At 37.2% G+C, this 261,393-nt stretch overlaps 5 protein-coding genes across 19 annotated transcripts; 3 read left to right on the forward strand and 2 right to left on the reverse strand.

Moving 5' to 3' along the window:
- Positions 1–13,593: 13,593 nt before the first annotated feature.
- On the reverse strand, positions 13,594–35,663 carry ICA1L (islet cell autoantigen 1 like). Of its 2 annotated transcripts, none has more exons than XM_084893261.1 (12): positions 35,578–35,663; positions 29,151–29,333; positions 28,591–28,663; positions 27,458–27,581; positions 25,759–25,957; positions 24,537–24,662; positions 23,079–23,177; positions 22,241–22,323; positions 21,697–21,740; positions 19,859–20,101; positions 18,412–18,498; positions 13,594–16,916 (listed from the first exon to the last, which is right to left on the reverse strand). In XM_084893261.1, the coding sequence occupies exons 2-12, from the start codon at positions 29,310–29,312 to the stop codon at positions 16,801–16,803; spliced, it is 1,356 nt and encodes a 451-aa protein (XP_084749387.1). In that variant the 5' UTR covers positions 29,313–29,333; positions 35,578–35,663; the 3' UTR covers positions 13,594–16,800. The 2 variants fall into 2 exon arrangements, with proteins under 2 accessions (XP_084749387.1, XP_084749386.1); XM_084893260.1 differs by having other exon boundaries at positions 22,241–22,326.
- Positions 35,664–39,640: 3,977 nt separating this feature from the next.
- WDR12 (WD repeat domain 12) lies at positions 39,641–52,509 on the reverse strand. Its single transcript, XM_084892539.1, has 13 exons — positions 52,086–52,509; positions 51,176–51,270; positions 50,207–50,301; positions 48,733–48,839; positions 47,750–47,865; positions 46,531–46,685; positions 46,317–46,362; positions 44,873–44,958; positions 43,535–43,675; positions 43,311–43,416; positions 43,021–43,153; positions 40,993–41,065; positions 39,641–39,982 (listed from the first exon to the last, which is right to left on the reverse strand). The coding sequence occupies exons 1-13, from the start codon at positions 52,124–52,126 to the stop codon at positions 39,905–39,907; spliced, it is 1,272 nt and encodes a 423-aa protein (XP_084748665.1). The 5' UTR covers positions 52,127–52,509; the 3' UTR covers positions 39,641–39,904.
- A 453-nt stretch (positions 52,510–52,962) lies between these two features.
- Positions 52,963–88,565, forward strand: CARF (calcium responsive transcription factor). 9 transcript variants are annotated; one of them, XR_014795817.1, is made up of 19 exons: positions 52,963–53,020; positions 57,511–57,676; positions 57,911–58,022; positions 58,426–58,653; positions 59,674–59,794; positions 60,846–60,975; positions 62,599–62,683; positions 64,561–64,750; positions 66,356–66,476; positions 68,220–68,363; positions 69,808–70,041; positions 71,756–71,918; positions 72,844–72,907; positions 78,250–78,383; positions 78,775–79,141; positions 80,639–80,817; positions 83,245–83,368; positions 85,938–86,091; positions 87,522–88,565. XR_014795817.1 is itself a non-coding variant. In XM_084893188.1 (16 exons), the coding sequence occupies exons 3-16, from the start codon at positions 57,954–57,956 to the stop codon at positions 80,755–80,757; spliced, it is 2,169 nt and encodes a 722-aa protein (XP_084749314.1). In that variant the 5' UTR covers positions 52,963–53,020; positions 57,511–57,676; positions 57,911–57,953; the 3' UTR covers positions 80,758–84,203. The 9 variants fall into 9 exon arrangements, 4 of the variants coding, with proteins under 4 accessions (XP_084749314.1, XP_084749315.1, XP_084749316.1 ...); XR_014795818.1 differs by lacking the exon at positions 87,522–88,565 and adding an exon at positions 86,595–86,752 and having other exon boundaries at positions 85,938–86,385; XR_014795819.1 differs by lacking the exons at positions 85,938–86,091; positions 87,522–88,565 and having other exon boundaries at positions 83,245–84,203.
- Positions 88,566–95,358: 6,793 nt separating this feature from the next.
- On the forward strand, positions 95,359–210,097 carry NBEAL1 (neurobeachin like 1). Of its 6 annotated transcripts, none has more exons than XM_084893156.1 (56): positions 95,359–95,488; positions 96,568–96,856; positions 112,724–112,815; positions 117,581–117,742; positions 118,893–118,974; positions 119,516–119,643; positions 121,618–121,700; positions 122,046–122,131; positions 122,902–123,208; positions 123,372–123,478; positions 124,665–124,751; positions 126,778–126,861; positions 129,794–129,892; positions 129,981–130,561; positions 131,448–131,580; positions 132,761–132,880; positions 133,818–134,121; positions 136,181–136,266; positions 137,504–137,593; positions 139,143–139,311; positions 139,752–139,885; positions 140,308–140,467; positions 140,575–140,677; positions 141,488–141,641; positions 143,360–143,518; positions 145,621–145,780; positions 148,704–148,792; positions 151,002–151,577; positions 152,756–152,931; positions 156,866–157,019; positions 157,324–157,452; positions 159,432–159,737; positions 159,824–159,973; positions 162,305–162,462; positions 163,291–163,415; positions 164,336–164,462; positions 166,396–166,544; positions 167,100–167,233; positions 168,179–168,280; positions 169,985–170,080; positions 170,476–170,600; positions 173,235–173,375; positions 177,028–177,158; positions 180,383–180,492; positions 184,061–184,178; positions 185,436–185,533; positions 189,653–189,769; positions 190,667–190,756; positions 191,904–192,013; positions 195,429–195,601; positions 196,526–196,620; positions 198,292–198,408; positions 199,091–199,252; positions 200,152–200,300; positions 201,631–201,766; positions 202,291–210,097. In XM_084893156.1, exons 2-56 carry the CDS (start codon positions 96,806–96,808, stop codon positions 202,390–202,392), a joined length of 8,166 nt encoding a protein of 2,721 aa, XP_084749282.1. In that variant the 5' UTR covers positions 95,359–95,488; positions 96,568–96,805; the 3' UTR covers positions 202,393–210,097. The 6 variants fall into 6 exon arrangements, with proteins under 6 accessions (XP_084749282.1, XP_084749281.1, XP_084749280.1 ...); XM_084893155.1 differs by having other exon boundaries at positions 122,905–123,208; positions 141,485–141,641; XM_084893154.1 differs by having other exon boundaries at positions 95,360–95,840; positions 141,485–141,641.
- Positions 210,098–216,712: 6,615 nt separating this feature from the next.
- On the forward strand, positions 216,713–253,137 carry CYP20A1 (cytochrome P450 family 20 subfamily A member 1). The gene is made up of 13 exons (XM_084893259.1): positions 216,713–216,879; positions 218,512–218,561; positions 219,393–219,559; positions 223,151–223,293; positions 226,569–226,736; positions 229,839–229,917; positions 233,426–233,541; positions 234,620–234,674; positions 245,206–245,326; positions 248,846–248,957; positions 250,534–250,598; positions 252,655–252,744; positions 252,831–253,137. The coding sequence occupies exons 1-13, from the start codon at positions 216,808–216,810 to the stop codon at positions 252,976–252,978; spliced, it is 1,386 nt and encodes a 461-aa protein (XP_084749385.1). The 5' UTR covers positions 216,713–216,807; the 3' UTR covers positions 252,979–253,137.
- The last annotated feature ends 8,256 nt before the right edge of the window (positions 253,138–261,393 follow it).

Below are 261,393 nucleotides of genomic sequence, written 5' to 3' on the forward strand. Positions count from 1 at the left end.
CTTAACTGACGTTGCCCACTCAGGATCTTGGCTCCAGTGATTCGCTCAGGGCGCCGGTCTGTATACCTCTGCTGCGCTGGGTCCCCATCTCGAGTGGAATGCCTCCTAGCAAGGTGCTCAATGAGTGAGTTTGAATAATTGAATAGTTGGGTTCAGGCATCCAATTATTTTTTCATTACACAGATTTTAAAAAATATATATTTTATTGATTTTTTTAGAGAGGAAGGGAGAGGGATAGAGAGCTAGAAACATCGATGAGAGAGAAACATCAACCACTGCCTCCTGCACACCCCCTACTGGAGATGTGCCCGCAACCAATGTACATGCCCTTGACCGGAATCGAACCTGGGACCTTTCAGTCTGCAGACCAACGCTCTATCCATTGAACCAAACCGGTTTCGGCTCATTACACAGATTTTTAACATTCTTGTTTAAGGTATCAGAAATCTTTGCTAGTATTTCTACTTGGTGAAACAAGAATCTTACACAGATTTACTTAGGATTAAAATATATGGTAACGCCGAAGCTGGTCTGGCTCAGTGGTAGAGCGTCGGTCTGCAGACTGAAAAGTCCCAGGTTCGATTCCAGTCAAAGGCATGTACCTTGGTTGCGGGCACATCCCCGGTAGGGGGTGTGCAAGAGGCAGCTGGTCAATGTTTCTCTCTCATCGACGTTTCTAGCTCTCTCTCTCTCTCCCTTTCTCTCTGTTAAAAATCAATAAAATATATTTAAAAAAATATATATTTAAAATATATGCTAACAAGCCTGAAGTTTACACAGAGGGTTATGCTGTAAATCTCCTATTATAAGTTTTATTTTATTTTATTTTTTTTAAATAAATTTTTATTGTTCATATTATTACAAGTGTTCCTTTCCCCCCCTTCCCACCCCACCCTCTGCCCTTTCCCCACTCACCATTGTCCTCATCCATAGGTGCACAGTTTATGTTCAGTCTCTTCCCACATTCCCCTCTCCCCTTTTCCCCAAGAATCATTAGTTCACTCCCCTTCCATACCTCTGATTCTATTATATTCAACAGTTAATATTGTTCATCAGATTTTTTTTTTAATTTCCTTGGTTTTTAGATTCACTTGTTGATAGTTACGTATTTGTTGTTCATAATTTTTATCTTTATTTACTTTCTCTTCTGAAAGAACCCCCTTCAGCAATTCATATAATTCTGGTTTGGTGTTGATGAACTCCTTTAGCTTTTTTTTATTAGTGAAGCTCTTTATCTGACCTTCGATTCTGAGTGATAGCTTTGCTGGGTAGAGTATTTTTGGCTGTAGGTTCTTGCTATTCATCACCTTGAATATTTCTTGCCATTCCCATCTGGCATGCATGGTTTCTGTTGAGAAATCAGCTGACAATCGTATAGGTGCTCCTTTATAGGTAACCACCTGCTTAGCTCTTGCTGCTTTTAATATTCTCTCTTTGTCCTTTGCTCTTGGAATCTTAATTATGATTTGTCTTGGTGTGGTCCTCTTTGGATTCCTCTTATTTGGAGTTCTGTGTGCTTCCTGGACTTGTAAGTCCAATTCTTTCCCCAGGTGGGGGAAGTTTTCTGTCCCTATTTCTTTCAGTATGTTTTCGATATCTTGCTCTCTCTCATCTTCTAGGACCCCCATGATTCTGATGTTGGATCGTTTAAAGTTGTCCCAGAGGTTTCTTACATTATCTTCAATTTTCTGGATTCTCTTGCCTTCTAGCTTCTGCAGAGGAGTGTCTTCTGGCTCTTTATGTTCCAAATCTTTGACTTGATTCTTGCGATCTTCTATTCTGTTTTTAGGACTCTGTATAATATTTTTTATTTCAGACAATGTATTCTTTATTTCTTGTTGATCCCTTTTCATATCCTCATAGGTCTCATTTATTTTATCGGCCTTTTCTAGGAAACTCTTGAAAAACCTTATAAGTGTGGTTTTGAACTCTATATCCAGTCACTTTTTGTCCGCCATTTCTTTCGTTTGTGATCTATTTGGTTTAGGCATTTTCACAGGCAGCTTTTCTGATGGGGCGGGGTTTCTGGGTGGAGCCTACAGCCTTGGCTTCCATCAGCCCCGCCCTATGCGACTCCTGAGACTCAGGGTCCTTCAGTACTTGTTGCAAGCACCTCTGAGAGAAAGGTGCCCTCGATTTTCGCCTGCTACCAAACAGAGTAGGCTCTCCTGCAATGGGCCCGAAACTGGGGTTCAGTTCAGTTGGAAGTGGAGTTGGAGGTGGCGTTCACAGCAGTCTGGAGCCCCAGTCTCCTTCCCGCCAGGGCAATCCCGCGGCACAGCCGGCCGTCCCTTCTCTGCGCGCTGTGTGCGCACCTCTGGGACCTCCTTTCGCCGCTTCCCCGGGTTCCGACTTACAGCCCAGCTCCCTCTGGCTGAGCCTGGGTCCCTGGGGTCTGGCCTAGAACGGGGGTTCAGAGCAGTTGGGGGCCCAGCACAGTCGGAGTGTTTATTTCCTTCCCGCTAGGGAACGCCCGCCAGGCACTCGGCCTCCCTCCTCCCCGGCTTCGTCCTCTCCGAGCACCGCGTCTCCGTACCTTGGGCTTTTACAGCTCCTCCGCGCCTCCTTCTGGTTTTCTCCTTGCTTCTCGTTGTAGAATTTCCAGTCAGTCGACTTTCCTGTAGTTCTGGGCAATGTCCGTTTTATATTTTAGTTGTATTTTATTGAAATTGTTGCGTGCGGCTGCGGCTAGGTGCCTACCCGAGCAGCCATCTTGGATTCTCCTCCTCCTATTATAAGTTTTAAAAAACAGTGATAATTTCTGGGAAATTAAATTAATAGAATATTCTAGAGTTCTTTATCCAAGTTTTCCTTCTTATTGGCCCTGCTTGGATCTTCAGCTTGTTTTATCATACACTGGTCTTTGCTGGCCATGCTGACCCTGCTCTTTCATTCTTGTCATGTTTAAAAGGCTCTTAAGCTGAAACCGGTTTGGCTCAATGGATAGAGCGTCGGCTTGGGGACTGAAAGGTCCCGGGTTCGATTCCGGTCAAGGCATGTATCTTGGTTGCGGGCATATCCCCAGTAGTGGGTATGCAAGAGGCAGCTGATCGATGACTCTCTCTCATCGATGTTTCTAACTCTCTATCTCTCTCCCTTCCTCTCTGTACAAAATCAATAAAATATATTAAAACAAAAGTAAACAAAACAAAACATTTAAAAGGCTCTTAAAATGTTTTCCTTCATAACTTTTAAATAAATGTGCTCTGGCTATTTGTTATACAAGTAAACAAATTACCTAAGGCTAATTCTTAAAATATTTTGGAAAAAAGTTAAGATTACCTTAACCTAAAATTAAAAAGCCAAAAAATCGGGCGATAAGGGTTTATTTTTATCGCAATTTGGGAAGCACAGATTCAAGCAGAAACCACATAGTGTTTTGATTACAGGGTGAGAGGAAGGGGATTTTAGGAGAAAAGAATGCAATAATTGCATGAATACACACACACACACACACACAAAAAAAAAAAAAAAAAAAAAAAAAAAACAACACAACTTCTGTTGGTGCTCACAGCTGATAAGTAAATTCCTCCATAGCTATTGTAGGGGTTCAGAACTGGCCTCTCCAGGATGTGTCACCCTGGCATTTGTCTTATTTTGAGCCTTAGCGTTTGAATTATATTGACCCAAAGACAATTAAGACTCCGCAGGCTCATGAGAAACTTTTACTTCCTCCTTGAAGAATTTAAATGAGGGGACTTGTCCATATTAAGCTTTCAGCAGAAACATTTTTAAAAAATCTATTTATTGAATTTTTAAAGAGAGGAAAAGAGAGGGGTAGAGAGCTAGAAATATTGATGAGAGAGAAACATCAATCAGCTGCCTCTTGCACACCCCCCACCGGGGATATGCCCGGTGTGTCTGCCTTAAGCGAGCTCTGTCCATTGTTCCTGTGCATCTGGGTTAACACACATTTGACGTGTCCCAAGTGCTCTTTTCCAGACCCCTCTCAGGTGTGACTGCCTCACGGAGCACATCATCCTGTTACCTGTCCTGCCCCCCTTTTGGTGCTGGGACTGCACTCCATGAGCTGAGCCACACTGGCCAGACAGGATGCCCATGTCCCCCTGAGCCTTCACACCTCCCTGAGATCCCTCCTCTTGATCCACTGGTGCTGAGGTACAGGCATGCTCATGTTCCTACAGCTGTTACCTGGTGCTTCCTCAGACACCACCACAGCTCTGGAATTTCTCTGTCCTCTAAGCTCCCCTCAGAGCCCAAACCAGAGCTCCCCTCCCACTCCCCATCAGCAGTAATCTCAATTTCCCTTACAGGCCTGTGCCTTTACTCAGCTTCTCCTTTTCCCTCCTACTTGGCTTCAAGCTTCTCTATCCTCTTTCTACCCTCTAGCCTCTCTGTGTATCTGATGTGAGTGCTTCTTGCCTTTCACAGCAAATCTCTTGCCATAAAAGGATCTTAGGACTGAGAGTCAAGATACATTCCTGGATGAGACACCTGCCGGATGCAGTGAATTGGAGAAAACGCAGCAGCAGAAATTCTGGCCTCAGTTTTCTTATCTGTAAAATACCTGGTTCAAAGAAGTAACTGTTGTCTAATCTTGTCAGTTTTCCCTCTAGCATTCTCTGCGTCCTACTGGGCTCCCTTTTCTAACCATTCATGTGCTCCTTCTCCCCATTTTGATTTTCCTTCATTTTTAAAAATATATATATTTTATTAATTTTTTACAGAGAGGAAGGGAGAGAGATAGAGAGCCAGAAACATCGACGAGATAGAGAGTAACATCGACCAGCTGCCTCCTGCACACCCCCCACCGGGGATGCGCCCGCAACCAAGACACATGCCCTTGACCAGAATCGAACCCGGGACCCCCCAATCCGCAGACCGATGCTCTACCACTGAGCCAAACCGGCTTCGGCTGATTTTCCTTCATTTTTTAAGACTTTACTTTTCAATTAGTTTATGTTAAATATTATTCGGTATTAGTTTTAGGTGTATAACATAGTGGTAAGACAGTCGTATTCTTATAAGGTGTTTCAGTTTAGTAGTATTAGTTTCGGGTGTACAGCACAGTGATGAGACAATTGTGTCCTCACAAAGTGTCCCCTCCTTATTTTCAGTGTCCACCTGGCACCTTATATAGTTACTACAGTATTACTAACTCTATTCCCTGTGTTGTACTTTACATCCCTGTGACTATTTTGTAATTGTCAGTTTTACTTCTTTTTTAAAAAAATATATTTATTGATTTCAGTGAGGTAGGGAGATTGAGAAAGAGAGATAGAACATCAATGATGAGAGAGAATCATTGATCGGCTGCCTCCTCCATGCCCCACAACCTGGTCATGTGCCCTAACCGTAATCGAACCATAAACTCCTGGTTCATAGGTCGTTGCTCAATCATTGAGTCTTGCCAGCCTGGATCAATTTTACTTCTTAATCTCTTCACTTTTTTCACTCATTCCTTCAATCTCCTCCCCTCTGGCAACTGTCAATCTGACCCCTGTATCTATGAGTTTGTTTCAATTTTGTTCTTTAGATTCATGTATAAGTGAAGTCACGTGGCATTTATTTTTTTCTGACTGACTCTTTTCAGTTAGAATAATACCTTCTAGCCGCAATCGAACTGAAAGGTCCCAGGTTCGATTCCGGTCAGGGGCATGTACATTGATTGTGGGCACATCCCCGGTGCAAGAGGCAGCTGGTCGATGATTCTCACTGACGTTTCTAGCTCTCTATCTCTCTCCCTTCCTCTCTGTAAAAAATCAATATATATATATATATATATATATATATATATATATATATATATATATATATATATATATATTTAGAATAATACCTTCTAGATCCACCTATGCAGTCACAAACGGTACTTTCATTCTTTTCATGGCTGAGTAATATTCCACTGTGTATCTGTACTACCACTTTCTTATCCCCTCCTCTATTGATGGACATTGGACTTGTCTCCATATCCTGGTTCTTCTTTGTTTCTCACTTCTGCATGTCTTAGTAGTCATTCTCCATTTACCTCCCAGCACAGTCCCAGGCTCCTCTCCATTTCCTCATAGTCCCTGTCCATTCAATATCATCTCTATCATCTCAGTCTTTCCTTTCTCACTCACTTTCAACACTAAATCATTGTTTAATTGCGTGACCCTTAAATTCCTGTGTGTATTATGTAAATCACAGTTATGGATTTTTTCCCTGAAATTATGGCACAAAATATTACTTGGGAAGACTGCGATAGTTCTCATGTGAGGGAAAGTACAGGGATGGAATGAGTCTCAAATGTTTTCTCTTTCCAGCCAGTGTGGCTTAGTGATTGAGCACTGACCCAGGTTCAATTCCTGGTCAGGGCACATGCCCAGGTTGCAGCCTCAGTCCCCATTCGGAGGACTGCAAGAGGCTGTTGATCGAAGTATCTCTCATTGATGTTTCTATCTTGCTCTCCTTCTCCCTTCCTCTCTCTCTAAAAGGAAAAATCAGTGAAAACATATTTTTAAAAAATCTGTTTTATCTTCTATACCCTGAATGGCCAGGTTATTATTGTGTGTTCAGAGATCATTTGAGAGGATCCCTGATTAAGATCTGAAATATTTGATGCACTGTTGCCCTTCTGTTGTCTTGTACCAGTCTTGACACTCTCTCTTCTGCCCTAACATTGACTAGTTGCTGTTGGCCTCAATTTGCACGTATAGACCCAGATTTTCGGCTGACAGTCCAGTTTTTAAACACTTCAACAACAGCTGCTCTTGAACATTTAACACATTCAGCTGTTTTGCTGACATTCGCTCCATGGCTCAGAGCACCAACAATCATCCCACTTTAAAGGCTGTTAAATCGCTTTGTTTACCCATATCTTCACGGAAAAAAAAAAAAAAATCCCTTCTACTGTCGTGGTAAACAATCTGCTTCCCCATTTATAATGGTCTGGCCCTCATGCAAATTCAGCATGAAATTATAGCAAATTTGTCCAAGTGTCAGGTGGTCATAATTATCTGGCCACTCAGTGTATATTTGCACTACTTATGTGGCTTTGCTCAATCTGAGCACCAGAATATTGGCTGCAATGATTACATCAGACCTGAGCAGTGAGTCCTGTATATCCATGAAAATATTTCAACTTGTTTTTAATTTATAAAGTTCCCTAAAGTCTTAGAACTAAACCTATACAACAAGCAACAATACACCTGTGTGTTAGATATAACCTGACTCCTCAATTAAAAACTGATGAGAATTCTTGGTCCATGAACATTTGTTGGTTATACTGCTAATAGTGCTCCCCTGTTCTAGCAATCACTGGAGAGGGATAAAATTCACATACCTGCCAGGTGCCCCTTTTGGTAGATTGCATTTAATGTTTTGTTTGTTTTTCAAATTTATTTTTTCAAGGCTCTTATTGTCAGATAGAAAATAGGTAAAGGAACTTTGTTATATATTTTTAAGAAGATTTTGATATTTCCCTAATATGTTCTGAAAATGCCGCCTAAATATTTAGTTATTACCCTGCAATGCCTGTTAGACACTTGTTCCTCTTTTGCTAATGACTAATCATCTAGAAGAAATCTAGGGTTGCCATGGCTACTCACAGACTGAGTGACTCAAACACCAAAAATGTATTTCTTAGAATTTGAGAGGACAGAGTTTGAGATCAAGGTGTCAGCAGGTGTTTCTCCTGAGGCCTCTCTCTGGCTTTTGGACGGGCCATCTCCTTGCTGTGTGCTCACATCACCGTCCCGCTGTACACACCCATCCCTGGTCCTGGTGTCTGAGTGCCCAGTTTTTTCTTAGGAGGATAGCATTCAGAATGGATTAGGGCTCATCATAAAGGTCTGGTGTTAACTGAATCTCCATAATGAAAGTGACCGTGTTGTCAAAATACAGTCCCATTCTGAGATACTGGGGGTTAGGACTTCAGCATTAAATTTTAGGAAGGACAAATTCAGCCCATACCCTGGATGTTTTCACTTTTCAAAATCTTTTTTACTTTTCTTCAGTACTTTTCAAATTCCCCTTGACTTGCAAATGTGTGTTTTCTTTTTAACAGAGGTGTCTCATAGATATTTAGACTTCAGAGACAATAAGTAAACCTTAGCTTCCCAAAACCCTGTACTTCTGTATTGTTTTCTTACAATTTCTCCTTTTCTTTACAAGATACACTTGAAGAAAGACAAGAACAGTATAGTAGGAAGAGTAGTGGTTATCCAGATTTATTAAATCTAAAGTAATTAAGATTAATACATTACATTGGCACAAGGATAGACTAACAGAAGAATGGAACAAAATAAGGAGTTCAGCAACAGGTCAGTGTACATATAGGCACTTAAATTACAAATACTTAATTGCCACATATCATTGTTATTAGTCAGTTGACTAACATGGAAGAAATTAACTTTTATCCCCATATCATAGCACACACAAAAATCAAGTCCAGGCTTATTGAATATCTAAATGTAAAAGGCAAGCTTCTAAAAGATAAAGTGGTTTTTCAAAGTGTGATTCTCAGACCATCAGAATCAGCATCATCTGAAAAATGTAAAAAATGCAAGTTCTTAGGCCTCTTTGCTGACCTAAAGAACTAGACATTCTGGAGAATGTATAAAATCATTTCTTTTTAAAGACCTACAAAAAAAAAGAAAAAATAGCTCCATGATGCTGCTGATGCCCACTCATGTTTGAGCACCACAGTCTAAGGAGAGTATCACATGCCCTTGGAGAAGGAGTAAATAATTTCCAGAAATATATAACAATCATCATAAAGAATGATATTAATCATTGTATCCCATTAAAAATTCTTTCCATCACAATACAAGTTTAAGAGCATAAAATGTAAACCAGAAGCTGGTAGAAAATATTCACCATACATATATTCAGCAAAGGACTAGCACACAGACATTACATAGAACTTCAAAAAGAAAAAGACCGATATCCTCCCTCACACACACACCACACACACACACACACACACACACACACACACACACACACGCACGCACTCACGCACTCATGCGCAGGCAAATAGCTAAAAATTCAACTGGTCCTTCACAAAAGAGTGTATCTAAATGGCTAACGGTATACATTAAGTACTATTAGTCAACAAGAAAATACAAACCATACACAACAATTAGATAACCAAAAATACCCACAAATGGCTAAAATTAAAGGGGTTAAGAATCTATAGTAATAAAAGTATAATATGCTAATGGAGCTCCTTCGGGACAAAGCCTAGGCTTCGAGGGAAGCCCGGATTGCGGGTGCCAGAAGGAAGCCTGGGCTGGCAGCCTGGGGAAGGAAGCCTACTCTTACATGAATTTTGTTCATCGGGCCTCTAGTATCAAAGATTGTGGAGAAGATGAAAGGGAGACTGGTAGAAGCACTGTTTCTATTAAATGTAAAAATATGTACCTCCTGTGACCCAGCAATTCCATTTCTGTGTATATTCCTATGGGAAAGGAATGTTTTGTTATCAGTATACACGCACAAACATGTTCAGTGATCCGCACTCCACAAAGTCAAGGACTGTCCCTGAGGTGTAATCCCCACATCTGCGGTTTGAGCACCCAGACCCGGTACTCCCTTCTCACAGGTCCCGACCTCGTCATGGGAAAGCCTCAGGACACAGCGCACAATATGCTAGTGCAGCTCAAGTTCGGGGCTGTTGCCTTGCAGTCCCTGGGGGGGAATGGACTGAGGAATGTGAGGCAGGACAGAAGAGGAGACTGATACAAGAGCTTTTTAAAGTTTACCTTTATTACAAGCAGGGCTTTATTAATAAACATATAAAATATATTATACACACAAAACCTGTTGTTTTTTATAAGAAATTTTCCATAGGCTGGTCTGTTTAGTAACTGTTTTACTCCCAGGTATTCAAATACTAACACCTATTCAGATACAAACATTCACAAGCATCAAATTACAGCTCTTGAATGCTGCTTAAAGAGAAATGCCTGTGAATCTCTATGTTGCTCCCCTTCACTCTGTTTGAAATTAGGACCAGTGCCTGCCCAGCTGGTGTGGCTCAGTGGTTGAGCATCGACCTGTGAACCAGGAGGTCACAGTTTGATTGCAGTCAGGGTTACAGGCCCAGGTTGCAGACTGGATCCCAGTGTAGGGTTTGCAGGAGGCAGCCAATCAATGATTCTCTCTCATCAATGTTTTTCTCTCTCTCTTCCTCTCCCTTCCTCTCTGAAATCAATTAAAATATATTGTAAAATAATACGGCCAGTGAGTTAAACACAGCTCCCTTTGCCTGATGTGCCTCTGTTCACCTGCAGTAACAGCTGTTCATCTGTTGGGACCGTTACCCTAAGCCACCTCTTTGAGAAGATAAGGCACACTCAGTATGGTACCTGGCAAGTAGACTATTGATGTGGGAAGCTAGACTCTGGTGTACTTATCCATGTCTTTTCCCCATAGTTATAGTCTCACATGAAATCTTAATTTCTCCAGTTTTTGTTAGTTACTCTCCTGTAGTCTCCAAATTAAAGTATGTTTAAGAAATTATACCAAGTAAATTCCTGTAACCAATTTAATTTCATTATTCTAAAACCACAATTACATAATTTCTACTGATCCAACTTGCCTTATATTTTATTAAAAATATCTTCAGACAGATCAATTCTTATTCGTATAAAAAAATTGTTCATGGTAAAAACTAATTGGCAAATCAAATCTTGAATTTTACCTGTTAAAGGTTGGCTTTTGGGAGTTATCTTTTGTAGCCATTGTTTCTACAAAAATGCAGTTTCCCCTGAGTGACTTGTATAGATCTAAATAGTACTATATACAGTTGTGGCCACTACGTATTTGACTTTGTTTGGTTTTGCTGCTATTTATATTTATTTTAAGATGTAGATAGAGCAAAAATAGTCCTTTGTTTTGGATTAGTGTATTACACTGCTAATTAGGTTCTCCAACAAACTTTGCAAACTGTGTACTAACTGTGCAGACTCTGACCTGGTGAAAGAGCATATAGAACAGGAGTAAGTGTTCTCTGTTGTATAGACTGTCATGTCCTCTACAAATGAAGATGGTTAAGCTTCTTGGTGTATAATCTTATGGCTTTAATTTCTTATTTTGTTATGTTAATTCTTTTTAAAAAAATACATATTTTATTGATTTTCACAGAGAGGAAGGGAGAAGGATAGAGAGAAACATCGATGAGAGAGAAACATTGATCAGCTGCCTCTTACACACCTTCCACTGGGGATGTGCCCGCAACCAAGGTACATGCCCTTGACCAAAATCGAACCCGGGACCCTTCCGTCTGCAGGCCAGTGCTTTATCCACTGAGCCAAACCTGTTTTGGCTCATATTAATTCTTAATTAATAAGATTGGGACATTCACTACAATGATGAATACAAATGTCCTTAAAAGAGAAGGCAAAAATGTCACCATTTTGTAGGATGTTGGAAGTTTCGCGTTTTTCCCCCCTTTCTGAAATTGAGAAGCTGCCCTTTCATTCCCAGTTTTTGCTGATGATAGTGCTGTCAGTGAAACAGGTAGAGATCATGAAAACAGCTCAACGTACCAAACTGTTAGCAAACACTTCTTTCCATAGTCTATTAGGTATGTTGATTCATTCCTTAGGAAAGCCTAAAGCTTTTGGTCATAGAAAATGGTCCCATAGAATTCATTTTGGCTTGTCACGTATAAGATAGTGAAGGCTGTTGAGCTGAAATAATCATAAAATTAGGTAACGCTTACTGATCATTTAATGAGACCCTTTATATGTTACTGTGTGGTATGACCTTTATAGCAACCCTCTGAAGCCAGGTACTGCTGTTTCATTACCTTATATAATAAAATTGGAATTGTTTAATTCAGTAATATATTCATGCTAATCTGGGAAATGTCAGAGTCGGCCCTTAAACCAAGACTGACTACAGAACGCATCCCTGACCACAGACCCATGCGGTGGCGTTCTCCTGTGACCGTGACATGGCAGGCAGAGGTGTTTCCGTTTCACTGCAGATGATGGCCATTGTACCGCTGCCGAACCTGTTTGTTCTCCTCTGTGGCTCCACCGCTCAGAAGCTGGCAGTGTGGTGCAGAGGGCGAGGGAAAGCCAGCGGGGGAGACGCCAGTTCCTGGGCAAGCAGGTCAGTGGCACGGACCCCAGCTCTCTGGGTTTCAATGTTACTATAGCTGTAAGATTTCACGGGAAACTGTCTCTTTAATGTGTGTGTGTGTGTGTGTGGGGCGGGGGGGGGGGGGTGGTGGTGGTGGTGGTGGTGGTGGTGGTGGTGGTGGTTATCTTTTAGAGAGCCAGAAAGGGACTTCAGTTACATTTTTGATAGTTTTTTGTTTTTTTTTAACCTGACTTTCCCAGGAAAAGCCTTACAAAAGTAATTCCCTCACTCTCAGTAACTTGGTATGCCCATGTGAGATGGAGAAAACAATAAAAAAATGGCCTGGACCACAAGGTAAATCCCATATGAGCTCAAAGGCTGTCCAGAAGGCTGTGCAATGTTAACAGAGGTTACTCCTGGATGATGGGGCTGAGGAGGGCTTCTTCTTCTACGTCTCAGTGTTTTTCAGACTGTGGGGTGTTACTTTGAAATGGGAAAAGGAAAACAACTTCCTTTAATGTAAACACAATGCAGACCTGGATCTACATAGGCCTTTGTTGTTTACACTTTGGGCCCTGGGCAGTTTATTTTTACCACACCGAGAGAAGAGCCACGTCTTCACTTTAAATGCCAAGGACAGTTTTTATTGAGATTGTTAGTCTCCTTTTAAATGGCACATAAGAGATAGAAGAAGGTAGTTTACGTTGGGCTTACGAATAGGACCCATCTGGACCATCAAACACTTTTCTTCCGATACTGTCCCATGGCTTTTCTTTGCTCATTTACACAATGTACACATTGTACTAGAAGCCCGGCACACGGAATTCGTGCGCGGGTACAATCCCTGGGCGTAGCCCGTGATCAGGCCATCTTCCCTGGCTGCTGGCAGCCAGCCTTGCCCCCTGCACCACCACCACCCACCCGGGTGTCCAGTTTGTCATCAGGCAATCCGAGCCTGTGGGCCAGGGGGAAGGACCAAGAAGTTGGCCATTCCCACCCGCTCACCGGCCCCACCCCTGGTGTGGGTTGCCCTCTGTGTGTGGGGCGACCAGTGGGGCAGGGGCCTTGGCCTGGTGCTACCCACATCCCTCGCCACCCACCCTCTGATCCCTGTTCACCATCGGGCGATGGGAGCCTGCCAGCCGGGGAAAGGGCCCAAGAGGTGGTCTGTGCATCACATAGTGGCTGGTCGAGTAGTCGTTCTGGTAGTTCTGCCATTATGGTCGCTGGGCTTTTATTATATAGAATGTTTTAAGCACATGCATGCACTACTTTTTAAAAGAATCTTTATTTTGAAAGTATTACATATGTCTCCTTTTTTTCTTCCCCCATTGACCGCCTCCAACAATGCACTACTTTCAATACTGCGGAGTTAATATTTTAAAGTTTGTATTTCCACCCTAGTTTAATTTCTGTTTATTTTTTGTTGTTTTTTATTTGTTTGTTTGGTGTGGGGGTTTTGTTTGTTTGTTTGTTTTTAGTTTAATTTCTGTATCGGAAGATTTGGGGCTGCTTTACTTCTCAAGGTAAGGAAATGCGGTGCACTGGATCCGTTCCAGCTTCCGGCTTTTTATTCCTGCCTCAGCCAATCAGGTTCAAGGCTATGGCTTAGATTTCATTGGTTATTGCTTCTGAGCCCACATTGTTGATATTGCGTAGTTTGTATTTTATTACTGAGAGTATTTATACAAAGAACACATTCTGTTATTTCCCACACCTTCCAGTGCCCCTTCTGTAAGAAGTAAACGAGGAAGAATCAGCCTCACAAGGGTATTCTTTGCCCTGGTTTTATTTTCATTCTGTGGTAGACACCCCCCCCCACTCCTCCCCAGTTCCAACGGCCTTCTCACCCCTACGGTCCTCAGGTAAGACCCACGTTTTGAAACGGAGAGATAAGGGATGTGCATTGAGTATGTTAGGAAATAAAGTTTCCCTTATGCCATCTCATAATCTTTAGGAAAGAGGCTCAGAAAAACAGAGCACACACTTCATTTGTCCTTATGCTGTGAGACCTCTGTTTCCAGATGTCTGTAAAGATGGTTATGTGAAATAAACACCCATAGTTGAAATACAAACACTATATTGTGCAAATACTGAAACCTGCTTTGCTAAAATACAGGTTGTTTCTAGCCATGTCAGAGCTGTGTTTTACAATTAATGACAAATTCCAAAAAATATAAAGGTTTGCCTTCTGATCTTAATATGCCCTGGTATTCCTATCTTGTGAAGTGGTTGTAGCAAGATTAGACAAAATCTCATCCTGGGGCTTGTCTAGGGTTCAATGCATTCTTATTTGGAATTAAAAGGTATATCTCTCCCCCACCCCCACCTTTAATATAGAAAGCACCCATTTACTTTGAAAGCTGACGCTTGGTTAAAGTTAATTTGCTTCTTATTCCATGGTTGATCTAGATTAAGACAAATAGCAACTGCTCTTGTGTTTGTTCTGTCCTTTCCTTCACTCTCTACTGAACATGTGGCTGGCTTTCTTTATTAGCAATTTAGCTAGGCACAATAACAATCATATTTCTGTTTCTGGCCCCTAAATTAATGAATGAGCTTCAAATAAGTAATCTTGAGAAAATAGGGTTACCTTCGTCTTAATAACAAAGTTTCCAATGAGCTCTTCAAAAACAGAGTTTGCTAAGACCTGATGAAGGTATAACTAGATTCGCTAAAAAAGCAGTTAATACTGCATTTGGGTTAAATGGACAACTACATACCCTACTGTGTTAAAAGTGTTAGAGTCACGAGAACTGAATAAAAATCCCTTGTATTTTTCTTTTCTCGTCTTTCTTGTGGTGGTGGTTTGTTTGTTTGTTTGTTTAAGAACCTGCTCTTGGGAAGCTGAGGGCAGCATCTCCTCACATTCACAGTCTGGTATTCGGGATTCTGGCTTGCGGAGACTAGTGCTTTTCCTCCGTGTTATGGTATCTTTGTTTACACGAGGTAACAGGGTCTGCTTCTTATGCAGGAGGGAGATAGATATATTTGAACTAATGCATTAGTGAAATAAATTAGTAAAGGAAAAATGACACATACTGAAGACACAGAGTCCGCATTTTCTGAAATACCCAAAATTGAGAGCAGAGTCACCAGGGGTATAACATTTAGATTGTGCATCATAATCATAAGCCCTGGTGATTGGATCTTAGCAGAACGGACAGTATTGCATTCTGGGGAGTTTCACTGAATAAAAAATTTAAAAAAAGAAGAGTTTTAAAAAAATACTTCTGAAGGGATAAGCCAATGAAGAAACAGGAAGCAGCACGTGAAAAGATTTCAGGGGAAGACTTCATAGCCTTCCTGGGTCCACGCTTCTGACACTCAGATGAGATCCTTCCCGCCCACCCAGTCCTCGGCCTCAGGAGTGGGGGGGTTTGGGAGCTCCAGGGCAGTTCCATCGGGAGGCAGACCCTCTGGGTGAGCAGGGGCTGCAGGTTACCTACCCTGGTCCACACAGGGACTCCAGCTTGGCAAGCAGTTCCCTTTTAATAGTAAATGAGCCTCTTTAGAACTAAGAGCATACTGAAACGTATGTGAACAACCAAGTTAAATGTTTTCTTATGGAGATGCAACGGTCTGGGTGACAAAAACAACACACTGGGGAACTGGCCCCCAACCAAAGGAAAAAGAGCAGGAACCTGAGTGTCTGAAATGTCTATACAGCGGCTGTGTGTTCATCAGTGAAATGCCCTTCCCTCTAGTACTCAGGTTCAAAGCCCTCTGAGGATAACAGTTTCCCTAGCCATCGGAGAGCCTCAGACCATGCCGCTCACATGGAAAAGCAGAAGGATAAGACATGCTCTCATGGATCAGCTTTCTGTGATTCCGGCAGGAGCTACTCTGTGATAAAAACACGTCAAAAAAATATGTAAGCGTGCAGATAGGCATGAGGACAGGGCGTTTAGGATGTCTCCCTCCTTAGACAGGAGCTCCTGGGTAACTTCAGGACCCCGCTGTGGGCTGCCTGGGGAGCGTCCGCCCTGCTCCTCAGCAGGAATGTGAACTCTGCCCGTTACATGAGCAATGTGTCCGGACACTCTTGTGGTGGATGGCATGGAGAGTGATTTTCCTGATTCTACAGTGGACGGACTTTGCAAATAAGTCATCCTGCTACTCCCCCATGAAAACTCGATAATGGATTGAGGGGTGTCCATGATTTTCTATGAAGGAAGAAGTTTACGTAATATTACATTTTGGTCTCTAGGTGAAGAGAACAAGCGCCAGGTTTCTCTGTGAATCTAAAGCGAGTTGAGTTCTCAAGTCTTGTCCTACCTTTCTAACTAAAGACAAAACTGGCCTGGTGCTAGTGCTGTTTTCCATAGTAGAGAACTCTCCTTGCCACTGTTTTATTTAAAACCCAGCCCTAAACCACAGCCCAGTTTACCTGCTGTCCCTTATCCACATAAAGACTTCTCACAGCCAGCAAAGCAGCTTGAATAAAAGGCTCTTCAGAGAAAGAAGCCCAACCCCTTACGGAAGAATTCTTCCCAGCTGTTCTTTTGAAATAAACTTCTAAATCTATTTCAAACCAAGTAGTTTATAATATTTTCAACTTATTATCAACAGCTGCAAATCCAAGATATTAAAGAGACAAGTGTATTCGAATGTGGCCCTCACCATCTGTCTAAAGCTGGCTGACAAGGGTTAGAGTCACAAGCCATGCTTTTGTGAGTGGATTCAACATGAACTCCTCTTCACAAAGGCAACATGTGGAGAAGCTGATGCCTCAAGGCCTGCGAAGTGGCATTGGAGCTCCCGTCACGCATTTAGAAGTTCATCATCCGAGTGTCCAATGGCGTCTGGGTTTGAAAGCGGATCCATGTCTGCAAACAGGTTGAACCAGGCTGACATCCCTTGGTTTCCATTGTTGGGAGCTGTTAAACACACACACACGTTAGTGAGTCTCAAAATCACGTTATTGTACCACTTTCATTATTTTAAAGTAGATGCTCCTTTTGAATAAAAAAAAATTAAGGCAACTGATAAGACTAATCAATTATACTCCCTGAGGATAATTTTGACAAACTAATGCAGAGAGCTATTCTTTGCGGAGGCTCTGATATCTGAGTGATTGCATGCTGCTCTGAGAAAGCCTGATTAGAACTGCAAAGGCAGCAGTAGTCAAGCCTTCTGTAGTAGGTTTTCACGGTGGCAGATGATTGCTACAATGAGTGGGGTGATCACATTGTAAGGTATAAAAATGTGAAGTCACTTTACTGTATACCTGAAACTAATATTCCCAACTACTCTTAAGTGAAAATTTTTATTGAAAATTTGCACACACAAAAAAGAATGAATACCTGAATTTAATACCTGAATCAAGCCCTCGCAAAAATTAAAATAAGGAGCATTCCAGTAAAAACAAAAAAGAGTAGAACAGAGGGACAACATTCTAGTAAAAAGCCCACATCCAAACATTTTTGAAAAGCTGTGTAACTGTTTCAGATTAAATAGGTTAGAGACAAGTGACGTGCCAAATGAATACAATACATAACCCTGGCCTTGCTCTACCAGAGAGGGAAGTGCTACAAAGGCCATTACTGGGCCAACTCACCAAACTGGAACACAACATGGTAGATTACAGAAAAGTATTATCTTAAATGAAGTCTCCCAAAGTTTATAATCATACATGTTTGTGCAAAACAATATACCTGTTCTTAAGAAACACAAATAGAAGTATCTATGGGTAAATGGTCATGATGTATGTAACTTACCCTCAGTTGGTTCAGAAATAAATAACCCAGAGAGGCCTCCATTAAGCGAATGGGGTAAAGCACTAACAATGGGCGAATCTGAGTAATGGGTATACACGTGTTCTTTGTGGTATTTTCATTTATGCAACATAAATACTATTGAAATTCTCTCCAATTAAAAAAGCTTTAAGAAATCAACATCAGTGACTAAGATTAATATGTATCTAAAATTCTGCAAGACAGAATGTGTCTGTTTTCTATGTATACCCATGTGGTAATTTTAACATAGATAAATTCTGCAGACACCAATATGGAGGTATGCAGTATGTTAGCAATTACTATATACCAGGCCCTCTGCTAGTGAGACCTTATTTGTCAACAGGCATCCTGTAATCAAAGAGCACCTTCGTCCCCAGGGGTATCATCCATTATCTAACAATGAACCTTCACACCAAAAAGAAAAGATTATAGAACTTAGTTTACCATGGCAAGATCACCAATTTCTATTCAGTTATTTCTACGGGAGTGGTATTCAGGTACAGCGTTCATTATAAGTTATAAAGTATTACTTTATTAATTTATATTTATAAAATATTTTTCTGGATACATTTTCTAAATTTATCTGAATTCAACTAAGTGTTAATCTGATAGCAAAGACTATAAGTAAATAACTCACCTTTTGTTGATTTCTTTGGACTCTGTGAAGGCACTGGCTGACTATCAGCGTGTGAGAGAGGTTCGAATCCCCCTCTGGAGGCCCAGGCTGGGGGGAGGGAAGAAAAGAGTTTATCCATTGCTAATCAAATAGGAAGTAGCATCCAAAAAACAAGAAAAGATAAAAATATCTAATAAGTCCTCCGGTCTTCATACCAGGGTAAGATTCTACAAGATAGGAAGCATAAAACACTTAGAATTTATCTGCAATTATGTATTTTATTCAAATAATATGTTTAGTCCCAGCCAGATTTAGATTAGACTTCCTTACATTTTTCAAAGTGCTTTTGAAATAAAATCACGTGCTACATAATGACAATTGGGTCACTGACAGACCCCATGTACCACAGTGGTCCCATCTACACTAATAAAAGAGTAAGATGCAAATTGACGGCACCTTTGTGATGCCCACCAGCCAATAAGGAGTGAATATGCAAATTAATCCAACAAAAAGGTTGCCGGTTAATTTGCATATGCAGGTGTTCCACACTGCCCCAGCCACTCCAGGCCTCTGGGCAGCATGGGAAGGTGAAAAGGTGGCTCCCAGCCAGAGCAAAGGCGGTGCCAGCAGCCAGGGGAAGGAAAGGCCCATTCTTGAACAAGTCTTCATGCATCGGGCCTCTAGTAACATTATAATGGAGCTGAAAGATTCATATTGTCTGCTTCTTGGAGAGAGAACTGGAGGATGCATGGAGGATGGAGGAGGGTTTGGGAGATCTGTGAGGAGGACTGTTAGCAGGATCCCAAGAAGCCAAATGAGCCTCTAAGGGGCGCTGGTAGCGGAGGCAGAGAGGACAGTGGGAAATTTAAGACATGTTTCAGAAAGAGAACAGACAGAACTTAGCAACCAATATGGAAGTGGGGAGCAAAGTGACCCCAAGGACACAAGATGGTGGAACCGCGTGAGTAGACGAGTTCTCAACATATAAACAAGCAGGTGACCCTTTTCTCAGGAAAACCCGCCCCAGCTCTCTGCTGCCATCCCCACGCCACAGGCTTCCCGCAAGGCTGCATGGAGCCAGCCTCCAGAGCTGTGAACCCACAGAAAGCCCGCACACCCAGCTTTGAAGAAGCCACCTGCCTGCCCTTGGCAGGGTGACTTAGCAGGTCAAGACTTTCAGACAAGACCCCGGTTTTCCATGTAGAGAAGACACCTGGGAAAGTCGGTGAAGAAAATGGGGCTTGTGGAGGGGGCAGGAAAGAAAGCAGCCCCTGTTTCACTCTTGTGGACAGACTCCAGTGGTGGCCTATTTGTTACTTTTCCAGCCGGCTGGTGTGACTGCAGATTCGGCCTAGTAGTACTGAAGCTAACTGAAATCAATCTTAGTGACTTTAGCATCCACACGCAGAACCGTTTGTTTCACAAAGATCAAATAAGTCACGGGTGTCCAAATGTCAGAGACACTCACTGTTGGAGGCTCCAGCAGCATGAAGGCCAAGGTCGAAGAGATGGGAGGGAAGGAATCGTTGGGAGTGAGCAAGAGGCTCGGACCCCGCGGACGGCTCCTGGAACATGAGGCTCCCAAAGGCAGGCTGGCTTTCTTGAGTAAATTCACTAGAACTCGAAGAAGCAGGACTTAGGAGGTTGTTCAGAAATGAGAATTCCTTCTCAAAATCATCTTCCAGTGTATCTCCAGGTAAATCTTTTGCAACTATTGAGTGACAATAAAAACAGAATGGCTTTTTTCTTTTTGAAGGAGAGTAGGATGTAGAGAAAGCCAAATTTGTCTCATTGCTCTCATATTTTATTAGCATAATTTTAATAAACTGCTAGGAAGCTTATATAAAAATTATTTCTTATTACATAAAAATGACCACATTTCACAATGCAGATATAACAGTTATGCACATCTACATGTAAAATAATTAACCATCCACCTATGTAAGACAGACTACAGGAGATGCAAGGAGAATACAGATTAATATTAGGAGACTTAAATATATCACTCAGAAAAAAATAGACCAAGAGGAGAAAAGATCTAAACAGCATAATCAATAAAGTTAGTTGTTTTGAATATATATAAACCCTAATAGAAACTATACCTTCTTCTCATGCACACTTTGAAATTCATAAAAATTAATTATACTAAGGTGCAAAAATCAGTGGCTTTCTTAAAGTAGAAATATTACAAACAACATGCTCTGATTATAATGCAATAAAATAAAATCATTTTAAAAATGAAACAAAAAAACTAAAAGGCTCTTCCACCTGTAAATTTTAATACGTTCTATTAACTCTTGGTTCCAAGTGGAATGGAATTTCTGAAAAATAATGATAAAGAGGACATTTTATATGACAGGGAGGGGCAAAAGTAGGTTTACAGTTGTTCATGTGGAAAATAACACAATAATTAATAAATAATGACAAGAATAAAATTTTATTTTACATACAACTGTAAACCTACTTTTGCCATACCCTGTATAATCCATGGGATTCTTAAATAGCAATTAACTGAGGAAAAAATCCTGACCCTAAACACTTCTATTAAATAAAAAAGAAAAAGAGGGTTTTTCCAGCATGATAGTGAGGAGGTCTATAGACCTGCACACCAGTTTTTAAATAACTAGTGGGAATTATTTTTTAAATAACTATTTAAAATTCTCTAGAACTTGTTCCAAAAGCACACATCAAATGAAGAAAAATTTATTCAAAAAAATAAATTAAAATTCAGAACGAGTGAGAGACTGGGCTCATGGGTCCACACTCAATCACCAGGCCACACTGGCTGGGCAGCATATTAACTATTAATTAACAATACTGTATTATTGTTACATGTGGCTACTAAGAGAGTACATCTTAAATGTTCCTACCCCCAAAATAAATATGGTAACTGTGAGAGCTGATAGATGTGTTTACCCAATCTTATGATGATAATATTTTTGCGATATCTATATAATCATTACTGTATACACCTCAAACTTACACAGTATTACAACTCAAAAAGCTAGAAAAAAATAAAGCTAACTCAAAAGTATTTGTACACAAGAGTTAGGGGAGAGGGTCTCACAGACTGGGCGAATAAGGTGAAGGGATGGAGAAGTACAAACCGGTTACAGAACAGGCCCGAGACCTGAAGTCCAGCAGTTGGAGGACAGCCAGTAACACACAGCGCATAATGTCGCGCTGACTACGTATGTGTAGTCGATAACGTTGCGCTTCACTTGTCAGTTTTAAGTAAACCTGTGACAAACTGTCTTGACATTTAAAATGTGATCGTTTCACATTTTAATGAATTTACCATCTTACCTGATTCACTTCTCAAGCTCACTTCCTCATCTGACAAAACTAACCTAAAGTGAAAACCAAAAGATGTAAAGATTTTGGTTAAAATACATTTGGGACTCATATTCCACAGTTTTACATGGTTGTGTGTGTGTGTGTGTGTGTGTGTGTGTGTGTGTGTGTGTGTTTTCAATTTTAAACTGGTTGTCCGGTAGATCTCTTAAAATCAGTCTCAGACAAATCCTGTTTCTCTATATGCACACAGACTGTGAATATAACCTTTCACCCCTCATTCATTCCATAAACATTTACTGAGTATCAACAAAGTGCCAGGTACATGCTCAGCTCTGCAGGCGCCATGCTAGTGCTGTATTAGAGAAAGCATCCGTCACCAAGGCCATTGAGTATAGAGTTTAGCTTTCAAGCACTGAAGGGTTTTGTTCAAATTTTTCATGTTCACTGGAGAAAGGACGTAGAAATGAGTATTTGTAAGCCTGAGAAGGAAAAACTCCCAGCACACCAGGGTGTCCAGGGCTTCCGTGATCGACATGTAACAGTGACTGCTTACCTGCCGAGGGGTTCAGGGAGTGGACTGCTTTCTACCTGTTCTTCTTTGTGGTCTCCCTCAGGCGTGCTCGAAGTGTCTTGGAGCTGCTAAGGATAAGAAACCCCATTTAAGTAGGTGAAGAGAGTCCCAGGAATATACAGTTGCGACATGTGAATCCATCACAGATGCCATGTCTAGCAGCCCTACCAACAACATTTTAGGGCTCCACTGAAAATGAGGCAGGGGGGTGAATTCGAAGGCGCTGAACCCTAGCCTAGCAGGCCGATTACCACGGGGTGGGTAAGCCAGCTGCAAAGAGGGTGGGTATTTATTCTAATCACAGGCTGAGGGTCCCCTTATCTGTAGGGGTCACAGAAAGAGCTGGTCTAATGCAGTGGTCTCCTCAGCCGCCAGCACACATCTATAATAACTGGCATAAATTTTCTATCATGAATCGCATCCAAGATCTGAGTGTGAAAAGAAAGCAAGAGATGTTTTCTTTAACCTATAAAACTGTCAGGTTCTCCGGTCATTTTTTTTGAACCATCTCTTTAGTTTTTACTTTCCATAACCTTTTATCTCTTTTGCGTTTTATTTTTCTTTTCACATCCTACCTCTTTTTATTACCTCCTACTATTATGTTGAGCCAACCAGCAATATTTCCAAGTATTTTTTTTTTTTAATGTTGCTGATACATTTGGAATCAGGGAAGTGCGGGAAAATGACTGGCCGAAGGAGCGTAAAAAATGTTTCCCAGTGTTTTGTAAATTTGAAATTAGGCTTAGCAAAAACTAATTTCCATGTTATCACCCAAGCAAAGTGGAACATACCTAACAAAAGAACCTGGAAAGAAACGTACCTTGAGGGCCACGAAGCCATACGGGTGTGAGCCGGTGCAGGCGCCGTGGATTTGGGACATCACCCGGGCTGTTTTCTCCCAGAATCCCAGCAGCGTTCTCTGCAGAGAGAGAAAAGGCGACGTCGCAGTGCTGCTTCCTCCCGTGACTTGTTTCCTGACTTGTTTCCGTGCCGTTTTTCCTCGCTAGTGCAGGAGACGCACGGTTGCCAGATGACAGGCAGGGACTGAAACCCGTTTCCAGGGTTGGGGAACCGGGAAGCTCAGTGCAGTGATTCTGCGTAAGAATCGGCTCTGTTCCTGCGTGTGTGTGCTAGCTGTGTGCTCGCTGCGTACAGCGCTGGAGTGCACGTGAGAGCCAGCAGAGAGGGAGTGCAGCCAAGAGAATGAAGCCTGAGGGTTGGAACACTTCGGAGGAACCCAAAGGCAATGATAAAAGCACAAAAACAGCGTATTTGTATTAGGGGTAGGGGTAGGTTTTTATGAGACATCTTGGAGAAAGATCATCTGTACCACTAAGTTTGGTCTTGCATTTAATGTGTCCTCAAGGCAACACAAGCAACAGACCAAGTTCCTGGCTGCTTTAAGGTTCCTGTCCAGAGTGTGTGTGTGTGTGTTGGGGGGGAGGGGGAATGGAGAGAATAAAGGAGAACTGGCAGCTACTGTGGTTCAGGCGTTGTGCTACACACTGCCACACACGTTTATCCTCCAGTGCATCCTTTTTTGATTCTTGAATTCCAGGGAGCTGAAGTGAATTAGGCAGAGTCCCTAGAAGCAGCAGGGAATGCCCATTTCCTTCCGTTTGTTATTCTTTTTTATGTAAATGCAGCTGATGCTCTTATTTTGCCACTTACAAGTTCCTGTTACAATCAGTAACTGCTGCTCAGTAATATCTGTCTTACTCATTGCATGCTGTTTATGGGTGATTTGGGCTAGTCATATAAGCACAAGCGAGACTGTTGAGGTTACCGTGATGTGAATGGCAACCCTGGCAGAATAAACAGAACACACCACCTAGAATTAGAGAATGTAGGTTTTTAAGCCCAAATTTTCCATCCCCTTTCATTCTCATAGGTTTCATGTTCCTCATCCATACAATGACAGAACATTTAAAGAATTGGGGGGTGGGGGAGAGAGACCCACAGCATCTTTGCTTCCAATGAAATGATACATACAAGTTCAAAGCGGAGTGAGCAGCTGAAACCCTGCCTCCTCGGCGCGCCCCTCCCCTGCCCGGACCCGCTCTAGGCCTCTCTGTCTCTCCTAGGAGAAGCCGTCCCTAACGAAGGCCCTCTCCAGGCCGGAATCCTATGATTTTCTCACTGCCATAACCTCCATGAGTCAATTTTAGCAAAGGAATCCGGTAATTCTGTATTTCATCACATCCTTTGGAACAACTTTTAGCAAGGACTCGCACCACTCAGCTGTACTGGGAGGGCATGCTGGCCGTGGCGGTGGTACCTGGTAGGTAGTGAGTGAGTGGGAGAGCATATTGCAGCGACTGGCGCCTAGTAGGTCCACTTTCTGACAAACATCCATCTTTAACTTGTCAAAAGAAGCTTTGCTATTTCTCACTTGCTTCTGGACCTGAAACCACAAAAACGTTCATTCTGATGACTGATAATACAGATGATACATATTCCATAAAGTTTCATGATACACATTTTCAGACACATGAAGTCACAATATAGAAAACAAATTCATTTTGCCTATATTATTATTTCACGATGAATGGTCAAGATTTTGGCTATTTTTCGTAGTTATGTGAGATTCTTCCCAGACATCTTTATGCTGAGAAAGTATGCAATGATAGATGGAAAGTATATAGTTAAGACGAAAAAACAAAGATTCTAAATAAAAGGTAACATCTAAAAGTAATGATGGGTAATATTTAGGTAAGAGTAGAAGAATAAATGGAAAGGGGACATCAAGTATTGAGAATCATTAATAATAGTTCTAAGTCATGAAGATATATTTATACATTTAAATACATTCCTATTGTATTTCTATACATGAGTTGAGTAATATGTCACCAGTAGTGTGAATACTCAACTTTTAAATATACTCATTCATTCAACAAATACGTATAAGACAGCTATTATGTGCCATGCCCTGTGCTGGCACTGGGATATTATGGTGAACAAAACAGAGTTCATCCCCACCATCCCTGAGTGGGAAGCACAGGAAAAAAAGAAGTAAATAAATAGTGACAATAATCTCAAACTGTGAAGATAACAGATAAAAGCACAGAAATGGATGACTACTTTTTTTGAAAAAAATTTTTCTCTTTGATTTCAGAGAGGAAGGGGGGAGGAAGAGAGAGAGCGAGAAAGAGAGAGAGAGAGAGAGAGAGAGAGAGAGAGAGAGAGAGATGCACTGATTGGCTGCCTCCCGCACACCCCCACTAGAGATCAAGCCTGCAACCTGGGCATGAACCCTTGACCGGAATCAAGCCTGGGACCCTTCAGTCCGCAGGCCACGCTCTATCCACTGAGCACACCAGCCAGGGCTGGGTGACAACTTTTGATAAGGTAATCCGGAAAGCCCTTGTACTTCAACCAAAGATCTCCAAGCAACCAAGATTTTATAATGTACCATTTTGTCAAAAATAGCCTGATCTTGAGTTGTTCAGCAGAAGTTGAACAGGTCTGTGCACCAGGAAAAGAAGGATGTGCTTTCGTACTTTTCTGAACTTTTCCATTTGCTTTGAGGTGTCGGGGTCCAGCTCCTGGGACACGTCCTTCATCCACAGCAGAGCCCCTCGGTACTCGGTGCGCGCCTGCTCCATGCGGTTAATGGTCGTCAGGGTATCGGATACCGCCCTCTGGCTGAATGTCGCTACTTCTTGCTTAAGACGGGACAGGGGAGTATACAGGGCCAACCTAATGGCAAAGGGGTAGGAATCAGAAGGTTGTGCACTCCATAAGCCAAACAAAGCAAAAACAAAGGTTTATAACAACCATAAAGCGTATTTGCTGTCAAGATGAGTCTTTCCATGGAAAATTATTAAGATGCCCATAGGGCTTTAAGAAGCAAATAAGGATCACATAGCCAATTTGGAATCATAATAAAGATGTATCCATAGCTTTCTCTTTTCTTATTTTAGAAATTATATCATTTTCGCAACATGCTGGGTGTTAATCCACATGGAAATAACCTCAAGTACATTTGCCATTTCTAAAAAAGCTTGTGGGTAAAAGAGATTCTGTATTTATAAAGAATTATCTTATAAACAGAAAACCTTTTAATTGACAAATTTAGGGAACGCCTGGGTGTGGAAAAGCAGGTAAACACTAGACAAACTAGGGAGGATCGGGTTCTTAGCAGCTGAGGATGAGGACAAAGAAACAAGGACTTAAGAAGCACAAGTGCAGCCCAGCTCCTCTGGTCTGCTTTTGACCCGATAAAGTGTCGCACTGTATGGAGTGTCTCTTTGTCACATCCTTGAGGATGAACTTGGGCACTGATGTGGTGTTGCAGAATAAAACCACTTAAATTGCATGTGGTCTTTGCAGGTCTGATAAGGCCTGTTTTTATTTTCTTTGTAAAGTGCAAAGATTTTGTCTGTCTTTAGTAATCGTTAGGGATTCTTTGCAGCATGTATTTTTAAGAAAAAGTTGGAAGATGATAAATGCAAAGTATATAATTAAGAAGAAGAAATTTCCTCTGCTTAAAAAGAAAAGTTTGAATGTATTCATAGATAGTATAGTACTCCAAAAAGTAAAAAAAACAAAAACACATATCTATATCTATTTAAATTTTAGCTATGTGATGCCTCTGTTACATTAAGCCCCTTAAGAAACTTAAATACAGGCCTAAAGTCAATTTCTAGGAATTAAGCAACTGAGAAGGTCAATTCTATATAATAAAAGGCTAATATGCAAATCGACCAAACAGCAGAATGACTGGTCGCTGAGATGTGCACTGACCACCAGGGAGCAGACGCTCACTGCAGGAGCTGGCCCCTGGTGATCAGTGTGCTTCCACAGGCGGAGCGCCTCTCAGCCAGAAGCCAGGCTCACAGCTGGCGAGCGCAGCGGCAGTGGCAGGAGCCCCTCCCGCTCCAGGGCAGCACTAAGGACATCCCCTGAGGGCTCCTTGACTGCGAGAGGGTACAGGTTGGGCTGAGTGACACACACTCCCCCCCCCTCCCCCCCCCCCGCCCAGTGCAGGAGTTTCATGCACCAGGCCTATAGTTTTTAAATAATTATTTAAAATACAAAATAAATAAGAGTTAGGCCTCAAAACAATTACATACTGCAATATTCCCTTTTGAACCCTCAATCGGAACGATCAGTAACCTTTTCAACATGCACACTTAGGCACACACATCAAACTGTCACCGTGACTACAGATTTAAGGATGATGCAAAACCAGGGAACCTTTGCTTGGCTGATGAACAGAGTGCCTTGCCGGTAGCATCCATCAGTTTGCCAGCTCGCGTTGCATCTCGCTCTGCTTTTGACTTCAAAAAGATCCCCAGTTGGTTTTCTTCCTCTGATACAGCTAGGGAAAAAATTACAGTGTAGTTAACTGATTCATTTTTATCATCTGCCTAAAACACACACATCACTAAAATTCTCACAGAACTAATGGTCTATGCATAAGAATTACTTGGGGGAAGAAGAACAAGACATCTTAAAAATGCAATTCCTGGGCTCCATTTCCAGAGATTCGGATTTAGAAGTCTGGGGAATCTGCCTTTTTTTTTTTTAAATGAAGCACTCCAGCTGGTGGTAGTGTGCTTTTTTCCCCAAAATGTTTTTATTGATTTTTAGAAAGAGAGGAAGGGAGAAGAAGGGAGAAGGAGAGAGAAACATTGATAGGCTGCCTCCTGAATGTGCCCTGATTGGGGATCAAACCTGCAACTTGGGTATGAACCCAACCGGGAATCGAACCAGCAACCTTTCGGTGCATGGGACAATGCTCAATCAGCTGAGCCCACCGGCCAGGGCCAGATGGTTTTGATGCAGTGAATCAACGGAACTTGTTTTGGGAAAGATTGGTCTTTAGTAAAACATAAAAATAGAAACAACAAAATAAAACCACAAATGATGCATTACCAAATGTGCAGATATGCATTTTGGGATTTGACCATTTTTTATTATGACAAGAGCAACTTGGTGTAGGGGTGGGGATGTAGACTTAACTGGAGTATCAGAGAAAGTGGAAGGACGGGAATTAAGGCTGTGCATACAGTCAATATGTCCACATTTTCTGTTAAGGAGCAGAGGAATGGGCATGGGCGACTGGTGGGGGGTGTCAAGGGAGAGAGTTTTTAAGTGCTAGAAGCAAATCCACTTAAAACTCTGAGCAGGAAAACCAAGCTCAGCAAAAATGAATCTGTGTCAGAGGACTCTGGGACTTGAAGAACAGGTCCCTATAAATATTTATACGTTGTCGTAAGAAACTATTCCTAAAACAGTTCAAGAAGCTATTTTTACATTAAGCATTTCATTCAAATAAGTATTTCTATCACACTGGGATTACAGGATATCTGTCTATGATTCCATACCATTGAGTCTTAGCTGGTATTTCTCAACTATCTTCATAAGTTCAGTGCATGTGTCTTGAATGCAGTGAAAAACCTTAGAGATATAAATTTTATTAGGACAGGTTAGAGAACCATAAACACAAAATATCTGTCATGAGCACTTCAAAAGCAGAACATTTTCTTATAAGTATTATGTCAATTTTTCTGGACTGGGATGTACTTCAGTTTGGGTTTTGTTTCTCATGTAGAAAGAACATTGAGATTTCCCTCGTGATATTTGGGGAAGAAATGGTGATAAAGAATTGGGAGCTAATAGAAATTTCAAACTGTGGAGTTTGTCCTCCCCTCAGCTCCAAACTAAATAGCAAAACGGCAAATCCAGTGAAAACTGCATCCAGCATTGTCAACCACACGTCAGAAGAGTAGAGATAACCGTAGAAAACGTTAACGCTGGCTTTTTTCCAATTTCGGTCTAAGCAAGAGAGGTCAGTGAATGTACCATCGGTAAGTTATTTCTGTTTAGAATTTTCCACGTCATCCCTTTATTGCTACTGTTGCTAATAGCTAACAGAAAAGCTTACCTCGAGTTTAGCATCCACTTCTGCGTCAGATGCCACCATGTGCTCATCCTCCTTTTTCCCTGTGGCTTTGATGAGGGCCTGCTTAGTCTTCCAGTATTTCTTTTGCATTCTGCTCACTACTGACTGGTTTTCTTCTGCTCTAGGTTGCCCAAAGGAATCCATGGAGTGACTACAAGAAACAAACTAAAAGTAAAGGTATTTAATTTATTTAATTTATCTTTATTGCTAAAAGTATTACAAGTGTCCCTCATTTCCCCCGTAACCCCCTCCACTCCACTTCCTGCCTAAAATTAAAGGTCTTCTAAAAATATTTTCAATAATAAATACTTGTTAGCCAACTGTTAATCTAATTTTAAAAAAACTTTTAAAAAGATGAATAGAATATTAATGTTAACAGCTAAACATGCTAATGTTGGCTTTTTATGAGCTAAATAATTATAACTTGCACAAGAAACAGACAAAAAGATTAATGGTACGTAATTCTAGTTAGGTGAGAAAAGTAATAAAACTGTTACGATTTTGCAGTAATGGCTGGGAATAATTCTATTTTATCTGACCAATTTTCTATTTGTTGACATTTATCACTTTCTAATATTTCCTTTGTAATAATACTGCAAAATGAACTTGTACACACATCTTTGCATATCACTATCATTTCCTTAGGAAAATATCCTATAGTTACAACTATGTCAGAAGAATACACATTTTGTTTAAAAAAAATTTTTTATTGATTTCAGATAGGAAGGGGAAGGGATAGAGAGAGAGAGAAATGTCAATGATGAGAGAGAACCATCTATGGGCTGCCTCCTGCACCCCCCCTTATTGGGGATTGAGCCCTGACTGGGAATTGAACTGTGACCTCCTGCTCCATAGGTAGATGCTCAACCCCTGAGCTACACCAGCTGGGCAGAGAATAGATATTTAATAAATATTCTCAGGTATGCAAAGATTCAAATACATACTCCTCTTTAATAATCACTCAGAGAAATACTTTAGTATCCAAAAATAAAGATCTTAGTACAGGGGACATCTCTTATAAAAAGATAGAGATGGAAATTGTAGCCTGTAAGCTTAAAAATTAATGTTGAAGTGTTTGTTCTGAACATGATTAACATGACTATATAAGAAAAGGCACATGTGAAAAGTGTTCCTTAAGAAGTAAAACAAGAAATAATAAGAGTTTTTATTATTATTCTTTTAAATATATTTTATTGATTTTTTACAGAGGGGAAGAGAGAGGGATAGAGAGTTAGAAACATCGATGAGAATCATCCATCAGCTGCCTCTTGTACACTCCTTAATGGGGATGTGCCCGCAACCAAGGTACATGCCCTTGACCGGAATCGAACCTGGGAACTTTCAGTCCGCAGGCCGACGCTCTATCCACTGAGCCAAACCGGTTTCGGCAAGAAATAATAAGAGTTTTTAAAGCCCAAATTATTCTGATAAATGGTGGGAAGGAGGACAAAGGGAGGTGCTAAAGTATGTGGCTTAGACTCATTCGTCATTTTCAAGGGAATCATGAGTACTGATTAGTTTTTTCCCTTTTCTTCTCTGTGGTTATTCCTCCTTATCTTATGGTTATGGAGTCTTCTCTACTTCATCTCCAGGGGGCTCCACAGAGAATGATACTGATAGGTTAGGGGCCCGGGACAGTGATCCCTGAACCACCGCTTCTCCATCAGCGAGGGAAGGACATTGCCCGGGCAGCATTTCACTCCCACCTGCCTCCGGACTGGACGCCCGGCGCCGGGCCCACTCCTCCGGCTCAGCCCCCCGCTGCAGCTCCCTCACCGCTTGGTCTTTCTGCTTTGTTTCTGGGGCCTGGTTATCTTATCTCGCCTCAGCACATATTTTTGGGTTTGCTTTTTTGAATAACTTTTATAAGTTTGGAGCAAACCTTACAATGTCATCTAAACAGGAATCTTCTTTATTCCTAAAAAGAATATTGTTTGTTTTTTTCACTTGAATGCAGTCATCACATAGAAGACTTTCATTTGTGTCCTTTACAATAGTTAAATTTTTAGCTATCTCCTGGCTTTAAAGTACAAACCTTTTGTTTTGTTTTGTTTTTGTTAATCCTCACCAAGGATATTTTTCCATTGATTTTTAGAGCATGGAAGAGAGAGGGAAAAACAGAGAAACATTGATGTGAAACACATCGATTGGTTGCCTCCTGCATGTGCCGGACCAGGGCCCAGGCCTGGGAGGAGCCTGCAACCAAGCCCTTGATCGGAATCGAACCCGGGACCCATTGATCCTCAGGCCAATGCTCTATCCATTTAGCCAAACCGGCTAGGGCTAGAGTACAGATCTTAAAACAAATCAATACTCACTTTAGCGGCAGTTCCGTACTCACTTTACTTATAATATCCCATTACTGCGACAACACTGAAAAGCAAGCAAACCAGACTGATGGTAACGTGCAAACTGAAGCACCGAAATCCCCTTGAGAAAAATAACGCGAAGACTTTCGACTAAATATAACATTACTGTTTAATGCAATTAGGGAAATACACCAGACAGGTTTGCTGTTTAATATTAATGCAGTATTCCTGATGACTCTGGCTCCTAATTTTCTCATAAACACAATCAGCTTTCCTCAGAATCAGTTTGTTAATGATTCAACTTTAGGGTGGGGTGGAGGGGAATTGTTGTATAACAGTTATAATTGTTAAAAATGTTTACTTGATTGTCAAGACAGTTATATCTTTTTATTTTGTCTTTTAATATTTTATTTATTATTACTATGCAACACTAGCAAGTCTTTATTCAAAGATGAGAGTCATTCATTCATTCATTTGTTAAATATTGGGTCGGCAACTAAGTAATTGCGGATTTTTTAAAGAAAATCAAAGACATTTTTTTCATGGAACTAAATAACTTTATTCTGTAATGTATTGCCCATTTTGATCAATGACCTTTGCCATCTTTCAGGCAGCATCATAATCCCACGTTCAAAAAACTTCTGGTTTTTATTAGCAAAAAACTGAATCAGGTACGATTTGACATCATCATCATTATTGAAATTTTTACCATTCAAGGAGTTTTGTAAAGATCGAAACAAAAAGTAATCAGATGGTGCAAGGTCAGGACTATATAGTGGATGTGGCAAAACATCCCAACCAAGCCCCATTAATTTTTGCCGAGTGACCAAAGATGTGTGTGGCCTTGCATTGTCATGATGGAATACAACACCTTTTCGATTTGTCAATTCGGGCCGCTTTTCTTCAACTGCATTGTTTAATTTCGTTAGTTGTTCAATGTAGACATCAGAATTGATCGTTCGGTTGGGTGGTAAGAGTTCAAAGTAGACAATTCCTTTGTAATCCCACCAAACTGATAACAAAACCTTCTTTTGATGAATATCAGCTTTTGATGTTGTTTGAGTTGGTTCACCTGGCCTGCTCCATGACCTTTTCCGCTTGATATTGTTGTAAACAACCCATTTTTCATCGCCAGTTATCAGTCGTTTTAAAAATGGATCATTTTCATTACGTTTCTTTAGCAAATTGCAGCTGCTAATGCATTGCGTTAAGTGTGATTCTTTCAGTTCGTGAGGAACCCATGTATCGAGTTTTTGAACATAGCCAAGTTGTTTTAAGTGATTTTCAATGCATGTATGTGATACATGGAGCTTCTCTGCAATCTCATGTGTTGTACTGTGACAGTCTGAATTGATTATTGCTTTGATTAGGGCGTCATCAACTTCAACTGGACGACCAGAGCGTTTTTCATCTTTGAGTGAAAAATCACCAGAACGAAATTTGGCAAACCAATTTGACACTGCCGTTCTTTTAAGGCTTCGTCACCATAAACAGCACATAACTTTTTATGAGCTTGCGATGCGTTTTCCCTTTGCGGAAATAAAAAAGCAAAATATGACGAAAATGTTCCTTTTGATTTTCCATTTTTCAACGAACGCCAAACAAAAACTACAAAACAGATCAAAAAACTTTTTTTACTGGTTAACAGCTGAATAGCCAACTATCAAATAACAAAATGTGTTTTACATTTGTACTACGTCTGCAAACCTAAAAATTCAACTGAAGCCATATATGTGTGAAACCCGCAATTACTTAGCTGCCGACCCAATATATATTAAATACTTACACTTTTATGTAGCAAATTTACTTATCTGAAAATTGACTAGAATGATGACTAAGTTCATAAAAAGTCTGAGACATTAAACTAGCTATTACATGGACTATGAATTAAATCACATATATGTTACTTATAAGAAAGCTCCTATTCTCCTCTCCTGCCAACATCACGCCTAATTAATTACAGAAATAGGATTAGAATTCAGGTGTGCTGGCTACCATGTGTGAAATATTGAAGAAAAGCAGAGATTTTAATAACAGGAGGCAAGGAAATGCCATTCCAAATATTGGCTAAAGAAGAGAAAGGTAGATTGATGATAGATTGTAGAGATCTCTAAACTCTAACAGGTAATAAAGCTTTTGGAGCCAATAAAGGTTTTGTTTTGATGGTTTTATATGTTTTTATTTATTTCAAAGAGAAGAAGGGAGAGGGAAAGAGAGAGAGATAGAAACATTGTTGAGAAACATCTATCAGCTGCCCCCGCACACCCCTTAAGGGATCCAGCCCATCACCAGGCATGTGACTGGGAATCCAACCCTTGACCACCTGGTGTTTGACATGACGTTCAACCAACTGATTCGTAGGGGTTGGGCCCAAGGAAGGTTTCTGAGTTGCAGAAAGACTAAACAGAAAGTTCAGAACAATCTTCCCATATTCTAGACATGATCTAGTAAGAGGCTGGACCAAGCCTGGCCCAGGCCCTGGGGTTGGGGCTTGATCCCCAGCAGGAATCATGCAGGAGACAGTCAATCAATAATTCTCTCTCTTCATTGATGTTTCTATCTCTCTCTCTGTCTCCCTTCCTCTCTGAAATCAATAAAAATATATTTTAAAAAAGAAAACAAAATTCTGTCACACCTCATCTGTTGTTAGCAAGTATTATTTTTATTGTTTTATAATAAATATTTGTAATAAAAAGGTGGCTTCTTCCTAGTTTTCCCACCAGGCTGTTTGCAGTTTTTGCACTTTGGACTGGCTGGTCTGTAAGCACTCACCTATCTCTAAAATTATAATGATTTGTCCAACAATTATAATTAGTTGTAATTAAAACAGTCTTCCACATAACAGTTGCAATGGCAAATGTATATCCCATTACTGTGACAACACTGAAAATATTAATTTTGCACTATTAAACAGATACAGACATTTCAAAGAATACTGGGTATGTTAGGCACAGGCAATTATCAAACGATTAAAAATTTGTCACAGCTGTTAACAATACGTACATACCATTAGATGATTATTTTGCCAACAAATGTATCATCAAGCCCTACTAAAGGATGAGGCACCGGTGGCTACCATAAATATTCATGTGAAGACGATTAAAGTAATATCACCTTACAGTACGTTGCCTAAGTCAGAACTAAATAAATCAATACATAAATATTTAGAGAAAACCAAAAGCAGCCACGGGTAAGCGTTATCTTCCCAAGCAGCTATATTTCACAGTGACCTATATAGTTCAGAATAGCTTTTTTTTTTTTTTTCCCTCTGAGTCTCAAGATCTACATGAAAAATAACCCCACCCCCTCTGCTGGCAAGCCCGCGGCACTGGCAGGTCGGTTGCCAGGATGGATTTTCCCCTCTCCATCTTTCTGGGAGCATCAGGTATCTGAGCAATGACATCATTTGGGCACCTGGCCAGAGGATCGGCGAGCCCAGCAGCAGGATCCCTGCGGGTGGCTGGGTCCAGGCCGCGGTGTAAGATTTGTGCGCGCCCCGCCCCCGCCCCCCAGCTCGTGCAGTCCGCTCTCCCCGCAAACCGCCCATCGCTCATGTTTAGTTTGTGCCCAGCGCTCGCCACTTAGTTTCCGAAGAGGCAGGCCCCTGTCCAAGCAATGGCTTGGTGAGCACAGCGGGAGGAGGCAGCCTGAAGCACCTGCGGGCTGTGAGCACTGCCTCTGATGGACGGATCTGGGAGAGAAACCACCCAAACCAGCCTCAGGCCCGCGCGCTCGCGGGGGGACGCGCCGTTGGTCCCGCGGGTCCGCCCGGAGGACACGGCCCCGGAGGGAGGGAGGGCCCGGGGGAGGGAGGGAGGGCCCGGGGGAGGGGGGGAAGGTCCGGGGGAGGGGGGGAAGGTCCGGGGGGGAGGGAGGGAGGACGGGGGGGGGGGGCGGGCAGGGGCCGCGGACCCCGGGGAACCGCCGAGCCCGGCAAGGCCCCGCGAGATCCGTGCGTCCGGGCGGGCGCCTCTCTCGGCGTCTGCACTTTGGGGCGTCGCCATGGAAACAAGGGTTTGGCGCCCGGGCCCGGCGGTGGGCGGAGGGCGGAGGGCGGGCGGTGCCGCGGGGCCCCGGGCCCGGGTGGGGGGCGCACTCACCGCCTCCAGGAGGCTGCTCGGTCCCCACGGCCACGCGGAGGTCCGTCCCGCGGCCGCCGCCCGCGAACCCCGCGCCGCCGCCGCCGCTCACGCTCCCGCAGGCGGCTCACCGCCCCCCCCCCTCCCGGCCCCGCACCTCCTCCTCCTCCCCCCCCCGCCCCCCCTCCCGGCCCCGCACCCCCTCCTCCTCCACCCCCCCCGCCCCCCCCTCCCGGCCCCGCACCCCCTCCTCCTCTCCCCCCCCGCCCCCCCCTCCCGGCCCCGCACCTCCTCCTCCTCCCCTCCCCGCCCCCCCCTCCCGGCCCCGCACCTCCTCCTCCCGCCCCCCCCCCGCCCCCTCCCCGGGCGGAACCGAGTGACCCACAAGGCAGACGCCGGCAGTGTGAGCCCTGCGAGCGGGTAAGTGGACGGAGACCTGGGCTTCCTCCCTGAGCCCGCAGCCCGGGTCCCGCAGCCCCGTCCCCGCCCCTGCCGGACACCCCGCTCCCCTCTTCACCCCCCGCCCCCCTTTTCATCCTCCCTGACCCCTCTACCCCCCGCCCCCCTTTTCATCCTCCCTGACCCCTCTACCCCCCGCCCCCCTTTTCATCCTCCCTGACCCCTCTACCCCCCCCGCCCCCCTTTTCATCCTCCCTGACCCCTCTACCGCCCGCCCCCCTTTTCATCCTCCCTGACTCCTCTTCCCCCCCCCCGCCCCCCTTTTCATCCTCCCTGACTCCTCTACCCCCCCCCCGCCCCCCTTTTCATCCTCCCTGACCCCTCTACCCCCCCCCGCCCCCCTTTTCATCCTCCCTGACCCCTCTACCCCCCGCCCCCCTTTTCATCCTCCCTGACTCCTCTACCCCCCCCCCGCGCTCCCCTCTTCATCCCCCCGCCCCCCTTTTCATCCTCCCTGACCCCTCTACCCCCCCGCCCCCCTTTTCATCCTCCCTGACCCCTCTACCCCCCCCCCGCGCTCCCCTCTTCATCCCCCCGCCCCCCTTTTCATCCTCCCTGACCCCTCTACCCCCCCCCGCCCCCCTTTTCATCCTCCCTGACCCCTCTTCCCTCCCCCGCCCCCCTTTTCATCCTCCCTGACCCCTCTTCCCTCCCCCGCCCCCCTTTTCATCCTCCCTGACCCCTCTTCCCTCCCCCGCCCCCCTTTTCATCCTCCCTGACCCCTCTACCCCCCGCCCCCCTTTTCATCCTCCCTGACCCCTCTTCCCTCCCCCCGCTCCCCTTTTCATCCTCCCTGACCCCTCTTCCCTCCCCCGCCCCCCTTTTCATCCTCCCTGACCCCTCTTCCCTCCCCCCGCTCCCCTTTTCATCCTCCCTGACTCCTCTACCCCCCCCCCCCGCACCTGCCGGACACCCCGCTCCCCTCTTCATCCCCCCGCCCCCCTTTTCATCCTCCCTGACCCCTCTACCCCCCCCCCCCCCGCACCTGCCGGACACCGGCCCCCCACTCCCCGCAGCGAGGCTCTGGCTGAGCCTGGCTCACCCTGAGTCCTGGGGCTTTGAGCACCGGGAAATGTCCCCGTGCTGTATGTGATTCCGAAGACTGAAAGGGGATTCAGTAACAGCTGTTAATAGCTGATCTCGAAGGCACATATTCGTTGTCATAAATGTCTTCAAGAGCAAAAAGTAACATTTGAGCCTAAAAACCTCAAGGAGGAGAATGGAAATAAGGCAAAAGATTTACATTACAGATGGAAAATGAAGTCAAAGTGCTTTTTAAAGTGACTCAAAAACATTAGCAGCTGTTCTAAAACATTACAAAATGTGAATTATTGACAACTATGATGTATAGGCTAGTAAGTGGGAAAAGCTTACGTTTGAAGTGATAATTCAATCTGTACTATCATGGAAGAGGTAAGATGCGGTGATATTGTAGAATGTTATTACAAAGTACTTACCTTAAAAACCTGAAATAAAAGTAGTTTTAGAACAGAAAAAAGCGTAGGATATTTATACTATAGAATTAATTTGGATTGGAAATATTAAGATGTCTTCAGCTTAGGAATTTTTAAAAAAACATTTTTTTTTTTCAGAGAGGGAGACTATCCGATAGAGACATCAATGAGAATCAGATTGGCTGCCTCTTGCACGCCCCCTACTGGGGAAGGAGCCCACAATCCTGGTGTGTGCCCTTGATGGGAATCAAACCCTGAATCCTTCAGTCTGCAGGCTGCTGCTCTACCTAGAGTCCAACCGGTTAGAGCAAAATATATATATATTTTAAATATATTTTATTGATTTTCTTAGAGCAAAGGAGAGATAGAAACATCTATCAGCTACCTCCTGCACACCTCTTATTGGGGATGTACCCAAAACCAAGGTACACAGCCTTGAAGGGAATCGAACCTGGGATCTTTCAGTCCACAGGTCGATGCTCTATCCACTGAACCATACCGGTAAGGGCAGGACAAAATATTTTTAATAACTCTGCCTGAAAGGCTCATTCAGAGACCACCCAGAACAGAAATATAAATTTATACCAGTTCTTTGAAAATTAAAATATTTTCAGAAACTACACATAAAATTTACAGATCTTCACTAAATGAGAAACAGTCTTTGTGTATGAATCTCATAGTCACTAAATGAGAGAGAAAAATGACTAACTGGAGCGCTAGCTCTTGGTCCATATTACAGGGTAGAGGGTGCGTGCCGGGGTCCCTGAGTGTGGAAAACCACTGCCCTAGCCCTGGACAGCTACACACAAGAGAACTTATACCTGGTTTAACATGAAAAGCACCCAGCCTATTTTGTCTTCTGGATGGAAAGTATACCAGTGGCCGGCTAACTCATTAGTCAACAAATATCAACAGTACAACGACTGAAATTTCTTTTGAGAGCCAAATTTTTTAAACTCAAACTTCTTCTAATGCCACTTCTTCAAAATACTCGCCCAGGCCGTGGTGTTTTGTGGAAAAGCCACCCTCAAGGGGCCAAAGAGCCGCATATAGCTCGAGAGCCCGTTTGCCGACCATGGATATAGTCAGTCACCAGTGATTGACTTGGCACATAACTTGTTAATCCACTCACTGTTAATTTGGCTCTCAACTACAGCCAGATGGGTAACTACCGTTTCCCCGAAAAGAAGACAGTGTCTTATATTGTTTTCTCCCAAAGTTGCGCTAGGTCTTATTTTCAGGGGATGTCTTATCTTTCCAAGCGCTAGGTCTTATTTTCGGGGAAACACGGTAGATTTATTGGTGTGATTACTTGGTAAGTTATATCTCTAAATCACAGAATTATACACCTAAAATATATATTGTATGGCAACTCTAATTTAAAATTTAAAACAAGATTTTTTAAAAAAGATATTGTTCCCCGGCTGGTGATAATGCTGAGGTTAGAGCATTATCCTGTGCACTGAAGGGTCGTGGGTCTGATCCCAGGTCAGGGCACATACGGGAGGCATTTGATTGATGTTTCTCTTTCACATTGATGTTTCTGTCGTCCCCCCCGCCCCCTACCTCCCCCCCCGAATCAATGAAAAAACATCTTTGGGTGAGGATTAAAAAAAAACAAAAAAAACACATCTCTTTGGGTGAGGATTTAAATTAGAGTCTAATGATAAGATCAAACTGATTACTCAGAAGTTGAAGTGCTCTGCTTGAGAAATGCCAATCCATTAGAGACGGAAGAGGGCATTTACTTTAAATATTTGGTATATCACATATGAATTTAGACCAGTTCTATAACATTTGTAGAAAGTTTGTATCTAATACTGACTGAAAGGTTTGGTCTATAGAATCTGTTCTTATCTATACACAAGAATAAGTATGGTAGAAGGATTCCTTGTTATCATGAAATCTGTATGCAGTTTCTAAAGGATGGGGACATATCTTTAATATGAAGTACTTCACTTAGAGTATTTCAACAAATTCTTAATAAATTGGTAACATCTACATGTTTTAATGTTCTGAATACCTTCAAAGTCTTATTAGACATGACTTATTTTAACAAAAGCAAATTGCATTTCTACGTTTTTCTGTATTAAATTTTATTTTTTAGATGCTTTTTAAAACAACTTTAAAAAGTTCAGTTTCTCTATCAGAAATTAAAAAACCACCACCACTGGACAAGTACTGTATTTTTAATATATGCTTTTATAGCATTTCAAAAGAAATAATAAACTCAGTTTTATTTCAAGAGTTTACATAAGGTAGAGAATGCAAGCCACATTTTATATTATATAAATGCACACTGTTATGCAATAAATACAAAACAAAGAAAAAGACAGTAATAACTATTATCAAGGGTGATGTGCACTGATGTACATCATGAGGATTCTCTATCAATTACATTTACAGAATCTCTGTAGTCAAGTTTATCACCATTTTCAAGCCCCCACATGGGAACAGGTAGGTGAATATTGGTAGGAATACAGCTTATTGTCTGCTCCTCCACTGAGAAGTAACTGCATAAAAGGAGAGAAAAAAACAGAAGTAAAGACAGTTATTTCACATGATAGTAAACCTAAGTAAATACTGGTGATTCAGATTACAGAGAAATTATGGATGAGCGGTTAACTTACATTGTGAGCTTATACTTAAATAGAGGCCCGACTGCTGGTCAGACATCCCTCTCACAATCCTGGACCACTGGATCCTAATCACTATCCTGCCTGGTCGCACCTAACTGGTCTCCCCTCTAACGCCCTGATCGCCCTCACTGCCCACCCCCCCACTGGCCTGGTCACCCCACGCAGCTTGCTTGTTCAGTCATTTGGTCATCCCTCACAACCCCTCTGCTGGCTTGGTAGTAGGCAGCCATCTTGTGAGGGCTAATTTGCATATTACCTCTTTATTATATAGGATGGACTGGTTACATCAGTTTTCATTATAATACAGTATATTAAAGCTTTAAGAGTGATCATTTGAATTTGGTTAAGGTGTAAATTTCTATGAAGGATTTGCTAAGAAATGTAATAAAAAGTTTGAAGGGTAATATAGTTTTGTCCATTTAAGAAAATTAAGTTTTTAAAGGACAGCACATTAATTGTTTGCCGGTAATAGATATTACAAATTATACAAGTAGACCTAGGACCTGTATTTGAAAAGAATTCTTAGGCAATAGAGCTAATGTATATACATAAAAATAGTTAAGCTATAATTCTTTAAACACATTTTATAATCTAGATTCATTATGTAAGATTTTTCCAAATGGAAAATATTTTGATCCAATTAAAGTAGCAAATTTATGGATTTGAAACGTCATTAAAATACTCATAAAAACAGAACTGCTTCATATATTCTATTCCTAATATTGATGAACAAATCTGTTCCTTCTTTGGAGTCTGAGATTTTATGAATAATATTAATGGAAACTTAGAATAGAGAATTGTAAATATCAGATATATGAAATACAACAAACAGCAAGATTTATGTTAATGATATATTTTCCTCTACCAAATAACGGACATCTTACCCCTATGACTGTCCAGTCCACACTTAGAACTTTGTCCTCATGAGCAGCCAAATCGTAGAGAGGAGCTTTACAACTGAAAGATGAAAATGTTGGCATGTTATGTGCATGTCATGATACTAAAACAATCATATATGATCAGCTAAACTTTCCCGGAAACTTTAACATTGACCATCCTTGCCTCTGGAAACAGAATTAACATTCTGGGTTATTTACTTGACCACCTCTCCCTAATGGGCTAATGATGTTTTCTTACATCATTAGCAAGTGACCGAGATTTACTACAAACAAATATATTCAAGAAGAATGCTATTTACTTATAAAAATTTATAATTAGGCCCATCTTCACACTTCCTTGACTACTTTACTTTTACTCCCGGATCATGGCTTTACATACCGTTGATTTACTCATCTATATGCTGATAACTCCCAAATTTATATTTTAGCCAAATTTCTCCCCCGAGTTTGGTATGTATACCCCCTGGGTGACAGCTGGATGTCTCTGGGCACTACACATTTAAAACAACCAAGAAACTCTTAATTTCCCCCTATAAACTCTTTTTTCTACTCTTTCCCATTGTAGCAAATGGCACCAATAATTACCCAGTGGCTCAGTAGAAAATACAGGCATTATCCTAGACTCCTATTTCTGCTTTCAGTTTCTGGGCCAATCTTGCCAAAGAGCTATCTTGCCCTAGCCAGTATGGCTCAGTGGATAGAGCCTCGGACTATGGACTGAAGGGTCCCAAGTTCGATTCCAGTCAAGGGCACATGCCTGGGTTGCGAGCTCCTTTCTCAGCAGGAAGCAGCTGATCAATGATTTTCTCTCATCATTGATGTTTCTATCTCTCTCTCTCTCCCTTCCTCTCTGAAATAAAAACATATTTTTAAAAACAAACAAAAAATAACCCCAAAGAGCTATCTTCAAAATATACTTAAAATCCAACCACTTTAATACTACCCCCATAGTCCAAATCACTATTCTGACTCTTGAATTATAATATTACCTCTCTGCTTTCATTCTGCTCTCCTGCTCAAAAATTTCCAAAGCCTTCTTCCTCCTCATGCTTAGAATGAAATCTAAATTCCTTTCTGTGGCCCACAAGACACTGCTCAATATCACCACCACCTGCCTCATGTGCAGCCACTCTCTCCTCCTTGCTTACTCCTTTATCATCACTGACTCCCTTGCTATTTTGTCAATATGCAATGACTTTCCCCACCTCATCTGCTTTTTCCTCTGCCATGGTCTGTGCGTGCCTTATACCTTCACATTGTTCAAATCATTATTAAAATAGAATACTACTTTCAAAGAGAGGCCTCCCCCAAAGAAGTGTCCCCTTTACTGTGCTTGATTTTCTTCAGAGCATTTGACTATTAGTATCAGAAACTATTTGGTAACTAGCAGTATCAGAAACTACATAAAGTAGCCAATTAAAATGTATATACCTTCTAGATATTAATAAATCACGTATCATAATGTAGTATAAGGATGTCAGAAAAGCAGATTTAAGGTAAATTAACAAGCATGCATTTTTATTAACACATAGTTTATAACTTGATCATAGTTCTGTTTATCGAGAGACCATTGGCCTCCTTCTTCTATAATGACCAGAGGCCCAGCACGCAAAATCGTGAGACACACAGACCTTGTGTGCTGCGGGACCCAGCGTCAAGTCCCCCCTGGTGACCGATCTCTGGTTGTTATGGCATTATGATCACCGGGTTTTTATTATATAGATAATAAAGTTCAGGATAGTTTTCCTGACCTCTGTCTTTTCTTGTCTTACATACATAACAAGGCCAGAAAGATGGATTTTATAAACTTGTGGAATTTTTTGTCTGAAAACCCCCCACAACTATCACAAATCCTTTCAGATTGCAAAAAAAAAAATGCTAACAAAAGAAAATGCCTTTGATTCTGGTCCTTCTTTTTGATATCAATATTTATCATTTCAGTATCCACTTTGTTTTCTCTGTATACAATAGGCAGTTGATATATTTCTTTTGTGGACCATAAATAGGACTTACCTCCTTATATCCCACAGCTTGACAATGTTATCTAAAGAACCTGAAATCAGCTGATGCTCATAGATAGGAGACCACTTCACTGCCGTGACCCAGCCGGTGTGAGAGGTTAGGGACAGCGACACCAAAGAACCATCTGAACAACGCAAAAAAGTGAACAATGACTGAATAGAAGTAGGCAGAACAAATCTAAAAAGTAGTATGTAGAAAGTTAGCTTTTTATACACATCTCGGAGGGAAAGAGAAGTGGGTGTTGTTTATACATCTTCCCTCCAGAGGTTCCCAGGACTCACCGTTAGCCCGGGGATCCCACAGTCTGACATGCCTATCAGTGCTTCCAGATGCTAAACGTTTACCAAGTGAAGAGTAGGAGATACAGTTAAATACTTTATTTCCTGTCTGGAAAGAAAAAGGGAAGGACATTTAACCAGCTTGGGTTAAAATTAAGCATCTTGAGAAGCTTATCCACTTAAAAGCTCAAAGTTAATTGGAGAACCACTAAAATTGTATATCTTACCAAGGTTGACTTAAGACTGCCAGACTCAACATCCCATATTCTAATTGTGTGGTCCCAGGATGCACTGCAGATTTCTTCAGCATCTGACCACAGAACCGAGGAAATTGCTTCTTTATGACCAGACAGGGTCACGATGGGCGTCTAAAAAATAAAAGACAGATGAAACTAATCTAAGGTGGCATAAGTCACAACAATGATTACCTTTAGGGTAGGGGTGTCGAACTCAATCAGAGAAGGGGCCAAAATCTAAAATCCAGCCTAAATCGCGGGCCGAATGGTTTACTGAACAGTCATAAACTGACAATGTCATAAACTGCCAGCGGAGTGCAGTGATGACAGCGCGGTGCGGGCCACATTGCAAGGCCTGGCGGGCTGGATTTGGCCCGCGGGCCTTGTGTTTGACACATGTGCTTAGGGACTACGTACTTATTTTGAGGGAGGTTAGAGGGAGTCTTCAGGGTATTAGTAAATTCTCAATGTTTTGATTTGGATAAGGATTACTTGGGTATTGTAAAAATTCATTGAGTTATATACTTAACTATATGTATGTGAAACTTCAATTAAAGAAAGATAATTAAGAAAAAAAAAAAAAAAAAAGACCACCTTCACCCTCAGTGGCTAGAGCTAGTGCCTTGGACTGAAGGGTCCCAGGTTCAATTCGGGTCAAGGGCATGTATCTTGGTTGCAGGCTCAATCTTTGGCCCTGGTCGGGCATGTGCAGGAGGCAACCAATCGATCTCTCACATTGATGTTTCTCTCTCCGTCTCTGTCTCTGTCTCTCTCTTTCACGCCCTCTGAAAATCAATGGAAAAACATGCTTGGGTGAGGATTAAAAAACAAACAAAAACCAAAAAACTACCTCTGTGTAAAGGATTTTTATAATTCAACAAATTCTCTTCTCAGACATATTCTTTAGATGTTGCAACATCAAGGAAATGCATCGCTGAAACCGGTTTGGCTCAGTGGATAGAGCGTCGGTCTGCGGACTGAAAGGCCCCAGGTTCGATTCTGGTGAAGGGCATGTACATTGGTTGCGGGCACAACCCTGGTGGGGAGTGTGCAGGAGGCAGCTGGTCGATGTTTCTAGCTCTCTGTCCCTCTTTCTTTCCCTTCCTCTGTGTAAAAAAATCAATAAAATATATATTAAAAAAAAAAAAAAAAGGAAATACATTAATAAATTACATCTGGCACACTATCCAAATTGGCAAGGCATTTACAGTTCTTTATTATTTAAAAAAATATTTTTATTGATTTGAGAGAGGAAGGAAGAGTGAGATAGAAACATCAATTTGTCAATAAAGACCTAAGCCAAGGATAGCAATTCTCACAAATACTTACTCTTGTTAGTCCTAATTGCTCTGTTTTCTGTTTCTTTCTTGGTCGATTTGTGGATTCCTCCATTTCATCTTCTTCATCTGTAGGGACTGTGTCATAGAGAATTAGATTTGATACTTTTAAAATTATGGTAAACATTAATTGCAAACAGTCTCAAAGAATTCTTATATTCTGGGTACATATTTTCTCCACATTATCTCATTTGGCTAGAATAGATATTCCTACTTATTTCTGTTAATAGAAAATTATACATAAAAACAATACCTGGGTTACCTATCTTCCAAACAGAGAAAGTAAAATACATTAAATTCCTAGAAGCTAACCAGTTTGATATCGCACTATGTCTTTAAGATGATTAAGAATATTCATCACTTTACCATATCTAAGAAAAATTGCTTACTGTTAGTTGACCAGACTGCATTTATATCAAGAAGGGAATGCCACAAGATAAACACGTGTTAAAAGGACATACATTCCAGCCATGTTTATTCTTCTTTTACTTTTCTAACAATGAATTTAAGTGTTTCACAGATAGTTATTTTTGTTTGGTAACTATTTTATGGATTTTGAAGTTTTTCCCAAACTCTATAGTAAGTGCCCTAAGGGCAACAACTAATATACATATCTCATTTACCCAGAATTATAAAAAATATATATATTCAAAGGGAAAAATTTCTAAATTACTTCCTGCCTCAATACTGTTTATTTTAAGCAATTTTGGAATATCTACTAAAATAGATTATATATTTCTTGCCATCTTACACATAATTTCTTAAAACTCTTTAAGCTTTATTTCCTGATCCCCCCAACTCTCCCTTGTAAACCGAATTTAGGGTATCATGCTATAAAACAGCAGTTACCTCAGAAGTAACAGGTTATTCTGATCTGTTTACCTGTGCCATAAATAGGTCTAGGCTACTGTTTTAAAAATTTAAGTATTTGTGAGTCTTCTCCCCCGCTTTCTTCTTTCAATGTCTTCTTACTACTGTGAAGGCACAGGCATCTGAGAATCCTCCCTCCTCCTCCTCCTCTAATTGTTCCTTCTAATCTGTTTCCAAAGTAAGAAGTTTGATAAAATTGTATTAAAAATGTCTGCTTTTTAAAATAAACCAGCTTTAAGGAAATTCCTCTAATAGTAAAGTGTATAAAAATTATTCAAAAGATACTTTAGTTTATTTCCAGATTCCTGAATAAGGGACAGTTATGTCCCATTACACCAAACATGCTGATATGTGCAGCAATTCAGTGACATGCAATTAATAAGGGGATTTTGAGGAAGAAAAACATTTTGAAGCACATAGAAATATATGAATTTTTCTCTATTCTCTGATCCTTTGTATCTTACAAAACCCTGGTCTATTTTTATGGTAACACATGGGCTACAAAGAACTTCCACTAAAATTCTTGAAATATTAATAAGTCAATGTAAAATAAACATTTGATTTACCTGTAGACCAGATCTTTAGCATCTTATCCCAGGAGCCACTGCAAAACTAGAAACAAGATATATATGAAAGAAAAATGAGTTTGTTATATAACCCATCATATTATTTTTTTTCTCTGCTCTCGTCACCAATCACAATGAACATACACAGGAGACAATGTTTACGTAAGTTCGGAGTGGAGCTCCACGCAGTCCCGATGACACAGGCGCTGCTTACCTTAGTTCCCGAGCGGTCGACCGCGATGGAGTCCACACTCCCCGCGTGGCCCCTGCAGCAGTGCAGGGCTTTCGCCTTGTTCCTCTCCGCATTCCACTCCCACAGGAGGACAGTCTGGTCCACAGAGGCACTCAGCAGTAGGTAAGACGGGTAGTCTGAAGAAAGGAGAGCACAGGAGTAAGAAACACGTAAGCACAAAAAGGTAAAATGGGTCATACTCTGAAACCAAAGAATTGAATTTGTTGTTGTTGAGGAAAACATAAAAAAAAAAAAAAAAAAAAAAAGGCTTATGTCTAGCTTTGAAAAAGAAGTTAACTTATAGTATAAAGATTCTTCAAAAAGTACATTAAGAGAAATGAGTTTAACACACACAGTCCTAACTTGAAAATATGTATTATCCTGTATAAGAAAAGCCTAATATGCTAAGTGTCTAGTAATCTATTCAATCAATTAAAGTGTAATATGCTAATGATATGCTAAGGCTGCTCAACTGTTCACTATGATGTGCACTGACCAGACACTCAGACTGGTATTGCTTGGGGTCCAGCCAATCAGGACTGAGCAAGTTGGCGTTGGACATGCCCTGGAGCCCTCCGGTGGTCCCTCCCTGCTTGGTCAACTTCCCATGTCTCTGCCTGGCCCCAATTATACACCTGCGGGGTCCCTCAGCTTGGCCTGCACCCTCTCACAATCTGGGACCCCTTGGGGGATGTTGGGAGTGGTTTTGGCCCAATCCCGCTCAATGTAGAAACTGCCCCCTGGTGGTCAGTGCACTCCCTCAGGGGGAGCACCGCTCAGCCCGGCACAGCTGGCAAGCGCAGCAGCAGTGGCAGGAGCCTCTCACGTCTCCACAGCAGCACGAAGGATGTCCGATTGACAGTTTGGGCCTAAGCCATCAGTCAGACATTCCCTGAGGGTTCCTAGGTGAGAGAGGACGCAGGCCTGGCTGAGGGACTCCTATTACTGCCCCTCCCCCACTCGAGTGCACAAATTTCGTGTCGTGGGCCTCTAGTCTGATATAATTTTAGTAAGGGTTCACTTTACTAATGTATGAATTTTTTATATAATCCTTTTCTTCTTGAACACTATGTTTTTTAAAGAAGTGAGAATAATGGAGGCATGAGACATTTCCTAACCTGTGCATTTTCTGCCCAGCACTGAAAATGGCTTATTTTCAATCCCTATCCAGGAGTGCTCTCCGTTTCCGCAGAGTGCTTACCTTTTTTCACCCAGGCCACATCTTTTACGGCCTCTGTATGTCCCACAATCGTCATTACCGACTTTCCTCCCAAGGACCAGATCCGAGACGTCTTATCATAAGAACCAGTCAAGATCCTGTGAGAAAATAGAAAAAGCAGCATTTTTTAGCTCATAAAATCAATTATATTTCTAAGGTAACAACAAAGTTAATTTCGAGGATTATACTTTAAATTATACTTCTTGAATATGAGATTTCAAAACACACTAGAGCAGAACAGGAGATATTACATTTGGCTTTTCCTGACCTGCTAAAAATAAAAATAGAACTCCTGACAAATCCTAGACTTCACTTTTACTGTTGTAAATACTAAAACTATTAGGAAAGCTAAGCAAGTAGCTTGTAAAGCCTAACAGTCCTTGCAAAAAACCATTAAACAGAAAGAAAAAGAAAAAAAAAACAACACAGAAAACCCCTTAAAGTAAAAGCGTAACTTTGTGTAATAACTACAGGGAGAATTCCCTGAACATAAGCTACCTTATACACCACTCTTCAGGGGTTTTCTACAGGGAAGGCCAGCGGGGATCTGCTCTAAGCCAGCCACAACTTCTTGATTCCCGTCTGCCCGTTTTAGCCCCAATATAGCATGATCTGCACCTTCATGACAGCAGGCCAGGAGATATGTAACTTATAAGAGGATTCCACCCCCCAGTCCCCTCTATAAGACAAACAATATCCTTGGTCTTAAAAGCAGCAAATCAAATAAATGCCTTAACACTTGACCTATTCAGAATACAAATATCACCACATCTTAACACAGATAACTTACTGATATCTTTCTTCTTGACTAGAGTGGATGTAAAGATCTTTGCTGTGGTCACCGATACGTGTATCACAAATTATTTTTACAAAGGACAGAGAATCAGAGAATATTCCCATCATGCACTTAAGAAGGCTGATGGTGGCCTAAGAAAAGGGATATAAGAACATTCATCTGGCAATACCATTCCTCTGTCCCTTTGATGGAGCTGATCCAGTCATCATGGAATAAGCATTGCTCTGGCTGAGGGGCAGTGTACTTCTCCACGTATTCCAGTACCACCACCTCTTCCTAGTCACAGAGAGAGCAGACGTCAATCAGGTGGTGCAGTCTTACGAGGATAAAAGACCCCCCAGTTTAAGACATCTCCATGTTTGTCCCCTTCATAATCCAGAAAATCTGGAGCCATATAAAAGATGAACCTTTATTTCACTTAACAGTATGCTATGAGTAACATTAAGAAATAAGGTATGGCTCAGTGGATAGAGTGTCGGTCTGCGGACTGAAGGGTCCCAGGTTCGATTCCGGTCAAGGGCATGTACATTGGTTGCGGGCACATCCTAGGTAGAAGGTGGGCAGGAGGCAGCTGGTTGATATTTCTCTCTCAACGTTTCTAGCTCTCTATCCCTCTCCCTTCCTCTTTGTGGAAAATCAATAAAATATATTAAATAAATTAAAAAAAAAAGAAATATTAATGACCTTGGAAAACTTATGCTAAAAGTGGGGGGGAAAGAATGTAAGAAGTCCGGCCGAGTGGCTCAGTGGTTGAGTGTTGACCTATCAACTAGGAGGGCTCAGTTCAATTCCCAGTCAGGGTACATTCCTGAGTTGTGGGCTCAATCCCCAAAGGGAGGTGAGCAAGAAGCAGCCAATCCATGATTCTCTCTCATCATTGATGTTTCTATCTCTCCTTCTCCATTCCTCTCTCTGAAATCAATAAAAAGATATTTTAAAAAAATATAAGAAACTTAAATTATAAAATCACAAAAGCATATTGTTAAATGGGTACAGAGCTTCTACTTAGAAGGAAGTAAGTAGTCTTGGAAATGAATAGTGGTGATGGTTGCATAATATTGTGAATGTAGTTAATGGCCACTGGATTATAAACAAAAAATGGTTAAAATGATAAATTTTATGAGTATTTTACCACAGTTCTAAAACTTGCCACCCCAAATTATGTTTTAAACGATAAAAGCAATATTAGTAAGTTTGAAAACTACAGGGGAAAAAAATCATTTTAAATCACAATAGCCTTTGGCAGTGTCTGGCAAACTGCGGCTTGCCGCTCTGTTGACTAATGAGTTTGGCGATCATTGGCCTAAGCTTTAAGTTGTTCTAGGTGCACAATCATTTTTTACACCTTTATGAAAACTAAATATATATTTATTGTTGCCTTTTTTGACCATTCTCCCACAGATATGAAGGTATCTTTCCGTATTCATTTATCTGTATTTCTTGCAAAATATACTCTCAGAATAGAGGATTAAAAACTTGAGTATATACAAAACTGAAATTCAAATTTCTAGGAGTTAAAAGTAATCAAAAGGATACTGGTTACTGCAATATTAGATTAGATTAAGCCTGATTCTAAATGGAGTTTGCCTACATTACCTGGCAATAACTTTAGTAAAATAGAGCAAGTAAGCATTTGAACTTACCGATGAGATGTTTTCCAGTTCCATATGTTTGAGCAAGGGCATTCGTAGAAACTGGCCCTTGACAAGGAAATCAAACTCCACATGTTTGTGGAAGTCTAAAGAAAATACATAATAAAATCATCACTCAGAGGACCTGAAGTGGTATTAGCAGAGATGTACATGAGAGACTCCAAAACAAACAGGTACCTATTATCCCAGTGTGGCCTCTGAGTTTTTCCAGAATAAAGTGTTTACATCTTCTATTTCATGTGTGAGATATGATATATTTTTAAAATATATTATATTTAAGATATGAGATATTTTTAAAAATCATATTATAGAAAAATTCATATATGCGAAAATGGAGAATAAATTTTATAATAAATCTTCATGTACCTATCATAAAACTCCAATTATCAATGTATGGCCAATCTTATTTAATCAATATTGTTGCACACATTGTTTATGTTAATTTTATGGGCTAATAACTTATATTCACACAGCATATGTTTAATATTTGTATCTTTATAAATCGTTTGATATTCTGACATGTTTATAAATGTTTTACCCATTCTTGTGAATCTTAGTTTAAAAAAACACACACAACAGTATGAACACTGGCGTTTGTTATTACATTTTGTAGAAGTACAGCAAGTGGGGCCCAAGCTCTCTGCCAACCCAGCTCAGCCCTCTTCAGCACAGTCACAATGTCTTCATTACCTTTACATCACAACTTTTATACTAAAATCTTTATTCCTAAATCTCAACCACCTTCTCTCCTTAGTCCTAAAAATATTTTTTCACTGGAAACTTTTATTTTAAAGCATTTTTTAAAAAGTATTAGCATATATTGTAGTTTATAAATTTTACCATTATAAAATGTATGCAGATTATAAAATAAAACCAAAATAAGGAAATAAAAGTGTGATGGAATTTATTGGAGTTAGTGGTATTGTGCCGTCTCCTAACTTTTCAGAACATACTACCTACCATGTTTAGCTTCCAGCACCTTATTAATGATGTTACTGAGGTCAGCAACTTCAGAAGCCGCAGGGATTGAGAAGGGAACATCGTCTATGGCATAGCTACGAAACAGAAACGAAACATCAAGATTATGTCCACAGATCATTTTAACAAATGTGCATTTATTCGTTCAACAAACATTTTCTGGGTGTCTCCTACATGTCAGGCATTTTGCTGCACGGGATTGACAAAATTAATTACCAGGTCAGCTCCTAACGCTACCATAACACACCGTAAGGCAGGATATAATTAGGTTTCAAATGAATGGTATAGACCCGGGGACTGTTGTTAAAAATGTTTATATATACACGTATGTATATACACATATAAATATATGTATATAAATCCAAAAATCTGTAACTGAATGACTTCACACTCTTATGAAAGAAAGTCTTACCAACCCACTCTTCAGAGCTCTCTTTTCTAGCCTGGTTTTAGGAAAACAGAGTCTACCACCTACTTTAAAAAAAAAAAAATGAAGTTGAGTTTTCAGAAACAAGCGTCGTGAGCAGACAGCCTGCCACGACGCGGTTCCCTGTGCAGCCGCCGGTGTGCCTCCTCCTGAGCCTCCAGTCCCCGTGTGAACGGCGGGGAGGCTGCCACCGGGGCCGGCCCCGAGGAAGGAACCCTCCAGAGGCGCCGCGGAGCCCGGCGAGGAGCCCGGCGAGGAGCCCGGCGAGGAGCCCGGCGAGGAGCCCGGCGAGGAGCCCGGCGAGGAGCCCGGCGAGGAGCCCGGCGAGGAGCCCGGCGGGGGGTGTGAAAGCGAACGCGGCGAAGACGGGGACCCACCGGGTCGCCCCGAAGGAGTCCGGGAAGAGGATCCCTCCCGGAAGAGGATCCCTCTCGCAAGGGGCGAGGCGGGCGGCTTCGTACTTACAGCTGGTTGTCGGTGAAGAAGCGCGCCTGGAGCTGCGCCATTGCGGGGTGCACCCCTCGCTTGCCCACAGGCACGTGCGGGTCACGGCCAGACGAGCCCCTCCGCGGAGCTCTGGTCCCTGAGGGTCACAGGAAGGGGCAGCGCACCCTCAGCCGGCACCGGGGCCGGACCCGCGCCCTCCGCTCCGGCCGCCAGCCAGCCAGCCAGCCAGACCACGCGGTGCCTGCCGGAGCCCAGCCCGCACGCATCGACTGCCTATCCGCAGATCAGGCGTCATCGATCAGGACGGCGGAGCGTCGCTTTAGTCTGTGTGGACGTCTTTTCATGGATTTGGGCCCGTGATCGAGTAGGAAGACACAGAAAGGCCCTCTCTCGCCTTCTCTTTTATTATAAAATTATATAATAGCGTGTCTTTAGATCCGATATTTCAAACGGGTCCTAGATACTACAACTCCCAGAAAGCAGCGCTTCTCACACGCTGTAACCGCTGGGAATTGTAGTTTTCTTTGGGGGGGCCACCTTGCCCTCAGGATATCTTATTTGCATAATGAGATTACTTAAGTATTTTTATTTTTATTTTTGTCTGGAATGCTTTTTCCCTTTTTTCTCATTTTTATTAAACCATCCCGACTCCAACCAGATATTTATTATATTTCCTCTTTATCCCCCCCCTTTAATTTACTAAAGCCGTTCTCCGTTTATTTGATCACGCACACTCACAAGCAGAGCCACTCTGCCGAGATTATTTGTGGGAGCTCGCCTCCAGCTTCACATTTTAAATCCAGATGAGAATAAATAAAAGAACGCAATCAGAGTGGGAACCGACGACGGTGGCCGATAGCAGTCACATCTCCTGCCCGCGCTGCGCGCTCCGGGAGGGGATGCGCCTGCGCACTGTGCCGGTCTCCATGGCGGGGCCTCGGAGCCAAGACGAGGTTGAGTAGACTCGTTTTGAATTTTCTCCCCTCTGCTCCGGCACTCTGTGGACTCCCTCCTCGCCCCGTAGAGCTCCCGGCGGCGGCGGGCCTGGGGGGGTGGAGGTTTGGGGAGCTGTCTGCGCGGACGGACCGGACGCTACTTCCCACCCCCCTTCCTCCCGCCGCCGCCTCCTCCTCCCATCACCTCCCGACCCTCCGGGTCCCTAAGCAGCCGCCGCCCCCGCCCCCGCCCCCGCCCCCGCCCCCGCCGCCGCCGGACCTCGGCGCCTTTCCGGGGCTTTAGACGGCCAGGCCTCCGCCCCCGCCGGGGAGGCTCGCGGTCCGGGGATACCGCTGGGAAGGGTGGTTCGGCGGCCGGAGGGGGTCGCGGAGCCGGGACTGCGGCCGCCGGAGAAGGACCGGCCCCTGGGCGGGAGCGCCCGTGGGTGTGTGCGGTCCTTCCCGCAGCCCCCGCCCCGGTTTTTAGGGTTTGGGGTGTTGTTTCTCCCCCCCCCCCTTTTTGTGAGCCCCTTTATATCTCATATTTAGAAAGGTAAAGGCGTATTCCACACCACCTCCTCCGCTTTTTTTATTTTGGGGTCTAAGTTACCAAAAAGGCTCGTGTCTTATGGTCAGTGACCGGGAACTATTCTAATGCAATGTGGTTGTTTTTGGAGGACGGATGGAGAGATAACCGTACTATTTCAGATTTCGGTCACTTTTTAAGGCGTTTGTCTGGGAAGCTCCCAGCTTCGAGAATCAGGCAGCGCTGCATTGCAAAAACTGGGGGCCCCGCGGTGTGTGCACAGGCGAAGACAACACACGTTCCTTACACCCGATATTTCAGGCACTCACGGGCCATGAGGAATGATTATAAGCGGAAACCAGCCTTTGATTGGGGAGCAGGGACGGCGAAAGCGGACTGTTTTCCGTTTTTAGAACTCGGCCCGGGAACCCGCGCCCGCGTTCTAATGCCGCCCGGGCAGAAGCAGGCTGACAGCTGTGCCATGCCAACACCCTGCATGCCAGTTCCTTACACACAGCTGTCCGCCTCCTGGTGCTCGCCCCTGTGTGCGTTAACCTCGGTGCCACACACTGGGGTCGGCTGCAGGAACTCGATGCGCCCGGTAAACGTGAGCCGTGATCACCGCCATGACCATTTAGATGTCCTTTACGTGGACAAATAAGAACCGCCTCATGGTAGGAGGAATAGAACAAAACCTCTGTGCTGAAGTCCCAGCGAAGGACGGGGCTGGCAAATAAAGCGGTGGCCAGTCACTCATGTGGCTCCCTGTTCTGGTGAGAATGGCATTCATTAAAGGAGTTAGACCACCTGAGGCTTGGAACAGTTGCTTACTTGAGGTCTCCTCCCTGTTTTTAAGTCATTAATTTGGTAGAATTGGGTAGAAATTTGACAGTTTTAAACATCATTCTTCTTTAACCACTAGTGATTTTTTTTTTTTTAGTTACAGCAGTTAAAATTACCTGCATTCAATGTCATTGAACCTCAAATGTTCAAAAAAGTTATTTTTCAGATAATTTTTAAATTATTGATAATATTGCTCAAAATATCTTTACAAATGTGTAGATTAGTACATTCTAAAGTATCATTGATTTGAAATCTATCAAAATAAAAAAAAATACAGTACCTGGTAAGAATCAATATAGGTTGCTCTTAATTCGAATTGAAAAATACCAGTAAGCCCAGATGGCATGGCTTATTGTTCAAAAACTTTTGAACAATTTTTGAGTGTAGACCTATGAACCAGGAGGTCATGGTTTGATTCTGGTCAAGAGCACATGCCCGGGTTGTGGGCTCAATCCCCAGTAGGGGGCGTGAGGGTTCCCTCTCATCATTGATGTTTCTATCTCTCCCTCTCCCTTCCTCTCTGAAATCAATAATAAAAAAAAAATTTTTTTAAGGAAAAATAAGATACAGTAAGATACAAAACCTGAAGGCTTAATGAGATAAAACTTTAATTGTCAATGCAGAAATACAGAATTCACTAAAATACATTTTTCATTTGACAGAACTTTAGTTAAGGAAAAACTTGTTAAGTATTCCAAAATAAGTAAACACCTAGTATGATGGCTTTGGTATGTTTTCAGCAGTGACATGTCTTATATTTGGTGTTGTCTCCATGCGATTCCTAAGGTAGTGTTTTTTCTATGAGTGTTTTCCTTAAGTTTACTTAGAATATTAACTGAAAGTTTTTGGTTCTTAATGATTTCCTACATGATTCATTTACTGAGGTCCTCATGAAGACACATTGTTATTTGGAGAACAACAGCTGGGAATATGTGTGTGTGTGTGTTTTATTATTATAGGGTTGTTGTTTTTTTTAATATATATATGATGATATGATGTGGTATGGCATAAAGACAATTAGGGCAGTGGTCGGCAAACTCATTAGTCAACAGAGCCAAATATCAACAGTACAACGATTGAAATTTCTTTTGAGAACCGAAAACCGACTTCTGTGCATGGACCACGAAGTTTCAATCGCACTGTATGTGCGTGCCCACAAATGATATTTTGTGGAAGAGCCACACTCAAGGGGCCCAAGAGCCGCATGTGGCTCGCGAGCCACAGTTTGCTGACCACTGAATTAGAGCATTGGAGTCCAAATTGGTCTGGGTTTTTATTTTTTTTCTCCTAGTTTTGAATCAACTCTAATGCTCTGTGATCTAAGGAAGTTGCAAGAGGAAAGGTAGAAAGGTGTGTATATACAGGAAATGGATAGAAACCAAGATTACAAGGAAATTTATAGGACAAATCTTAGAGAAAAGAGACACTGAATACTAGCCTTAAATTTGTTTTTTTCACTGAAAAAAGTTAAAGTAGGTTATGGTTTCTATGTAAATTTGCATACACTTAAATTTTGATGTTGATTTAGCATGCTATAACTTTCTCCCACCTTTAAAAAAATTATTCTACAAAATATTTGTGAACTAGTAGTCTTGATTTAATTTTGACACCACAGATTCATATTAATTTTTTATAGATCATAAAAATTATATTATGTCATTTACCTACCCTAAAAGATGAAAGATTTTCTAAAATAATTTTGAGCAATATTTTGAAAATGTAGTTAATAAGATCTGATACTGATATTGAATAGCTTTCAAACGCCTTTAAATCTTGAGACTAATCAAGGTACAGAGATAATAATAAAAAAAAATCTTAAGAGTAAACCTCAAGTGGCTTTATTCCTTATCTGACCTCTTTGGGGATTTATTTCAGATTGTTGGTTTTAATGGATAAATTTACACAAAAGTCTATGGGAGGGAAACTCATAATAATTTGATATAAAGACAGATTTTTAGAAATTGCAGCTGAGAACTGCCACTAAATTTTTGACCAAATAGAAATACAGTTGAGTACAATCAAAACAGCAGAGCCCAAGCATGGCCCACAGAGATATGAGTGACTGCGGCCTGAATAGTCTCTTCCCCTCTGCCATGTATGAAATATGTATAAGCAATAAAAAGCCCCCTTCCCTATAAATTAAAGCAACTAACTTAACACTTTCTTCCCAATCTTTGCTTTTGCAATAAGGTTCAGTACACTTTTTTTTTTTAATATATTTTATTGATTTTTGTACAGAGGAAGAGAGAGGGATAGAGAGTTAGAAACTCAGTGAGAGAGAGTCATCTATCAGCTGCGTCTTGCACACCCCCCACTGGGGATGTGCCGGCAACCAAGGTACATGCCCTTGACCAGAATCGAACCTGGGACCTTTCAGTCCGCAGGCCGACGCTCTATCCATTGAGCCAAACCGGTCCCGGCTCAGTCCACTTTTTTAATGTAATGTGAAACATTCTAGAAAGCAATTTCCCAGCAAAATTTAATGCCTTAGTTTGTGTTCTGAAGTCCAGACATTAACTGTATAGAGTATATATTTAATACTTTCTCCTTTCTGTACTCTTATCCAAGCCCAATACTACTTGATTAAGAAATAAGCTTGTCGCCGAAACCGGTTTGGCTCCCCAGTAGGGGGCTGTGCAGGAGGCAGCTGATCGATGTTTCTCTCTCATGTTTCTAACTCTCTATCCCTCTCCCTTCCTCTCTGTAAAAAATCAATAAAATATATTTAAAAAGAAAAAAAGAAATAAGCTCGTCAAATCAATTTCAGGATATTGGGAGTGGGGGGGGGAGAGCTTTGTTCTGAAGTTTCTATAACTCAAAAGTCGCTGTGCTCTATTAGTAAATGTTTTCATTGTGGACAAAAACGTAATTTGCTGTAGAGGTCTTTGTTTCAGTGGTTCTAGAATGTGGGAGCTGAGACAAAACTTAGTCCAAATGTCTGATTTTATATAAAGAATCAGAAATTAAATCACTTACCACAAGACAAGGGCAGCTCTAGTAAAGTCTTTGGTGAGTCTAACTGATGGTTTCACTATACTAGGCTTGTAATGGCTATTTTATAATAAGCCTGTGTAACAAAATCTAGTATTCTTTTATGTGTAGGAAAATAAAATATACATTGAATATGTTCTCATTACAGAAAACAATGCTGCTATGAAGACATAATTCTATCTCTCTTATAAATGAAGCTACTACTGTCATGATTTTAGTGCCGCAGAAAGGATGACCTTCAGTGGACAAGAGGGCATTTTGGGGGGAGTAGGATGCTGGAGGCCTGCAGTTTAAATTTGAGCTAGCTCCTGAAGGTAATTTTATTTTTAGCTAATTGAAAGCAACAACTGTCATAAAAGTTCACAATTGTCTATTACAAGTTAAGGGAAAAGTCACTTACACTTTCTCTATAGGTACTTTGTTATGTTTATGGTTACTTGTCGGAAAAGAATATTTTATACCTAGCTATTTGATGGGTGATTTGATTTAGACATAAATTATGTAAAAACATTAAGGCTTTAGTTGATCAGATATTTGAACTCTTTCAGCTCTTAAATAATAGAAGAAAATGGAATTGAATATGATGTCAGCATGGAACAGTCTAATGATTCATTAATAGTCAACCATAATGATTCCGAAGATTCAAAAACAGATTCTCAGGTAATTTGAGATAGAGATTCAACTGGGAACTTTTTCCCATTCTAAGGGAAAACAACATGCCATTTAACAACTTTTTATGCTGAAGGAATACTATTAACGTACTCAAGAATTTTAACATTTTATTATCCATAATTCTATCATATTTAGTTTTATATATTCATAAAATTTTATACACAATGTTGAATTATATTTCATTACTTGAGGTTGAATATAATAAAAATCAATTTCATTTAAGAATTGCTTTCTGTCTTATCAGTCTGTGAAGTGACAACTCTTGTAGTGTAAAGTGGATAATTAACTGAAAAAAGTTTTCATTTTTATTATATACATTCTGTTTTCTTTTTAAATTGTTATGTTTTACAAACATCCAAGTGATTATTTATTTTATTATTTTTTTGCAAAGCATTCAACCTGTATCGACTCCAGGGATCCGTCCTTTGAACAGAATAGTTCTGGTAGAGCTTTACCCATCACTCCTCATGAAGCAGATAATTCCCTCACATCACAGACTATCCCAGGGCCCCTGACTCAGGCACAGGCTCTTTCTGCAGAGCAGTTTCACCTCGTGGACCAAAATGGACAACCGATTCCGTATGAACTTCAGTCATCGGGGGATTCTAATGCACAAATGGTGAGTATACTTTATAAAGAACGAGTTTTAGCCCTGGCCAGAGCATCAGCCCAAGCACCAAAGGGTTGCAGGTTCGATTCCTGGTCAAAGACACATACTTGTGGGGTACTGTGGGAGGCAACTAGTTTGTATATCCTCTCCCTTTCTCTCTCTCTCTCTCTCTCTCCCTCCCTCCCTCCCTCCCTTCCTCCCTCTCTTTCTCTTGCCCCTTTTCCCCCTCTTCCCCTTTCCCTCTTTCCCCCACTTCACCCCCCCTCCCTTCCACTCTCTCTAGAGAAAATATTCTCTGGTGAGTATTAATTATATATATTAATTGTGTGTGTGTGTGTGTGTGTGTGTGTGTGTGTATGTACTTGTGTTTGAAGATTTAAAAATATGCATTTCTTATTAAACATTCATGAGTCACATTGACTGGTTGCCTCCCACACATTGACATTCCTCTAAATTTGGGGCAATGGGTTTAGTTATTAACCTGAAAAAAAGTATAATGTATACTTTTCTCTATGTTTTTAGATTTTTTGGAACTTTGTAGTATTCCCTATAGACCAAGACAGGATGTATATAAATGCAGAGATATAAAAACAAATACTGTTTAAATAGACATCTAAAAAGTTACTCTTTTAAACTAACAAAATGACTTAAAATATAGACGATTACCACACAAATAGGCCAAACATGTATGGGCAATACAATAAATATAAAAAAGTTAATACATTTAGTTCATTCAGAACCTTGTCATATTACTATAAGTTATTAGATCTCACCCATGTGTAATGACTAAGATCGTAGGTGGTTAAGATCATAGGACATAGGGTCGAACTGCCTGTTTTGAATTCTAGTTTTAACACTTACCAGTTGTGAGACTTTGGAAAAATTTTTATGTATCTCAATGTTTTCATCTGTAAAATGAGGGAAATAATAGTATCGACCAAAGAGGTAGGTATGTCTTTAATGATTTGAATAATAACTCTTAAATTAGTATAGGCTTATGCATTTGATTTCTTTTTTAATGAATCCAAGATGATTGTTGCCAGCTCATCAGAAAATGGACAGATGCTTCGTGTAATTCCATCTACTCAGACAGGAATGACACAAGTGATTATACCTCCGGGGCAACTTGTGGATATGAATAGTCCTCAGGGTGAGTAATAATGGGAGATGGGATTTTAGAATATTTTAAAGAAAAAAATGTACACTTGGAAAAATCACCTCATGAAAGTCAGTGCTAAAATTGATTTATTTGGGTAAGGTTGTGAACTGAATAATAGAAAAAGTTTCTTAGCCCAAATAAATTTTAAGTTCATTTTCCAACTCCTGTCTAGGTTAGCTGTCTATTTCATTTTGGAATTCTATGAAGCTGGTTGACTCTTGCTTCCTCCCAAATGACCAGTGAGCATAAAATAAATTCTTAATTATGATAACAGTAATAATACCAACAATAATAACAAGAATATAGTGCTAATAGCTACTGGAGAAGATTTTACACATGTATTTTTATCAGTATTGTTACATGTCACTTATTATTTTTCTTCAATGATTCTTTTCATCCTTTTTACTCTTTTTCTTCTTTCTTTGTTCCTTTAGTTTCAGAAAGGAGGCTCATTTTCCAAGTTTCTTTTTATTTTATTTTTTCACCACATATTTAATATATCACTATTCTCTTCCTTTTGCTTCCCTTGCCATTCCATCTATTTGAATCTCTTTACTAACATTACAGTTATACTCTTTTGTCGCTTATTCAAAGTTATGATTTAGGGTAGATATTTTTACCTTAATGTTTATGATTGTTTGTCTTTGTTAACAGTTGTTAAAAAAAAACATACTTTGCAGAAAACATAATAAACATGGTATAGAAACAAAAAAAAGAGTCAGTTTTATATTTTCCTATTATGTATAATAGGAAATTATACAGACTTTAAATATGTATAACAATTATTTCTACCACTGTTTATCCTAGATGTTCAATATAAGTTCCAAAAACTTAATTACAGAATTTTAGTAGTCAGTATTATAATTGGAAAGTAAACAAGTTTATCAGAGAAATTCTCAATAAAGCATTGTAAGTTTTATTATCTTTAGCTTCAGAGCATATATTCCCTTTCCTGTTCCAAATATGAAAGTTCTCATTAGTTACATTCTCATGATCTTATTCAAGATACTGATGATGTTTTGTTCTTGTGATCGTGGTTAAGATGCCTCTGAAGAGAAATCCAGCAACAGAAACTTACCAGCTGCAAGACTGGGTGCTGTAGCAGACCGTAACAGTAGTTATATTCTGCATCCACAAGCATCCCTCCCTTCGCCCCGAAAGACAGTGACCAGGTGAGTCAATGGGACGGGAGCTCATCTTTTGTCATCACCATGAAAAAAAATATTTTTTAATTATTACATCTAAAGCTGACTGACTGTAGAGAACATCAGAAATTCAGGAAATACAATAGACTATCATCAAACATATCTTTATTTTAACGGCTTCTTGGCAGTAAGGAAGCTAGTCTAAAAGAATAAATGTCCAAAGTGCTGCTTTTCCTCAGTGACACTTGCCTGTCATATTTGAAACAACCTGAAAACACCTGACACTAATAGAATTTTTAGAATAAAGACATATTCATTGTAGTTCCTGAAATTTTTAATGGTCTCATCATGTTTTTATGCATTTAATTCCTCTGTGGTAAAATATTTAAAAAGTGTTTTGTTAATATGTATCTCAGCTTTTACTTTTGTCTTAAAATAACACTTTATAATAATTTAGAAAAATATAAACATGGCTTTTAAAAAATATATGTATATATATATATTTATTGATTGATTTTAGAGAGGAAGGGAAAAGGAGAAAGAGATAGAAATATCAATGATGAGAGAGGATCATTGATTGGCTGCCTCTTGCACGTCCCACACTGGGGATTGAGCTTGCAATCTGGACATGTGACCTGACTGGGAATTGAACTGTGACCTCCTGCTTCAAAGGTAGATGCTCAACCATTGAGCCATGCCTACTGGGCTAGACATGGTTTTTGTATTATTAGGATTTTTTAATCTATGAAAATATTTTTAAATTAGTATAATACTTATGACCTTTAGTCTTAGAACTTGGCATAATATCATGCTATTCCTTTTTTAAAAATATATGTTTTTATTTATTTTAAAGAGAGGGGAGGGGAGATTTCGAGAGTTAGAAACATCAATAAGAGAGAAACACCCATTAACTGCCTCCTACACAACCTCTACTGGGGATTGAGCCTGCAGCCTTGACATGTGCTCTGATGGGGAATCGAACCTCTTGGTGCATGGCTGTATACTCAGCCATTGAGCTATACTGGCCAGCTATCATGCTATTCTTAACAAGTCACCTGAAGATGTTATTTTTAAAAAATATATAGCTAATTAAAAAAATATATTATTTTAATTATAATTAGCTAATTTTTAAAATATTTATTTTATTAGCTAATTTTTAAATATATTTTATTGATTTTTTTATAGAGAGGAAGGGAAAGAGAGAGTTAGAAACATCGGGGATGTGCCCGCATCCAAGGTACATGCCCTTGACTGAATCGAACCTGAGATCCTTCAGTCCGCAGGTGGATGCTCTATCCACTGTCAAACCAGTCAGGGCTATTAGCTCATTTTTTAATAAATGAAAATAATTATATAATGAGAAGAATATAAAATACGCTTTTAGAGAGACAAATAAAATACTTGAATTTGGAACTACAGGTACTTGGAAGAGCAAACTTGGGCATTTGTATTAGCAGGTACTGAAATAGTCACGATTAAAGAAAATTATAATTAATTTACCCATCAGATCAATTTGTCATTATTCCAATTTCTTATTGTTGACCTCATATTTTGTCTCTGACACTGCCTAAGAGGATAAAGCGGTTGAATACCATGTATTATATGTGTAACTTGTATCGTATATTTAAATATATTTCTCCCCTGCCTCAGAATGCCTGAAGAACCATTTCTGGCTCCTCTCCAGCCACTTTCTTCTAACACACCTATATGGGCTTGCCGTCTTAGGAGTTGTGAGGTGAGTTAAAACAACCCTTACCTAGATTCACTTAATGAACTACAACTCATCCCAAAATGTCTACCTTTTTTGTTTCTTAATCCTCAATGGATATTTTCCCATTGATTTTTAGAAAAAGTGGAAGGGAGGGAGGGAGGGAGAGAGAGAGGGAGGGAGGGAGGGAGGGAGGGATAAAGGGAAGGAGAGAGAGAGAGAGAGAGGGAGAGAGAGAGAGAGAGAGAGAGAGAGAGAGAGAGAGAGAGAGAGAGAGAGAGAGAGAGAGAGAACACGAACACTGATATGAGAGAGACACATGATTGGTTGCCTCCTGCATGCACCATGATTGGGCCAGGGATTGAGTCTGCAACTGAAGTATATGCTCTTGACTGGAATCTAACCGGTGACATTCAGTCTGTGGACCAATGGTCTATACACTGAGCCAAACCAGCTAGAGCCCAAAATGTCTACATTTGAAAACGACTAGCAGAGGGTGTATCTGTAATATTTTTTCCATGTTTATTCTAAATCTAATCTGATCTATTCTTTTATCCCTTAGAGCTTGTATGATCTATTAAAGTAGATATCATATAAATCTTTTCACTTCATTATTATTTCTTCCCTTGTCTTTCATGAAACTTTGTCATCATTTTTGTCTACTTTTTTTTTTTTTTTAATATATTTTATTGATTTTTGTACAGAGTGGAAGGGAGAGAGATAGAGAGTTCGAAACATCAATGAGAGAGAGTCATTGATCAGCTGCCTCTTGCACACTCCCTACTGGGGATATGCCCCCAACCAAGGTACATGCCCTTGACCGGAATCGAACCCGGGGCCCTTCAGGCCCCAAGCCGACGCTCTATCTATTGAGCCAAACCGGTCCCGGCATTTTTGTCTACTTTTGATCTTTTGACCATTCCTTCTCATTCTTTGCTTGTGCTTATTTATTTTCATCTTCTCAGTGGAAATTCTTCAAAGTTCCCTGCTGAATTTATTTTATTTCTCTACATTTTATCCCTGGTAAAGCTTATCAACTTTGTTGACTTTCAACTATCACTTTTATAAACATCCTCAAATGTGTATCACCAATTTCTTCTTTTTTTATTTCATTTTATTGAATTTATTGAATGACATTGATTAATAAAATTATATAGGTTTTAGGTATACAATTCTACAATACATTATATGTATATTGTATTGAGTTTATATACACAGATATATATATATATTTGTCTATATTCTAAGCATCTACATTCAAAGGGAGAAACCAAGTTAATTAATAAATTCTGTGTCCATTAGATAAAAGTATTTATGCTAATTTCCACAAGCTAAGAAAAGAAAAACCCATTACTTATTTTTCGCACTTAAGGTCAGACAGGATTCCAGAGAAGGATCTTCATGAAAAGAATATTGATAAAATGAACAAATTCTTTGAGATTTTTATATAAGATACATCACAGTTTTCAAACAGATTCATAGCATAATATCAAAATAAATTTCATTAAAGAAGCCCCACAGGGAACCAATGCCTTGTGGCTAGTATTATCCTGATTTGGTTGGATATGGTGGGAGAATTTTAAGTATCTGGAAGAGTGGGTACATGATATATTCTTCAAGCTATTTTCCCTAAAGATTATTTGTCAATAACAAGATTTTGATAAAGCCATTGTGGCAGTGAGTTTGGCATTCTCTAACAGATACCTGGACAGTATCTATTTGATGAAGCTAGTTGAATTCGGACCAGGTCCACTGGTTGTAAAAGACCATTGATCTGAAGGAGAAATGGCATTGTCTTTTGAGAGCTGATGGGTCTTTTATCTTGGACAATCACCTCATTAATATTTTTTGTACAATGAAACGTATTTGCTAATAATTTTGTTTTTTAATTTTACTACATGCAGAGAATTGGAGATTCATACCGGGGCTACTGTGTCAGTGAGACTGAATTAGAAAGTGTTTTAACATTTCACAAGCAGCAAACTCACAGTGTCTGGGGGACTCGCCAATCTCCAAGCCCAGCCAAGCCAGCTACACGTTTGATGTGGAAGTCCCAGTATGTCCCATATGATGGAATTCCATTTGTCAATACAGGTACTTTTTAAAAGACATTTTTAAAAGGTTCAGCAGTAGCCATGATCTATTTTGAAACCGTGGATTTCATTTCGGTAGATGATAACTAAATGTTAATTGATAAAAATGTATATTAAACTAAAAAGAAAACTTAAAATAAATATAATCAACATTTTGTAAAATTGCATTTTAATATATTCAATAAATCATGCTTCCTTTTGATATTATGCTGAAAATAAAAAATAATATTGAAATTCCAGGTACACCTCTTTAATAGAAATTAAACAGTAAGCAATTTCATTATTTTAAATATGTATATCTCTTGTGTTTTATTTTTGTTTTTCCATCCAATCTCCAGATATTCTCTCCTCTTTTGATTTGTCTTGTCAATTTTATGGCCATTTTATATAACTTGTAACTATTGAGTTACTATATAGAATTTTGTATAATCAAGAGTTATATAGAATTTTAATATCAGGGTTCTCAAGCATCAGATGCATTATATACAGTATTCTCAAACACTAGTGTTTACTAGAGTAATAGAGTTTCAGACAGTTCCTAGAGATTTACCATAAGACCAGTCAGACCCCACAGAATCTAAAAATAAGTGATTTATTCCAGAACTATGTGGGTACTGATGCAGCCTCATCCTAGACCTCTAAGGGTAAAAAGAAATACTTAGAGGAAGATAAGATATCTTCCCTGGCTTGTGCCCAGGTTTATCAGTATTCTACAAAAGAAATGCAACATTTTTCGCTGCCCTTTTTAACTCTTCACACGTATCCACTATATGAATTTGGTGTGTATCTTTCAGTTTGTTTTTATATTTTACCACACATATTTGTATTTATTATAATATATTTTATTGTTTGGAATATTTAAAATACATATAAATAGTAAACTGTAGACATTATTATGTACATTTTTTGCTCATCCTTATTTTTGAAATCTATCCATATTGATACTTATAGATCCCAGTTAACTCAATTTAATTATTATAACAGTCTAGCATATGACCAAAACACAATTACTTTTCTATAAATAATCATTCAGGTCTCCAGCTTTTCAATATTACAAATGCTATAGTCAGACCTCCACAATATACATTTTCTGTTGAAAAGATATAATTATGTGCTAAAGTGGAATTACTGAGTTGTGAATTATGCCCATTTCATCTTTACAAGAGTTTCTCAAGTTGTTCACTAAAGTGGTTGTACAAGTTCAAAAATTCCTTCTCTCAATTGTTTTTGGCCACATGTGTTTTAGAAGTTTGAATTTTTGGACTATAATAATGTAATATTAAAAAATACTTCTAGCATGTATCCTATAAATTTCTATTTATAAAATGGTAAATTTTATTATTAAAATCATGTATGTAAATATCAATTGACATTCAGTAAATGTAGTATTTCACATAATGTGGTACCTTTGCTAAATATTACAATCAACTTTTAAATTTACTTGTTTGTACACTTTATTTTAATAAGTCCAATTGCTGTATTCTTTTCTTAAAGTTGTGTAATGAAAATATAGATTTTGATATAGCCACCACCAAGTTATTCTTAATCTAGAATCCAGGATGGAGAGATACCTGATATAATATCAGTAGTTGGTTTGGGCCCACAGGGAGCAGAGCCGTGGTAATGGAGTGCCAGTATGGGCCAAGGAGAAGAGGTTGCCAGTTAAAAAAGATCAGTGAGCAGGAAAGCAGGCCTTGTCACCTCTACAAAGCCACTTGTCCAGCCCGGTAAGCTTTCCTTTTTTAAAATTTCTTTCTTATTAAGTACTTATTTTTGAGTAGCTAATATTCACTTTTTAAAGTTTTAGCAGCCCAAAAAATATACATTGAAATCTGACTTTCTTCTTACCTCTGCTCTCTTGTCCCTTTTTAAAGCAGCAACTCTTACCAGTTTCTTGAATAACCTTCCAAAGTTATTCAGTGTATATGAGTGTATGTGTGTGTGTTGTATTTATATATATTCTCCTTTACTCTCATAAGTGTTAAATATCTCGGTAAGGCTTACTAATATTTTCTTTTTTTAATGTTAGGTAGGAGTATACCTTCTTTCCTTCTATAAATTCACATTGATTTATTTTCATTCTGAATGCCTATTGTGATTGTTCACTGTACAGCTATTATGCTTCAGACTAGTTTGAATGTAATGACATATACTACTTTGCTTTTCTTTATTCCAAATATATCTCAAAGCTGTCATATCTGTATATAAAAGCACTGGTTATTTCTTTAAATTTTTTTTTTAAGTTTACTTTTAAAATTGAGATATAATTTGAGTATATCAATTGATATAAAATTGAGTATCTACTCTGTGCCCAGCAACTACATTTGCTGCCATGGGAAGTAGGGAGTCTAAAACAGGTATAAGATTTTCCTTAACCATGGAGAACTTAAAATGTTGTTGGAGTAGCTCAGCAAACAAAACTTTTAGAGAACACAATAGTATATAATACGGATTAGCTAACTATCTTCAGAGAGAGAGCATAACCATGCAAACACATTAATAGGACAGAAAGTATGGAAAGCCTGGGTGCTGAGGTTTAGATTGAATTTGGATAGGTAGAAAGTTAAAGGAAATAAGTTGTAGGCTAGGAGGACTATATAAATAAAGATAGGGATGATTGTATATTTGGTATTAGAGAAAGAAGGATGATTTCTTCATTTAGATTATATAACCTTCATAGGAAAAGCAATTTTATATTTGAGGTAATTGAAAGTAAGATTAGGTAAAAAGTGCCTTAGCTGGTTTGGCTCACTGGATAGAGTGTCAGCCTGAAGACTGAAGGGTACCTACTGGGTTCAGTTCTGGTCAAGGACACATGCCTGCGTTGTGGGCTTGATCTCCAGTAGGGGTGTGCAGGAGGCAGCTGGTCAATGATTGTCTCTCATCATGAATGTTTCTCTCTCTCTCTCTCTCTCCCTTTCTCCCTCCCTCCCTCTCTTCCTCCCTCCCTCCTTCTCTGTCTTTCTCCCTCCCTCCTTTCCCCTTCCTCTCTGAAATCAATAAAAATATATATATATTAAAAAAAGACTAGGTAAAAAGCTAGAATGCCTTGCATATGGCTAAGAAATTTTACTTCATTAAAGAGCAGATAGATAGTTTAGTAGAGAGATGCAAATGTGAAGAATTATTGTGGCATTGATATATATCAAGTGGATTTAAGTAATGAAAGACTGGATGTCCAGAGGCCAGTAAAGTAACCCTGGTCTGAGGTTTTTATGGCTTCCATGAGAATGGAAAGTGGCAAATCCAGAAAAAAAAAAATTTAGCTATTTTTACTGAAATTATTATTGTTAATTTGCTAAGTATTATGAAGCACTGAGAATATAGCATGTCTTTCACATAATCCTCTGAATGCTTTCTAAAATAATTGAATTTTTTCTAAATTTTAATGCTTCAAATAAATTTCTGGTTGATAAATTAGGTTTTCTTGAGATTTCAATATAATAAATTCTTTTTTTTCTTATAAAAAGAATTTACATTAAAAAGGTACAAAAGTTTCCTGAATATAGAGTTTCTACAGACCCCAAAGTTGATAAGAAAATAATACGAATGGAGCAAGAGAAAGCCTTTAACATGCTAAAGAAGAACTTGGTAGATGCTGGTGGTGTTTTTAGGTATGACATTTATATGATGTTATTTTATAAATTAGCAAGAATTCCTTCTGTAAGAGAAATAATAATTATGGTTTCCAGTTATTTTATTAAGAAATGGTTTTTTGTAAGGCGGATGTCTCACTACTAGTTCCCTAAGTATTAAAATGATTTGCCATTGTATAAGCCAGAGGTAGGGAACCTTTTTTCTGCTAAGGGTCATTTGGATATTTATAATATCATTCTCAGGCCATACAAAATTATCAACTTAAAAACTAGCCTGGTAGGGAATTTATATGCATATATGCATAGCCCATAGTTACAGACAATAGAACGGTGAAGGCTTGGGCCGGGGCAGGGATGGGGTAGAGGGGTCAATGGGGAAGAAATACAAACAAAGGGGACATATGTAATACTTTTTAACAATAAAGATAAATTTAAAAAAATTTATCTATAGGAGCGGTTCTTAACCTGTTGAGAACTGCCAGCAGGGTGGCCTAAAACCATCGGGAAACACAGATATTTGCATTACGATTCATTAACAGTAGCAAAATTACAGTTGTGAAGTAGCAATGAAAATAATTTTATGGCTGGGGGTTACCACAACAAGAGGAGCTGTATTAAAGGGTCATAGCATTAGAAAGGTTGAGAACCACTGGTCTAGAATTTGCAATTGTATAATGGGGTTAAGGGTATGGGTCATAGTTTTTGTATGATTTTTAAAAAAACTTTCAGATATATGAAAAATAAGTAGACTCAGTAATTAGAATCTTCAGTTTGGAGAACATTGCATATAACTTTTAATTAAGTAGGCTCAATTTTATGCAATATCAGTCATTGCAAACATTTTGTACAAATATATAAATTAAAACAGTATCCTACCTGATCGTTTCATTTTCTTAGCATTTGTTTTGTGCACTGCACTATTGTACGAGCAACCTTTTAGTCTTGTTCATTGGGTAACAGGAGCTGGAATGCTGTACAGGCAGTTTGTTGAGTTCCTGTAAGAGACAATTCTCCCACATAGCTCATTCTTGTGTCCACTTTTTGGTTGGAAGGATAATAGGTGTAATGTAGAGGTTATAATCTGAGGACAAAATGGTAGACGAGTGGGAAAGTACACAATTCAAAAGATGATGTTATAAAAAGTCTCATTATTTTGAGGTGAAATTTACTTAATAGGAGATTTTAAAATACTATTTTCATATAAACTTAAATCCTATAACTTCCTTAACTTTAGGGCCATAGTAAAAAGTCTGTTAAGGAAAAAAAGAGTTTTATGTAATTGAGTTTAAAGTCAATCTTAGAAAAGTTAAGCAGAGGGCAATGTAAATTTGTATTTAATATGATATAGTAATATATAATTTTTTCATAAAGGATTATTCCTTCTCTTGATAAGTATTAACAGATGTAATTATGATTCTTGCCTTTGTCTAGTAATATAACTTTAAATATTTTCTCTTGTCAGGTGGTATGTACAGTTACCTACACAGCAAGCTCATCAGTATCACGAATTGGAGACTCCTTCTCACCCTTTGTCACCTCCCCCTTTTCCTGTGTCCTCTCTGGAAGAAGAGGAAACTGCAGTTAGGGATGAGAATTGTACATTACCCTCACGTCTGCATCCTCAAGTAGCACAGAAGATTCAAGAATTAGTATCACAAGGAATAGAACAAGTGTATGCAGTAAGGAAACATCTAAGGTATAGTAGAAACAAATTGCTCTAAGTTTTTCATTTTTGTTTATTGCTGTAAGTAATACACTTCATATTATAGAAATTTTCAGTAGATAAGCCATTAGAGTGCTTTCTACGGTGGCTTCACCAATCTGCATTCCTACCAACAGTGCACAAGGGTTCCCTTTTCTCTAAACAACTTACTAACTTACTTGTTAATTTATTGATATTAACCAACACTTATTATTTGTTAATTTATTGATGTTAGCCATTCTTATAGGTGAAGGTGATATCTTATTGTGGTGTTAATTTGCATTTCTCTGATAATCAATTAGTGATATTGAGCATCTTTTCATTTGTCTATTGGCCATCAGTATGTCTGCTTTGGAGAAGTATCCAGGTCATTTGTCCTCGAGTTCGCCCGTGAGTTTGCCTGCTGCCAGACAGTCCAGTTTCTCCCTGAATGAGTCTGGGTCCCCAGAATCTCACCCAGAACTGGAGTTCAGTGCAGTCAGGAGCTTTTGTCTCCCTCCTGCTTGAGAAAGCCAGCTGCGCACTCAGTCGCCAGTCTTCTCCTCACACACGCACGCACGCGTCTCAGTACCTCTGCCTCCTGTAGTTCCTCTGAGTCTCAGTGTGCTTTCCTCTTTCCTTCTAGTTGTATAATTTCCACTCAGCCAGTCTTAATGTGGTTCTGGGTGATGTCGGTTTTGAAATTGTTGTGCAAGGGAGCAGTTTATGTGTTTACCTATGCCATCATCTTGGTTTTCAATCAACCTACTATTTACTAAACCTGAATTTTAGATCAGAGGTATAATACAGCTCTGTGATATGGTCTGCCAAATATAATGCACAAAATTATTTATATATATTCATTTCTTTTATGTATCTATTTTTATATAATTATATGACAATAGTGCCTTCTATTCCTATCTTCTGTTTTGTCTACTTGTAAAATGCAAGCAGATCATATTTTATATGATTTTAATTGATGCCTTTTAGAAGCAACATAACATGATATTTATGCAAATAATCTGAGTGGGAGCCCTAGCTCTCTTACTTAGTAGGTAATTGTATAATTTGGGGCAGATTACTTAACTTCTGCAGCCTATCAGTTTCCTTATCCATAAAGTAGGAATGCTAATTGTACCTACCTCAAAGGACTGTAATAAGGGTTTGAGGAAATACTTGATGTGAAGTGTTCAGTGCAGTGCCTGACCTAGGAGGCATTAAAAAACATCCTTAATTGAAAATAGTGATTCCTTTAAGTTCATAAAAATATGAAGCTCACTCTAAGATACACAGTTGCTTAACCATTGTAAATGTTACATTTCTTTAATTGCATGAATCCTATGATTTAAGGTAGGGAAATGAAAGTGGAAAAAGTTAAACTATTGCCGAAACCGGTTTGGCTCAGCGGTAGAGCGTCGGTCTGTGGACTGAAAGGTCCTGGGTTCGATTCCGGTTAAGGGCATGTACACTGGTTGCGGGCACATCCCCATTAGGAGGTGTGCAAGAGGCAGCTGGTTGATGTTTCTCTCTCATCGACGTTTCTAGCTCTCTATCTCTCTTCCTTCCTCTCTGTAAAAAATCAATAAAATATGTTTTTTAAAAAAGTTAAACTACTTATAAAGCTATAAACATTGCTTTATACTAGTTTATGCTACAAAGAGAACTTTCATGTGATCTAAAGTAAATCACTAGATTGTTTATGTTTTATTCCATTTTATATTATCTACAGAAAATTTGTGGAAAGAGAACTGTTCAAATCTGATATTGTACCTGAAAGACATAATCTATCCTATTTTCCAACTGTAAATGATATAAGAAACCACATCCATGAAGTACAGAAATCCTTGAGAAATGGAGATAATGTATATAACTCAGAGATTATTCCAGCAACGGTATGATTACAATTGCAATTCCTTGTTTTATTACATAGTCTTTCTCAGCTTCCATTACTATTTGGACTAATAGGGATGATTACAATTAAGCCATGTAAATAACTATGATATAAGAAAAAATAGGGGTATTTTTCTTAAAATGTAAATACTGTGAACTTTTAAATGATGATTTAACTAAATCTGTTTATTACTCTCACATGAAGAAAAACTAGTGAATTTTCAACTCTGACTATAATAATAATAATAGTAATCTTTATTTAAAAATCAACATAGTTTATCTCTATAAAAAGTATACCTTATTCATTTAACAGACATTTATTGATTACATGCTATGTATATTTCCCCCTCTTTAAGTAGATGGGTAAATTTAAATGGAATAGTTCAGATTAGAATAGACAAAGTAATAATGTTAGTTCTATATTCCACTTATGGATTTTAATGTTACTTCATACTGTGATAATTTCCCTCTGAATATTGGTAATTTCTATGAAAATTTTTCCTGCTCTGAAGAGATTAATCTAATTACCTAGAAACTAGTCATTGTAATGCAGATAGTGACTATAGCATTAAAATATCAGCAACAATATCCTTTGTTCTCCACATTTTTACTATTCAAATTTAGTGACTGAACAGATTAATAGATTTAGATTTTTTTTTAAGATAGAGCTACTAGTCTTTGATATTCAAAATTCTTAATTATTCTCTATCCCAAATTCAGGAATGAAAACAGATTTGGTTAGCACTGGTCCTTGCCACCTACACTTGCTAACCAAAGTTTTGCTATCTGAACTTGGGAAGCTAATGCATTTGGTTAGTAAAATATACTTGTGATGAATGATAATTATACTATGACGAAATATGAGAGTTGTATTGCTGTTTTAAAATATTTTTTAATATTCTACTGAAGTGAATGTTTCCTTTTTAGCTTCAGTGGACTACAGACAGTGGAAATATTCTCAGAGAGGCTGTGACAGTTACAGTTGCAGAAGGTAGGTTATCTTAATACCTTTAAAGTATAAGATCAAACAATGTTAAAACTGGAAGACATTTAATTTTTTATTTATTTTTAATTTTATTTATTTATTTTTATAATGTATTTTATTGTTTTTTTACAGAGAGGAAGGGAGAGAGATAGAGAGCTAGAAACGTCTACGAGAGAGAAACATCGACCAGCTGCCTCTTGCACACCCCCTACTGGGGATGTGCCCACAACCCAGGTACATGCCCTTGACCAGAATCGAACCTGGGACCTTTCAGTCCGCAGACCGACGCTCTACTACTGAGCCAAACTGGTTTCAGCTGGAAGATATTTAAGATAGTATCTCATCTAATAATAACATTTAATGGATAAGGAAATCAGAGCCCAAAGAGAAAGGAGTAACTTTAGGACTTATCAAAATAATTCCAGCTATTTAAATTTCCTCTTATAATCAGCTCTTATGCTTCTTTATGATAGAAATTTGAGTATGATTACATCACAGTTTACTGTAAAGTTAGGTTAATTCCAGTATCAATAACCCTAAGATACTCTGATCAGGAAACTATTATCCCTTTTGGTTTTTCTCATATGTTCTAACTCCTATGTTCTCTCAATAGCCCAAACTTATTTTAACCCTTTTGTTCTCTCTTTTGGAAATGTATTTTCTCTTCTGCATGGCAAGCTCCATTCACTACTCAAATAACAATCCCTTTGGCTGTAAGTGCTTTCTTATCTTCACCCCCTGTACAGAGTTAGCTATTTATTCTTTTGTATTTACCTCTTCATTTAATATGGTATCCTTTTGTTTACACATCTGTATCTTTCATTATGATCTGAGCCCATCAGGGATGCAAAGATTGTATTTTATTCAAATTAATATACCTAGTTCATAGCATGATGCCTGCTACAAACTTAACACCTAAAAAATGCTTTAGAATAAATTTATGAATAACGATATACAAACAATTATTTCTTTATTCTTTGGCATATTAACCTTTGAGTCACTGACTACAGATAACTTTCAAATTCTTTAGCATTATTCATTTGTTCTGTGCATATTTCACTCAAGGTGATAAATGGTGGGTCTAATGAAGAAAAAGTTTGTTTCTTAATTTAATTGAAAGTTTAGCAAGAGAAAAAATCACTAAATAAATATCTTCAAATTACTATTTGGGAAAGTGCCATGAGAGAGTTTTGCAAAATTGTGTGGCAATCGTGATAGAGACATATAACAGTCCAGGGAGTAGGGAAGTGACACTTGAGAAAGTGACTTTTAGACTAAGAACTGAAGAACAAATAGGAATTTGCCAATCAAAGGAATAGCGTGTTCAAAGGCTAAGCAAGAAAGAGCTTGTCATATTCAAGGAATTAAGAGAGTTATTGTGGTTTTCAGCATAGACAATGCTTGGAGATAAAACTAGATAAACAAAACAGGTCTAGGAGGCTCTTTGTGCCTTTGAAAGATGACGGTGGTTTACCAATGGTGTCATTTATATTTGAGGTGGATGGATTTAAGAGTTATTTTAAGAGTAGAACTAGAAGAATCCAAGATGGCTGCACAGGTAAACACCTAGCCGCAGCCGCACACAACAATTTCAATAAAATACAACTAAAATATAAAATGGACATTACTCAGAACTACAGGAAAGTCGACTGACTTGAAATTCTACAACGAGAAGCAAGGAGAAAACCAGAAGGAAGCGCGGAGGAGCTGTAAAAGCCTAAGGTACGGAGACACGCGGTGCGCGCGGAGAGAAAGGAAGGGCGGGGTGGCTGAGTGCCTGGCTGGCTTTCCCTAGCAGGAAGGAGATAAAAGCTCCGACTGTGCTGGGCCCCAGTTCCGACTGCCCTGAACCCCAGTTCTAGGCCAGGCCCCGGGGATCCAGGCTCAAACAGAGGGAGCTGGGCTGCAAGGCGGAACCCCGGGGGAGCGGCGAAAGGAGGGCCCAGAGGCACGCACATTGTGCACAGAGAAGGGACTGTTGGCTGTACCGCGGAATTGCCCTGGCGGGAAGGAGACAGGAGCTCCAGACTGCTCTGAACACCACCTCCAACTCCACTTCCAACTGAACTGAACCCCAATACTGTCTAGGCTCATTGGGGGAAAGCCTAGACTGTTTGGTAGCAGGCGAAAATCGAGGGCACCTTTCTCTCAGAGGCGCTTGCAACGAGTACTGAAGGACCCTGAGACTCAGGAGCCGCATAGGGCAGGGCTGATGGAAGCCAAAGCTGTAGGCTCCACCCTGAAACCCCGCCCCATCAGGGAAGCTGCGAAAATGCCGAGACGAAATAGATCACAAACGAAAGAAATGGAGGACAAAAAGCGACTGGATATAGAGTTCAAATCTACGCTTATAAGGTTTTTCAAAAATTTCCTAGAAAAGGTCGATAAGACCTATGAGGATATGAAAAGGGATCAACTAGAATTAATAAGGAATCAACGAGAAATGATAAGGGATGAACAAGAAACAAAGAATACATTGTCTGAAATAAAAAATATTTTACAGAGTCCTAAAAACAGAATGGAAGATCGCAAGAATCAAGTAAAAGATTTGGAACAAAAAGAGCCAGAAGACACTCCTCCGCAGAATCAAGAAGACAAGAGAATCCAGAAAATTGAAGATAATGTAAGAAATCTCTGGGACAACTTCAAGTGAACCAACATCAGAATTATGGGGGTCCCAGAAGATGAGAGAGAGCAAGATATCGAAAACATAGTGAAAGACATAGTGACAGGAAACTTCCCCCATCTGGTGAAAGAATTAGACTTACAAGTCCAGGAAGCGCACAGAACTCCAAACAAAAGGAATCCAAAGAGGGCCACACCAAGACAAATCATAATTAAAATTCCAAGAGCAAAAGACAAAGAGAGAATATTAAAAGCAGCAAGAGCAAAGCAGGTAGTTACCTATCATGGAGCACCTATACGATTGTCAGCTGATTTCTCAACAGAAACCATGCAGGCCAGAAGGGAATGGCAAGAAATATTCAAGGTGATGAATAGTAAGAACCTACAGCCAAAGATAATCTATCCAGCAAAGCTATCACTCAGAATCGAAGGTCAGATAAAGAGCTTCACTAATAAAAAAAAGCTAAAGGAGTTCATCAGCACCAAACCAGAATTATATGAATTGCTGAAGGGGGTTCTTTCAGAAGAGAAAGTAAATAAAGATAAAAATTATGAACAACAAATATGTAACTATCAACAAGTGAATCTAAAAACCAAGGAAATTAAAGAAAAATCTGATGAACAATATTAACTGTTGAGTATAATAGAATTAGTGGTATGGAAGGGGAGTGAATTGACGATTCTTGGGGAAAATGGGGGAGGGAGATGTGGGAAGAGACTGGACATAAACTGTGCACCTATGGATGAGGACAATGGGGGTGGGGAAAGGGCAGAGGGTGGGGTGGGAACCTGGTAGAGGAGAGCAATGGAGGGGGGGGGGGAGGAACATTTGTAATAATATGAACAATAAACATTTATTTAAAAAAATAAATAAAAGTAGAACTAGAGGCCTTGGATATCAACTGAATAGGTGGAGGAGGTAAAAGAGTGGGAATAATTTAGAATGATTCCTGAGTTTCTTCCATGAGCAACTGACTAATAAGTGTCATTTTCTGAGCTCAGTAACAATGGCATAAGAATAGGTATTGGTGGCCACACGAGAGAGTAAAAAAGATCATGAGATCAGGTTTGGAAAGCTTTCATATCTGAGCCCTTTCAGTAGAGTGGATTGAGTGGAAACCAAATGGGGGTGGATAAAGCATAAATGGGAAATGAAGAAATAGAGACAATGTGGACTACTTTTTCAAGAAGTTTGCTATGAAGGGGTTATGGATTGAGGGAAGACCTTCTAAGACAAGAGAGATCTGAAGAAATAGATGAAGCTGAAGGTATTTAATAGCTTTGGTGATGAGTAGGTGAAGAAATTTCTATCTGATAGCTTTTCTTTTCTCTGAAGTAAGAGTGCTAAAAATGACAGAAGATCTCAGGAAGGTTGGCTGAGATTTTAGGAAAATGGAGATTAGGTATCATTCCTAATACAGAGTAAGAGAAACATTGTAAGGTTGCCAAATGTAGGTGACCGTCAGGTTGATGTTGATCATGAATTGGTATTGGTATTGGTAATAGTAGTGAGTTTCTTCTTCAGTGGCATTTGGCTTCAATGTAGAGGCAGTGGAAGCCATTTTCACCCAGAGTTAGGATTTTACTATGCGGGTATGACCCAAGGACTGAGAGGCAAGGGAGTTTAGGGTATTTCCAAGAGTGTGACTAAAATTATAAATCCATCATGCTAAGCTGGATGGGGAGATAATTTTATTAAGGAAGAGGTGGATAGATCTGAAGAAAACTGAGGAATCACTTGACTGGAGGTTCACATGAGGTTGGAGAACAATTTGTAATGGAGCACCTCAGCAAAAATACCTGGGAGGGTAAGAAGTTATGATCAGAGAATGGGATGTTTGAATTCGAGATTCCATGGCATGGCCTTAGTAGTCATAGCAGAATGAAGTAGACGGACAGTTAGAAATGAAGAAGGCAAGAAATGTGAGAGTCCTGTTTAGTCCTCTCAAATAGTCCTTTGAGGAAGATTCTCTTGTTATCCTCATTCTATAGATGAGGAAACTGAAGTTTAGAAACTGGGTTAAATAGCATGTTGAAGGTTACAGAAAAAAAGCCATTCTCGTTTGACACCAATGCCATTTATGAAAGCAATAAATGGTTGTTGGTAATTGTTTTTTGATTGATTTAAAAAGATGGAAATACTTGGGTTAACATAAGAATTACATGAGAAGGAATCAGATTCCCTAAGGACAATTTACTTTACAAATTGAAATATTGAGAAAACATTTGTACTTGTATTTGTTCCTTAATGAATTATTGAAAGAAATTTAATACTGTTATTATTGAGAACCGGCTTTATACCAGGCATTGTCCTAGGGCTATCAAAGATGAATTAAGTTTGGCCCGTGTAATTGAGAGATTCAATGGTTTTCTAAGATTTAGAGAAGTTTAGGTGTGATCCAGAATCATGGCATGGAAAATGGACTTGATTAAAGTTATGGATGTAGAGTCTTTCAAGGGAAAAAAAATAATTTCCTTTTCCATCCTAGATATACTGAATTAAATTTAATAGAGGTTGAACCTAGGAATTTATATATTTTTAAAGTTCCCTTAGTAATTCTGATAATCTACCAAGTTCTGAAAATAGTGGACTATATAACTTCTTAAAGTCCTTTTCAAAACTTTGACCTTATTTTCTGATAGTTAAGGTTGTAATTACGTCTAGTATCCTAGAAGCCATACATTTCTTTTGTTTTAATAATTTATTTTTTTATATAATTTAGGAAATTCACCAGAAGAATCATGTACCACCAAAGTGGGAACAAATCGGACAAGGGGTTCTTTGTCTCCAGAATCAGCCCATTTGCTCTCCTCCCCACTTTCTTCATTTCAGCCGAAAATATTCACACAACTACAGGTAGAAATTCAGTAAAATAGCCAAATTTGAGACCTTTTTCTTCTTTCTTCAACCTCCTCCGCCTCCTCTTTCTCCTCCTTTTTACAGATTTATTATAGAATTATAATCATGATCAAAGATGTTTTCATTGTTAATTTCCTGACTTTTTTGTATCTTGGTTTAAAATTATAATTTAAACAACATGTTTTGAAAAAGTTTGAGTGGACTATGCCTGCATTAAAATTTCATTTTCCTACTTTTCCTTTGGTTCTTATTTCTGTCCTCACTTAATATTTGTTTACAATTGTACTCTTATATTTTATTCCAATTTTGTGTCAGAAGAATAATATAGCCTATGAGAGTTTTTATATGGTAAATTCAAACATTTTGATGTAACTCTTTGATTTAAAAGGGTTTACAGTTGCAACCAAGATTCACTTCTGATGGATCACCAGCTCTGATATCAGTAGATGACCACCTCTCCTCTAGTCCTTCAAGACTTCTGGATTCAATTCCAAGTACCGTAATGAAGAATAATTCTCTACAGCGTGGTCAGAGTCATAGCCTTCAAACAGACACATGCCTTACCCCAAACAATAGTATTGCCTCTACCATGGATAACCTTCCAGGACCAGATCAAAATGTGGCCGCGGCAGATCAGCTGGTGGATGCTGGAGCTGCTGAGGATACAGAGAATCTGGAAGGAAGTGTTCATCAGTTTCTGTTGGGAAATATACAGGCCATTCCAATACAAATTATAGACAGCCACCCACCTCTTTGTAAGTTAAAATCATCTTAAGATTTTTTTAAAAAACACTTTATGAACTATGTTCACTACACTACAGAAAAATAACTATCATTTCTATTTAGTGGGTTTATAATATATAAATAAATCAGCTAAAGCTATGAGAAAAATAAAACATTTTATAAGCCTATGTTTTAATAACACAAATTTTTAATTGTTTTCTCTGCTGTAATTATTAATTACCTATTTTTACATGGAAAATCTGTGATGATGTCAGAGCAGGAAGATCATTTTAGAATTCTTGAAAAAAAATTAAATTTGAAGGGAAAACTATTTAGTGAAAAGGTTATAGGAAAATTAATATGCACATAATGAAAATGGAATGAAGTGGGCAGATAGAAATATTTAAAGGAAAATTTTGAGTTATAGATTTAAATGTTGAGTTCTGTGGAATTTGAAAGGGGATTTGGGTACAATATATGATTTTGTTAACTTTACTTTGTAGTGAGCCCAGTCAACATAGTATAGACTGTTAACTCCTACTTGACCTATGTCACTTCTTTTTCTACTAATTGTTCTGGATTGGGCAGTTTAGTGGGAAAAGATTTGCAGTTTGCTTTGAAGAGCAAAATCTTCATAGCAATTATCCTTAGAACATGTATTTTCTCTACATTTTTAATCATCACCCTTCTGGGTAAGGAAAAGTGTGAAATAGTTCCTTCCAGAAAGTAATTATTGCCTTTTAAATTAATTAGAGATCTTATATTTTTGGGGGGGTTAATCCTCACCTGAGGATATTTTTCCATTGATCTTTTAGAGAGAATGTAAGAGAGAGGGGAAGACTGAGAAAAACATCAATGTGAAAGAAACACATTGATTGGTTGCCTCCTGCACGCACCCCAACCAAGGCCCAGGCCACGGAGGAGCCTGCAAACAAGGTATGTGCCCCTGATGGAATCCACCCTGGGACCCTTTGGTCCGCAGGTCAATGCTCTGTCCACTGAGCCAAACCGACTGGGGCTAAAGTATTGCTTTTAAGAAAATGTATCCAGAGGGCTGTGACAGTTATCACTACCGAGAAACTTTAGTAGAAGAGGGGAAAGGAATATATTTCAATTAATCCTCACAATAACTCCATAGTGGTGTTCCATTCTACAGATGGGGAAACCAAGGCTCAAAGAGGTTAAGTAATTGCCCAAGTTCACATCAACTAAGTGGCAAAGAAGGAATTTAAACTCAGAGCTAATTGTCCCCAAAGCTTTTCCATTCTAACATGCTTCCTCCCTCTGTATTGTGCCAAAATATTTCTGGGATCTCTAATTAAAGGAGACCCCTGTAAGGAATGTAACATGAATGGCTATTAAGATGTCAGAAGCACTAAGTTCTCAAATATACCAACTGCTTTTCTAAGTTACCTATTTTTTCCAAACTATTGTTTTATGCTTGGCTTCTAATTTATATAATTCTAAAGATCCCTGTGTTATAAATGATATTAATCTTTAGGGTTTTTCTTTTATTTTTGGCTTTCAAGTTGAAGAAAACCCAGAAGGTACCATTTCTGTGAACGAAGTTAAACAGGAACCCAAAGAACCAGCATTGTCTATGGAAGTAAAAAAAAATTTGGGCTGCGAGAAATTATCTGCTACATAAATTGTTGAAGCTTTTCAGAACTGTACAACTCTGGTGACTTCTGATGTCATAGAAAAGAAGGTGAATATTGTCAAACCTCAGCAATGTGGACTGAAGACTGGTTTGATGAGCAGCCTTTTATTTAAAACTGATATTTGTTGCCAATTCCATATTTTTACTTTAAGAGATATTTTACACCTCTTATTTTGTATAATTCTTATGTTTTCTGGGTATCTGATAAGGCCAGTATTTCAAAAGGTTATCTGAACTTATCCACGGTAACATAGCCTGAACACGAATAGTTATCTAACTTATTCCCTGGAAATATCTAATTTTGGTTCTTAAAAAATGAAATAGAACAAAAAACTCTGTGTGTGTGTGTGTGTGTGTGTGTGTGTGTGTGTATTCGTGTATGCGTGCACACGCAAGCGCGTGTGATACTTTTAAAAATTTTTTAAAGAATTTATTTTCTCTTTAAAGTTGTGAAAAAATGTTTTAAATTGACAGACAGGTGAGAGAAGATTTGTAGTCTCTCATTTGGAAAAATAAACAATAGATTTTACTTCATAACACAAAGCCCAGCACTCACATGTGTGGAAACTGTATAGTTGCATTTTAGTGTCTTTCATTCTGATTTTTATACTTGTAACTGCAAACCAATAGCACACTAATGGTAATGTAGTAGAAATTTATAGGATCTTGGTAAGTACTTGAGAATTTTAACTTGAATTAATCAGATAAACAACAAATTAATGTATATTACATGGATTTATGCAGTATTGTAATACAACTCTACCTATGGGTAGAAAAATGTAGAAATGGAAAGAATTCTGGAAGAATAATAGAATTCCATGGTATTTACAGGTAATTTGGGGAACTCTTTTATATTGGCAGAGGATTCCTTCCTATTTTATATTGAAGATTCAGCTCTGGTTAGGAAAGAATTTGAGTTGTATTTATTTTTTTATGCCAGAGTTTTGACTGAATTGATGTTATTAGAATTTATAGTACTGAAAGGTAAATATTTATAGTTTAAAATTTAGTTTATATTAAAACTGAAACAACAGATCTGTTATATATTTGCTTGTTGAGTAAATATATTTACTTCAGATATTCAATATAAGCTTCTGTTTTCTGGAAGGTCAATTATAATTATCAAGAAATCAACTTTAAGACATTTTTTTCCTTCAGAGACTATCTGTGGATATATTTAATAAGATTTTCATATGGATTTTAATGTTTAATACTTAAAGCATGTGCAATATAATATGGAATTTAACCATAATACTTTACATGAATATGAGTTTTCTTTCCTTTTCTAAGTCCAATCTCCCATTCTTTTTTTAAAAAACATATTTTATTGATTTTTCACAGAGAGGAAGGGAGCGGAACAGAGAGTTAGAAACATTGATGAGAGAGAAACATTGATCAGCTGCCTCCTACACCCCCCCCAGTGGGGATGTGCCTGCAACCAAGGTACATGCCCTGGACAGGAATTGAAACTGGGATCCTTCATTCCGTAGGGTCTATTTATTGAGCCAAACTAGTTAGGATTCCATCTCTCATTCTTAATTCACTTTAAAAATTTCAGGTTCATAACATGTATAAGTATAAAGCACTGTTATATTAGAAGTGGGTGAAATTTTAAAATTCCTTGCTCTTTAGATTTATATTATATTATATTATTATTTAAACCCTTATTTAATGCAAAATTAATATTCAATTACATATATGGTTTTTAATGTGACTTACTTACCAGTTTCTTAGTAAATGAAAATATTTGATACCAGCATTTATAGAGTTAGGCTGCCAAATCTGTTATGTTAAGTTAAACACAACTGTTAGTTACCTCAAACCCAGATTTCTCTTAGTCTGCATGTACTAAGGGAATAAGTCCAAATTAATTTATAGTTTAGTGTTCATTGTAGGTAATGTTCTTTCCATTTGTTATTTCTACTTTTTATGGAATGCTTTTGCAATATTTTATATAATCTTCACCTTTCATTAATGATAATAATTTATTAAATATTTTACCAATTGAACTATATTTCTTTGGAAACATTCCTTTATTTTTTTATGTTGAGTTGCTAAGGAGAAATGCTTGTTAAGATACAAACTCTAGTCAGTTATGGATGAAGATGAGAGATGTCCAAGGATTCAAACTTACGTAATCAAGAACAAAACATAGTTTAGAGATATTTCTCTCATTTCATTCTTTGTGAATGTCTCTTTAAAAAAAATTTTTTTTTATTGATTTCAGAGAGGAAGGGGGAGGGAGAGAGAGATAGAAACATCAATGATGAGAGAAAATCATTGTTCAGCTTCCTCCTGCATGCCCTCTACTGGGGATCAAGCCTGCAACTCAGGCATGTGCCCTGGAATGGAACTGTAACCTCCTTGTTCATAGGTGGACGCTCAGCCACTGAGCCATGCCAACCGGGCTGAGAATGTCTCTTCTGATACTGTTTTTTTTTCTCTCTCTCTCTCTCTCTTTTATTATGAGGATAGAAAGTTACCATGCATCCTCCCCACAAACAAAAAAACAAAAGAAAAGTGGATGAAGAAAGTTGAAATTCCTAATTGTACACTCTTTTGGTTTTTAGGTAGAAACTGGAACTATCAATATTTTCATGTAAGTATTTCAATAAGTAGCTCTTTAAAAATGGGTTTTAAGTTAGTTTTAAAAAGTTCATTTGTCCTCTAACTGAATATTCAGTCACAATATATCAGTATTGTATTTTAAAGGTGCTTAGTATCACTTTTTTAAAAGTATGTTTACATATTTTAAATATTCAGTTATCTTTTAAACGTGCAGGGTATTGAATACAAGTGCATAAAATTTTCAGCATCTTTATTTGGCACTCTCCTAACAGCTCTACAGCAAAGTTGGACAAATGCTCTTTTGTGTCATGTATCACAAGGTCCAATATCTATAGTAGTAAGTTGGATATTCAGAATAAGTGCTTAGAAATTCATAATTATAGATGAGTTTGTTTCTTCATTGTAGTTTTTATGTTCCAAGTCTCCAAGTGAACTTTATATATATTACAATGAATTATAGATAAACACAGGTATTATGGTGGGCATTTTCCTAAATACTGATTTTCTATGTAAGCAGTTAACATACTTAAAAGAAAAAACGTGTATGCTTATAACAGGTAAATACTTTCTAGAAGTTACAAAAGTGATGGAAATTAGATTTTGGGATATGGTCCTGCATTAAAGTTTCTAGTTTTGAAGTTCATCAGCTTGTATTTCATCTTTATATTCTGTCAAAGTACATACTTAATCATGTGAATATGAGAAAGATGTTATATAATTTGTACCAGGATTTTTTTTAAAAGTTTCAAAAGTGTGTGTATATATATATGTATATAGTAACTTAAAGTATAATGTCCTTGTTATAATGTAATTTTTTCATTAAAATGCTGTGCTTTTTCTTAAACTTGTTAGTTTTCTTTTTATACTTTGGGGATAATGGTGATTTTATTCATTTTGAAGATGCTGAATAAATACTTTAATATCTGAGAATTCTGGTAGTTCAATTTGGAATCTGAAAATTTTTAAGCATAACTACCAGTAATAACTGTTATCATTATATATATATATATATATATATATATATATATATATATTTATTTTAGTATTTTCAGCTCAGCCAACCATCAACATTTTAAAACTGTGCAAAGTAAGGCATTAGTAATTCTTTCCCCCCACATTTTTGTACTGTGAAAATTTTCAAGTATAGTATTATATTTTTTGACAGAGTATGCTATTTAAAAATGAGGCAGCATTAATTTTTCCCTCTTTGTTTTTATCCCCCCATAATTCCACTCTGCCTATTTTTTAGGATGGGGGTGTGGCCAGCCTGCAAATGGCCCTAAGCCCCTTGCCCAGGGCAGCCATGGCCCCCCACAAGGACCCTCATCCTGATGGGGACTTGGCCAGCCTGCAAAACGTGCTCAGCTCCTTGTCCAGTCCCTCCCCCAGGTTGACCAAGCCCCCCACAGGTACTCTCACCCCGATGGGGGTGTGGCCAGCCTGAAAATGGCTCTCAGCCCCTCACCCAGGCCGGCCATACCCCCCAGCAGGGACTGCTAGCCCAGTGGGGGTGTGGCTGACCTGCAAACTGCCCCAGGCCCCTTGCCCAGGCTGGTCCTGCCTCCCAAGGGGACCCCTACGCTGATCCGGGACCCCCTTCAGGGCAGACCAGCCGGCCCCCACCTGTGCACCAGGCCTCTATACTAATAAAAGGGTAATATGCTAACTAGACTGGGGGACCTTCTGCATGTTCTTCCAGACAAAGCCATGGTGGTGGATCTGAGGCAGAGGCGGTTAGGGGTGATCAGTCCAGAAGGGGAGGGCAGTTGGGGGTGATCAGGCTGTCGGGGAGGGTAGTTAGGGGCAAGCAGGCCAGCAGGCAGATGAGCGATTAGGAGCCAGTGGTCCGGGATTGTGAGAGGGATGTCTGACTGTGATTTAGGCCCGATCCAACGGGTTGGGCCTAAACTGGCAGACATCCCCGAGAGGTGCCTGATCGAGAGGCTGTAGGACAGGTTGAGGGACACCCATCCCCCATGTATGAATTTTGTGCACCTGACCACTAGTAATTTTATAAAATGAAATCATATAGTATGCACATTTTTATTTGACTTTTGTCAATCAGCATAATTATTTTAGAATTTATGTCACTGGATAAACAATTTATTCAATTTTACTACTGAGTAGTATCTAATTGTATGAATATACCATAATTTGTTTATTCATTCACCTGTTGATGGACATCTGGGTGTTAGTTTTGTCCCATTGTTAAAGCAAAACCCTTCGGAGTATCCCACACTGTGCTTTTGAGTTAATGTGGTTTTCCAATCGGGCTGTTGGGAATGGGCATCCTTCTGGTCCCTTGTGAGCCTCAAGAGTTGTTTCCTCATGAATAAATTTTGTGCCCTGGCTGGTTTGGCTCAGTGATGGAGCATTGGCCTGTGGACTAAAGGGTCCTAGGCTCGATCATCAGTGTGGGGCGTGCAGGAGGCAGCTGATCAGTGATTCTCTCTCATCATTGATGTTTCTGTCTCTCCCTCTCTCTTCCTCTCTCAAATCAATTTAAAAGATATATAGAATAAATTTTGAAATTAATCCGACTGCACCTACTAGATTCTAAACTGCATGGGGCAGGGACTTTTGTCTTTTTTTATTCATAGATGTATCACAGTGGTAGATGCATGGAAAATATTTTTGAATAAATGACCATCTGCATTTAAGATTTTGGAGCGTCCTTATAGAAAATAACTGGAAAACAACCCGAAGAGAGATGGGAAAGCCTAGGAGCGAGAATTGCTGAAGAAATGTCTTTGGGTAAGAGAATGGGGATGGAATCTAGTACCCAAAGAAAGAGCCTGACTTTAGATAGGAGCATGGATACCTCCTCTATGAATAGGTGACAAGGCAGCCTACATGGGTAAAGGTGCTGGTAGGTGGGAACAAATGAGAGTTTGGGGAAATTACGGTATCTTTTGATTGCGTCAGTTTTCTCAGTGAAATAAGCAAGGTCCTTCGGTAAGTGTGAAGATGGGTGTAGGGGGAGTTGAGAAAAGCTAGTATGAGAGTAATTAGACTAAGGAAGTATAATCAAGGGGTTGGCAAAAGTAGGTTTACCACCAGTGGATAGAGCACATGTGTCAAACACAAGGCCCGCGGGCCAAATCCAGCCCGCCAGGCCTTGCAATGTGGCCCGCACCGCGCTGTCATCATTGCACTCCGCTGTCAGTTTATGACATTGTCAGTTTATGACTGTTCAGTAAACCATTCGGCCCGCGATTTAGGCTGGATTTTAGATTTTGGCCCTTTCTCTGATTGAGTTCGACACCCCTAGGATAGAGCATCAGCCTGCAGACTGAAAGGTCCCAGTTCCAATTCTGGTCAAGGGCATGTACCTTGGTTGCGGGCACATCCCCAGTAGGAGGTGTGCAGGAAGCAGCTGATCGATGATTCTCTCTCATCGATGTTTCTAACTCTCTATCCCTCTCTCTTCCTCTCTGTAAAAAATCAATAAAATATATTTTTTTAAAAAGTAGGTTTACCAATAATGAGTACGAGAAACACATTTTCTTCTTGTATTATTTATTTATTGTTGTATTATTTATTTGTATTATAACCATAAACCTACTTTTGCCCATCCCTGTATTATTAATGGATCTACTTGATTAAGGGCTCATTTGAGATTTATGTTCATAAATTGAAATTCAGCATGTTTGTTTTACTTCAGCTACAGTCAACAGGGACTGAGCATTCATTGAGAACCAGACGCTATTACCTGCTGGCTGTAAGATATATTAACAAAACCTCATCCTAACCCTATGAGGACTCGCAGTGTATTAACATACATATGCATAATTAACCAATTGTGAGATGGTGTGATAAGTACTGTCTGCTCACACAAAGGCAGAGCACTGTATATTACAGAAGTTCCAGGCAGGTGAGCAATGCAGGTTGTGGAGGGCACAGCAGATTACTGTGAGGAGGCAGAAGATTGCACAAGAATCACTTCTAAACTCTTACCTCCCTGTTTCCAGTCAAAAGCTATGTGTAAATACTATTTTATATAAAATGCTATTATGTAAAAACTGTGCCAATCCCAACTAGATCCCCTGAAACTCATCTTAAACTAGATCCCCAAAACTCATAAATATTGTACCTCTGACTTCTCCCATAAGACACTGCAAAGACTATTAAGATAGCCTCCCTTACTGCAGTAAGCAAAAAACTCAGTTCTGCTCTATCAACAGGTTATTTTGGAGGTATTTTAAAGAAGCCAGCATTTGATAATCTTTGGAGTCCTATAGAAATCTGATCAACTTGGAAACAGCATGCTTTCTGAGGCCCTTTGAGCCTCCTGCACAGGGTCTCTCCAATGACGATGGGAAGGTAAGTTCATATTGAGTTTCAGATTTGCTTTCTTATTTTTCCTCAAACACTCCAAATGCTATTTAATTTGTTTAGTTTGAGAGTGATTTCTAGGAATAAGAGGCTCTTTTAAAAATTCAGATTGATCAAGTTTAAAAAACTTATTTTTGGTAGAAATCTGCATTATTGCTGACAATACTTTTGTGTCTGGCCTTGTCATTTCTTCATTGTTCATCTGTAAGAAGTCCAGAGATATCAAGATGGGTGTAAGCTAGTTTGCTCAGAAGACTTCTCTTCAGATTGGCATGATTTGGGGAAAAAAGCCTCAGGTCATTTATGAGAATCTTATCAAATTTTACTCACTGATATGTTATTCATGAAGATATAGTTCTCTTTGTGGGGGGAGATGGGGAGGAGGGACAAGATACAAGGTGCACAAGAGTTGACTGACTGTTGCCAGTCTCTTTAGGTTTATCTTTAGTCTAGTTTTGTACCCATTCTGGGTTGAACTCCTGCATCTTCTATGTATTTATATTAGAATGAAAACAAAGCTTGTTTCTAAATGATATAAGCATTATTTTGGAATTACAGTGGTTACTTTGAGAAACTGTTTATATGAACAAAATCGTTCCTTTGGGAGTCACTTTAAAGCACAAAGGAAGCAGCATCCCAAACATACAATTGTCTACACGTTTTTTAATTTATTGACTTTAGAGCAAGGAGCAAGAGACGGAGAGACAGAGGGAAAAAACACATTAATTTTTTTGTTCATTGGTTGCTTCTTGTATGTGCTCTGACTAGAGACTGAACCCACAACCTTGATATTTGCAGGGGTCCTCAAACTTTTTAAAGTGGGGGCCAGATCACGGTCCCTCAGAGAGCTGGAGGGCCGGACTATATGAACTACTAATTCCTACTGTAACACCTTGGCTGTGCTCACTGCCCAAAAAACCTGGCGGGCAGGATCAGACTCCCCTGGGGGCTGCATGTGGCCCGCGGGCCGTAGTTTGAAGACCCCTGTTTCAGGGCAATGCTCTAACCAATTGAGCTAGGCACATTTTAAAGCAAGAAGAAACTTTCAAAATATATTCAAGGGATATATTTTGAAATTGCCTCCTTAAAAGATTCCTTGGCAAAGGCAAGAGAAAATTGTGAAAATTTAAAAATGAAATATTTTAGATCCCTTAAAATCAACTTTGAATATAAAGTCCTTTATTCTTTTCTATGTTCTCTTATGTTCCTTCATTTTTCTCTTTTCTGTTTATTCTTCTGATCTTCTCTCCTTTCCTCCAAAATACCTCATAAGAAGATGGTCTCATAGGTCTAAAAGAGAAAAATCACAATTTGTTTCATATGAGAAACACCACTTTCCATACTTCAATTTTTATAATTACTGCCTCCTGCACACCCCCTGCTGGGGTTGACAGGGACTTGAACTGACATTTTGGTGCATGGGACAACACTCAACCAACTAAGCTACACCAGCCAGGGCTCTAGTCTAATTTCTTTAAGTAACTGCCTTAAATTATCAATTTTAAGAAATAATTTTATACATTCTTCAAATTTTAATGAACTATTGAACTTTTCACTTTTACCTAAAATATGGTTGATTGGCAATACAAATTCTGGCTTTTAAAAGATGACTAGAGCATCCTTCAAGTTGCTATCCCATTCATGATTCATGAATCACTTAAAGCTAATTAGAAATTCTTTTTCTTTTCTTTTCTTTTTTTTTTTTTAGATCTCGAAATTCTTATGTAAATATACTGTCTTAAGATCTTTTCAAGTTTGATTAACATTTGAAAATATAATGTTCTGATATTGGACTTTTAGCAATAAAAAACATGGGTATTTTTAGACCTTCAAGAAGAATTTAACCAAGGGAAATAGGCAAGAACAAAACAAAAGCATTAGCTTTTAGTAGCTGTAAAACAATGTGTGGCTTTCACAGGGACAGACTTCTTTATCAGCTGCATAATAGTAATTCTTTATTCATGAGGTGCTTATTTCCATGGAAACACTGAGATCATTTTAATTTTTAATTATACCAGAGTTTACAGTTCCATAGATTTTAACTCTAGCAGTAAGCACAGAAGCTAGAGCTTCACCCACTTCCAATTAAAAAATACAAAGGAAGACAAGGTAGTTTAAAATGATCAAGAATTTCATGTAGCTGTAATTGTGTGTTTTTTCTTTTTAATTCTTATAACATTGTATTGCTCTAAGAAAGAAATATTCCTTGTTACATGACACGTAAAGAAATCCAGATATTGATTAACATGAATTTGAATGAGAATAATTGAATTTCAAGAAAACTGCTTTCTGAGAACAAGAAATCTCTCCCACTCTCAAAATTTTCTTTTGTTCACAGGAAATAAGAATTTAAAAAGAGAAAATGCTAATTTTTAAATAAAAAATTTCCTGTAATTTCTTTTTTTCTTCTTGATTAAAGAGTTTTTCTCGACTGTAGATTGTGGAAGTCTTAACTTTTAATTAACTTCCCAGCCATGATAGAAAGTTCATTATACATGAAAGCAAAGTGGTTTTCTTTCATGTTTCAACTGAATTTTAAGCACTACATTTTGTATAGTGAGGGGAGTATATGACTACATGTTGCCTTGGGAAATATAATGTCTAGAACAATAAATATAGTTTTAATATTGTCAAGTCCCTACTTAAAAACTCTAATTTTATACAGAATGAAATCTAAATAATTGAGCCAGCACTCAGGACTACTTGCAACCTGAAATGGGACCAGGCCAGAGTGGGTCTGCCTCGGTCTGGCCTGTAGTGTGTGGGTTCTTGACCTCATGCAGGAAAGATGTCCCAGCATGAGTCCAGGTGGTTTTGAGTATGTTTATTAAAGCTGGGGCAGTGAAACAAGGAATGTCCTAGGATAGAAGAAGCAACAGGAGACAGCCTAGGCGGGGCTGCTTTGGCTCTCTGGAAATCTTAAAGGAAACAAGTGAGCCAAGGTGGGGCCACTGTCAGAAAAGGGGGGGCCTTGGGAACAGGTTCAGGGGGTCAGCATGGGATGAACGGCCGCTGCCCATGGCTTCCCTAGTTGCAAGTATGGTGGGGTCCCTTAGAGCAGCGGTCGCCAACCTGTGGTCCATGGACCATTGGTGGTCCCTGAGGTCCGAAAGGGTGGCGACCCCTGCCTGAGAGCTTAGGAGAGGCACCTATGGGAGAAAGGTGCTGTTGTCCTCTGGGCGGGCCAGAGAGTAGGTGCCGGGTCCTTCATCTTGAGGGTTTTAAAGGTTGGGGATTTAGGGGAGGTCTTAGGGCAGGATCTCAATAGAAAGTCATCAGCTTTTCCAGGGGTAGCCTTTCCAGTCCTGGTCTCCCCTGCCTGGTCAGCATCAGAGGTCATTAGTCTTCACAGCTGGTCCTGGCATTACCTACCTTGTTTTGCTGGTTTGCTGGGCCTGGAGCTGAAATACAACTGAGGCCTAGATGTTATCTCCAGGGAGGAAAGGTGTGTGTGTGGGGGGGAGGGGGTTATCTAAACACATGACCAGTGATATGAAAGGTCACGGGGACCTAAACCACATGGTCAGTGATTTGCCAAGGCAGGGAATGCCAATTTTTCCCATTGCTAGGCACCAGCAGCTTTCTGCACTGGTGACCTTCTCTGTCTGGTGGTAAATTGCTCAGCCAGTTTGTTCAGCTGTTTCCCCATTCCACTTGCCAAGGAATTTTTATAGCTTTTTTACTATCCTGTCTCAGATGGAGCATGCATTTAAGGTTTTTTTTTTTTTTTTTAAAATAAAAGTAAGTTGAAAAAAAAGGTATCAACTGCCAGCTTGGGGAAGATGACAGTCTAAGTGTGCAACAACTGTCCTGCTAGCCAGGAACCTACATGGCCTTCTTTTGACCAAATGTTGAAAATGTTTATTTTTTAAGAAAGATGACAAGCTCTGGCCAGGAGGCTCAGTTGGTTGGAGAGTCGTCCATTTGCAGGTTTGATTCCCGGTCAGACCCAGACCTAGGTTGTAAGTTCCCTTTAGGAATGTTCGGAGTAAAAGCGACTGGAGCTTCACTGGAGAGACACTGATGAGCACTGGGAAAGATAAGGGGATGGCGATTGTCCAGTAGACACTTCTTATTTAAACCTATGCAGTGAAGTACTGCACCTGTTTCTTTTTGGTGTAAGAAAAGAATGAATTAAACAAAGACATAGCTCCTAATCTCCCCGTGACACTATAATCTTTGGGCAACTTGAAACCTTCAGCACAAGAACTGCTTAATCCTTCACTGCAATTCAGATGCTAAATGTGTCTTTCATCTGAGGGAAAATGGAAAGGAGATATTAGAATGGGATAATCCTTGTTCACAAAAGTTTAATGGTCACCTGCCTACCTCAATATTAGAATGATTAGATGGGAAAGATAATCAACTAGCAGATTCCTCAGAGACAATATAGATAAATTCCCTGACTTTCTCCTCTTTAATGCATTGCTAGGGACCTCCTGGGGAACAGAAAGGATGAACCTGCCCCACAGGTTACATGCATTAGTCCTACAGGTTACATGCATTAGTCCTTTGTGAGTTTACTAAGGTAATTCAGAGCCCTGGAGTCTCCTTAGACTGGTGACAAAGCTGAGGCCTGCTCCTGTGATATGAACATTAAAACAAAATATTGCCACCCCTTGTGTCTAAACAGAAACATCCATGTATCAGATGATTTATCTATCTCTTTCTAGATGTAAGCTGAAAGAGGTCAGGGCCTGCTCCTGCATTGAGCCGTCTGCCCCCTGGTAGTCAGTGTATGTCATAGCAACTGGTCGTTCTTCCAGTAGTTCCACCGATTTGCATATTAGGGTTTTATTATATAGGATAGCGAAAGAGATTATTTCTTTCATTATACTGTCTTCAAATACTTATTGTACTATACATAGGACACTACTCAAGGACCTGAAGATATAGTATTGAATAAAGTCCCTGTTTTCATAGTTCTTAACATTTTATTAGGGGGAAACTCAAAATAGGCAAATAAATACATCAGCTGATAAGTGCTATAATGAAAAATAAAGTAAGAGAAAAGGGGATACTATTTTCTAATGAAGGGACTGTTTCATGGATGTGTTAGTCATTTGGGCTGCTGTAAAAAATACCAGACTGGGTCATTTCTAAACAGAAATTAATTTTCATAGTTCTGAAGACTGGAAGTCCAAGGTTAGTGTTGTTGGAAGAATGCCTTCTTTCAACTCCCAGACTTCTACTTACCTACTCACAGGGCAGAGAGGGCTGGGGAGCTCTGTTAGATCTTATAAAAGCACTAATCCCATTCAGGAGGGCACTCTCTCATGACCTACCAGGAAGTAGCTCCCAAAAGCCCCCACCGCCTAATGCCATCACACTGGGGTTTGAATGTCAACATCTGAAGAAGTTTGGCATACACACACACAGCAGGAATGGACAAGGGGACTCTGGAGTGGAGACTTGAAGATTGTGGAAAGAGCATTTCTGGTCCAGTTTATGTAAAATACCTGAGACTGCAGTGTGCTTTGTGAATTTGAGGAACAGCAAGGAAGACTTGTGTCTGGAGTGAAATAAGGGAAGCCCAGGATATTAAAGAAGTTAGAAAGTGTGGGAGGAAAACACAAGTCCTTCCTGGCCATTTAAGGTAGGATGGGAAGCCATTGGAGAGGTTCTAGTAGAGGAGTGGCATCTTATTTCTATGTTAAAAGATCACTTTTGTGCAATGTTGAAAATCATCCATGGGTGGGGAGAGTGCCTAAGTAGAGGCACAGAGAAAAACTGGCTTTGTAATAAACCAGAAAAGATTATTAAAGCTTTTTATTTTTTGCTTTAAAATAATATTTCTATTGATTTCAGAGAGAGGAAGTGAAAGATAGAAACATCAATGGGAGCGATGAACAGTACTTCCTGCACACCCCCTAGTGGGGGGTGGGACCCACAACCCGGGCATGTGCCCTGACTGGGAACCTAACCGGTGACCTCCTGGTGCATGGGCTGACACTCCACCTCGAGCCACGCTGCCAGGCAAACCAGAAAAGACTTAATGGCAACTCACATGAGGGTGGTAGTGGTGGTGGAGTAGATAATGGTTAAAATCTGGATATATGAACCCTCCCCTAACCACAGGACCCAGGGACTTCCTTCACCTCTCCAACCTCTGTCCCCAAACCAGTCCTCTTTCCTCTTTACCCAGGATTGATTTACTCAATAAATACACAAGTTGTGTCAATCGGAAAAAAAAAAATCTGGATATATTTTGAAGATACAGCTGAAAGGGTTAGATTGAATGTGACATATATGTGACATGTGGCAAGGATACCCCCTAGGTCAGCGGTCGACAAACCACGGCTCGGGAGCCACATGCGGCTCTTTGGCCCCTTGAGTGTGGCTCTTCCACAAAACACCACGTGTGGGCGCGCACGAATAGTGCGATTGTAACTTCGCGGCCCATGCACAGAAGTCGGTTTTCGGCTCTCAAAAGAAATTTCAATCGTTGTACTGTTGATATTTGGCTCTGTTGACGAATGAGTTTGCCGACCACAGCCCTAGGTTCTTGGACTGACCGGCTGGAAGAATGGAACTGCTAATTACTATAATAGCAAGAGGAATTCCTCCCCTCCTCCTGAAGTTTTCACATGCTGAGCTGCACATGCCTGTTAGCCAGCCAAGGAGAGATGCTGAAAAGGCATAATTTGCAAGCAACCACGCTAAATGACTCTCAACTCAGCAATCTCGGAGTGAAAGTAGCTGTTAATACAATAGTAAAGAAATGAGCATGGCTGCATCTCAAACAATCTTAACAACACTGAAACCTGAATTTCACCAATTTTTCATGTATCATGAATTATTTTGATTTTTGTTGTCTACAAAACCTAAAATATTCTACTCTCTGGCTTTTACAGTTAGCTGACTGCTAGTATATATGAAACAAGATGGGACATTAGTTGGTAATTTTGAAAGATTGGTAATGGTATGTACATGGGGTTTCATTATATTAGTTTTGTATATGCTTGACATTTTTCATAATAAAACGTTAAAAATGCTTAATGTCTACCAGGGCGATCAATCTTAAGAATTATCCCCTCCCCCTTAAAAAAAAAAACACTCTTTAAAGTTGTATCTCGTAAATGCAGCCGTTTGTATTTTACTTCTTTTCCTAACAAAGCAAAAGCAGTTTTGAAACTTTTATAGTGGTAAAAGGAGGTTTTTAGGACTGGACGCTCGGCGGCGGGGAAAGTACGAGGCATAAAAGCGTAAGGAAACGGATTTTTGTGGCGTGTGGGACAGTTGTCTGTTTTTTTACATTACCATAGACTACAAGGGCTAACCCCCTTCTACAACAAGAAACCCGAACAAAACACACAACAGCTGTCACGGTATACAGCCCACTGCCCTCCGAGGACTCCCGAAAATGACGCCATGAGGCAAACGCTACGTCAGCCGGACCCCGCAGCGCCGGCGCGGACGTCAGCACGTAGACGCCCCCCGTCCAGTCCGGGCCTGCGCGAGGACTGGCTGGCCTGGCGCCCGCCGCCGGCTTTTCGGGAGACGGCGAGATTGCGACTGCGCCGGCATTCCGGGGCGGGGCCTCGCCTCGCCCCGCCCCTTCGCGGCATGAGTGACCAATGAACAGCGACTGCCCTGAGGCCGGGGAAATCTTCACAGGCTGGAATGACTAGCCGAGGGGACGGCCCCGCCCCCGGCCCCCTCCCCGCCCTCGCGCCCCGCCCCGCGCCGCCGCCCCCCGCCTCCCTCCGCCGCCCGCCTCCCGGCTGCGGGGTGACACGGGGCTGCGGGGTGGTTAGGGGGCGAGGCAAAGTTAGACGTGGGCCCGAGGCGGCGGCGCCGTCCCGGCGTGAGCGCGGTGAGGAGGAGGAGGTGGAGCGGGTCTGCGTGGCAGAAACGGGAGGGCCGGGTGCTCGGTGGCTGCGCGCCGCGGTCTGAGGGCGGCTGTGAGGGGGCGAGTGGACCCGGGTGTGTCCCGCGGCGGCCGGCCGGGCGCGGGGAGCGGGGAGCGGGCGGGGGACGCCGGGCTGTCCCGGCCCTGTTTCCACAGCTTTTCTTGGCAGCTGGGCCCACCGAGTTTGCCTTCCTGACGTCTGTGTGCGATGCGAGGAGGAAATGGAAAGGTCTCCGCAAACACTCAGAGGCTTTCCCGGCGGGGAGTGCTCCTGGCCGGTTCTTCCTGGGTGCGGAGCGGCGGGGCAGGTGGGCAGGTAGCTGTTCACGCCCCAGGGATCGTTCGGACCAACAAACAAACCGGGAGTTCCTCCCCTCCGCCCCACGCCCTGCCCTGCAGCCCGGCCGCCAGCACTTCCAAGTTTGAGAAGCAGACTCGGAAATTCTGCGGGGTTCTGTGTGTCAGGAGTAAGGTTGCTTTTTTCTTTTTCTTTTTTTTAATAGAAAATATGAGTGGCGACGTCGTGCAGCTCTGTATTATGACTGGACGCATTTTTTTAAAAAAATATATTTTTTTATTGATTTCTTACGGAGAGGAAGGGAGAAGGATAGAAAGTTAAAAACATCCAGGAGAGCGAAACATGGATCAGCTGCCTCTGGCACACCCCCCACTGGGGATCTGCCCTCAATCAAGGTACATGCCCTTGATCGAAATCGAACCCGGGACCCTTCAGTCCACAGGCCGACGCTCTATCCACTGAGATAAACCGCCTTTGGCTTGAAGCGTTTTTTTGTTCTGGGCACACATCCTCCGGAGAGGCTCCGACCTGATAGCTACGTGAAATGCCATTAGCTGTCACGTTCCCCTGAAACACACATTTCCGGGTAATCTAAGTGTAAATAGGAGCTTAAGCTGTTGTTTAAGGGAATCGAGGTGGATACCTCTCTCTGGTTCTGATAAATCTACAGTTTTTACCAGGACCTCTTTTTTTTTTTTTTTTTTTTTTTTTTAGCAGATAATTTGCATGTTTTTCCCTTTCACAGGTTTATTAAATGACCAGCTACCCCTGATGAAGATAAGTTGGAGTAATTGCTGAAACGGAATTTTAATGACCAGAAGACAGTCCATCGATTGCACTTCTTTTTGTTTTCCCTACTGCTCTGAGCTTTCCTGTAACAGCTGAAAAACTTGGAAAATAAAATGAACATGCTGTGGTCTTGAACATAACATTTTTTTTTTTTTTTGGAGGAAAAATTAAAAGTTGCCAGAGTGAAAGCCAGAATGGCATCCAGAGAGAGGCTCTTTGAACTATGGATGCTTTATTGTACAAAGGTAACTGCTTTCTTTTATATTTCCACGTTTTAAAATACTTGGTTATCAAGTTTTGTGACCGGCCTTATTAGCACTTTATTTAATGGATAATAACCTATTTGTTGATTGCAATCCACTTCTTCAGGGTTGAACACGTGCACGACACTGGCGTACTATTCAAAACTGTGGGGCGTGGCTTTTATTTGATGTTTCTCTTTAATGATCCACAAACTATATAAGTAGAATGATGACCTTCATAGATAAATAAAATATTTTCATTTCTGTTTGTGCTTTCCTCTTTCTCCCACAAGTGGGAGGAGACTTTCTCGAGAAGAGCATTAGACATGTTTCTCATGGTTAACCTTTTGAGTTGTATTAAAAAGGTGACTGGTTACATAAAACGGTTTTTGATCTGAGCTTGCCGTGATGTTCGCGCCTGATGAGCATCGTCTCATCTCTTCCTCACAACAATGCTGGGCGGTGGGTGCTGTCATTATCCCCTCTGACTGATGCTGAAGTTAAGGGTGCTGAGTAGCAGAACTGAGCTTGCAACTCACTGCTGCCTGATTCAAGTCCATGGTCTTAGCCATTGTGAATCCTTGCTATTTTTGGTTTTGTCATTGAAAAATAATTTTCTTTTCTCTCTTTGCCTTTATGGGATTTTTTTTTTTTTTTTTACATGTTAGCTTTGATTTTAGGTTTTTGGAGGAGAAGGGTACTACTTTAAACATCTGTTTCAAGTGAGGAGCTACGTACCACTTTGAAGATACTGGCTAGGGTCAGAGAAACATCTTTAATCTACTTTAGTTACTTTAGGTCTCCGTGGTGAAGTTTTCAAGTCTCAGCTTCTGTTTCTGTTACCCCTTCCGGCTTTTATTTTTATTTTTTTTATACTTTCAGCTCTTTAATAAACAACTTATTCTTTTTTTATTTTTATTTTTAAAATATATTTTATTGACTTTTTACAGAGAGGAAGGGAGAGGGTGAGAGAGTTAGAAACATCGATGAGAGAGAAACATCCATCAATCAGCTGCCTCCTGCACATCCCCCGGTGAGGATGTGCCTAACCAAGGCACATGCCCTTGACCGAAATCAAACCTGGGACCCTTCAGTCCGCAGATCTCAACGCTCTATCCACTGAGCCAAACCGGTTAGGACAACAAGTTATTCTTTAACAAATAATCTCAGTTATCTGTAATATTAAATTTTAGAGGTTACACTGGAATTTTGTTTGACTTTCTGGCTTGGCTTTTGTTTTTTTTAAATATATTTTTATTGATTTCAGAGAGGAAAGGAGAGGGGGAGAGAGATAGAAATATCAACGATTAGAGAGAATCATTGATCGGCTGCCTCCTACATGCCCCACAACCTGGGCATGTGCCCTTGGCCCGAATTGAACCCAGGACCCTTCAGTCCGCCGCAGGCTGACACTGTCCACTGAGCCAAACCGGATAGGACTGGTTTGGCATTTCTTACAATTATAGAAGGACATATACTTTGAAATGTTTAATACGGATTTTTAAAATAGCTTTTAGTCTTGTGTACTTTAATGCCAGAAATGTCTTTTTAAAAATAGACCCCTCTTCCGATAAAAAAAAATCCAAATCACCAGACACTTTTGAAAATAGTCACTAACACGTTAGCCAAAAATTAAAATGCATTTTAATATGAATGCCTAGTAGTTTGAAAATAACTTTATTTAAAAATACCTCAAACTTACTAGGCTTTACTATTTTCTGGATGACAAAAGGTAAATGGGGTTATATTGTCTTATTAATTAGTTACGTTGTTTCTTGGTTGAGTTCATGTTTATGTGACACTGTGCTAATTGAAAAAATAGTATAGTTTGTTGGCATACACAGAATTTTGTTCTTAATGACGTTTAATATAAATACGAATCCTTCTGTTCATTAAAATCTAAGTAAATAGTGAAGGCCTGTCACCGTCAAATTTTGAAGCTATTCTTGGACAGGAAGATAAGTCCCATTTTTCTGTCCCATTTAAATCACTTGTGCACTTAAGATTTAAAATTCCTTTCAACTGTTTTTTAAAAAATTGTTATTTAATACAATGATTTTATGTTTCACTATTCATGAGTAAGCTACTTGTAAGCTAGACAACATTCTTTCCCACAAACACCTTGAATTCAACTAGCTTTCAAATATACATCATAAATTTAGCACTTCCGTAGTGAGGATGATTGCCATATATTCAGTTCTCTATACTTTCTCTCTAGCTTTATTTCTCTCCCTCTAGCATTTAGCCCTTCAAGCCAGCTGACTTTTTTTTCACCTATTTAAGACCTTTTTAAATCTTTGATGAGTTTTCAGACTACTTCAGGACTGCTTGCATCTTTTAACTGAGATTCAACTTGGAGCTCTTTCTGGGCTTGCAAGTATGGAGTCTAGTTTTGGTTCTGCTGGTGTTTTGTGAACTTGAACAAGACTTACCTCTTTGGGTCTCAGTTTTCTCTTTTGTCAAGTAATAATAGTGTGTGTACAAGGAGTATGCTTGTCTAACTCACCGTTAAGATTTTAGTTCATTTGTTTTGACCTTTGAGGGACATGGAGTTCTTTTGTCCTTATTCTATGGATTATCATATAGAACTTTTTAGTTCATCTTTCATTTTTAATCTTTTATTATGGAAAATTTCAGACAGTTACAAGTAGAGAGGATACTGTAGTGATCCCTTTTATATCTGTCACCCTGCTTCAGTAATTATCAATTTACTAGAGGCCTGATGCACGAAATTCATGCAAGGGGCTCAGCCCTCGCAGCCCCAGCTGCCTTGGCTGGCCCTCACAGCCCTGGCTTCGTCCACAAGGTCATCCAGACAGTCGTTCTGCTGTTTGGTCTAATTAGTGTATTAGCTCCTTATTATATAGGATTTTTAATGATGTTTCATCTAAACCTTACACTCACTATACCTTCTCTATCCCTGAATTATTTTGAAGCAAATTTCAGATAACATACGATCTTAGCCATAAAGATTTAAAAAATATATCTATATATATAAAAGGCCAAGCAACTGTCTGACCGTCCGACTGGCCGGTAGGTATGACATGCACTGACCACCATGGGGGCAGATACTCAACAAGGAGCTGCCCAGCTGTGGTGACTTGGCAATGGCTGTTCTCGGGTGACACAGAACAAGAGAGGAGGGAGCCTGATTCCGGGCTGTCACCCGAGGGCTGCTCTTTCCCAATCCAGGACCCCTCGAGGGATGTCAGAGAACCAGTTTCAGCTTAATCCCCGCAGGCCAGGCCAAGGTACCCCACCTGCCAGAGGACCCTGCTCACTCCACAGACACCCTTTGAGCTACGGTGCTAACTTAGGTGTAGCCTGCCTGGGAGGGATGTGGGGGTGAATGGAGGAGGAGGTTGACTCCAGGGTGTGTCCAGCATGTCTTGCCCAATCCCACCTTGCTGGCCATCTTCTAATTAATTTCCTTTAATGTGCACAAATCTGTGCACCCGGGCACTAGTTTATAAAATAAGAACTCTTAAAAACATAATCACAATATGATAATTCTTTAAATCATTAAATATTTGGTCAGTGTTTAACTGTCCTGCTAGTATCATAAATGTTTTTATTTTTTGCTGTTTGACTCAATATTTATACAAAGTAAACACGTACTTTTTTGAAAATCTGTTCAGCTTTTAACCTATACATTGCCCCTAACCCTACTTTATATTTTTATTCCTTCTATATGTTGAAGAAACCAGGTTTTAACATTAGCTCTTTTCTCAGTCTGGGTTTGCTGGCCAAATTCCCTTGATTTAAATTATTGTTCCTCTCTACTGGTGTCTGCAAATTGCAATATATAAAGGCTTGATTGATTCATATTCTATTAGGTGGGGGGAGGCTAGAATAATTTTTGACCATCTTGGTTATCAGTGGGTTTTGCCTTCATACATTAATTATTTTGTTAGGAGTTTGCAAAGCTGAGACATCCAATTCTGTCATTTCTATATTAGTAGCATATATATTGAGAAATGTTCCCTCATCAGTTATTTGATGACAGTTTTTTAAAGGGAAGTGAAGCAGACTAAATGTTTGATATTTCTCTCGCTGTTTTTAGAATGACTTGATATGTTAGCATCCTTCCAAGGTGACCAGTTATTTTTCTTGAGTATCAAGTTAGACTTTAATGTTTAAAATTTACAGTTAATCGTCTACTATTTTGCTGCTCCAGTTGGTATGCTATCTATATCAAACAATGTATACACACCTGATTAAATGGATGACTTTGAAGACTTTTGAAGGTCTGCTTCAGGTCATTAAGATTAAGAGACATCCCTCTTGTTTGTTACCTTGCTAATCTTAACACAGGTGTTCCTCTGTGTATTAGCAATAGATTGATATTAAGGTACCATCCCAGTATTTGTATGTAATTTGATGTTTTAAAAGTTTAGTAGGTGTTTAAGTAGAACTATATTAGAAATAACTCTTGGGTAATATCAAAGGAATACTACGAGAATATATAAAGGTCTTCTATCAGTCTGGGTTCATTTGCAAGCCTAAATATTAAGATTAAAGTCCTTTAAATAGAACTAAAATAAGTTACTGGTTCTGGTTTTTAGCAGATAGGTGCTCATATATTAAACTCAATATTTGAAAGGAATTTGGGTAAAAAAACTTTTCAGTTTATTTTTTTTAAACAAGCTAGCCTAAATTTTCACTTTCTCTTACTGCAAATAAGATTTAATTGCATTGTTAGAAACATTCATTTTCTAGTAGGTTGTTAACTGCATGTAATTATCATTGCATAATACAGACAGGATAACTTATGATCACCCAACATTCCTGCTCTCTACAGATTATTTCAACAGTGTACAAGACTAATTCAGATTGCTTCTAAATGGTCATCCACACCCAGGGTCAAGGATTCTATTAACAGTGCACTCCATATAGCTCTTATAAGTTAAACATTAATTAGAACAGGTTTAATGTTGTATCTGGATTTTAGTTCAATAGTTAACTACTACTCCTTGTCTGAACATATTTTTCTTGAGTGTAGAATGCAAGTTGATTTCTTAATATCTAAAGGCTTTAGCTTATATTATCTGCATTAGGCACCTGTTATTCCTTGTATCTTTTGACATTGCTTCATTTAATGTGCTTGTGGTAAGAGACAGTGCTGGCAACCATTTGATCTCTACATTATCTGACAACTTTTTGCAATTTATGTATTGCATAGAATAAGACATATATATCATAAAGTCCTCCTTAGATAGGAATAAGGATATATTTTTGTTCGACAGTCTTTTTGGGAGTGCTGCAGTTGGTCACCATAATATGCGGAAGAGAAACTGAGCCTCGAGAGGCTTATCAAATTCTTTGATAAGATTAAGTTATTTTTGTTCTGTCTGGTGGAAAGTATCAAATGTATTAACTCAGTAAAAAGATACAAAGTGACTCAAAAGCATGACATTTTGAAATACGGCAATGTGGGTGAAATTTGTGGTTATTTTTGTCATTAGCAGGTTTATTTAATTTTTGATAATTCAATTTACACAGAAAAATTTTGTGAAGCTACAGAATCGGAGCCAAGATTAGTCCACATCTGCTTCTGATCTTAAGGACCTAAAAGCAGGTTACCTAATTTATATCTTCAGATTTCTCATCTGTCAAATGGAAAAAAAATAATTATTTTGCATATTTCTCAGAGTTATTGAGAAAAAAATGAGTTGATTGTATTTAAATGCAATCAAGGGAAGAAATATAAAAATGTAATCTTAAAATGTAATCTTTTATTGCTATTTTAAAAATACATATATGGGCATGAGAGTATATCAGTATTCCATTTTGCCTTTGTATTGTATAATAATAGAGGGCAGTATTTTGTTGTCTTTTTATGAGTATTGATGAAGCTGTGCTCATGAAAGTGTTAATTTTTAATTTATATTCTTGCTTTTAAGCATAGTGCTTAATTATCTTAATGATTTGTGGTTTTATTTATTTCTTTTAACTCTAAACCAAGTTTGTTTTGGACTTTGATGATGCTCCATTTCCTGCTGTTGCCCTTTGTCCTGCTAAATCTGGAATATGACTGAGATGGATAGTTTTGAAATGAGCTCAGAGTGAATTTCCTTTTCAGAATAAAAGTTTTGTTTCATAAAGAAAACAGTTATAGAGGTGTTTCTTTCAAATAAAAAAGCAAGCACCTCTTTATATACATATATTTGTATAAAATTGAATGAATGAATGAATATTCTGAGAATATAATTTATTTGCTCAATTTTGGTTATAATCCTAAGCACAGTTTTTCATATGATACACAGTATACACCAACCCTTATAATTTAACCTCGTTTAGTAAGTTTTAGTATATGTAGAGTGTATTAATGGCTCTTAATTTTTTGCGACTTAATCATTACTTTGTATATAAGGAAAGTAATGTTAGATCTAAGCAAAACAAAACAAAATCATTAGCAGCTCAATAGTAGTGGCATCTTTATTTGAGGACATTAGATGTTAAAGCAAGAAATGAATATTTTATATCTATAGACATGGGAGTAGCTTTTAGGAATATTACTTTTGTGGTTTGAATTGAGCTTATGAACTATAAAAAATTAAGATGCATGAAAATTTCTTGTTCTTTCCTTTTGAATATCAATTTATTATTTTCCTGGTGGAAGACAGAATTGATAGTACTTAGAACATGAGGGAAAATAAACAATTTAAAATAGTGACTAGTACTTGGTCATCCAATTCACCAAATTAGCTAGCATAGGTTCACTAGGTTTTCAGGTAAACATGTGAGTTCGCAGTGGGACATTCAGGTAGAGATACACTCGTAAATCTGGAGTCAGAAGGGTAGTCTATGCTGGAAGTAAATATTTGAGTATTAATCATATTGGCAATTATTGAAGAATTATATGAGAGAAGAGGTTCAAAGTCAGGGAGTCCTGGATAATGTTATAATTTAAGAAGTGGATAGAGGAGGAAGAATTTGTAAGGAGTTTGAAATGAAGGAAATCATGAGTGAGTGGTTGCTTCAGAAAGTATAGGGATGTTATAAAGAAGAGAGTAGTCAGTAATGTAAAATTCAACAAAGCAGTGAAGAAAAACATTATGGAGCATGTATTGCATTTGACACTTAAGAGATTAGTGCGTATATGCATAACTCATGGACACAGGCAGTAGTGTGGTTAAGGTCTGGGTCGGGGGGTAGAAGCCAGGTGGAGGGAGTCAATGGGGGGTGGTGAAGGGAGACAACTGAAATACTTTCAACCAATAAAGATAATTTTTAAAATTGATTCAGAGAGGAAGGGAGAGGAGGAGAGAGAGAGAGAGATAGAAACATCAATGATGAGAGAGAATCATTGATCATCTGCCTCCTACATGCCCCCTACTGGGGATCGAGTCTGCAACTCCGGCATGTGCCCTTGACCAGAATTGAACCTGGGACCCTGCAGTCCACAGGCTGATTCTATCCACTGGGCCAAACCGGCCAGGGCAATAAAGATAAATTCTTAAAAAGATTATTAGCAAAGTAGTTCTAGAAAGAGTGGGGGGGGGGGGGGGAGTTGTTAAAAATACAAGTTCTCATTTTGTTTTTAAATTCAAGACTTTAAATTATTTCTAAATTGCTATTAAAATATTTAAGTGTTTACTCTTCATTTTTATGTTTATCTGGATAAGTACCTTTATTGATCTGTATACCACTCTTTGCATGGTTCTAGTCACCAGCATCTGAAAATTTTCAGATTGCCAAGAATCCATCTGTAATTTGAAAAAGACTGCTCTACAAACTGAAATCATGATGATCACTTGGTACCAAAGCATATGTGATCACTGAAATTGAGTAATAGTACTAGTTACAAGGTAGTCAGCTCTACTATGCTTAAATTAATTTAAAATGAATAGAAGTGTTAATGTAGGCTTTAAAAATTCTTACATGGAATTTTTGGACTTGGGATATGTTTCTAATTACCCCAGTGTTGTTGCACCTAGTTTTAGAAACATAAGCCTCAATCAGTATCTGATATACTGCTGCAATTTTGCTTTTTGTATAGCTTACTTTTTCCATTGCAAAATTAATGGTAAATTTACTACAATGGAGTAAAAACTTGGAACCAAGCATCCAGTCTACTACAGTCATATTTCTTGGTTACAATTATTCATATCCCTCCCATATGCAGTGTCTACTTCATGTCTATCTTAAGAACTCCAAAGTCTCATCCAATCATGATATCAGTCTTAATCCTGAGATCTATGATATATATGATATTCAATTGTGATTTCTAGTCATACTGAGACCTATGACCTTAGAAGGCACTTGATAATCTGGCCCCATATAGTGCTGAAACTGAGATAGGAATGATATAATGAAGACTTCTGAAAAAAAGAAGAAAGATGCTTAAGAGGCATTGGTCCATGGCAATTCTGAAAATGGCAATGTTCCCTGGTGCCCACTACCTTCAGAGAAGGAATGTTCCATTATTTATTTGACTCTGGTTCTGTTCCTTGGGAGTAGTTGCACAGGCTGCTGTTTTTTATTGCTTTTGGATCCATACTCTTGGAGCGTTTTTTTCTAACTTTATTTTTTAATTACATCTAAAATGGGCATTGGAGACTATATACGGTCTTGTGACTCAACAGCTCCCTCATTTGGCTTCCTGCATATAGAAAGTTCCCTGTGAAAACTCTTGTGCTAACAGTTGTTTTCTCATATCTAATTATATAGTTTGGGAACTCCCAACATGACATTCTGTAGTATTTGAAATAAGAGACATACTTGTTTTACTCCTCACTTTAGTGAGAGACTGGAGTTTCCTATTAGGTTATCTTCAGATTTTGGGGCCCCACCCTGCATGACTGGCTTCAATTAATTTTTAAAATCCAACTCAAGCCGAAACTGGTTTGGCTTAGTGGATAGAGCGTTGGCCTGCGAACTGAGGGGTCCCAGGTTCGATTCAGGTCAAGGGCATGTACTTTGGTTGCGGGCACATCCCCAGTGGGGGTTGTGCAGGAGGCAGCTGATCAATGTTTCTCTCTCATTGATGTTTCTAACTCTCTATCCCTTTCCCTTCCTCTTTGTAAAAAGTAATTAAAAATATATATTTAAAAAAAATAAAATCCAACTCATATAATAAGTTGGGAGCTGCCTAACATATGGTTGAAATATATATATGTATCTAAAAGTTTCAAGTTTTAAAACTTGAAGGAATACTGCAACCCAAATATTATTGGAAAGAGGAAGTAAGGTGTTTGCCTTATTCTTACCTGTGACTTTATGGATAAGAACTAGGTAAAATTGTGTGGATTCCTTAATTATTTCATTACCTGCTAAGGCCTCCCTGCAGGAGAATGAATGTTTTATATATATATAAATATATAAATATTTATATGCCTGTTTGACCATTCGGCCAGTAGCCATGACATGCCCTGACCACTAGGGGGCAGACACTCAACGCACAGGCATGGAAACATGGAACAGACTTATGAATCTCAGAGGGGAGGGGCGAGGAGGAGGATGGAAAGAGATTAACCAAAGATCTTATATGCATACTAGAGGCCTGGTACATGGATTCGTGCACTGGTGGGGTCCCTTGGTCTGGTCTGCGGGGACCAGGCCGAAATTGGCAGAATGACATCCCACGAGGGGGCCCCAGATTGTGAGAATGTGCAGGCCAGGCTGAGGAACCCCACCAGTGCACAAATCTAAACACCGGGCCTCTATTGAGAAGATAAAAGCCTCCTTTAATGTAATTTCAATCATATTTGGCTAGTGGCCACTGTATTGGACAGCACATCCCTAAGTGTTTAGATTCATTTTATGGTAATGGGGAACCATTTGAGGTATTTGAACTGGAGAAAAGAGGTAATTAAATTTTAATTTAACAAATTCCATTAGTAGCTGTGTATTGGTGGAAGAAATTGAAGCTATAGAGACCAGTGGGAAGCTACATAGCAATTCAAATGAAAGAGTGTATTACGGTATCTTAAACATTGGCAGATGATTGGATGAATATTTGAGTGCAAAATCAATAAAGTTGATTTTGTAATTATTTTATAATTGCTTATTTTATTACATTGGATCATGACTTATATGATAGTACAGTCAATATTCTAATAATGGTAGCCAACATGTTTTTAGCATTTGCTAAATGTCAGACCTTACATTTATTATTCAGTTCTCTCAACAGCTCTGTGAGATAGGAAGTATTATCTTCAATTTACAGATGGAAAGCATCAGTGTGACACAGATAGTAAATGCAAAAAAGATTGAAAAGGAAAGACTACAAAATAATGTGGCAAGCAGGATCATGAAATATTTAAATATGTTTATTTGTAGCATGGAACATTTCAATTTTGTGGGAGCTTCCTAATTTTGGCACACAGGTTATAAAAATAGTATTTATTAATATTTATTAAGCATATACTATGTGTTAGGCATTGTGATGTAATAAGCCTTGTACACATATTAGGTTGCTTAATTTTCACAATAGCTCCATAAAGAAGGGTACTATCATCTTCATTCTCATAGGAGAAGAAACTGATGTGCAATCATAGGATGACTTGTTTAAGAAAGTGACAGAGCAGGGATTAGAGTCCACGTAATTTGGCCCCGGTGTTCCTGTAGTACTTAATACATTTGTGTGCTGTGTTAATAAATATTGTACAATGTGGAGATAGATCATCCTGTAGTGTTTCAATATATCAAGCTCTCTTAGCCATGAAAGTGACAAAGCTTAAGATTTAATTAATGTTTTTTCTGGGTGTGTGTGTATCTTTCTTTTTATGGCTTCTGGCTGTATCTTTCTTTTTATGGCTTCTATATAAAGTATAGATCCTCAGGCTTTACTCAGGCTGTGTGGAATGGGGCTGATTTATCTGTTAAATTATTTAAGGCCTTGAGTTTATTGATTCTGACTAAACTCTTACTACCTCTTTTTGCCCACTAAACTCCATTTTATTCCTGCTCATGATTCATAGACAGTGTAGTATAGTGAGAAGAGCACAATTGGATTCATATATCCTCGCATTTTAAACTCAGAACTATTGATTATTAGCTGTGTGTTCACAGACAATATCCTTAGAACTTCCCTTTCTGACCTTTAAAATGGGGGAAATGAAACCTTAGGATAGTTATAAGAAATACATTGGATGATTAAGCTATTTAATGTTTTCTATAGTACTAGGCATATGGCAGATGCTAAAAAACTGCTTTACTTTTTACTAAATGAAACATTTACAGATTTAAGTATCATTTCTTATAGTTGTTCAACCTCCTAGGAGAACTCTGCATGTGCCAAACACTTGGTTGCTCCGACCTTTAGACTTTAAACCAGATACTGTGGAGTATCTAGATAAACTATTGAGGGAGAATGCATTGATTCTTTATGGCATTATGAGACTATTTTGTTTTTAACTTTTACAGAGAATCCTCTGCTTTATTAAAAAGGAAAAAATTATTTTTAAAAAAGCTCCAGTTACTTGTATTTCTGGTGCCCTATCCTGAATTGAATGAATGAATGAATGAATGAATGTTCAAATGAATGAATATCATTGATAGTTGGAAATGAAAAGGCAAGTAATGAAATCCTTGAGAAAATTGCCCAGAAGATAGGTTTTCCTCCCCTGAAATATTTCCATCTTCTCAGTGATGATGAAGATAGTGGCAAATTATGATTTGATTTTGGAACAGTATATTAATAGAAAAACAAATACACAAAAGGTCAGCAGTCTGCATATTTGGAGAACATTCTTTTAGGAATTGTGATTTGTAGTATAATACTTTTATTTTAGGGAAATAACTTACGATAAAGTAACAAAGACTCCTGAATACCATGTTGAAATTGATTAAAGAAATGTTAAGGAAGTGAAGGGAACAAATTTGAACATCATTTAAAAAAATATGTTTTTTTATTGATTTTAGAGTAAGGGATAAAGATAGAGAGATAAAAACTTCAGTGAGAAAGAAACATCCATTGGCTGCTTCCTGCATGTCCCCCCACTTGGGACTGAGCCCATAAACCAGGCATGTGCCCTGATCAGAAATAGAAACAGCAATCTCTTGGTTCATGAGTTGACACTCAACCACTGAGCCATAAAGGCAGGGATGAACATCATTTTTAATGATGCAATTGTAATTTTAAAATACATTCAATAAATCATCTTTTTCCAAATCAGCTTTGAAGTGTAACTTACAGAGCACAAATGCACAGATTATAAGTCAATTCTGATGAGTTTGATAAAACACACATTAATGTAACCTAATAGAAAAATAGAAAATTTCAATCACCTAGTAAAGTTACCTTTGTGTTCTATTGTAGTCAGTTTTCTTAGAGACAATGATCTAATTCCTGTCACCTTGTTCTAGAATTTTATATAAATGAAATATACAATTTGTATGCTTTAATGCCTATCATCTTTTGCTGAATATGTTTTTGAAATTGTTTGTTGTTGTATCAATCTTTCATTCATTATTAGGGAATAGCATTCCACTGTGTGACTATAGCACAATTTTTTATCAGTTAACCTGTTGATGGAATTTTGGGTTGTTTACAGCTTTTGTCTATTAAAAATAATTCTGTGGCCGAATCCGGTTTGGCTCAGTGGTAGAGCATCGGTCTGCAGACTGAAAGGTCCCAGGTTCGATTCCGGTCAAGGGCATATACATTAGTTGTGGGCACATCCCCGGTAAGGGGTGTGCAAGAGGTAGCTGGTCGATGTTTCTCTCTCATCGACGTTTCTAGCTCTCTATCTCTCTCCCTTCCTCTCTATAAAAAAATCAATAAAATATATTTAAAAAATAATAATTCTGTGAAAATTTTTCTTACTGGGGTGACATTGGTTAATAAAATTACATAGGTTTCAGGTGTGTAATTCTATAATACATCACCTGTATATTGTTTTTGTGTGTTCAATGCCCCAAGTCAGGTCTCTTTCCGTCACCATGTATCTCCCCTATACCATCTTCTACCTTCCCCCAACCTTCTTTCCCTCTGGTAATCATCATACTGTTGTCTGGGAATATGAAGTTGTTTTTCCTCCTTAATCCCTTCATCTATTTCACCGAGTCCTACAACTCCCATCTGACAACTGTCAGTCTGTTCTCTAACTATGAGTCTGTTTCTCTTTTGTTAATTTTGTTTGATTCCACTCATGAGCGAAATCATATGGTACTTGTCTTTCTTTGACTGGCTTATTGCACTTAGCATAATCCTTTCCTGTTGCAAAGGGTAAGGATTTCCTTTTTATGATTGAGTAATATTCCATTGGGTAAATGTACTACAGCTTTTTTATCCACTCATTTACTGATGGACACTTGGGCTGCTTCCAAATTTTGGCTCTTGTAAATAATACTACAATGAACATAGATGGGGTACATATATTCTTTCTAATCAGTGTTTTGTGTTTCTTTGGATACATTCCCAGAAGAAAATCACTGGATCATAAGAGAGTTACATTTTTAATTTTTTTGAGATAACTCCATATTGTTTTCCATAGTAGTTGCACCAATCTGCATTCCCACCAACAGTGTGTGCGGGTTTTGTTTTGTTTTTTTCACCACATCCTTTCCAACACTTGTTTGTTGATCATAGCCATTGTGAGAGGTATTATATGAGGTGATATCTCATTGTGGTTTTAATTTGCATTTCTCTGATGATTAGTGACATTCAGCATCTTTTCATATGTCTGTTGACCATCTCTATGTCCTCTTTGGAGAAGTGTCTATTCAGGTTCTTTGCACATTTCTTAATTGGATTGTTGTTGTTTTTTTGGTATTGAGTTATATACGTTCTTATACATTTTGGATATTAACCCCTTATCAGATGTATCGTTGGTGAATATGTTTTCCCATTCAGTGGGTTGTCTTTTTTAAATCCTCACCCGAGGACATGTTCATTGATTTTAGAGGAAAAGAGATCTGAGAGACGCACAGACTGACAGAGACAGAACATCGATTGATTTCCTCATGTACCCCGACCAGGGACCAAAACCTGTGACCTAGGTATATGCCCTAAACAGGAATTAAAACTGCAACCTTTCTGTGTACGGAATAATGTTCAACCAACTGAGGCACACTGGCTGGGGTGGGTTGTCTTTTCACTTTGTTGATGGTTTCCTTTGTTGTGCAAACATTTTTAGTTTGATGTAGTCCAATTTTTTTTATTTTGTGTTTCTTGCCCAGGGTATGTATCAGAGAATATTGCTATGGGAAATGCCTGAGATTTTACTGCCAATGTTTTCTTCTAGGATTTTAATGCTTTTGAGTCTAACATTCTAAGACCATTTTTGTATAAGGTTTTTTGTGGATATGTTTTCACTAATCTCTGGAGAAATAGATAGACCATGTGGTAAATGTATGTTTAACTTTAGAAGAAATGCCAGATTGTTTTCCAAGTGATTATATTATTTTATACTCTCACCAGAAATGTAGTTCCGGTAGCTCTCCATTTTCACTATGTCTTTTAACCATCTGTGTGTCCCAGAAGTCACTTATATTTGGTATGATTAGTTTCTTTAATTTTAGCCATTTTAATGGTTGTGTAATGAAGTTTCATTTGATTTTAATTTTCATTTCCCTGAATAACTAATGATGTCGAGCATACTTTCATGTGCTATGGAGCCATTTGTGTATGCCCTTTTGTAAAGTTATTTAGTCTTTTACCCATTTTTAAATTGAGGTATAGGTTTGTATACTCTTGGTAGAAGTTCTTTGTAAGATATATGTACTGAGAATATTTTCAACTGATATATTGCCTTTTTATTTTCTTAATTATGTCTTTTGAGAGTTTTTAATTTTGATTAAAACCACTTATAATTTTTTCTTTTTTGGTTTGTGATTTTTGTGTGCTGGCTAAGAAGTTTTTGTTTATCACAAGGTTGCAAAGGTATACTTTTATATTTTCTTTAGGTTAATGTTTAGGTTTTTTATTTTATTTTATTTATGCATTTTCTATTTCTCATTAATTGATTGGAGAAATATTTATTGAGCACCTACCTGTTCAGTGCTAGGCACTATTTTAGGCACTTGATGTCCATTAGTAAACAAAAACAGTTCACTCTTAGTAGCTCCTTAGATAGGCTCTGCACTTGTGAAACCTACATTTTATGGGGAATGCCAAACTAATAAATAAGTCAATTATAGAGTAGTATTTTAGAAGGTGAGAAAGAACCATGAGGTAGGGCAACAGAATAGGTAAAAGTAAAGGTGAGTAAGGAGGTTTGCAATTTTAAGCAAGGGTGATAAAATTAGGCTTCAGTGAGAATATGTCATTTAAAGAGTGAATTTAAGGTGAGGGAATTAGCCATTCACCTATTTGAGGGAAGAGTGTTCTGGGTAGAGAAAATAACTATAACAAAGGTCTGAAGGTTGGAGCACGTCTCCTATGTCCCAGTAACAGCCAGCAAGCCAGTGTAGTACAAGGTAATAATGGATAAGGTCACAGAGATAGGGGAGGACAAATTGTTTAGGCTATTACTAAAACTGTAACTCTTTATTTTTTATTATTTTTTATTTTTATTTTAAAATATAATTTATTAATTTTTTTACAGAGAGGGAGAGGGATAGAGAGTTAAAAACATCAATGAGAGAGAAACATAGATCAGCTGCCTCCTGCACACCTCCCACTGAGGATGTGCCCGCAACGAAGGCACATACCCTTAGCGGGAATCTAACCTGGGACCCTTGACTACGCTCTATCCACTGAGCCAAACCGGTCAGGGCAAGACTGTAACTCTTTGTGTGAGTGACACAAAAAGCTATTTGGGGGTTCACTATAGTTGGAACTTACGTCTTCCTAAATGTCACTTAGATTTTATTTTATTTTTTCTTTAGATTTATCAATTTACATATGCATAAATAGGAGTAAACCTTTGTTTTCTTTTCTGACAGATATATTTAATACTCTTAATGGTTTTCTTATTTCAGAAAGATCCAGATTACCTGAAGCTATGGTTGGACAATTTTGTTTCTAGCTATGAACAATTTTTAGATGTTGACTTTGAAAAGCTGCCTACCAGGTATGTAGAAACACTTAATTTCTTACCCTTGAGTGAGTTTCTCAATTTTTGGCACAAAGACTTCATTGATGACATATACAGGGAAGGCAGTTATGTGACATACATGATACTCCTTCCTGTATTACTATGCTCTCATGGCAGACATTGCTCATTGATCTTAGCAGTCCTTTTTACTGATACTAGACGTGCTACTAGAAGGTTCTTTTCTTTGGTCAGTCCCTGGCAACTGTTTGTCCTGCAATTTGCTTCAGTTCTGAAACTACACTGAGTGCTAGATCCCACAACTTAAGGGCAAAGTTCACCATAAGAATGCCTAAGCTTCAAACAGTTTGTAAGTCTTGCAAGCCATATATCCTTATTACCAACCAGCTATAAATTTGGGGATTCTCACAACTCCCTCAGGTTCAATAATTTGCTAGAATGACTCACAGAATGCACTGAAAACACTATACTTACTGATTGTGTTTTAATCATAAATGATACATGTAGGACATGGCCTGGAAGGGTCTTGGATGCAGGGCTTCCATGCTCTCTCCCTGTGGAGTCAGGGCATGTTGCCTGCCTTGATTATCAGTGTGTTCAAATAAGGAAACTCTTTGGGCATTGGGTGTCAGAGTTTTATTGGGTCTTATACTACATTGACCATGTGATTGAATTCAGTCACCAGCTTCTTTCCCTCCCAGAAAGTTGGGAAAAGAGGGTCTTTTAGATGTGGCCAGTCTAGCTTTTTTCAAAACCTGCTAAGGGCCTACCCTGCATCATTTCATTTGTATAAAATTTCTTTATTACACCACAGGCATTTGAATTGAAACTTACTTTTCTATTTCTGGCCTTAGAGTAGGGCCTTAGAAAAACATCTTGGTAGATGTGAAGTATTTATATTTTAAAAAGATAGATTTGGAAATGGGGGGAAAATTGAAATCCATGGAGAGGTATAAGTGAAAGTACAAATCTATCACTTTCCAACTCTTGCAGTTCCAAGCCCACTGCCCAGATAAAGTTGTATCTCAAGTCATCTTGAAGACCCTTGTGCAATTCAGGGAATAGAGGTTAGGTTGGCTAGGTTAAAAAAGCTGGAGAAATGAGGAGATACTTTTAATTACAAGAGAAACTTCATTTATAGAGATGTGTTGAGAAGGGAGGGGAAAAACAGATGATGAGAAAGAATATCTGGAGAATTAAAAATCTTCAAGGAGGAAAACATTAGCAGGTTGGGGGTGGAGGTAGGCAGTAAGAGAGTAGGCACAGATGAGTTGAATATGGAGAATCAAATGGGAACCAGATAATGAAGATCCAGCATGCATTGTTAATGGACTGATTTTTTTTGTTATGGAAGATACAAATCTCTACTAACGAATTTTCTGGATAAGAACATCATGATGAAGTGTTTTTAAAGTCACTTTGGTGGAATTTGGAGGTTGGATTGGAAAAGGGTTAAGACTGAAGGTAGAAAGCCCAGTTAAGAGGTGATTGTAATAATTCAGGGGAAAAAATCAGAAGAGCTTTGGACCAATGCATTGAGCTTTTTTTTTTTTTTTTTTTTTTCCTTTAAAAATATTTTATTGATTTTTTACAGAGAGGAAAGGAGAGAGATAGAGAGTTAGAAATATTAATAAGAGAGAAACATCGATCAGCTGCCTCTTGCACATCCTCTACTGGGGATGTGCCCGCAACCAAGGCACATGCTCTTGACTGGAATTGAACCCGGGACTTTTCAGTCAGCAGGCCAACACTCTATCCACTGAGCAAAACTAGTTTTGGCTTGAACTTTTTTTTTAAAGAGAAAAGTGGTTGTTTTGATTTTGTTTTCAGTGCATTAAACTTAAGAGAGGATGTGGTTGTGCTTCGAAAGCAATAGTGCTGTAGTATTTATAAATACAGTTTCAGAATTCTTCCTCATTAGATTATTTATAACAGGTTTATAAAGGTTAAAAAATATTAAAATTTTAATTCAAAATAAGGTATATGTTATTGATTCCTTAAAAGAGTATTCTTGTAGTTTGTGCATAGAAGTGCTTTTAAAATAATTTATAGTTCACTTTATGTCTTGAACCTAAGGATTTTATGGAGTTAAGATTTGGACCTTTGAATGCCTAGGATTTTCTAAGGGGCTCTTGTTCCTGTCCTTACATTATAAGTGTCTCTTTTTTGGGTACATCATTTCTAAAAACATTATGTACATTTATAGTACCACTACTACATTAAGGTAGGTGGGAGAATGCCAAGAACAATGCTTTATTTATGATTTTGTTGGCTCCTTTAAAATTGTATTTTATATCTTTATCAGAAAACTGAACGATAAATTAGATTTTACTACTAGAAAACTTTCAATTTCTCAAGTGAATACTGTGTACAAGATGTTGAAATTAATCAACATCTTGTACATAAAGAGGAAACTCACAGATAATCATTTAAAGTAAACTAATCTATAGAATTTACAAGTTAATTCATAACACAAGACAAGGATTGCTTTTACTGGAATTTAAAGCTTTAACATTTAAGCTGGATTTCTTCCTGTGATAGAGACAGCAATTAGTAGCTCTTTACAATAAACATTTATAGCCAAATAGAGGAATAGAACAGATTTCCGGAATAGGTTAGGGAAATTTCAGGAAAAAGGAACATAGAATTTTGTGTAGTAAAGTCCTAGAGGTAGGAAAATGCTTCTCAATTCTTAAATCTTCCTCATATTAGGAACATGGCTAAAAATTTCAACTTTAATTATATATGGTGTTCTAACCAAGTCCAATTTTATAATAACTTTGTTAAAAAAAAACCCAAACATAGATTTCTATTTTAGAAGCTGATTTTTCCCCGTCTAGTAAGTACAAACACGCAAGTGGATAATGGGACAACTAAGAACAAAAGGGACTACTTGAAATAACTAGGATTGATTATTAGAAAATATTTTGTTTGCTTATGTTTTTGGAAAAGTGAGAAAGAATAGTTGAGCTTAATCTTAAAAATCAGTTATCTTTAAATGTTTATTACTTTGAAGTTATTCTGTTTTTTTCTAATCTCTTTTTTAGCTTTTCAGTAAGAAAAAAGTATATATACAAATGAGAGTACCATCTACACTAATAAAAGAGTATAATGCAAATTGACCATACCTTCACGACACCCACCAACAAATCAGGAGTGAATATGCAAATTAACCCAAAAAGATGGTGGGTTAATTTGCATATGCAGGGGCCCACAGGCTGAGGGCAGGCATTCTTCAACGTTGCAGCCACTCCGGGCCTGAGGGCAGCATGGGAAGGTGGGAAGGCCGGAAGGCGGCTCCAGCCGGAGCAAAGGCGGCGCTGGCGGCCAGGGGAAAGAAGGCCCATTCTTGCACGAATCGTTGTGCATCAGGCCTCTAGTCTATAAATCAGAGAGAATGAAAGAATCCACAGCTACAAGTGAAGTAATGCCTACATTAAAATAAAACATGTATTTTTGTAAGATGGTTGTAGAATTTGACAGTCTTGGCAATGTGACCTGTGATTTATTTCCTGTGTAATTAAAGTCAGGTGTTTATTTTATAAAACACTTTACATTGTAGTGTGGTTCAGAAAGAGACTAATAATATTTATCATATTTTTTACTGTAACTGCTAGTAATGTGCTTTACATTTTCTGGCCACAGTGAATGAATTAACCTTTTTTTAACTCAGTGTAAAAATAGTAGTAATACTTCATATTAAGCATTATCAGAAGAGAGACAGTTATGAAGTATAATTGTTATTAGGAGTTTTTTAGGTATTTCTTTGTGATTTGGGCATTTTTCTTAATAGTGTCAGGGAAATTAGTATACAGAGGCTTACAAAAAGATTCTTAGGCTTTAGTGATAGTACTTTTAAAATATACTACATTTTTAGAGTTCTTTACATATTTCAAAGCTGAAAATGCACATTAACTTTCTGATTTTAGAACCCTGTGAAGAGAGCCAGATGATACTACAATTTTATAGATTAGGGAACTTTAGAGATTAAATGAAGTGCTTCATGTTACAGAGGTGGAACTTAGTAAGCAGGTCTTCTGACTGTGCATCTAGGAAATTTTTATTATAAGAGATACACAGAGGAACCAGTCACATCTGGTGTTGGATTTGTCCTTAAAGAACCATATAGTCTTCTTACACAGAAACCAGTTGTCAAAAATATTGAAATATTACTTTAAAATATCTTCTATTGATGTTCATGCTTGGGTTCTACATTCACCTCTTTTTCTGTCTGCTTTCCTTTTGCTGGTTATCTTCTCTCCTTTATCTGATCACATGGCTTGGGGAACCTATAGATAGGTGAATATTATTTATTTAAAGCACTTGACAAATATTAAACTAGGTATAGGTACTACATTTCTGTTTGATAGTTATTTCTTTTAGAAATGATATACACACACATTATTTCTAAGTAGAAAGTGAACTAATTTATATTCTAAATATTTTCTTTAAAAATAGCACAATTCAAAATATAAAAAGTCTCTTTCTCTGTCTTTTTGGTAAGCCTCCTCTGAAGTAAGACTAACCACTCCTCTTTAATAATCTTCTCAAGTGTCACTAATCATCCATCTGGCAGTGCCTTGCAGAGAAGAAGGCATAGAATGTCTGGAATAAAAGAGCTTCTTTAGGATTTGAGCTGAAAAAGCAATTCCTCTAAAGTACAAAACATTTTCTTCCTGTATTTAAACACCCTTCTTTTTAAAATTCTTTATTGTTTAATACTAAAGTATTACATGAGTCTCCTCCCCCCCTCCCTTCTTCTTTTGTTCTCCTTATATTGTAGGGTAGATGATGTGCCTCCAGGAATATCTCTGCTTCCTGACAATATTCTGCAGGTTCTGAGGATCCAGCTACTATACTGTGTTCAGAAAATGGCAGATGGGTTGGAGGAAGAACAGCAAGCTTTATCAATTTTGCTTGTCAAATTCTTCATTATTCTTTGCAGGTATCTAGTGCAAATAAACTTTGTTTTCAGTAAATATTACCAAAATGATAATGCATTTATTGATTATCAATGGTGTTTTATCAGATGGAGCATTAAAGAATGAGTGTTCCTTTTGCAATAGGCTTGTGGTTTGTTATATTAGAAAGCCATTTCCTAGTTATAGAGAGATTCAGCCAAGATTAAAAATTGCTTTAGAGTAAAGACAATGACAGTTTTTCCTAACCAAGAGTTTGTTGCACTGGTATTTTCTAAGTTGTCCTTACCTATAGACATATGTACATTTCTATTACTGTGAATTATTTTTGAAATGTATTTTTCTAATGTTTCGTTTTATAAATGTACCAAGAAATTATAGTTATTCTATAGCTTATATTTTTCAGGTTTATAGATAATTAGGTCTGTGGTACTTAAATTTTAGTATGTCTAAGAATCAACTGGGAAGCTTAATAGAAATATAGAACTTGAGCCTTATTACAGAAATTCTGATACGGAAGAGCTCAGGCACCCCAGCTGGTGTGGCTCAGTGGTTGAGGGTCGACCTATGAACCAAGGTTTGCGTTTCTCTTCCTAGTTAGGAGACATTTATATCCTGCTATGTTTCTGAATTCATTTATTAACTTCAGTGTTTTTTTTTTTTTTAATAGAGTCTTTAGAGTTTTATATGTACAATATCATGTCTTCTGTGAATAATGACAGTTTTACTTCCTTCTTTCCAATTTGGATGCCTTTTATTTCTTCTTGTTTGATCACTATGGTTGGCACTTCCAGTACTATGTCAAACTGGAGTGATGAAAGTAGGCATCCCTGTCTTGTTCCTGGTCTTAAGGGAAATGGTTTTAGTTTTTGCCCATTGAGTATGAGTTGGCTGTAGGTTTATCATATAAGGCTTTTATTATGTTGAGGTATGATCCCTCTAATTCTCACTTTGCTGTGAGTTTCTATCAAAAAAGGATGTTGGATTTGTCAAATGCTTTTCCTGTATCAGTTGATATGATCATGTGATTTTTGTCTTGTAATCTGTTAATGTGCTGTATCACATTTATTGATTTGTGAATATTGTGCCAGCCTAACATCCCTGGAATAAATAAGCATACATTTTTCTCACCATTTATATGTAATAAATATATGTATATTTTTTTCCTTCTCACAGAAATCTATCTAATGTGGAAGAAATTGGGACTTGTTCTTACATAAATCATGTTATCACTATGACAACACTTTATATCCAGCAAGTAGGTGTGAATTAATATGTTCCTTTTTGTGGCTTTACTGAGAGTAACTAAGTTTTACTTTTTCTGTAGCATAGTAAAGTTAAATGTTTTCAGAGGACATAATAATTGACAAGAGAATTAAAATTGCTATTGGTACAATATATTTCAGGCATCTTATACATATCTAAAAGTAGAGATGCAATTATTAATATATTTATTTAAATAAGCAAATTATTTTATAAATGGCTTTTAAAATGACACAATTTGTCATTTATGTATTATTTATTCATCAAACATCTCTTATTGAGCACATAGGTTTTTTTGAAAAGATGTTTGGTTATTCATTGGAAACCCTTCCTAAGAAATTAATAAAGTTTGAGAGGTTATATTCAGTTCATCTAATTGACTATATATTTTAGATTCGAATGGAACTTAGACTTATATGAATAAAAATAATTTATTATTAGATAATGAATGAAACATAGTCCTTTAATGATGTAAGAACGTTATACAGTTTAATATTTTTAACTAAATATAATTTTATGATTAACTTTATTCTCAGTTAAAAAGCAAAAAAAAAGAGAAGGAATTGGCAGATCAGACATCTATTGAAGAATTTGTAATTCATGCATTGGCATTTTGTGAAAGTTTATATGATCCATATCGGAATTGGAGACATAGAATTTCAGGGTATGTCTTATAAGTCATAATTTTCATTTGAACCTACATGTCATAATATGTGCAATTCTTCAAAGCAGAGCATATTCTCTATCAAATCAATTGGTAAGATGTGTATAGGATGACCCCTATTTCTGTCTCTGAAGTAGAGAACTATATTGAATTCATGATAAATGCCACTTCTAGATAATCAGTTCACCCTGAACTTTTATTTTGTGATGCAATTGAGTGCTAATAAGCAGATAGGGAAATTTCAGAGCACAGTGGCATCAAGTAGAGAACACATATTTTTCATGGAAAGGTCTCTGTTTTTAAAGCATATTTCATAATTTGAAAATGATTTTTAACATTTTGTCTAAGGGGCGGGTCCAGGGAGGAGGGAGTCAATGGAAAAAACAACAAAAAACAAAGGGGACATTTGTAATACTTTCAACAATAAAGATAAATTAAAAAACAAAACAAAAAAACCCCACAACATTTTATCCATTTATTTTTAATAAGTGGAGCTTGTGTCAATCAGGGTCTAGTCAGGAAAACAAACCATACTAGTATTTAAAAAAAGAGAACAGTCCTAGCTTATTTGGCCCAATGGATAGAGTGTTGGCCAGTGGACTGAAGGGTCCCGGATTCGAATCTGATCAAGGGCACATACCTGGGTTGTGGGCTTGATCCTCAGTATGCAGCATGCAGGAGGCAGCCAATCAATGATTCTCTCTCATCACTGATGTTTCTATCTCTCCCTCTCCCTCTCCCTTCCTCTCTGAAATCAATAAAAATATATTAAAAACGAAAGAATATAAGGTGGGCAAAAGCAGGTTTACAGTTGTGAGTAGGTAAAACAGTTTATTCATTCATTGCTATTAAATTTTCTACAGGAGCAGCTGTAAATCTACTTTTGTCCCACCCTCTATAATACAAGTAAATTGTCTAATGATATTAGAGAACTCAAAAAGCATAGAGGGGCACTGATAATGCAGACACAGTGACTTCAGGAAGCAACTACTTCCCTGGGGCCAAGGGAATAAAGGGAAGAGATTGGAGTAATCAGAAACTAGAGGTTTGGAGAGCTTCTGAAGTGCTGCATGGCTTGAACCTCTGAGGAAAGAGCATTGCTTAGCCAGTGTGGGTACTGATGAGCAGTTCTGAGATTGCCAAAAATAAGTGGAAGATAGGAACCAACTGCAAATGTTGCAATGAATCCCCTTTTTGCTCTTTAACCTTCTGGGCTCCATTTAGTACTCACTGTTGGTGAACTCAACAGTTGGGGTTGCTTGGCAGAGTGAAATATAGTTTGCAGAGTGCCTGTCCCAGAATCACAAAGTAGTAGAATATAGGATAATGATTTTGGAGTTTAATGACAACAGCATAATTACCAGTACAGAGCTCAGTGAGAAGAGTTGGTAAAAGTATATTCTATTTGTGTTGGCCTCACAGGAGTCTTTGGAAATATTTCAACTATCAATATATTGGAATTGTCATTAAAAACAAAACTGATCCCAGCCCATACTGGAGCTATATCCTTAAAATGGAAGAAGCCAGTAGTGTGAACTCTTTGTGTCCAAATAAGATTTCAAAAAGTGTAATAGAATAGCCTGATTTCTGATGAATTTCAATGGCACTGTTGTAATAAACTACTATCTTAGGTATCAAATTAGCAGTACTGCTGAACAGTTCTTTTACAGATTGGAAATTTTAAATAGCTAATTCCTTTTTTCATTTCGGATTTGGAGACGTAATCTGGTAGCCATGTTTGACCATTAAGCATTTTTTATTTTTGTTTACTTCAAGAGAAGAAATCCTTTCATTGGTAAGCATTTAAGTTATTGGCTAGACTTCCTCTTTAAGATCATGTCATTCCTGGAGATGTATTATTTAGTACACAAATTAAAAGTAAAATATTAAATTTATTTTATAGTTATTTTTGTAATTGTGCCCTATCTACAAGTCCATGATAATAATTTGGTATTAACTTATTTTTAATGATAGACGAATCCTAGGTACAGTGGAAAAGAGCAGACAGAAATATAAGCCAGCTTCTCTCACTGTGGAGTTCGTCCCCTTCTTTTATCGTAAGTAACTGCTCTAATTCCTCTTACTTTGGTTTTGTATTGGTAGCCCTGTGACTTTAGGCAAGATATTAAATTCTGACTTTCCCTTCACTCATTTGTAAATGGGGGCAAAATGTCATCCTCATATGGAATATTATGATAATTAAATAAGATGGCATAAAGTATCTGAAGTATTACCTGATAGATGGTTTCTCTTTCCTTTTCTGTGAGAAAACACATATCTACCTTGCCTTTTATAGACATTAGCCTTTTCACAAATAGTTCTTAATGTTTTAGTGTCAGACATTCCCAAGACATATTATAAAAGAAAAATCTTATTTATTTGTTTGTGTATTATATTCACAGAGTGTTTTCAAGAAAGTGAACATCTCAAGGAAAGCCTTAAATGTTGCTTATTGCATCTCTTTGGAGCCATTATAACTGGTGGGCAGGTGAGGAAAGTGTTGAATGTTAATATATGAAACAGTGGTTAACAGTGCAAAAAGCTTTCCATGGTTTGTTTGTTTATTTATTTATTTTTAAATATATTTTATTGATTTTGTACAGAGAGGAAGGGAGAGAGATAGTTAGAAACATCGATGAGAGAGAGTCATCGATCAGCTGCCTCTTGCACACCCCCTACTGGGGATATGCCCACAACCAAGGTACATGCTCTTGACCGGAATCTAACCCGGGACCCTTCAGTCCCCAAGCCGACGATCTATCCATTGAGCCAAACTGGTCTCGGCTCCATGGTTTTTTTAATGTATTCTTTGTCTTTTTATAATTTTGTTATATTTTTCTAACAAATATTTTTCTAACTAATCTGCTTCTTTTATTTGTTAGCTCCTTAGAAACCTAAATAATAATAATAATATCATATTATCTTTTTATTTGTAAAGTGTTAATATCTTTATAGTCTACTAAGACATATCCTTGACCAAAACTGTGTCACCTGGCTATTCCTAGCTTAGCTACAAGGGAAAGTGGTGAGTTTTCTATGTGGGGAGATTGCTATCTGAGTAAGAATTCTGTTAGGAAATGAAGACATGTAAATCGCTGGTAGTGTCTGTCAAAGTATCTGATTAAAAATGTTTTATATTTGATATACTAAAATAAAATGTTGTCTGAAGACCTGCTAAATTCCTTTTTTTTTTTTTTTTTTTCCAAACACAGAAATTCAGTGTTTTGGATTTCATTTTTGTTGTCTCTCATGTTTCAGAAGAATGCTTTGCAAGCAATTTCTCCAGCCACCATGGAAGTTCTTATGAGAGTTTTGGCAGATTGTGATTCCTGGGAGGACGGAAATCCTGAAGAAGTGGGTAGGAAGGTAGAACTGACTCTGAAGTGCCTTACAGAAGTGGTGCATATCCTTCTCACGAGCAGCTCTGACCAGCGTCAAGTGGAAACCAGCACTATTCTGGAGAACTATTTCAAATTGCTGAATTCAGATCATTCAGCTTTACCTAATCAAAGGAGGTCCAGAGAGTGGGAAAGCCGGTTCATAGCTCTACAGATAAAAATGTTGAGTGAGTATCACAAAGAGTTTATTATACCCATTCCTATTATTTCCTAATTAATTTACCTCTTTGTCATCTGAAAAGCTTAAATTTAAAATATGGCTAGATTAAATGTTTTATGATCCCAAATTTTCTACTTCATAAATTGATGATTTTGTTTTTATTCCCCTAGATACCATCACAGCCATGTTAGATTGCACAGATAGGCCTGTTCTTCAAGCCATTTTTCTTAACAGTAACTGCTTTGAACATCTCATACGACTGCTACAGAATTGCAAGGTATTTTTCTATTATTACTATTCTTGATTTTTATGAAGTCATTTTATGTTTTGATTCAAATTTGCGCATATTGTTTCTATTTATTTATTGTGGTAAAATACATATAAAAATGTACTATTTTAACAGTTTTTAAGTGTATAGTTCACATTATTAATTACTTTCACATTCACATAGTTGTGCAACAATCGTTACCGTCCATTTCCCATGTTTCTTTTCATCTGGTAAAACTGAAAGTCGATACCTGTTAAACAACTTTTCATTTTCCCTTCCACTCAGTAACCACCGCTGTACTCTCTGTCTGATTTTGACTATTCTTAAGAACCTCATGTAAGGAGAATCATACAGTGATTTGTTTGTTTTGACTTATTTCAGTTAGCATAATGTTCTCAAGAGTCATCCATGTTGTATCATATCTTCCTTTTTAAGGCCAAATATATTTTTGTGTCTGTGTGTGGTACTCCATATTTTGTATTTTTCATTCATTGCTTTGATTTTTACCTTTTGGCTGTCAAGGATAATATTGCTATGAGTAATGAATATATAGATATCCCTTTGAGACCATGCTTTTAATTCTTTTGGGTATGTATCCAAAAGTGGAATTTAGTCTGTCTCAATAGCACATTGTCTTTTCTGTGAGACATTTTCTGGCTGATTCTTTAAGAATTTAGGGATATTAACTAATTTAATTATTGCTATTTCTTATTTTAGTAACTTTGAGTTCCAACACAGAGCTAAATAATAATTATAGTATGTGAACTAATGTTTGTTATAAAAAATGAATATGTACACAGATAATAATTTATTTATTTATTTTTAAAATATATTTTATTGATTTTTTACAGAGAGGAAGAGAGAGGGATAGAGAGTTAGAAACATCGATGAGAGAGAATCATCGATCAGCTGCCTCTTGCATACCCCCACTGGGGATGTGCCCGCAACCAAGGTACATGCCCTTGACCGGAATCGAACCCGGGACCTTTCAGTCCGCAGGCCGACGCTCTATCCACTGAGCCAAACCGGTCTGGGCACAGATAATAATTTAATTTTAAAAAAAAGTGGTGTACTTCACAAGTGGATTCTTGGATTTGTTTTCAAGATATGTGGAAATCCATTTAAGCTTCATTTCTGCTTATGGGTTAACAATCCAATGTTCTTTCTCCATTATTCTTGTCTCTGTTTTTAACAGCTATTTTTAAATGCTAACAATAAGGTGGCAGACAAGAACGAGAAAGACCTGGCCAACAAATTACTGACAGAAATAAATGAGGACCAGGTATCTACAAAGCCTGCATCTTGTTTCAGCTGAAGTCCAAAATCAATCAATGGGAACAACTATTCCTGTACTTTTCTTTCTTTTGTCTTAAAATACACAAACATTACTGAACTCTAATCTAAATTATTTTTGAAAATTCTTCAAAGTAATTTTAATTTTTTAATCTAATGATAAGTCTATTACTATCTTCATAGTTAATATAAATAATCAATAGCATTCCACCTGTGTGTGTGTGTGTGTTCTTTTTAGTATGAGGAGATACAAAGTACAGGAATAGGATCCCACTATCAATGCTGTCCACGTGGTGATGACTTCTTATTTTGGGGGCTTCCTTTTCTAAACATTGTGGTGTATTGGAATTTTAGGGCTTTGTTTGTGAAAATGTATGATCAGTTTTAATATATTGATTCTTTGCTTCTTGTTGACAAATAATGATTATAATTCAATGGACAGCCTGAATCTTGGAGGAAGGGAAGAAGATGCCGAACTCTTTGAGTCTAAATTTAGAATAAGACTTAACCTTTTTTCTTTTCTAAATATTCGACTCTGTATAAGGTAGAAATATAATAGTTATGTTGCTTTTCATAATACATTAGGTAATTTAGTTTGGCTAGACCACCTTCAAAGTTGCTTTGTCATTTTCTTTTGCCCAAAAATGTTTGTGAATGAGCTTACATGATATCATTATCTTAATGTTCAGGTTTATAAATAGAGCTGTGATATAGAGAAGGACATAATCATCTCTCATTTCCTGTTCTGGATGTGCAATATCAATTATAGAGTATTGTTTTAGATTTCTCTGAATTAGTCCCTCTTTAGGCTTTCTTATAGATCAATAAAATAGTTATAATAGTCTTCTGAGAGGTTTATGCTAGTATTTCTAATTTTAGGTTCTCCGATGCCCAGTCCTCTTAGAGTCTAGGAAAGATCTTTTTTTGTATGAAATTCTGTATGCAGAATGTTTAATGCATATTATGTTTATTAAATATATAATGTTTAATAAACAAAGAACATCAAGATATCAGCTTAAATAACTTTCCTGAAAGTGTTAGAGCTTGGCTTAAAACAACAAAGATCAAATCAATTCAGTCCCCTTGTACTTAAATCTTTTTTAGCGGGAGGGAGAGAGGAATATCCTCTTTGGGGAGTGACTAGCTTCAAGTCATAGTAATATAGTCCCAAAAACAAGTTTTGGGGACTCTTAGGTTTTACAATTTTCTATTCCTTACGTTATGCTTTTGTGGTTGATGATTAATGTTCAGGTTTTAAAAAAATATTATTGAGTTTATATTTGTTTTTGGTGTTGTTGTTTTTTTATTTATTTTTTTACTCCAAATCCACTGATCTGAAATTTAACACATATCTTTTTTATGATAAAGTTTAAACCAAAATAGGCAAAACAACTTTTGCATTGAAGTTACCTTCTCAAAAACATGATGGTGCTTACCAGATATATACTTCATTTTCTGTTCTGCTTCAAATTCTATATTTTATGTAAAAATAGTTACTCTTTATTATTTGCATGTGTGATTGATTGGTGCATGCACATATCATTTCAGGATTTGGAAACTTAAGTAGACAAGACTATTTTAGACATCTCATTGTATAAGCTAATGAAATTTAAATGTAGGAAGTCAATGTGTATTTTTAAGGAGGATTAAAACATAATAGAATTTCCAATGATATACCTCCCTCCCTTCCTCTTGAGATTGTCCATTTAAAAATAAAAAGCATGTATTAAGTAACCTTGGTGTTTTGTATTGTTGATCCCTTCCCCCCCAAAAAAAACATTATTTTAATGTAATGAATGAATGTAACCCTATTGCTCTTGACATATGGCTTATTTTCTCTCAAGTCGGTAACTTTTCTTGCAGGTTCTATATTGTTTCAGAAATCAATTTTATTGAAAGAGGAATGTATTGCATGTTAAGTAATTATTTTTTCAGGTTTTCAGAACAAAGGTTTCCTAATTGAATATAAATCTTGACTATATTTATTAATTTCTTGCTTTTCCCCCCTCTGGTAGGCATTTCAGGGACAGTTGGATTGTTTGGCTGTATCAACCATTCAGGCTTTGACAGCAGTAATGAACAAATCTCCAGCTGCTAAGGTGAAACATATTCCTAAGTTCTAAAAATGTTGCCTTTGATTTATGAGTTTTTAATATATAACCCCCAAAGTCATGTAGGAAAGTGTAATGCATAAAGTTTCATGCCTGAAATGAAATAGTTTATAAAATATCTCATCTTAGTTTAGGAGTTATTTTTTCTGATAATTTTAAAGACATATGCCTGTGATTGATCACTGCTTTGGGATTAAGACATTGATGACTAAACTGCAAACTAGTAAGGATTTACAGTGTCAGTCAATGCAAGGGAAGAGCACTGGTTTTGAAATGGTGAAATGATTTTTTTTAAGTGACTTTATATAGTTCATTTAAAGAATTGAATCTCATATTATAGGTTTTTTTAATTAATAAAATAATCACACTTTCACTATTTGGTCATTTCTGACTGATGAGAATATGGACACTTTTCACACGTTAATAGCCCTATCAATTCTGGACTTGTTTTTCCATATGGCCATGGAAACTTTGCTTCTTTAATTGAAGTCACTTAGTATTTTCTTTTTCTTCTCATTTGTTTTACTACCACTGATTCTCTCCTGCTATCCGTTTATGCTGATTTGTGCTAGTAGTTTCCTCCTTGAGTAGTTTTAAAGATTGTGAGATCATCTATATAAAGTGGTTAGCATAGTGCCAGGCACATGGTAAGTGTTTAAAATGTTATTGTCTATTGTTATTACCACTAGAGGCCTGGTGCAGGAAAATTCATGCACTGGTGGGGGCGTTCCCACAGCTTGGCTTACACCCTCTTGCGGTCCTGGACTCCTCAGGGGATGTCCGACTGAAGGCTTAGGCCTGCTCCCTGGGAATTGTGCCTAAGCTGGCAGTCAGACATCCCTCTAGGAGCTCTTGGGGGATGTCCACCTGTGGTGGGCGGGCCTAAGACATTAATTGGATATCCTTTGCGATGCTGTGGAGGTGGGCGAGGCTCCTGTGACTGCTGTTGCCCTGGCCAGCCATGAGCCAGCTTCTGGCTGTGCGACACTGCCTCTGTGGAAGCACACTGACCACCAGGGGGCAGCTCCTGCATTGAGCATTTGCCCCCTGGTGGTCACTGCGCATGATAGCGACCAGTTGTTCCTGGTCATCCTGCCATTAGGGTCAATTTGCATATTACCCTTTTATTATACAGGATATTATATAGGATTTACTTTTTTATCCATCACCTCTAATTGAGGCTTTATGTCTCAATTACCTTCCTAGTACCAGAAAGGAATGAATTACTCCTTGTTCCCTGTACCATGCCTTCAGTTGTATTTCACTCTTTGTTGTTTTTTGTTAAGGGACTAACTTTTGCCTTATATTCTTGCTATATATGAATCTTGGTTAGATTCCTGCTGAATAGGCTTTTACAACTGTTAACTGGCTTGGGAATCGAAGATTCATTTACAAGTTTCTGTAAGGAAAAAGATCATTTCCAGTTCTAAGTATTTTGGCGTATGAGTATAATGGGTTACTTGTATTGTATTTAAAAAATACCTTTTGAAAAGATTTTCTACCCTTGATTCTCCTCCCCAGTCTTACTCATTTTAAAAAAATCTTTGATATTATAATGAGTATATATACTGAGTACATACACTGAACGCATAATAATCTGGCCACTCAGTGCATATCCTATATAATAAAAGGCTAATATGCAAATTGTACCCTCAACCAGGAGTTCAATCAGCAGGTAGGCCGGCCAACTTCCCCTTGGCCAGGCTGGACCCCACCCATGCACGAATTCATGAACCTCTAACACACACACACACACACACACACACAAACACACTAGTGGCCAGGTTATTATGTGTTCATAGATCATAATAATCTGGCCACTCAGTGTATATTTCTGCCTGCTTTATTGGACCAGTTTAGTTTGCTAGGTTTTTTTTTGTGTGTGTCTCACTAGTTCATACATGTGGTTTAGACCTTACTAGAAAGAACTCAGTGTTCCAGTAAATTCAGACCCTTTAGATCAGGGATGGGGAACCTTTTTTCTGCCAAGGACTACTTGGATATTTAAAACATCATTCCAGAACCTTACAAAAGTGTCAACTTAAAAATTAGCATTCTATATTTGTTCAGACATTTAATTAACTTATCCCTAATGCCTTAGGAGGGCCAGACCAAATGATTCCATGGACCTTATATGGCCTGCAGGCCAGACGTTCTCCACCCATACTTTAGATACAAAGAGTCAAAAGGAAACTACCCAGTTGTTGTTGTTTTTTTGTTTTGTTTTGTTTTTGGTGTGTGTGTGTGTCTGTGTTGGCCACTACTCCAAATTGCCAGGACTCTTTCATCATTTAAGGCTGCTATCTGACTCCTGTTATTCCCAAATTCTCCTTATTTTTTCTCCATTTTTGTTTTGACTTAATATAATACTGCCATAATTATAAATCAAGTGAAGAAAGTAAAGTGTTGCCCAAACCGGTTTGGCTCAGTGGTAGAGTATCGGCCTGCGGATTGAAGGGTCCCAGGTTCGATTCCGGTTAAGGGCATGTACATTGGTTGCGGGCACATCCCCGGTAGGGGTGTGCAAGAGGCAGCTTGTCGGTGTTTCTCTCTCATTGACGTTTCTAGCTCTCTATCTCTCTCCCTTCCTCTCTGTAAAAAAATAAATAAAATATATATTTTTTTAAAAAGTGTCATGTAATCTAACCTGTAAAATACAATAATTTTATGATACACAACTATTTACTAATTTTTTTATTTTTCATTTTGGTAGATTATTGTAACATTGTATTCCAGAACGTATATGGAGTTTATTTTAAGATGAAGACATGTGATTTGAGAAAACAGAAATGTTAAACTCATGATTTTTTAAATATTATGTTTATTAGCTTAAATGGATATTATTCAACATTTAAAAAAATATTCCAGCAAATTTGGTCTCTGAAAATATGCTTTGATGTATTTATTTTCCCTCTCCTAGGAAGTATTTAAAGAAAGAATTGGTTATGCACATATGTTTGAAGTATTAAAGTCTCTGGGTCAGCCATCACTAGAACTACTTAAAGAACTTATGAATATGGTGAGTTTTTAGCTCTATTAAAAAAAGTTCTGTTATCTTCATATCAAAGACGGTAACTAAAACTTTTATCTCTTCTGTTGCTTTACAGGCTGTAGAGGGTGACCACACTTCAGTTGGGATTTTGGGCATTAGTAATGTCCAACCTCTCTTGCTTCTTATCCAGTGGCTTCCTGAGCTAGAATCCCAAGACCTGCAGATCTTCATCTCTGATTGGCTGAAAAGAATTTGTTGTATTAATAGGCAGAGTCGAACTACGTGTGTCAATTCAAACATGGGAATTAGAATCATTGAAACCCTTGATTCCCATTCTTCCCTTCATCGAACTTGTGCTGAGAACCTGATTGCTCTCCATGGTTCCTTGGGGAATCAGTCAGTGAGCTCAGAAGAAATCCGTCGACTACTAAGATTGCTGAGAGTGGATGAATCTGAGTATATACACCCTTATACTACTCCTGTGACTCAAGCAATCCTGACAATGGCTCGAAAACAAAGTCTAGAGAGTGCACTGCAGTATTTCAATTTGTCACATAGTATGGCAGGAATTTCTGTGCCTTCCATACAGAAATGGCCAGGGTCTGCCTTTTCCTTCAATGCTTGGTTTTGCTTAGATCAGGATCAGTTGACTCTTGGCAATGCTAACAAAGGAGGAAAAAGAAAACAGTTGTACAGGTACTGGTACAAGTTATGGAATATAAGTGAATAGTGTCATGAGATATATGCTGTGATTCTTAAAAAGCTTTTTCAAGCACCAATTTTTTTTATATGTTTTAATTTTTCAAAATTTTTATTTCTCAGGTAGCTTGAATGAAATTGTCAGCAGTCCTTTCTTCCACAGCAGGGTGTGTGGGTGTGTGTGTGTGTGTGTGTGTGTGTGTGTGTGTGTGTGTAGTGGAGTTCAAAAGCAGAAATGCAGCTCAAGCATCTAGTTTTAAATGTACAAGTTACCTGAAGTTTTTTCATCCTTAGGGTGTATACAGTTTAATTATAGGTGCTTTGTTGCTTTCATAATATTAATTGTATATCTTAAATATTTTTTTAGTTAGGTTATGGAGGTTAGTTTGAAAACAAGTTCCATCTTAAAAATATTATAAAAAAAGGAGTAATAAATTTGAAATTGAATGGTAATTTCTCTGTCCCATTGAAGGTGCTATGTAATTATATGAAGGACCACAAAACCTTTATATACTAGTATGTACATCCAAAATTAGTTATTTCAGTAATCATTTTTATATGCCTTTGATTTTTAAGACCTTTTCTTATGCTTTCTGAATCTTATTTGGGCAAATTTTTAAGACTTGAAAACTTATAGCTTTACTATTTTTTATTAACAAGATTCCACCTATAAAACTACCTTTTATAATTTACTCAACTCTTATGTCCTTCCCAAAAGACTTCAAAAACATTGAAGCTAGGTTGAACTGATGTGTGATAATAGAATATAAGCCACAACTTGTTTGATAAAAATATTCATGATGAGGTTATGGTTTTTTGTGCTTCAGTGATAATAAAACTGAAAACTGATTTTAAAAGTACTGATAATATATATTTTTGTTAGCTTTTTTACAGGAAGTGGCATGGGTTTTGAAGCCTTTATTACCCATTCAGGTATGTTGGTTGTGGCCGTGTGCACAAAAAGAGAATATGCGACCGTTATGCTTCCTGATCACAGTTTCTGTGATTCTCTCTGGGTAAGGATTTAGGGCATCATATTTAACTATTTTTTTTTTAATCTTTATTTTGAAAGTATTACATATGTTCCCCTTCCCCCCCATTGACTCCTTCATTTAATTTCTTGATTTTTTTTTCTTTAAAAAGCACACATTTTGTGTATGTACATCAGGTGTTGTCATCTGCTGTTTTTGTTAATCCTCTCCCGAGGACATTTTTTCCATTGATGTTTTGAAGGGAGAATGGGACGTGGAGAAAGATAGAGAGAGAGACATTGAGACATTGATGTGAGAGAGACACATTGGTCATTTGCCTCCTGCATATGTCCCAGCTGGGACCAGGGATTGAACCTGCAACCCAGGCACATGTCCTTGACCAGACAAGATCTTTTGATGTGCAGGCCGTTGCTCTAACCACTAAGCAACATCAAGATCTAAGGTGTCATCTCCTTTTTGAGAATCAATTAATTTTCACTTTCTATTCATGTTGCAGTTCATCTATAAGGAGGCTAATCCTATTTATCATTATCATTGTAAATTTAGCAGGAATCATTTTTCTGCTAAAAAAAAATAAAATGAAATGTTATTTTTTTGATGTGTTCTAGACCTAAATTTGATTTTTGAATTCTAATTTAAAATGACAACATAAATTGTTAAAAACTACATTTCTGTTGCTGTTCTTAAAATATAAAATGCTTCTCATTAGAAAAAATCGATTCTAAAGAATACTCATAGACTTGGAAAACGCAGAAAAGATACTATGTAACAGTTGTGTATAGATTTTCTAGAATATATGTAAGTGCTTTTATAGTACTTCAGGAAAGTTATTGTTTAAGATCAATTTTTAAAAATTTTTATTGATTTCAGAGAGAGAGGGAGAGAGAGAAACCTCAATGATGAGAGAGAATCATTGATCAGCTGCCTCTTGCACGCCCCCTACTGGGGATCGAGCCCACAACCTGGGTATGTGCCCTGACAGGGAATCAAACTGTGATCTCCTGGTTCATAGTTCGACGTTCAACCACTGAGCCACACCAGCCCGGCAAGATCATCATTTTAATCAGCATTTAGTCATGCTTAAAGTTAATATTCTGCTGTTCACACACACTAGTTAGAGAGTACTAAATACTCTGAAAATATAGTCATTCGAAAAACTTAATGTGATTTTTTACCTTTTAAATATATGTTTTTACTTTACCAGCACAACATAACCATTGTTCACATGCCTGGAAAAAGGCCCTTTGGTCAGAGTCTTGTCTATATCTACGATAATGGACAGCAGAAGGTCTCTGCCCCTCTCAGATTTCCTGCTATGAATGAAGTAAGCACATCTAACCTACTCTTTATAGGACCAATTGATTGAGAATTCTTGAAAATTCAGTTTAATGTAGAGGTTCTCTTTATTCTATTTGCCCATAAATTTTAATGTTTCCTGTATACCAAGATATATTTAATTCAGTTAGCCTGTCATCATTAGATGAAGTTAGACAACATGTAATAGCAATTCAAGGAAGAAATAAATGCAATTAAAGACTTAGAAAAAAACAAACCACAACTTACAACAGCCAAAGGAAAACTAAAGAAAATGAAGAGAGCAGAGCAAAGGATCCTTTAATAAAGCTCTCCTACTATACGAAATACAAACTGTTATGATGAACTTGTTTCATTTTCCATTGAATTTGAAAAAATAATGAAGAAACTTTACATATTCACATTATAGTTGGAATTTCTTTTCTAGGGTGACTCTTAAAGAACATTAGTGCAAAATTTATTTGAAAGTATTGGGATAATTTTGAAAAAGGGCCTTTTCTGAAGGTAATGGAATGGATTAGATTGCTTCCCGAATCCTAGGATTCTATATTAATTTTTTGTTGCTATTTACCTCAATGACCATTTCAGGGTAACCTATAGTTGGCATTGTGTTATTGATGTATAATTCTCTGTTTATAAATTTGAAGGGGGAAAAGGAGTTTTCTCTATTTCATAATTTAGTAAAGTTGTTAAAAATTTTGTTTATATACATTTATTAAAAATTAAAAATTTGCAAAAGGATATAAAGTGATATTACAAAAGTAATGCATCCAAATCAAGTAGGTCTGAGGTAACATCTGTAATGTTCTCTTATGTGTACACATGCATACACATTCATGATCGGACAGATGTATTTATTTGCTTAATTTTATGTATTGTTTCATTTTAAATATGAGGAGAGAAATTTAATTAAAAGAGTGTAATTTGTTTTGTTTCTTAATTTTTAGCCTTTTATTTCTTGTTGCATTGGTTCAGCTGGGCAAAGAACCACCACTCCTCCACCATCCCAAATCCCAGATCCACCTTTTTCTTCTCCCATTACCCCTCATCGGACATCATTTGGTGGAATTCTGTCATCAGCCTCCTGGGGAGGAACAATTGAAAAATCAAAATCGATGACTAAATTGATATCTGCGGGAACCCAGGACAGTGAATGGGGATGCCCCACATCTCTGGAGGGTCAGCTAGGGTCTGTTATTATCTTCTATGAAGCAATACAGCCTCCTCAGGTGAAGGCATTATATTTAGCAGGTGTGTATATTAACATTCATACTGTTTAATTAAACTTATTTTTTTCTGTTGCCTAAGTCTGAAAGGGTATATTTGTTTTAATTGAAGCTTAAAGAGAAGGAAAAAAAAAACACCTACACACCATACTTCCCTCCCCCTTGGCATTATTGAGATAAAATTCGTGCACTGGGCCTCTAGTATTGGAGCTTACACTCCAATCGGGGACCTCTTGGGGGATGTCCGATTGTCTGGTTGCCCCCAACAGCCCTCCCACGCCAGTCTGGTTGCCCCAACTGTCTTCCCCTGCCAGTCTGAATGCCCCTATCCTCCTGCCATCCTGCCCTCGCCCCCAACTGCTCTCCCTTGCCGGCCAGATCACCGCTAACTGCCTCTGCCTCGGCTCCCACCACTATGGTTTTGCCCAGAAGGAAGTTGGACATCTGGAAGATGGCTGGTCAACCCAGTCTAATTAGCATAATACCCTTTTATTAGTATAGATAGATTATATAGGATAGGATTGCTTAAATGGTGGGGAAAGTTTTTTTCATCAGGAGGAGATGCTCTTTGCAGACAAAAATACATAATATAATCTCTATATCTGGACTGATAGCCAGCCATATGTACTATACTGCCAAACTGGTTATTAAAAAACTGAACCACTTTCTTACACTTTACACCAAACAACTATTGCCCTTAAAACCCCTCCTCAGCACACATCTTAGATTCTACCTTCACAGTTCACCCAGATTAGGTTCTGATTGGTTGGTTTCTATGCCAGTCAGTGTCAAAAGCTCTGCCTCCTGGCAGCATTGGCTCCTTGCACTTCACCCAGATTTAGTTCTGATTGGTCAGTTTCTATGCCAGTCAGTGTCAAAAGTTCCACCTCTTAGGCAGCCATTGGCTCCTCGCAGTTCACCCAAATTTGGTCCTGATTGGTCAGTTTCTATGCCAGTCAGCATGAAAAGTTCCACCTCTTAGGCAGCTGTTGGCTCTTTTGGGAAGTCCAGAACAGCCCCACTGACAGCTATCTCTCTCTCTCTCTGGGCCTGATCTGCAACATCTGCAGTAGCTGCTGATCAAGCCCTGCCTCTCTCACTCTCTTCGTGTGGCTGCTGATCAGGACCTGCCTCTCTCTCTGGGCCTGTTCTACAGTTACCGCAGCAGTGGTGAGGTTGTTAGGCCAGAGGCTAACAACCTGGCCGTGCCCACCTCCCTTGGCCATCCTGCCTGTCCTCCTGCTGCCAGCCTTTTGGGCCGTGGTGGAGGGACCAAAAGGTGCCCCATGCACTTCCTGGTCACTGCTTGTCCGTCTGATCATTTAGGTCATGACAGCCCTAGGCTTTTATTAGTATAGATGAACTGTTGTACTTACTGTTTTTTTCTTATTTTGACTGATTTACTTATATTAAAATTCCAGGATAAATATTCAAGGTGTGCATATTATGGCTATTAATACATATTACCCAATCAGCTTCCAAAAGATATATACAGTCCTTAGCAGTAATGCATGAGTATGCCAGATTCATCACAGCCTCATTAAAGTGGAATGGTCAATACTGTTTCCTCCATTTTTTAGTGTAAAATGGAACCAGTTTTAATTGTATTTCATTTGATTATTACATTTGATTTGATTTGATTATTAAAAAAATACATTTTATTGACTTTTCACAGAGAGGAAGGGAGAGAGAGATAGAGAGCTAGAAATGTCGATGAGAGAGAAACATCAACCAGCTGCCTCCTGCACACCCCCCACTGGGGATGTGCCCGCAACCAACATACATGCCCTTGACCAGAATCGAACCTGGGACCTTTCAGTCTGCAGACCGATGCTCTACCGCTGAGCCAAACCGATTTCGGCTGATTTGATTTTTTTATTAGTAAAGAGTTTTGTCCTCATTTGTTATTCAATTTCTATGATATCCAGATATATCAAAAGTGATATAAAAATAAAGTACATTTTGGCTAGTGTGTTATATGAGTAGCTTGAAACAGCTCAATTTAAAATTTTGTTCTGATTACACAGAACTGAAGAGGCCTGATCTATTCAATGTGTGTGTTTGTGTGTATAAATAATTTTTAGGTCCAAACTGTTTAAGCCCTTGGAAGTTTCAAGAGTCTGACATGGTGGACCTGCCTGGTAATGTCCTCCTTCACTACACTGCAAAGGTCAGAGTAAATTTATGGATTGTTTATCTAGTTGTAATTAAGTATGCTATCTATGAACTCGAATATCTTTTTAAATTTCTTTTGTCATTTCAGTGGGTAATTGAGAAGTGGCTTGAATTGCCCTTAAAATTATTAATTTTCAAAGGAAGATGAGAAGCATTAAAAATAAAGGTGCACCTCTCATCTACAGTTTAGAGTGATCATTAGTCATCCCAATAGTATGAATAGGAATAGCTGTAATGGGAATTTGTACAAATGAATCTATTTCAGTAAATGAAACTGTTTAAATGTGTTTTTTTTTTTCCTACTTTTTTGGAAGGAGCGAGAAAACAGAATTGTTCAGCATTTGCTTTGTTAATTTTTAAAATATGATGTTAGAAGACGAAAAAAGGAAATGTTTACTTAGGATGGAGAAAAAAGCAACCACTTATAAGCATACCATGCTTAGTCATTTTTCCCTTGGACAAAAGGTCAGCAAGGACCAAGTGAAATAGATCAAAGGTAGAGCTGGGAGAAAGAAAAGGGAGAAGTTGCATAAAGAAACTATTAGTTTCCCTCATTATATTCAGTGTTACATTGACCAAGAAAATGCTTTTTCTGTGTTAGCTTATACATTATAGAACTTTTTCCTAGTTTAGTCTTCTAGTTTAGTTTAGTCTTCTAGTTTAGTCTTTTGGCCATAATTTATTACTTTGAATACTCATTTGTTATATCTGACCTAAGAAAATTTACTTATTAGTTGGAGTTTTCCCCTAACTTTTTATTTTTATTAATTTCAAACCCACAGAAAATTTGAAAGAATTTGAAAGGTGAAATCCTGTATAGTCTTCACCTAAATTTGCCAATTACCAATGTTTTTAAAAAGGCAAAAAAGTCTTCTTGCATATATGGTTTAAAAGAGAGAAAAAATGTGAAACTATGTGGTTGATGAGTGGTAAGTTCTAGTTCTAACTCATCTGCCAGATGACAAGCAGTAGTGACCTGCATTTGATAAGTACTTTAGAATCTAGTCCCTGATTCTTATTAGAATCAATCAGAGACTAATAATACTAAACTTAATATTGTAGGTATCTTATAATTGACTATACTATGTATCTTTTAAAGTTATGGTGAAATGTTCCATCTATGGTTAAAGTGTTATGTATTGTCTTTATTGTGCTTAGCTGTTTGCCATGTTATTTATTTATTTATTTATTTATTCATTCATTCATTCATTCATTCATTCATTCATTCGTAGGCCTGCAAAAATTCAATCTGTCTTGATTTATCTACTAATTGTTTGCATGGAAGGTTAACAGGAAACAAAGTAGTCAACTGGGACATTAAGGTAAGTTAATGATAAATGGTAGACAAGATATTTTATAAGTTTTACTGATTCTGTAGAAGGGTTTATGATTTAAGCACTACCAGATTTATTTGAATAAGTCACCATTAAAATGTTTGCAGCGTGAACAAATTAAGTAGTTAAATGACTGATTTGCTTGAAATTTAGGTTTTAAACTATGCCATCAACTTAACAATTTTTATGATAATAATATACTATCTTATTAATTGCTTCACTTGTTAAAAGGTATTTAATCCCTAAAACTATGTGGCAGATTTCTGGTCACTTTAACACCAATTAAATATGCTTATTCTTTCAGTGAACAAATCATTAGGATAATTCTTCCTGTGTAAAAAGAAATCCATCAGTTTGTATTAATCCTCATGTTATTTTTGTAGTATAAATATTTATTTATTTTATTTATCTTATTTATTATTTCAGGGGGAGAGAGAGAGAGAGAGAGAGAGAGAGGGAGGGAGGGAGGGAGGGAGGGAGGGAGGGAGGGAGGGAGGGAGGGAGGGAGAGAGAGAGGAGAGAGAAGAGAGAAGAGAGAAAGAGAAAAAGAGAAAACATCAGTGATGAGAGAGTACCAATTATCGGCTGCCTCCTGCACGCCCCTACTGGGGATCAAGCCCACAACCTGGGCATGTGCCCTGACCAGGAATCGAACTGTGACCTCCTGGTTCATAGGTGGATGCTCAACCACTGAGCCATGCCAAATGGGCTATAAATCTTTTTTCCTCTTTGATTTTAAGAACAAATATCAGTTAGCATAGTAAGATTTATGATTTGCTCACCAATTTATAAGTTAACTTTGGCTGTCACTTGTAAGATTGGTTTTACAAGGTTTGTAAATGTGAAGAGGTTGTATACAAACTTTAGTTGGGTCTACATGGCAGTTGAGAACATTTTAGCAATTCTTAATAGCTAATGTTATGTAGACTTCCTATATGTCAAACACCGATCTTACTTACACACACTGATCTTACTTTACAAAGTGGGAATTAATATAATCTAATTTTAGAGATGATGAACTGAGGCAGAGAAATTAGTAACGTGTCAGAGGATTTGAATATATTTTGTTAAGCTATTAAAAATAGTCATTTTGAACTTTGGTTGAAGCCACCTACTTCACCTATTTTGTTAAGTAAAAGTAGAGGAATCAGTCATATTTCTCCTGTCAAATATATTCTCTCTTTATTTGTTCCTCTGTTCATTATGCCTAATAGCCTTGTGACAGTTTCCTCTTACATCCTTAGTGTTACAAGATAAAGTCAACTCATGTGGTCATGTTTAGATTGCCTGTTTGGAATTCGTGAACTTTGGAAAACTAAGGTGCGGTAAAAAAGACCTGGCTTAATCTCTGTTGAGTGTTGATTATGGTGACTTCTAAAGCTGGTCTTTAAAGCATATGCCGATACAAGGGTTCCTATAGCTTAGATTGTCCCATACAAAGATTTAGTAAATTATAACCTCATACATACTGTGTAGTTATCAAATGACAAAATTGTCCTTGTTTTAAAGATTAAAATATTATAATTTTCTTTTTCAGGACATCATAAACTGCATAGGTGGATTAAATGTACTCTTTCCTTTGTTGGAACAAATTAGCCACTTCAGTGAAGGACAGATTCCCGAAGGAATAAATGAGAGAACAGTTTCTGAATTGATAACACCTGTAGAAGGAGATTGGGTGATACCGATCTCCACAAAGACATCAGGTATTAAGATGAAATTAATACAAAATAGTCATTGAAAAATTGGAGAACTAATTGAAAATAGATTAAGATGTCTATTAGGAAGAAACTTAACCATTTGTAGCTGAGGCAGCCCATCCCTAATTTTACTAATGTTCAGAAAATGTATAATACTTTAATCAGAAGACTTAAGATGTTGGTATAACTCTTATCCCAAGTTTGTACTTTTAGTGGAAATATGACAACATTGTTAAATTTACGGTAGAGAAAATATTTACATGTGCATATAAGTATACAATATGCAATGCTTCTTTTTCTGATATTTCTGTTCTGTAAGTGACCTTAGGAGGCAAATTTCTTAACTGGATTCTTTGTATGTTACACAATAGTCATTATGATAGAGAAAATATGATATAAAGTGATTAGAATAATTATGATAATTAATGGCATGTTCCCAATTCCAGAGTCAAGACTAGAGAGAAATTTAGTTGCAACATTTATCTTGATTGTGAAACACTTGATTCAAAGACATCCTATTAACCAGGACAATCTTATTCACTCCCATGGAGTTGCTACTCTTGGTGCCTTACTTCAGAAGGTGAGCTAGTCTAACATTATGTAGATGTGGCTGGTGATTGTAAATAGCAGTTAGTGTTGGAGGTTCTTCTTCCTAATAAATAATATTTTTTAAATTACACTATGACAGCTTGTTATATTAGTGTATATAATTTATTTCACAAGTAGATTTTAATAATCATTGAATCACCTTATACAAGAATTACTTATCTTACATAATAGGAACTTGTTTGTTACCTTTGTTATTTGGGATATGTGATTAATTCATAACAGTAGGAAAATATGTTCTAGCATTACTTCAGAAAAATTGTCTTAAGTTGTTTACATTATTCTAATCAACATTTTTATATTTAGTAGATGTTCTGAATAAATTACTTAGAATTATAGCTTAAGGGTAATTATTTAAACTAAGCTTTACAGAAATCTTTTCTGTTTGGATTTCAGGTGCCAAGCACTTTAATGGATGTTAATGTATTGATGGCAATTCAATTACTAATTGAACAAGTATCATTAGAGAAAAATATGCAGCTCCTGCAACAAATGTATCAGTATTTACTTTTTGACTTTCATATTTGGAACCGTGGAGATTTTCCCTTTAGAATTGGTGAGAGCAGGCTGTTAGATATAATTTTATAGTTGTTTTAGAAATTTATAACTACATGTATGACTTTATGATAGGTATATTATTTATGAGTGAACTTTCTGTTTTAGGTCATATACAGTATCTTTCTACCATCATCAAAGACAGCAGGAGAGTTTTCAGAAAGAAGTTTGGTGTGCAATTTCTCCTAGATACCCTTAGGATTTATTATGGGTATGATGTCCTTATGCCTTCTCAGTTTGATATTTTCTGCTTGCTACTTGATTGGAATATCTAGGTTGTTTATTTTCCAGCAATTCTAATATCCTTTAACTTCAGAGAGGCAGAATAGTGTGGAAGTCAAAATGAAAAACAATTCATCATATACTTTGGGTTTGAATCTTGTGTTTCATTAATTGACTAAACTTTTTTGTGCTTAAGTTTTCTGTTCTATGACAAGGATATAATAAAATTGAGATATCCTATGGTTGTTTTGAGGATTTAATTAAATGAATTAATAGTGTATAAAGCATTTAGAATTGTGTCTGCTACATAGTGAGTGTTGCATAATATATACATTAATATCTTTGTCATTGAAACTCCTAACTTCAGAAGGCTTCCTATTTAGAAAAAGAAGCCAAAGATACAATAGTTCTTTTTTTTTTTTAATTAAATTTATTGGGGTAACATTGGTTACTAATATTATGTTATGAGTACTAATAACATGGAAACATGTTTTTTAAATTAATTTTTTATGTGAAAACTAGAGGCCCAGTGCATGAAATCCGTGCACTCAGGAGGGTCCCTCAGCCCGGCCAGCTGTGAGCCCAACTTCTGGCTGAGCAGTGCTTCCCCTGTGGGAGTGCAGTGACCACCAGGGGGTAGCTCCTGCATTGAGCATCTGCCCTGATGGTCAGTGCACATCATAGCAACCAGTCATTCTGCCATTTGGTCAATTTGCATATTAGCCTTTTATTATATAGGATATTCAAATATAAGAATTTTAAATTTCAATTCTTGCACTTTTACTTTCTCTTTCAGAAGTGATTGTAAATATAGTGAGCTGTCACTGGATGATATTCGGACAATAAGGATTTCTTTGTATGGACTAATTAAATATTTTCTATGCAAAGGTGGAACTCATGAAGAGATACAAAGTATTATGGGTTACATAGCTGCTATTAATGAAGAAGAACAGGTATTATGCCCAAGATGATCTAATTTTTCTTTTTAACATTTAAGTTTCTGTATCATCATCTTTTAAACTTATATATGTATAATAAACATTTTAACAGTAAAATATTTATAGTGTCACATATGTTATGCAGTTAAATAAGTAAAGTTTATCTACTAACTGAAAGTTTAATAAACTAGATGTCAGTATAATATAATATTTTAATAAACTAGAAAGTAGGCTGTGAAAATAGTTTCTTTTTCTGGCAATTCTGAGCCTATTTTCATAGGTCATATAATGTATATTTACCTATCATCAGAGTTACTGGGCAGATTTTTTTTTTTTTAAATATATTTTATTGATTTTTTACAGAGAGGGAGAGGGATAGAGAGCTAGAAACATCGATGAGAGAGAAACATCGACCAGCTGCCTCTTGCACGCCCCCTACCGGGGATGTGCCCGCAACCAATGTACATGCCCTTGACCGGAATCGAACCTGGGACCTTTCAGTCCACAGATCGACGCTCTACCACTGAGCCAAACCGGTTTTGGCGTACTGGGCAGATTTCTAACATGAATTTTAACATAGATTCATATAAATTTTACATAAAGTAAATTGTAAATATATTTCTATTTTTAAATAATTTTATATACATTACTTATTTATAGCTCAGAACTACTTTTTAATACAGTGGTTCTTAATGTTTAGTTAGCTTTACCTGGGAACTTTTTATAAATTAAAAGATACTACTGAATCAAGCTCTCCAGGTGATTGTGGTACATGGTAGAATTTGAGAACCACTTGTATAAAATATACAGATCAGGAATTACTCTTCCCACTTGTATATTTGAAAATATATGTTCAGAAAGATTAGGAGACTTAAAAATTTGTCACACAGCTGATAAACCTGTGACTAGAAGAACCAAATGTCTTTACTGCGATTTCTGTGCTCTTTCTGTATTCCACTCTCAGCATCAAATTTGAGGCACTTTAATTTATGTTGACTTAAATATTTTTGCCTGTATCATGAAATACTCATTGTGTACTCATTTTATACATGCCTTTATAATTGGTGTTATATAGATAAGTGAACTTTGGCAGTTTCCCTATAAAGTTGGACTACTTCAAAAGCTTCTCATCATTTAGATATGAGTAGCCATCTTATTAAATCTTAACTCTTTTGTCACCTGCTATGATTCATTGCCAATGAAATTTTCTTGATCAATTCAAAGAATTATTTTATGAAAATTTAACTCTGTATAGAACAATACCAGCCATTGTAGGTTTATATTGATGAACCAATTATCATTTTTACTTTTAGCCGAATGGAGGCAGGGGTGAGTAAGAAAAGCTTATAAGTAATTATGAAACAAACAAACCAAAAAAGAGCATGATAACATCTATAAGAGAGAAACATAGTCCTATGAGGTTTTCATACGAGAGTATTACATTGTGAGGAGATCAGGAAAGGCTTTATGGAAGAGATTGCTTTCACATGGATATAGCAGAATAGGTATGGTTTAGCAGATAAATGTGGCTGTGAGAAGATATACTAAAGGAAGTGGAATAAACCAAAAAAGCATAATAGACTGAAAGGCAGGGTTCAGAAGACATCAGGCAGTTCAGTTAAGCTAGAATATTAGGGTATGTTGGATTTAGTGAAATAACTGTTTGTGGTTTATGATTTTATTTGGCTTCCATATCTGAGAGTGGTCATTTGATTTGTGTTTGATTTTAAAAGCTCTTTGGAATTTTGGATATACTCTTTGGTCTCCTGCGTACCAGCCCAACTAGAGGTCAGCTTTTTTTATTGCTGTTTGAACCAGGAAATGCTGACATACTTTATGCCTTGCTCTTAAATCAGAAGTACTCTGACAGACTAAGAGAAATCATTTTTAAGGTACATTTTTCAGATATCTTTATATTTTATGGACAGTTATGGTATATGAATTTACTTGGAATATATACATTCTATGAATGTAAACCTGTTTTATATCTACTTCTAATTATAAATTGTCACATTTGTTTTGATACATATTCTCCATGTTTTTATTGTTTGCATTTTTAAAAGCTAATTATATTGTAATCTTATCAATCATTTCAGTGAAAAATGTACTTTGTTATACTATCTTCAATATAAAATTTCTCATGTCCATTTTCACTTGTGGTGGGTCTACATGGCAGATCATAATTAACCTTATATAGCACTCACTATTTGTCAGGGACTTGCAACAACTTCATGAAGTGTATATTATTTTCATCCCCATATTTCAGATGAAGAAACTCAGGCAGAAAAATTGTAATTTGTCTTGTCAAAGAAATAGAACCTATTTTATTAAACACTCTAGAATATTCCAAACTCTGAACTTTGACTGAAGCCACCTACTACACCTTTTTTGTTGACTAAAAGCAGAGTCAGTCATATTTCTGTTGCTGAATACATTATTTTCCCCCCATGATTTATTCTCTTGTTCATTATGCTTAATTGCTTTACAACAGTTGTTTTTGCTTATAATATTAGTGTTACATTATAAAGTCTACTTATGGGGTCATACTTGGATTGCCTGTGTTTGAAATCCCTAAACTTTAGAAAACAAAGATACACTAAAAAGTGGTCTGACATAGTCTCTTGCATATTGGTTGTGGTGACCTGTGAAGTCACTCTTTAAAACATCTGTCCATACAATTGTTCCTTTGTGGAGATGAGATTAAATGTTATTTCTTTTAAAAATGGCCTTGGAAGGATTCTTCATGATACTATTTTCAAGACTAGAGGCTTGGTGCATGAAATTTGTGCTCTCAGGGGGGGTCCCTTAGCCTGGCCTGTGCCCTCTTGCACTCTGAGAGCCCTTGGGGGATGTCTGACTGCTGGCTTAGGCCCACTGGACATCCTTAGCACTGCCATGGAGGCAGGAGGGGCTATAGTGGAGGTGGGAGATGCTCCTGCTACTGCTGCTGCGCTCAACAGCCATGAGCCTGGCTTCTGGCTGAGTGGCACCCCTCCTGTGTTGAGCGTTTGGCCCCTGGTGGTCAGGGCGCAACATAGCAACCAGTAGTTCCACCATCAGGCTGAAAGTAGCTCTCCAACATCCCTTGAGGGGTCCCAGATTGCAAGAGGGTGCAGGCCAGGCTGAGGGACCCCTCTGGTGCAAGATTGGGGCCTGGGAGGTTGGCCAGTCAAAGAGGGACTGCAGGAGGGCTCCAGGGTGTGTCTGGCCCATCTCATTACCAATAGGCTGGACCCCAGCAGCAAGCTAACCTACCAGAACATCTATCTCTTGGTGGTCAGTGCAGGTCATAGCGAGCTGTTGAGTGACCTTAGCATATCTTTAGTATATTACGCTTTGGTTGAATAGCCAACTGGATGACTGGACACTTAGCATATTAGGCTTTTATTATATAGGATTACCCTTTCCCACATATGGTTTCAGTTTCTCTTTTTGAAAAACGTTGATCTCACTCCAGGAAGTATGGGGTTGCTGATTTACTACCAATTTTAGCATATAGATAGGTTGCTTTACAAACTGTTTCTTTGTTAATAAAATTATTTTTATAACTGCTACATAAACGGATTACTAGATTAATCTAGAAGATCTTTGTTCTCTTTGAGAACACACTTTTATTCCTCTTACAAGCTACAGAGTTTATTTCCTTATATACCTTAGCCATTAAAATAAAATTTAAATTATTCCTTTTATCTGCTAAGAAATACATGTAAACTAGAATTTTAAACATATTATTAATTCTAACATAGATGTGTTTTAGTCCAATTTATTTTTCAATTATTTTTGAATGATTGTGAGATATGGAGCACTCCTCCCTATTAGTGCTGTGTTGTTGTTTTTTGTGTGTGTGTGTGTTTTTTTGGGAGGGGGGGTTATACTTAAGGAATATAATTATGTTTCAAAAACATATTTCACCAATATTTTATTCAATATTAACCTGTGACACACTGTTCTCAGTTCTCTATATTAATAAGACTCTTATTACTATTGTGACCAGGTTATGGAACAAATGTTGAAATGTACAAATGTTTATGAACGAAGTAAACAGCGTATTCGACTCAGAGAAGTTGGCTATTCAGGATTGGGACTCCTTCTAAATGAAACACCTGTTAATACTTCTCTCATTAAAAACCTCATCAATCAAATCATAAATACAGGTATGACTAAGGGTAATGGTACTGATGATTTTTTTAAAATATATTTTATTGATTTTGTACAGAGAGGAAGGGAGAGAGATAGAGAGTTAGAAACATCGATGGGAGAGAGTCATCGATTAGCTGCCTCTTGCACACCCCCTACCGGGGATATGCCCGCAACCAAGGTACATGCCCTTGACCGGAATCGAACCCGGGACCCTTCAGTCCCCAAGCCGACGCTCTATCCATTGAGCCAAACCGGTTTCGGCACTGATGATATTTTTAAAATATATTTTTTTAATCCTCATCAGCGGATATGTTTTCATTGATTTTTTTTTTTTAGAGAGAGAGAGGAAGGGGTTGGTTGCCTTCTGTATGTGCCCTGACCAAGATCAAACCCGAAACCTTTTGATGTACAGTACAAGACAATGCTCCAAACAACTGAGTCACCCACCAGGGCAATCCTGATTATTTTAAAAGATGTTCTTCATAGCAGCATAGCTCTATTTGATGGTTCTCATCCCTTCTCCCCCCTTAATCCCCCCTGCTTGATGGAGCTTGCTTTTTAAATTACCTCCTTCCTCAGCTTGCTTTTTAAATTGCTTGTTGTTGTTTTTTAATGTGTTTATTGATTTCGGGCATGGGGAGGAGAAGAGAAATAGAAGTATCAATGAGAGATAATCAATTGGCTGCTTCCTGCATACCCCTTACTGGGGGGTATTGAGCCCGCAACCCAGGCATGTGCCTTGACCAGGAATTAATCCACAACTTTCCAGTTCATCGGTCAACGCTCAATCACTGAACCATACTGGCTGGGCTTAAATGACATATTACAATATTTAATTCAGCAAGGCTTTCCTTGGGTAATGTTTCTTATGTGCCTTTTTTCGTATTTTCTTCCTATGTCTAACACAGTGCCTTACTTGGTAGGTCTTTAGTTAATGTTGATTGACTGATTAGTAAATAATTGAGTCTCTATAACAAGAAATGAACACTAGAGAAAATATGTATAAAATGCCTTATCTTTTTTAAAATCTTAAATTGTTAAAGGCAAAATTAAAACTTTAGACATTTCTTTTTTTATAAGCCCCCCCTTTTTTAAATATATACTAAAAACTATAAAATTATCAGATACTGGGGGTTCAAAAGGTAAGATAAGGTCTTTGTCTTGAGTGGTTTACCATCTTGCTGCTAAGACAAAACATGTACTTAAAAATATAAGTAATAGTATAAGACTCAAGTAGTATGGACAGTATGTTCAGGCAATCAAAAGAAAAGAATTATAATTTACAGTTTACTCAGGAAGATGTCAAACATTCTAAACCTATTGTCTTTGTAAAATTTAAACATATCAAAAAAATATGCTACAGGTATAAAAACAGACACATAGACCAAGGAACAGAATCAACCCAGAAATAAACCTATGCATATATGATAAACTAATATTTGACAAGGTGTCTACTCAATGGGAAAAAGGTAGTTTCATCAATAAATGGTGTCAGCAAAACTGAATATCCACATGCAAAAGAATGAAAATGAACCCCTATCTTATACCATTCACAAAATTTAGCACATGTGGATTAAATATTTAAATGTAAGACCTGAGCCATAAAACTGCTGAAAGAAAACATATGGAAAAGCTCCTTATAATGGGTCTTGACAGTGGTATTTTGAGTATGATACCAAAAGCTTCAGCAAAAAATGTCAAAATAAGTGGGACTACAACACACAAAAGCTTCTGCACAGCAAAAGAAACCATCAAAATTAAAAGGTAACCCAGAGAGGAGAAAATATTTGCAAGTAAAAATCTGATGGGTTAATATTCAAAATATATAAGGAAATTGTACAAGTCAATAGCAAAAAATCCAATTAAAAATTTAACATAAGGACCTGAATAGCTATTTTTCCAAAGAAGATGTACAAATGACCAACAGTAACATGAAAAGGTGCTCAACATCCTTAATTATCAGGGAAATACAAATCTGGCCACAGATATCCCTTCACACTTGTTAAGATAGCAATTATAAAAAAGATAAGAGAGGAGTGCTGATGAAGATGTGGAGAAAAGAGAACCCTTGTGCTCTATTGGTGCTAATGTAAATTGGTATAGTCACTGTGGTAAATGGTATGGCGGTTCTTCAGAAAATTAAAAATAGAACTACTCTATGACCTAGCTATCCCACTTCTGGTTATATACCCAAAATGCATGAAATTATTATCTCTAAGAAACCTTTACCCCCATGTTCATTGCATAATTAATTCATAATAACCAAGACATGGAAACATCTTAAGTGTCCATTGTTAGATGAATTGGTAGAGAAGATATGTTATATATAAATATACACAAATATTAGTCATAAAAAGGAAGGAAGAATCTGGATAGTATTCTGCTAAATAAAATAAATCGGGACAAATACTGTCTGATCTCATGTGTGAAATCCAAAAAAATCAGCACATAGAAACAGAGTAGATGGCGGTTATCAAGGCTGAGGGAGGGGCAGGAGGAGATACGGGTGAAAGTGGTCTAAGTGTATAAACTTTTAGTTATAAGATGTCTAAGTCCTGGGCATCTAATGTACAGCATGGTAACTATTGTTAACAATATTGTGTACTTGAAAGTTACTATGAGAGCAGATTTTAAATGTTTTCAACACACAAAAAAAGGTAACTGAGTGGGATGAATGTGTTAACCTTATTATGGTAATCATTTCACAATATACACACACACCATCAAATCATTACCTTATAACCTTAAATTTATATAATGTTTTATGTTAATGAAATCTTAATAAAGTTGTAAAAAATAAAAGGGCATTTGTTGTTGACAGCAAAAGATAAAATGAAAATGAAGCAGTTATTTCAACATTTATATAATTATTACCTACAATTTTTTCTTTGGTTATCTCTGGAATTTAATTTTAACTTTTCTTTTTCCCCACCACAGATCCTGCTATTAATTTCAAAGATCTGTTATCTGTGGTATATTTATCTCACAGAACATACATAAATGTCAGGGTGGTCATCTGCAGAAAGGTTAGTAAACTGTAAGATAGACTTTAAAAATAGCAGTGTCATTTGAATAACTTTCAGATTGAGTGTTTTGCACCAGATGTAAGTTTTAATATCTGTTCTTTTATAAATTACATTTTATGGTTTCCTTTTTTTATATGAATTAACTTCATGTTCAAGCATTCAGCATATGAATTTGTTCTTTTGAGCTCATTACATGGGCGCCTGGAAATACGCCCTTTCAGAGTTAAAAGTTTACAGCAAAAGAGTAGTTTCTTTATTAAGGACTTTCAATGATTATGACAATTTCTAATACGTTTATAATATTTTCGAGTTTCTAAAACTTAGAACTTTGTGGAATTTTCTATAATCTGTTCATGACTATTCCAACAATGATTTGCCTTCAGTGCACCCATTTAACATTCAACTAATTCAACAATTAGTTATCCCCTGAGATTCTTTTCAATTAATACCTCCTCTCTATTCCACTGGAAGCACTGACCTGTCTGGCATTTAATTTGCTTCCTTGCTTTTCTTTCCCTGATTAGATCACAGTAAATCAGTAAATGTGGATATATATATTTCTCTTGAATGGCTACTTAGTTTTTCAGTTTTGGTTATTAAGTATTATCTGGTTCTTTGTTGATGGGCATTTAGGATGATTCCTCTTTTTTTCATGTTAATAAACTTTTAGAAAGAACATATTTTGCATATATCTTTATCTGTTTGTGGTGTCACATCTGCAGTACATAATCCATGAAATGGAATTGCTGTGTCATAGGGTATTTACAGTTTACATTTTGATGGATTTTGCCACATTGTTCTTAAAACAGGTCATGTATTATAAATGGATCCTATCCTTTTAGTGAGCAACTAGAAACAGCTGTCCATGAAATCTAGTTTTTTTGTGTGTGATTTTTTTAGTACTTAAAAAAATTTTTTTTTCTTTATTGATTAAGGTATTACATATATATCCTTATCCCCTCATTGTCCCCCTACCCCCATTCATGCCCTCACCCTCCTGGTGTCTGTGTCCATTGGTTAGGCTTATATGCATGTATACAAGTCCTTTGATCTCTCCCCTTTACTCCTACCCATCCCTACCTTCCTGTTTGACAGTCTGATTGATACTTCTCTGTCTCTGGATCTGTTTTTGTTCATCGGTTTATGTTATTCATTATATTCCATAAATAAGTGCTCTATAGTTTTTATTCAAGGAAAGCTTAATCTGGAAGAAAAAAGAATTGGTATATTGCACCTTTAGAATAATGGTAGCTCACTGATTGATAGCATTAGTGAAGAAACTCCACATCTCATTGTGCCTTATTACTTTCTATATCAGCATCAGTGTACATTAGAACTATTAATATTGAAGTTCTATCAACATTATTCATCTCCTGCTGTGAAACCTGTCAGAGTTAGAAATTCTGAAATTTCCTTTTATCTACATAGAAGTTTATTGGCTTTGTGTTAAAAATGTTTTAAGGATCTTACCTAAGTTTGACAGTGTTTGAAAACTTTTTATTTTCCCAAAAAGTGAAATCATTTAGAGAGGAGATCATACACATTGCCACATATCTTTAATTTCAATTACTCATTCTAGATAAATAGCAGCTTCCATTTTATTGGAATTAGTTTTTCTGGAATTAAAGTTTAGTTTGCTTTTGTTTCCACAATATAGAAAGAATGAAAAAAATGTTTTTTGCCAAAACAACCATCAACTTTGCCTTAAAAAAAATGAGATGGGGAAAACATTATTCTTGAGGCCCTTAGGTCCTATCAAAGTGTCTTGTTTATCCTATTTTCTCCCCTAACCCTAGTACCAGGACTATGCCTGCCACCTAGTAAATGTTCAATATTTGCTAAACAAATGTAATAGGGTCATGGTAATATTTAGTTAGGAGGATATAACTTATTAAATTTTAAATATACCTTTATATTTTCTCTCTGACCAAGTTAAATGAATAACATGAGTGTGTTGACATGTGGAGGATTATTTATCTTTATCTTTCAATAAATATTTGAGTACATCTTAACTCTGTAATGAAATAATGTAGATTAGTTTCAAACATAATATCTGCCTTCCAAATAGTTTCTAACCCAGTTACAAACATAATCTTTTGAGAAGTTCTCATTAAGTTACTTTGTCATTAAAATAACTGAAAAGAAATTGTTTTTGATGTAAAGGATTGTGTACTTTTTGACAAATTTTGTTTTCTTAATCTCTTTGCAGATTTTACAGATTTTACAGTCCCAGCCAGATGCAGCACATCAAATTTCTCAACAAGTGGGTTGGCAAGACACTTTAGTTAGGCTCTTTGTTAAACCAAATTTTGAAAATGGAAATACTTTTCATAAGCACAATAGGGCTGTTTTAATGAAAGACAATGATAAAAATATATCAGCTGAAGATATCAAGAGGAACTTTGATGAAAAGACAGATGATGAAAAAATCAACTCTTTTGCCTCAGCTAATGTGTCTTCTGATCAATGGAGTTTGGAGGATAGACATTCTCTAGATTCAAACACACCATTATTTCAAGAAGATAGTTCTGTGGGAGAACTCTCTTTCAAATCAGAGAATCAGGAAGAATTTTGGCACAGTAACCCTTCACATTTGAGTTTAGATCTTAGTGGAATTGACTCATGTGAACCGAGTGATAGTGGCAGTCAAATGCCAGATAGCTTGCCTAGCACGCCATCCCCAATAGAGTCTGCTAAATCATTTTCTGTGCAATCTGACAAAGAAAGCAGCATCACAAATGATACGGGCTTTAGTGATGACTTCTCTTTACTTGAAAGCCAAGAGGTAAAATACCTTATTTGTCCAAATGCTGTTTTTATTTTTATATGTCTACTAGAGGCCTGTGCATGAAATTCATGCAGGGGATGGGGGGGTCCCTCATCCCAGCCTGCAGCCTCTCCAATCCAGAACCCTCTCTCAATCCAGAACCACTGGCTCCTAACTGCTCATCTGCCTGATGCCCTTAATTGCTCCCCTGCCGGCCTGATGGCCCTAACTACTCTTCCCTCATTGCCTGATCACCCAAACTGCCTAACTGCTCCCTTCTGCCGGCCTGATCTCCCTAATTGCCTATCTACTCTCCCCCTAACTACATATTTGCTCTCTTCTCCAGGCCTGATCAGCCTAACTGCCTATCTGCACTTCCCTCCTGGCCTGATTCTCCTGCCTATCTGTGCTCCCTTTTTAGCCTAATTCCCCTAACTGCCTATCTGCTCTCCCTTTCTCTCCATACCCTTCAGACCCCCGGTGCAGGCATGCTGAGAGCTCTCCGCCACAGCCCTGCCCCCATCCTGCTTGGTGGTTATGTGCCGATGTCCCGGCCAATTTGCATATTCCTCCATTATTAGTATAGATTATACAGGCAGTCCTCTGGTTATGCTGGAGATCCATTTCTACCATGTGACAATTTTAGCCATATGTTGGAACCCACCTACATAAGCACCTACGTCACTCACATGGAGCACATACACAGTAGTAATGAAGTGAAACAGTAACAAAAATTTAAAAGAAAGATAATTCCTGACCTTTACTTGTGGTAAATAAATAATAAATAAAGCACATATGTACATACATCGGAATGACAGAACTTTTTAAATAAATAAATGGGAGATGGCGACATAACCATGAAATGACCTACGTTGAGTCCAACATAACCTGAGGAATGCCTGTATACTTCTAATCCTTAGAAATGTGTAATTGTTAACAGTTCCATTTTTATATTCAGGTTCTAAGTTTCAATGATCTCAGATATTAGATGCATGTAAGTCACTAACTTGTCTTAAGAACAAAGCCAGTATCTTACTTATCCTTGTATCTTTCTAGGATCTACTAGTAAAGTTCCAGGTTCATCCAGGCACTTAAATAATATGTTAAAGGATTACAGTCAGTATATATGATGGTTTTTCTGTACTTTTAACACCCACTCCCTCCAATAATCTAATATTACTCTATATTTTTTATAGAAATGTGAGGAGGAGCTTCTTCAATTACTGACAAGTATTTTGATCTATGTAATGTGTAAAGGACTAGAAAAGTCTGATGATGATACTTGGATTGAACGGGGACAAGTGTTCTCAGCACTAACTAAATCAGTAATATCCAGTGAGCTACTTCGACCATCAGATGAAATAAAACTAATGTAAGCATTTTGTTACCAATTACCCTGTGCCATGTTACCAATTACCCTGTGCTAAAACAGCCAAGGTTCTGGCAAGCCTGAGGGAGGGCTGGTGAAGGATGAAGAAAAGACAGGAAAAAGAGAATAAGCTGGGTGTAGGTGGATCTTCTGTGCCTGGCTGAGGCCACAGAACAGATCCACGCTGTAACTTGATGGTTTATTTTATAGTCCGTGGTAAACAAGGTAATTTACAATGTTCTTGTAAGTTTCACTTGTTTTGGCAGCACTTGCTGCACCTCCCACAGCTGGTTAGCTACCCAGGAAAGATCTAGGGAGCAGTCACAAGATCAAGCTTAATTATGCTTAAAGGGGTGTGTCCTCCAAGCTGGAACTTGTTTTTCACTGTGCTAGCGGGTCAGTCCGAGGATTAACCCTATAACTGCTCCCTATTCTTCCCCTCTTGTCTTGGAATGGACCAGAGTCTAAAATATTTTATTGAACATTTATCCAGTATTCAGTGGATGTAGAAAAAAGAAGAAACTTTCTTTTTAGCTTTTTTTTTTTGGCTGTTGCCCTTCTGTTGGGATCTAGAGATAAATCAAAACTAGTTCCAGTGTGAAGAAATTTAAATCTAATTAATTTGGGTTGTAAGTCATTATATATTTCCTGTTGTTTAAATTGTTTTCTACAGTATCAAAGCACTTAGTGCTTGTGTTCTATGGTCTTGTCCATGTTTGAGAGTTTCCATGCTAAGGGAAGGCAGTAGTGTTTTCACTTTTAAAAATTTAATAAATCTTTATTGTTCAAATGATTATAATTGCTCCTCTTTTTCCCCCTCATATCTCCCCTCTACCCAGTTCCCACCCCACCCTCTGCCTTCACACCCCCCCCATCCTCATCCATAGGTGTACGATTTTTGTCCAGTCTCTCTGCACCCCCACACCCTTTTCCTCCCCAAAATTGTCAGACTACTTTCTTTATATGCCCCTGATTCTATGATTCTATTATATTCACCAGTTTATTCTGTTCATCAGATTTTTTTTTTACTCACTTGATTTTTAGATTCACTTGTTGATAGATATGTATTTGTTCATAATTTTTATCTTTACCTTTTTCTTCTTCCTCTTCTTAAAGAATACCTTTCAGCATTTCATATAATACTGGTTTGGTGGTGATGAACTCCTTTAGCTTTTTCTTATCTGTGAAACTCTTTATCTGACCTTCAATTCTGAATGATAGCTTTGCTGGGTAGAGTAATCTTGGTTGTATGTTCTTGCTATTCATCACTTTGAATATTTCTTGCCACTCCCATCTGGCCTGCATAGTTTCTGTTGAGAAATCAGCTGACATTTGTATGGGTAACTAACTTTTTCTCTTGCTGCTTTTAATATTCTCTCCTTGTCTTTTGCTCTTATCATTTTAATTATGATGTGTCTTGGTGTGGTCCTCTTTGGATTTCTTTTGTTTGGGGTTCTCTGTGCTTCCTGGACTTATAAGTCTATTTCTTTCACCAGGTGGGGGAAGTTTTCGGTCATTATTTCTTCAAATATGTTTTCAGTATCTTGCTCTCTTCTGGCACCCCCATAATTCTGATGTTGGTACACTTGAAGTTATCCCAGAGGCTCCTTACACTATCTTCATAGTTTTGGATTCCTTTTTCTTTTTACTTTTCCAGTTGGGTGTTTTTTTGCTTTGTATTTCAAATCTTTGACTTGATTCTTGCAATCCTCTAGTCTGCTGTTGGATCTCTGTAATTATTCTTTATTTTAGTGAGTATATGCTTAATTTCTTGTTGGTCCTTTTTCATATCCTCAAGGGTCTTGCTAAATTTATCGTCCTTTTCTAGAAAATTCTTGAAAAACCTTATAACCGTGGTTTTGAACTCTATATCCAGTTGTTTGCTTTCCTCCATTTCTGTTATTTGTGACCTGTTTCTTTGTCTCTGCTTTTTGGCTGCTTACCTAAGTTGATGGAGTGTCTTTGTGTGCTAGGTGTTCTATAGGGCCCAGTGGCTCAGCGTCCTCAGTTACCTGAGGTGGACACTTGGTGCACCCCTTGTGTGCACAGTCTTGTTGCAGTTAAGCCTTGATTGTTGTTGGTATCACTGGGAGGAATTGACCTCCAGGCCAATTGGCTGTGAGGATCAGCCGTATCTATGCTGGGACAACTGTGCCGGAGAAACCCTTATGAGACAAGACTTGCTTCAGTGGGGCTTTGGTGCTCACTGAGTATGCCCCCTGAATGTGCCCCTTATGGATCTGAGGAGTTGTAATCTGGATGGTCCTACTCTGACCCCTGGGTACACTGGCTCTTGGATCTCCGAGCAGGTGCTAATTTAGCCTCTGCCAAAGCCACCTAGTAGGAGCTACAGAGAGATCTTCAGATTCCTCTTCTTTGTTTGGGTTTTGGAGGTGCCCAGATAAGGCCCAGCTGTGAAGCACTGCAAACTGCTGCGGGGCCTTGGGCCTTCTTTTGGATTTTCTGGGTTTCACTGACTCAACTACAGTTTGTTAGGTAAGTTTAGAATTCAAAGGACCAGGCCATTCTTGTGCAAAAGCCTCTGTGCTCAGTTTGGATAGGGTGGATTTTCAGGGCGGAGCAAGCAGCAATGGCTTCATGGGGCGGGATCTCAGGGTGGAGCAAACAGCAATGGCTTCTCATCTGCCCTGCCCTAAGAGGCCGCTGGGTCTCAGTGTCCTGTGGTAATCACTGTGAGCACCTCTAAGAGAAAGCCACCCTTGAGTTTTGCCCGCTGCCAGACAGTCCAATTTCTCCCCATATGAGTCTGTGTCTCCAGAGTCTCACCCTGAACTGGAATTCAGAGCAGTCAGGACTTTTTGTCTCCCTTCCAATTGAGAAAGTCTGTACCTCTGCCTTTACTTCCACAGCTCCTCTGAGTTTCAGTGTGCTTTTCTCTTCTAGATGTAGAATTTCCATTCAGTTAGCCTTCCCGTGGTTCTGGATGATGTCTGTTTTGTCCTTTAGTTGTAGGTTTGAAATTGTTGTGCAAGGCAAGCAGTTCAGGTGTTTACCTATGCTGCCATCTTGGTTTCTCTCAAATTCTTTGTTTTTCCATAGAGCTTAGCCCACTATAAGGAATAATAAGGCTTTCTTTTATAACCTAACAATTTCAGCTTTAGATAAACTTTTAAATATTTCATTGAGACTTGATTGTGAATTATTTTTATAGCTTTTTAATAGTCAACAGGTAACTTTTGCTTTGCCATTTAGTATTATGTATATTAAAAATAGATTCTCCAGCACTGGCCGGTGTGGCTTTGTTGGTTGGAACATAAACCTGCGTACCAGAGGGTCGTGGTTTTGATTCCCAGTCAGGGCACGTGCTCAAGTTCTGGGTTTGATCCCCAGTTGGGATGCGTGCAGGAGGCTTCTGATTGAAATTTTTTTCCTTCTTCTTTCCTTCGTCTCTTTTCCTCTCGCTCTAAAATTAATTTTTTAAAAATACTCATGAGATTAAAAAGTTGCTTCATTGTTATTAAACCAGAGGCCCGATGCATGAAGATTCATGCAAGAATGGGCCTTCCTTCCCCTGGCTGCTGGCACCACCTTCATTCTGGCCTAGAGCTGCCTTTCCACCTTCCTACATTGCCCAGAGACCCAGAGTGGCTGGAGCAGTGTGGAACACCTGAGTCGTCATCTTGGCAATGAGGCAAGCAACCTGCTCCATCCCCAGCCACTGGGGCCTGTGTATGCAAATTAACCCCACCAGCTTTGTGGGTTAATTTGCATACTCACTCCAGATTGGCTGGTGGGTCTTGCAAAGCTACAGTCAATTAGCATCTTACTATTTTATTAGTGTAGATTCTATCCAAGTGTTCTGTGTTACTTGCCAGTGTATCTTTGGAGGTACAGTCTTAGTAAATAATAACTTTTTAAAAATATCCTACTATTTTTCTAAGTTTCAAATGGTTTTAAGGGGACTTTTTACACTTAGTTTGCTGCAGAAGATGTTAGAATGGGCAGTCACAGAAAACAGAGAAGCAAAAACTAATCCAGTTACTGCTGAAAATGCCTTCCGACTCATGCTGATCATACAGGACTTTCTGCAGTCAGAGGGACTAGTTAATTCAAACACATGGACTGAGAAGGTATAGTAATATTTCTTTTGAAATTATTTCTTTGGTAATAAAAGACTCTTTCTTGCTAACTTTAAACAAATTTTGTATTCCCCCTTTTCAGAGTATTAATATTTAATCAGATGCAATAAGCATGGATAAGATGTGATAGTCATAGATTTTTGTTAGCTTGTTACTAGGATAAGTCTTTTGGCTTTTATTAACTGTACATTGAACTAGTTTTGAGATATTTATAATTTGTATTAGTGTTGGGGAAAACTCATTATCAGATTAAAGAACTGAATATTTTCCTTTTTCAATTTTTCCTTTGCATTAGCTTTTAGAGGATATGATGCTGCTCTTCGACTGTTTGTCAGTGTGGTATTCTGAAAGTCCATTATGGGTTAAACTCTCTCAAATTCAAATCCAGATGCTTCTAGGATTTATTGGAAGGGGTAATTTGCAGGTTTGTCAATTCTTTTACACATTTTCTATATTTCCAAGCAATTTAGGAATTATTTGTGTGATAACTAGATAATAATATGTTTTCAGTATTTTAATTTTTTTAATTAGTTCCAAAATATTTATGATTTAATTTTTGTTTTAGTTTTGAGAGTCAGCTAATTATTTTTTCCTGATTTTTATGACTCAGTATATTTTTAAAGTTTCCCTTTAAAATATTTATATGTAGCTTATATTAAAAGTCATTGCTCATATCTATATTTAATGAAGCTAGAAGCTATACTGCTTGCATAGACTATATATGTTCAGTTTAGGCAAATTATTTAATTTTTAAATATTTTTTTTATTGATTTCAGAGAGGAAGGGAGAGGGAGAGTTAGAAACAGACTGAACCCACAACCTGGACATATGCCTGACCAGGAATCAAACCATGACTTCTGGTTCATACGTTGATACTCAACCACTGAGCCACACCGGATGGGCTAGGCAAATTATTGTTTTAAGTTGTTCATTTCAAAATCATATTCTGTTACTCCGTTAATCCACTAATCCAGTTTACATTCTATTTAATATTTTTTCATTCATCACACACCTACTGAATATCTACCAAGTATTAGCATTTTTTAGAGAGAGAGAGAGAGAGACAGTGACAGAGAGACATAAATTTGTTGTTTCACTTATTCATTAATTCGTTGGTTGATTCTTATATGTGCCCTGACCAGGGATTGTACCAGCAACCTTTGTGTATAATGTTCTAACCAGCTGAGCTCTACTTGGCCAGGGTAGGGTAATTAGATTTATGATCAAGGACTTGTACTTGTCCTTTATGTATCAGAATGCTTTTGATTGCAAATAGTAGAAACATCAAGTCCAACTGACTTCTTAAGATTAATTGGTTTATATTATTGAAAATTCCATAGTTCAAATGAGTTCAAGGCATGATTCAGTCAAGGCTCCAGTTCCATTTATTTGCTGTTCTTGTAGCACTGCTCTCCATCGCATGTCCTTTGGTCCTAAGTATGGCTGCTCTTATTGTCACAGAATGGTTGCCAACAGCTCCTGTGACTATGTGCTTCTTTATTCATATTCAGAGAAAGAGAGTGCTTCTTTCTACAGTCACTGTTGGTAGATAGTTCTTCATGGATCTCTTGTGTTTCTGCATATCATAACTAGAGACCTTGGATGGTTTTTTTATGAATGGTCTGAGGATGCATGTATAGTGAACAGCTTTGGAAAGCAGAGATCATGTCTTTTCTCCAGAGCAAAAGGCAGGTTTGTTTACTGTCCAGCAAAATAAAGATAATATCTCTCTGCCAGGCAAAGTTTAGGCACACTTACTACCACATATAAAAGACTTGGGTTCTTTCTGCTCAGGGTTCCTTTCTTATAATGCAACCATGGTGTGTGCTGGCATCATCTAGTCCTATTCATCCCTCACCATGGGGACTGCAGTTGGGAATCCAAGGTAAATGGTGATATTCTGCCTTTTGCTATTGCTGCAGATCTTTGTTTCTGACCCAGGAGTCTAATGTCTTCTGCCAGTATCTATGAAACTATGTTAGACTAACTTAGCTTAAAGGTGAGATAAATTCTGAGACCCTTCACATTTCTTAACAGTTATGAAAAAATAGTTCTGAACTTGTACTAAGGCTATTCCTGAATGAATCCTTGTGACAATGATAATGACATGAGTTGATTGAATTAGTCACTGTGGCAAAGGATTGGAAGTTTGGCTTTTAACCTTTAGGACCTATTATTGGAACTAGAAGTGGAATCATTCCCCTATCCTTGCAGACTATAAGAGGAATAGAATGGATGTTAGCTTAATTAGCCACCACAACTTTACTACATATTCCAAATTAAACATATGGTAGATACATTCATAATTTCTTTTAAAAACAAACAACAACTTCAAGAGTGAAAGAACTTTTGCTATCACTAATGTTGGCTTTATTCTGCTCTGTCTTACCTATTTTCCTTTAGGTTTGTGCAATGGCATCAGCTAAGCTAAACACCCTTCTGCAGACCAAAGTGATTGAAAGTCAGGATGAAGCATGCTATATTTTAGGGAAGCTAGAACATGTTCTAAGCCAATCAATCAAGGAACAAACAGAAATCTACTCATTTCTGATTCCCCTCATCCGTACTCTGGTTTCCAAAATTTATGAGCTTCTCTTCATGAACTTGCACCTGCCTACCTTACCTTTCACCAATGGTAGTTCCTCATTTTTTGAAGATTTTCAAGAATATTGCAGTTCAAGTGAATGGCAAGTTTACATTGAAAAATATGTAAGTTTTACCTTTTTTGAGTGAGATTTTTCTGCTAAATTATTTTTATGAAAGTATATATTAAATATTGTATATATTTTTATAAGATTATACCTTATATGAAGCAGTATGAAACCCATACATTTTATGATGGTCATGAGAACATGGCACTTTATTGGAAAGATTGTTATGAAGCCTTAATGGTGAATAAGCATAAAAGAGACCGGGAAGGAGGAGAAAGCAAGCTCAAGTTTCAGGTAAAAATTGTTAAGTGTTTTAATATCTAGTTGTTTTTTTTATGTTGATTTCAAGTAACAATAAGCCTAATGTCTAATTTTCTACAATTATTTCAGAATTGGAAGGAAAACTTTGATCAGTTACAAGAATTTAATAGTGGTTATATAAAAGTCTATTAAGCTGATAATAGGTTTCTCTAAGGAGTCTGGATATAAATCAGTGCTTAGAGGGAAATTTGTATCATTAAATATTTATATCAGAAAAGAAGGGCCTTAAATTAATAATTTAAGTTTCCACCTTAAACTGGAAAAAGAAATTAATCTAATTAAATTAGTTTCTAAGTCAATGAAATTGGAAGTAGAGAAACAAAGAAAATCAATGAAACCAAAATCTAGTTATTCAAAATATCAATAAAATCGATAAATTTCTAGCCAGATTTACAAAGCAAAAAAAAAAAAAGTAAAAAATAGCCAATAACCAAATCAAAGGGGAAGTATTATCACTGACTTAACAGACATCAACATGATAATAAAAGATTATTACAAACCAGTCTATGAACATAAATGGCATGACAAGTGAAGTGAATCAATTTCTTGATAAATTTACAAAACACAGTAATAAGTAGATAACCTGGATAGTCTTCTGCATGTTAAGGATAATTGAATTTATTGGTAAAAACAAGTAAACAACTTCCAAAAGGGCAAACTTCAGAAGCGGTTTTTTCACTGGCAAATTTTACCAAACATAATGGAGAAATGATACCAATTCCTCACAATCTCTTCAGAAATAAAAAAGTGGGATCAATTCCCAATTCATTATATGAGGGCAATATTACCCTCCTGTTCAAATCATACAAAATAGTACAAGAAAACTACAGACCATTGTCTCTCGGGAACATTGGTGCCAACCAAATACAGCAATGTATGGAAAAATAATATATCATAATCAGGTAGAGTTTATCTTGGGAATGCAAGGCTGGTTCAACATTTGATAATCAAACAATATAATGGACCATACTTTATCAAGAAAAAAAATACATGATCAGATAACATACGGAAAAGTATTTGATAAAATTTAACATCCATTTGTGATCAAAGCTTTTAGCAAGCTGGAAACAGAAGGGGAGTACATAAATTTCTATATAATTCCTATAGCTAATTTTGTATTTAGGGTGAACAAGTAACAGTGCTTTCCTATAGGACAGTGGTTGGCAAACTCATTAGTCAACAAAGCCAAATATCAATAGTACAACGATTGGAATTTCTTTTGAGAGCCAAATTTCTTAAACTTCTTCTAGTGTCACTTCTTCAAAATAGACTTGCCCAGGCCATGGTATTTTGTGGAAGAGCCACACTCAAGGGGCCAAAGAGCTGCATGTAGCTCAAGAACTGCAGTTTGCCAACCACGGCTATAGAATAAAGAAGATAAAGAACTAAGCAGGAATGTCTCCTCTCACTATTCCTATTCACTATTGCTTCGTAAGTCCTAGCAAATGCAGTAAGAACAGAAAAAGAAATGAAAGACATTTACATTGGGACAGAAGAAATACAACTATTTGCAGATAACATGATTTTCTATGTAGAAAATTCTAAGAAATCTACTGAAAATGTTTTACAATTAATGACTTTAGCAAGATTGCAGAACACAAAATCAATACACAAAATTCGATCATATTTCTGTAGGTTAAGCAATAAACAACTGAAAACTGAAATTTAAAAAAATACTTATAGTCCTGGCCAGCATTGCTCAGTGGTTAGAATGCTGACCCACGTACGGAAAGGTTGGGTTTGATATCCTGGTGAAGGGTACATACCTGTGTTGCAGGTTCTATCCTATCCCCAGTCAGGGCACAGGTGGGAGGCAAACAAATGATATGTCTCTTTCACAGCAATGCTTCTCTCTCTTCCTCTCTCCCTCTCCTCTACTTTCCACTTTCTCTAAAAACCAATGGGGAAAAATGTCCTCACTCCTTGGGTGAAGATAAAAAATATATATACTATTTAGAGTATCTCTAAAAAAAATGAAATACTTAGCTATTAGTTTAACAAAATATTCATAAAAACTATAAAATGTTGACGAAACAAATTGAAGACCAAATAAAATGCATGTTTATTTCATAACATAGGCTCCTTGTTGGTTATTTCCTCAAGTTTAAAAACACAATGGGTATGGCTAGAATCATATCATGCTTCATTAAGGGAAATTACTGCTGAAGAATAAGAAAATTTTGCTGATTACCAGCTTCTTGTGCTATATGATTTTATTGGGTCAAATTTTTAAAGTTATGGCATTAAAATTTCAAATATACCTGTAAATATATAATTTGGTGGTATTATTTACTGCTGTTTCAGGAATTTTTTGTGGAGCCATTTAATCGAAAAGCACGCCAAGAGAACTTGAGGTATAATAATATGCTTAAACAACTTAACACTCAACAGTTAGCCACTCTGAGACGCTGGAAGGCAATACAGATCTATCTTACATGTGAAAGGGGACCTTGGGCTGAAAGGTATGGATGTATACCATCTATTAAGTAACCTTTTCTTTAGAACTCTGGTCTAGAACTTTTTAAGCCAATGACCTCTCCAATACAATTTAAAAAACGTTCAATTTATAAAAGTACATGAGAAATGGGAGAATAGGATATGCATTTATTTTTTTTTTTAATTGTGAAGTTATATGTCCTTTCTTTGGAATATGATGAATGATTGGAATTAGGCTTATAATGTGTAAAGACCTGTAAAATGTTAATACAATAATATTAAATGGGGGAAATAAAAGATTCAAAATATATGGGATAACATCATGATATGTAAAATGCAGTTTAAGACCAGAAAGAAACACACTCACTGTTACCGTGATGACCTTTGGAAAACAGACAATGGAGGAAAAAATTGCTGCCAGAGGTTGCTGTCTCAGGTCACAGCTACGCAAGTGTATGCATTTTAAAATTCAAGTTAAAAAAGCATCTGAGTTCCTTAGTATATTTTGGATATTAATCACTTACCGGTTATATCATTTGCAACTTACTTCTGCCATTCATTAGGTGGTCTTTATTTATGTTCAGACTCTACTTATGCTACCTATAAACCACGTGGCATTTTAGGCACACACCAAAAAAAGTTAGCTTGCCTTAGATACCTCATATATAAACTGTAGTTACACATGCATTGGTTTTCTCTCAGTTTTTTTTTTTTAATCAAATAAGTTAATGAATGTGAATGTTTTTATAAAATGGTGTTAAGCACATGTAAAGTACCTGATACTTTCTTATTTTATTTCAGTCTTTGTAACTTTAAACTAAATAATTTTATGTGTTTATTTTGAATATTGATAGGAAACAAAATCCAATTCACTGGAAATTAGCTAATGTAGAAAATTATTCCCGTATGAGACTTAAGTTGGTGCCGAATTATAATTTCAAAACCCATGATGAAGCTAGTGCTTTGAGAGATAATCTAGGTGAGTCCCAGTGGCTATTTATTTGTTTGTTGATGATAGTAAGGGTGTTGATGGGGTTCATTATTATTTTTATTGTTTACTCATGAAAGAAGGATGATAATTTAGAATTGATATTTAATTAGTTATATGTATTAAATTCTGTTACTGTTGGCCTAAATCTAACATGACTTCCTATTTAAATTGATTGTAATTTTTCAAACAAAAAAATAATTTAAAATTATAAAATTATACTGTCATTCATGTGAAATGTGTTATCTCTAATATCCATTGTGGTACAGTGAAACAATGGTCCTTTCTCCTTACTTTTGCTTACCAAGACTGAGGCCGATGTTAAATATATCTAGAATTCTTGGCAATGCTAGGCCTTTCTTTTATTACGTATTCTTACAGAATTCTAGATACTTAAGAATCTTAGATGGGCCAATGTCTTTTTCTTAAAAATGCATAGCCTGCAGTAATTCGAAGCAGACTTTAAAGCAAGTGTGTCAAACTCATGGTTAGCTGGCTGCAAGTTTGACATGCTTGCTTTAAAGATTCTATAATTCTTTAGAAAACCATTCTTTTCTAACCTTCTGACTTGGCATTTCTCCCTTTTGAAGAGAGGTACTCTAAAATACAGATTAAGAGTCATTGGCCAGTTGTGTGTATACATAGCTACCTGTGTTCCATTGTGTCTGTTGTGTTCTTTTATGTTCAGTTACTAAGTTACAGATGAAATTAGTACCAGTTTTTAAATTTTTTTAAAATTTCCTTAATATATTGGTCAGTAGAGTTGCTGCCATAAAATTAATCAAGAGAGCTAAGTACCTTCTTTACTTGTAATGCACATTATCATACAATTAATAGTCAGAAGTTACAAAAAGAACTACAGTTTGATTTTTTTGAACTTTGTGGTTAATAGATATTTTGTTTTTAAATAGGTGTCCAACCCTCACAGCCTTCCAGTGATTCATTGCTTTTGGAAGTAGTGAAACAAGTAAAAGTTAGTGATATGGAGGAAGATAAGTTAGATCTTTCTGAAGAAGAAATAACAGCCAGAGTAAATATGTATGTATATGTATTTGAAATTACTTAAAATTATTTTGTTCTGAGAAATAGGATTATAAAATTTTATAAGATAATTTGCTTAAAATTTTAATACTATACATTTCCAGGGTCCAACAGTTAACGTTATATCAGCTGTTAGGAATATGTCAGTGTTAACTGAGATTATTGAGGAAGGCTTCTTAGAACTGAGTTAACTTGAAGCTGGACCTTGAAATTAGAAACTATTTGGTTTGAATGATAATGGAAATATAACATCCATTTTATGGTTTATAGCTTAGATGGAAGGTACAGCATGAAATATAACTCTTAAGCAAAAGTAAGAAATTATAAAGATAAAAGCAAATGCCAGCCAGCATGGCTCAGTGATTGAGCATTGATCTATGAACAAAGAGATCATAGTTCGATTCCTGGTCAAGGCATATGCCCAGGTTGTGGGTATGAACCCCATTGTGGGCTGTGTAGAAGGCAGGCGATCAATGATTCTCTCTTATTGATGTTTATTGGTTATTTCCTTGTTGGTTATTTCTTCAAGTTTAAAAACACAATGGGTATGGCTAGAATCATATCATGCTTCATTAAGGGAAATTATTGCTGAAGAATAAGAAAATTTTGCTGATTACCAGCTTCTTGTGCTATATGATTTTATTGGGTCAAATTTTTAAAGTTATGGCATTAAAATTTCAAATATACCTGTAAATATATGATTCGGTGGTATTATGATTACCAGCTTCTTGTGCTATATGATTTTATTGGGTCAAATTTTTAAAGTTATGGCATTAAAATTTCAAATATACCTGTAAATATATTTTTCCCTCTCTTTTTCCCTCTCTCTCTACTTGGGTCTCTTCCTCTCCTTCTCCCTCTCAGAAATCAATAAAAAAAGATAAAAGCCAAAATTCATGGAAAAGAAAAAAACAGAAAGATAAAACTAAAGTTGTTTATTTTTGTTGTTGTCATTTGTTGTTAATCCTCACCTGAGCATATTTTTCCATTGATTTTTAGAACTAGTGGAAGGGAGGAAGGGAAATATATAGAGAGAAACATCAATGTGAGAGACAGATTATTGATTGGTTGCCTGGACCAGGGATTGCACCCCAGCCCAGGGCAGGCATCAAGCCTGCAATCAAGGTATATGCCCTTGACCGGAATCCAACCTGAGACCCTTCATTCCACAGGCCAATGCTCTATCCATTGAGTCAAATCAGTTAGGGCTAAAGCTTTTTATTAAAACACAGATAACAAAATAATAAACTTCTATCCAGACTGGTTAGGTAAGAAAGAAAAACAACATAAATTACCAGTATCAGCAATGAAAGAGGAGATAATACTACAAATATTAAAATTATTAAAAAGAAATGCTAATGACCATTTTATACCAATAAATTTGCGAATTTAAATGAAATGCATAAATTCTTAATATATTTTGTATTAGTAAAAAAATACCATATTCAAATATAAATCTCATGTCTTATAAAATTAATATCCAATAGTTTTTGCATTATTTACAAAGAATTATTCTACTTCATATTTAAACAATTTAAATATTGTCCCATATTCTCATTACTAGTTTCAAAAAAAGTATTTTTACATTTTAATTGTATATGACCTATTAAAACAAAATTCAGTGAATTTTTAATACTACTGGCAGAGGTACTGGCCATGTAATTTTAGTTATATTTGGGAGATATGAATTGGTCCACGAAATATATTGTGAATAAAGGATTGTAACATTAGTGGTTCCATAAATTATTATTAGAAGTGCTAATTGTGATGGATTTTTAAACTGTGAAATGAGACTTTCCAAGAGCAAATCAAACTAGAGCATCATCATCATTATAGTATCCCTGACAAGAAACAAGGTAATGCTATGTACTGCTAATCTCCATACCTTACTTAGAGTGAAGTCAGTTTTGATTGGTTTTTGTTTTTACAGTGATGAGAATAAAGAACAGGATCAAAAAGAAAAGTTGGTGTTCTCAGTAGACTGTGAACTCATTACAATAATTGACATAATTCCTGGCAGATTAGAAATCACTACTCAACACATTTACTTCTATGATGGCAGCATTGAAAAAGAAGATGGTGAGGAGTTCTGGGGGAATGATTTCTGTTGTTCAGTATTAAGTATCCAGTATGTCAATCATTAATGTGAAAAGAAAAATCAAATGGGACTGTGGAATTATAATCTATCATGAAAAGGGGAAATGGAGAGTCATATGGGATTAAATTTATATTCAACAATATATTTAAGGGAATTGCTATAAACTTAAGTTATAAAATACAATAATAATTTTACTTTGTATGTCCACTCATTCCTGTAGGCTTCTCACCTAATACTTTATCTAAAAATAAAAGGATATTTAAATCTAAAATGTGAATATAAAGAGAGAAAAATGTTTCTAAGATATAATATTCAAATTATTTTGTATTCTAATAGGAAGTAAAATAGCTATAGCATTTTTAAATAGTTTAAGAGAAACAATTTAAACATCCAATAAATTTAACAAATAGTGTTTTAATATAGAAATTGAATTCCTTTTCCCTAAGTGCTACTTTTGTTGGGAACTAGGAAGTATTTTCTGCATAGCATGAGTAACTTTTTATGGTACTTAGTCACAGGATTCCTTCTGTTTTAAGGGGTAGGCTTTGATTTCAAGTGGCCTCATTCTCAAGTTCGAGAGATTCACCTGCGGCGTTACAACTTAAGGAGGTCAGCCATTGAGATTTTTCATGTTGACCAATCCAACTACTTTCTCAACTTCAAAAAAGAGGTATGTAAGATGCTAACTTTTTTGGAAGCCCCAAAGTATTAGCTTGAAATCATTTTCCAGTTAGTGAGCTATAATGAAACTTTGGAAACACTTCTTTCATCAAGTCGAAATGTTAGATGAAAAAGTATGTACAGGGTTGGGCAAAAGTAAGTTTACAGTTGTTCATGTGGAAAATAAATAATAACACAAGAATAAACACTATGTTTTGTATACTCACAAATGTAAACCTACTTTTGCCCCACCCTGTACTTTGGAGGCTAGACAGTATATGCATTTTTGTTGGGATTTATGTTTGAGTGTATAGGGAGTGCTTGTTTTCAGTTTTTATATATGAGTAGGTAGGAGAATATTGAGTGTTAGCCAAGCCAATACGTAACTCATGGTATCCAATTGTGAAATAATATGGAATATATATAATATGATTGGATTCATGCAATTAGGTTAGGTTCAACTAAATAATGGGGCATGTATTTAGTCTGGAGTAGAGTAAATTCTTAAGCAGTGTAAATAATGAATAGATTACCAGTCACTGAAGCCAGGTTCCCTGGGTCCAAGTATCTGCTCCACCATTAGCTGTGTAAACTTTGACATACTCTCCACATCCTTTCTTCCCTCTACCATTCTCTTGGAGTCAGACTTGCATCACATTCTGACGTGTGCCCCCACCTTACTAAGCTCTTTCTCTACTCTCTCTCTCTCAAACTTCTCTCCTAATAAAATTGTTTCATGCTCAAGTCTGTCTTGGGGAGTGATAGTGAGTAAAGTTTCTTTTGGGGATGATGAAAATGTTTCAAAGATAGAAACTGCTTATGGACGTGCAACTCAATGTACAAATTAGACCACTGACTTGTATACTTAAATGGTGAATTTTATGGTATAGAAATTATCTCAATAAAGCTGTTACAAAAGCTTTAATCCTGGTCTGTCTTGATCAATTTTTAATAGGTCAGAAACAAAGTATATAGCAGACTATTGTCATTTCATTCTCCAAATAGTTATGGAACTAGATCACCACAGGAGTTATTCAAAGCATCAGGATTGACACAGGTAGGAAATTGTGTTCATTTTACATCTCAGAGTTTTGCGTAAAAGTAAAACTTTCTTCTTCTGATTATTTTATTTTGATTATTATAACTGTTGTTCTTCCATTCAGATTGATCTTTTGAATTATCTTTGAATCTTTGTTTCCCTCACACATAGAGTGCCCTGTCCTCCAGCTCTCATACTACTCAGTTCATAAATATATCTTATGAATTCTTTTTTGTTTTTTTGTGTGCTAATTTTCTCTTTTTAAAAAAGAATGTTTTTTTTTCCTTAATAATGAAAGTAACCCATGTATGAGGTAACAAATGGGGAAATATAAAAGGCAGAAAGGTTAAAAGCATCATTCTTCTGACAACCAAAGCTAATGCTTTTGTGTATTTAACCCTCACCTATTTCCTAACATCTCTTTACCCTGTACTGCCAAAATCCCAGGAAAGGCCATTGTTTTTGCAGTCCAGAACTGTTAGTAGTTTCCTAATTAGAGTCTCTGATCCTGGCTCTCTCCTTCATCCACATGTGCATTAATAGTTTATTTTATTTTTCAATTACAGTAAGTATTTAGTATTATTTTATATTGGGTTCGGGTGTATAGCATAGTGGTTAAACAATTATATAATTTAGGAAGTGATCCCCCTACTAATTTTAGTTCTCACCTGACACCATATATGATTTTTATAATATTATTGACTGTATTTTCTATACTGTACTTTAATCATAATCTTGTGTTGTTCAAAAAGCCATCAGCCATTTCTTTTCTGTTGCTTATAGAATAAGCTCTATGTAACAAAATACAGTCTCTGTTTTCTGTGGAGTAAATTTTATTAATTAAATTTCTCAAATTGGCACCTAAAAACAATTATAGTTGGGCTTTTAATAAACTCTGTATATATAAATTAATTTCTCACCATTTACCGAAAGTTACATACCTTTTTTAAATGTTAAATATTTATTATCATTTATTGAACATTTTTATTAATATACATCATAATAGAGAACCCAAAACTAGACCTCCCCCCAAATATTTGGGAGTTTAGTAGCATTTCAAATTAAGTCAAGAAAAAAATCTTCAATATTCTCTACATGGTGTTATAATAACTAAGTTATATATCTTGAATGTTAGTCTGTAAGCAAAATTCTCTAGCATGCCCACACTGTGTAGAGTAATATTAGCAGGCTAGGTACAATAAGGTGGTAAAAGAAAAAAAAAAAAATATGATTGTCTTTCTTCAGAAAATTTTGTATCCAATGTGTAGCAAAATTTTTCCTCCATGCTCTATAAAGACAGTGTTCTGAGGTTAATGTAATGCTCATATAAAATTTGTAGATCATTCTAGTATATTAAGATAATTTTAAAAAATATATACATATATGAAAATTTCATTTATAATAAACTTTTAAAATTAAAATTTTTTAAAGATAACCAAAAAAATATTTAATTGAAATAAAGAATTTGTCTGTAGACCTTTTAGATTGCAGTATAAAATTTATGTGGAAATTTCTGTTCCTTTCTTATAGGCCAATTTTAAAAAGAAAGTGGATTTAGAAAAAAAAATTGATTTTATGTATCTATTAAGCCTTTTTTGAAGCCCCATTCCTTTTATCAGAAAGATGATAGAGATGAGAAAAAAAGATTGTCAGTAATCCGTAATAGATACTGATTTCTAAGACACATAGAATAATTTTGGTTTTCTTTTCTGTGCTGTCTAGAAATGGGTGAATAGAGAGATATCAAATTTTGACTACCTTATTCAAATAAATACAATGGCAGGCCGAACCTATAATGACCTTGCACAGTATCCTGTGGTAAGTTTTATATAAATATGGCATTGCCTTTCAGTTTTATAGTATACAAAATACATTGCATATGACAGTTATTTTTTTATTTTTAAAAAGATATAAAATGCTTTTGCCTTTCTGTAAATTTTCTAACCTATTTTCAAGAATTACATAACTATAACAAATAATTAAAAATAAAGACCTTTTTTAATTTTGCTTCATTGAAAATATCCTATTGGAATTATAGGAAATGATACTTTTGGTTATTGAAATAAAGATTAACATTGGCAATAGGTAAAGAATTTTTAAAGACTTTTTTTTTTTTTTTTTTTTTTTTGCTTTTAGGTAAGCATTTGATGTTCTATATGGAGATAGTAGTTTTTTTAGGAAGGGATGTCTAAATTATAAATTGTGTTTCTTAGTTCCCCTGGATTCTACAAGATTATACTTCAGAAGAGTTGGACTTTAATAACCCATCTGTATTTCGAGATCTTTCCAAACCAATTGGAGTAGTTAATGATAAAAATGCCAAAATCATGCGAGAAAAGTAAGTGCCTTTATCATTTTGAAAGATATACATTGGTTATTTGAATTTGTGTTTATTTCTATGGCCAACCAAGTGTTATTCTATTTAAATGCACAACTACTTTGGCTAGTCAGTCTGATAATTCCTTCAATAAGTTTTCTTGAAAATGTATCAGTTGTGCTATAAATATCTTAACTATAGGCTATTTCCCTTTGCCAGATTTAAATTAATACTACTTAAAACTTCCTTTCACTTTGTAATAAGTATGTACAAAAGGGTAATAAGTTCTTGAAATTTTTCTTCCCAGGTATTGTAGACTTAACTTGCTAATCTAACATGCAAAAATACTCATCTAAAGTAATATTTTAGTAGATATAAAATTAATGCTAACCTGTTATTCACAAATATCGTGAGTGAAGAACAGTGAAATGTGTGGACATTTTAAAAGTGCCATTTTAGTTAGAAAGTATTTTATAATTTTATATATTTACTAGAGGCCTGGTGCATGAAATTCATGCTCTGGGGTAGGGGAGGTCCTTTAGCCTAGCCTGCGCTCTCTTGCAATCCGGGACCTCTCAGGGGATGTCTGACTACCTGCTTAGGCCCAACCCAGGGCTAAGCCAGCAGTCAGGCATCCCTCTTGCAATCTGGGATTTCTTGCTCCTTACTGCTCAGCTCACTGCTCCTCAGTGCTGCAGCAGGGGTAGGTGAGGCTACCTTACTCACCAGCCAGGAGCCTGGGTTCTGGCTAAGTGGCTGCTCCCCTGTGGGAGTGTAATGACCACCACGGGGCAGCTCCTGGGTTGAGCATCTGCCCCTGGTGGTCAGTGTGCATCATAGTGACTAGTCATTCTGGTCGTTCTGCCATAACAGTCACTTAGTCTTTTATCATATAGATTATGTAGATATTTTCCCTATAAATGTGTCGGGGGTTTTTTTTTTCAAAGCCACCTGCAGACAAGTAAAAGTAATTTTCATTCCCTTTTTCTCCATGTGAACTTGTAGATGACTTGTCAGTTATGATTTCTAATAATAAGGACAGGCTTAGTTGTAGATTTATTTGGGAATAGATGGTACATTATTTCTTTTTTTATTCTTTTATTTGCAAATCTTCCTCAGGACTTTTTGTAGTGTTTAATATTTGATTTGATTTACTAGTGGAATTTGGCAGTTTATATATTACCTCACTGCTATTAGTCAAACATTATTTTTCTGACAATAATAAAATGAAAGGTTTATTTTTAACACTAAGCCACAGGAAATACTTACCATATAAATAACTTATTGATAATCAAAGGTACAAGTGATTTTAAATTTCAATAGTATATTTTTTTTGCATAGTTACAAATGATTTTGACCTGAAAACTTATTTTTTATTCCCCTGAATATTAGTGATTTCAGTATAAAAGGAATTGATTTCAGCTTGAGGAACTAATTAGTATTTTGGTTGAAAATTTGTGTCTGTTGCTTCAAATAAACTGTTCACTCGTATTTAAGTTTTATACCCCAAAATTCAGATATCACCATTCAAACCATTAAAAACAATTACACCTATTGTACTGCTTTTATGTACTACTGGTGGGAATAAGTATCAGTTATAGTGTTTGTAGAATCACTATATGTCCTTCTATAATGATCTGGTTGAGGCCTTGCTCCTGTCCACTATTTCCTTCATCTTTTTCTTTTAGGCATTCATTTTCATAATTCTTTTTTTTTTTCTTTTTAAAATATGTTTTATTGATTTTTTTTTTTTTTTTTTTTTTTTTTTTTTTTACAGAGAGAAAGGGAGAGGGATAGAGAATTAGGAATATCAATGAGAGAAACATCCATCAGCTGCCTCCTGCACACCTCCTACTGGGGATGTGCCCGCAACAAGGTACATGCCCTTGAACGGAATTGAACCTGGGACCTTTCAGTCTGCAGACCGACACTCTATCCATTAAGCCAAACCAGTTAGGGCCATTTCCATAATTCTTGACTGATTCTCCATATGTTTCTTCTATTACCTTGGTCCCAATAGTATGTCTACTTATCACATTGCTTGCAATAGCAAAAAAAAAAAAACCCAAAAAACAAAACCCCAAATAACCTAAATATTGAAAAGTAAGAAATAGTTATAAATTGTCATATATCCATATGTGTACCTGTTATAAATACCACATACCTATTAAAAATAGACTACTTAGTCATTTGGAAAGATGCTAATAGAAAACTGTTAAATGATGATAAATTATAAGCAATATATTATGTATAGGACTTTTATGTTAAAATATAATTGTGTATTGACTTATACATTAGGGATTGACTGATATTCACAAAAATGTTCATATAATAGCTGATTTTTAAGCTTGGTGTTTTTGTTTTTGTTTTTATCTCTGTGTTTTCTCATTTACTTACAGTGAACATGTATTATTGCATAATACAGAACTGTTCCCGAATTCAATATTAGTGATATTTCATTGTTCAGAAAAAAGTATTACTGAATAAATTTTTTTCTATTTATTAAATGGTGTCTTGATATGAATACATATATTATGAAATATTAGTAAGAACTTCTTAAAAACTGTTTTCAACAATGCAATACAACCTTATCTCCTAATTTAATTTTATAGTTGTGGCTACAAAACTTTAGTGTTTTTGTTTTTGTTTTTTTAGATATGAAAATTTTGAGGATCCAATGGGAACTATTGATAAATTTCATTATGGTACTCATTATTCAAATTCTGCTGGAGTTATGCACTATCTTATTCGTACAGAACCATTCACTACTCTCCACATTCAGCTTCAAAGTGGAAGGTATGTTTTGGGTAAATATACCATTTCCTTAAGACTACACGTTATTGTTAAAAACTCTTTGCCTTCATGTCATGTACTGTATAATAGGGCCATATCTTTTTTATTCTCTTCTATTAAGTTTTGATTCTGTAGCTTCTAGATAAATAATCTAGTTTGAGAATGGGTCACTCCAATTGACAAACACAAATGACTTTTAAGGAGAATTTTTTTTTTTTTTTTTACTATTTTCCAGTGCACCTGTTATTCTTACTATAGTTTTACCATTGATTTAGAGTTAGAACTGATTTAGAGCTAGACCCAAATCATCTACCAAAAATTAAAACCTAGCCAATGCCTACATAGTCCTCCTAAAAAGTATTAATCAAGAGAAATAAAAAGGAGGACTAAAGGGCTCTTACATTATTAGTAGCAGCTCAAATAGGTCTGTATGCCATTGTCTCGTATTACCTGTTAGTTTTAAAATGTATCTATGTTATACATTTTCCTAATGATCCTGAAGAAACAAACTTCTTTATTGAGTCCTCAGTTCCTCAGTGTATCCCCCAGGTAGTTCTCTTCTGATTCACATTTTGTCTTCCATGTTGCGGTATTCTTTAACATTACCATTTGCCTTTCCTACCCAATTAAGAGCTATGTAAGCATTGCCTATTCTCCTGTCTTTACAAGTAGCTTTTATTTCTCAAAATTAGCCCTAGTCCATTTTTTCCAATTTTAGTACTTTAAGACTTGGCTTTTAAGAAGAGAACTCTGTTCTCAAGATGACTGCAAATCTCCAAATGTTACATTTATAATGATAAGCAAGTAATTTCTCCTCCAGTAAAGTATACTGTGGTTTTTTTCGGCTTTTAATTTTATGAACAAATGATTTTTTTACAAAGCTTTGAAAATAGATTCTGTTTGTGCTTCAAAGGACACCATTAAGAAAATGAAAAGATAGCCCATTTAGTGGGAAAAAATATTTGCAAATTGTATATCTGATAAAGGACTTTTAACTAGACTATACTAGTATAGAGAACCCATACAACACAATAATAGACAACCCAAATAACTACTGGACACAAAGGATCTGAATAGACATTTTCCCAAGGAAGGTATGCAAATGAACAATAAACATGAAAAGATATACAAAAAGCAATAGTCATCAGGGAAATTTAAATCAAAACCAAATTGAGATATCACAAGGATGGCTATAATCAGGACAGGTAATACCTCGTGTCAATTGGCATGCTGAGAAATTGGAACTCTTACATACTACTGGTGGGAATGGAAATGATGCGGTCTCTGTGGAAAACAGTCTTCAAAGGTTAAACATAGAATTGCTATATAGCCTAGCAATTCTACTTCTAATTATCTCAAGATTAGAGGCCTGGTGCGTGAATTCATGCATGGAGTGAGGGGGTCCCCTCAGCCCAGCCTGCACCCTCTCTAATATGGGACCCCTAGGGGGATGTCCAACTGCCAGTTTAAGCCTGATCCCGGGGATTGGGCCTAAACCTGCAGTCGGATATCCATCTCACAATCCTGGACCATTGGCTCCTAATCACTCATCTGCTTGCCTGCCTGGTCACCCCTAACTACCCCCCCGCCCCGCTGGCCTGATTGTCTCTCACTGCCCCTGTGTGCCGGCCTGATTGCCCCTAACTGCCCCCACTGCTAGCCTGGTTGCCCCTAACTGCCCCCTCCCTGCTTGCCTGGTTGCTCCTAACTGCCTCCTCCCTGGTGGCCTGGTTGCTCCTAATTACTCACCCATCCCTGCCAGCCTGGTCACCCCTTATTGCCTTCCCTGCCAGCCTGGTCATCCCCCAACTGCCCCCCTATGCCGGCCTGGTCGTCCCTAACTCCCCCCCTCCCCCACTGGCTTGGTCGCTCCCAACTGCCCCCCTGCCGGCCTGGTCACCGCACGCAGCCTGCTGTTCAGTCGTTTGGTTGACCCTCACTAAACTCCGTGCTGGCCTGGTTGCCCCATGCAGCCTGCTTTTCGGTCTTTTGGTTGTCCCTCTCTACCCCTGCCAGCCTGGTTGTAGGCAGCCATCTTGTGAGGGTTAATTTGCATATTACCTCTTTACTATATAGGACAATTGAAAACATATGTCTATGCAAAAACTTATACACAAATGTACATAGCAACATCCTAGATCACATGTGTCAAACACAAGGCCCGCGGGCCAAATCCAGCCCGCCAGGCCTTGCAATGTGGCCCGCACCGCGCTGTCATCATTGCACTCCGCTGTCAGTTTATGACATTGTCAGTTTATGACTGTTCAGTAAACCATTCGGCCCGCGATTTAGGCTGGATTTTAGATTTTGGCCCCTTCTCTGATTGAGTTCGACACCCCTATCCTAGATAGTAAAGAGGTAATATGCTAATTGACCATCATTCCAACACACAAGGTGGCTGTCCCCATGTGGATACAAGATGGCCACCACAAGATGGCCAGCAGGGGAGGGCCGTTGGGTCGACCAGGCCTGCAGGGGAGGACAGTTATTAGCAACCAGGTCAGCAGGGGAGACAAGTAAGGGACAATTGGGCAGGCAGGGGAGCAGTTGGGAGCCAACAGTCCTGGATTGTGAGAGGGATGTCCACTGGGATCAGGCCTAAATGGGCAGTTGAACATCCCTCAAGGGGTCCCAGATTGGAGAGGGTGCAGACTGGGCTGAGGAATTACCCCCCTCTACCCTGTACACGAATTTTGTGCACGGGGCCTCTAGTTACTTATAATAGCCCAAAATGGAAACATCCAATATACAAAATGTGGTATATCCATAAATGGAATATTATGTACTTGGCTGTGAGTGAATACAAGGAATGAAAGCTTGATGCATGTTTGGACATGGATGAACCATGAAAACAGTATGCTAAATTAATTAAGCCAGGCACAAAGGCACATGTAGTATGGTTTATATGAGATGTCTAAAATAGGCAAATTCATAGTGACAGAAAATAGATTAGGGGTAGATGAAGAGTGACTGCTTATAAATATGTTTCTTTTTGGAGTGATGAAAATATCTAAACTTGATTGTGGTGGTGGATGCACAACTCTGTGAATATACTAAAAACCATAAATCATTGAATTTTCTACATAAGAAGAGTGCATTATATGTTCATTATATCTCAATAAAGCTGTTCTCTCCCACACGAACAAAAAAATTCTACCGTTAAAGCTGTACCTCTCCTTGAGTTTGGATATACCATCATTAGACTTTATTAATGACCCAGTCATTGACAAAATTAAATTCAGAGTTCTGCTAAGTTTAGCTTAGCCTCAATCCAAGATTGTTAGGCATAAAAAGTCAAATTAATCATCATTGCCACTTATTAAGTCATTTAATAAATCCAGGAAGCCCTAGCCGTTTTGGCTCAGTGGATAGTGTCGGCCTGAGGACTGAAAAGTCCCAGGTTTGATTCCGGTCAAGGGCATGTACCTTGGTTGTGGGCACATCCCCAGTGGGGGGTGTGCAGGAGGCAGCTGATGCATGTTTCTCTCTCATCGATGTTTCTAACTCTATCCCTCTCCTTTCCTCTCTGTAAAGCAGAAATGTTAAGAAAAGAGAAACTAATCATTAAGGAACTTTTATAGAGATTTTAAAGGTTTGTTTCATGCCTGTTGTTCTCATTCAGCATTCACCTTTCTCTTTCAATCTCTGTGTGCAGGTTTGATTGTGCAGATCGACAATTCCACTCCATTCCTGCTACGTGGCAGGCTCTCATGGACAATCCAAATGATGTGAAGGAACTTATTCCTGAATTCTTCTATTTCCCAGAGTTCTTGGAAAATCAAAATCGTAAGAAATAGATTAAAATTTTGAATATAATATTTTAGGTCCCAATGGAGGATCCTGAAAAATATCTGTTAGGACATCTTTGTTATATTCTATTGATTAGTTAAGATTCATTCTGCCTGTGTACTCTTCTTACAGGGCTTATTGATGCCAAGGTACTCTTCTTACCTTTCATGGAAGTGCTATAGTTAAGTAAGATAAATGGGTAAAATTTGAATTGATAAGAGAATTTGTCAGAATACAGTGTTTATTAGAGAAGCAAAAATGACCATATAGCAATTTGGTTAAGAATGTTTGAGTTAGGTAAAAGGAGGATTTAGACCAGGGATCAGCAAACCACAGCCCATAGGCCAAATCCATGGGCAAATGTGTTTATAAATAAAATTTTGCTGGAATATAGCCAGCCAGTTCATTTATATATACAGACTTTCACAGTAAAAGAGCTGGTTTAAGTAATTGCAACAGAGGCCATAGGGATCACAAAGCCAAAAATATTTATTATTTGAACCTTTATTTAAAAGGTTTGCTGATTCCTGATTTAAAGCAGAAGATAGGAGGCAAATTGAAAAGAATGACGGTATTAATTGTCACAGTATTTGAAAAATCAGTATGTTTTTGAAGGAGACAATCACGGAGCTAAATACAGTCTTTTATTTATTTTTTATTGTTTTATTAAATTATTATCTGTGTACATATTTTAATATTGCCCCCCCCCTCTCATACATACCCTCCCTCCCCAGAGTTTTGTGTCCATTGGTTGTACTTATATGCATGTATACAAGTCCTTCGGTTGATCTCTTATCTCCCCCAGATCTCCTTCCCCTCCCCACTGTAATTTGACAGTCTGCTTGTTGCTTTACTGTCTTTATATCTATCTTTTGGTTCATCAGTTTATAATGTTCTTTATTATCCATAAATGAGTGAGGTCATGTGGTATTTCTCTTTCATTGACTGGCTTATTTCACTCAGCATGATGTTCTCCAATTCTATCCAGGTTGCTGCAAATGATGAGAATTCCTTCTTTTTTATGGCAGCATAGTATTCCATTGTGTAGATGTACCATAGTTTTTTGATCCAGTCATCTGCTGACGGGCACCTAGGCTGTTTGCAAATTCTAGCTACTGTAGATTGTGTAAATACAATCTTTTAAAATATCCCAATACTTTTTTCTATGAGGAAGTTTTAAACTTAGTTTAAGCACAAATAAAGAAATGAGCAAGATTGTTACTATTGTTCTTTCAAGAAATTTCACAGTGTCAAAGAACCATAACCAACTTCTTTTCCTAGCATATAATGTTAAAGTTTGATCCTTTGCTTGCACAGTAGGATTATTTGTCAGGCCAGGAAGAACATATTCAGGGCCTCATGTCCTGTGGTCATGCACACTGCGACAGTTGTTTGGAGGTAGAGCATCTGATTCTCAGTAAGACAGTTAGAATTGGTCACTTTAAGAAAGTCAAGTGAATCTATTGACATAGTCTGATCCTATACATTCTTAGTCAGTCATAGGACTAAAGTCTTCTAACGTAGGGTATCTAGGATAGGTGGGATGAGCAGATTAAATTAGAATGCAGAATTTACAGTTCTCTAAGTTTGACAATTTCTAACATTCACCAGAGCCATTCCTAACTATACATTGCCTCTTTGTTTGAAATGAGCTAGTTGGGAGAAAGCAAAGTATATTAGTTAAAATGCCAACAACTGTTAGTTAATATTAGCCTTACATTAGTAAAACTATTTTGGTAAAAACAACTCCTAATTGTGTGATTCAGAAAATTTTAGTATTTTCCCTCATAAAAACCCTGAGGTATGGTAGTTTCCGGTGGCTTAACAATATCATCCAAGCAAAGTTCTTTCTGTATTTCACTCTGCTATTCTAAGTGTTTTGGCTTTGTCCTTGGCTACTTCCTCTCATGGTTACAAATGACTAAAGCAGTTATAGGTAGCATAGGCAGACATAATGGTGTCTTAGAAGAAGTGAGGTTGTTAATTGTGTCATTTCTTAAGATCAAGAAACCTTTTTGTAACTTCCCCTCATTCTCCAGAGTGGGTCATATACCAATCCCTATACCAGTCACCTGCAATAGGCATGAATTATAGGGCAGGGAGGCATGAATTATAGGGCAGGGATGGACAACTTGAATATAATCCCAGTTCTGCTACAAAATGAGGAATGGCTATCAGGTGGCCAACGCTATCTGCTATACAGTAATTGGGTTGATAAAGCTATAGACCCTGTGTGTCCTGTCATTCTGTGACATTTAACTCTTATACTTTGAGACGCACTGATATTTTAAGGCAGTTTTTTTTTTTTTTTTTTTTTTTTTTTTTTTTAATGAAGGTCTTTTGTGTTAACACTGTTCCCTTCCCATACTTTATAAATGAGAAAATTTCATTTTTGGGTTCTAACTATATGAGCAAATCTTTATGATGTCAGTATCTATTTAGAATATTGGTATATAAAAATTTTTCTTTCATAAGGCAAGTAAAAATCTTAAAGTGAGTTTAATGTATGAGTTAAAAAAGCTCTAAGGTTATATTTTGTACATCAACCAGTACAGTAACTAATACTAATTACTTTTAAAATTAAGAACACTTAAATAAATAAATAAAAAAAGAACACTTAATCTTGTATTTTTGTTCAGGCTAAGTTTTTATTCATAGCTATAAGTTTCCTTCAATAAGAAATTGCCTTAACCAGTTTGGCTCAGTGGATAGAGCATTCTGCTGCGTACTGAAGAGTCCCAGGTTCAATTCCGGTTAAAGGCATGTACCTTGGTTGCGGGCACAACCGCAGTAGTGGGTGTGCAGAAGGCAGCTGATTGATGTTTCTCTCTCATTGATGTTTCTAACTCTCTCTCTCTCTCTCTTCCTCTCTGTAAAAAATCAATAAAATATCTATCAGCTGCCTCTTGCACACCCCCTACTGGGGATGTGCCCGCAACCAAGGTACATGCCCTTGACCGGAATCGAATCCGGGATCCTTCAGTCCCCAGGCTGATGCTCTATCCACTGAGCCAAACCAGTTTCGGCTAAAATATGTTACTTTTAAAAACAACAATTATTAATCTGATTTACCTTTAAGAAGGGAACTTGATTCTCACTTTTCACTCTTAATGAAAGAAGAAAAACCTTCAGTTTTGATAAGGAGTGTTCATTCATATTTGTTCTATTTGATTTACTTAAATCTAAAATGACTTGATACATTTTTATTTTATATGTCTTAGATTTTAACCTGGGTCGTCTACAAGTTTCCAAAGAACTAGTAAATGATGTCATTCTCCCCAAATGGGCTAAGTCAGCTGAAGATTTCATCTATAAACATAGGAAAGCTCTGGTAAGATTTTGCGTTTAGTTATTAGAGTGATTGATAAGATAAAGATAATTGTATTTTCCAGAGGATGAAATTTTAAGTGTATCTGACTATTAATCATTTTTCTACATTAATTTTTAATCTATTATATATGATATTTGCATAATATAATAATTTATTCTGAGGGTGATGAATGTTCATATGTAGTGAAAGTAGAGTCAAGTCCCATGGGTCTATGGCAAAAAAAAGTCAGGTAAGGTACCTGTGTAAAGTACCTGCCTGTTGTATGTGAAACTATTTCAGTCACCAGGCTTGGTGTAGTTTGATTTATTGTAGTTCCCACATTTGTTTCAAATCTAATATAAGGATCAGTATACTTTTGTTTTCTTTGAAGGATTTTAGCAAGTTTTTAAGATAGCTAAATTCTAAATGCCTCTTTAAAAAATGTTACTAATTTTTAGCTAAATTTTCACTTTGGAATCGAAGTACTAGTGAGAGGCTAATGTTGCTATTGTATTTTATCTTGCAGGAGATGTGCCCTCCCCCATTCCCCGCAATAATCCACCTAGTTCTCTATTTAAGCTGAAATGTTGTATATTCTAAAGCTAATTAGGCCAATACTTAGAAACATTGCTTGTCATTAGTATATAGTTTGTCAAATTTACAGTGTTCAGGATTAGGTTATAATAATTATAAGCAATAACCTTATGCATGAATAAGGCAACTCTGAAAAAGAATCTGTTTCTTATAGCTAAACAGGAACTTCTCAGATGCTTTCCTCTATATTATAGATGATATGCAATAGGGGTCCAGGATTTCAGGGATGCATGCTCCTTACTAATAAGATGGTAGTAGTTTGTGTTTCAGATATGTATTTCTGCCTAATAAACTATTCCAAAATACATTGACTTTCAACTATAGCCATGTTATTATCGCTCACATTTCTGTGAGTTGATTGGTCCCAATTAGATAATTCTTATGGTCCTATTTGAGGTTCTCATGCCCTTGGAGTCACATGATAGTTAAGGCTAGAGTCAAGTAGGCTTCATTGAGACGCTGGCATGCTGGACTTTTCTTCTTCTCCATGTGGTCTCAGGATATCGCCTTTCCATGTGGACTCTCTACCTGGGTAGCCAGACTTCTTACATGGCAGCTCAGACTCCCCTGAAAATGAAGCTTCCACATTTTCTCATGACTTGAGGTTGTGAACTGTCACAGCATCACTTCTGCCACCTTATAATCGTTAAACAGGATCAGTGTACATTCAAAAAGAGGGAAAATAAATTCCCCCTCTCAATGGTGCAAGTGAGAAAGAATTTGCAACCATCCTTAATCTACTATACTAGCCCTTTAGCCACAAATTATTCACTTTCCTCCAACATACAAATTACACATATTTCTTCTCAAGAGCCCCCAGAGTCTCATCTCTTTGAGACACAGATCTTTAAACTTTTTTCATAAAGGACATTATAATAAACTAAAGGCCCAGTGCACAAAGTTTGTGCATAGGTAGGGTCCCTAGTGGCTGCCACCTGTGGACCAGGGCCTCTCTTCCTTGGCTGCCAGCTGCCAGCCGGGGCCTGCCTTCCTTCTGCACTACCCCCTGGTAGTCAGCACACATCATAGCAAGTGATCGAACTCCTGGTCAGTCGAATTCCCGAGGGGACACTTTGCATATTAGGCTTTTATATACGTAGATATTTTCGTTGGCTGTAAGGTCTATGTCAAAATTTTACCATTGAAATGCAAAATAAATGGGTGTGGCTGTGTTGGACCAATCTACCAATCTGGCAGCTAGTAAGATTTGGCACACAAGGAGTGGTTTGCTGATCCTTGCATTAAGGCATGAGATCTAAAGTCCAGAAACTTATTATTCATCTAAATGTGGGGATGAAACTGTTTAGCTGTGTCTCTTGGATCAGCAGACTAAAGTAAAGAAACAAATTATCTGCCCTCACATAACAACAGTGATGTGACAAGGTCAGAATTTGATAGACTTTCTCATTCAAAAGGAAGAGAAAGCAAGAGGCACTTAGCAGTAACTACGTAGTTTGTAACTATTAAGAATTCTAGCAGAAACATTATCTCTAGTTCTTTAATAGGATCCAGTGCTAATCCGAGTGGTTCTTTATGGCTCCTTTGTTCTACCCTTAGGCTCTTGAAACCACACCCACACAGTTATTCTTTGTTTTCCATTTAAAAAATGAAATTGTTTACATGAGTATTTTTGTCAGCCTCTTTCTTAACCACAGTAACTTGAAAGTCAAAGGTCTTTCTTTGTTTTTGAACAGTTTATTTTTCATAATGAATAAATTTTCTTTTAAAATATTTTGAGTTTCATAGGCATCGATTCTATTGGACAAAAACCTTCCATATTACTTTGGGCTGAATGAGAGGCTTCTAAATTCCCTTAAGATTCTTGTTAAAAAACTACATATTGTGTGCTTCCTTTATGCGAATTAGGCAGACAAGACTCTGAACTAATGAAGCTATCCAAAGATTTTAGGTCAGAGAAACTAATGCAATTCATATTAATGCCTCTTTGAATATTCTGGATTAAAAGAAGAGATCAAATTTAAAGATTCATGCAGAACGTAAAATGAGAGAAGAAATTTGCAGAGGAAAAAGACTGTAATGCTCAAGAAAAAAAGGCTTTCATAGCCATCATGGCTGACACAATTCAGCAACAACACAGAAGAATGTAGGTAAAGCAAACCAGCCGTGAGAGATGGCAATAAAGCAGTCAATTAAACAAAATCTAACCCATTTAGAAGTTCAGATCTCTAATCCATCAAGCTGTTATGATCATCGCCCGGGAATTGCTAAGTAACTTTCATTTCTACTTTACTGTTTTAATTGCTTAAAAATAATAAAGACGCTTTTGATTAAAAAAAAAAAAAAAATTCAGCCCAGTAAATTTGAAGACTTAGTTGGCTTTATTCAATGATTCATGATTTGGGCAGCATCCTCTTTACCCTAGAAAGGAGTTCCCAGATGCTGTACAAAATGGAAGGCTTCTGTAGGCAGAAGGAGACAGGAAAAGGAAGTCTAACATAGAATGTGTTGTTTCTGGCAGCTCACCTTTGGGGGAAAGGCAAGGGTCTGTAATGAAAATAACTCACTAGTGCTGATCAGGTAATTCCAGATTGACTGGTTAAAGCTCATATTACTGGAATAGGCTGAAATTGCTATGAGTTTAGATATTAAGTCTTGGTTTGTACAAGTGATTCCATTTTTGGATTATTGTATCTCTCTGTTCCTCTCTCTCTAACCGTCTTAAGATACTCTATATTTCTTTGAGTGTGCCTATGAGGGGGAAAGACCTCAACAGATGAACTAAACCATTAGTTAGGAGATGCATATGTATAATAGTAAATAGTAATAAATACATTGTCTGCATTGAACAAGATAGAGTATAGTCAATATATAGTAGATGATGAATATTTGTTAACTTGATTTTGATATAATTTTATTTACAGTGGTAAGATTTTGTGTGGAAATGCTTAATTTACTCTTACTTTTTTAAAGGACCCATCTTTACATCGTACTTGGAAGGTATTTTATATTAATTACTTATTTGTTCTTTTTCTAGGAGTCTGAATATGTTTCTGCTCATCTTCATGAATGGATAGATCTAATTTTTGGCTATAAACAGAGGGGGCCAGCTGCAGTGGAGGCACTCAATGTTTTCTATTACTGTAGTTATGAAGGTAAAACCTATGTACTTTTTATCTTGTATTATATTACTAAAATATATAATATGTGCTTATAACATGATACTTTGGACATAACCATTTGACATGATAAAACTACATTTAAAAAATCTTTATTTGAAAGATGAGAAATATCCTTTTGTAAAAAATAGTAATTAAGAATATATATGCAAATCTGTAAGTGTCAGTTATTGGTGGCATAAAAATTTTTGATCTCTGGAGATATTTCCTATTCAATCAGGTCTTATATTAGATATTTAGTATTAAGTTTTTAGCAGACTTTAATAAAATACTTTTAGAATTACAAATAATAATTCTTTAAATTATAATGATGACATTCTAATGTTCATTAGCTCAGGATCAAGAACATTTCTTGAGGGCTTTGAAAGTCATACTAAGCAGTCCTTTTCTAAAGATTGTGAATAGTATGAAGTTATATGAATTATAGCAGTGCCCACATGACTTTCTGTAGCTAGACAAACATGTTTTCCTTCTATAAAAATTTGTAGGGAGGCAGTATAGCACGATAGTTAGGAGCATAGAAATCAGACCCACCTAGTTTGGCCAATTACTAGCCATTAACAATTCATATTAGGTATGTCTAAGAATAATCAGTTAACCGTAATGTCACATTTCCCAACATTTATTAGATAAGCAGTAATTTATAGCAGCATTTTGGTTAATCCTCCTCAAGGCAATTTTATTCCCATTGTTTTTAGAGAGTAGAAAGGAGGGAGAGAAACATCAGTGTGAGCAACACATCGGTTGTTTGCCTCCCACCAGTACTCTGACTTGAGGCCACGGATCAAGCTTGCAACATGCCCTTGACCAGGAATAGAACCAAGACCCTTCAGTGCATAGGCAGATGCTCTAACCACTGAGCAATGCTGGCCATATAGGGCTATACCAGTATTTTTGTGTGGTTATTACATTTCTTTGATCTTGACTATGATGAGGAAAACAATTAGGTATACTATGAGTATAGTTTGCATTTTTCTTAGAGAAACTTTTATGGACTCTTAAATTTGTTTAAAATATTTTAGTTCTAATAGTTGATAAAATGTATTCTTTTACATATTTAATTTTGATATTTTACTGTTTTTTAAACATTACCCTTAAAATGTTCTATAAATTAAAGAACGGAATAATATTTTAATGAAAATATGCTAATCAGTCTCTGATACATTACTCAATTATGTGGCTTACTGATTTATTTTCACTCTGTAGTGAGTTGACTACTTCTCCTGGTTTTAGGAGCTGTGGATTTAGATGCCTTAACAGATGAGAAGGAAAGAAAAGCCTTAGAAGGGATGATTAATAATTTTGGGCAAACACCTTGTCAGCTGTTAAAGGTAAGCCATAAAAGTTATTGATTATCTAAAAAGTTTAGAAATTAATTGCTAAGGGGTGTTACTACCAGTATTTTCAAGGATTTTGATGACTTAAAACCCTATGTCAAAATTATTTAGAATTTGAGAAAAATATATTGTCTCTTAATAAAAAATAGATTTAAATGTTTGTTTCTGTTTTGAAATAACAAAATATTGCAGTCAATCCACATATACAGTCAGTTACTCTGAAATCTCCAGGAGGCTTATATTTATTCAGAAAGCCAATCACTTTATTTTGTTGTTTCTGAGAAAGAAAATGATGAGATTGAAGTCTCCCTATTAGATGAGATAGTACTCCCTTTTTTATTTTATTTCATTTTATTTTATTTTATTTATTTATTTTTTAAATACATTTTTAGCCCTGATTGGTTTGGCTCAGTGGATAAGAGCATTGGCCTATGGACTGAAAGGTCCCAGGTTTGATTCCAATCAAGGGCATGTACCTTGCTTGTGGGCACATCCCTAGTAGGGGGTGTGCAGGAGGCAGCTGATGGATGTTTCTCTCTCATCAATGATTCTAACCCTCTCTCTTCCTCTATCTATATAAAAATACATTTTTATTGATTTCAAAGAGGAAGGGAGAGGGAGAAAGAAATAGAAATGATGATGAGAGAGACCCTTCAGACCAAAGGCCAATGCTCTATTTACTGAGCCAAACCAGCTAGGGCCCTCCTTTATTTTAATTGAATACCAGTTAGGTTATGTCATTAAAACAGTTCTTATAGTGGGACTTGTTCTATATATAAGACTTTTTAGTAACTGACATCTGCCCAAAAAAGGGCACTTAGCAGCCTGAACCCAAACCCGGTCCTGAAACTCAAATTATCCTACCTAATAAAAGAGTAATATACAAATTGACTGTACCTCCGCTACAACCACAAGCCACACTCACCAGCCAATTAGAGCAAGTATGCAAATTAACCCAACCAAGATGGCTGCGGTCATGGAGCAAGCACATGGCTTGGGTTTCCCTGGCAGTGGAGGAAGCCAAGCTTCCTGCAAACCCTGGCTGGCCCAGGCCTCCACTCAAGGCTACAAAGTTTTAATTATAGAAGATAAGTAAATCCTAACAAAAGTGGCTGGGGCCACAGAGCAAGCAGGAGGCTTGGCTCCACTCAAGGCTACAAAGTTTCAATTATAGATAAATAATCCCAGAAACCACGGCCTCCGCTTCGGTCGCCGGGGTGTGTGGCCTGCCTGCAAACCACCACAGGCCCCTCTTCCAGGCCGCTTCATGCCCCAAGGGAACTCCCACCCTGATCTGAGACACCCTTCAGTGCAAACCATCTGTCCCCCACCCATGCACCAGGCCTCTATCCTATCTAATAAAAGAGTAATATGCAGATTGACCATTACTCCAACACACAAGATGTCTGCCCCCATGTTGTCAAAGATGGCTGTCCCTATTAGGTAAACACAAGATGGCTGCCACAAGATGTTTTGATTTTAGAGAAAGAGGAAGAGAGAGAAACATAAAAGAAGGTGAGAGAGAAACATTGATTCATTGCCTCCTATATACACCCTGACCAGGGATTGAATCCTGGGTATGTGCCCTGATCTGGAATCAAACCAACCACCTTTTGGTCTACAGGACAATGCTCCAACCGAGCCACACTGGCCAGGGTACAATAATATACTATTTATTATGTCTTTTTATTTTGTTTTTTAATGCAAGTACGCTACGTGATTTACCCAACTCTCACAATAAATATCTAATTATCCTCATTTTTCAGATGGTGAATCTAGGCCTCAGATAAAATAATACCTAGCTTACAACACCTTAGAGAAATCAGATAGTAGTTTTTCCAAGTTTACACAATTAGAATGTGACTCTATCATGCCATATTTCTTCTGAATTTATAGCTGCAAGCTTCCTTGTTGAACAAAATCTCTTTTTCATGTTCTTTGGGCTATTATTTATATCCTAATTTTGACACTTTCTGCCTTAGTTATATATAATTTTTTTTTTGCCTCACTATATTATCTATACTGATAAAAGAAAAAGATGCAAATTGAGTGTATCTTTGCAACACCCACCAGCCAATCAGGAGTAAATATGCAAATCAACCCAACAAAGATGGTGGGTTAATTTGTATACACAGGTGCTGAGCAGCCTGGACAGGATGCTAGCCTTGTCGCCATATGTTCCTCACCACCCCAGCAGCTCGGGGTCTCTGGGCAGAGTGGGAAGGTGAAAAGGCAGCTCTGGCCTGAGCGAAGGCGGTCCAGCATCCAGGGGAAGGATGGCCCATTCTTGTGTGAATCTTCGTGCATCGGGCCTCTAGTAAACACATAAAAGCAGCAATCTTCTCTTCTTCATTTTGTATCTTTCTGATATATGTTGTGTGCACAGTAAATGTTCATTGAATTGAAATCTCTAGTTATTTCAATAGTGGTCTAAACTCTGGGTGATTGATGTACTTTTGTTTTTTCAATTATCAGACTAAATTTTATAATGCCTATTATTCCTTAGCAGCAGTTTATTTAAAGCCTCCAACATTGATTCTTACATAATAGTCATATTTAAATTCAGTGCTTTTTTTTTTTTAATTTCTTTATTGATTAAGGTATCACATATTTGTCCTAAACCCCTATTCCAATCTCCCACTCCCCTCAGTGCTTTATTCTTTAACTGCTGATTGAAACAGAAGGCAAAAGTAACAATAAAACAGAACACTTCATTGGGCTTTGAAATAGATTCTTTAATGTTTTTACACCATTAATTTTTTTTTTTAGTAAGAGTAGTGCTAATTTGTCTTTATTACTCTACAAAAGAGACACAAAAATCAATCTTTAAAAAAAAATAAAGTGAATAATTGAGAGTTAAATATTGAAGTACGTATAGCTGTCATATCTATTACCTATAATCTAATATTTTGTGAAGGAGATTTAGGAAAACAGAAGTAAAAAACCTTTTAGATAAAAATTTATCCTTTTAGCCAAAACCAGTTTGGATCAGTGGATAGAGCGTCGGCCTGCGGACTGAAAGGTCCCAGGTTCGATTCCGGTCAAGGGCATGTACCTTCGTTGCAGGCATATCCCCAGTGGGGAGTGTGCAAGAGGCAGCTGATCGAAGACTCTCTCTCATCGATGTTTCTAACTCTCTCTCTCCCTTCCTCTCTGTAAAAAATCAATAAAATACATATAAAATTTTTTTTTTACCCTTTTAGATAAAATTTATTCTGCATTTTAACTGAGCCTTTGGAATGTTAACTTGATTTGTCATTTTCTTTTTATTTATAAAGATAATACTGTTCCATGTCTCCTACATTAACCTTAAAAAAGAATATTTTATTTTAAAAGAAATGCAGTAATATCTACAAATTTACTTAGAAAAAACAAGTTTGGGAAAGATACAAAAATAATAATAGTATTTTTTGAGTGGTATAATTCTTGTGATTTTTCAGATTTAATACCTGTATTTTTTTTAAAGGTATCTGATTTTCCTTTTTGGTAATCTCGTACTTTTATAATCATAGTGGAGAAAAGCTTTTCATTAAAAAAAAAACAAACCAAAAACTATATATATATATATATATATATATATATATATACACACACACACACACACACACACACACACACACACATTTTTTGTTATTTATTTCAGAGAGGGAGAGAGAGAAACATCAATGATGAGAGAGAATCTATAAATTGATTCTGATAGTATTGACATTTTTACCTTATTTCAGGAATTAAAATTCACCCATATTATAATTTTTTGCTTTTGAATAATGCCTTTAATTTTACCAAAATTTAGGAAGACAGAGATAAAAAACAAGTATATGTAATCCAACATAGAAATAAATGCTAAATAAAATATCAAATAAAGTACTCAGGAAACTAATATGAGAATAATTAATTCTGACTTAGATATAAGTAGGAAAAATTTTAAAGTAGAAGCAGAGTTTTCTAGAAATGAAGGTGGTAGGGAGGGAGCAGTCTGAGCAATGACCTGGAATTGGGAATAGTGCATGGTATGTAATCTGTTATAGCTAGAGCCCAGTATGTTGGGAGGAATACAGTGAGAGATGTCTTAATATAATTATGAAATTATTTTTCCTTAAAATTATTTTAAAGGAACCACACCCTCCTAGATTATCAGCAGAGGAAGCAATGCAGAAGCAGACGAAAACCGAGACTTCAACCCTAAACCTATTTCAACACCTCTCTGAACTCAAGTCATTTTTTATAGAGGTAATATCCAACTTGGTAATGTCAGAGAGTTTTCTCTGTGAATTCTATACACCTCAGTGTTCCTTTTACTCTTCAATATAGGGAGTGGATTATAATATTTAATCCAAAGTAGTAAATAATTCTGAATTATCTCTTCTTGGATTTTTAAAACAATCTTATTGAATGCTTTTGTTTGCTACTGAATGGTAGTCTGACTTGTTCCTCTTGGCTTTTTTCTTCTATTTCACATTTTCCTGGCAAGGAAGAATAAATATTTTATTTAAATTGCTCTTTCTGTAAATTGAGATGGTGATAGAGGAAGTGTAAAATAACTCTTAATTATAATGTCTGCTCATGTATAAAATATGGACTAATAAGTCAGATTTTTAATTGCTAATATGAAGAGTAGTTGGGTAAAACAAGATAATTATGTAATTGAAAGATTTCCTTCCACTTTAATTGTTTAAATATACATACTAAATTACTTTGAATAATTCATAATGTGGTTATGAAATGCATTTGTATCTATGAATTTGGATAGGACAGGTGATAGTAAATCTTTTGGCTAAAAAGTTAAGAGTCATTCAGAGATGTATATAGAAAAGGCGGTACCTCGCATGTAATACAGAGAGGTTGGTAAACTTTCTTAAAGGGTCGCATAATAGACTCTGGCTATATACATCTAAAGAAACAGCAGAGGAGTGGAATACAAGAAGGTGGTGGGTTTCAGAAGTTACAATTGTGCCATTCAAATATGGTATAAAATACCTTTCCTACATTTTTTAATTAAATATGTTTTAATAGAGTAAAATACTGTATCACATAGTTCATTCTTATTTACAGAAACAGTTTTCAATCGTTTGTGCCTAAGAAAGATAAACAGAATCAACCACTAAACCTCTCTCTTGAATTTTCTAGGGAATTAGTGATGGTATTCCACTAACAAAGGCCATTGTCCCCAAAAGCCAGTCTCGTTCCTTTATGTCCCAAGGCAGTCCTGAGTTACTGGTGAGCTGATTTATACTTTTTGCACATTGCCATAAATATGTATATTACAACTTACCAAAAAACTTAGAAAGTTAAAAAATTTTAAAGCCTTTAAAAAAAATAGAATTTTTGTAGAATTTGACCAAGTATAGAAATGAATTTTTCATTTTTTATATAGTTTTATTTTAAGTTTCTATAATTTTAAAGTTTATTTGGAATAATAAATATGTGAAAATATGAGAAAACTTTGTATAAGAAAAGAGAGTATAACATCTTAGGTATTAAAATTTATCATTTAGTAGTAATAATTATGAAAATGAGAAGTAATACAGAATTGATTATGATTTACTTGCAGCACATGCTAGTGAGTGCTTTAAATGATTTTGTCAATTAGTCCACTTAAATATTCTGTAGAATGAGCAGTATTATTACTGTTCTTCTACAGATGAGAAATTAAAACTCAGAAGTAACTTGCTTAAAGTCACAGAGCTAGCAAGTAAGGGATCTGGGATTCTGGCATGTGTACCAAACCTAGGTCTGGCTTACTCCAGTTTTGTCACTTAGAAATTATAAAAATAGAGTACAACAGAATGAAAGATAGAGATTCCAGAATTAGACCTGTTTTTCTAATTATGCATATTATATATTTACTTAGAAAAAACAAGTTTGGGAAAGATACAAAAATAATAATAGTATTTTTTGAGTGGTAGAATTCTTGTGATTTTTCAGATTTAACACCTGCATTTTTTTTTTAAAGGTATCTGATTTTCTTTTTTGGTAATCTCCTACTTTTATAATCATAGTGGAGAAAAGCTTTTCATTATATATATTTCAGAGAGGGAGAGAGAGAAACATCAATGATGAGAGAGAATCATTGATTTGCTGCCTGCCTCCTGCACGCCCCCAATTGGGGACTGAGCCTGCAACCCGGGCATGTGCCCTTGATGGGAATCGAACCTGGGACCCTTCAGTCCACAGACCCATGCTCTATTCACTGAGCCAAACCAGCTAGGTCAAAAATATTTTATTTTTTAAAAGAAAATACTCACTTTGTGAGATTTTAACAATAAGTTCTAATTTCTGATTATATCATGTGAGCATTTAATTATTCTCTGTTGCTTTCTTTAATCTTTCATTTAATTTTCCTCTTCATATGTTCTTTTTCTAGATAACAGTGAGCATGAATTATGTTATTGGAACCCATGGATGGCTACCTTATGACAGAAACATTTCTAATTACTTTACATTTTTCAAGGATCAAACTGTAACAAATCCAAAGTAAGTAAATGAACATTTAAATAAGTCAGGTATAATACTTATTGCCTAGAAAAACAACTAGCTTGATTGATTGGTTTTATTTTTAAAGTAATATTGTATACATCCAGATTTTCTCTCTCCTTTTTTCCTCTTATTGTTTATTTCTTCCTCTCTTCCTTCCCTCCTTTCTATCTTCCTTCTTCCTTTTCCCTGACTTGACACCAGCTTAAAGACAAAATAATTTCTAGCATACCATTATGGAAGCACAAATTATTGGGAATAGTTTTTAGACTTAATTGTCATTATTTTTATTGTTCAATTTTACCTCAATATGTTTTGTGTAATAAGACTTTATTATTTACCTTAGCTATCTTTTAAAATATTCAAAGGCTACATTCTGAGTTCAGTTGAATTATTCCTTATTCTTGAGTTGTTTTAGCTATATTTATTAGAGTCAATGTCTTTTCCTTCTTATCCCACGTAAGACTTAGTACTGTTTTGCTTTGCCCAAAGTATACTGTCAGTAAATTAACACTGAATAATAAAGGTTTAGAGCTGAATGAAGGGTCTGAATTGGCCCTCATATCCATAACACACAAGTATTAGGTCTAGTAATAATTAATGTCGTTTTCTAATACTTTTTTAAATCGAATTTATTTAAACAATACAACAAAATTTAATCAACAATATATTTGCCGTTGTTTTCTACTTGTGCCCAATGCTCAGGAAGCATTTTAATCCCTCTATTGTAAAATTCTTGTGATTTTGATGCAAAAAATTCGGTCAATGCATTTTTGAGGCATTCTTCATTATTAAATTTTTTTCCAAGAAGAAAGTTTTGCAAAGAACGAAACAAATGGTAATCGGAAGGGGCAATATCAGGAGAATATGCAGGTTGAGGGAGAACTTCCCATTCCAACTGGCGCAGTTTTTCAGCAGTGATTCTTGCAGTATGCGGTCGTGCGTTATCGTGGTGAAGAATTACGCCCTTCCGATTAATCAGCGCGGGTTCTTTTTCTCTTAAAGCTTGGGCTAACCTTTCCAATTGGGCACTATACACTGCACTTGTAATGGTTTGGTTAGATGGTAAAAGTTCATAATGAAGAATTCCTTTAAAATTCCACCAAACACACAACATCACTTTTTTCGCATGCAAGTCAGGTTTTGGCGTGGGCTGCGGAGCCTCATTTTTGTCCAACTATTGAGGCCGCCTTTTCAAATTAACATACAGCACCCATTCTTCATCTCCAGTAACAATTTGCTCTAAAAACGGCAAACGGTTTTGACGAGAGAGGAGCGAACTGCAAACTGTGACTCTTTGATTACAGTTGTTGTCGGTCAACTCATGAGGAACCCATTTTCCAAACTTTTGGACTTTGCCAAGTGCACGCAATTGATTGGAAATTGTTTTTTGTGAACAATTTAAAGTTGTCGCAAGCTCTTGTTGGGTAATTTGAGGATTTTGCAGCAAAAGAGCTTTAAGAGCTTCTTGATCAAAATGGACACACGGCCTCGACCACTCTTGTCATCTAACGAAAAATTTTCCTCGCGAAATTTCTCAAACCAACGCTGCCATTTTCTGGCGCTAACTGCATCTTGACCAAGAGCACTACAGATGTTTTTTGCAGCCTCACTTGCTTCTCTTCCTAATTGGAACTCGTAAAGCATGCAGTGCCGACATGAAAACATGCTCAAAGTCACTAATTGTCCAAGAGGTGCAAATCAAAACAACAATGCGGTACCATCTCACACCTGTCAGAATGGCCAACATCAACAAATCAACAAACGACAAGTGTTGGCGAGGTTGCGGAGAAAAAGGAACCCTCGTGCACTGCTGGTGGGAATGCAGACTGGTGCAACCACTGTGGAGAACAGTGTGGAGTTTCCTCAAAAAACTGAAAATGGAACTCCCATTTGACCCAGTAATCCCACTTCTAGGAATATATCCCAAGAAACTAGAAACACCAATCAGAAAGGATATTTGCACCCCTATGTTCATAGCAGCACAATCTACAATAGCCAGAATTTGGAAACAGCCTCGGTGCCCGTCAGCAGATGATTGGATCCAAAAACTATGGTACATCTACACAATGGAATACTATGCTGCCATAAAGAAGAAGGAATTCTCATCATTTGCAGCAACCTGGATGGAATTGGAGAGCATCATGCTGAGTGAAATAAGCCAATCAATGAAAGAGAAACACCACATGACCTCACACATCGGTGGATGATAAAGATCATTATAAACTGATGAACCAAGAGACAGATATAGAGAAAGTAAAGCAACAAGCAGACTGTCAAATTACAGTGGGGAGGGGAGGGATATCAGGGGGAGATAATAGATCAACCGAAGGACTTGTATAAATGCATATAAGTACAACCAATGGACATAAAACTATGGGGAGGGAGGGGATGTGTGGGAGGGAGGGAGGGGGGCAAAAAAAAAAATCAATAAAATATGTAAAATAAATAAATTAATTAATTTAAAAAAATAAAAAATAAAAAAAAGCATGCAGTGCCGAAATATGCTCTTCATCCGCCATCTTCTTAGCCCTAGTTCTGCAACAAAAACCAAACCAAACACAAACTTTTTCAAGCAAAACTTGTTAATTGCACTTCACACGTTCTGTAGATACCACATGTTTGAAGGTTATGTCAATACAAGTCAACGCCAAGCAAGATTTTAAACGAATGTTTAAAACGACATTAATTATTACTAGACCCGATATAATCACTTCTTTGTGTCTTTCTGCACAATTTAGATTGGCTAAGGGCACAGGTATTTCAGTGGTAAACAGATAAAACCCATATGCTTTCTTTGGTTGGAATGGAAAATGATCTTCATGGGTATTTATTGTTGGATACATATTTATGTCTTTGTGTTAGTAGATCCCAGTTTCAGTTTGTTTCTCCCATCCAAGTACTAACCAGGCCCAACCCTGCCTAGCTTCCGAAATCAGACGAGATTGGGTGCGTACAGGATGGTATGGCCGTAGACAATTTCTGACTTAATCTTTATACAGTGTTGGACAAAAAGTAGGTTTACTGTTGTGAGTACATAAAACACAGGCAGTTTGTTCTTGTATTATTATTTTTAATTATATTATGTATTATAACGGTAAACCTACTTTTATCAAACTTGTACTGTGAGGCTACTATTTACAAAATTGGCTTTGAAAAGCAAGATTTAAATTTTTTTTACACCTTTACCAATTTCAATTCATTTATGCTTAATCCTTGAGGCTTTGTTATATAAAATTTTATTTTATGAAAAGTATAAATAAAGATTAATGTATTTTCTGAAAGTTTTAATCATTTATTAATAGACATTTCAGATTGAAGATTGAACAGACATTTTATTTCTTTTTTAGAGATGTTAAAAAAATAGTCTAAGTGATCTTTAAAGGAAAAATCTAATATTTAATTGTGTTTACAGAACTCAGCGTACTCTGAATGGTCCTTTTGCTCCAGGGCTGGAGATCACTTCTAAGCTATTTATAGTGTCACATGATGCAAAGTTGCTTTTCAGTGCTGGACATTGGGATAATAGCATTCAAGTGATGTCACTTACAAAAGGCAAAATTATTTCACACAATATCAGACATATGGGTAAGCATTAACATTTTTCTCCCCCAACTCCAAAATGTCTCTATTTTTTTTTAACTATAAAAGGAAAAAAAAAAAAAAGTAGTACATACTTATTAGAAAAAAAATTACATTTTACCTTTGAAGCTGAGTGTACTTTTTGATAGAGCAGTGTTATATATATTGTATGCTTTCTTTAAGAGTGTCTAATATATTTTGGGTATATTAACCACCTTATAAATTAAATACAGCTTTATAGTATCTTAAAGATGTTAGGCTAAAGTCTTTAAAAATTTGTTGATAGAAATAAGAATTTTAAGACAAAGTGGTAAGAAGAAAAAATCTGTCATAGTTGAATAGTACATCAACTGTCCTATTACTTTGTTAAACCATGAAAAAGGTAAAATTGTTGAATGTTCTTTAACCTGGTACTTCTTAGTGTCTTAGTGTTCAATATAAGTATAAAATGAGTAGATTTTCCCCTAATAAACCTAATAATTAAATTTAGGAAAGAAAGTATTTTATATTGAAAATCTATGGTATATTATGTACTAGGTTGGTTAAGGTCATATATATTGTATAGGATTACAGTTCCAAATGAGAGTAAAAGGTGAATGGGGATGAGAGAGCAGAGAAACATATCAGAATTTACTGGGGCTCCATTTCAAGCTACAAACCTTCTGCCATGATTCTGACAGGCATTTCCCTGTCCTGTGTCTACACTTCTCCCTCATAGAAGGGTGGCCCTAAAGACAGCTCTCGTGTGTGATTTTAATACTGCTGCCTTTCCTTGCCACTCTTTTCGGTGCTTTTCCAAAGCCAGTTCTATATTTCTCCATTAGAACAACTGATTTAGTAATAGTTTTAGCATAAACTAAAATTGCCTGTTCCATTCCAGCAAAACCAAGCAATTTAATTTACCTTTTTTATTTTTATTTTTTCTTGCAGATATTGTGACTTGTTTAGCTACAGATTACTGTGGAATACATTTGATTTCTGGTTCCAGAGATACTACATGTATGATATGGCAAATAACACAACAGGTAGTTACACATTTAAATACTCTGTTTAGGTCAGAGATTCACCTTGGGAATACTATTGAAATGTTCTAATTAGAATAGTGAATTCTTCTCTGGCATTGAAGGATTATTTGAGCTCCTTTGTATTCTTTTGCCCTCATTCTGTCCTGACCTAAATCACTACATTTTATCCTAGGTTTATTGTCTGGTTCTTTACCTTTTATCCCCTATTATTTTCCAAATACTCCCAAAGAAGACATACAGATGACCAATAGACACATGAAAAAATGCTAAGAGAGATGCAAACTAAAACCACAATGAGACATAAACTCAACACCTGCAAAAATGGTTACCTACCATTAATAAATCAACAAGCAGGTGCTGGCAAGGATGTGGAGAAAAGGGAACCCTAGTGCACTGTTGGGGGAAAACAGTATGAATTTCCTTTAAAAATTAAAGATTGAACTGCCTTTTGACCTGGTGATCCCACTTCTTGGAATAAATCCTAAGAATTCCAAAATACCAATCAGAACGAATATATGACCCCTATGTGCATAGCAGCATTATTCACAATAGCCAAGATCTGGAAACAATTTAAGTGTACATTAATAGATGAATGGATAAAAAAAACAAAAACAACTGCTGCATTTACACAATGGAATATTACATGTCTATCAAAAGGAAGGAACTCTTAACCTTCTGCAATAGCATGGATTGGCCTGGAGATTATTAAACAAAATAAGTCACTCAGAGAGAGAGAAATAATATGATGTCACTTACATGTGGATTCTAATGAACAAAATAAACTGATGAACAAAACAGAGCCTGATTCATGGATACATAGTACAGACTGACAGATGTCAGAGGGGGGTGGGTGGGATGGACTGGATAAAGAATGTGAAGAGAATAGCCAAAGAACATATATGCATAGCCCAGAGACACACACAGTGTGGTGAGGACCAGAGGGAGGGGAGGGCGAGGTCTGGGTGGAGGTGTACAAAGGAGGGTAAAATGGGGGACACATGTAATAGTGTCAACAATAAAAAAAGAAAAAAAGTATTGATTCAATAAAATAAAACCTCGGAAATTAAATTATAAACTACCATTTCAAGATAAAAAGGGAAATTGCAAAAGAATCAAACTGAGATCCAAACCAATGCCATTACAAATATACTAAATCCAAAGAATAAATAGTAAGGGTCAAATTTGATGTGACTAAAAATAATATTAGCATGGAAGGTAGAATTAGTGTAAAAAACAAAATAATTAAAGCTATTATTAATAGATAAAGAGTGATTACTATTGAAATCAGCAAAGTTAATATAAAGATAATTGATGTTCCTAAATAGGTACTCAAATTAATGAAAAAGAGAAAGTGTTGAGAAATATAATAGAAAACATTTCTTTGAAGTGAAGGGAGAATAAACTTGTAGAAAAGGGCAAACAATATACCTGTTAAAATTAATCCAAAATAATCAACTTTGAAACTATTCAGATTTTAACTTTTGAGTTACCAAATATTGAGAGTAATTTTAGAACCCAAGGAGAAACAAGAATGAGTAATGTGAACGCAGTCAGTGGTTAGAACTAGTTGCAATGTTAGTTTGTAATTAGACAGTTTAAATACAACATAAAATCTTTTAGCAGGAAGTAGTCTACAAGGCAATTACCTTTGCTTTTCTGTTTCAATATTAGGGAGGTGTTCCTGTGGGTTTAGCATCTAAACCCTTTCAGATTCTTTATGGACACACTGATGAGGTACTGAGTGTCGGCATCAGCACTGAGCTTGACATGGCAGTGTCAGGATCAAGGGTAAGATTTCACCTTTAAGAAATGCTAATTTTTCTATATATAATATTTGTTTAATCCTTATCCATGGATATGTTATTTAATTTATTTGAGAGAGAGAGAGAGAGAGAGAGGAAGGGAAAGAGAGAGAAATGAGAGAGAGAGACAGAGAGACAGAGAGAGAGAGAGAGAGAGAGAGAGAGAGAGAGAGAGAGAGATGAGAAAGAAACATTGATTTGTTGCCTCCCATATACTATATCCCACAGGAGATTGAACCTATTATCTGGGTATAAGCCTTGACCAGGAATTGAACCTCACTCTTTTGGTATACAGAATGATGTTCCAAACAACTAAGCAACCTGGCCAGGGGTAGAGCAATATTTATATTTAAATTTTTTGTAGGGGAATTGATAAAAGTATAGAACTTTTTATTTCGTGTAGGACTTTGCAAAACTAGAAAACTGCAGAAAGAAATTTAGACAATTTTATTTTGGGAATTTACTGGTCTTATTATTTAAGGATAATAGGGCATTTTAAAAAATAAAATACTATTTGAAATTTCAAGATTGGAATTTTTCCTCAAGTACTTGGTGGAATAATCACTTTCTCAGTTCCTTTCCCATATTTATCCAGTCCACTTTCTTTTTTCTATTTTGGTGTCTTTTTTTCTTTTTCTTTTTCATTTTCTAATATTTTCTGTGTGTAGGATGGCACTGTGCTTATACATACTATTCAGAAAGGTCAGTACCTGAGGACTTTACGACCACCTTGTGAGAGTTCTCTGCTCCTGACCATTCCCAATTTGGCCATATCCTGGGAAGGTCATATTGTCATCTACTCCAGCATTGAAGAAAAGACCACCCTCAAGGTATCTACCAGTTTCATGCAGTACGGCTTGACTATAAGCTTGTTTTTTTCCTCCCCACATTATATATATGAAACATTTTGAAGGAGGGAAGAAAGCCATATTTTTAAAAGAATGTGTTTTCCTTTTATCCAATTTGTTCATTCCATATAATTACCTTACCCTATCACAATCTCGGCCTCATGTTTGTATTTTGTTTTAGGGATTTCTCTTGTTCTACAAAATATATTATTTCAAAAACAATTTCTGGTTATGTAATAATTTCTTATTGCCAAGACAGGGTATACATATACAAACCATAAATTTTATATGTTTACTTGCAGTGATAAAGCTTTTTTAAAAAATTAAGAGAATTTATATTTGTTTTGTTTTAAGAATGTAGGGGGATGTTTTTTTGTTTTTGTTTTTGTTTTTTGGTTTTTACTGGATGAGGTTTTAATTCTTTTGAAAGAGTAATAAGAGTTTTTTTTTTTTTTTTTTTTTTTTAGATATATCTTATTGATTTTTTTACAGAGAGGAAGAGAGAGGGTTAGAGAGTTAGAAACATCGATGAGAAAGAATCATCGATCAGCTGCCTCTTGCACACCCCCTACTGGGGATGTGCCTACAACCAAGGTACATGGCCTTGTCCGGAATCGAACCCGCGACCTTTCAGTTCGGAGTCCGACGCTCTATCCACTGAGCCAAACCGGTTTTGGAAGAAGAGTTCTTATTTAGTATTTATTTACTTGGCAGTCTGATTTGAAATCACTAGAGTAATCACACTTTCTCTTAAAATATAACCATGTGTTTATTCCAAAATTTTAAACCTAATAATTATTCTGTTATATAGTTTTAATTAACAGTATTAAAACTCAGTTTTAAATTGAGATAATTACATTTTCTTCATCTAATCTTTGCAGGATAAGAATGCATTGCATCTGTTTTCTGTAAATGGAAAGTGTCTAGGATCTCAAGTCCTGAAGGAACAAGTATCAGATATATGCATAATTGGAGAACACATTGTCATGGGTAGTTTACAAGGGTTTCTGTCAATAAGAGATCTCCACAGGTAAATAATAAGAATTATTGAAGTAAAAATTATTACTCTAAGGTTTCTAACATTTTGGTTTGCAGTTTATTATGAACATGCCTTTTTTTTTTTTAGTAACTATGAAAAAATGAAGCTAATTTATTTCTGGATTAGTAAAGTATAGATGTGCATTTTTTTAAATGTAAACATTTTATGCTAGGTATATTTTACCACAATTAAAAAAAAATTTTAATAGCCTGGAAGTGCCAACCCTGTATTATAGATTTGGCAATTTGTCCAATTACAGTTTGAATTTTCACAAACTAAAGTTAGGGTTTTTAAAAATATTTTTTAACTTGTGGTAAAACTTAAGTATTTTATAGGCTAATGTGTCTCTTTATGATTAAGTGTGTGTGTTGATAAAATTGGTGGAGAATCTTATTATTTAATGCAGTGATGGAGAAGGAAGTTTGAATAGTGGATATGTTTTATGTTTCCTATATGCTTACATATTCTTTTTTCTCTTTATAAAGAAACTTATTGTGGCTTATTTATATTCCTCAAACTGTTTTGGCCTTTCCAAAAACAGTTTTTTCTAAATTATTTCCTGATCCAAGATGGTCTATCTTAATGCATTCAATCAGAATTACTTCTATAACCAACATCTCTTTTCTGTTTTTGTATTTCCCTTCTCATTTTTATCTTTCTTCTGTGGTAGAGCACTCCAACATATTGTTCCAACATTTTGTTTTACAACCTTACTTGCAAGGCATTTTTAAGAAAATTCCAAATTAGAAAAATCAGTGGGCTATTTTAGCAGGTTAGTGTAGAACATATTCATTACATCATAAGGTTCTTTATTCTCTAATTATAAAAGTTGTGGGTATTTTTTCTAAGGGTGTATTATATTTCATATGAAATTTTAAATGTGTATTATTTTATACTATTTTATATGTTTTACATATTATATCTTTTAAGGTAAAGTAAATAGACCAATTTTATTGACCTTATCCCCCCCCCCCCACATATATTTTTTGAGCTTTTACCCTTCTTATTCAACTTTAACTTGTTAATCAGCAAGATAAACGTCATTTAATAAGCGCTCATATATATGGTTAGAAGAAAAACAGATGTTGAAAATAAAGAAAAGATCTCGTTAGTATTTTAAGTAATGCTATAAATGTGGACCCTTGTGTGAGGCACTCAGACTTTCTGAACCTAAATCCCACATCTCTAAAATTAAAATACTGAACTAGGTTATTATTAAGTTAACTTTAGGAATAAAATTCTAAGAATCTATTATATATTTATATAATATTGTATTTATGTACACATGTATTTATGTGTGTGTTTTTTATTTCTCTTTTAGTTTGAATCCCAGTGTCACCCCATTATCCATGAGAATGCCTATCCATTGTGTTTCTGTAACCAAAGAATATAGCCATATTCTGGTAGGATTAGAAGATGGCAAATTGATTATAGTGGGTGTTGGCAAGCCAGCTGAGGTAAAACCTTGTTAAGAATTTCATTTGCCGTAATTTGGGGGATTTCTTTGGTTCTTCTTCATTCCAACTGAATCAAAAATATCTGTTATAGTCCTAGCTGGTTTGGCTCCATGGATAGAGTGTCTGCCTGCAGACTGAAGTATCCTAGGTTCGATTCTGGTCAAGGATACGTGCCTGGTTGTGGGCTCGATTCTTAGTTGGGGGTGTGCAGGAGGCAGCTGATCAGTGATTCTCTGTCATCATTGATGTTTCTATATCTCCCTCTCCTTTCTTCTCTGAAATCAATTTAAATATATATACTAGTATATATATTTAGCCAAACAAATTTTAAAAATGATTTTTCAAAGGGCAATAAAAAGGTTAAAATTCGTAATATTCACGAGTGTTGATTATATTATATGGTTGAAAGCACACATTTGGCAATTTTCCTCTGTTACTTTATATGAATAAGAAATTTATTTTATTCTCTATCTTTCCTTCATTAATAATAGTTATTCTTCATTTCTCTGGATTATTTTAAACAGATGCGTTCAGGGCAGCTTTCTCGAAAATTGTGGGGATCAAGCAAGCGACTCAGCCAGATTTCATCTGGAGAAACGGAATATAATACTCAAGATTCCAACTGATTGTTATTTCCATCTTCTCTCATGGGGAACTGAAACTCAACTTACTGCTTTGTCACTTTAACCACATCTACCAACTGTCGGAAATGTTTCAGGGTTTTATCCCTGAAAATTACTTAGGGATTACCAAAATTTGGTATGGTATATGTATAAAGATAACTGTTGTATTATTATTCACGTTAAAAATTTCTGGTTAACATTATTCTATTTAATTCTTGGCCCGCACTATGATAGATTTTAGAAAATTTACTTTATTATATTCAGTGCTCTATTTTAATGGCCCATTTTGAAAAACAAACTTCTAAAAAATTAAGTTATATTTAATATACTTATTCTAAACAGCAATATTTAAAGTAAATCTAATAAAAGTACAAATAAGACGGTTGAAAGACATGGCTTTTAATATATTCTTTAATCATTTTTCTATTTACTGACCACCATATTTTTAAAAGAGTCAATTTACTTGGATCTCCTGAATGGAAGTAATATTTTAAAGGTATTTGTTGCATACTTGTATTTTCATAACTCAGTATAAATTCCAGATTTTCCTGATTAGTTGAAAAAAAGTCTATTGAAACTGGTACATTGGTTCATTCCACTACTACTTAGCAAATCACTAGTAAGATTTTATTGAAATGTATTATTATTATTAAATAATAAAGGTTGAGTAGGAATAAGAGAAACTAGAGATACAAAATGCTGATTATGATTTTGACAATTGGGTCCTTACCGTAGAAACATTTGCAGCACAATTTAATCTTCAAAGTTCAAAATTTCTTGACTTTTTCTTTACTAAGTGAATACTTCGTTTTCCCCTGATAATAGAAGAGTTAGCAATAATACCCAAATATATTACATTTCTCAGTAGATCTTCCACATGATAGATGTATTAATGGGGAAGACATGTATAACTTAAACTAGTCATTTAGATATAGTAATTTTTAAAGATACACATTTCTATTTCATGTTATGTGTAACTTTTAGAATCACAGTTATTTTTATTATGCATAGCTAAATGTTACATTATGCTTTATTTAAGATTTTACAGTAAAAGATTGATAGATTTATTTTGGAATTCAAAAAGAATGTTAAACCTAGTGCTTTTATAAGGTCATTTCTTGAATTAAATCAGAGAGCTTTTACAACTCTGAGTGTCATTAATTTGACATTCTATGAGTTTGGGGGCATTTATGAATCCCCTGAGATAGTGTGAAAATTTTTTGTGTTGTATTTTTTTCAGGAATGAATGGTGGTATCGCTTTCTTAAAGGGGTCTGTGGTCAGGAGAAAAAAAGAATATTTTCTACACTAATAGCTTCTTAAAATAAAAATATTCTTTTTCATTCCACAAATCATAGATTTCCTTATATCTAATTGTCATCTCAATTGAATCTTTAAAAAGTTTTCCCTTACCAATTCCTTTCTCCTGGTGCCCACAGTATCTACTACCCTTTTCTTTATAACTCTGTGAGTGCATAAAAATTTATAAGAAGTAAAGGATTCTGTTTAGGGAAGCTTTTTGAGTAGATTTTATCTGAGTCTCAACTAATAAAAGGTTGTGTATTCGAATAATTTCTTCCTAATTATTTTAACTCCTATTTTATTCAGTAAAAAACAGTGCTGTTTGAGGTAAATAACACTGAAATAAGTTGGTGCAGTAACTGTAAAATAGAATGTATGTAAATGTAAAGGTTTCCTTTTTGAGGAATTTGGGTGAAAATGTCTCAAGTCACTAGAGATAATTATGATGTTTTTTGATATTTATTACTTCTATTAGTTTATATCATTCTATTTTAATTTTTATCTTACATTTTTTATGCGGTTTCAAGTTAGCAGACTAACATGATTGCTTTTTGGTATTTTAAATGTTGATCTGTAAAAAAATCTTTCTAAATTAACACTAAAAATTTTCTTCTACTTATTTATCCTAATATTTTGATATAAGGATGTTTCTTCATTTAAGGTCATTTAATACTGGTTTTGAAAATTATTTTAGATGCTTACAAGTTACAAAAAGTTTAATTTAGATTACCAAGGGAAAATTCCTAAATTTATGGTTTTTACTTTGCTGCTTTTTAGATGGAGGAACTGAACAAGCAGTACTCATTTTATAGCACAAGTAGGCAGCTTTGTTCACAGTAAAATAGATATCCTACCTGCACTGACAAATGAGCAGAGGAATTATACTTTATATTACTCTGTCCAAAAGTAAAAACCCAAAATGTAGAATTTTGATGTAAATCTTTGAGAATACTAGCAACAGTCTGGAGGAACAGAACTTAAAGTATATCTATTAAAATAAGCAAATATAGTAGAACCATTGGTTGAATAATATATTTCTCCTTTAAACAGGTTAGTCCAGTGAAATAAAAATCACTAAATAACCCTAGCTGGTTTGGCTCAGTGGATAAGAGTGTCGGCCTGGGGACAGAAGGGTCCTAGGTTCAATTCTGGTCAAGGGCACATGCCCAGGTTGCGGGCTCGATCCCCAGTAGGGGGTGTGCAGGAGGCAGCCAATCAGAGGTTTACTCTCATCATTGATGTTTATCTCTCCCTCTCCCTTCCTCTCTGAAATCAATAAAAATATATTTTAAAAAATCAAAATCGCTAGATAATCACAAAAAAGATGTACTTTGGGAGATTCTGGTGTATTTAGATGCTATCCATATAAATTATTCCTATATTGTATAATGGGAGATATTAACAATATCATTAGAGTGGACTAATAGGTGAACATTTCAGTTAATGAATATATCTCAACTTGTCTGTTATAAAGTCTACAGTACTTTTCATTTGCTTTTGTTTCTTGATACTTGACAATGGTAATGATGGAAATAAAATTCTCAGCATTCTATTGATGAGATATTTATAGTAAGATAATGATTTTACTTTTAGAAAGTAAGGTTAGGTATGAAAACATATAACTGTGCTCACTTAGAGAATAAAAAAGCTTTATAAGCTCTTTTCCAATTCTCCTCAATTAGTATTTTCATTTTCTTAAAATTGGAGGAGAGAAGATAAAATAATACATCTCTTTTCAACTATCCCCAGTTAGTATTTTGTCATTTGCTTAGTTAAAATTAGAGGAGAAAAGATAAAATAGACCGTTACATGAAAATTTAGGAAAGTATATGATAATGAAGCTTAGCCAGTTGGTTTAAAATATTTTAAGTGTGGACCATGGCTGATTGTTCAGTTCGTTACAGTATTGTCCTGATATGCCAAGATTGTGGGTTTGATGTCTCATCAGGGCGCATACAAGAATCAACCAATGAATGCATAAATAAATGGAACAACATCTCTCTCTTTCTCATCTCTCTCTAATAATTAAAAATATTATAAGCATGTGAAGCTTATGATAGCTATGAATAAGTTTCTATGTATTAATTTTCTTGAGGTCACAGTGCTTTTTTTTTTTAGGATACATGCTTTTGTAGGAGATAAAATGCCAATTATTCATTTGTCATTAGCAAGGAACATTAGTAAAGCTTTTTTTCCCTATGTAAAGCATATAAATATTCTTAAAGAGCTGTTATTAAAAATCAGTTTTGCTTCTGCAGGAATAAGTGTGTCCTCATACTTAATTAGAATTTAGAATTGTAAGTTGAATCTTAACCTAAGATTTTTTTACATATTGCTTGAGTAAGATAGGCAAAGAAAATTTTAACTTGAATACCAGCTGCCCAGGAGCCTGCAGGTCCTTGCTTCCGGAGGAGCACCACTCCTGTAGCTCCCTCTGCCCCCCGCCCTCCCTCTCACAGCAGGCGTCCCACCCCATCTGGCCACTTTGTGCCTATATATGCAAATTAACCCACCATATTTGTGGATTAATTTGCATACTCACTCCTGATTGGGTTATTGTTGTCATGGAGGTACAGTCAGATTACATACTTCTTTTATTAGTGTAGATTATATAAAAAATACTATTTTATGTAATAGTATGGGTTGGGTAAAGTTTGGTCTTTTCAAATACATCATTAAACTTGTCTTCCATAAATAAGTTTTTAAACCAATCTTTAGGTTAGAGTTTTTGAGTGACATAAGAAATGAAATACATTCTTTTTCTTTTCTAAATCTAATCTATTTTCTTTTATCAGCCAGACACATAGCTTGTCCTAATTACTGTTTCTCTCATCAACTGAAACTTGTTCATTCCAAGTAAGTGACCAGTCTTAAGAATTTTTATCACTTTCTCAACAAATATCAATTCTCATTCTTTTTGCCTAATTCATTTATCATATATACTCAACATTTGAATTGTTTAAACTTGACCACATGTATAACATTGATTTTCCTTCATCAGAGTCTTGGTGGTACTTTTTCTGATGACATTAGGCAGTGGCAATTTATTGTTATCAGTCATCATTTCAGTATGATTAAAATGTTGGCCACAACCATACTTCTTTAATTTGAATCTAGCATTTTCTAGGCCAGTGTTTGTTTTCTTTTCTTTCCTTTCTTATTTTATTTTATTTATTTATTTATTTATTTATTTATTTTTGTCAATCCTCACTAAGGATATTTTTTCCCATTGATTTTCAGAGAGAGTGGAAGGGAATGGGAAGAGAGAGAGAGAGAGAGCTGTGAGAGAGGCACATCAATTGGTTGCCTCCTGCAAGGGTATCGAACCTGCAACCCAGGGAATCATACCCAGGAACTGAACCTGGGACCCTCCAGTGCACAGGCCAATGCTCTAACCATGGAGAAACACCAGTTAGGGCTCTTTTTCTTTAGTTCTTACCCACGGATATACTTTTATTGATTTTTAGAGAGAAAAACATCGATGGGTTGCTTCCTGTACATGCCTTAGCTGAGGATCAAACTCCCATCCCAGATATGTGCCCTGACTGGAAATAGAACCTGCAACCTTTTGGTGTATGGGATGACACTCCAATCAACTGATCAACTGAGCTTTTTTTTAAAATATATATTTTTGTATTGATTTTTAAAGAGGGAGTGAGAGCGATACAGTGAAAAACATTGATTGGCTGTCTTCTGCACACCCCCTACTAGGGATTCAGCCACAACCCAGCCATGTGCCCTGACCCGGAATCCAGCCTGTGACCTCTTGGTTCATGGGTCAACGCTCAACCACTTAGCCACACTGGCCTGATTAGGCCACTGTTTCTTAATTGAGATTGTAAATCAGACTTACTGAGGTTTTATAAATGTACAGAAATCTTGACACTACTCTGGACTTTCTGAATGACTTTACTTGATCTTGATATAAAATAATGTCTCAGGATTATATTAAATCTTAAAATACTTTATTCTATAGAAATGCATTCGTTTTTATAAATCATATACAATAATCACAGACTTATTTGAGAATAATTTTAATCATTATCCTTAAATGAGACATTTTATCTAAAATTTGCTTGGAATGGGTTTTTTGTATTGCATGATATAGAAACAACTAAATTTCCTTTTCAGTTGCATTATTATTATAAGCCCTCTTCAGATCTTTCATATTAGAAACTTATAACTAATAGTTTCCCTCAAAAGTATTGCTTTTTATTCCTAGTGGCTGTCAGTGAATATTTGCATATTTGAATTACATAACATTTAAAAGTTTTAATAAAAAGCATGAATGACAAAATAAATTTAGATCTCTGTAACCTTGAAGCTCTAGTAATCAATAGAATTTTTCTAATTAAAAAGCATTGATAAAGTCCTTCCACATCTGATGACTTTGGCAGGTATAGCTTCTATATGGAAGTAATTTTTAATTTTTCATATGTAAAGTCCTAGTATTACAGAAAATAAAGCATGAAAATTTAAGATATTTTGACCTGTAATGGAAATGATTCCATTTTCTACATTAATAATATAAGGCCATCCTTGATTATCAGATTTATTTTCTTCAATATAAGAAACTTGTGTAAAAGTGGCTATGTTATCAAATATTTTTCTGGTACGTTATAGTAATTCTTCAAGACACATCTTGGATTATCTCACATTTTGTCATATGTGGGTGATTTCTAAGTACATGGCAGGATTTTGATCTATGAAACTAATATTTTATTGAAAAAAGACATAAAACTGTATTTCCTTTTGTCTTAATGTCTATAATCTTATGAACTGAAAATACAAAGGAATAGAACAAGTAGAAAGTAACTAATTCAACTTGTTTTCCATGGTATAGTTTTAATATTTCTTTGAAAATTTATTTTGCAAATATTATCATAATGATAATAACCAAAATTTTGTCACTGAAAGAATTACCCATTCATTTTTCACAGTTTTGACTATTAGTGAAATTTTTTGTGTGTGTGTATGTTTTCACTTAAAATATAGCTATCTCATTATTTTAATTTATAACTTTTTTAGTATAGAAAGTGATTAACTATTTGTAATATTTTTCAATGTCATGTTATAATTTGAGAACAGAAGAGGTTAGGATTTAGCTGAAGTTGAAAAATAAAATTATATTTTGATTAAAATCTAACTTTTAAAAAAAGTTTTAATCAAATTGGACCTTTTAAATTTTTATTTTGACTTACCTGAAAAGAATTTAAACCTCTTAGTTTCTTATTTAGGGATTACAATGAATAACTATTTCTTCCTTTGGGATTTTGATTGCTTTTCTTAGATAACTTTTAAATTATTTAATTATAATAGTTTCTATATTTTCCCCCAAATTATGGCATATTATAGTAGATCTTTTTAAAATCTTTTCTATTTTAGACTTTTTTTTTTTCTTATTCTATTCTATTACTGCTTTCTGTGATTCATAAATACCATAACCAAATTTTTTGTGTGTGGCTACTATTTATTTTATAGTTAGCTTTACATAAGAAAAATTGTTGGTAAATTATAGGTTGGTCTGTTCTCCAGAAACTCCTAACAGGAATGGCTTTTCTTCCCCCAACTGTTTGCTTTTAAAGACTTGGAGGAAAATTTTTGCAGAAAGTAATCAGGGAGCTAGCCAGTCATTTTCTGCCAGATGCATTGTTGTATAAGTGCATCTATTAAGACAGAAAATTATCAAACAAATTATTTTTCTTTATGTCAGTTTTTTGGGACCCAGATTAAATGGAAGCATTTCAGTATTATCACAGACGGTGACAGTGACTCAAATATGTGTGTGTGTATATACATCATTCACAGAGTCATTTCAGAGAAGGATAACTGAAAATCTGAAATTACATTTAAAAAACTTGCAATTTGTGCTGCTACTTAAATATTTAATAAATAAAGTTATATAGTTTCTTCTCATTTTTTCTACTGGAATGGACCATGGGAAAAAATACTAAGCCTTATTTATATATCTAATTATTGACTGTGCAAACTGTGACTCAATGGGTATTTGTATGCCAAAAAAGGTTTTAAAGTTGAGAAAGTTTTAAACGTAATAAGGATGTGTGAATAATTTTGATTAATAATCTCATTATAATGAAGTTACTGTTAATTTGGTGCAATACATTCTTCCTTTCCTCATCCTTTTAAATTTAAATATATAAGATGTATGTTTTGTTTGTTACATCAAGTGCTGTTTTAAAATTTTTCAGTGTGTATATGAGCTAATGTTTTATTTGTTTCTGTATAGTATGATTGAAGATAATAATTGAAAATTTTGCACTTTTTTTAGTCCTTTGGAAATTTGTATTCTAAAAGTTTTTAAGAATGTACATTTATTTTGTGTATAGTTCACTTTGTACATGAAAATGGATTTGAATCAAATTAAAAAATGATGTTACTTTCTTTGATTGATTTTTATTCTCAATTCATAAAGTCTGGTCTTAACCTTGGTTAAGTTATTTGAGTAGACAAGGAATTGAATACAATATTTGTTAAGTAGCAAAGTGATCGCTGCTTCTTTCTCTTGTGAGCAGAATTTCTTCTGTAGTCCTGTGTACATTAGTGTTACATTAAATGACAAGTTTTTGTCATATGTAACAACGGATATAAAGCCATTTTTTAAAAAAAATGTTTTTATTTATTTTTGAGAGAGAGGAAGGGGGAGAAAGGGATAGAAACATCAAGGAGAAACATCAAACAGCTGCTTCCTGCATGCCTCCCACTAGGGATTGAGCCAACAACCCTGGCTGGTGCCCTGACCGGGAGTCACCTGATGACCTCAGTGCATGGGTCGACGGACCAACCACTGAACACACCAGCTGGGCGGTATAAAGCTTTTAAAGCCACCTTTTGTTTTAAAGGGACCTCAGAAAAATGGTTAGATTTTTCTCCCCGGAAAATATTCATAAGCCAGAAAATCTCCACTTTTAGTTAAGCAACACTACATTAGGTTGGTATTTTATCTTACTTTTATTTTTCATAATTAAAATGTTCTATTCAGCCGGGACTGGTTTGGCTTAGTGGATGGAGCATCAGCCTGCAGACTGAAGGGTCCCGGGTTCGATTCCAGTCAAGGGCATGTACCTTGGTTGCGGGCACATCCTCAGTGGGGGGTGTGCAAGAGGCAGCTGGTCGATATTTCTCTCTCATTGACATTTCTAACTCTCTGTCCCTCTCAATTCTTCTCTGTGTAAAATCAATAAAATATATTTTAAAAAATAAAAATAAATAAAATAAAATGTTCTATTCATCAACTTTTGGTAGTCTAAGTATTGACCTAGTCTTTCTGTTTTTGATAAGGTTAATAGAATCTAATCCATAATAAGACGGAACCCAAGCTCTGTTTCAGGTTCTTGTTAGTACTTTCGTCCAGAGTAACAGGACAATAGAAATGAACATTAACCTTTTTCTAGCCTAGCACCATGTATGCACTGTTCTATACTTTAACTGAAGACACTTTGCTAGAATTGGAAACGCCCTGCATTAATTCATCTGGTAAAATTGCTCAGTCCCTGGACAATCCAAGCCAGATCAGTTAAAAGCTTAATTATGGCCACCTTGCTTTTGTAATGTGAAATACATCCATAACACCATTCCAAGCATCAAATAAATGTGTTTGTTTTACACAGTAATACTACAGCTTATATATTTTTCACCATATATCATTTAGTTAATGATTAAATGATTTTTAAAAACATAATTATGATTTTTTTTAACCTATTTTTAACTTCTCACTACTGAATTTTTAATTTTGAATTTCTTCAATTCTTATAAAACTCTTTACCTACATAGCATTTGGTGCATTTTCAAAAGTTGCATCCATTCAAAGGTGATACGATTGTACTTTTGCAGAGGTTGGAAGAGTTAAGGGAAGGGTACAGAAGAATTATGACTTTATCCATACTCGTGATAAAAATTCTTTTTTTTTAATTTTTATTGTTGAAAATATTACAGATGTTCTCCTTTGCCTCCTCCCATTGACACCCTCCACTTCATGCCCGCCCCCTCCTTATGTCTTCCCAGCACTTTTGTCTATGGGCTGTGCATATAAATTGTTGGGTTAATGTCTTCCCACCCTCCCCTCCTTCCCTCTGCAAAACATCAGTCTGTTGCACGTTCCAATGTTTCTGGATCTGTTTTGTTCATCAGTTTATTTTCTAATAAAATTCTTTTTGAAATGGGTGCCTTCTTATATTATTCAGCTTTAACTTACAGCCCAAATCTTTTTTTAGATATATTTTTTAATTGATTTCAGAGAGGAAGGGAGAGGAAGGGAGAGAGAGAGACATCAACTATGTGAGAGAATCATTGACTGGTGGCCTGCCTTCCGCACGCCCCACACGGATTGAACCTGCAATCCGGGCATGTGCCCCGACCAGGATTTGAACTGTGACCTCTTGGTTCATAGGTCGACACTCAACCACTGAGCCACACCAGTGCCCCGACCAGGATTTGAACTGTGACCTCTTGGTTCATAGGTCGACACTCAACCACTGAGCCACACCAGTGCCCCGACCAGGATTTGAACCATGACCTGGTTCACAGGTTGACACTCAGCCACTGAGCTGGGCTATAGCCCAAATCCTTTAACATATCGTGAGTTTCAGAAGAAAAATAGTGTGCCAAATCACTCACATGCATATGGGATTAGAAAAGGTCAAGATGGATTTAATTCAACCTAGAACAATACTTGCAGAATGCTATTTAAGTTTGTTTGTTTGTTTGTTTTGGTCAGAATACTTTCAGGAAACATCACAGAGGCATCTTATAGATGGGAAAACACTTGAGAACTAGCTTATGTGAACACAGTGTCAAAGAGGTTGAAAAAAAAACGCACATACTAAAAACTGTGCAGTATATTTTACATCTGAAAGAATATGCAGATCATCTAGAACTTTTATTTGAGGTATAACAGTTTGAGGAATAGTATTGGGCAAGATTTTGAGATATTGTCATATACCTATTAGAATATGATGGAGTGGAAAGGGCACGCACCTGGATCAAAAGCTCTGGCTTCAAGTTACCTTTCTGCTATCAACTAGCTCGATGACTGAATAAGACACCTAAGCTATCCAGTTCCAGTTACTTCAGCTATAAAATAGCAATGTTTGTGATGGCTTAGGGATCAACTGAAATAATGTTAAAGATGTTAAAGGATCAGAAGTGAGAAATATAGCATTGTAATAAATTTTATTTTCACTTTAATGAAAGTAGGACTATTGGCATATTGTTAGTTTGCTGTGTATGTTTAAATATTGGGCGACAGGTATGGAGTTCCATAATAAAAGTGCACTGAATGATTAATAGTAAATTATAAATTATTAAACAAGGGACTATAGATTACATGTTATGTTAAGCAACACAGATTTTAAATAAAGGGACAAATCTTACGGAACTCAGTGCTTAGATTATCTCTTAAACAAAAGAGAAACGTATACTTCCCTGGAAATGGGGTGATCTTTTAGTAAGAGAGGCAATTGAAGTGAATAGCTTATACCCCAAATCTAATTACCTCTGTTATAAAGTATTTAAGTGGTATTGATTGTAACATTAGATACCTTGCCTTGTCTCCCTTTAAGGTACATCATTGCATTTAAATGTGACCATTTTGGCTCTGGTGGTTTTGGTTCAGTGGATAGAGCATTGGCTTGCAGATCAAAGGGGCCCAGGTTCAATTCCGGGCAAGGGTACCTCAAGGCTCCTCAGAGTCAGGCCTGGTCAGGGCTCGTTCAGGAGGCAACCAATGGATGTGTTTTTCTCACATCTATATTCCTCTCTGCCTTTCCCTCTCTCATTCTCTCTGAAAAGCAAGGTAAAAATATCCTCGAGTGAGGATTAAAAAATAACAGTGACCAAGTTGTTCCTGTTGCTGATGTACATTACCACAGATTTAGTGTCTAAAAAAAACCATAAATGTCCTCTTACAATTCTGGGGGTCAGAAATTTGAAATCAGTTTCACTGGGCTAATGTCAGTGTTAGCAGAGATGATTTCTTCTGGATGCTCTGTAAGGAAAATCCAATTTCCTTATCTTTTCAGCTTCTAGTGGTGCTCCTTGGCTTACAGCAACACCCTCAGAGCATAGCACTTTAACCTTTGTTTAAACGTATAAGGACAAAAAAAACAACCCTACAAGGATAAAGGAAATACAATAGAAGATAAACAATACAAATTTGGGAGGTGGGAAATTAATGGAGGAATGGGAAAGCAAATTCAAAATGGATGAATCTGGATTTATAGGGTGCCGAAGGTAATGACAGTTCACTATATTTGAATTTATTTTCATGATTTCCAAAAACCTCCACACATACATATAAACAAGAATAAGTACAACCTCACAGCAATCCCCTGTCTTTAAGATACCTAAAGACAGATAACACTGCAAACTTCAAATTACTGAGAAAAAAAATTCCAGCAGAGCTATCTCAAGTTTTTATAGTAAGTTTTTGCAGGAACAAGGAGAGTCCAGGAAAATTGAGAAAGAGTAGGTAAATAGAGAACCTAAGATTGAACTAATAATAGTAAAAAATACTCCCAGAAAGAAAAATCCCATCCTACATGCAAAAATATTGAAAAAGTTTGGGTGGATAAGAGTACTGTATACAGAAAAATGGACTTAGTGTGTGGCAGTTGATGAGGCAATCTCAGCAGACATTGCTGCTAGAGAAGAGTATAAAAATGCAGTCACTTTGGAGACCAGATGGTGAAGGAGGAAAGAAGAGTGGGGAAATCTAGAATTTAATATCCTATAGCCAATAGAGAAAAATAGTGAAAGGCATATAATCCTACCCTCACCCTAACCTCCACAAAACAAAATACAAAAAAACTACAGTCCATTATCTATCATGAGCAAAGACAAAAATACTTGAGAATATCAGATCAATTCTTGCAATATGTAGAAAAGATAATGCATGATGACCAAGTGTACTTCATACGTTAAGATTTTAATAATTTAAGATAGAGTTAACACTTAAAAATCAATGCATGGCCTGGCCAGCATGGCTCAGCGTTTGAACATTTACCCAGGAATCAAGAGGTCACTGGTTTGATTTCCGGTCAGGGCACATGCCCAAGTAGTGGGCTTGATCTCCAGTGTGGTGTGTACAGGAGGCAGCCAATCAATGATTCTCATCATTGATGTTTCTACCTAATATCTCTCTATCCCTCTCCCTTCTGTATTTTAAAAAATCAATGCATATAACTCATATTAGCAGAAAGAAAACCCATATAGTCATCTTAATATATGCAGGCAAACCAATTGACAAAAAGTTACATGTTCAAGATAAAAAATTCTTGCTCTAGTCGGTTTGACTCAGTGCAAAGTGTCGGCCTGTGGACCAAAGAGTCCTGGATTCGATTCCTGTAAAGGCTTGTGCAGGGGGCAACCAATGGGTGTGTTTCTCTCACATGGATGTTTCTCTCTGTCTTTCCCTCTCTCTTCTACTCTCCCTAAAAGTCAATGGAAAAATATCCTCAGGTGAGAATTAACAACAACAAAAAGATTTAAAAAAAATATTGAAAAATAAACTTTTGGGCAGAGAACTAGAGTTAAAAATAGAATTTCTGCCTAATTAAATCTCAAATAGTGTTTTACCTTTGCTATAGATGCCAAAAGATTGGCTATTTTCAATGCTGTTTCATGTATAGTAATATTAGTTTATCATAGAAGCTCTAAAATGCCATTTGGAATGATTTCTCTTGCTGAATTGCTGCCCCTCTCCTTTGGTCACTTTATATTACCGTATGAAAGCTATAAAATTTATAAATACTGGTAGGACGTGTACACTAAATGGAGTACCAGTAAATAGCGGGTTTTGCCTTACATTATCCATGTCAAAATTCATGTGAAAGAGGAGGAGCGAAACCAAATAGAATACTGGTTATTTGTGCTAAATAGAATATCTGATTTAACCCTATAGACAATTCTGCGTGGTATTATTTCCACTGTTTTACACAGAGATGGAAGTTTAGGGATTTCAATAAATTTTACCGAAAGCCTAGCGGAGCCAGGAAATCTTGTTCACCATGAGTGTCAGGGATTCCCATCTACCACTTCAAACATCAATGCTTTTCCAAACAAGGAACATCTAAAGGTGCTTGACTCTGACACCTCCTGTTCGTTACCCTACATCCGTGGCTCTCACTGCGCTTCACAGCTTTATTAAAACACGGATTGCTGTGCGCCCCCCTCCCGCACCCCCAGGCCCTCTTCTCTCCCCCTCACCCCCTGTGTCTGTTTCTGTAATCTTGAGTGGGATGGAGAATCAGCATTTCTAGCAAGTTCCCAGGCAATGCTGCTGCGAGCCCGGTAACCACACTGAGAATCATTCGTTGTTCTCGTTTCCCAAACTTCTCTCATGATGAGAATCACCTGGTGGAGTTGTTAAAACACAGATTCCTGAATCCCAACTAAGAAGTGCTAAACTAGAATTTTTGGGAACATATAGGTAAAATTGCATACCTAACTTAGTGCTCTGTATATAACATCTGTCTTAGAGCACTAGTTAAGTATACAATTTTACCTTTATGTTCCCAAAAATTCTAGTTTAGCACTTCTTAGTTGGGATTCAGGAATCTGTGTTTTAACAACTCCACCAGGTGATTCTCATCATGAGAGAAGTTTGGGAAACACTGTTCTAGAGGCTTTAATCTTAAATCCACTGGAAAAAGTGTTGGTCAGGGTAGAACGAGGATAACTGCTAATGGTTTACAGAAGCCTGGGCTCTGCTTTCCACAGGAACTCTGTCCCCACGTCGTGGGCGTGTCCTGAAGTCCTGGCCGTACCCCCCGCTCGCTCCGCCGTCACCCCTTCGCATCCACTGCTCTTTCCGCCAGCAAGGCCTGGCCTTGACCACGCCCCCGCCAGCCCCTGGCCCCGCCCCTATGGCCCCGCCCCCGACAGACATTGACCACGCCCCCACGACATGAAACTGCCCCGCCCCCGCCAAGCATTGGCCACGCCCCGTACCGCCCTGGATACGCCCCCTCCAGAGCTTACCACGCCCCCTCCGAGCCCTGGCCACGCCCCCGCTGTCCATTCGCTCCTTCCTCAGGTCCGCCCTGGCCGAGGCGCGGCTGCGGGAGCGGGGGGCCCGAGACGTGGCTCCGGGCGGAAGACCATGTTGGACTTCGCGATCTTCGCCGTTACCTTCTTGCTGGCGCTGGTGGCAGCGGTGCTCTACCTCTACCCGGTAACCGCCTCCCGGCCCTCAGGGCTCCGGCCGCCGCCCCACCCGGCGCAGTGTGCCCGCGTCCACCTCACTCTGCCCGCGGCGGGCCTCGGGGCGGGCGCGGCGCGCTGCCGGCCTGGGGAGCTCTCCGGCCCCGGGGAGCGCGGCGCGGGCCCGGCCCGGCCAGCTCTCCGGCCCCGGGGGAGAGCCGGCGCGGGCCGGGGGAGTAGAGGGGAAGCCCGTGGCTGCGGGCCGGTCCTCGGGGCGGGCCTCCCCGCGCCTTGGTCCGGGGCGGGTCTCACATACTTTGGGTGGCTCCTCGGCAGGGACTCTGCTACCCCTATTTCATTTTCCAGTTGTGTCTGGGAGGAAACTCCGGGTGCGCCACTCCCGCCTTTCCCGAGGCTTCTTCCAGCCTGTGTGTGTGTGTGTGTGTGTGTGTGTGTGTGTGTGTGTGTGTTCTCCGTCTTTCCGTGTCCTGTGATGTGTCTGAGCTTCGCTGGGCACCGTCCTCTTCCTCGGGACCTCCTGCCATCTTAGGCCTCCGCTTGGCCCTGTGGTCCTCGGAGGCCGGTTTGAAAGCCAGGGAGGAAGCACGGAGACGTGCTCCACTGACCATATAACGGGGTGAAGTAGCCGCACACACCAGCACATCGCCGAGGGGGGGGGTGCACCTCAGACACGTTCACATAGGCAGATAGGCTGGAATATCGCAACCGCACTATCTGGAATTTGCGGTGTATCTTTTTAAAAATACGTTTTTAAAATTGATTTCAGAGAGGAAAGGAGTGGGGAGAGAGAAACAGCTGTGATGAGAAACATTGATGGGCTGGCTGCTCCGGCGCGCCCCCTACTGGGGACCAGCAGAACCCGGGCGCGTGCCCTGACCGGGAATGGAACGTGACCTCCTGGTTCAGAGCGGACACTGAGCTGCCCGCTGCTCTTTATCCTGGTTTTCTCCTCTTTTTATTTCTTCGCTTTCATTTGAATGAGGTTTCAGGAGCTACAAATAATAGATGAGTGCTGTCACCTTATAATATTTAAAGAGAAATCAGGAAACTAGCTTAAGTTATTAATAATTTTAGCTTCGCCCTAGCAGGTTTCGCTCAGTGGATAGTGTCAAACTGCGGACTGAAGGGTCCCAGCTCTCATTCTGGTCAAGGGCACATGCCGGTAGGGGGCATGAAGGAGGCAGCCAATCCATGATTCTCTCTCATCATTGATGTTTCTATCTTCCTCTTCCTCTCCCTTCCTCTCTGAAATCAATAAAAACATATTTAAAAAGTAATAATTTCAGCCTAGAAAGTAAAAATAGGATTTAAAAAGTATTCTCACCAGAGGATGTGTGTGTGTGTGTGTGTGTGTATATAAAATTGATTTTTTTACAGAGGGGAAGGGAGAGGGATAGAGAGTTAGAAACATCAGTAAGAGAGAAACATTGATTAGCTGCCTCCTGCACACTCCCCACTAGGTATGTGCCCACAACCAAGGTACATGTCCTTGATTGGATCAAACCTGGGACTCTTCAGAAGGCTGACACTGTATCCACTGAGCCATTATTTAAGGTCCTGCAGATGTCTTAGCAAAACACATCTGACTTGTGGGATGTATGAAAATTCATTATACTAAACTATTTCAAAATTTTTCTTTAAGGCTTCCAGACAAGCTGCAGGAATTCCAGGGATTACTCCAACTGATGAAAAGTGAGTAATTATTTTTTTGGAATCAAGTAGAGTTAATTCTTAATTTTTGGTATGGAAACTAAGCCAAATTTTTAGATTACTTAATTCATTTAATTCCTTTATTTACTCTTTCTAAAAAGTTTATTTAGAGAGAGTGGAAGGGAGGGAGAAGGGGGAAAGAGAGAAAAAAATATCAGTGTGTGTCATTGGCTGTATGTCGATTGGTTGCCTCATGCACAAGCCTGGGCAGACTGGAGATCAAACCTGCAACTCAGGTAATTGCCCTTGACCTAGAATTGAGCCTGAGACCCTTTGGTCCACAGGCTGATGCTCTAACCATAGGGCTCCTTTATTTACCTTAAACTTACCTTTTAGCATACAACCTAAATTTCATTAAGAACAGAAAGGAGGGCTGTAAAAATAAAAACCTTCAGTTTTTTTCATTTCCTCTAGCCAGAGAAAGTTGACAATAGAAAGACAGGATTAAGATAGAAGGAATGATGAAAAATTGCCATAGCTAATCTGATGTTTTTCATCAGCTTCTGATGATGTTCATTGCTGTCTCAGAATGAGGTTCTGCAAAAATTGTGTTTTTTTTTCTTCCAATTTCTAAATCAGATGTTTCTTTTATAGCTTTCTTATTTGGTTTGAAGTATTATGAACTCTAAAAATATCAGAGAAATTTACGTCTAAACATATCTTTAGAAAGCAAGAAGTGACATAATTGAGTTTAGGGTTTTACAGTATTTGAATTTCTTATGCCTTTGGTTTCATCTCTTGACATGGTTAATTATTTTTTCTGATTCTTACAAGTTAATTTGATTATTTTGTCCAATGTTGCTCTTTCCTCAGAGATGGTAATCTTCCAGATATTGTGAACAGTGGAAGTTTGCATGAGTTCCTGGTGAATTTGCATGAGAGATACGGGTCTGTGGTCTCCTTCTGGTTTGGCAGGCGTCCTGTGGTTAGTTTGGGCACTGTGGATGTGCTGAAGCAGCATATCAACCCCAATAAGACATGTAAGTTTAATTTTCTTTCTAATTAGCTAATCCTTATCTTTTAAGAATAATTGTCTATAAATAAAGAGCTATACATTGATTTTGAATAGGAATAGCTAACATTTGTTGAATGCTTTATGCTATGGGCCAAATTGTGCTGAAATTTTTATATTTATTATCTGATTTAAGACACGATATATAAAGTGATTATTTTTTTACATATATTATTATATATTAATTATATGTCTCTCTATATAAATCCTATATAATAAAAGCCTAATATACTAAGTGTCTGGTGGTCCATTCAACCAATCAAAGCATAATATGCTAATAATACGCTAAGGAGGCTCAGCTGCTCACTATGATGTGCACTGACACTCCTACCGGTAGTTAGCTTGCTGCTGGGGTCTGGCTGATCTAGACTGAGGGAGATGGGCCGGATGTGTCCTGGAGCCCTCCTGCGGTCCCTCCCTGGATGGCCAACTTCCCGCATCCCTCACCGGCCTAGATCATGCACCAGTCAAAATCTGGGACTCCTCAGGGGATATCGGAGAGCCAGTTTTGGCCCAGTCCCACTCAGCGCAGGAGCTGCTCCCTGGTGGTCAGTGCACTCCCACAACGGGAGCACTGCTTAGCCAGAAGCCAGGCTCATCGCTGGTGAGCGCAGCATTGGTGGCAGGAGCCTCTCCTGCCTCCGATGCAGTACTAAGGCTGTTTAACTGATGTTTAAGCCATCAGTCAGACATCCCCCGAAGAGCTCCTGGACTGCCAGAGGGGGCAGGCCGGGCTGAGCCTCCTCACCCCCGGAGTGCATGAATTTCATGCATCGGGCCTCTGGTACATATATAATTAAATCCCAATGTAAGTTTTTGGGAGAACCTGAAAAAATAGTTCCAGGGTACATCTGGAAGAATGGATGTATATGAGCAGCCAAGAAACATCTAGAAAAGAACATTAATGAGGGGAATACCTCTACTATCAGACAGAATAGTGTATTATATAGCTAGATTCTTTAGATTAATTTAAAGAATCTTATACTGTGATAGGACTAGACAGACTAATAAATAGTCCAGTAGACAAACCAAGTATATATGATAAAAATAGCATTTTATGATAAAGGCACAAGCTAATAAATGATATTGGGAAAACTGGCTAGCTATTTGGAAGGAAAATTTGCATTATTCTTTATATCAAAGAAAATTTCAAATGATTAAAATGTGGAGTCATGAAAGTAATAGAAAAAATAGTTAAATATTAAATTTTGTGAGTGGTATTGATAAACATCCTTTTCTTACCATGACATGAGATCTAGAACCCATCAAACACAAATTGGATAAATCTGTCTACATAAAAATAAAAAATTTCTTTATAATAGAAATCTTGAAAAAGGATGAAAAAAAAATGGGAAAATGCTGGCCACTTATTACTATACATAGTGTGCATTAATTGATGACTATCCTATATAATAAAAGGGTAATATGCAAATTGTTCCCTCCACCAGAGTTTGAACAGGGGTGGGGCTGGCCTGCCAACTGCCTGGGCCCCTCCCCCAGGTCAGCCTGCCCGATTGGCTCCCATCAGGGCAGGCCTGCCAGACCCCACCCATGCACGATTTTGTGCACTGGGCCTCTAGTATTTTTATAAAATTAAAATGTATGAAAAAGTTTAAGAGAAATGGGAAAGCTGTTTCCCACCCATACATTTATAAAGTAAATGAAAGCCAGGGTTGGTGGTTCAGTTGGTTGGAGCATTGACCGTACCCTAAAAAGGTTGTGGGTTCAGTTCTGGTCAGGGCACATACTGGAGGCAAACGATTGATGCTTCTCTCTCAAACATCAATGTTTCTCTCTCAAATCAATAAACATATCCTCGGGCGAGGATTAAAAAATAAATTATTAAAGTAAAAAAAAAAAAATTAAAAACCAAATAAAAAAATAAAATGCAATTGTAGAAAAAAGGGTAAAAACAAAGTAATTAAGAAAAAAGAAATATATGTGGTCAATAAGCAAATTTCAACCTCACTGATAATCAGTAGTATGCAAATAAAAATCAGATTTTTCCATTTCTGACTAAAGAGATGAAAAATATTGACAAACTCATTATTGATGAGGGAATGGAGAAACATGGAGTATAAATGGTTTACAAACCCTCTGGAGAGAAAGTTGGCAGTAACATTTGACTTAACAATTATAATCTTTAAGAATTTATGAACTGATAATCACATAAATGAAAAAAAAACATTAGCATTATTTATAATGAAAATTTGAAGCAAACATATACTTACCAATGGCTGCATAAAAGAATACTTTTAATATTACTTTCAGGCCTTAATATGATGATGCAGATGTATTTTATTTTGTTTACCAAATATTTGTATAGCAATTTCTGTATGCCAGCAATATTATTCTAAACCTTTTATAAATTAAATGTTAAATCATTTAATTCTCTGAACAACGTTATGACATAGGTATTATGGTTATTTCCATTTAACAGAAGACAAAATTGACATTAAGAGAAGTTAATTATTTGCCTAAGGTCACACCACTAATTAAAGTGATGGAGCTGGGACTTGAAGCAAGGCTGTCTGGCCTGAGTTCTTGCCCTTAATCACAGAGCTTTCCACGTCATAGAAAGATGGCTCTGCCAGGAAATGCTGTGCTGAGGAAAGCCAGGCGCGGTCTCTGTCCTGTGGAGACCATAGTTTAGTGTGGGGACTGGGGGCGGGGGGCAGCATATAAACTGCGTAGAAATGATCACACTAATGAACAGACGTGTGCTCTGAAAGAAGGGACTGCAGTTCTTTGTGAAGTCTGACAATGTTCTCTCTCTTAAGAAATGGTAACAGTTCTACAAAAGATCTCTAACGTGTTTAACCGGTATCTCTGTGGTGAGATTTAGATGTATTTTACTTTCTTTTTTAATTGTTTACCATGACAGTGTATTTTTGTATGTGTGTGAAAACAAAGTTATTAAGTACTTCAAATAATGAATAAAGGAGAAAAGAAAAAATATTTTTTTTAAATCAGCTAAACAATTTTAACTCAAACACCCGATTACACAGAATCATCAATTTTGCTTTAAAGTCAGTGGAATGAGCTTTGTTGGTTGGTTGCCTCCCACACACCCCCCGACCCGGGCAGGGGAAAGGACCTGCAACTCAGGTACCTGCCCGCCCTTGATTGGAAATTGAACCTGAGACCCTTTGGTCCGCAGGTCAGCACTAACCCCTGAGAACACCAGCCAGGGCATTAGGCTTTTTATTTTATTTATTTATTTTTTTAAGAAGTCAAAGATATTGTCATGAAGGTAGAAAGTGTATGCATGTATTAATGGTTTATGGTGGGATTCCCAGTCAGGATATTGTATTCTTGACAATTTTCATTGCTTCTTTAACTTTTCCTATTTAGGAAAGACCTAAGGAGGAGAAAAATTGCCGTGCTTTCGGTTACAATCCCATAATTCCCTGTTGCTGGAGGGTTTTTTTTTTTTTTTTTTTTTTTGTGTGTGTGTGTGTGTGTGAGAGAGAGAGAGAGAGAGAGAGAGAGAGAGAGAGAGAGAGAGAGAGAGAGAGAGGTTACTTTGACTTATAAATGTTTAATTTGTCTGTTTCAGTGGACCCTTTTGAAACCATGCTAAAGTCATTGTTAAGGTATCAATCTAGTGGTGGGAATGTGAGTGAAAACTACACAAGGAAAAAATTGTATGAAAACGGTGTGACTGATTCTCTGCAGAGTAATTTTGCTCTCCTGCTGAAGGTAAGGGATAAGTAGTTTGGCCTGGAGTTCTGCAATTCAAATAATTTTTTTTTAACTGTTTGTGTGTCTTGTTCTTGTTACTTTTTTTTTTTTTTTAAACTGGTCTTTCTAAGCTGATCTTTATAGTCCTGAAATTCTAAAACAAAACAAACAGAAAGAAAACAAAAGACTTAACACCTAGACTCCCTGTATAAATGGAAATTATGGGAGTGGAGAGAATTGGAATTTTTTTCTATATCAATAGATTTGTCCTTTGTTTTCAGGCTAGACTTTAAACCACTGTTTCCTAAAACATGGTCTGAATTAACCTCAAACACGCTCTCTTGTTAAATATGTAGATTACTTGGAATCTACTTGGATGAATTGAATTGCTGGGAAGGGATCTGACATTTGTTTTTTGGGGGGAAGTGGATCTGACATTTTTAAGAAGCTCCACAAATGATTTACAGAGAGTGAAAATAATACTTATTAATGCCATTTCCTTTTTGTCTGTGAAGAGCCTTAGTTGAAACCTGTTGCTTTCTGTTAGTTCTCTGTGTCCTCATATTATTGTTACAAACCTTCACCCTTAAAGTAGTGTTGCTAATCCTACCACCTTTTTGTTTGCTAAGGATGTCCCTGCCTCCTGCTTTGCTGAGACAATAGAGTCCTGTCCTGTGATTGAAGAGTACTGCTGTCTCTATACTAGGGGTGTCGAACTCAATCAGAGAAGGGGCCAAAATCTAAAATCCAGCCTAAATCGCGGGCCGAATGGTTTACTGAACAGTCATAAACTGACAATGTCATAAACTGACAGCGGAGTGCAGTGATGACAGCGCGGTGCGGGCCACATTGCAAGGCCTGGCGGGCTGGATTTGGCCCGCGGGCCTTGTGTTTGACATATGTGCTCTATACCAATAGTTTTCTGTAAGAGAATAGCTGCTTACCTAGAGTTATCACCCCGAATTAAGTTGTGTATTTTATATTGACATACTAAACCTTTTGCCCTTTTTTTTTTTTTTTTTTTTGAGGGTGGGGGTCCACATCTGAGTTCTGTTCTGACTCTTCTCTAATCTTCACACACCTCATCCTGTGTGCTCTGACTCCTTCCTGCCCTGACTGTCTCTGCTCCACGGCTGCGTGTTACCTCCACTTTAATTCTGTGAGTGTAACTTCTCCCTCTGTGTGCTTTAATCCAATATTATGCTGTGGCTTTGAGTCTAAATTCTGACTTAACAGGTACTTCTGGATTTTAGAATTTATGACTATCCTTCTAATTGACAGCTTAGCAATAATATTAATAGCGAAAATTATTATTGAGTTCATTGGATCAATAGCTTCATGAGCTCATTTAATCCTCATTAGAACTTCATAGGTATATATTGTTATTTTCCTCTTTTTAGCTGAAGGAACCGAAGCGCAGAGTGGTTAAGTTACTTGTCCAAGGACATATAGCTAGTAAATAGTAGGACTAGGATTTGATCCCATTCTGGCACATTGCTGCTCTATGGCTTGGTTCTGCTACCCTGGAATATAGTTTTGCTTGGCTAGCAATTTTTTCTTTTCTTTTTAAAAACCTTTTTTAGTATTGTAGTCACAGTAATATCTTAATGCAAGGTGGAATTAAAAAGAATCTGCTTTCTCTGAAATTCTAACATTTTTACAATTATTACTGATTAATTACCTAAAAACTTTTTTCCAAAAAAGCTTGCATTCTTTAAGAAAACTGATACATACTCTAAAATCTTATCTTTTGAATTGTAAGTCAGTTTCTAGGTAGACTGACTTGTTTTTTTCTAATATAATTTTATGTTACTTTAATTAATATGGTATTTTAATGTGAATATTCTGAAGAAGTAAGTTATTGTGTATCATGTGTCCTTATTCAGGATAAATGATAAAATCAATAGCATACTTTTTTTGGTCTTTACAGTTTATGTATCATATATATATATATATATATATATATATATATATATATATAATTTGTTTATCATATAAATATAGTTGGTAAAAGGATATTCCAGCATAGATACATTCTTGTGATTCAACCACAGGGTAGTACTGTTTTTCATGTAAATATACATATATAACACCTGGCAAAATTAGAAAGGATATATTTTCTTAAAAAATATATTTTGTTGATTTTTTTACAGAAAGGAAGAGAGAGGAATAGAGAGTTAGAAACATCAGTGAGAGAGAATCATCGATCAGCTGCCTCCTGCACACCCCCCAATGGGGATGTGCCTGCAACCAAGGCACATGCCCTTGACTGGAATTGAACTTGGGACCTTTCAGTCCGCAGGCCGACGCTCTATCCACTGAGCCAAACCGGTTTCGGCTAGAAAGGATATTTTTTTTTGGGGGGGGGGGAAGATGAACCCTTTTAAAAAATAAATATATATTTTTTTATTGAATCTCTCACAGAGAGGAAGGGAGAGGGATAGAGAATTAGAAACATCGATGAGAGAGAAACATCCATCAGCTGCCTCCTGCACAACCTTTACTGGGGATGTGCCCGCAACCAAGATACATGCCCTTGACTGGAATCAAACCTGAGACCCTTCAGTTTGCAGGCCGACGCTCTACCCACTGAGCCAAACCAGCCAGGGCATAGAAAGGATATTTTAAAAAGAAGTCTATTATGAGTGAAAGAATTTATCATAGATTTGGACATTTCTATGAATAATAAGTCAATATGTAACTCTGATCTGTCAAATGTAGCTCATCAACAGATTGTTAGAATTCCTAGCAAATATAAACTAGTCAAGATTCACATAATTCTCTAACAGAAGTATTAGATGTGTTTGCCTAGAGAAAAATCCTATATGAATCATTTTTAGTATTTGCATTGATTTAGAGAATATAGTGCAAAACAAGTGGATTAAGCCAGGAGCAAATAAAAATTCAGTTATGTGATACAAGTGACAGTATTGGTAATATGATTTTTATGGTCATAGCTATTTTTAATTAGATACTAAGATTTTACTCTCTTAATTTCCATTAGCATTAAGATTTTACCAGCCTTTGAGCTTTAAAAATATGTATTTTGTTGTGGTGGTGGTGGTCCTGGTTCTGTTTTGATTTGCAAACCAACCCTTTGACAGAATATCAATCTGAATTACTGAGGATGTGATTTTAGGTGGAGCCAGTGTTAGCCCGACAGATTAACCAATCACCTGAATGCTCATTACACAATTGGGCTCTGTATTCTGTGAAATGAATTCATTTGCTGAATTTTTCTAAGATTTAGCAGGAGGGAACAATAAATCATGTGGGCTTCTGTTCTCTTTCAGCTTTCAGAAGAATTATTAAATAAATGGCTCTCCTACCCAGAGTCCCAGCACATACCCCTTTGCCAGCATATGCTTGGCTTTGCTATGAAGTCTGCTACACAGATGGTAATGGGTAGTACTTTTGAAGATGACCAGGAAGTCATTCGCTTCCAGAAGAATCATGGCACAGTAAGTCCAGGACCAAATTTAAAATTATTCTCTCATCAAATTAATAGTTAAATAATGTACATTTTTGCCTCTCAAGAATAAGGTTTAGTCCTAGCTGGTTTGGCTCAGTAGATAGAGCATCACTCTGTGAACAGAAAGGTCCCAGGTTCTATGCCGGTCAAGGGCACATGCCCGGGTTGTAGGCTCCATCCTGGGGGCTTGCAGGAGGCAGCCAATCAATGATTCTCTCTCATCATTAATGTCTCTCTCTCTCTCTCTCTCTCTCTCTCTCTCTCTCTCTCTCTCTCTCTCTCTCTCTCTCTCTCTCTCTCTCCCTCTCTCTCTCTTTCTCTCTCTCTCTTCCTTTTCCTTCCTCTCTGAAATAAATAAAAATATATTTTTAAAAAAGAATAAGGTTTAAGGTTCTGTATTGTAGAATTTCACTGTTCGGGGTTAAAAACAACAATTAATGTTTCTCTCTCTCTCTCTCTCTCTCTCTCTCTCTCTCTCTCTCTCTCTCTCTCTTCCTTTTCCTTCCTCTCTGAAATAAATAAAAATATATTTTTTAAAAAAGAATAAGGTTTAAGGTTCTGTATTATAGAATTTCACTGTTTGGGGTTAAAAACAACAATGTAAGCAAAGATAATTGTGGTCTCTTTAAAAAATTTAAGAATTACTTTTGAAATTTAAAAATTAGATAACTAAAGAAATTTTCTTTTAATACTTACCAAGTATATTATGAAATAATACTAAATTCTAGAAAAAAGAAAAAAAACTAGATATATTTAATAGAACTAGCCTATGTCATGTAGAAGGGAGTTAAAACTAATGAACAATAAAATGCTAATGAGATGAATATGATCTAAAGAAAGGCTAATTCAGTTTAAAATTGATTTACTAGTGCCCTTTCTTGATTCACATATGGAAGTGATTTTTCTCTATTTTAAAAAATACATATTTTTATTGATTTCAGAGAGGAAGGGAGAGGGAGGGAGAGAGATAGAAACATCAATGATGAGGGAGAATCATTGATTGGCTGCTTCCTGCATGCCCTCCACTAGGCATATGCCCTGATCAGGAATAGAACTATTACCATCTGGTTCATAGGTGGACACTCAACCACTGAGCCACGTTGGCTGGGCAGAAATGTATATTTCTTAACATTAGTAGAAGTCAAAGAAAAGTTTCAGACTATGAATGTTGGAGGCAGTAGGAAGGCACCAGGTGCATTAGACCAGGGATGTCAGACCAGCCCTGGGTTGTGCGATCTCAGTATTTGAGTGTAGCTAGGAAAGAATTCAGAGCCAAGACTCAGACTGTAAGAGAACATTTATTTGGAAAATCACAGAGGTAGAACTAATTGATGGAAGAAATGGGCTTAGGAAACAAGATAGAGAGGTGAAGGAGGGGTCCTTAGAGCTGAGAAGTGAGGAAGGTCAAGGTGATGCACTGTGGGGAGGAAGAGGAGATGGGGGGGAGGGTCAGGTGAGGGGTTTCTCTGGGAGGAGAGTGCACCAGATCCTCTATCTTAAAGGGTTTAAGAGTAGAGATTTCAGAGGAGATCCCAGGGGAAGATTTCAATAGGACACTCAGCAGCTTTCCAGGTGTGTCCTTCCAGGGTCTGGGTCTCTATGACTGATTGGTCAGTGCCAGGGCAGGGTGTCCGTATCCAATGCAGCTTGTCCTGAGGTCAGGCTTGGTGTCACTGGTCTGGTTTGGCTGCTTTTCTGGGCCTGGAGCTGAAATGTGGCTGAGGCCTAGATGTTATCTCTAGGGAGGAAGGTCAGGGTATCCAAACCCCGTGCATGGCCAAGGACAAGCAAGTGAAGGAACGGTCACCCTGAGGAGGTCCCATCCCACATTTGTCCTTTGCTAGGCATCCGGGGCTTTTCGCCCTGATGACCTTTTGTACCTCGCCCATCCTCCCTCCTCTGGTCACGTCTGTCTAACTGCCTACCACGTACACATGACTTCAAATCCTACCTCAAATGATCTTTTAATATTTGAAACACCAAGGTGTGCATGTCACCGAGAATAATAAGCACATTGTGCATGCAGAGGTAATGACTTCATCATGACTGCTTCGTGGCTGACAGCAGCTGGGAGCCGTCCTCAGTTGTAGGATGCATACCGATTGCACAGACATTAAGCTGTGAAAAATGTACACCTCACATTCAGTCGCTGACTGTGTTTCTCCAAAAACGTTGTCCCAACTGTTTTCTCACCAACATTCATGAGCTCTTTCCTTGTGCTTTTGACATTTAGAATTATTGGTCCTTTAAATATTTGCCTACTTAATTGTTAAAAATAATATTTCATGATTAAAATATATCATTATTCTACTGTTTGTGAGGTTACACATTGTTTAATATTTTTTTGAATATTATGTTTTTTTCTTTTGTGGGGTGCTTTCTCATGTCCTTTGCCCATATTTCTTTCTTTCCTTCTTGCTATTAATTCTTACTGAAGGATATTTTTCCCATTGATTTTTAGAGAGAGTGGATGGGTGGGAGAGATGGAGAGAGTGAGGGAGCAAAGAAGCACAAGAGAAAGAGTGAGAGAGAAGGAGAGAGAGAAAGATAGAAACATTGACTCTAACAATGGTTGCCTCCCTCACACACCCCGACTGGGATTGAACCTGAAACCTGGGTATGTGCCCTGACCCGGAATAGAACCAAACCGGCAAGCTTTGGATGCATGGCACAGTGCTCAACCAACTGAGCCACACCGGCGAGGACAGAAAAGGAACCTTTGGCTTTTCAGTTTAATTAATTTGAAAGTCTCTTGATGGAAATTATTAAAATACTAGAAGCCCGATGCATGAAATTTGTACAAGGGGCTCGGCCCTCACAGCGGCAGCCCTTGCAGCCCCAACTTCGTCCAGAAGGTCACCTGGAAGGTGGTTCGGCTGTCTGGTCTGATTAGCATGTTACGTTTTTATTATTATAGATATTTGCTCTGTTCTCATAGACTATAGAGTAAATGATTATGTAGCTTATTTAAAAGTGAGAGCTTAATTGTAAGTTCTGTTCCTGAGGTAGGAGTTTTCAATTATTAGCATAGATTGTTTTGTTATTTAGAAAATCTACATATTAGATAGTAGGCATGTATTTCTATTTTTAGGTTTGGTCTGAGATCGGAAAAGGCTTTCTAGATGGATCACTTGATAAAAGTACAACTCGGAAAAAACAATATGAAGATGGTAAGTTTTGCAACTCTTAATTTTTAGTGAGGACAAAAAGATATGTGCTTTATTTTATTTTTTAATTTTATTGATTTTCCACAGAGAGGAAGGGAGAAGAGAGGGAAAGAGAGCTAGAAACGTTGAGAGAGAAACATCGACCAGCTGCCTCCTGCACACCCCCCACTGGGGATGCACCTGCAACCAATGTACATGCCCTTGACCGGAATCGAACCTAGGACCTCTCAGTCCACAGACCGACGCTCTATCCACTGAGCCAAACCGGTTTCGGCTGTGCTTTATTTTAATAGGGCTATTTTGGAACAATGAAATTATAAATTATGGGGGTTTTTTCTCTCTTTTTCCCCCCACTACATTGCCCATATTGGAAGTTCTTAAACAAAAGAGAGGAAAAAGCAATGAAGTTATAAATGAAATTCTAGCATTCATTGCAGAATGAGAATGCTATACAGTTGGTATAGCCTACAAGATGAATGGAGAATATAAGGGTACAAACTTAGGAAAGCATTTTGATGACATATGTTAAGATTAATAAATGATGGATTAAATTATCTAGGAGAAAAATATTTCTTGGCTATTTCTGCAAGTAGAAAACCAGAAACAATCTAAATGTCCAACAACATAGGAACTGTTAAGGAAATCATATCAACATAATTAAATATTTTGTAATATTTGTGAAAAAGTAGCAACATAAAAATTATTGCCATTATAACACTGAGTAAAAATATTTTCAAGCCCTAGCTGGTTTGGCTCAGTATATAGAGCATTGGCCTGTGGACTCAAGGGTCCTGGATTTGATTCCCATCAAGGGCACGTGCCTGGGTTGTGGGCTCGGTCCCCAGTCGGGGGCATGCAGGAGGCAGCCGATAGATGATTTTCTCTCATCATTGATGTTTCTGTCTCTTTCTTACTCTCCCTTCCTCTCTGAAATAAATAAAAATACATTTAAAAAGTATTTTCAAAATTGTTTGGCATTGGTTACAACTTTGTAAACTCAGAAAAATAGTCTTAGTTTAAGATGGCTCCCCTAAGTTATTCTCCCCCTTTTTATTTTATTTTACATATTTTGTCAATAATTTAGTGATTGTAATGCTTTAATATCTTTATTCTGAGTTGCTTCAATTCCTTTTTTGGAGGTAGGCTGAGGTAAATTAAAATACATAAACTGCATTGGAATAATGGATTATTTTCTTTATATAACAGTATTGCTCCTCAGGATTCTCTTCTTTTATTCTTTCAACAAATGTTTATTGAGGCCTATGTGTGCTGGGCCCTCTTTGTATAGAAGACAGCAATCCTTGTTCTCATGGGGCTGACCATTTCAGTAATTCCCTCATGTCCAACCTAAGTCCAGAAAAGCCAATTTAATTGATATGTTTTTTGTTATCTGGTTTTTGTAACCATTCTGATTATCTTGATGGGTGCATTTAGAGTACTTCCCCTTAATAAAAAATGTATTTCACAAACATTGGTTCAATTAAATAAATGAAAATGAATAATTTATAGTTTTTTAGATTCTAAATAAAGTAGATTGAATAATAAAGCAAACAAAAATTCCTGTCTTTGTGGCAGCACATTCTAGTGGAAAGAGGCAAACAATAATCTAAATAAATAAACGCAATTGTGTGTTAAAAAATGCAAAGTGCTGCAGAGAAAATTAAATCAGGAAGTGGGGGATAGGGAGTGCCAGTGGTGAGGAGGGTATAGTCTTAAATAAGGCCTCACCGAGTTAGGAGACCTTTGAGCAAACAGTTGTAAAAGGTAAGGTAACGTCATGTGGACATCCTATGTCCAAGGGAAGAATATTCCATGTAGAGGAAAAGTAATTGCAAAATCCTTGAGGTGGGATTCTCCATGGTGCATTTGAGGTATAACGGGGTATGGCTGGGGTGAATTGAGTCAGAGAGGAATAGAAGGATATGAGACTACAATGATTGGGGGAGAGGGGCAGATTTTGTCTGGTTTGTAGATCATTGTGTGAATAGGTTCTTACTATGAGATAGGAAGCCACTGGAAGGTTTTGAGCAGAGTTACGATCTGAATTACTGGTATGTTTTTAAAGGATCACTCGGTTGGAGGTACCCAGAGCAGAAGAGGGAAGACTACTTAGGAAACTATTGCAATGAACCAGGCAAGAGAAATAATATGGTGTGGACTCGGTGGCAGGCAACAGAAAATAAAATAAGGGAGAATAATAATGTATTTGGAAGATAGCGACAGATTAGATGTGGGGTATAAGAGAGAAGGAGGATACCATGTTCTAGGCCTAAGTAATTGGAAATTAAAGCTATTGGGAAATAAGATGGACGGACTAGGGAGATCAGCTTTGAGGGGAAAGATCAAGGTTCAGTTTTGGATATGGTATGTTTAATATGTTTCATACAGCCAACAGGAGATGCTGAGATGGTTATAAGAGATATGAGTCTGGAGTTCAGGGGAAAGAGGTCCTGACTAGAAATATAAATTTGGGAGTGTTAAGTACATAGATTGTATTTAAAGCCTTGGGGCTAGTGATCACCAATCTAATTGGATGTAATAGCAAAAGAGAAGAGTTCCAAATATTGATTTGTGACCTTGGACATTCTATCATGAAAAAATTCTAGAGATGAGGAGGAATCAGACAAAGGAGACTGAGAATAGGCAGGTGGGAGAGTGGGAGGAAAGCTTCGAGCCTGGGAGAGTCTGAATCCTGGAAGCCAAATGACAAAGTGTTTCCTGCAAGTAAGTGGTCAACATCATTAAATCCTGTGACAGGTCAGGTAAGATGGGAACTGAGAAATGATCTTTGGATAATTCTTTTGACTGTTGGATATCAGCTATTCTATATCTTTTAGGTTTTAGGAGTTTTTTTTTTTTTTTAATATATAGATTCTTATTGATTTCAGAGAGGAAGGGAGAGGGACAGAAAGATAGAAACATCAGTGATAAGAGAGAGTCATTGATAGGTGCCTCCTGAATGCCCCACCCTGGGGATTGAGCCTGCATCCTGGGCCTGTTCCCTGACTGGGAATCCAACATGACCTCCTGGTTCATAGGTAACATTCAGCCATTGAGCAATGCTGGCTTGGGCTTTTTCTTGTTATTTCACATCTGTTTCTGTCCCTAAACTGGGTGATGCCTGATTTGAGAGAAGAATGAAGTTAAGAGGACAGAAATTAGAAGGGAGGTGGATAATATCAGGGAAGAGGTATATGTGTGTGGAGGCCTCTAAGGTGTTGGCATTATCCTACTTATTGACCTGGGTGGCAATATTATGGGTGTTTGCTTTATAATTATTCCTTAGATGGTACATATGTATCTTATGCACTTTTTAAAATAAATGTATAAAATTTAGTAAAAGAGAAGGAAAAGAAAGTAGATGAATTTAAACATAAATTAGCTTTTTAAAAATTGTTGGTTACTACTTTACCTTTGAAAATTTTATTCTGTAGTAATAGCATTATACAGAAATATTTTAAAGTTTAATCTTTACAAGTGCATATATTCTAATTTTTTTTTCTTCGCTAAGCCCTTATGCAACTGGAATCTATTTTGAAGAAAATCATAAAAGAACGAAAAGGAAAGAACGTTAGTCAATGTACTTTCATTGACTCCTTAATACAGGGAAACCTTAATGACCAACAGGTAATGCAATTGTTAAACATTTTTCAAATAAAAGATAATCACACATTTATAGAGTTTGGTTTTTATTCATTTAATCCAGATGGTCTCCAAAATCCAATGGCTTTCTTTTCTTTTACTGTACATCATCCATAAACAATATTAGTATTTAGTCTCCTGTTATTTAGCTCTTTGAAGCAGCTGTTTATTATTTAATAACTAGAGGCCCGGCGTATGAAATTTGTAAACTCAGAGGGGACCCCCAGCCTGACCTGCACTCTCTGTTAATCGGACATCTCCCTAGGGGTCCTTAGTGCTGCTGCGGAGGTGGGAGAGGCTCCCATTGCCACCGCTGAGCTCGCAGCCCGGCTTCTGGCTGAGCAGCGCCCCCCCGTGGGAGCACACTGACCGCCAGGAGGCAGCTCCTGCATAGAGTGTCTGCTCCCTGGTGGTCAGTGCATGTCAGAGTGACCGGTTGTTGCGCTGTTTGGTCAATTCGCATATTAGCGTTTTATTATATAGCATTGGGAAACAAATATTGAGCAAAAATCTCTCATCATAAAATAGGAGGGCCCGTATAAGCCTTTATCGACTAAGCTGCTCTGCCTGCGTGACCAGATATAAAGCTTGGCTTGTTCCAGTGCGTGTCTGTTACTCCAAGCACACCTGTGGTGGTGTCAGGCAAAGGACAGGCGTGAAGCCATTTTGCCACACCCTTTTATTGTAGGAATCCTCAGCCCCATTCTGCACATGCAAGTTTTCATAGGCAGAAGCGACTTTTTGGTGTGTGTGTGAGTGCAGGAATTGAGTCAGGCTCCAAGGATGGTGAGTGGCAGGGTTATACGGTTCCTGAGGCTTCATTGCTGCAGCAGGCCAAGTTTATTTGCAAAAATTATGAGACAGTAATATAGATAATGTTTACTGCATGGAAAAAGGCAATGTGATATTTAGATTGGTTCTTCTATAGATTTTTTAAGTGAAACAAAGAAATATAGACTTTCCCCTTACCTTGACCCCAGTTCTGTGCTCTAGGTTATTTTAGTAGGGCCTGATACAGGCCACCTTGCATTTCATTCTTCCTAAACTTCATTTTGTTTTCTAGATCCTAGAAGACAGTATGATATTTTCTCTGGCAAGTTGCATAATAACTGCAAAATGTAAGTATTCCTTGATTCCTTCTTGAGATAGAGTATAAAATATACACGGGTAAAGCTATTCTAAAATAAAGGAAACACTCTTTATAATTTCCCCCCTCTTCTTTTTTATTCTTGTTTGCAAGGCTTGATTCACACAGGTACCTTTTAAAAAACGCCAGGTGTTCTATACCACCTTTGAACATTGCCATAAAATTTTTGTCACAGTTTACGGATTGTGAATTCTAGTTAGTGCTTTTAAAATGAACTGTTATTGACACCTTCCCAACCGACTAGTGAGCTTTTCAGGTTCCTGCTGAGGCATTTCACTTTGACCCTGTTCGGTCTGCTGTTATTAAAGCCTACCAGCAGAACAGATGAGCCACAGGAATCATGATTCAGAAGCACTCTTGTCAGATTAAAGGTGTTTTGTTTTTTTCCCAAAATCTAAAATGTGTGTGATATGTTTCTAAGTTTCCTTACTGAATTTTAGTTTAGTAGAATTCCATTCATTCATACAATATTTATAAAAGTTTGTGTATATCTATAAAAATATACTAACATAAAATGTTAAAGGAAGTACTAAAATATTAGTTTAAAATCCCAAAAAATTCATGTTCACTTGAAGGATTCATTTACCACTCTTTCTGTTGAAGGAACTTTTCTTAAAAATAAAGATTACAAATACAAACTCCCATCAGTTTTTCTTGCTGTAAAATTTTCAACATTAAAAGATGTCCAGATATTATAAATTAAATGGAGTTAAAGTAAGCTTGTGTAAATATGATGTATTGAACCTTTTTTTTTTTTTTAAATTCTCAACTGAGTATATATTTTTATTGGTTTTTCATTTTGAGAGAGAGAGAGACAGACAGACAGACAGAGACAGAAATCAGTTGCCTCCTGTGTGAGCCCCAATTGGGCATCCCGAAACCTAGGTATGTGCCCTGATGGGGAATTGAACCCCAAACCTTTTGGTGTAGGAGATGATGCTCTAACCGACTGAGCCACCCGCCAGGGCTGTATTGGATCTTTTTTTAAAATGCTTACCTTGTTTTAAAATTTTATTGCATTAAAATAAATTTTTGCTGAAGTCCTTAAAGTAAATCTGAATCACTTGTCCTCTAGATGTCACAAAAAGTGATCATTTCCAAGCTTCAGTTAATATTTTAATCTGATTTGCTGTTTTTAGGGGAAATATTCAGAGGATTATTTCTTTGCATTGGGCTGGTTGTTTTTAAGTCACTTCTGAAGTTTTTGAGAGGCAAGATAGGCAGGAAACCATCAAGTTCCTCCTCTGCAGCTTACTTAAACCTTGAACCAGGCACTTGCCTACGCATTTTCCCCTTTTCTAAAATAAGGAGTTAGTTGTAGACGACCTCCAACTATCTTCCCAGGATAAAATTGTGTCTTGGTTCAGTGGTATAATTAAAGAATGTTCAGAGACTTAAAATCACACCTTGAAGCTATCCCTAGTCATACTTTATTTTTAGTAGAGCTCTACAAAAGCACCAATGTTTGAAATTATTAAGCTTTTACAGTTACGTTATTTTTTATTTTTTTTTATTTTTTTTTAATTAATTAATTAATTAATTTATTTATTTATTTATTTTTTTTACATATTTTCTTGATTTTTTTTATTGCCCCCCTCCCTCCCTCCCACACATCCCCTCCCTCCCCATAGTTTTATGTCCATTGGTTGTACTTATATGCATTTATACAAGTCCTTCGGTTGATCTATTATCTCCCCCTGATATCCCTACCCTCCCCACTGTAATTTGACAGTCTGCCTGTTGCTTTACTTTCTCTATATCTGTCTCTTGGTTCATCAGTTTATAAAGATCTTTATCATCCACCGATGTGTGAGGTCATGTGGTGTTTCTCTTTCGTTGATTGGCTTATTTCACTCAGCATGATGCTCTCCAATTCCATCCAGGTTGCTGCAAATGATGAGAATTCCTTCTTCTTTATGGCAGCATAGTATTCCATTGTGTAGATGTACCATAGTTTTTGGATCCAATCATCTGCTGACGGGCACCTAGGCTGTTTCCAAATTCTGGCTATTGTAGATTGTGCTGCTATGAACATAGGGGTGCATATATCCTTTCTGATTGGTGTTTCTAGTTTCTTGGGATATATTCCTAGAAGTGGGATTACTGGGTCAAATGGGAGTTCCATTTTCAGTTTTTTGAGGAAACTCCACACTGTTCTCCACAGTGGTTGCACCAGTCTGCATTCCCACCAGCAGTGCACGAGGGTTCCTTTTTCTCCGCAACCTCGCCAACACTTGTCGTTTGTTGATTTGTTGATGTTGGCCATTCTGACAGGTGTGAGATGGTACCGCATTGTTGTTTTGATTTGCACCTCTCGGATAATTAGTGACTTTGAGCATGTTTTCATGTGCCTTTTGGCCTTCCTTCTGTCTTCTTTTGAAAATATTCTGTTTAGGTCCATTGCCCATTTTTTAATTGGATCATTCATCTTCCTTTTATTTAGTTGTATAAGCTGTCTGTAAATGTTGGAGATTAAACCTTTATCAGTGGTAATATTTGCAAATATGATCTCCCACACCATGGGCTTTCTTGTTGTTTTATTGATGGTTTCTTTTGCTGTAAAAAAGCTTTTTATTTTGAAGTAGTCCCATTTGTTTATTTTCTCTTTAGCTTCCATTGCCCTAGGGGCAGTATCAGTGAAGAAGTTATTTTGGCATACGTCTGAGATTTTGCTACCTGTGGATGCTTCTAGTATTTTTATGGTTTCCCGTCTGATGTTTAAGTCCTGTATCCATTTTGAGTTTATCCTTGTGAATGGTGTAAGTTGGTGATCTAGTTTCATTCTTTTGCATGTGTCTGTCCAATTTTCCCAACACCATTTATTGAAGAGACTGTCTTGACTCCATTGTATATTCGTGCCTCCTTTGTCAAATATTAATTGAGCATAGTGATTTGGGTTGATATCTGGGTTCTCAATTCTATTCCATTGATCTATTTGTCTGTTCTTGTGCCAGTACCAGGCTGTTTTGAGAACAGTGGCTTTGTAGTATAGTTTGAAGTCTGATATTGAGATCCCTCCTACTTTACTCTTCTTTCTCAGAATTGCTGTGGCTATTCGGGGTCTTTTATTGTTCCAAATGAACTTTTGGAGAGTTCTTTCTAGGTCAGTGAAATATGTCGTTGGTATTTTAATGGGGAGTGCATTGAACCTATAGATTGCTTTAGGAAGTATGGACATTTTGATGATGTTGATTCTACCAATCCATGAACATGGTATGTTCTTCCATCTCCTTACATCTTCCTCTATCTCTTTTTTCAGTGTCGTGTAGTTTTCCGCAAATAGGTCCTTTATTTCTTTAGTTAAATTTATTCCTAGGTATCTTAATTTTTTTGGTGCGATGGTGAATGGAATTGCTTTTTTAGCCTCTGTTTCTGTAGTTTCACTGTTGGTGTATAGAAATGCCATGGATTTCTTGGCATTAATTTTATATCCTGCTACGTTGCCAAATTCATTTATTAAGTCAATTAGTTTTTTAATGGAGTCTTTTGGGTTTTTTATGTACAATATCATGTCATCTGCAAATAAGGATAACTTTACTTCTTCTTTTCCAATTTGGATGCCTTTTATTTCCTCCTCTTGTCTAATTGCAATGGCTAGTACTTCCAGAACTATGTCAAACAGGAGTGGCGAGAGTGGGCATCCCTGTCTTGTTCCTGTTCTTAGAGGGAATGGTTTTAGTTTTTGCCCATTGAGTATAATGTTGGCTGTGGGTTTATCATATATAGCTTTTATTATGTTGAGATATGATCCTTGTACTCCCACCTTTTTAAGAGTTTTTAACAGGAAAGGGTGTTGGATTTTGTCAAATGCTTTTTCTGCGTCAATTGATATGACTATATGATTTTTATCTTTCAATTTGTTTATGTGATGTATCACGTTTATTGATTTGCGGATATTGTACCATCCTTGCATTCCTCGAATAAATCCTACTTGGTCATGGTGTATGATCTTTGTGATGTTCTTCTGGAGTCGATTTGCTAGAATTTTGTTGAGGATTTTGGCATCTATGTTCATGAGGGATATTGGCCTGTAATTCTCTTTCATTGAGTTGTCTTTATCTGGTTTTGGTATTAGGGTGATGTTGGCTTCATAGAAGGAGTTCGGAAGTGTTCCTTCCTCTTGGATTTTTTGGAATAGTCTGAGGAGGATAGGTTTTAGTTCTTCCTTGAATGTTTGGTAAAACTCTCCTGTGAAGCCATCTGGCCCTGGGCTTTTGTTTGCTGGAAGCTTTTTGATGACGGTTTCAATTTCTTCCCACGTCACTGGTCTATTGAGATTTTTAGATTCTTCCTGATTGAGTTTTGGCAGTTTGTATTTTTCTAGGAATATGTCCATTTCCTCCAGGTTGTTTAGTTTGTTGGAATAGAGTTGTTCGTAGTATTTTGTAACAATCTGTTGTATTTCGGTGGGGTCTGTTGTTATTTCACCTCTTTCATTTCTGATTTTGTTTATTTGGGTCCTCTCTCTTTGTTTCTTGGTTAGCCTGGCTAGAGGTCCATCAGTCTTGTTTATCCTTTCGAAGAACCAGCTCTTGGTTTTGTTGATCTTATGTATTGTTTCTTTGGTCTCTATGTCATTTATCTGTGCTCTGATTTTTGTTATTTCCTTCCTTCTGCTTACACTGGGTTTTTCTTGTTGCTCTTTTTCTAACTCTTTGAGTTGTAGAGTTAGTTCATCTGTTACCATTTTTTCTAGTTTTTTGCAATAGGCTTGTAAGGATATGAACTTCCCTCTCAAAACTGCTTTTGCTGTGTCCCATAGATTTTGGATTGTTGTGTTTTCATTGTCATTTGTTGCCAGGATGTTTTTAATTTCTTCCTTGATTTCTCTGGTAACCCAGTCTTTGTTTAATAGCATGTTGTTTAGTCTCCATGTATTTGATTTCTTTGGATTATTTTTATTGTAATTAATTTCCAGTTTTATGCCACTATGGTCTGAGAAGATGCTTGATATGATTTCTATCTTCTTGAATTTGAAGAGACTTTGCCTATGTCCCAAAATGTGGTCTATCTTTGAGAATGTCCCATGTGCACTTGAGAAGAATGTATATTCTGTGGCTTTGGGGTGGAATGTTCTAAAGATGTCAATTAATTCCATCTGGTCTAGTGAGTCGTTTAGGATTGATATTTCTTTGCTGATTTTTTGTTTAGATGATTTGTCGAAGGGTGACAGTGGGGTATTAAAATCTCCTACTATGATTGTATTGCTATTAATCTCTCCCTTAATGTCCTCCAGCAGTTTTTTTATGTATTTGGGTGCTCCTGTATTGGGTGCATATATATTTACCAGGGTTATTTCTTCTTGTTGGATTGTACCCTTTAGTATTATGAAGTGGCCTTCATTATCTCTTGTTATGTCCTTCACTCTGAGATCTAATTTGTCAGATATAAGTATTGCTACCCCAGCTTTTCTTTCCTTTCCATTTGCCTGGAAAACTTTTTTCCATCCCTTCACCCTCAGTCTGTGTGCATCTTTTTTTCTGAGGTGGGTTTCTTGTAGGCAACAGATGTAAGGGTCTTGTTTTCTTATCCAATCTGACACCCTATGTCTTTTGATTGGAGCATTTAATCCATTTACATTTAAGGTTATTATTGATAGGTACTCATTTGATGGCATTTTTATTCTATACCCATGTTCCTTCTTCAATTCCTATTTCTTTATTTTTACAGTAGACCCTTTAGCATTTCTTGCATTGCTGGTTTGGTGGAGATAAATTCCTTCAGTCTTTTTTTGTCTGTGAAGCTCCTGATTTCCCCTTCAATTTTGATTGATAGTCTTGCTGGGTACAGTATTCTTGGATTCAAACCCTTCCTTTGCATGACTTTGTATATTTCATCCCATTCCCTTCTGGCCTGATATGTTTCTGTTGAGAAATCAGTTGCTAGTCTGATGGGGGTTCCTTTGTAAGTAACTTTCTGTCTCTCTCTGGCTGCTTTTAAGATTCTTACTTTGTCGTTGTTGTTTGCCACTTTAATTATAATGTGCCTTGGCGTCTGTCTTCTGGGATTCATTTTGCTTGGGACTCTGCGAGCATCTTGGATTTGTGTGGGTTTTTTCTTCTCTATCTCAGGAAACCTTTCTGTCATTATTTCTTGAAATACTTTTTCCACGTCTACCTCAGTTTCCTTTCCTTCTGGAACCCCTATTATTCGAATATTATTTTGTTTTGTAATGTCCCAAAGCTCCCGTAGGCTCTCCTCCTGCTTTTTAATCTTTTTTTCTAGAAGCTGCTCTAATTGGGTATTTTTTTCCATCTTGTCTTCTAGCTCACTGATGCGGTCTTCCGCTTCATCTAGTCTACTCTTGATGCTTTCTATTGAGTTCTTCATGGTAGCGATGTCATTTTTCATTTCTTCTTGGTTCTTCCTCAATTCCTGATGGTTCTTCTTCATTTCTTCTTGGTTATTGTCAAATTTCTCTTCCATTCTTTTTAGCCAACCAATAATCATTATTCTGAACTCTTGCTCTGGTAGGCTGCTTGCCTCTGGCTCGTTTACTTCCTTTTCTGGTGATGCCTGCTTTTCTTTCATTTGTGGGGTGTTTCTTTGTCTTCCCATGGTACCTCTTTTCAGGATGTCTGGTTATATGGTGTTCTTTCTCTTGCGTTAATTTATAGGTGCAAAATACAACACTACCAGGTACAACACGAGAGGCACTTAACAGGAATGTATTTACAATATTAATAACCTCTAATAAAGGTAACCCCTAGCGATAGGCAAATTAGGGTATAGGAGAGAAGGAAGGAAGGAAGGTAAAAGTAAAATAAAGAAAAATTAAAAAAAAAAAAAAAGTCAAAGAAGAAATAAAGTAATGACAAAATGAAGTTAGAAAACAGGGAGAAAAAGAAGAGAGAGTAAGAGAGAGAGAGAGAGAGAGAGAGAGAGAGAGAGAGAGAGAGAGAGAGAGAGAGAGAGAGAGAGAAGAAGCAAACTAAAAAAATGGGAAACAAACTATATATATGTGGAGAAAATTGCCATAGATCAACCACTGAGCCCAGCCAATGCCGGTAACAATACTTGGAGATTAATACAAACTACAATACAATATCCACTATTATTAAGTAAGGTTATGATATACAGAAGTCAAAGAAACAAACAAAAACAGAGGATTTAAAAAAAAATACAAAGCAACAATAACAACACTGGAATAAGCATAACAATTTCACTGAAAAGCACAAATATTCACAATAATCAACCTTCACTCAAACAATGAGAAAAGGATAGAAAGTAGAACCGTTTTTTTTTGTGTTTTTTTTTTTTTTTAACTAGTTAATATAGTGCAGAGAGTGATATTTATACACTTGTATCAGGGGTTGGAACTTAGGTCTATGAGTATAGTGAGAGCTTTAGCAGGGGGTATACAGAAAGAATAGAGGAAAAACTAAAGCCGGAAAGGGATAGGATAAACTGGAGACTAAAAGGTTAAAGTTTAGTAAGAGAGTGATGGGGTAAAGGTCGAATTGAGATAGGGTTGAATGATGCTATAGTAGAGATTAAAATAGAATGAAGGTTACTCCCAATGTAAAATAAAGACGAAGTAAAATGGTACTGGGGAGGAAAAGAAAAAGAAAAAAAAAATTGCAAAATAGCAGTAGTAATAGTGAAGATAGAGATTGAAAAATGTAATAATTGAAAAGGTAAAATCAAGTAAGGAAAAAAGAAAAAAAATCGTTTCTGAAGTAAAAGATGTAAAAAATGAAAATTAAATAAAAAATGTAAAAAATGAAAATAAAATAAAGAATAGTATAATTAGCATAAAATTGTCCAGTAGAGTTCAATCACTTCCTCTGTTATTGTATTTGGTATGCCTGGTTCTTTGATCAGAGAGTCTTGCAGTTCCCAGCTTTCCACTGCACCTCAGTTTTGTAAGGTAGTCCTTAATTTTAGGTAGGCTATATCTTAGTTATTTGTGTCCATTTATTTTTGATTAATTAAAAGAAAAAGAAAAAGAAAAAAGAAAAAAAAAAAAAAGAAAAAAAAAGAAAAAAAAAAAAAAAAGGCAGTTTGTAGTTCAGCCCTTAGGTGTCAGTGTTACTGGTTTGACCTCCCAGACTTTGGTTGCTCTGGCCTTCTTTCTCTCTGGGGGCGGGCCCTCGCAGCTCTCCTGGGCTACAATATAGGCGGGGCCGCGGCCGCACTGGGGGCGGGGCCTCGCGGCGCTTTGGTGCTACAATATATCAATAGGTGGGGCCGTGGAGCTCAGGGCCGCACTGGGGGCGGGGCCTCGCGGGAGCAATGGGGCTATCGCAGCCTGAACTCTCAGCCTAGCCACGCAAACTCTGACCTTTCTGTGGGTGGTTGAAGAGCTTCCTTGAATCCACGCGCTTGCTCCGATCGGGGCGCCACAGGTGCTCGATGGACTCCTCGGCTGTGGGTTTTCCAGGCCTCAGAGAAGCTGCTCCCTTCCTGGTAGGGTGGCGCCGCCTTTGCTCCGAGCCCGGAGCTCCGGGAGAAGTCGGGAGTGCTGGCCGCTTGGTCAGGAAAAATTGTCCAGCGGACACTTCCTTACCTTCCTAGAGTGATCCGCTGCCCCTTAGCTGCTAATCAACATTCCCTGAGCGACTCAGATGTTGCTTCTATCTGTTTTGGGACCGGGGTCAGAACAAGTCCATCTGTTCGGTCGCCATCTTCAAGCTCCGCCTATCTACGTTATTTTTTAAATGACCATTTAGTCAAGCTGGGTGTATGTGTGCGTACTATATTCAAATTTTTGTGCTAAATCTTTCAGTATTATATTTTACTCTGCAATTTTACAAAATTGCATACATATACATATTGTACACTATCTGCACTAGTTTTCATGTCACTTGCCTTTTTTTCCATCTTAAAATCATTTTTATTTTTCAATTATAGTAGACATACATTATTATGTTAGTTTCAGGTGCATAACCCAGTGATTAGACATTACATAAGTTACTAGTTTTAGTTTAGCAGAGTACCATTCGTTCATACAGTATTTGATGAATCTTGCTCCCATCTGATACCATACATAGTTATTAGAATATTATTGACTTTATTCCCTATGCTGTACTTTATATCCCCATGATTATTCTGTGACAACCAATTTGTTCTTGTTAATTTCTTCACCTTTTTCACCATACCCTCAACCCCCTCCCATCTGCCAACTGTCAAAATGTTCTCTGTATCTGTGAGTCTGTTTTTGTTCTGCTTGTTCATTTATTTTGTGAACAGAAATTTTGCAGTTCACTCAAAAGCCATAATAAGGAAGCATATGTAGGAAAAAGTTAAGGACAGGCAGTTACTCATCATGTGCCTTTTTTGAACTATAGATGTGAATAATTATCAAAATAATTGAGGACCAGATAGCTATTGATTTTATTAGTAAGATTTAGTACAAAAAGTGAATTATGTCTTTTCTAGCATGGGAATTGATTGGATAATAGGTGAGTTAAAATTTAAGTTTGAGACAAATCTATAGCAGTCCTTACTAGTTCAGGAAAGAAATATTAAGTAGAGGTACAAATTAGTAAATGTATTTTAAAAAGTACTTGATATAGAAAAAGTAGAGGTGAGTCAAACATAATCTAGGGCAAGAAGTACTATATAATGTGGATGGTTAAATTCTTTGAATTGTTGTAATCCCAGTGGATTATTAAAGGAAATCTAACTATTTTCTCTGCTTTATGTTCATCATGTAATTTTTTTACCTTTTCATTTCCACAATGAATATAATCCATAAGCCATATTAACCAAAGTAAGCCATAAACTCGGGATTTTCCAATTTTGGTGTTCATGAAAATAATTGTGGTATTTGTTAGAAGTGCAGATGCTTCGATCTAGCCTAAACCTACTAAATCAGAATCTGTGGATGTGAGAGGATTTTTGAGAACCACTGTCCTAAGCAATAATAAGCAGTCCCAGTTCTTTAGCCAGTGTATCTACTATTACAAGTGAAAATTTAGAATATTGATTTGTAGGTAAAGTTCCTGTACTTTGATTTGTATGAGTCATTTCATTAAGGCTCCCGAGTGAACTGATAAATCAGTATTTTATTTTACAAGGTTGAGTGAACCAGACAATCTATCAAAGGTGTCAGCATTTAACATTCCCCCAGATGTGAAGTTTATTTATTATCATTACTGTTTTACCTCTGGTGACATTGACAACAGTGTGGTAACTGCAAGGGGTGGAGGTGAAGGTGGAAGAGGGCACAGAGGGGGTAAATGGTGATTGAAAAAATAAAATAATTTAAGAAGTGGCTTTAAGTGTTTGCCAGTTTAAGAAAGAAATCTTCCAGATTGCCTTATTTCTTTTGGGGAGCAATCTATAAATATTTATGTTTTGTTCAGTGAAGTACAGATCCTGTGAACAATCTTGTTTTACTTTTTGTTTTTGGTAGCATTTATTTTTCTTCTGTATTAGGAAAAGGAAAAAAAAAAAAAAAAAAAAGGAAAATTTCAAAAAAAAAGTTTTTCTTCTTATTCTGCACCCAAACTATGAGGTATCTATTTTCATTGTTATAAATGTAAATCTTCACTTAGTGTGCACCTGGGCAATCTGTTTTTTAACCACCTCTGAAGAAGTGCAGAAAAAACTATATGAAGAGATAGACCAAGTTTTTGGAAAGGGTCCGATTACTCCAGAGAAAATTGAGCAGCTCAGGTAAGAACACAATGAAAGGAAGAGATCATTAAAAGGTAAATGTGAGCAGTTTGACTATCTCATTTAAAGCTAATGGCTAATATCTTGGAAAGCTATATATCTTTATAGGACTTAAAATATTTATATAAGATTTTAATAAGTTAATTTACTTTCACCCTAACCGGTTTGGCTCAGTGGATAGAGCGTCAGCCTTCGGACTCAAGGGTCCCAAGTTCGATTCTGGTCAAGGACATGTATCTTGGTTGCATGCATATCCCCAGTAGGGGGTGTGCAGGAGGCAGCTGATTGATGTTTCTCTCTCATCAATGTTTTTAACTCTCTATCCCTCTCCCTTCCTCTCTGTAAAAAAATCAATAAACTATATTTTAAAAAATTAATTTATTTTCTAAAACCATATGGTAGTTCTGGGAAAGCTTTACATTAGCCTGTATAAAATAGTATCAATATTGTCAATCAAGTAAGTGAAACATTCAGACCTTGGTGGTGGGGATGGGAAATGGAACAGTCCTGTAGGAAAACTGGCAGGATCTTAGAAAGTTAAACATATGCTCACCATTTGACCCAGCAGTTCTTTTCCCAGGCATTCACCAAGAGAAATAAAAATAAATGGCCACACAAACTTGCTTGCACATGTTCACAGAATATTATTTATAACAGCAAAAAGCTGGAAGCAGTCCAAATGTTTGTGAGCTGGTGAATAAACAGATTGTATTATATTTGTACTATGGAATATTACCAAGTAATAAAGAGAAACACAGTAAATTAAAAGGAAGCCTAAATTTTTCACTGGTCTTACATCTAATTATTAAAGCAGAGAACACTTTAACCACCGTCTTAGGAGTGATGGGAGGGGCAGATAAAATATAAAGTAGAGTACTTTTTCATGTTAATGTAGGACAGTTGGAGAAGCGGATTTCATCCGCTCAAGAACAGCCTTACAGACACTATACTGGAAGCGTTTACCTGGGATAAACTTTTGTCCTGGGGACATGGCATTGAGGTTAAACCTCCCACTTCTCACTAACGGGACCTGCTAGGCATTGAGGTGGCCACACCGTCCCGGGCTGGCCTCTGTACAGATGATTCTCACCCTCTGCACACATCATTGAACTGCATTTCTTCAGGGGTTTTATTACTTTGAAGAAAAACTTTATTTCTACCACATAGTTTGGCACAATAAATTATTTAAAGGAATTTAACAAAACCGAAGCCACTTATGAAAAACCAATGTGCTGTGGTATGTATCATTTTTATGTTCGGGACCGGTTTTATTATTTTTGGAACTGTTACAAGACTTCTGTAAAACATGTTGAGTGTTAAGAGGAAACAGACTCTTGGCAAATAGGGAAAACCAGTTACAGAGAAGGACTCTGCCAGAACCTCAGAAACACTGGGAGGCACAGAAGCTGGTCCTCCCCCTCCTCTAGCTCCGAAGACGGGAGGAGACAGGAGGAGCTGCCGTCAAGAAAAACAGGACAGTTACCCTGTTGTCTTCATTGTCATATTTATAGGAAAAAGACCATGATTTCAGATAATTCTACTTATGATGTAGTAGAATTCAACATAGAATTACTTTTCTTAAGACAGATCTGATGTAAGGAAAGTGATATTTTTAAAATAAAAAGTAACACAATATCAATACACAGATAATGGAAATCTCATTATGCTAAGTGAAAGAAGTCAAGCACAAAGATTGGCTACAGCGTGATTTCACTTAGGTGAAATAGAAAAGACAAAGCTATTGTGATAGAAAGCAGATCAATGCTTGTCTGGAGGAAGGAGTGCGGATGGGATGAGCTATGAAGGGGCGGAAATAAAGGTTTTAGGGTGAGAGAAGTGTCCTTGTTCTGTGTTTTGCTTGTAGTTTTGGTTACACAATTGTGTAAACATCAAATTATACATCTAAAATAAATGAAAAATATTTTAGATTCCACGTATAAGTGAAATCAGAAACTAATAACGTCAATTGTAATTGAAAAATAAAAATTATTTTAAAAAATATTTTTTAAAAATAGTGGCTGTGACTGCTTAGGAATGGATTGGAAGTGTGAGTCTGGGTATCAGACAGCCCTGTCTAGGAGCATCTTTCAACTCTAGAAACGAAGATAGAGAGACAGCCATGGGGCAAAACTCGAAGCCATGGATTTCTCCGGGAGGCTTCTGTTAACAGCAGCGGTTCTCAATCTGTGGGTCGCAACCTCTTTGGGGGTCGAACAACCTTTTCACACGGGTCGCCAAAGACATCCTGCATATCAGATATTTACATTACGATTCATAACAGTAGCAAAATTACAATTATGAAGTAGCAACAAAAATAATTTTATGGTTAGGGGTCACCACCACATGAGGAACTGTATTAAAGTCGCAGCATTAGGAAGGTTGAGAACCACTGTGTTACAGAGTCTTCAAAATGGTGGAGTCTTTATCTATTACATTGAACATAGCTATCTTTAATTTTAAGAGTAATACATGCTTGTCTTTTGAAGTTTTTATAATACTGAAGTGTATGAAGTAGAAGGTGTAGAAGGTACATTCTTTATAAATGTACCTTTAGGGATAAAAATTGTTATCCCTTTTACTATTTTTTCCAGATTTTTCTATGCACATATATCATAGTAAAACAAAAAAATTTAAAAACATTAAAAAATACATAACTTATAACTCTTCTGTAAATTCCATTTCTCTCTCTCAATATATTGTGGACAGTGTTCTTAATTATAGTAACTCCCAACACAACCAATCAGTGATCAAGTTTTATCGATCCTGCTTTCCAAACAACTTTAGTTGGAAGTTTAGTTTTAGTTCTTGTCTGGTACATTTCAACCGACTTAGATCTTGCTCCCCTCCAATTCATTCTTCAAATTACTGGAGTCTGTGACTGTACTCACTTCAGGTGCTTTAAAAATACAGAGAACCTGAAAACAATCCCAAGACAACCATCTGCCATTGGTGGTTTTAAAAAACTTCTCAGATTATTGTAATATGTAGCCGAAGCTGAGAGTCACAGAGTTAGTGATCTTTATATATTTGGGGAGTCACATCTGATTAGATGACCTCCCACTTTAAAATCCTTCTGTGACTTCCGGTTGCCGTTAAGATAAAATTTAAACTCTTGAGGCATTTCATGAGCTTATGAGGCATTTCAATAGCTTAGCTTTGCATTCCTCTTCTACTTTATCTCTTATTACTTGTGCCTCTTCATACTCTTGGGTTCAACTGCACTGAAATTCTTTTGTTTCTTCAACGAAACCGCACTGACCACCCGGGGACAGGTTCTACATTGAGCGTCTGCCCCCGGGTGGTCAGTGCACATCATAGCAACCGGTCATTCCACCATTTGGTCAATTTGCATATTAGGGTTTTATTATATAGGATATCTTCAAGCAAAAAAGAATTATCATGCAACTATTTCAAATTAGGAAAATTATGAGAGTTGTTGAATGACATTTTGAAATATTTCTACATTTCAAACCGCCTCTCTCGTAGTAAAGATATTCCAAAAAAAATTTTTTTAAACAGATATTGTCGACAAGTGCTTTGTGAGACTGTTCGGACTGCCAAACTGACCCCAGTTTCGGCCCGGCTTCAAGATATTGAAGGAAAGATCGACAAATTCATTATTCCTAGAGAGGTAGGAAACATTTAGTATACTTAACTCATTCAGTTATTCTTTTCAACTCTTTTAGTGTGTATTTTTAAATTTTATTGTTTACAGTGTCCAATAAAGGCTACCTATTGTTAAATAAGAAACACAGTCATTTAAAATGACAAAATAATATATGCCTGTTCTAAAGTTCAAACTATACCGGTATAAAAGAAAAGCTCTCTTCCCCAGGGGCACTGCTGTTAATAGTTTATTGTATATTTTTCCTTTATTTTATTTTTTTCATCACCATTTCCCCCCAATGCCCTCCTCTACTTCCACCCACCACCACCCCTGCAGTCACCGTACTACTGTCCATGTCCATGAGTTCTTTTTCTTTAGAGTATAGATCTTTTTCTGTGTGTATATTATTCTATGTATGTTATACACATACATATGTGTATATATTTTAAAAACTGAATTTATATATGAAAGGTTACTCTATATACTCTTTAATTTTCTTTTATTGAGTGTATCATGACTACTAGTACATCTGTCACTTGATACAGATCCAACTCATTTAAAAAATATATATTTTTTATTAATTTTAGAGAGGGAGGGAGGGAGGGAGGGAGGGAGGGAGGGAGGGAGGGGGAGGGAGGAAGAGAGAGAGAGAGAGAGAGAGAGAGAGAGAGAGAGAGAGAAATATCAATGATGAAATAATCATTGATCGGCTGCCTCCTGCACGCCCCAACTGGGCATCAAGCCTGCAACCCAGACATGTACCCTCGACAGGAATCAAACCCAGGGCCCTTCAGTCCGTAGGCCAATGCTCTATCCACACCAGCTAGGGCCAACTCATTTTTAATGGATGCATAGTATTCCATGTACTATGATTTATTTAAGCAGTCCTCATAGGTGGAAATTAGATCTTTTTTTATTATTACAAATTATATACTTGGACAGGTATTGGATAGAGCTGTAGAAATGAAGTTTTTTGGGTCAAAGTGATATGTATGTTGAATTTAAATTGTTATCTAAAAGGCAACTTATATTGTTAGCAATAATGTATGAAAAAGCTTTTTGTCTCCATATCCTCACCACCTACGGATTTATAAATCATATATATTTTGTGAATTTTATATGAAAAACTATCTCATGCTTTTAATTTGCTTTTCCCTAATCTTGGAGAGATTGAGCAGCTTTTCATATATAAACAGTTTGTATTTCTTCTTTAGTGAATTATCTGCTTATAACTCAGTGTTCTTTCCAGTGAGCTCATGTCTTTTTGTATATTATACATGCTGTTGGGTATATAGCAAGTATTTTTTCTTTCTATTTGATATTGTATGGTATGATTTTTGTTTTGACAGGGTGCAATTTTTAAAATGTTTATATAGTTAAACCTGTTATTACTTCATGGCTTTTGTGATAGGCTTAGGAATGCCTTCCTCACTGTAAGATTACCAAAGTCATGGCCTCTGTTTTCTTCTGTTGTTTTACCTTTTTATTTTGTATTCATTATCTACATTAACAGAGCATTTAGGATAAGTTGGCTTTCTGGGTGTCGCTTTGTCTTTGTTAGGCCTTGACTAACTAGAAGACATTTTATTTTTGTTTGCAGACCCTTGTTCTTTATGCCCTTGGTGTGGTACTTCAAGACCCCAGTACTTGGCCATCACCATACAAGTATGGAATATCAGTCACTGTCATTGTGATCATTGATTTTTATGTGTTTTCACGTGTTGCATTACTTTCTAATTTTTGAGGAGACAACGATACATTTATATCTTCCCTTTATATTGTCTGCTCACTCACTACTTTTTCTTTCATGAATCTGCTGTCTGCTACTCTTTGTCTCTCCTGTTACCACTTCTATCCTAAGATCTGTTTAATGACCTGATCTCTGCAACTATCTTTTAATTTCAGGCAAATTTTGGAATTTTGTTTTGGTTAAGTGATTTCAATTATTAAGTGCTTTAGTCAAATTCAGAAAATAGGCTTTGTGTGTATAAGTGTTGTATGTGAGAATGGTGAAGAACAGAGCTGCTTTTGTTTGCCTCTTCAATAGGCATCTAATAAAATCCTAAGGAAATGGATTAGGATTTACTGTCCCATAGAAGGTTATATATGGAGCTGGTTGAGAGTAAAACAGCCGTGTGAAAATCAGGGGCAGGGTTGGTGGCATGGGTGAAGTACTAGGAAACCTTCTTTTGGAGGATAAGGATGGGACTTCCTTATCATTTTGGCTTTTAATATTATAGTGATATTAAAGGAAGTCTATTAATAAGTGAAATAGCAATCCTTTAAAATATGCTGTAAGTAAAAATTAAGTAAATTTCTATATTCCAAGTGGCTTTTATAGGAAAAATGAAGATATGCATTGGTAGATTAGAAAATCTAGGTTGCAAATTGAAAAACAGAGAAAGGAATATATGCTAAAATGTGGAAATAATTTTTAGGATTCAAATGTAATCAAATTTAGGAAATTTTAGTAATGCTGTTGTATGCTAAGGAAAAGCTTTCTGAAGTTTGACACCTCCTTACCCATCCCTTTTGGAAAATCTGGATTCATTCTTTTTCCTTTTTGAGACTGGTTAAGTGTTCATCAATTTTGGTGATCTTTTCAAAGAAACATTTGTTTTTTAAGACAAAGTTTTATGATCCATAATGGGTGATTTATTTGTTTTGTTTTAATATATCCATTTTCCCTGCAAGTTTTTACAGAGTGAAACTGTGTACAATAAAAAACCTTAGCCTTCTTATTTCCTTCAGTTATTATTAAGTATGGGTGTAACATAATTGATGAATATAAGTTTTTAAGTCTGATGTATCCAATTTTAAGCAATAAATTTAATTGAAAAGGCAATGTTAAATACCTTACATATTGATCAGATGGTCTCATGTAACAGATATGTTGAACACACTTAAATGTAAATATTTACTATGTGATTTTGTTTGATTTATCTTTATATCTCATACAATGGTGTAAACTTGTGTCAAAATCTTATTCATTATTGGTTCCAGAGAAATGTGTTTTGCATCTAATTTAGTTGGAATGGGGAACCTTTTTTATTTTTCTTTTTTTTTTAAATATATATTTTATTGATTTTTTTACAGAGAGGAAGGGAGAGAGATAGAGAGCTAGAAAGGTCGATGAGAGAGCAGCATCGACCAGCTGCCTCCTGCACACCCCCCACTGGGGATGTGCCGGCAACCAAGGTACATGCCCTTGACCGGAATCGAACCCGGGACCCTTCAGTCCGCAGACCGACGCTCTACCACTGAGCCAAACCGGTTTTTCGGCTGGGGAACCTTTTTTCTGCCAAGGGCCATTTGGATATTTATAACATCGTTCACAGCCATACAAAATGATCAAGTTAAAAATTAGCCTGCTATATTTGGTCAAACATTTAATTAACTCACCTCGAATGTTTTGGCAGGGCCAGACCAAATGATTTCCCAGGTTTTATACAGCTGCAGGCCAATAATAAGCAGAAAGAGATCAAAAATATATATTGAATAATTTGGGAACATAATAATAGGTGAAATTTAAATATAATGTGACAGCAGTTTTTATTTTAAATAGTTTTTAAGACATTATTATATCTGTGTTCTTACAGTGTAAATATGTAAAAGGCCAATGGCCTTCTATTGTGATTAGCCCCCAAACTTCTTTTTTTTTTTTTTTAATTAAATATACTAGGATGACTTTTAAAAAACTAAATACCAATCTTCTTTTTAGGTTTGATCCAGACCGGTTTAATGATGAATCAGTAATGAAAACTTTCTCCTTGCTTGGATTCTCAGGCACACAGGAATGCCCAGAGTTAAGGTGAGGTGATCAAGTGAAAGGAAAGGTATCAGGCATATTTAAAGTGTAATTGTTAATAGTGACCAGTCAACTTTCTTCCTGACTAGGTTTGCATACATGGTGACCACAGTACTGCTGAGTGTGTTGGTGAGGAGACTGCGCCTGCTGCCTGTGGAGGGTCAAGTTATTGAAACCAAGTATGAACTGGTAACATCCTCCAAGGAAGAAGCTTGGATCACTGTCTCACAGAGATAGTAAACATTTTACATTACCCTTTGGTGAAGAAAATGCCCTTTTAGGAAATTTATATGGGATTCTTTACAAACCAAGTAACATTGTGGAAAATAATACAGGTTTTTTTTAATGCATTTTGAAGTTTCCCTTGTAAGTGACAAACTAAAATTGAGACTTGTTTGTCCTTCTGTTTTTGTTTTGTTTTGTTTGTTTTTTATTATTATATTTTATTGATTTTGTACAGAGAGTAAGGGAGAGAGATAGAGAGTTAGAAACATCGATGAGAGTCATCAATCAGCTGCCTCTTGCACACTCCCTACTGGGGATATGCCTGCAACCAAGGTACATGCCCTTGACCAGAATCGAACCCGGGACCCTTCAGTCCCCAAGCCGACGCTCTATCCATTGAGCCAAACCGGTTTCGGCTGTCCTTCTGTTTTGCTGAAATTCTTTATTTTAAAAATATATACTTTTATTTATTTTAAAGAGTAAAGGAGAGGCAGAGAGAGAGATAGAAACATCAATGATGAGAGAGAATCATTGATTGGCTGCCTTGCATGATTGGGGATTGAGCTGGCAACCTGGGTATGTGCCCTCACTGGGAATTGAACTGTGACCTTCTGGTTCATAGGTCGAAGCTCAATCACTGAGGCACCATGGCTGGGCTGGAATTCTTATTAGCATTAAGTTACTCTGTTAATTCTCAGTTGTGGAAAAAACAATTTCTAAATTTATTTATTATGTCATATACTTAACATAGTGAGTTTATTATTAAGAAATGAGATAGCACGAACCAAAAACCAAACCAAATTAAGAAGAAAACAAAGATGAGTGAAAATAATTGCAAAATATATGACAGAAAGGGATAATAACCATATTACTTATAAAGAGCTCATACAGATTGGTAAGAAAACATACACTTGATAAATGAATAAAAAAAACATGAATAGCAACTTTTATAGGAAAAAATAGCTAATAAGTTTTTAGAAATAGTGGAGCTTTTTAAAAAACATTTTAAGTATCTTTTAACACCACTTTAGTACTGATAAGTTTTATATTTAATACTTTTTGTTGATAGCACTTTTTTTTTGTTTATGCTGTTCATAAAGACTTTTTAAAAACGCATTTTTCCTTCAGTCAACTGAAGGAGATGTGCCAAGTACAGATAGCAAGAAAGGAAGAAAAGTGAAAAATGTTGCAGGTGAGCTTATTTTTGACACTTCTGAATTTCATTTGTAAATTTAGTTTCAAAAATGTACCTCGTTGTTATTATTATTTTATGCTGCATTTGTGGTTAAATAGCTAACATTTTAGATTTAGTTATGAGTGATTAACGTAGAATTTAATTAGATGCAGGCTTTATTTCTGACAAAACATTTAACTTCTAGACTAATTTGAAGTTTAAAACTTTAAGTCAAATTTTAAAACTTTCATAGCTTCTGGCATCATGTTTATAAAAAAATAGTTAAATTTATTCCCATCCCATCTATCATTTTTTATGATTTTATGTAGGTAGCACATCTTCCTTTGTTGTCCACGTACCTTAATTGGTTTGGAAACTGGCAGTAAAAGGTAAGAGTGGGCAATTGATATGTAAACCAAGTGTCAGTGAAATTAGATAAGATAAATTTTTTCAATCGTTACTCGAGGATATTTTTCCATTGATTTTTAGAGAGCTGGTAGAGAGAGGGGAAAGACAGAAATCTCAATGTGAGAGAAACACGTTGATTGGTTTCCTCCTGCACCTGCCCTTGACCAGAATCAAACCTGGGACCCTTGGGTCCACCTGCAGGCCTACACTCTATCTACTGAGCCAAATCGGTAGGGCGATAAGTGGAAATTGAAAGTAAGTGAGACCTTATCATCAATGATCAAGGCAAAAACAGCAGCTGAACTAGAGTAGGGAGTTGGCATATACCCAATAAATGAGGACCTATAATTACTAATAATGATTGAAATCAAGGAAAATAGAGGCTAGAAGAATCAGCTAAATAAGTACATATTATTCATAGTTACATGACTAACTTAAAACAAGTCATCTTCAAGAGGATTAAAAAAAAAAATAATGTTAATCATGTATAAAATAAGTTGTCCAGTAACTGTTGTTCTTATTTTGCCATTTATCAAATGACTGAAATTTTAGTAGCCACAGTGCCACTGATGGCTCATAGCATAACTCTAGTAGGCCTCTTAAGTTTTGTAGCTTTTTGTTTTTTTAAAACTATTTGTTCACTGATTATGATCTGCATTCTTTTTTTATAGTTCAGAAGTGTATTGTTCAAAACATTAGCGGTGCCCACTTATTGGCCCTACTACTGCCACTGGTTGCCTCCCTCTGTGGGGTGACGTCAGGGCGATCTGCCCCTCCACCCCCCTCCTCTGGCTGGCCTGAGCCTGTGGGCTGGGGGCAGCTCCTGCATTGAGCACCTGCCCCCCTAGTGGTTCAGTGCGTGTCATAGCAACCAGTCCTTCTGTTGGTTGTTCTGCTGTTTGGTCCATTTACATACGAGGCTTTGATTATGTAGAACCAGAGGCCCGATGCACAAAATTCGCGCAAGAGTAGGCCTTCCTTCCCCTGGCTTCTCTCTGGCACCTGGGACCTGGGTTTCGCTCTGGCCCCCAGCAGGCACCTGGGACCTGGACTTCCCTTGCAGCCCCAGCTTCATCCGAAGGATGTCCAATCTACTAGTAATTAGCATATTACCCTTTTATTATTATAGATTATTTCTGTTTGTTGTAGGAAAATTTAGGAAATACAGAAACACAAAAATAGCAAACTCAGTCAGTGATAGTCCTACTACTTGAATTTAGCCAGTGTTAAGTTTATGAGATAGATCCTTCTATTCTTTTTTGTATCCACACATTTCTACGGACATATCTACTGTTCTCTTCATTTAGTATATTGTGAACAATAGCATTTCCAACAATTGGAATATTAGTATTCTTTTCACACAGATTTTTGGCATGCTTGCTTTTCTCTCTTTCCCTTCTCAGATATCCTTGTTTTTCTTTTCAATTTAAAAAATATTCTTACCTCTCCATCATTCTAACATAACAGTTATATATTTGTACATCTAAGTTGCTAGTCACAGAACAATATAAAATGCACAGTTGTTGGCCCTAACTGGTTTTGCTCAGTGGTTAGACTGTCGACCCGCAGACCAAAGGGTCACAGATTCCATTCCTGATCAAGGGCATGTACCTCGGTCGGTCGCAGGATCCTCAGCCCTGGTAGGGGTGCAGGTGGGAGGCAACCAGTCAATACCTCTCTCCTGACTCTCTCACTCTCTCTCCCTCCCACTCTCTCTATAAATCAATGGAAAAAATATTCTCAGGTGAGGATTTTAAAAACAAAATGAACAGTTGTTTATAAAAATGAAATTACTCTATTGTCCTAAGGAAAAGCTTTTAAGAGGAAATCTTAAGCATCTTTGTTATTGTTTTGGGACTTGGGCAAACAGATTAAGATTTTTCTCTGAAGACATCTTTATCCCCTGCTCCCCCAGATCCATAAAAAGCACTGTTAACCTATAATATTTTTTAACATGAGATTATGTTGACAGATTGAAAACTGCTTAAAAACACAGTTCTAACATGTGTGAAACTGAGAACATGACCAGCAGCTGTGAAAAGATAGCTGCGAGAGATGGACAGATGGACGTTATTTTCCAGGGCAGGTTTTTATAATGTCAACAAATTGATACCAGTGGCCTCCTTTTTTTTCCTTCTTTTTTCCCCCCCCCTGCTAAGCTAGCCCTCTGCCTGTTTCCTGAGTTACTAATCAGTGAATGATTACGGTGGAAGGGGAGGAGCGGGGAGGGAGGATATGACAACAAAGCAGGTACTGTTACTACAGAAGCCAGAGGAAGTCTGCACAGCCAAAGGTTTCATACAATGTTGCTTGGAAAGGTTGGGAGGGACCTGCAGTGATAAAAAGGAGTGAGGCGAAACTTGGAGTAACAGTGAAGCTGAAAGTAGAACAGGGGACTGGAAGGCATTTGTCACAAACCAAACACGTTATATACCTATCTCATTTAGTCCGTAGGGCATAACAGTTGGTTCCGTGACAAACTGAAATAGTTTTTCATTCCTGCTGGGAGAAATACTATAAAGGAAGACAGGGGAAAACTGGCTAAAAAATGAAGTAAGCGATCTAAACTTCATCTTATCTTAATATCTTCAGTGGGGTTTATTGGTGTATTTGTTATTTAAAAGGGAATCAAGGAATAGTTTTAAATATTGTTCTATTCATAATAACTAAAGAAAATGATTAAGCCCTGGCAGGGTAGCTCAGTTGGTTATAGCATCGTCTCAAAGCCAGTATTGTGGGATGAACACCAGTCAGGGCACAAACAAGAAGCAACCAATGATTGCACAAATAAGTGAACAACAAACCTCTCTCTTTCTCTCTCACTCTCACTCTCACTCTCTCTCTCTTTCTCTTCCTCCTTCCCTCCCTTCTTTCCTCCCTCCCTCCCTCTCTCTCACCCCCCCCCCCTTCTTTTGCTCTAGAATCAATAAATAAATTTTTTTTAAAATTTAGGAGAAAATGATTAAAAGAGTACTGTAACAGCAGTATTAAAATAAATCATTTTTAAAAAGCTAATCTGGCCTATCTGGTTTGGCTTGGTGGATAGCGCATCGCCCTGTGGACTGAAGGGTCCCAGGTTCAATTCCAATCAAGGGCATATGCCTGGGTTGTAGGCTCAATCCCCAGCAGGGGCATGCAAGAGGCAGCCAATCAATGATTCTCTCTCATTGATGTTTCTATTTCTCTCCCTCTTCGTTCCTCTCTGAAATCAATGAAAATATATTAAAAAAAACAAAAAACAAAAAAAACTAATGCTGCAAAGTCAACCAACCATACAACTATTTAAATTTTTTCCTGTTTACACATACATATTTTTATCTATTGCAATTATAACAATATAGTTTACTTTTCACTTAATGAATTTTAAATATTTTTCTTTGTTACTTTTTTGCAAGGGCTTCAGGGAATAGATAGATTTTTTGGGGGAGGGGATGGTGAATAGACTTTTAAAATAGAAATAAAGTTAGTGTTTGATTTATAGAATTTTTATGACTGAATGAATGGATAATTGTAAAATTTGAGTTGGTAACCGTTTTGTAAAACATTCAGGCAATAAACAAAAGGCAGAAAATGACATTCCTTCTTCCAGTAGCATTCCCCAATTAATTGGTTTATAGTTTGTGGCCATTTTCTAGAGATTGGGAATGGATCTTGTTAGAACCTGTGATAAAATGCCATGAGCAAATAAGTCACAAATATATCCTGTTGAGTAATTTTAAAAGACACACCTTTATTTACATATAAAATACTTCAAATTCTTGTTTTAATTTTTAACAAATGATAGTAGTGAGTGAAAATGTGCTATCTTGCCACTGTAACTACTTCATAGATAAAACTGTAAAGTGCCTGTCACAAAAAGACAATGAATATTTTTCAATAAATGAACAACATATCCACTGAGGTTTTCTGTGCATGTAGAATAAAGTAATTTTTTTAAAAATTATTTTTTGACGAGAGAGAAACATCAATTTGTTGTTCCACTTTTTAACCAGGTGTACGGGGTAATAATGTGAATTTTGTAATCAAAGAAAACAAAATTTCAAGATAAACATCAAAAGTGCTTTATTCAAAATAATGTCCATAGCTAGCTACACATTTCCCTCATCTTTCGGGTAATTTGTGGATACCATCCCAATAGAACTTTTCTTGTTTTGAGGCAAATCATTCAGAGACCCAATTTTCCACTTCTTTTAAAGTACTGCTCAGAAAGTGTGTGTGCCATCGATCAGAACAAGTGGTGATCTGAAGGAGCAAGGTCTGGTGAATACGGTGGGTAGGTTAAAACTTCCCAGGCAAGATCTTTTAAAGTGTCTTTAAATGGTTTGAAGTGTGTGATGGTACATCATTATGAAGCAAAATTGCTTTGTCTGTCTTCTGGCCCATTTTGGTTTTACGATCAAAGCATGGTTCAAATTGATTATTTGTTGTTGGTAGTGATCAGTATTAAGGGTTTCACCAGGTTTTATTTATTTTTCAATTTTGTTATTGATTAAGGTATCACATATTTGTCTTCAACTCCCCATTCCAATCCTCCACCCCTCCCCACTCATGCCCCCACCCCTCTATTGTCCTTGACCACTGGTTAGGCTCATATGTGTGCACACAAGTCCTTTGGTTGATCTCTCCCTTTTATCCCCACCCTCCCTTTGAGGTCCAACAGTCTGACCCATGGCTCCTTATCTCTGGGTTTGTTCTTGTTCATCAGTCTATGTTGTTCACTATTTCCCCTAGATGAGTGAGATCATGTCCTACTGAAACTATAAGAATCAAAAATGAGACAAGCAATAATGGTTATGCTGAAAGGCATATGAATCAGTCTGTAGTGAGTTTTTTTCTGGGCCAACAGTTCTTTTGAGACCCAATTTCAATGTCAAACAGTTCCTTATGTGTATATGTCAGCCATGATATTTCATATCTGGATGGTGGACAAATGGTGGTAATGCAGGTTGACTCTCTCTGGTTTGGTCCTGGGCAACCTGCAGTGATACACAGCTGCTGTCTGCTGGTATGGCAATGCATCGTCAGTGTTTTCCATCTATGGACTGCTTTTCTTCTGTCTTGATGGTTGGAGTAATCCTGCCAATTCCTCTCTGTTGCCAGAATCTACATGGTCTCAGAGTTGTTTTCTGAAAATGTACAAACATATTCTCGACCAAAAGTTAATAAATGCATATTTTCTATAAATTTGACTTGGGAACCTTTTTCATTTTTTGCCCAAATGATTTTCCTCTGGCTTGTTTTGACTTCACCAGGTTTTAGAAGCTCATAATACACCACACGTACCTGATCCCACCAAATGCAGAGCATTGTCTACTTTCTGAAGTGATCTGGCCTTGCAGTCAATGTTGATGGTTGGCCTGGATCAACCCATGATTTTGTGCATTTGGGATTCTCAAAATAAATCCACTTTTCATCGCCAGTCACAATTTGATGCAAAAAAAGATTGACTTTTGTGCCACTGAAGCAACATTTTGCTGATGACCTTTGGGTTTTCCATTTGTCTTTTGTTCAGTTGACATGGCACCCATTTTCCTTCCTTTAAAATCTTTCCCATTTCTTGTAAATGATTGTAAATTGTTTGCTGAGCAACATTTAATCTTTCTTCAAGTTGTTTTTGAGTTTGACACGCATCTTTATCCAATAATGCTTGTAATGGTTGGTCTTCAAACTTTTCGGTTGATCTGGACATACTTTGTTTTTCACATCGAAATCATCACTCTTAAAGCGTTTAAACCAGCGTTCACAAGTATCTTGAGATGGAGCATGTTCACCATAAGCTTCCCAAAGTATATGGTAACTTTCAGCAGCACTTCAAAGTAAAGTAATGAGTTAAAACTTCCCACAAATGCTCTTTTTATGGTATAAAATTTGATATTTTTAAACGTAAAACTATCTATGATGTTAACACCTTTAACAAATTTGACATATGAAGTTTTGAAACTTGCTGTCAATACAAGAAAATAATATACATAACAAATTGCATATATATCAACATATGTGTAACTCCCATCTATTGAAAAAAATCCGCATTATTAACCGGTACACCTGGTATGTATTCCTTGGTTGATTTGTGTATGTGCCCTGACCAGGGATTGAACCCACAACCTTGGCATATCAGGACAACACTCTAACCAACTGAGCTACCTGGCCAGGGGAAATTATTGAAGTTACTAAATAGTTGAAAGTTTGTCAGATAACCAAACTACCTCTACTGCAGATAGTCCTTTGTGATATGCTAAGTGTCTCATTACTGGATGCATTTAAGATGTTGTGTGGACACCATTCAGAGATGCCTGTATTAGGTATGAATATCTATATATAAAAGGCTAATATGCTAGGTGTCCAACCATCCAACCAGTGACCAGTCGCTATGATGTGCACTGAGCACCAGGGGCAGATGCTCAACACAGGAGCTGCCGTGATGCACACTGGCCCTTTACAGAGAAACGGCATCACGCACCTGGTGCCGACAAAGCAACACTCGGCTTTGCCCAGGTGGTACACAGGCCACCACTCTGGAGCAACATCCCACCAAATTGAAGCCACACTGCTGAGACCTCATGGCATAAAATGCAGCCCACAGGCCAGCCCAGCCTGGAAACAGTGGCTGAGGGTGTTGGGTAATGACATCATTAGCAACACCTGGCTTCCTCTACCTAGCACTAGCCTTCTTAGAGTTTCTTCAGCTCAGGAACACCACTTGCTTTATAGCCAGGTGCAAACATTTTACAGTTTAACCAAATGTCTGTGAAGCGTTTTCCTGTGCCTCATCTCATTTGATCCTAACAGAAGTCCTGGAATAGGTAGATAGGAGACTCAGTGGAATCCTATTTTATTTTTATCAG

This window comes from Pipistrellus hanaki (genome assembly GCF_964339955.1).
Source record: "Pipistrellus hanaki genome assembly, chromosome: 8".
NCBI classification, from domain to species: Eukaryota; Metazoa; Chordata; class Mammalia; order Chiroptera; family Vespertilionidae; genus Pipistrellus; species Pipistrellus hanaki.

Bases quoted from the DNA above. Each gene is read 5' to 3' on its own strand.
- NBEAL1 (XM_084893154.1), top strand. From the start codon at position 96,806: ATGGCATCCAGAGAGAGGCTCTTTGAACTATGGATGCTTTATTGTACA. The intron at 168,281-169,984 runs GTAGGAAATTGT...TGTGCTGTCTAG, and splicing joins AAGCATCAGGATTGACACAG to AAATGGGTGAATAGAGAGAT. The intron at 190,757-191,903 runs GTGAGCTGATTT...TTCTTTTTCTAG, and splicing joins AAGGCAGTCCTGAGTTACTG to ATAACAGTGAGCATGAATTA.
- CARF (XM_084893188.1), top strand. From the start codon at position 57,954: ATGGAACAGTCTAATGATTCATTAATAGTCAACCATAATGATTCCGAA. The intron at 58,023-58,425 runs GTAATTTGAGAT...TTTTTTGCAAAG, and splicing joins ATTCAAAAACAGATTCTCAG to CATTCAACCTGTATCGACTC. The intron at 66,477-68,219 runs GTAAGCTTTCCT...TCTTATAAAAAG, and splicing joins AAAGCCACTTGTCCAGCCCG to AATTTACATTAAAAAGGTAC.
- WDR12 (XM_084892539.1), bottom strand. From the start codon at position 52,126: ATGGCGCAGCTCCAGGCGCGCTTCTTCACCGACAACCAGCT. The intron at 50,302-51,175 runs GTAGGTAGTATG...TATTTTCTTTAG, and splicing joins GGTGCTGGAAGCTAAACATG to ACTTCCACAAACATGTGGAG. The intron at 43,154-43,310 runs GTGAGTCCTGGG...TGCGTTGTTCAG, and splicing joins GTGGGATCCCCGGGCTAACG to ATGGTTCTTTGGTGTCGCTG.
- ICA1L (XM_084893260.1), bottom strand. From the start codon at position 29,312: ATGGATTCCTTTGGGCAACCTAGAGCAGAAGAAAACCAGTCAGTAGTG. The intron at 27,582-28,590 runs GTATGGAATCAT...TTTTTTCCCTAG, and splicing joins ATACCAGCTAAGACTCAATG to CTGTATCAGAGGAAGAAAAC. The intron at 16,917-18,411 runs GTGAGTTATTTA...TGTGTTTAACAG, and splicing joins TCCAAAGAAATCAACAAAAG to CTCCCAACAATGGAAACCAA.
- CYP20A1 (XM_084893259.1), top strand. From the start codon at position 216,808: ATGTTGGACTTCGCGATCTTCGCCGTTACCTTCTTGCTGGCGCTGGTG. The intron at 233,542-234,619 runs GTAATGCAATTG...TTTGTTTTCTAG, and splicing joins GAAACCTTAATGACCAACAG to ATCCTAGAAGACAGTATGAT. The intron at 248,958-250,533 runs GTAGGAAACATT...TTTTGTTTGCAG, and splicing joins AATTCATTATTCCTAGAGAG to ACCCTTGTTCTTTATGCCCT.